The sequence below is a fragment of the Biomphalaria glabrata genome, chromosome 1 (assembly GCF_947242115.1).
Source record: "Biomphalaria glabrata chromosome 1, xgBioGlab47.1, whole genome shotgun sequence".
In the NCBI taxonomy this organism is placed as follows: Eukaryota; Metazoa; Mollusca; class Gastropoda; family Planorbidae; genus Biomphalaria; species Biomphalaria glabrata.
In genome coordinates this window covers 81,886,754-82,175,111 of record NC_074711.1, presented here as the reverse complement: position 1 = coordinate 82,175,111, position 288,358 = coordinate 81,886,754, and the positions used below count along the sequence as shown (strand labels likewise).

Below are 288,358 nucleotides of genomic sequence, written 5' to 3'. Positions count from 1 at the left end.
TACATAAGTTTTAGTTTTAAATTGACAAATTGTTTTTTTTTAAATTAATACATGTTATGTCTATGCCAATGAACAATTGTGCAAAACTTAATCCGAGAATGGGTGTGGGAGAAATAACGTATACAAGATTTTTTTCAGAGTAATTTAATTTAAGCTTTTTAATAATGTTTAAAATACGTTTTAAATATATATATGTATGTGTATATATATATATATAGGACCTAATCTAATCATAATTTGGTCACCGAGTAATGGAACACGAGATATGAATAATGTTTTGATGTTGAAATTTCTAATCAATTTTTCATAAGCGTTAAATTGAGAGAAAAAAAATGAAGAATTAAAGAATTATTTTTTTTACTGGAATAAAGATAAATAGGTTTGTTGTTTGTTTTTTACTAGACAGGCAGATATGGTTGATAAAAAAAAAAAAAAAAGAAAACCCAACTAAAAGGAATTTGTATTTCTATAAAATGTGCCAATGTATGTACGTGAACATGTCTCCGTTGAAAACAAAATGCTTAAGTAGATCTAGTAGTTGTAGTAATTGTATTATTTTTTTAAAGGAACATGTATCATTTGTATTTTTAATATAATACAGAAAATCACAAAAGTGTAAGCTTCTGTTTCTGAGTTATCTTCCTCTGTTTCAAACTGGTTTCAAACCCCTGACCTTCTACCCAGATCTAAAGACTGCCAGACCAGCAGTGAAGAGTCGATTTTGCAAATTTTATTAGCGGGAGAGAGATTTGAAGAGATTTGTAAAACCTCGTTATTTATTTGCTGTCGTCTGCTTCTAAGAGGTGAAAGGTTTTGAAAGGTGTCATTTTAACGAGGAATTTATGCCCTCTCCAATCTGTTTTATGGCTGCGTTTACTCATGGGGGGATACTTTGCTAAAAATAACATTTACTGGCATTCATTTACAACCAAGGCTCGCGTAAAGCGGAGTGAAACACTGTAATTTATAACCAATTAAAATCTGAGTTGGCATTTAATTGTATCGAAATGGTGGTTTCTGTACTAGAAGCTCAGATTTGGAGTTCAACTTGCTTAAACTTTTGAATGTATCGCTGGCTAACAGGGGAGTTTTGTCTTCTGGTTGAAAGATATACGATTCGTTAAATTGGGTCATATCAAGACGCCTCGTAGCAAATCAGTCCTGGTGACATTTGAAACTCTGATTTTGTAAATACTCTATGTTTTTATTCAGAAGTGGTTCTGGGTTGGGAGAGGGAGAGGTCTTATACCCAAGAATGAGGGGGAAAAGGAGAAAACTAGTGGAGACATTATATGCGCGCATTTTGTAATATGGCCCATTGTACTGCTTTATTCTTTACTCAAGCGTCAGAGGTATTTGTGATCTAAACTTTCTTTTCCCATCAATATGTATAAATCGTATGATGCTATGAGCTATAGATCTATCTGCACGAGCTTCATTAATGGGAACTAGTCGACCGGCGGCGTAGCATACGCCACTATTTTGCTGGGCCGGCCTTAGTCACTGCAACCTATGCGACCGCAGTGGGCCACGCACTTTCATAGAATCCGCACTTTCATAGGACCCGCACTTTCATAGGACCCACGCTAATTCAAGATGTATAAATTATTAAATTAAATCATTTTATAACTTAGAACAGATTTCCCGCGCCCTACTGTCGATTTACCTGGAGCTCCTAGAAATCTCCCGAAAATGCAAAATATACGAAATAGTCCTTAAAATAGACAGAAATATATAGACAAATATTGTCATTTTGGGGTGTCATTTAAGATGGAAAACGCCAATCCGATAAATAAAAACGGCATTATGCATTAGCCGTAATTGTGTAATCTGGTGAAAGAAGCTTCTCGCGCCTCAAACTAATGAAGAATTACTTGAGGTCAACAATTCTCAAAGATAGATTGAAACATTTGGTAATACTTGCTATTGAGGAAACAGAATTATTATGATATATACTGTATGACTTTGCTACACGCAAAAAAGAATTATTATGATATATACTGTATGACTTTGCTAGACGCAAGGCTTGTAAAGCAATTCTGTACGTAGTAAAGAATGAATAAAATGCATAGACGAATTTATTTTCTAATACAAACTCTTAAATTTCACTTATCATCCGATTCCCTACCCAAACTTTGCCCCGCGACATCCGCTTCGCATAGGGCCCACAATGGTTAAGTCCGGCCCTACTATTTAGTGACGGGTGAATATACATAGCAGATTACTTGTTCTCTTTCCAAGACTTCTTGGTCACAATAGTTAAGTCCGGCCCTGCTATTTAGTGTTTGTAAAATGTTTTACATGTTTCGAATGTTCCTTTAGAGTTAAAGATAGTTTACTTCTTAATCCAAACCTCCCACAGGACGAAGGGGGATGGGAGCGGGCAGGGTTTGACAGTCCAGCGCACAACCATTCGTAGCGACGAGTGAATACCACTTGTTCCCCCCCCCCACACACACACACACACTTGTTTTTTCGTGGTGTTACTATCCGCAGAAATAAGAGAGTGATCTTTCCTTTACTTCTTGCTCGTCCAAACTGTTGAGCAAAGAAGAGAATTATATATATATATATATATATATATATATATATATATATATATATATATATATATATATATATATATATATATATATATAGAAAGAGAGAGAGATTGTTGACGACGCTAGGCTAGCGACGACAGAGGACTGTGCCCTTTTTATTGTTTATTAAATTGTTGAAGTTATCAGCCTGCGTTATTAAGTATATTCTTGATTCATTCTGTTGTTGTGTCATATGGACTCGCATGCACCAGTAACATATATATACTCATCAACAAAATAGACCATCCATATGACACAACAACAGAATGAATCAAGAATATACTTAATAACGCAGGCTGATAACTTCAACAATTTAATAAACAATAAAAAGGGCACAGTCCTCTGTCGTCGCTAGCCTAGCGTCGTCCTCTTAGGCGTCTTGTCCGTTATTCTTCTTGTTCATCAACCTACTCTGTTCTTACTCGTCACATTACTTAGGAAAAACCCGATTCACATCAACTTCTACGCATCTTGTGTCATTACATATTTCCTCCCCCCTTTATCAAAAAAAAATTTTGTCAATTTTTTTTTTTTCAGTCTAAAACACTATCCCTACTGTCATGTCTGTACAATATACATGGCCAAAATTTTGGGGAAAGACAAAACAAACATATATCTTGATCTTGATGGACATCATCATGTTTCCCATCTTCATCAGTTCCTGGTAAAATTGTCCATGTTCCTATGTCACAAAGTTCACACTGTAGTTGAATGTTGACACCAAGAAAACAATATGTACAGTTCCAATACAGTTATTGGTAAGAAAATATCCGGTATACAGTGTTCTAATCATCACTCATGTCATTGACGATGAAATAGTATAGTACAGTGTAATAGTTTCACCAACTAATAGTACTAAGTCCATCAAGACATGTATACAGTCCCCATACGACGATGCCTTTGTCGATTCCACAGACATAAAACAGTTTTTCAGAGTAAATACACATGTATATAGTCCACATACGAAGATGCCTTTGCTGACTCCATAGGCATAAATCAGAGTTTTTCAGAGTAAATACTGTTATTGGCTATATGTACGTTGGTGGTTGCCTCATATCACACCAAACCCCTCCTGTCAGACAAAATGTAATATTTGTGTCAAAACAACTTTCCAAATTATTCTACCTAACTTTTTTGTTGGGTACCAATAAGTATATTTTCTCTCCACTTACCATTTCCAAACTGACCTAGCCTTTTACTAATGGATGATAATGATTATATAAAAAAAATAATGACTGTAGATGATCATACTTACTTTAATTTACACCTTTGACTTCAATTATTGAAATTTTATAATTATCTCCCTTGATTTAATAAAATTCCCAATTTATATTTTACTGAGTTATCTTCCTTTAAAGGAAATAAAATATATATAGTCCATATATAAACAACTTATTCATACCCATTGACTAGAACATATACATATATATACATGCATAAACAAATCAAAATGAATAATCATTATTTACAACAGTTTATCTCACTGTAACTCTTGACAACATGTCAGCTACAATATTAATTTCTCCCCTAATAGCCTCCAATTGAAAATTATATTCTTGTAAAATTAGAAACCACCTGTATAATCTACCATTTTTAATACTTTTTTCTTGCATAAACTTAAGAGGCCTGTGATCAGATAACAATATGAATTTGTTTCCCAGTAAATAGCTTTCCAACTTAGTTACAACCCAAACAACAGCTAAAGCCTCCTTCTCTATGACACTGTATCTCTTCTCAGTATCAGATAATTTCCTACTTACATAAATTATTGGGTGTAATTTATCATACTGTTGCATCAAACAACCTCCTATAGCACTACCAGAAGCATCAGTAGTGACATAGAATATTTTAGAAACATCCGGTAATCTCAATATCAAATTTGTAGAAAAAATATGCTTAACTTTCTCTATAGCTTCTACACACTTTCTATTACAAGTCACTTTTCTAGGCTGTCCTTTCTTTAATAACTGGTTTAATGGATCAACTATCTCTGCTAAATTTGGTATGTATTTTCTATAATAGTTTATCATCCCTAGTATTGATTTAATCTGTTTTTGTGTTGTTGGTATTTCTATTTCTAATATCTTCTTTACATTATCTTCAATGGGACTGATAGTATTATTTTTAACTCTATGTCCTAAAAATGTGATTTCTTCTAAGCCTATCTCTACCTTTTCTGCTTGAACTGTTAGACCATTTTGTTTAATTAACTCAAAAATCTCCCTAATTCCTTTTAAATGTTCTTTCCAATCCTCATGAAAAATGCATATATCATCTAAGTAACAGATTACATTTTTTCTATGACCTATAACCGACATCATCATCCTATTAAAGGTAGCTGGAGCATTTATAAGCCCAAAGCTCATAAAGTTCCATTGGAATATTCCATAAGGAGTGATAAATGCAGTATAAGGTTTAGCTCTATTGGTTAAAGGAATTTGCCAATATCCTTTTGTCAGATCCAATTTTGTAAATACTTTAGCATTGGACAATTTGTGTAATATGTCATCAATGTTAGGCATAGGGTAAGGATCAAATTCAGTTATTTTATTTAACTGTCTATAATCTATGCATAACCTTATATCCCCATTCTTTTTCTTTGCTATAACTATTGGTGAAGCATAAGCTGAATTGGATGGTTCTATTATTCCTAGTTTTAATAAGTTGTCTATTTCATCTTTAACTTTTCCCTGTAAGTGTAATGGAATCCTATAAGGCTTCATGAAAATAGGTTTGTCACTAGTTAACTTTATGTCATGCTTTATGATATTTGTTTTTCCTGGCAAACTGGAAAAAATTTCTTTAAAATCATTGATTACATTTATTATGTCTTTTGTTTTTTCTGGAGATAAATTTTCTAAATTCAGTTTTTCCCATGTTTGGTTATCTTTAGTTTCTAGTATAAAAATATTTTGAAAACACACCTTCCAATCAGATAGAACCACAAACCACTATAAATTTGGAAAAAGACTATTTTAATAAATGGCTGGGATTTGAGAAGATTGACAGTACCTTTGAGGGATTAAAAAATTTTATATTACTTGATAATTTTGTAGCTAAGTGTGACCCGCAATTACAATCATTTATCAAAGAAAGGAATCCCAAAGTTTTGGATGATGTTACTGAGATAATAAGAACATATAAAAATGCCTATCCCAACAACCTTTTTTCATGTAAAGATAAAAAGAATATTGATCTAGTGGGATATACACAGGAAAACAATGAAAGAAGTAGAAATAGAAGTAGGGATAGCCAACATTTTAGATATAGCAATAGTAGAGATAGGTCAAACAACAGGGATGTTACATGTTATAGATGTGGGAAAAAAGGACATATGGCTATGAGATGCAGGGGAACACAAAACAGGTCAAACAGTAGGAATAATTATAATAGATCAAGTAGTACACATAATTACAATAGGACAGATAGTAGAAATAATTACAGAGCAGACAGTAGGAATAGGTACAGCAATTACAACAACAATTACAATAATAACACATACAATAGGAGTAAAAGCAGGGAATATAAAAATAGAGATTCTGACAGAGTGTTTTTTGTTAGGGAAAATAAAAACAATTTTGCTTTCTACCCAGCTTTTATTAACAATGTTCCAATAAAGGCAATCCGAGATAGTGGCTGTAACACACTCGTGGTTCGGGCTGATCTCATTGAGGCGCAATATTATAGGGGATATACAAGGAAAGTGGAGTTGGCAGATGGCAGTATAAAGGAATTTAAAGTATTTAAAGTGTTTATTGAGACACCTTTTTACACTGGCCATTGTGAGGGAGTAGCCATGCCTAACATGAGACATGATATGTTAATTGGAAACTTAACAGGTTTGAAGGAATGTTCAAGACAGGAAATTGAAGCATGGGAAAAGAAATATGAAAGGTTACAGCAGAATAGGAATACTGAAACAGATAATTACATTAGTAATATGGTAATAACCAGATCTAAGAACAAGCCAAAACAAGAAACTCAGGAACTTATTGATATGAATGATGAAATAGTTAATGGTGAAGAAGATAAAGAGAAAGAGGTTGAAATACAAGGTCAAAAACAAGACGAAACGCAAGCAGAAAAACAGAAAGATGGAACTGAAGAAATGAAAACAGAAGAATTGAAAGGAATAAACAAATTGGCTCAAGAACAAAAACAAGATAACATCATTGGGAAAACATATGACAGAATTAGTGACAGGAGAAATAATAACCCAATGGAGAAATATGTCATAGAAGAAGGAATACTATTTAGGAAAACAAAAATAAATGATAGAGAAATAAAACAATTAGTCTTACCACAAAAGTATTGGAAGGATGTCATGATTCTGTCACATGACAGTAATTTAAGTGGACATAGGGGTATAAAGAAATGTTTTAGAAATTTAGCAACTCAAGTATTTTGGCCTAAAATGAAAGGAACTATATCAAAATACATAAGATCATGTGATATGTGTCAAAGAAGGGGACTTAAGGGTAAATTAGGTAAAGCTCCATTACAGTCAATGGATGAACCAAATAAACCATTTCAAAAAATAGCAATAGACATCATAGGACCTTTAACTAAAACAGAACATAATAATAAGTACATATTGACAATAGTAGACATGTTCAGTAGATATCCTGAAGCAGTGGTATTATCCAATATAGACACAGAAAATATTATTAATGCTTTAGATCAAAAGTTCATAGTCAGACATGGGATACCAAAAACATTACTATCAGACAATGCTTCTATGTTTACATCTGAGTTATTTAAAAGATGGACATTAAAATATGGTATAGAACACATTAAATCATCGCCATTCCACCCGGAAGCCAACGGGCTTTGTGAACGCCTTAACGGTGTTATAAAAAGATCCTTAGCTAAAATTGTAGAAAATAATCAGAAAAACTGGGATCAATATATTAATTTTGTTCTATTTTCTATTAGAAATAATATTCATGAGGCAACTCAATTTTCACCATATGAGTTAGTACATGGAAGGAAACCTAGAGATGAAATACAAATTTTTAAAGAAAGTTTGATCTTAAATAAAATAGAAAAGGAAAATGACAATGAAACAGCATTAGATTTAAAACAAATATGGGCGGAAGCTTTTGAGAATAACATGAAATATAAAGAAACAGTACATGAGAACTTAAATGAAAAAAGAAAATTAAGAACATTGGAGGTAGGAGACAAGGTATTACTTTTGGTAATTGACTTAAAAAACAAATTAGGAAAACAGTGGAAGGGTCCATTTGTTGTTACAAATAAAACAAGTGAAGTAAACTATAAGATTAATATGAATGGAAAAATAAAAACATATCATATAAATAATTTGAAGTTATACAATGAGAGAAATGAAAATCAATTTCAAAATTTGGATACAGAAGTAAACAATGAAAATCAAACTCAAAAGTTAGATACAGAAACTGTGGAAAATGAAAATCAAGTAGATGAATGTTTAATTGTTTTAATCAATGAGGAAACTAATGAAAATGATATTAAAAATATTCCTATACTAGAAACTAAAGATAACCAAACATGGGAAAAACTGAATCTAGAAAATTTATCTCCAGAAAAAACAAAAGACATAATAAATGTAATCAGTGATTTTAAAGAAATTTTTTCCAGTTTGCCAGGAAAAACAAATATCATAAAGCATGACATAAAGTTAAATAGTGACAAACCTATTTTCATGAAGCCTTATAGGATTCCATTACACTTACAGGGAAAAGTTAAAGATGAAATAGACAGCTTATTAAAACTAGGAATAATAGAACCATCCAATTCAGCTTATGCTTCACCAATAGTTATAGCAAAGAAAAAGAATGGGGATATAAGGTTATGCATAGATTATAGACAGTTAAATAAGATAACTGAATTTGATCCTTACCCTATGCCTAACATTGATGACATATTACACAAATTGTCCAATGCTAAAGTATTTACAAAATTGGATCTGACAAAAGGATATTGGCAAATTCCTTTAACCAATAGAGCTAAACCTTATACTGCATTTATCACTCCTTATGGAATATTCCAATGGAACTTTATGAGCTTTGGGCTTATAAATGCTCCAGCTACCTTTAATAGGATGATGATGTCGGTTATAGGTCATAGAAAAAATGTAATCTGTTACTTAGATGATATATGCATTTTTCATGAGGATTGGAAAGAACATTTAAAAGGAATTAGGGAGATTTTTGAGTTAATTAAACAAAATGGTCTAACAGTTCAAGCAGAAAAGGTAGAGATAGGCTTAGAAGAAATCACATTTTTAGGACATAGAGTTAAAAATAATACTATCAGTCCCATTGAAGATAATGTAAAGAAGATATTAGAAATAGAAATACCAACAACACAAAAACAGATTAAATCAATACTAGGGATGATAAACTATTATAGAAAATACATACCAAATTTAGCAGAGATAGTTGATCCATTAAACCAGTTATTAAAGAAAGGACAGCCTAGAAAAGTGACTTGTAATAGAAAGTGTATAGAATCTATAGAGAAAGTTAAGCATATTTTTTCTACAAATTTGATATTGAGATTACCGGATGTTTCTAAAATATTCTATGTCACTACTGATGCTTCTGGTAGTGCTATAGGAGGTTGTTTGATGCAACAGTATGATAAATTACACCCAATAATTTATGTAAGTAGGAAATTATCTGATACTGAGAAGAGATACAGTGTCATAGAGAAGGAGGCTTTAGCTGTTGTTTGGGTTGTAACTAAGTTGGAAAGCTATTTACTGGGAAACAAATTCATATTGTTATCTGATCACAGGCCTCTTAAGTTTATGCAAGAAAAAAGTATTAAAAATGGTAGATTATACAGGTGGTTTCTAATTTTACAAGAATATAATTTTCAATTGGAGGCTATTAGGGGAGAAATTAATATTGTAGCTGACATGTTGTCAAGAGTTACAGTGAGATAAACTGTTGTAAATAATGATTATTCATTTTGATTTGTTTATGCATGTATATATATGTATATGTTCTAGTCAATGGGTATGAATAAGTTGTTTATATATGGACTATATATATTTTATTTCCTTTAAAGGAAGATAACTCAGTAAAATATAAATTGGGAATTTTATTAAATCAAGGGAGATAATTATAAAATTTCAATAATTGAAGTCAAAGGTGTAAATTAAAGTAAGTATGATCATCTACAGTCATTATTTTTTTATATAATCATTATCATCCATTAGTAAAAGGCTAGGTCAGTTTGGAAATGGTAAGTGGAGAGAAAATATACTTATTGGTACCCAACAAAAAAGTTAGGTAGAATAATTTGGAAAGTTGTTTTGACACAAATATTACATTTTGTCTGACAGGAGGGGTTTGGTGTGATATGAGGCAACCACCAACGTACATATAGCCAATAACAGTATTTACTCTGAAAAACTCTGTTTTATGCCTATGGAGTCAGCAAAGGCATCTTCGTGTGTGGACTATATACATGTGTATTTACTCTGAAAAACTGTTTTATGTCTGTGGAATCGACAAAGGCATCGTCGTATGGGGACTGTATACATGTCTTGATGGACTTAGTACTATTGGTTGGTGAAACTATTACACTGTACTATACTATTTTATCGTCAATGAGTGATGATTAGAACACCGCATACCAGATATTTTCTTACTAATAACTGTATTGGAACTGTATTGTTTTCTTGGTGTCAACATTCAACTACAGTGTGAACTTTGTGACATAGGAACATGGACAATTTCACCAGGGAACTGATGAAGATGGGAAACATGATGATGTCCATCAAGATCAAGATATATGTTTGTTTTGTCTTTCCCCAAAATTTTGGCCATATATATTGTACAGACATGACAGTAGGGATAGTGTTTTAGACTGAAAAAAAAAAATTGACAAAATTTTTTTTTTTTTTTGATAAAGGGGGGAGGAAATATGTAATGACACAAGATGCGTAGAAGTTGATGTGAATCGGGTTTTTCCTAAGTAATGTGACGAGTAAGAACAGAGTAGGATAATGAACAAGAAGAATAACGGACAAGACGCCTAAGAGGACGACGCTAGGCTAGCGACGACAGAGGACTGTGCCCTTTTTATTGTTTATTAAATTGTTGAAGTTATCAGCCTGCGTTATTAAGTATATTCTTGATTCATTCTGTTGTTGTGTCATATGGACTCGCATGCACCAGTAACATATATATACTCATCAACAAAATAGACCATCAACACTCCAAATCAAGCTGTTACAGTTTTCCGTGGAAAGAATCCATTTCAAGTACCAAAAAAATAAGTAGAATCTGTCGCTAATATTCTCGTCACAACTAGATTTCAATGGGAGGAAGATGACGGAATGAGTTACGGAACTTCATTAAATTTGCTTTTGCTATTCAACGAAAAACAAAATCTGCAATCTTAAGCGCATTTTATATAAAGCTAATAACCCCAAAATAACACGAAAAAAAATTAATTTAAAAAAAAAACAACTTTTTTATCGATTCCAAAGAACAGTATATATCTAACCTTTTTTTAAAAAATCGTATTATATTATTAATATTTAAATTCAAATATATGCGTATATACATACACCAATCATTAGACCAGTAATAATGAATGCTAGTAAGTTAAGATATACTTAAGATTTGGAAATTACAAATTAATATATTATAAGACATAGACTCTTGGTATTTGTTTTAATGTGTTTAATCTTATAAATTAATAAAATAATAATTTAAATAAAAAAAAATTGGCTGCCCCGGGTGAGGATCGAACTCACAACCTCCGCATAACTTATCCCATGACCTCATGGGGAAGGTACTGTCTATAAGTACGGCGCGCTAACCGATTGTGCCACCGGGGCTGCGCAGCAAACTCAGCTTTGTAAGCGCGACATCAACGAATGTGTGTAGACAAGGCTTTTATTAGCACTGTAGGCCATCGGATAGCTTGACGTTGATAAGCATGTCAAAGTCACATGTGAATATGTAAAAGATTTTATTATAGAAATAGGACTAAGGTTTAATCAATACTTTGATACAGATTCTACTTTATTTACGGAACACACTATAATTGACTATATAATGTCACAAGCAGTCTGTCAAGAGAAACTACTATACTGAAGATTAGGCCCATGTTGTTTTTTTTTAACTGTAAAGATAAACTATATAAAGTAATGTAAATAGAATCTATAGAACCCAGTTTTTTTAAATAACTATACGATTTGTGATTGTGATTTCATATAGTTTACATGGGCTTAAAGAAATGAAAAAAAAATTCCCCATTGACGTTTTGATAGTAGTATGAGTCTATGAGAGAAATTCTGTTACTTTTGAATTTGTATCATTCTCAAGTTAAAAACACAAACTTAGAAAAAGATTAGGCCTACTTTGCATTAATTAGTAAGAAATAGGTTTATTTATAGCTCGGGTCGATTTTTAAATGTTTCTAGCTATTGTCTCTCTCTCCCTCTCTTTTTTCCTATTTCTCTCTCTTTCTCACTCTCTCTTTCTCACTCTCTCTCTCTTTTTCTCTCTCTTTTTCTCACTCTCTCTTTCTCTCTCTTTTCTCACTCTCTCTCCTTTTCTCTCTTTCTTCCTCTCTCACATACACAAGCACAGCCTATTTTCGCCCTTTGATATCTCCATACCTCTCTTATCTCTCATTTCTGTCTTCTCTCTCTCTCTCTTTGTCGTTTCTCTCCTCTCTCTCTTTTATCTCTCCTACCTCTCTCGACTCTTTCTCTTCTCACTCAAGTATATTTCTTCTTTCCCTCTCTCTTTTTTTTTCTCTTTCTCTTATCACATTTCTCTCTCTTCACTCTCTTATTAAATATAATAATAATACAAGTAGTAAAAAAATAACAATGTAAATGTTCTAATACTAAGTACCAACAAATCTTGACTCCCCCCCCTCCCACACACACACACACAGCCTAAGCCGTCATTTATTTTCAGCCCATTTAAAAATAAAACACTATTTTTATAACGAACATCTTTCAACTACACTCGCTAACAGTGTAAGGTAATACTCTTGGCCGAGGTGGATGGGCTGTAGCGATTGAGTTGGTGTGCAAATGTTTGTTTGTTTTTTTCTTTCGATGCGAAGGCTAAAGACCGGAACATGAATGACTCGTTTTCGAGAAGAGAAGAAAAAAAAACGGGTAGAGTTTGTGAGCACAATACCAAGCTCTCGGGGACCAGCTGCCCCGGGGGATAATGTCCACTTCAATCCATATTGGGTTGAACCCCCCCCCCCCGCCCCGCATCCCGGATGCTCACATTGACCACTCCACGGACCTCGGGGTCACTCATCAAAGCCACGGGTAGTCTCCCCTTCTGTTTATGCGCGGGTGTGTGTGTGTGTGACGGTGGGCGCGTGTGTGTTTATCTCTGCCATACATTCATTTGTCTCTTCCACTCTTTATTTTATTAGTATCTCCCCCCCCCCCAACCATCTTACAGAAAGAGGACGGACTGAGACAGAGTGTAAAGGTCCGTGAAAGAAGGCTACATTAGTGGAAACATTCTGTTTTCGTCATGACTACAAGTAGCTCGAGGGTTAGCAGTGGGACACGATAAAATACATGAGAGAAGCTGTGGCTTCCTTCCCCTCTCCCCGTGACAACTATTTCTACCAATTTGTATGTATTATCCCTTTTGCTAAATTGATTGCAGTTTACGGCTTGCAATAAATAGTAAAGGATAAAAAAAGCTTGAGATGATCATTTTACAAAAGATATAAAATCTAGCAATGAACCATTGTACCGAATTACCTTATTTGTAAATAAGATACCAACCACGACTATGCCAGGTTTTTTTATCTGGGGGATTTCCTGTTCAATAAAAAAGTGGACATTTTGAATGTTAAAATAATATTGTTATGATTTGTATTTCCCATTTTTCTTCACTTTTCTCTCATACAGCAAGTAGGTATAGATGACAAATGTATAACAGTACTCCCCAATGCATGCTGGTTACCGGAAGAATATGGGAGTGATTCAATAGACTCAAATGAGGAAGATCAGCGGCTGTGGTTCTGAATGCTTTTTAATGACTGTTTCAAAACTGTAGGGGCTATAGTGTAGGCTGTATGGTTCAACCGTCGTGACTAAGTCTTGATTTTTAAAAAAAGTATTGGATCAGTTTTGAATAGTTCGAATGTATCAGTTGTGCTAAACTGAATGATTATCATTGTTTATTCTTACCTATTAAAATTACGATTTTAAGATATAAATCGTACATTATAAATTGCAGACGGTCCTTCAGATAAAAAATAATTACGTTTTATAAGTAGCCTATCTATGTGTCATACTAATTAGAGACTTAAGCTCCTAACCGATTACGATAACCCCTTCCATGTTGTAATGACTCTAGGGAAGAAAAAGGACTTATAAGAAATCGATCCTGTATGTGGAATAAGAAATATGATTTTCATCTTTACGTCTCTTTAAGTTTATTAGGTTATGATTTTGTATTGGTCACTAAGTGACAGTTAGGGACTTCTTCTGTTTATGAAAGTACACTGTGCTAACTAGCCCCGCCCTTTTTTTTCTTTTTTTTTTTTTACTTGCCTCCTAAAGGTAGTTTTGTACAATCTTTATCATCACACAATGCGCAGCTCAGTCTCAATAGTACGTGATGTAAAAATGAAAGAATACTCGGTTGCTAATGGTAACACTTCAGGCGTCGCTATTTACACAAAGGAAAAAGGGTTGAATTTCAGTTTCGTCTACAATCAATGGCGTCCCACGGTTGTCTCACAAAATGTCACAGTAGATGAACGAGCACTTCAATTTTTAAAAAAGTTGATTCGTCAAGGAGGATGTGAAAGAAGAGATAGATACAGTTGACAAAAGTAATGGGCTCAGACCAATGGAGTAAAAGCATTGTAATTACTGTCTAAAGCTCCACTGTATAACTATTAGAATCACATTCTAAAGCTCCACTGTGAGCGGCAATAAGTAAGATTGTTTCAAATACTGCACAAGATTTATTGTTACCAGACCCCAATATCTGGTTATAGTCTTAGATTTTAGTGCTACGGAGAAAAAGCAAAGACTAAAACTAGACTAAGTTATTGATCCTTATGGAAATTTGTTGTGATTACAAGGACTCTTTTCTCACATACAGACAACACAACAGAAACATACACATAAATAGAACAGACACAACATAAATAGTTCATTCAGCGACTACACACTGACATCTTCATCCTTTTCATGTTTCCTGATCAACGAGTGGCGTTGATATAGTCTGGCCGAGCGTTGCCGAGTTGATATAGTCTGGCCGAGCGTTGCCGAGTTGATATAGTCTGGCCGAGCTTTGCCGAGTTGATATAGCCTGGCCGAGCGTTGCCGAGTTGATATAGCCTGGCCGAGCGTTGCCGAGTTGATATAGCCTGGCCGAGCGTTGCCGAGTTGATATAGTCTGACCGAGCGTTGCCAAGTTGATATAGTCTGGCCGAGCGTTGCCGAGTTGATATAGCCTGGACGAGCGTTGCCGAGTTGATATAGTCTGGCCGAGCGTTGCCGAGTTGATAGAGCCTGGCCGAGCGTTGACGAGTTGATATAGTCTAGCCGAGCGTTGTCGAGTTGATATAGTCTGGCCGAGCGTTGTCGAGTTGATATAGCCTGGCCGAGCGTTGCCGAGTTGATATAGCCTGGCCGAGCGTTGTCGAGTTGATATAGCCTGGCCGAGCGTTGCCGAGTTGATATAGCCTGGCCGAGCGTTGCCGAGTTGATATAGCCTGGCCGAGCGTTGCCGAGTTGATATAGTCTGGCCGAGCGTTGCCGAGTTGATATAGCCTTGCCGAGCGTTGCCGAGTTGATATAGTCTGGCCGAGCGTTGCCGAGTTGATATAGTCTGGCCGAGCGTTGCCGAGTTGATATAGTCTGGCCAAGCGTTGCCGAGTTGATATAGTCTGGCCGAGCGTTGCCGAGTTGATATAGTCTGGCCGAGCGTTGCCGAGTTGATATAGTCTGGCCAAGCGTTGTCGTGTTGATATAGTCTGGCCGAGCGTTGTCGTGTTGATATAGTCTGGCCGAGCGTTGTCGTGTTGATATAGTCTGGCCGAGCGTTGCCGAGTTCATAGAGTCTGGCCGAGCGTTGCCGAAATGAGCGTTCAATTCTAACGTTGCTACCACTGACAATTGAAGTATTTCTTTGCTTGATCTTCTGCCTCACCAGACAATTAGGTCCACGTCAATGCTGGCATTACATGTCGTTTTTGTCGAGAATCCAGCCCTGTTTCTCAGTGTCCTAGCCTCTAAGCCTAACATGTTAGAGCTGGATTTTGTATTTTTGTTGACATTTTAATGAAGTGATTCAGTTTTGTATTGCAAGCCGAGATTATAGTGGGGAGGGGGGGGGGTTATAACTTGTTTCGTTGTGTTCCCTTTTTTTAAAGAGTTCTTTTATATTAGCGGATATTTGTATCCGGCAACTTTTAAAATCAACACCGGTGTACAATATAGAATCAACAGAATGCTATAAACTATTCAATAGTTCCCGTTACATCTGCCCTCTTTCATATAATCTTGTCATTTGTTTAGTTTTCTTTGTCTTATTTGCCGCTGCTGTTGTGTCTTCACCGCAAAGGTTTTTGAGTTGTGTTTAAAAGTTATATTTTTTTTTATTGGCGTATTTCAGAATTACGTTGTAGTAACGCAGCAAGCGAGACGATTTTTTCAACCAAAAAAAAAAGTGTACATCAACTTACTCTGTCTGTCTGGTACAAATGTTGTACACGTCATTTCTCCCACTTACGACTCCCCGACCAAGTTGAAAATGTACACAATTATTGATTGTCTCTGACAAAACATAAATCATTTTTTTTTAATCAAGCAATTAAGTATTTAATTAGTCTTAATGCGTTTGATATAGCAAAAGGGTAATAAATCTTACAGTACTAAGATATATTGATGTAAATGTACAGTTATATAGGCTAATCTTTGTTGTTGATGTTTTTTTTTAAGTATTTTTTTATATCTTGTTTGCTGTTAGTAATGCAGTAAATGTCTTAGTCTATTTCCGATAGGAAAAAATTAAATATGCATTGGTTGATTAGTGTCTGATTAGTTAAGTATTGACTTCAAACATTATTGTATGTTTCGTACGTGATTCTACCAATAACTTGGTAGCTTTTTCATTCACATAGTTGACACTAAATTTTACTAAGAAAACTCTAGAATTGTAAAATGAGCTCTCGGAAATTCTACAAGAAATCAATCCAAATTCAATGGATTACCTGAGCCAAACTTGAAGACTCTCAGACTCTGATGGGGATTACAAAAGAAAGGGGGGACTCTGAGCTGAGGGTGAATACACCTGCATGAGTTTGCCCAGCAAATATTGTACCCTGACTCGATGCTGATTGGCTGATGTGTCTCTTAACATGGGAGCGGTTGGGGAAGGGAGGGGTTTCAAATCTGCAAAACCAGGGGTGGATAACTCAGTTATGTGTATGTTTGATGTCTGTGCCTTGTGTATTGTCTTTAGTTCCAAAACTGTGTCTCGAGGGATTAAGTTTTTTTTTTCATCTGAGCCTTGTTTGTATTTTATTTGCTGCACCCTGTTAGCTGACAAACTGCACAGAACTCGGCTCATTCTTTGTGATGACCTGGGTTTATTCATATTCTTTTTCGTGGTTTTTTATTTGTCTTATTTTGCAGGATTCTAAAGAATTATTGAGTTTCATTACAGTCCCTTTTTTTTTTCAATAAATTTTGAAATAAATAAGATATCTTGATTTATGAAATTTCATACATATTAATAATACAAAGAAAAGAACAAGTACACCTTTCACATCTTGCGATCTATGAGGGCAGATAATCTAAAGTTCTTCCTGATTCTATGAATGACTGTTAACGAGGGTGTCATGTGGCAAATTAAAGCTGGGTGGACTCAGCTGCATCCTTAAAATCCTGAAGTTCGAAATCCCAATATGAACTGAGATTCGAAATCTAGACCCAATCGGCGCCATTAAAAACAGAAAACTATTCTTGTTGAAATGATTTACTGAGGATGTGTCAGAAGTTAATGTAATAACCAAATAGGAACAGTTGCAATATAACAGCAGTATGAATTAGCAAACAGTTTGTAACAAATAACAACAGATAACAATCTTACAGTAAGGCACTATATTTCGTTGTAGCATCTGACTAAAATGAAAAAAACTTTTATCACATCGAATCGTTGTGCCATAGCATAGAGACCATCAGACAGTATTGTAATTTTTTATTTTTTTTGTATGTGTTTCTTGTTCGAAAAAAAAAATATATAAATAACTGAATTTCAGTACTTAAGATAAATAATGAATTAGGTCAAAGACTTAGCACAAATAACTGATAGGCACCCACACTGTTACTTCCTAGTCTTCTCTGAATAACCATAAAGACTTAGTCTACTGTCAAACTATATTTCTATAAAGTTATTTAATGCGTCATGGTCTACGTTATTTTTAAGAATTTGATATAAATCTGTGGTAAGAAAAAGTACTTCAATGTGTAGGCTTAGGCTATATATGAATTATCGGATTTTAAATTCGAAGTTGAAAAAAAAAAACGTTCTGTACAAAACTATCATACAGAAGATTATTTACACTCAGGACTAGAATACTCAAATATGTTGCAATACATGGTTTGGAAAAAAAATAGTACAATAGGCAATGATATCATACAGACATATCGTAAATGTATCAATCAAAATATGTTTCACTAATTAACTCTCTGATGTATCTCAGAATGATGGAATGACTTGCGATACTGAACATCGCACAGAGCTATTCTTCATAACCCGTCAGAGAGACTGCATCAAAATCAGTTACAATGTGTGCAATTTACAAATGATTTAAAAAATAAAGAGGCGAAAGTAAAACAAGAAGGTTATGGGACAGTCCGCTGGGGGAGTTTGGAAGCTAGGTTAATACTTGACACAGTTGTCTCATTTACTTGTCATTAGCTTCCTCCACAAATGTACCAAAAAGTATACTACGCCCCTGTAAGAATTTTATTACATTCAGAATACACCTGCATATGGGCTGCATATAGGCTACATACATATACGCTGCATACAGTCTATATATGGGCTGCATATAGACTACATGTACGCTAAATGCGAGCTGCATTTAGGCTTCTTATATGCCACATATAGGCTGTATATATATATGCAATATATACGTAACTTATGGGCTGCATATAAGCTAGATATGGGCAGTATACATGCTACATGGATCAAAGAGAAGTCTAGAGTTAATCAATGCACTTATTAATTATTAAAACATAAAACATATCCAATTACTGAACACAATTGATGGTTAAGGAGCGCACGCAATCAATGTCAACAATAAAACACTTCGATTTCAAGTCAGAACTTGGAGCAGAGCTTGTACAAGCGACACTTGTTGTACCAAGCCAACGTAGTCCATTAAAGTTCAAAGAAAAAACACCAACTCCCTGAGCTCGCGTGTCGAGCAGTGAGCTCTCACTAATTAAAAAAACAGAAATATTGAAAGGCTGACGGTTGACAGAAGGGTGGAAGACTTTTTGGAACCTAATTGTGTTTTTCTTTCAACATTCGGTCATTGGAAGAAAACAAGTGTTGAGCCTTTAGAGTTTAACGGAGAACCGTGTTAGGTTACATTGCCCTTTGCACTTTTTAACAAAGAATCTTTACGTCGGAGAGGGGGGGGGGGATAAACGAGCTATTGGTCTGAGTATATAACAGCTTAATAAACAGCACTGACCCTGATAACAATATAAAATTTCATGGTAGAGAATAGCTAAGATAAATAGTGTGTGGTGAAGGGGGTAGCTTGTTTTAACGGGGGAGGAGGAAGGAAGATCGAAGGCGGCATAAGGCTATTATAGTTTCTGAACTAATTGCTCAGTACAACAATAGCGTTGACTTTATTTTAAATGCTATAATGATAAATCAGTTTATAATGCGATGTAACTTAGGTAAACTAATTGCGAAGCCGACATCATCATCATTTAAACTTAAACTGTTTGCTGGGCCTTGATGGGACAGCTTTCTGAAGATGATTGGATTCATTCAAGCCGTTTGTCTTTGTGTAATTAAGTATAAGTCCAATGGCGATTAGCTTGACGCACACTTCCTCAGTAACTAAAACGAGGCTCAAGGTGCACTGAACCATATGAATGAACACAATGCTGTAAAGAAACAAAGCGATAAGTGTTGTTTCAAAATCAAATCTGCTTAGCAGTCCTCACAACTAGATTTTATATCGTCTGCTTTGTTTGTGAATGACTTAACTTCGTTATGAAAACGAGGCTGTCTGAATCACATATGTACATGTACTGCTAATAGCTTACAGTGTTGTTCTCGTTTTGTCCACTATTGGACCTCTTTATTTTATATTTTGTAATTGCATATATTTTTTTAAAGCAGTATAAATATTGGTAAACACAACTTGGAATAATAGCTGCGTGTTATCATCTGTAATATAACAAATCACTCCGCTAAAGGCGAATTTCATTGATGCAATTGACCAGTCTATCAGTGCCAATTATATGCACCAAAAGAAATATAGGCCAGTGTTGAAGTTGGGTAAATTCAGTTCCTGTTAGGAGTTCTGGTCTCAGATGAATCTTATGTCGAATATTTCATATGGTATCAATACAATGGTTGGACGTTGAGTTGAGATTGATGAGATCTGAATCCGTCGGAATACAAGGCATCCAAATTTTGGCAGTTAGTGTGGCCTTGTTGGACGGGTCACCATGCTTGTGAAACCAGGACAGTGAATGACCAATGACGGTTTGACCACTTTCAAAATCATAATCCTCCGAATCTGAAAGTAAATGGAAAAATTTTTTTTATCAATATTCTAGTTACGTTTACTGTTTGTCAGTGTGTTTATTTATTTATTTTTTTTATTCACATTATTGCTGACATTTCCAGTACTAGAACTACCGTTTTAACCTTTACTAATGACCTTTGTTCTTTATACACTCGACTTCAGCATTTACAGACGTAGCGATCACCCAGTTTAGTTTGACCCTTCTCATCTAGAGGTAAAGGGATCTACGAGCTCAGTTTGACTATTCTCATCTAGAGGTAATGGGATCTACGAGCTCAGTTTGACCATTCTCATCTAGAGGTAATGGGATGTACGATGCATTACTTCTTACTGTCCAGTTTCAGTGTACCTAAGGAGTGGTCATTTCCCGTGCCCTGTTTATCTCACCTGGAGTCTACTTTCTTATTAATCCTTCTTTCTGTGTTTGGATTTCTTGGAAAACAAAGTTTCTTAAATTCTTACTCATTACTCACTACAGTTGGTAGGCGCGGTTGCTGAGCGGTAAAGTGCTTGACTTCCGAACCGAAGATCCTTGGTTCGAATCTCGTGAAGACTGGGATTTGTTTTTTAATTTCGGGATATTTGAGAACCTCTGAGTTCACCCAACTCTAATGAGTACCTTACATTAGTTGTGGAAAAGTAAAGGAAGTTGGCCGTTGCGCTGGCCTTCGTAAGGCATAGGCCACAGAAACAGATGACCTTTACATCATCTGCCCTATAGACCGCAAGGTCTGAAAGGGGAACTTTACTTTACTTACTACAGTTACCTAGCATTTACATCCAAATTATTTCCCGAAATCCTCTGAACTACAACTTCCGGCTCCATGTCATTGTAATAGTACTTATTCTGTTACTGATTGTTTGAGAGACGGGTAAATTATTTCATATTGTTTTTTTTTATCTTGATCCATATTATAGCCAGCTTATAATAACAAATGTCAAGATAATCTAAGCAATATATTATATTTATATCATCATTGTTTTTGTCTGTCGTTTTCTCCCCCTCTCCATTTTATGATTAGCTTTTGTTTAAATTGTAACTACAAGAGTCAATAGAGAAATACTGAAAAGACCGACGGTCCCCAGTGTCAAGAACATGGCGAGTGGTCTCCCTTGCACAAACAAATCAATCATGGACTCAAGATGCAGTCAGCTTCATTCAGCACGCGCGACACTTACACTTTTTTTTAACGCATTTACGACATTGGAGTTGGACCAATTTCTTTTTTTTTTTTTACGACCATCGCGCTTAGCTCGTGCTCGGCCCTGGGGGCAGAAACGAAGAGAGAAGAGGGCGCTTTGCCTCGTTTCGTGAGATATCCCCCCGCCCTCTTTACCCCATATACCCATCTCCCTTGACACAAACACACACACATAATCATCGACTTTGTTTTTTTTTTTTCTTTGGTTCTTCTCCATTACCTACTGAACACACTCCCCCCCCCCCCGCTACCGCCCCACCCCTCTCTCCTTCCATTCGATCGTGCGTTGTTAAAGATAAGGCAAATGGGCCTTTAGGTAAGTGGTGGGAGAAGCCACACCTGGAGTGTAGACTGAAGACCAGAGACAGCTGATCACTTTCCACGGGAGACAACTTCTCAACGTTACCTTCCCTCCACTTAACTTATTGGGTTGTCTCCCACTATCTACTCGGTAAGACAAAAGATTGCCCCTCATTCCCTCCACCAACAAAATAAAGGTTTGCGGGGATGGGTGGCGGGGCGTAAAAGAGGCGGGACAGTAAGAGATAAGTCAAAGAGATAAACTGAGATAAGTCCAAGAAATGGTCTAAGTAAGTGGTCATCACATGCTTTTCAACTTGGACGTACATTTAGGGAACCGAACATCTGAACACTATCTGAAGTGTAGATGATCAAGACGGCTCTTTGTGCAACGCTACTGATACTGATATACAAAAAATACTTGTTCGGCAAGTCTTAGTTCGAGTGCATGAAGGTCTCCAGATGTAGAGGACACCAGACGGCATTAGCTCATCCCTCCCCCCAGATGTAGAGGACACCAGACGGTATTAACTCATTCCCCACCAGAGCACTTCTCAATTTGTTGACTTTGGCTATGTTCAGTATTGTCAGAGCTAGCTGAAGATGGGCTCACTTTACGCGATGTTCCCACAAGATTTCTCACTTTTACATTTATGAACAAGATAATTATTAACAAAGAAAACTGTATTTCTGTATCTTGAAATAACAAAATGCACACATTTGCTGGTGATTTCAGGATTTAAAAAAAACATTTCACTAAAAATATGCCTTTTTATTTGAATAATAAAACTCATCGGACACTTATAAAAATAAAATATTAAATAATAATTTTATAATTTTCCAAAGTTTATTTTAATCTTTCTCCCAATTAAAAAAAAAAGGCTATCGTTTATGGAACTGTAGGTGTCCATATCAACAGGGGCGGACTGGGTATCAAAATCGGCCCAGGCATTTCTACACCATCTAGCCCATAAACTGTATATTATACGATGGGCACCCAATTCTAGGTTTGCCTGTACTCAAAATCATTAAGTTTGATAATGTATCGATAGCTGTACACATGCGTACAGTGAATATAAATACGTCGCTTAGAGGGACTGTTTTGTCAGAGAATACTATACAACAATTTAATACGTGACTTAGTGACATCCATGCGGCCCTTATCTTATAAAATACTGGCGTGATTTAATAAAAGGAAGATGATTACTGTTGTCCTACCGACCCGTTTGAGTACCGGCCCACCGGGCATTTGCCCGAATGCCCATATAGCCAGTCCGACCACAGCTCATTTCAAATTTGACGCTTTCTATGTCACTTTCAAAAAAGATTTTTTTTTTATAAGACATCAAGGGGAAAGAAATGGGTCAAGTGGAATTCAGGCAGCATGGAGTAAAGTGATGAGAGTTAACACAAATGGAGGCAGCAGACGACATCCTCAAGGCAACGTGAAAGTGACTACAATGTTTATAAGGATAACGACGAAGATGAAGAACTACCAGTTAACACGCAAGTCACTAGCATATATCTTCATGACGCGTAGGACGTAACCATCTTCTTTTTTTGAAGTAACGTCTGTATTATATAAGTTAAGATATAAGATCTAGCTCAAAGTACCGAAAAACTGTATATAAATTTAAAAAAAAAACTGGATTACGCAATTTCAAACAAACAGAAAAATACAATAATAATATACTTTTGAACCTAAGAGTTTTACATGTGATGTCATGTTGGATAGGGATGTTTTAGTAAATATTTCAAAGTTTGCTTATTTTTTAAAATATACTTTTTAAGTTCTAAAAATAGTTATGTTTTGTTTCGGACGCTCGTCAGACATGAAGATAATTGCATCGTGGATCAAACTTCTAGCGGGAAGACATGGCAGTGGACAGGCTTAGAACTCGTGAAGACCAACTACTGCCTACTAGGCAGCCATCTTAGTAGGCAGCCATCTTAGTAGGCCTAATTGTATACGTGTACTTATTTGATTGATTGATCACACACACACACACATACACCACCACCACCACCACACCGTCATTAGATCGCAATGAATGCAAAGACGTTGCCCAAACCTTACGCAGGAATGCAAGTCATTGTGTGGGTTTGTCATCATCATCATCATCATCATTATCATTATCAACACCATCACCATCATTGTCACCATCATCATAACCATCATCATCACCATCAAACTCCATTTGAGAGAGGTCTTCATAGGCTGAAATCTTCTCTTGCCAAAACCCTGCTGTTTTGCGTAGTGCATGCAGTTTTGTCCGAAGTGTATACCACAAGAGAATCAAGCTCCTACCCTAACCCCTGGATACTACTTTTAAATGTTGTTTTGTTTGTGTTGTTGATTGAAAGCAAATAAAAGTATTACTGTTAGTTTATCCTTCTCCGTGTTGAAGGGATGCAGGAAGAACTCTACAGAGCAAACGCTTTCTTTCATTAATACCAATCAAAGCTTTCATTCTTAACCCCATGAAGGCGATATGGTGGCCGAGAGGTAATGCAACTGGCTCCCGAGCAGACTTACTTAGACTTACTTAGACTTAGGTCCTCCCGCGCCGTTCGGCGCATTGGGCGGCAAGCTGTCTCCATAATGATCTGTCACTGGCAATGTCTGAAGCCTCTTCCCATCTGGTGTCCACTGTTCTGAGGTCCTCCATGAAGGTGTGTCGCCAGGTAATACGAGGACGTCCCTGTTTGCGCTTTCCTCGTTTTGGCTTCCATGTTATCGCAACTCTTGGTGTGCGTAATTCATTTTGACGTAGAACATGTCCCGCAAACCTCATGCGACGCTCAGTCACAACCTCACTAAGTGTTCGACTCCCAGTTCGGCAAAGGATTTCCTTGTTTGAGATCCGGTCTGTGTATCTGACTCTTAAAATCCGTCTCAGCCATCTCTGTTGAGCCACATTTAGTCTTTTCTCAATTTTGACAGATGACTTCCACGTCTCACATGCATATGTAGCAGTTGGAATGACGATTGTGTTGAGAAGGTGTATTTTTGTCTCGAGTCCAATGGCTTGGCTAGTCCAAATAGGTTGCAGCCTTTGGAAAATGCTCCCTGCCTTTCCTATTCGGCACGCTACATCATGGTAAGCGTCTCCATCATTTGTTATGATGCTGCCAAGGTACGTGAACTTGTCCAGCTCTTCAAGCTTTGACTCGCCAAGTCTGACGGGGACACCCTTTGCCTTATATCCCACTCGCATAATTTTAGTCTTATCCAAGTTTATGCGGAGGCCAATTTTGGGTGCCTCTCTGTCTAGGCTCTCCGTCATTTCTTGAATGCATTTATTTGTAGCCCCGAGTAGTGCAACATCATCAGCAAAGTCCAAGTCCGTCAATCGGAGTTGTTCATGCCATGGAATACCAAAGGCAGTCTGGTTCATTGCTCTCCTCATTATGTAGTCGATGGCTAGGAGGAAAAGGAAGGGAGATAAGATGCACCCCTGTCTCACACCTGTCTCGATTGTAAAAAACTCTGTTGTTCCCTCTTCTGTTTTAATGCAGCAACTAGAGTGACTGTAAAGGTGTCGTAGGATCTGGACGAATTTTTCTGGTATACCGTATTCTCTAACTATTTTCCATAGTGATTCTCGGTGGACACTATCAAACGCTTTTTTTTTTTTTTTTTCTCCCGAGCAGAGGGATATTGAATTCGAAACCCGGTGAAGACTGGGATCTCGAACATCTAGATTTTTTTTTTTAGGTCACCCACGAGTCGACTCAATTTTAAGGTGACCTGACATGAGTTTGGATAAGTATAGTGTTGTGACACGGCTACTGTGTCTGGTCAACCGTGACACACGGTCAAGTGTTGGGTATCGGAGAGTTAGGGGACTTACGGGAAGTGACGAGTGTGTAAACAAGAAGAGAGGAAGTCAGCTAGGGAGTTGGTTAACTGTATATAATGTTTGCCGTGTATATATGTTATGTTGAAATGCTTCACAATTAAAAAGGCACTTTAAACGTAAAGGGACTTGTTTCTTCACATATAGGCAAGTTGGTTGTTGTGCTGGCCACATGACATCCTCGTTAACCTTCCACCATAAAAACTGAAGAGTATTACATCATCTGGGGGCCAATAGATTGAAGGGTCTGAATGACTCTGAAGGGGGAACGTAACTGTACTCATGAATAAGGAGTTATTGTTATTGGTTGTAAACCCAACATCGGACGATGTAAATTGTAAAGTGGCGCAGCTCCACCCAACAAACAAAATTATTTCACGCCTTCCTTAGTCAACTGGGAATTGGTGGGAGCGCTGTAAGATGTAAGAAGGTAATAAAAAAAGAAACTTACAAACAAATAAAAAAAAATTCCAGTTTGTCTATGCTTGAATATAAACAATATGTTTAAAATCTAAGTTTACGTAGTCTTATGAATGCACCTTAAAGCGTCTTCGTTTGTTTTTTTGTTTGTTTGTTGTTGTTGTTTTGTTTTGTTGTTTTTTTTTTGCTAGTTTTCTATTTTAATCTGAAAAATTGTTTCGTTTAAAATTCTAAAGTGTTTTGTAAACTAGTAAAAATGTTTTTCCGGAGATAGTTCTGAAGAGGCAGCATGTTCCCCCTTCAGTTAGCAGGCGATCATTAGAAACTGGGGTCCAGAGCAGAGCCACGGAACCATGTACTTCCTTTCGCAAATTTATCAAAGGAACACAGTTTAACATCTAGTCGATGTTAGTTTATTTCAGGCATAGAATAAAATAACAGTAAATTAAAATGTTTTTAGACAGCTGCATATACTTTCAGCATTTTTACACATTGAATCAATCATTTTTTTTTTTGTCAATTGGTGCTAGATTTAATAAATATAATTCTTACCTGTCACGTGACACTTTAAAATAATTTTCTCCTGCGCTCTTCTCTGTCTGGAATGTTCCTTCATGTCCCCGCAGGTCTTGACGAGTTCTGATAAATATGAAATATACTTGATAGCCAGGCGCAGCGTGTCGACCTGGTAGAACAGAAGGTTTGTACATTTTCTTTTTGGGTAGAACTATTTTTTTTTAAGTGATGAATATGGTAATTATTAAGTCAGTTCAGAGTTTGAATCACATCTATTTTAAAATCTATAATATATACTCAAGGGCCCTTACTCATTCACTCACCTATCACTTATTCTCCCAGTTGCGGTGGACAAAAAAAAAATAGGAAAATTTAGCCTGTTATTAATTACATTGGGTCTAGAACAACTAAGATATTTTTACGATTGAAACCGCAGGATAAAATAAACTATGACTATATTATACAAAAAATGCTTTTATTAAAAAAGCTTATATTAAGTGTAGTTGTAACAATTAGTTTGGATCAGTCATGTAATAATATTTGTAATAGATGTAGCCTACACTAACAATAATAAATCTGTGCGATTAGAAATATTTTTACCAATTGTTTTTGCTTAGCGCAATTTCATGCATTTAGGTTTCTCAATACGCAATGATCATATCACTGGACCAGTAGGGAAAGGAGAGGGGAATGGGAGGAAGTAGAAGGGGTTTCTGGGTAACTGTTACGTGATCGCTTTTTAAATGCATTAAAAAAATGGTACAGAATTCACAGGCCAGAAGTGAGGGAGGGCGTTTTAAAGAGGGCCGTTCTCACTTAACTTAACAGATTAGAATTGTTTTATTGAATGCGAAAAAAGGGAGAATACAGCTAAAATATTATGTGAGCATTACGATTAGCAGGATGGAATAAGAAGAAAGGGCCCAGGCCAAAAAAAAATAATTCATAGAGCTATCCAATATTTCGAACAAGAACTGAGAAGCAGATAGTATAAAGAAGACTATTTATTTAAGGCGGAGAGTTGGGGGTGAGGGGGATACTCGAATCTACGGCCCCGGCCAATTAATTGTAATAGATACTAGAATTCACTAGCCAAAGGAATATATCGGGGGGTGGGGAGGCTCACTTGTGGGCTTTTATTTTTATTTCTATTATTAGTAGTAGCACATGAGGAAGTGTGCTCTGAGATGAACCATAGAGTCGTTCTACGACTGAAGGAGCAGCCAATGGTGATGATTATTAGTAGTAGCAGTAATAATAAAAAATTGGGGTCCATGTCAAAATAAACAATATATAATATAGCAAGGGAAAAAATCAAAAGGCGTAGCCGATGGGTATTTTTTTAATAAACGATGAATGCAAAACTTTGCATCCATCTCTATGTAGGATTATATGTCTTTCAGTCTTTCTAGCATTTCAATATTCTCTGTGTCAATGTCTTTAACCAGCGTTGTCCAAACTACGGTCCACGGGCCTTATCCGGCACGTGACAAGGTACTATAAAAACGTCCGCTCACATGGCATAATGAACATACTGAGGTGCGATTCCGTTAGACTTTTAGGGTACGCGTCGGATATTCGTATGACCTCTAGGCCAAAATAGGCCGGACAAAACTGTCTACAGGCTGGACAACACTGTCTACAGTCTGGACAACACTGTCTACAGGCTGGGCAACACTGTCTACAGGCTGGACAACATTGTCTACAGGCTGGACAACATTGTCTACAGGCTGGACAACACTGTCTACAGGCTGGACAACATTGTCTACAGGCTGGACAACATTGTCTACAGGCTGGACAACACTGTCTACAGGCTGGACAACATTGTCTACAGGCTGGACAACACTGTCTTTAACAATCTAATTTAGTACAAAGACGAAGCGTAAAAGTAACTGACCTTCGATAGTCTAACAATACAGCTCAGTACAAAGCAAAACAAAGTAACTCACCTTAGATAGTCTAACAATACACTTCAGTACAAAGCAAAACAAAGTAACTCACCTTAGATAGTCTAACAATACACTTCAGTACAAAGCAAAACAAAGTAACTGACCTTAGATAGTCTAACAATAAACTTCAGTACAAAGCAAAACAAAGTAACTCACCTTAGAGAGTCGCCTGTCTGCGTTGACATTCGAAGGGATGCGCCTCCGCAAATGTTCAAAAGCATCGTTGATGGATTTCATTCTCCTCCTCTCTCTCATGTTCGCCGCCTTCCGCTGCTGGTTCTTCTTGGGCGGACCCTCCACCAGGTGGTCAAGCCTGGAATCGAAGAACCCGCCGCAGTTCTCCTGGTCTGACTCAGGCGAGTCCAAGTACGAGTCTGGATGAAAGTGTGAAAACTCCGAATACATTTGAGGATTGCTGACACAATCGTATGATGGTTCCATGAAATAGCCATGAGCACAGAACTCCAAGAAACCTTCGCCAAGACCACAAGAGTATCCATCCATTTTACTACAAAATGTTGTTTTCAGAAAGAGTTCTTTATAGAGTCAAATTATTTTTTATTTCTTAATAAATACGTTTTGTTTAGTAATTGTATTAGCAGCCATGGATTTTAAAATATATATCAATTAATTCTTTAGTTTAAAGAATCAAACTACGAAACTCTTTCTACAATTAAACAAAAAAATAATATTTGATAAGAAACAAAAAAAAAACAAGATGTGACGCTCTTTAAATGAAACCGCAAGTTGTCACCATATTGTAGGTCTGTTGGTCAACGTAAATGAATGAGTGGTGTTAGTCGAACAATAAGTCACATGCCAAGACGCTGGTCTTCAAACAGTGAAAACAACTTGTCACGCGCAGCACGGCCGCCAGCGACAATGGAATCATTGATAAGATCACAGGAACTAACGGGTTTCGAATGGAGACTTCGGCACGCGACAGCACGCGACTCTATTGTGACAGGCACACGACAGGCCGACGTCCAATCCAGCGAAGGAAAATGAAGTTGTTAGCTCCGCCTTCCCACCAAAAGCTCCCCATTTGAAAACGATACTTAGGAACAAGTGCGGGTCCTCAGTCTATAGAGAGAGAGGGTGACGGTAGGGGAACTGCATGCAAGAGGGGAAAAAAAGCATTAGACTTTGTCTCTTAACTCAGAGAACTAAATTTTATATAAATGTGTGTTAGAAATATTATTTTGACCTGAACTTGTTATCAGTACTTTAGTCTACAATTCTATCGTGTGATACTTTCAAAACATTCGCAAAGTCTCATTGCAACTCATTTGTCTTTGCTTAGTTAAGAAACATTGAAAACTTAATACATTTTAAATAATGTTAGATGTACACTTTCAGAACAGAACAACAACTATGTGTATATTGAATAGGTTCACATTCTGGTCATTTCCGGTCTGTGACGTGGTCCGAGTCCTTTCGTTACAGAAGACCTGAACATTCACCTGCAGCGTCACAGCTTATGGGCTGTTTCGACCAATAATTCCTTGCCACGTCGTACAAATCACTAACACGAGAAAGCGCCACCTTCAGCTTCACCTATTCCTTGGACTGTTGAAAGTTGGGGCACCAAACAAGATCTGTCAACAGTCTTTCTCCATTCCTCTCTGTCCTTTGCCTTGGACAGAATTTCATTCACTGACAGGCCTGACCATTTTTTTTATGTTGTCTTCACGTCGCTTTCTATGTTTTCCTCTTCTTCTTATTTCTGGTACTGTTCCCTGAAGGAAGGTCTTTGCGAGCCCTGAGGACCCTGTGATGTCAGGTTTAGGATTTATTTGCGTTTTTAACTAGCTGTATACTGTTAAGGTCCCGGGGTTCAACCTGACAAGAACATCACTCACACACAGTCGTACATACAGTAAACAACTAGGTGAATAGTTTAAATAACAACAAAAATAAATGAATTTAATTGTATGAAACATATATGTATATGTACAATGAGGATGACAAATAGACAGTATATATATTATATATATATATATATATATATGTTAGGTATATATAAAGATATTATACAATAATTAATTTAAGCACCTTTGCTACGGCTATTAACTTGTCACCCTGGCTTTATGGTCCACCAGACTCTGACCGACTGGCGTCACAACACTGCCAACCTTGGTAATAGTAAAGTTTGACAATGACAATGAAAAAAACTGCAATATGTATTTTCGGAGACGGCAAGCGACGCCCACAACTCCAACACTGGCACCCTATAAACGAAATAAACACAATACTCTCAACTTCTACACTAAAAATAGAAATAGGGACAACCTCATACAGCATACAATAATAGATATCACAAACGAATAACTCACCCTAAACAGGGGTCCCAAAAATCCAGGTGAATAATAAGTCCGAGAAACTGGTACAGACAAATAACGTTTTACGGGCCAACACACCGTCCGCTACAACCAAACTCAGAGGGTGAACTGCCTCATGACAAAGAATGACCCATAGATGTCACCGGACTTTGTGACGTAGCAAAACAATTCAAAACAAAAAAATACAAGACACTCTCGCCCCGTACACGTACTACCAGTAGAGGAAATAAAAAAACAGAGTTAGGAGAAAGAAATAGACACTTGTCTATTCTACGCGACATCCCCCCTCCTACACGAACTGGAAATTTTGAAAGAAATTCCAGTAATCAAAAATCCTTTCGAAGACAAAACGTTGTAGAAAGAACAAGGAAGAACAAAAAGATCATAAGTGCATCTATGTGACATTTCAAAATGTAATAATGGAAGAAATAAAATGATGGGGAGTCACCAATTAATGAACCAAGGAGACACAATACACGTCAAGATAAAGATCCAATAACAAAGAAGAGTTGGTTACCTTGACTTTAAAGATGACCCATATCAACTTGGGCCAAGAACCAAGTTATATTACAAAATCATATTTACAAATACAACATTAATATAATATACCAAATTATATTCATGGTAAATAAATACACATTATATTCTTGAAATTAGTAGCATTTGCATAATATAAAACACAAGTTCAAATGTTATAACACATAGAGACATAACATAAATGGCGGATGGAAGTCTATATCAATCTTAAACAAAGATCAGCCAGTAGATTGTTCTCTCCCTTTACGTGGGCAACGTCAAAGGAGTAGTCTTGTAGCATCAATGCCCATCTTGTGATACGTGCAATGGTAAAGTTTGTGCTCCTGAGATACGATAAGGCCTTGTGATCAGTCAGCAGGTGAAATCTTTTACCTGCTAAATACCTGTCCAGTTTCTTTACAGAATATACTATGGCTATTTGGCTAATCCTTCCCGTTCAATAATAGAATACTTCTGCTCCCGAGGCAACAATTTACGGCTTACGTACTTTATGGGATGTAACACGCCTTTGATACACTGACAGAGAATGCCAGAAATTCCTTTATCTGAAGCATCTGTCTGAAGAAAAAAAAGTTAGAGAAGTATCAGGTAAACGAAGAATAGGATACTTACTCAGACAAGTCTGCAGCCTATTCAATGCCAACGCACACTTGCAGTTCCAGTTTACTCCCATAGGTCTAAATATTGGAACGTTTGACCAACAAAGCAAATATATATATATATATATATATATATATATATATAAAACAGAGAATCAAAGTTATCATATCGTTACCCCCGCGCACTTATACGATGTGGGACAACTACAATAGTCCTACCTCCGAGTTTGGACTTGTCTAAATATTTAACTGCTCTCGCAACATCGGCCAGGTTCCTTAACTTTACATGACCTACGCCCATCGACTTCCCATTTGCCATTAAAACCTCCACAAATCCCACTAAACCAACATCTCTAAATCTATCTTTTAACTTCTGCCAGTTAACATTGAACGGCAAATTTTGAACACTTACTGTGTAGCGATCCGGCACTAACTTATACCCACGGCGACGATCCGAATCGCGACGACCCGCTAGTCATCTATGTCTTGACCTTTGATCTTGATCGCTGATAATATCATTAGAGTTCACATCTTCAACATCAATCTCGTTAGACGGGGAAACACCTTTACGGCACTCGGTTGAATTATGCCCCTTTTCACCACAACTGAAACACACAATTACCTTCCTTTTACCCACAGGTTCACAACATGCTGCCGCCACATATACACTCTCTTCCTTACAAATCGGCTCATCTGACCCAGCAACCTTAAAGCCTTCTATAACTTCCAGCATGTTCTCTACTGTTCTGTGCTTGTTCAAAACCAGTTGCCTGTATACACGACTCGATACGCTTTCTAAGATCCTATCTTTGATCAACAGATCTTTTAACTCCTCCACTGTTTTACCGACTTCGGCCATCTTGCACCAATTGTCTAAGGCCGTTTTCAATTCTGTTACATATCTCCTAAAGTCATTTTGACTAGGTCTCACGCGATGGAATCTTTTGCGGCAGGTTTCCGCGTTGATATCTGCATGGCGAAGAAGTGCAGTCTTGACTTCTTCATAATTCTCGCTAAGGAACAGACTGTCCCTTAGCATGAAGTTTCTGAGTGCGGTGGTCAGTTTATATGACAACAGCAAAGACCACTCTTTTCTCTCTATTTTGCACCTTGCTGCAACGGCCTCAAAGTGTGTTAGGTAAGCTAGGAGGTCGTCGTCATCTTTCATTCCCTGGAAACTCTTGTCAAGCCTGTCTAAGACATTCTTGTATCGCACATCCCCTGTCTGTCCTGCCGCCCCGCCTGCCTCTGGCGCAGACTTTTCTTTAAGCCTAGCCAGTTCTAACTCCTCTTTCCTCTTGATTGACTCCTTGGCATCTCTTTCCTTCCATCTTTCGTGCTCCTCGCGTTTGGCCTTCTCATCACGTTCAAATCTCTCTTCTTCCTCTTTCTTCCTAGCCTCTTCTTCTGCCTTCGCCTCTTTCTTTCTAGCCTCTTCTTCTGCCTTCGCCTCTTTCTTCAACTTCTCCTGCCGCTCAAACCTAGCCTCTTCCTCTGCCTTCGCGACTTCCTTATCTCTATCATATTCAGCTTTCCGTTCCTTCACATATTTCTCTAGCCTTTCCCCTTCGTACCCCATAGCACGGCCATCACTAATAAACTGTGACCTTACCGTTAACCTGGTTTCCATGGTCTGAGTGCCTTACTGTGTTAAGCTAAATCAACTAATACTATTATTATTATTACTATGATATACTATAATATACAGACATAAGATGTAAACTAAAACTTAGAGTGTGTCGTATGGCAAAGAAAGAAAACCTATCTGAGTAGTATCCAACGTCGGAGAGAAAACGCCTCACTCCAGGCCGATGCGTAGAAAGGTAGCTGCTACAGGGACTTCCAAAACACCAACACAGGAACGATGGCCTTGTAATGACACAAGATGCGTAGAAGTTGATGTGAATCGGGTTTTTCCTAAGTAATGTGACGAGTAAGAACAGAGTAGGTTGATGAACAAGAAGAATAACGGACAAGACGCCTAAGAGGACGACGCTAGGCTAGCGACGACAGAGGACTGTGCCCTTTTTATTGTTTATTAAATTGTTGAAGTTATCAGCCTGCGTTATTAAGTATATTCTTGATTCATTCTGTTGTTGTGTCATATGGACTCGCATGCACCAGTAACATATATATACTCATCAACAAAATAGACCATCAACAGATGTGGCGACCCACGACGGCCAGGGCGTCATTTTGATCTACAATCTAGTTAACTTCGTGTTCTGGATATATCTATCTACAATTCTACACTTGGCGAAGTACACTGGAGAAGTACTGGATTAACATTCGTTTATTTCTACTAGATCTACCCTACGTCTGTGCTAATTATCTGGACTGCAGCTGGATTTTGGCATCTTTGTTCCAGTGGATCTAGACTTTCTATTAGAGAAAATTCGAAACCGTTACCAGCGTCTAGCTTTGTCAGCCATGTTGGATATTTTTAGATTGAACTTGGATCTATATTGACTAGATCTATATCTATTGTGTCTGAATCCAGAACTATTTCGTCCGTTGAAGTGATTTAGGGCAGTCCGTCGTCAGTATACCTCTACCTATATACCTCAAGAGTGAAGATACCTCATTTTGTCAGGTTTATCTGTTTATTGTGAGTACGGAAAGTCATCTGAGTCTACATATCTAGTATCTAGATCTACAAGCTGACCGTTGGATCGAGTCACCTTGTCAGGTTTGTTTTTCAAGCTATTAATTGACTGTTGCAGTGTTGCTGAGCTTGCAATCTAATCTACACACGAGTGATGGTATACCCTACTACCACACTGCGTGACCATCTATTCAACTTGTAAAGTTGACTAATTTATATTCATCAAAAGAGAGAGTTAGACTTAGTCATTTTTTTTTACCTCTCTTGAGACAGCACCACCAGCTTGTCTCAGTATTGACTTATGTTCCTGACCTGAAGACAGAAGCCAGCACCAACAGATCATCAAGTGGAACCGGAACCTTGGAACCCTACCAGAGGACTTTATCTGAGAACCGTACCATACTGTGGCAGCAACAGGAGAGATTGGCCTAACTCAGTACTGCCTGTCGAGTAGCCATTGTGGGAGCACACCTTGCCTTGCCTAAGACTAAGACAGTGGGGAACTTGTGTGGAACTGACCGTTGTAGCTCCGTGGACTGAACAAAGGGGATCTAACTAAAGATAAGTTTATTTTTTCTCTCCATTATTATTAAATTAAGTCTATTAGGGACAGTAGATCTTTGTTAAGAGCAGGTTGCCTGATAAGGGCGTCATTATAGGACACATTAGAAAGTGGACCTGCTCCATTTAATAAAGTCTCAATGATTGTTTAGATTGTCTTGTTTTGTTCGTATCCACGTACATTTTATTTTTTTTTAGAAGTCAAGTGAAGTTATCTTTATTTGTCTCTTTCAGTGTATACTTCTTCTAAAAAGTCTCATCTCATTAGAATAGATTTATTTTTTTGTGTCTTATTACGTTTATTTTACACTATTCTTATTATATATTAGTAATTTTATCTTAAGTAGATAAGGTAAGCCACGTTTAATCTAGATTATAAATTCTAGATTGTTTCCAGGTATTAACTAAATTGTTATACCTATGAGAGCCTTAGATCTATTTTATCCTGAGGACAACTGAGTCTAAGGAGTAATTATTTATATATAGATCTTTTGTCCCGATTAATCGGTTGACATTATTTTATAGATGTGTTTAAACACAGTCTAATTGGTCAGAATAAAATTTTTTGTCAGTATCACTGGATTGTGATTTACTGTTGGAGGTATAATATTGATTTATCTATTTGAAGTTGTATTGAAGTTGTATTGAATCTAGACTAGTGACTAGAATAGTCCTAGGGGTATTTATTGGCAAGAAGTAAGTCTATTGAATTAAGTATTGAGGTATTGATATTTGTTTATGTGGTCTAAAGTAAGTCCACTGAATTAAGGTGATATAAAATTTTGAGTTGTATTCAAGTATTGTGGCTGTGAGTAAGTCCACTGAGGTAATATTTCTTGATATAACATTGAGCAAAGGTATTTAAATATATAAATATATATATATTACAAGAAGTATTTGAAAGTGAGTTTTTGTGAAAACTAAATTGTGATATTTAGGCCAATAGGGAGGCCATATCAAAACTATATTGAGACATTGTTTAAAATAAAATAAGCATAATGGCAACAGCTCCAAACTTTGATTATATGGAGACTTTTCGCCAGCAAATTATTGCTGAGGCTAAACAGCTAGAACTTAAAGGAAAGGACCTAACTAGCTATGTGCAGCAAATGGTGACAATAGAGAGAGATAGAATTGATCAGATAAGGGAGAAAGAAAAAGATAGGGAAGCACAATTAATAAAAGAAGAAGCAGATAGGAAATTACAATATGATCTTGAGAAATTGAGAATTGAAGCTGAACAAAATAAACAAAAAGTTAATAGCAATAATACTAATGATAGATCTAATACTAATACTACCAATGCCCCAGACAATCACATTGAAACCAATAATAGTAATAATCACACAAACAACACTAATATTTCAAGTGATAACAACCATTGGTTGAGGAAAAAACTACAACCCTTTCAGGAGGCTAGAGATTGTATTTCAGACTACCTAAAGAGATATGAAATTAAAATGGTTAATTGTAATATAAGGGAGGAAGAGTGGTCTCAAATTTTGTTAGACTTTGTACAAGGGCAAGCTCTTACAATTTGTCAAAACCATAATCATACTGTACAAAATAGCTACCAAGTTTTAAAAAAGGAATTGCTGAATGCATATGGACACAATGCCAGCACATTCAGAAAAAAATATTTTGAAAACACACCTTCCAATCAGACAGAACCACAAACCACTATAAATTTGGAAAAAGACTATTTTAATAAATGGCTGGGATTTGAGAAGATTGACAGTACCTTTGAGGGATTAAAAAATTTTATATTACTTGATAATTTTGTAGCCAAGTGTGACCCTCAATTACAATCATTTATCAAAGAAAGGAATCCCAAAGTTTTGGATGATGTTACTGAGATAATAAGAACATATAAAAATGCCTATCCCAACAACCTTTTTTCACGTAAAGATAAAAAGAATATTGATCTAGTGGGATATACACAGGAAAACAATGAAAGAAGTAGAAATAGAAGTAGGGATAGCCAACATTTTAGATATAGCAATAGTAGAGATAGGTCAAACAACAGGGATGTTACATGTTATAGATGTGGGAAAAAAGGACATATGGCTATGAGATGCAGGGGAACACAAAACAGGTCAAACAGTAGGAATAATTATAATAGATCAAGTAGTACACATAATTACAATAGGACAGATAGTAGAAATAATTACAGAGCAGACAGTAGGAATAGGTACAGCAATTACAACAACAATTACAATAATAACACATACAATAGGAGTAAAAGCAGGGAATATAAAAATAGAGATTCTGACAGAGTGTTTTTTGTTAGGGAAAATAAAAACAATTTTGCTTTTTACCCAGCTTTTATTAACAATGTTCCAATAAAGGCAATCCGAGATAGTGGCTGTAACACACTCGTGGTTCGGGCTGATCTCATTGAGGCGCAATATTATAGGGGATATACAAGGAAAGTGGAGTTGGCAGATGGCAGTATAAAGGAATTTAAAGTATTTAAAGTGTTTATTGAGACACCTTTTTACACTGGCCATTGTGAGGGAGTAGCCATGCCTAACATGAGACATGATATGTTAATTGGAAACTTAACAGGTTTGAAGGAATGTTCAAGACAGGAAATTGAAGCATGGGAAAAGAAATATGAAAGGTTACAGCAGAATAGGAATACTGAAACAGATAATTATATTAGTAATATGGTAATAACCAGATCTAAGAACAAGCCAAAACAAGAAACTCAGGAACTTATTGATATGAATGATGAAATAGTTAATGGTGAAGAAGATAAAGAGAAAGAGGTTGAAATACAAGGTCAAAAACAAGACGAAACGCAAGCAGAAAAACAGAAAGATGGAACTGAAGAAATGAAAACAGAAAAATTGAAAGGAATAAACAAATTGGCTCAAGAACAAAAACAAGATAACATCATTGGGAAAACATATGACAGAATTAGTGACAGGAGAAATAATAACCCAATGGAGAAATATGTCATAGAAGAAGGAATACTATTTAGGAAAACAAAAATAAATGATAGAGAAATAAAACAATTAGTCTTACCACAAAAGTATTGGAAGGATGTCATGATTTTGTCACATGACAGTAATTTAAGTGGACATAGAGGTATAAAGAAATGTTTTAGAAATTTAGCAACTCAAGTATTTTGGCCTAAAATGAAAGGAACCATATCAAAATACATAAGATCATGTGATATGTGTCAAAGAAGGGGACTTAAGGGTAAATTAGGTAAAGCTCCATTACAGTCAATGGATGAACCAAATAAACCATTTCAAAAAATAGCAATAGACATCATAGGACCTTTAACTAAAACAGAACATAATAATAAGTACATATTGACAATAGTAGACATGTTCAGTAGATATCCTGAAGCAGTGGTATTATCCAATATAGACACAGAAAATATTATTAATGCTTTAGATCAAAAGTTCATAGTCAGACATGGGATACCTAAAACATTACTATCAGACAATGCTTCTATGTTTACATCTGAGTTATTTAAAAGATGGATATTAAAATATGGTATAGAACACATTAAATCATCGCCATTCCACCCGGAAGCCAACGGGCTTTGTGAACGCCTTAACGGTGTTATAAAAAGATCCTTAGCTAAAATTGTAGAAAATAATCAGAAAAACTGGGATCAATATATTAATTTTGTTCTATTTTCTATTAGAAATAATATTCATGAGGCAACTCAATTTTCACCATATGAGTTAGTACATGGAAGGAAACCTAGGGATGAAATACAAATTTTTAAAGAAAGTTTGATCTTAAATAAAATAGAAAAGGAAAATGACAATGAAACAGCTTTAGATTTAAAACAAATATGGGCGGAAGCTTTTGAGAATAACATGAAATATAAAGAAACAGTACATGAGAACTTAAATGAAAAAAGAAAATTAAGAACATTGGAGGTAGGAGACAAGGTATTACTTTTGGTAATTGACTTAAAAAACAAATTAGGAAAACAGTGGAAGGGTCCATTTGTTGTTACAAATAAAACAAGTGAAGTAAACTATAAGATTAATATGAATGGAAAAATAAAAACATATCATATAAATAATTTGAAGTTATACAATGAGAGAAATGAAAATCAATTTCAAAATTTGGATACAGAAGTAAACAATGAAAATCAAACTCAAAAGTTAGATACAGAAACTGTGGAAAATGAAAATCAAGTAGATGAATGTTTAATTGTTTTAATCAATGAGGAAACTAATGAAAATGATATTAAAAATATTCCTATACTAGAAACTAAAGATAACCAAACATGGGAAAAACTGAATTTAGAAAATTTATCTCCAGAAAAAACAAAAGACATAATAAATGTAATCAATGATTTTAAAGAAATTTTTTCCAGTTTGCCAGGAAAAACAAATATCATAAAGCATGACATAAAGTTAACTAGTGACAAACCTATTTTCATGAAGCCTTATAGGATTCCATTACACTTACAGGGAAAAGTTAAAGATGAAATAGACAACTTATAGACAGTTAAATAAGATAACTGAATTTGATCCTTACCCTATGCCTAACATTGATGACATATTACACAAATTGTCCAATGCTAAAGTATTTACAAAATTGGATCTGACAAAAGGATATTGGCAAATTCCTTTAACCAATAGAGCTAAACCTTATACTGCATTTATCACTCCTTATGGAATATTCCAATGGAACTTTATGAGCTTTGGGCTTATAAATGCTCCAGCTACCTTTAATAGGATGATGATGTCGGTTATAGGTCATAGAAAAAATGTAATCTGTTACTTAGATGATATATGCATTTTTCATGAGGATTGGAAAGAACATTTAAAAGGAATTAGGGAGATTTTTGAGTTAATTAAACAAAATGGTCTAACAGTTCAAGCAGAAAAGGTAGAGATAGGCTTAGAAGAAATCACATTTTTAGGACATAGAGTTAAAAATAATACTATCAGTCCCATTGAAGATAATGTAAAGAAGATATTAGAAATAGAAATACCAACAACACAAAAACAGATTAAATCAATACTAGGGATGATAAACTATTATAGAAAATACATACCAAATTTAGCAGAGATAGTTGATCTATTAAACCAGTTATTAAAGAAAGGACAGCCTAGAAAAGTGACTTGTAATAGAAAGTGTGTAGAAGCTATAGAGAAAGTTAAGCATATTTTTTCTACAAATTTAATATTGAGATTACCGGATGTTTCTAAAATATTCTATGTCACTACTGATGCTTCTGGTAGTGCTATAGGAGGTTGTTTGATGCAACAGTATGATAAATTACAAAATTACACCCAATAATTTATGTAAGTAGGAAATTATCTGATACTGAGAAGAGATACAGTGTCATAGAGAAGGAGGCTTTAGCTGTTGTTTGGGTTGTAACTAAGTTGGAAAGCTATTTACTGGGAAACAAATTCATATTGTTATCTGATCACAGGCCTCTTAAGTTTATGCAAGAAAAAAGTATTAAAAATGGTAGATTATACAGGTGGTTTCTAATTTTACAAGAATATAATTTTCAATTGGAGGCTATTAGGGGAGAAATTAATATTGTAGCTGACATGTTGTCAAGAGTTACAGTGAGATAAACTGTTGTAAATAATGATTATTCATTTTGATTTGTTTATGCATGTATATATATGTATATGTTCTAGTCAATGGGTATGAATAAGTTGTTTATATATGGACTATATATATTTTATTTCCTTTAAAGGAAGATAACTCAGTAAAATATAAATTGGGAATTTTATTAAATCAAGGGAGATAATTATAAAATTTCAATAATTGAAGTCAAAGGTGTAAATTAAAGTAAGTATGATCATCTACAGTCATTATTTTTTTATATAATCATTATCATCCATTAGTAAAAGGCTAGGTCAGTTTGGAAATGGTAAGTGGAGAGAAAATATACTTATTGGTACCCAACAAAAAAGTTAGGTAGAATAATTTGGAAAGTTGTTTTGACACAAATATTACATTTTGTCTGACAGGAGGGGTTTGGTGTGATATGAGACAACCATCAACGTACATATAGCCAATAACAGTATTTACTCTGAAAAACTCTGATTTATGCCTATGGAGTCAGCAAAGGCATCTTCGTATGTGGACTATATACATGTGTATTTACTCTGAAAAACTGTTTTATGTCTGTGGAATCGACAAAGGCATCGTCGTATGGGGACTGTATACATGTCTTGATGGACTTAGTACTATTAGTTGGTGAAACTATTACACTGTACTATACTATTTCATCGTCAATGACATGAGTGATGATTAGAACACTGTATACCGGATATTTTCTTACCAATAACTGTATTGGAACTGTACATATTGTTTTCTTGGTGTCAACATTCAACTACAGTGTGAACTTTGTGACATAGGAACATGGACAATTTTACCAGGAACTGATGAAGATGGGAAACATGATGATGTCCATCAAGATCAAGATATATGTTTGTTTTGTCTTTCCCCAAAATTTTGGCCATGTATATTGTACAGACATGACAGTAGGGATAGTGTTTTAGACTGAAAAAAAAAATTGATTGACAAAATTTTTTTTTTGATAAAGGGGGGAGGAAATATGTAATGACACAAGATGCGTAGAAGTTGATGTGAATCGGGTTTTTCCTAAGTAATGTGACGAGTAAGAACAGAGTAGGTTGATGAACAAGAAGAATAACGGACAAGACGCCTAAGAGGACGACGCTAGGCTAGCGACGACAGAGGACTGTGCCCTTTTTATTGTTTATTAAATTGTTGAAGTTATCAGCCTGCGTTATTAAGTATATTCTTGATTCATTCTGTTGTTGTGTCATATGGACTCGCATGCACCAGTAACATATATATACTCATCAACAAAATAGACCATCAACAGCCTCTAACACATGTATCAACGGTCAATCCCCACACACTTGTCTGTTGTCGGGAGCGAGAAGACACTCGTCACTCGGTCATAAGTGAAGCACAAAATTACATGAAAGAAAAAATTAAATAAATGAATATAAATCACAATCTTGAAATATCAACACCTATAGTCATATGATGATGAGTTCAAAATCATAAATGATGAATTTAGCTATGGTACAATCCTCAATATCAACAATATGGTAATATGGCGGTGAATTCAAACAAATTAATGATAAATTTAACAATGTTTCAAGCCTCTGCTACTTTTGATGTCCAAACAATTATGAGAAGTACACAAACAATTTTTTTTTCTTGAGCAAATTGTACCCAATACATCAAATATAAATACAATAAAGGGGTATTAGGCAGTATATATATATTATATATATATATATATATATGTTAGGTATATATAAAGATATTATACAATAATTAATTTAAGCACCTTTGCTACGGCTATTAACTTGTCACCCTGGCTTTATGGTCCACCAGACTCTGACCGACTGGCGTCACAACACTGCCAACCTTGGTAATAGTAAAGTTTGACAATGACAATGAAAAAAACTGCAATATGTATTTTCGGAGACGGCAAGCGACGCCCACAACTCCAACACTGGCACCCTATAAACGAAATAAACACAATACTCTCAACTTCTACACTAAAAATAGAAATAGGGACAACCTCATACAGCATACAATAATAGATATCACAAACGAATAACTCACCCTAAACAGGGGTCCCAAAAATCCAGGTGAATAATAAGTCCGAGAAACTGGTACAGACAAATAACGTTTTACGGGCCAACACACCGTCCGCTACAACCAAACTCAGAGGGTGAACTGCCTCATGACAAAGAATGACCCATAGATGTCACCGGACTTTGTGACGTAGCAAAACAATTCAAAACAAAAAAATACAAGACACTCTCGCCCCGTACACGTACTACCAGTAGAGGAAATAAAAAAACAGAGTTAGGAGAAAGAAATAGACACTTGTCTATTCTACGCGACAGTGGTCATAGAGTCTGGTCTAATTGCTGCCTTAATCCTGTTTCTATTCTCTTCATTCGTGATGCGGTCTTTGTAAGTGACACCTAGGATCTTTCTGCAGCATCTTAGTTCTATTGCTAGGATCCTCTGTTCGATATCTGCAGTCAGCTTATAAGAATGTGGCCTTGTCCATGGAGAGCACCAGTCTGATTTTAGTGTCGAGGGCTTTGCCTTTGTCTATCCAGATTGTTTTAAAGCATCCCTTCTTCTAAGTTGTAACTTTTCTTTCCAACTTACTTATCAATTCTCGCTGTCCAGGGATGTTCCCATCACTTCTTTGTAAAATGGTATTTCCCCAAAAGCGGAAAAGCCGCTATTAGTTTTTCGTGGTCTGTCAGTCTGTCACTCCGTCCCATTGAATACCTATGAATATTAACAATGTAATTATAATCATGGGTGTAGCCAGGATTTTTTTCGGGGGGGGGGATTTTTTTTCTCTCCCCCCCCCCCCCCCCATATGACTTTTTATTTATCTGTATTTCTTGCCAAACAGATGACCCATGGGCGGACCCATCGGAAGCCGCATCTCTTTGAAATCCAGTTGTTTGTGTATCCAAAAGTGTATTGTAACACCTCTGATACATACTTCAGTCTCAATATAGTTCGACTTTTTATTACTTAAATTTTAACAATGAAGAGGCTGGTTAAAAGGAGAAGAAGTGTCTCCACGGATTACCGAGCCCAGCAGGTCAGCAATGAATGTCCGGATATCACTGGAGTCAATACGTTCGCTGTAATAAAACCATGACGGTAGCTCGTTTCCTTTATGTTATTAATGCTGCTGCACCAGTTCTTAAAGCAAAATACGGAAGGGGCATATTGGCCTTGACATTCACCAAAGCTTTATGCCCTAGGCCTCCTTAATACTCTCCAATCTCTATTTCCAGGTTCTTTGCATTGACGTTCGAACATAGCTCGTGAGTTACCAGGGGGCCGAGGGAGCCCAGGCAGAAACGCTGGGTCCGTCACACACACGCACACACAGCACTCTTCACAGTACTATAGGACTCAAAGCCCTCCCACGCCTCCGACCCGGTCTTCACCCCACGTGACCTAAGCGGGTCGTGAGTAAACATGCGCCCTAAAGTGCCCAGTGTTGATAGAGCAAACACGACGGTTACCCATTACTGTAGAATTAAAAGGGCCGATTTCCCTTTAATCAGCTGTTGGGCCATTTGTAGTACATGGCAAGCGGGAATAAAAAAAAAGGAGGGGGGGGGCGGAGTTGACAAGAGCAGGAGTGACAACATTTTGTTTGGGGCGCGTGTAGATTTAGTTAACTTAAAACAGTGCTTGGAAAGGGAATGTGGAGGGGGAAGCATGCAAGATGAGGCTGTACCCCCACGGCGAACAAGCGCCCAAGATGCGGGCCTACTTGCGGACAGTGTTGTCCGGGTCACAGACTGGAGGGTAAATACTGTGTCATTGTGACCTAAGAAAAGCGTGAGCATCACCGCGAGCTCGCAAATTAATTCGCCCATTCTGTATCCAATCAAATAGAGACCGTGAGTATCTCTACGGTTATTTCTCTTTCCAGCTCATTCACTAAATGCAGTCTATTCATCAATTATTGTGGTACTTTCAAGACTCCTGATGAAAAATGTTAATTACCTCTCTTGTCTAGATCTAATTATTTTGAAATCTTTTTATAATTATTTTAGAAATAAAGAAATATTCATTCTTTGGCACTGCCAGATTCAAAATTCGATATACTAGATGGAAACAAAATTAATTGTAGTCTCTTTTTCCTTTGAGGAATTTTCTGGTGATATGTGGCAGTACCGTCCTGTGACAGGCATCTTCTTGGGGATGTCTTGGGCTTAGAAGGTCTTTGTGACGTCTAAATTTCTCGACCTGTATGGCGACATTTATGCACTACGCAAGACAGCAGGGTTACTGTCCAGGGCTTTTGCAAGAGAGGATTTGAGCCTCTCAAGCCCTCACTCTAATGGAGTTTGATGATGATGATGATGATGATGATGATGATGATGACGTCAGTTGTCGTTATGCCCTCGGTTGATATCTCGACAGGATAAATTGTCATTTTGGATAGCTTTTATATTCTCTTTATTATTATTTTAGAAATGAAATAATATTCATTCTCTGGCAATGTCCGCGTCGAGCTTCTTTAGTATTATTATTATTATTATTATTATTGTTATTTTTATTATTATTATTATTATTGTTTTTATTATTATTTTTTTAAATTTTTATTGTTGTTGTTTTTTTTTTATTATTATTATCATTATTATTATTTAATCTTTTACTAATATCTGAACCGAACCATGGCCGTAGCCAGGGGGGTTTAGGGTTTGACCTCCTCCGAAATAAAATCCCCTCTTGGGGGGGGGGGGTCGGAATGTAGTGACTGATTTTTTGCTTTGATTTTGTTTATTTTAGGTGAGATTTTAATACTAAACCATCACTTGCTCCTGCGCATCCAAGGGGGTTTGAACTTTAACTACCAGGGATTTTTTGCAGTTACACCCCCCCCCTTTCTTCTATAAGACAAACAAACAAACAAATGCAGACGATAATCCCCAAATTCCAAGAGCATAGCTAAGAAAGATTAGGATTTTAAAACCCCCTCCAAAATTTACGATACACCCCCCTCATCAATATAAAAAAAGGAAAGTACACCAAAGGGATTTTGAGTTTAAACCCCTCTTCAGCGGGGTTTGAAGCTAAAAAATGTCTCTTCAATATAGGCCTATATATCAAAAAATTACGCACTCCATTTACGCACTAAAAGTAGTCCAGAACAATATTCATTGACTATTCGTTTCTCCTCAACAAATGGACCAAAAGTTTGAATATTCACAGTTGGTGTGTGACTAAATATGTTAGTATTTCATAATATTTTAATGAGAAATGTTACAATGGCAAAATCAAAGTAACACGTGACGGTCGCCATTACAATTGGACTATTGACAACTGAACAGTAGAATCTTGGCAAATATTGGTTGAAAGATTGCTGCTACAAGCGACCAATGCAAACATCGGTTGTAGAAAATGTGTTCTATGCCTCTTCGACCCCATCATTTGTATTACATTTATTCTAGGTCTATACCAATATTTGAAACTAGCTTGAGGTAGATTCCAAGAAATAAAATGATAGGGATAGAAAGAGGTTCCCACTAAAATAAAGTCTTTGAAAAAAAAGAAAAGATCAGCTGAATGCGGAACTTTTTTCTAGGTACTACAAGTCATTGTGGACACCGTCTTTCGCTATTTGTATGACAGCCCGTTAGAACGGAGGATTCAGCAGCACTGCACGTGTTATGGATGTTTTGAGGTGCTACGTGGAGTAAGAGAGGTGGAGAGGGGCTGGAAGGGGGTGCTGTCTTGGGTAAGGATGTGGAAAGTGGCGGGTCTCAGTGTCTTGAATGTTGAGTGTTTTATAATGTTAGGTTCAAAGTCATTGCCAAACCCAGCCTAGACAGCGAGGGTCTTGAAGAAGTTGGTAGCAATTTTTTTTTTTGTCCTCGCAGTGAACTCAAGAATATGGTAGCTGGGGGGAGAGGGGAAGTAAGAGAACATAATGAGGAAGGGGGGGGGGAGTGCGGGGAGCGTGACCATGTTGACAATAAAGATGAGAGTTTTTGACACACTTTTAAAGGCTCAACATTTTAAATACAGAATTACCTCCCCAGCTCTGTGTGTATCTCTCTCTCTCTCTCTCTTTTTATTTCCTACCCATCTTTCTCTCAATGTCCTGTGTCCTGTAAGACCTTTTTCTATCTCTCTCAATGTCATGTGTCCTGTAAGACCCTTTTTCCTCAATCTCTCTCAAAATCCTGTGTCCTGTAAGACCTTTTTTCTCAATCTCTCTCAATGTCCTGTGTCCTGTAAGACCTTTTTTTCTCAATCTCTCTCAATGTCCTGTGTCCTGTAAGACCTTTTTTCTCAATCTCTCTCAATGCCCTGTCTCCTGTAAAACTTTTTTTTCTCTCTCAATGTCCTGTGTCCTTGTAAGACCTTTTTTTTTCTCAATCTCTCTCAAAGCCTTGAGTCTTGGTAGACCCTTTTATCCCCACCATTTCTTTCAAGACGAAAGTAATACTAATTTTGTAGGTTTACATGCATTTCTCTCCTTCCTTTATACCCGCTCTCTCTCTCTCTCTTCCCTCTCTCTCTCTCTCTCTCTTTCTCTCTCTCTCTCTCTTTCCCTCTCTCTCTCTCTTTCCCTCTCTCTTTCCCTCTCTCTCTCTCTTTCCCTCTCTCTCTCTTTCCCTCTCTCTCTCTCTCTTTCCCTCTCTCTCTCTCTCTCTTTCCCCCTCTCTCTCTCTCTTTCCCTCTCTCTTTCCTCTCTCTTTCCCTCTCTCTCTCTTTCCCTCTCTCTCTCTCTTTCCCTCTCTCTCTCTCTCTTTCCCTCTCTCTCTCTCTCTTTTTCCCTCTCTCTCTCTCTTTCTCTCTCTCTCTCTCTTTCCCTCTCTCTCTCTCTTTCCCTCTCTCTCTTTCCCTCTCTCTCTCTCTCTCTTTCCCCCCCTCTCTCTCTCTCTTTCTCCCTCTCTCTCTCTCTCTCTTTCCCTCTCTCTCTCGTCACACACACGCGCAAATACGTAATCGCTCATACATCTCAAAATCACACACACGCGAACAGGAGAACAAGTGACCCTCCCGCTCCCCCTGTAAGTCTCCAGAAAGAGGAAGAAATAGTATCAACGCTGTCACCTGTCCTCTCCACTCTATTCAGTGTGAGTGTCAGTTCAGAGCGATGACTGCTGCCCCTCTGTTCCGCTTCTTTGACTTTCAAAGAAAAAAATTATGTCTTCAGAAGAAAACTGACTTTACTTTAGACTTGAGATTTACATAACCACTTCTTACATCCTGTGGCAGTGCTTTTTTTTTCTAGCTATGTAGCCTATAAATCTGATTATAAAGTTGGTTAGGAAGTTGATACTTGAATAGTAAAAAAAAAAATATAAAAATCTTTATTATTCATGAGGAAATTTTTCTTACTATTGTGCTTTACGTGTAACAATATTTTATAAGAGGAAACAAGTTATACGGTACAATACAATCATAGACATTTATATATGCTGTACGCGCGTTTATGCTTAGGGTTAGGGTTTACTGGGCGTTAGGGATAGGGTTTGGAAAAAAATCGCCCCCCCCCCACTCCAAAGTTCTGGATCCACTAGTGACTAAAAGAGGTTAATTGGTTTTCTTTGGTGAGAAACAGATTAAAACACAATTGCGCTATAAATTTCTAAGGATGTCACATTTCATCCTATATATAAGCGTCTACGATGAAACCATGATCTTCAGTTTTGAAAACCACGTGATTCCCGAGATTTTGTCGCCATATCATAATCACAGACACAGGAATAAATATATAGGTTTGTGATGTGCATCTATTTTTGTTGATAATGTTTCTTTGATGTATGGCCGTCGTTTCGTCGATTCAAATTGTTATTATTAGTTTTAAGACAAAAAAAAAGTCAAAGCAAATGAGCTGAGCGTGGTCTTGTTCGTAGTCCAAAGACCAATGGTTAATCATCATTTTGCATTATTTCGCAGCATTGGATAAACTTCAATGTCACTGTGTGACAGTCATAGTGTCAGTGAGTAACTGTCACTAAGACGTCGACTTTAACTTTCTAATTAAGAGTAAGAGCAATGAATATTAAGTATTATTGCCAATGTAAATGAATAATAACCTAGATCAAGAGCTAGATCTCTAGATCTATAGTTGTGGGTAGTTAGTATGACAGAGATTTTTTCTATATATATAATTGTGTCTACATCATTTTTTGACAAAAAAATCAATTACTGTGTGCATAAATGTGTTAAAAATAAGGTGACCACTTTTCCCCATATTAATCTGTCTTCTGTGTTAGTTTACTATTAATAGTGAATAGTTGTAAAAATTTTGTATTTTTATGAAAAAAAAAAGGCTTAGCCTACATAGCTGATTGTTTTAAATATATTTTTCGCTTTCAGAAAAGAAAAAAGTAGCCGTTGCATCAGAACTTTGAAAGGTCTAAAATATTATGATGTCGGATTTTAAAATTCTTTCTAGTGTACGAGAACTAAACGGGCCGGCGGACGGACGGACGGACAGACCAAACAAAACTAATAACTGCTAGTCCCCTTTCGGGGTCCGCTAAAAATCGAAATGTTGAAATTAGGAGTTTTACGTACATTTAAATTAGAAATTTAAAATCTACGAGGTCATTGGTTTTCCTGGCTGATCCACGCAACCCGCTTCCACGCATCTCTAATGTCAATTGGAAAGAAAGAGTGTTTATGTCTATGAGGATAAAACATGTCGAGGAGTTAGTGGATGGGTAGGTAAGGTAACTTTTGTCCTTGACCTTGCGATATCTAAAATGTAATTCCTAGGAAGGGTTTCTCCAAATGAGGTTCTAGTACTACTCCAGCACCTTTCCCTCTTTTTTTTGTATTTTACAAAGCTTATATCAACCCACTCTGTCTGTTCTGTCTGTCTGTCTCTCTGTCTGTCTTTCTGGTAAAACGTTTGTACACATTATTTCTCCCACATCCATTCTCGGATCAAGTTGAAACTTTCCAAAATTATTCCTTGGCATACACAAGACGTGAATCAATAAAAAAAAATTGTTTGATACCAACTAGGGAAATTATCCTTTCTTTATTCACAGATACGGCTACATATGTAGGGTTTCGTCCACTTAGATAATTGAACACGTTGTTTCTCCCACACGCATTCTCGGATCAAGTAGAAACTGTAAACAATTATATACTGTACCTAACAAAATCAGGATTCGGTAAAACATATTAACCAATATTCAATGAATTATTTGTTATTATTTTTTTTTATAATGAATAAGGAAATAACATTTATATTATTGAGCAAAATAGTTGTAAGTGCGGAGTTTTTTTCCCTTAGAAGCTTTGATTTCTAAAAAAGGATTTTTTTGTTATTTTGCTTGTTTTAAATTAAGAATGTAAACAATGTGTACATACCCATACACCTTTTTAAAAACAAAATTTAGACTAGTAATACAATATTATGTAACGTAAGAATTAATGGTCACACAATATTTACAGTATATATCATTAAAACAATTAAACTGTTCTGTCTTATGGTTCCTTATAGACACGATCTGCTCCGTTTTACAGGGGGTTGGGGGGACATGACTAGCTCGTCTTAGACCTGCCTTGCTCAGTCTTACCAGGGGGCGCTTAAGCAGTTTTAAAAAAAATTGTCTCCCTTGTTGAACGTGTGGAAAATGATGAGGGCGGAAACAATATTATTTTTAATTCAACTCTGTCTTCTGGCGAGGGGAAATATCCCAGAATAGAAAGAGAGAGAGGGGAGAGGCGGGAGTAATAAAGTACTAAAAGAGAGGAGGAATCCCCCTAGAATCAATGGTCAAAGGGCAAATAATTGAAAAGACAAGAGACGAGAAAGAATAAAGTTAGCTCTGCTTCCTGTTCGCACGTGTGTCCCTCCGCCACACCCCCACCCCTCCTCTCCCAATGCCCTTTCTTAAAAATAGAAAGAAAAAAAAAACATGAGTGCTTAACTAAAGGATGATGGGAAGGCGACAGGGATGAGCCGTAAATCCTGATGAGTTGGTTAAAGAAGTCGTCTGCTACGCTGAGGCCGAGTGTCGAACAAGCGCAGCGATATGGCGCTTTGACACTAATACTACAGTAAATCGCAATGAAAGAGCCGAACTGCGGCTAGTGATCTTCCACGTTAAAGAGCGCCTTGTTTCAGGGTAGACAATTTCTGGACATTACTAATAAACTTGATTTATGTCTTTCTTTTGATTTAAAGTTTGTATTTAATGTTCAAACTTCATTGTCTGCAGACTCCTTTTCTATATTGAATAATAAAATAATCTAATATATAAAACAGAAAATATGACGTATGTATGTATGTATGTATAGGTCTATAGGCGTGTCCCACATAGAAATGTAAGCCGTTTGATCAATCTTGATAAAACTCTGCATAAATGTTCCTTAGATCACGGCGGAGATCGTAGTGTATGTTTAATGTCCCACCTACAACCGGAAGATCCTTAAAATAAAATAAAATAAAATAAAATAAAATAAAATAAAATATCTAAATATATCTCTATTATAGGAAGAACCTTTTTTTTAACAAATCGGGTAAATCCGTTTTCACAGTATTTCGTATTAGATATGAATAAATCGGCTAAACGGGTAAACCCATTTTAACACTCTACTTTCATTTTTGTGTCAAAATAAAAAAAAAATGATAAGGAAACATTCGCCATGTTTGATTTAGATCCACATCCAATCCACTAGATCAGTAGATCTAACACCCAAACTAAGGCCCGCAGGCCGAGGTTAATATCCGGCTAGTAAAATAATAAAATTGCGGAATTACTGTTTGACCTTGCAATATGTAAAGCATACTCCCAGTTTTAATGGAACTTTTGATGTGTTATTATCTCTCCTTCGTTTGTCTCCCTTTCAATAAGCGCATCATTATCTCCCTTACACACATCACGTGATTAAATCTGACCCCGACATATTTAGTGTGACTCTTCTCTAAAAAAAAAAAAATAATAAAATTAAACTTTAACGAAATTAATTGTTCTAAATATCCACAGGTGTACAAAACTAAAAGGGCCAAAGTTTCCAGCCTGCTTATCCCCATTACAGTCTTCATCTTGTTTTTATCAAAGCTTTCCCTTATCGTGTAAGATTGTGTCCCCTTTTCAAGTTCCCTTCTAGCCTCATTTTTCAAGTTGCGATAACTCCTGTGATGTTTCGAAGGATAACATAATACCCGGCACTCTGGCACACGTTCGCTACCACGAGGTTGATAACAACAATAGCTACATTAATAAAGAGGCGTCGCGTGGGGGCACTTACTCTCCACACAAAAAGTGACAAATATATTCTGTCTGAAGAGGATTCTATAACTCAGTGACCACATGTATTTGGAATATGAATAGAGTTATAGTGTATAAAACTAAATTCAGAATTCCGAAGACTTCTAATATCTAGTGTCACGTGAAATTTGAAATGTGAAAAAATATACAAAAGGAGGAAAAAGCTAATGAGGTGTTTTTTTTTAAGCTTGTATTTGTGAGTGCAGACGCCAGATGACTAGAGTATGAGGTGTCGCTAGATGACTAGAGTATGAGGTGTCGCTAGATGTCTAGAGTATGAGGTGTCGCTAGATGACTAGAGTATGAGGTGTCGCTAGATGACTAGAGTATGAGGTGTCGCTAGATGACTATAGTATGAGGTGTCGCTAGATGACTAGAGTATGAGGTGTTGCTAGATGACTTGGGTGTGTGTGAGGTGTCGCTAGATGACTAGAGTATGAGGAGTCGCTAGATGACTAGAGTATGAGGTGTCGCTAGATGACATGGGTATGTGTGAGGTGTCGCTAGATGACTAGAGTATGAGGTGTCGCTAGATGACTAGAGTATGAGGTGTCGCTAGATGACTAGAGTATGAGGTGTCGCTAGATGACTAGAGTATGAGGTGTCGCTAGATGACTATAGTATGAGGTGTCGCTAGATGACTAGAGTATGAGGTGTCGCTTGATGACTAGAGTATGAGGTGTCGCTAGATGACTATAGTATGAGGTGTCGCTAGATGACTAGAGTATGATGTGTCGCTAGTTGACTAGAGTATGAGGAGTCGCTAGATGACTAGAGTATGAGGTGTCGCTAGATGACATGGGTATGTGTGAGGTGTCGCTAGATGACTAGAGTATGAGGTGTCGCTAGATGACTAGAGTATGAGGTGTCGCTAGATGACTAGAGTATGAGGTGTCGCTTGATGACTAGAGTATGAGGTGTCGCTAGATGACTATAGTATGAGGTGTCGCTAGATGACTAGAGTATGAGGTGTCGCTAGATGACTAGAGTATGAGGTGTCGCTAGATGACTATAGTATGAGGTGTCGCTAGATGACTAGAGTATGATGTGTCGCTAGATGACTAGAGTATGAGGTGTTGCTAGATGACTTGGGTGTGTGTGAGGTGTCGCTAGATGACTAGAGTATGATGTGTCGCTAGTTGACTAGAGTATGAGGTGTTGCTAGATGACTTGGGTGTGTGTGAGGTGTCGCTAGTTGACTAGAGTATGAGGTGTCGCTAGATGACTAGAGTATGAGGAGTCGCTAGATGACTAGAGTATGAGGTGTCGCTAGATGACTAGATTATGAGGTGTCGCTAGATGACTAGAGTAGGAGGTGTCGCTAGATGTCTAGAGTATGAGGTGTCGCTAGATGACTAGAGTATGAGGTGTCGCTAGATGAATAGAGTATGAGGTGTCGCTAGATGACTAGAGTATGAGGTGTCGCTAGATGACATGGGTATGAGGTGTCGCTAGATGACTAGAGTATGAGGTGTCGCTAGATGACTAGAGTATGAGGTGTCGCTAGATGACTAGAGTATGAGGTGTCGCTAGATGACTAGATAATGAGGTGTCACGAGCTGACTAGAGTATGAGGTGTCGCTAGATGGGTGTGTGTGAGGTGTCACTAGATGATGTGTGGGATGTCTCGCTAGATGACTTGAGAGTGAGATGTCACTAGAAGACTTGTATGTGAAGTATCGGACGATGACTTTTGTGTTTGGTGCGCTAGATGACTTGTTAGTGAAGTGTTGCTATATGACGTATGTATGTAGTATCACTAGATGACTTGTGTGTGCTGTAGATGACATCAACCTATCTTCAAAAATTGAGCCTTCCTTTCAAACTCTGAAATGTCCTAACTTCCTAAAAACATCCTACTTCCGTGAACTAGACTTTTCTTTCAAATGTGACCTTCACCGAAAAGTGAATTTACCTGTCTAGGTGTCTATAATTTAAATTTGATTACATACTGATTACATATTGCACCGGATAGTCGCTCCGGCTTCTGTTGAATATTCGAATACGAATATAGGAATGTTATTTAACAGTTTTACAAAATGCTCGGCAATACAAGCTATTTTCAAGACATGTAGGTGTCCGGCTCCGGCTTCAGCCGAATATCACATTTTACTATTCGGCAATATTCGGCTCCGGCAAAACATCAAAAAGTACTATCCGGTGCACCCTTAATTTTGTTACGATTTAAAAAAACAAACACTTCTTTTGATTATAAAAAATATTTTTAAAATGCAAATGTCATTTGAGACGTTTGGGTGCAATTATTTACCGTCGCTCTGCAGGTACTGCTTAGACCTAGGCACTAGCACATACGTTGCAAGTTTGTTTTGATTGCTTCAACTCGGAGTTGTCAAGTGGACGACCAAATCTAATCTTCAAACAAATGTCGCCAAGAAATATGGAGGACAATCCCCCGTTGTATCACCCGAAGGTGAAGGTCAGTCAAGTGTCTAGATCCACACTGTGAAAAGGGGAAGAATTGGGAGGAGGAGGGGGGTATTAAGGTGAGAGATAGTGCAGAAATGTTCAGTCTTAATAACACTAGTAGAAACTGTTGTGATGGTCTCAATAACACTAGTAGAAACTGTTGTGATGGTCTCAATAACACTAGTAGAAACTGTTGTGATGGTCACATTTCTATTTTACTGTTGATGGGGCTGACACAGTCAGGAACAACGGTAAAAGTTAAGAAAGAGAAGGGTAGCAAAGATTTCAATAGGGCCTCTGCAACCAAATTCTGACAGAGACTAGAGTTACGGAATTCTAAGTATCAAGCTAAAAATCTATGACCATATTACAAGGTCTTCCGGGCTCGCAAAGACATTCCTTCAGGGAACAGTACCAGGAAAAAGAAGAAAAGACAGAGAAAGCGATGGGAGGACAACATAAAAGAATGGACGGGCCTGCCACTGAAGGAGGTTCTGGCTAGGGCGAAGGACAGAGAGGAATGGGGAAGGACGTCAATAAATCTTGTATGGTGCCCCAACGGTCCAACAGACTAAGGGATAGGTAAAAGTATCAACAACAAAAAAATAGTCGTCAAAGGACTCGGCGCGTATAGCAAAATAAGTTAATAATTAGAACCTACACGTCTAGCGAATGTGGATGGTATATCTATTATTCAAGCATATTCGTCGTTGTTGTGATGTAAACACCTTTTTCCCGCTCCGACTCGACACCATTTCATTACTCTATGTCGCTACTTCCACGTCACTACGTGCTCCTGTGTTCAGCACTAGCTAGCCATACAAATATCCGCCATAACATGACTAGATCTAGTAAAACAAAACAAAAAAGATTTTTTTTACAATTTGTTTTTAGTGTTGATTCGTCAAACTTCAACTGTGAGTCTCTTTTATCTCCTCGGTGCTGGTAGCCCGATCCCAGAAGAATGCCCTCTCCAAAGTGACCGGAGCCCCCCGATTAAACACAGCCCTTTTTGGTACCCGCAGAGAACTCTTTGCGCAGTTCATAGTAGCTTTCCCGGTGCAAACACTGGGGCACGCAGACAAACAAATTAGACCGAATATGCACTTGTGAATTTTGTGGGTGAGCAAACTAAAGGGGGATGACAAATTGTCCTGATTGAGAAATGCTCTCCCCTTATGTTTGGGTTACAGCTCCTATCAAATTGATATCTGGAGATGTCGATGGGAATTTTTAATTAGCGGTACGGGCCTGGAAGTTTTCAGCTTTGACGATATCAGATGTTTGAAATCAATAGCAGAAAGTGTGGGAGATAGAAAGGTCAGGAAAAAAAAGAGATTGAAAGATGGGGGTAGAAGAAAAAAAAATAAAGCAATGATGGTGACAGTTACGTGTAGAAAATGGAGTTGGGGGAAAGTCAAGTTAAACCTCTACATTAGAATTGAACCACTACCTTCTTAATAGTTCTAGCATAGATGAGATGCTAAAAATAATGTGTATGTGTTATATTTTGTGAAAGTCAAAGAGGAAATTGTATTTTAATGTGTACCTGACACGAGTTCCCTGGTTTCATGTGAAGTCTGAATAGATGGCTATGATAGATTACGCTTGCTTGATTTATAAAGCATTAAATATGTAAAGTACAGAAGGATTCTAAGTGGTGATCTTTTTGAATATTTTTTATTTTTAAAGTCTGATTCAATATGGCGACTTGACATCTCACCTAGTACTCTTGAAATTCTGAGTTTTGCACCATGACCTACTTACGTTTCCAAGTAATTTAAATTTAAAGACCAACTGAAGAGGTTTTGGGGTCAATCAAAGAAACCGTTTAAATACTTGTTTTCTGTAATATTAATGCTTAAAAAAACATGTATGCAAAATATTTTCTATAATTTTTAAGCCATTATTTAGATATTAGCATTTTAATGTGGGTTTTAGGGACAATAAAAAGTCTTAGTCTCGTAGCCGTTCGAGATGTGTTTCTCCCTCACTACGCGGGTCCTTGACGTCATATCGTGGACATTATATAGGCTATAGCGGCTAACTTTAACCAGGCGGATTAGCCTAGATCAATCCATGCGTACCGAACATTAGTCCACCTGGTGTTGTTTTTTTTTAAACATGCAGTTGTTTTTAAAGAAATAAAAACTTTTAAAAAGTTGAACCGACGAAATTTAGTGCCTATTTTTTTTTTCCATTAATGTAAAATGCATACTTTAAAAAAACAAATTCATAAGTGTTCACCAATACATGAAGAAAGATATAATTTATCTTAAACAATATTAACATTTAAACTTTGCTAATTTATAATTTAAAAAAAAACAACAACTTTGTTTCAGTTCACAAAGGTCAAGCAAGACGTTTCTTCATTCCCAACTTGTCCTTCACTCACAAAACCAGAACAAGGATGAAATGGTAAAATACTTTTTTTTTTTTTTTTGTCTAACACTGAAGTATGCTCTCGGTGACAACACATCTGCATCTGGTATTTTTCCAGCCCGCCGTATTCATCACTTGACTGACTTTCAAGTCGCTCTTTCCAACTTTCACCGTGAAATCGGGCGAGAAATTTTTCTTTTTTAGCTTTACAGCGCCACCAATAAGCAAGAGCTCCATCGTCTGCTGTCCTTTTGACCAGCAAAGAATGGCGAGTTCATTTCCTGCTGCGCGCGCATTGTAAGGATGACAATGGTTGATACGGCTAATTAGGCCTGTATTACAACAGCGTGAGGAAACAATACTTTCAAGAAGTGAAAAAAAAAAGATCAGAGCCTTCAGGAAATGAACTAACTCAAGTCTGTGACTGGTATTTTTTTTTTTAAAGTAGGGGCAAAAATGTTTTTGCTTTCCTGTTTTTTAAATCTTTCAATACACACACACACACACGCATGATTGAGGCATGTTAGTATATCTACTTACTTATAAAGCTATATGATGAGGCTGCAGTGTTTATTTACAGGGGGAAAAAAAGCATACTGTACACGTCATAGTAAGAGATACTGACCACGAAACAGCTAAATCATTGCATTAGATTCTAATTTTGATCAAGTGATCAACACCCATATTTAAATACAGATTATGTTGGGCCTACTGAGTGTGGCATATAGTGCGATAATTGTGCCATATAATTAAACAAACATCTAACCACATAGACAGGTTGAACACATCGTCCCTTCAAACCGTATTGTTACAACTTTACACTGTGATCTATATATAAATAGAGTTTACCACACTCGTCAAAGTATAATATCCTTCTTACCCTCATACCCCTATGTTAGTCTGTTTTACTAAATTGGCAAGAAAAAAGTATTCCACCTCTGTTATAAAGACTTTAAAAGAGAGGGGGTGGGGGGAAGACTATCAAAAATTATTTTTTTTTAAGTAATCTGATATGGAGCACAATGCAACCAATGCACCGGAACTGTTCTTGGAACCTCCATTCCAGCGAGTACTTCAAAGTAGCATCTGCGGTCGTCTGCTAATCCTGCTGGGTTTTCCCGCAACTCCAGTGAGCAGTCAGTTAGACAATACAAAAAAGGCGGAAGAATAGAAGTTGTTAAAGACTCGCTTTTAGTCAGAAAGAAAAAAAAATCTCGTCTTGACATGTCATCTGATTCTTGGCATTTCTTGGATACACAACTTGACATAACGCAACCGTGAAACAAAATACATTTTTTTTCCTAATTTTTTTTCTTTACAAAAAAAAGAGTCATGTGTTTGTTTTTTGTTCAATGCTTTGTATGGATAAGTGTTATATAACAAATGGATACTTACTTAGTGTTGTTGAGTTTAGCTAATAATAATGGTCACGGATGAATGTGTCTGTCTTGTATAATCCAGTTTTGCTTGTACTTGTAAGCAGTGGCGTAGCAAAGGTACCCGATGACCGGGTTCAAGAATATGTTGATGGGCCCTCGCCCCCCATGTGACTTATATTTTATGTATCAAAGAAATCCAGTAGTTTGTATGTATCGGTGCATTTACTAAAAGACATTCCAATGCAAGTTCACGAACACAGCTGACAGAATGTTTAAGTGCTGTTTAACACAGTGAACATAATGCACAAGCGGCTGTTTTTATTGAAACAATACCTGAAGGCTACTGTACTGCCCGCTCATATTAAAAAATCGTCATCGTCTTGGCATCCTGAGTAATTTAAAGAAAGATGGTGGTATTTTATTACTTAAAGAGTATTTGTTCAGTCAATCCTGCAGACTTCTGGGTCTCACTAATATAAAAACCTACAAATGACAAATTTCTTTTTGGGGAGTTCGTCATCGGAGTTCGCAAAACATTTTCAGAAAATAATGCAAAATTAATACATTTTTAAATCTCTTTGAGTGCTGTCAACCATGATAGGGAAAAATGACGCAGATTGGATCTCTTTAGTATTTTTGCTAAAATTATATTGCCCAACAGGTCTGTTATATCGTTCTGAATATGTGGGTCGAGGTAAAGGCTTATGTTTTTGTTTTCTTAAGAGTGTATGTACTGCTAAGACATTGTCATTGTCACTTGTGTCAAAGCGATGACCACTAAATGAAAGGTTGCTACATGTTTAAGTTAAAACTAACATTCACTATGCGATGAAATTACTTTCCTTCAGTAATTGTTTCAACTTCTTCAAATGTGCTCCTTGTTGGAATCATCCACCATTATCAGTCGTTCATTGTCTGTATGTTTGGCAAGCTTGTTGATGAAGTTAAATAATTAGTAGACCTATCTTTTTTTTTTTTTTTTGACAATTTGGCTGGAAGACAAAAAAACACTGATGCAGTCTCAGGGTTTAAACCCGAGACCATCCGAACGACTTTCCAGTAGCGCACATACCAGACGACAAAGCAGCCATTCAAGTGAAAGACTTCCATGATAAATGGAATTATTGCTCTATCTTAAAAAATGTTTTGACCTCCTCCCCAGTCACAATAAGTAGTTAAAAAGTGAACATCTTTAACTTAACATTTCCCTAAGTCACAGAATAGGATGTTTAACTTAACATTTCCCTAAGTCACAGAATAGGATGTTTAACTTAACATTTCCCTAAGTCACAGAATAGGATGTTTAACTTAACATTTCCCTAAGTCACAGAATAGGATGTTTAACTTAACATTTCCCTAAGTCACAGAATAGGATGTTTCTTTTGCTTTTAATCTCTAGTTTTAAGGGTAATAGAGACAAGAAAAAAAAAGCAGAAAAAAAAGGTAATACTATCAACGGTTTAATTAACATAGAGGGGGGGGGGGGGGAAAAAGAATGGGAGTATGGGACCCAAACGTCACAGCCAACGCACCGGATGAAAGCAGTTCCTTACAATGACCGAAAACATGGGTTCATGTTTTGAAGTTAATATAAAGTTGGATATGGCGTTGTTACACCATCAGGTGTGTGGTGTGGGCCCCTAAATGGTCGTGGGCCCAGGGTTCATTGAACCCCTTCGCGCCATGGATGCTACGCCACTGCTTGTAAGTTGGAATGAAAGAGAGAAGGACCGGAAGTGTGTAAGTTTTCCTGAGGGTTGTGCTAGTAGAAAGTTTGATGCGCGGCAGAAATAATCGAGTTTCTGTGTGTAGATACGTAGTTCAAAGTAAAAGTAAAGTTTCCCTTTCAGACCTTGCGATCTAGAAGGCAGATGATGTAAAGGTCATCTGTTTCGATGGGTCACGGTTAACGAGGATGTTATATGGCCAGGACAACGAACAATGACTAAAGCAAACGAACAATGACTAAAGCAAACGAACAATGACTAAAGCAAACGAACAATGACTAAAGCAAAACGAACAATGACTAAAGCGAACGAACAATGACTAAAGCAAACGACCAATGACTAAAGCAAACGACCAATGACTAAAGCAAACGAACAATGACTAAAGAAAACGAACAATGACTAAAGAAAACGATCAATGACTAAAGCAAACGAACAATGACTAAAGCAAACGAACAATGACTAAAGCAAACGAACAATGACTAAAGCAAACGAACAATGGCTAAAGCAAACGAACAATGACTAAAGCAAACGAACAATGACTAAAGCAAACGAACAATGACTAAAGCAAACGAACAATGGCTAAAGCGAACGAACAATGACTAAAGCTAACGAACAATGACTAAAGCAAATGAACAATGACTAAAGCAAACGACCAATAACTAAAGCAAACGAACAATGACAAAAGCAAACGAACAATGACAAAAGCAAACGAACAATGACTAAAGCAAAACGAACAATGACTAAAGCAAACGAACAATGACTAAAGCGAACGAACAATGACTAAAGCGAACGAACAATGACTAAAGCAAACGGACAATGACTAAAGCAAACGAACAATGACTAAAGCGAACGAACAATGACTAAAGCAAACGAACAATGACTAAAGCAAACGAACAATGACTAAAGCAAACGAACAATGACTAAAGCAAACGAACATCGTCTTAAGAAAATGTAGTTCATATTGATATGTTTTATATTTAGATTTAATATTAAAAAGATTTAATATTAAAAAGCACACGCCAATGAATGTTAGTACCAGTTCTATAAGTGCCTATCTATATATTTCAATAGCAATGCTTATTAAATGTAAATTATAACAGTTCTTAAGATAGGCTAAATGTATCAATGCCAACCATTATATTATTCTAGGTCTTACAGCTTGAAAGATGTAACTTATCTATAATCTATAATACACATTTAATTTCAGTGTAGATCGATAAACGATTTATACAAAGTAATTTATCTCACGTATTTAAACAATCAAAACACTATTGTAGAACACACATTCGCACTTGCAAACACACATATTTATTCTTAACATTTTCATCGTTACAATACATTATAAATACATAACTTATGTAGGTCATAATCTTAGCGCTAATTTAAAACAAAGTCCGACTTATATCACAAGAGTGGACTTGTTTCTGGAATAGCTGACTGGGTTCACCTTTGTGTAGGACGAGCCCACAGCTAAGTACACTGGCAGCAATTCTGTGACTGGCCGGGCCGTGGGTTTTGATTTGATTTGAATAGGCTTTTGTTTTATGTTTTAGTGGGCTTTCTTTAAATATTAACAAGTTCTAATTAGTAATTATATGTTTTAATTGCCCCCTCTCCATGGGGGACTCATCACCACCCACCCCAGCATTTTTTTTTACTACCAACGCCTCTGATTCATTAAGTAGATCTCAGAACTCCCCCGTGGATCGCTTTTGGTTCCGTGGGCGTGTCCAAGTCTGAAGTGCACACGTGCGTGCTGTCATGTGTGGCGGAGTTCTTGTCCGAAGCTTGAAACGGCACTTTGACGCTCACACTTCAAATGATAAGAGAAGAGAGGGGTGGCGAACGGGGCGAGTAATTAATTTTTTTTTTTAACTTAAACAGACATTTTAAAAAATAATGTTGTCATGAAGAAAAGGAAAGTAATGGGACGTAACCATCGCCATCGGCTTTACATGGGGAGATAAGCGATGAATTGAGAAATTGTTTATAGATCATCTCTATCGTGTTAAAAATGTCTATTCTTACATGGATTTAAAGATATTTGATATTTTGAGTTTTTGGCACGTCGGCACAATTTAGGCCATGTGGTGTCCATAATCTCTCAAAGGTTATTCCCCATTTCGATTTAAAGATTGATGGCGTGTGTGTTTCCACAAGATACTATTAATGAATCTTTTTTTATGGACATTGATAAAGGTGGATAGAGAAACATGTAAACAGATAGCTGGAAAGAAGGATTAACAGTGATTGATACATAGATCTAGCACAGTGCTTTTCAAAATTCACAAGCGCACATCTCTCACTGAGGACCAGTAAACTGAAGTGCCACAGCCAATGAATCGTTAATTTTTCACGTGTTACTTTGAAGGGGAAAAAGTCATTATTATCATTATAATGAACCAAATAGAAAGAAAACTATATGGAGAACTCCCTGATTTGGAAACCACTGCGCAGTTCATCTCATGTATTGGTCTAGTCATCTGAACGCTCCAACATAAAAATGAGAACGGGGAAGAAGAGAAGAATTATAATGGTGACCATACATTATATTGAACTAATGAAAATTAAATTATTTTGTAAATCTTTTAAACAAAGTGAGGTATATAAATGACAAACGGCTTTAAAAAAAAAGTATTATGCCGATTTTATGATGATTCCATGACGTCGGGAGGACTCCATACACTGGTTTGAAAGTAGCTCATTACACATAACGCACACAGGTAACACAAGTAAAACAAAACACATACATAAAGACAAACTCACCTTCAATGATTAATATCATTGCTACGCTTGGGACAATACTTTATTTGCGACATTACTGAATCAGCTACGACTACTACGTGTTCTTACAATACATTTTTGGCGACATTACTTGATCAGATCAACTATGTATTCTTACGACATTAATTTATTTGCGACATTACTTCATCAGATCAACTATGTATTCTTACGCCATTACTTTATTTGCGACATTACTTGATCAGACCAACTATGTATTCTTACGACATTACTTTATTTGCGACATTACTTGATCAGACCAACTATGTATTCTTACGCCATTACTTACTATTCTTCCGAAAGGCAATAGGTAGCATCCAGTCCGAGATTGGAGTCTGAAGAATTGGATTGTGGGCTAACTTCAAGGGGCAACTCACCAAGACCACGCTTGGACAAACGTTCAGACCGACGGCGATGCTGCTGAGAGAAGACAGAACAAGTGGCTAGTGGCGCGGCACTTGAGAGACTTCACATTTGTTGGTGTTTTACAGAGCAAGCTTCTTTAATGAACTTATCATGGTGATGAAAGCTGCAATCCAGGCGTAGATAAATAACTAGAAGGGAGGCTCGGGCCTCGAGAAAGGACTCATTAAGCCCCTTCGTAAAAAAAAAAATTACAAACATAAGCCATAATAGTGATCACCAAATTATGGCCCTCTAGTACGATTAACAGACGTCCGGGTAAAGGGAGGGCTCGGCAGGCAATGACCTAGAACCTGACAATGTCTGGCTTTTGCTCTCTTGTTTACGTTATAAATTTTTTTTTTCCTTCAGGGAACAGTACCAGAAAAAGAAGAAGAGGCAGAGAGAGAAGCGATTTGGAGACGGGCATGTCATTGAACGAGATTCTATCCAAGGCAAAAGACAGGAATGACGTTCAATAGATCTTGTTTGGTGCCCCAACGGTACAACGGACTAAGGGATAGTTGGAAGTGAAGGTGATAGCATACAATAATCGAATTCAATCCCTCGACATATCTTCTAGTTTAAACACACAAGCTCAATACTAAATGATGTCATACAGCAACTAAAGGAACAGGATGTTGTTAAGTTCTACCATCATTACAGCAGCTTCATATCCTTTTGTGGACAGAAAGATGTAACTTTTTGTTTACATCCTCCTTTCTAAACAGTGGTGTTTGTAAGGCTATAGATTTAAGGCTATTCATCAGCAATCTGTAATTCATTAATATGTTGGTTTTTTTTATTATTTATTGTAATAGCATTTTCGCTGATTAGCGCATATTAGAGTAACAGTGCACAAACGAAAGAAGTAGACTCTCCATTGACTCGTGTCAGATTCATTCTTTTTAGTAGACTCTCCATTGACTCATGTCAGATTCATTCTTCTCACAAAGTACTTTCAAAAGAAACTATCACTACAACTGAGACTTAACAGTGTAGATTTACGGCCTGTAAATTACCTTGTTTCACCAATTAAAGTTTAAGTCTAGTTTTTATGTCATGTCATGTTGTTTTTTTTATCATCCTTGTAATGTTTTCTCTACCCGCTAGTCATATTAGAGCATTGGAAACGTCTGCCGTCATTAAGACCATTGCAGTCGACGATTTTTTACAGTACTACTTGACACGCATGTCGGACTCAGGGTGAGCATCAAATAAAGGTATCAATGCGCCACCAGAAGCTATTGGATGTAAAAACAAATATTACATTGGAAACGTAAGAATAAGTTATGTTGGTAATAGTGTACCTCAACTTTGATGAGTTCCTGTAGTCCATCTTTACTTAGTTCTAGGCTAGTGTTCTTTGAACTCACTCCAGTGCAGCCGCCATCACTGACGCAGCACAGTGGGTAATCCGTAGTTATGTCTCTTTTCTCATATACCGAGTTGGTCCTGCTCGGGTATCCTTCCGCAGTGTCGTCTGCCTCGTCTTCTATTTCGGAAGCAGAATTGCTTGTCGGGAACGTGCGAGATGGGGAACTGGGCTAAAATTAAATAGATCAGGTAGATTTAAAATGCTAAAAACACAATATGAAGTCTGTTTAAATTTTTTTTAATTTTATTGTTTTAAGACATGAAAAATAAATAAACTTAAACGTGTAATCGAATTTTAGTCATTGATAATTCAGCATCAGTTTGCGCAGTTTAATACGAAATTATACAGTATTTTCAAAATGCTCATAGCTATTCATCACATATCAAACCGCGTCCAGTTAATAAGTATCTTTAGCCCAGACTTTGGAAGGAAACTGAATTTACCATATGAGCCTGTCTGTTTTGGTGATACTGAAGGTAATTTGTATTGGTAATTTAAACCTGTTCTCAGAACACGAAGGTTCAACGTGCGTAGGCCTACATATCAAGAACTTAAAGCAAGTATAGGTTTTGGAGACCTCTCCCTTACGGTATCTATCTATCTATCTATCTATCTATCTATCTATCTATATATCTATCTATCTATCTATATATCTATCTATCTATCTATCTATCTATCTATCTATCTATCTATCTATCTATCTATCTATCTATCTATCTATCTATCTATCTATCTATCTATCTATCTATCTATCTATCTATCTATCTATCTATCTATCTATCTATCTATATATCTATCTATCTATCTATCTATCTATCTATCTATCTATCTATCTATCTATCTATCTATCTATCTATCTATCTATATATATATCTATATATCTATCTATCTATCTATCTATCTATCTATCTATCTATCTATCTATCTATCTATCTATCTATCTATCTATCTATCTATCTATCTATCTATCTATCTATCTATCTATCTATCTATCTATCTATCTATATATCTATCTATCTATCTATCTATCTATCTATCTATCTATCTATCTATCTATCTATCTATCTATCTATCTATCTATCTATCTATCTATCTATCTATTTATATATCTATCTATCTATCTATCTATCTATCTATCTATCTATCTATCTATCTATCTATCTATCTATCTATATATCTATCTATCTATCTATCTATCTATCTATCTATCTATCTATCTATCTATCTATCTATCTATCTATCTATCTATCTATCTATCTATCTATCTATCTATATATCTATCTATCTATCTATCTATCTATCTATCTATCTATCTATCTATCTATCTATCTATCTATCTATCTATCTATCTATCTATCTATCTATCTATCTATCTATATATCTATCTATCTATCTATCTATATATCTATCTATCTATCTATCTATCTATCTATCTATCTATCTATCTATCTATCTATCTATATATATATCTATCTATCTATCTATCTATCTATCTATCTATCTATCTATCTATCTATATATATATCTATCTATCTATCTATCTATCTATCTATCTATCTATCTATCTATCTATCTATCTATCTATCTATCTATCTATCTATCTATCTATCTATCTATCTATCTATCTATATATCTATCTATCTATCTATCTATCTATCTATCTATCTATCTATCTATCTATCTATCTATCTATCTATCTATCTATCTATCTATCTATATATCTATCTATCTATCTATCTATCTATCTATCTATCTATCTATCTATCTATCTATCTATCTATCTATCTATCTATCTATCTATCTATCTATCTATCTATCTATCTATCTATCTATCTATCTATCTATCTATCTATCTATCTATATATATATCTATCTATCTATCTATCTATCTATCTATCTATCTATCTATCTATCTATCTATCTATCTATCTATCTATCTATTTATATATCTATCTATCTATCTATCTATCTATCTATCTATCTATCTATCTATCTATCTATCTATCTATCTATCTATATATCTATCTATCTATCTATCTATATATATATCTATCTATCTATCTATCTATCTATCTATCTATCTATCTATCTATCTATCTATCTATCTATCTATCTATCTATCTATCTATCTATCTATCTATCTATCTATCTATCTATCTATCTATCTATCTATCTATCTATCTATCTATCTATCTATCTATATATATATCTATCTATCTATCTATCTATCTATCTATCTATCTATCTATCTATCTATCTATCTATCTATCTATCTATCTATCTATCTATCTATATATCTATCTATCTATCTATCTATCTATCTATCTATCTATCTATCTATCTATCTATCTATCTATCTATCTATCTATCTATCTATATATCTATCTATCTATCTATCTATCTATCTATCTATCTATCTATCTATCTATCTATATATCTATCTATCTATCTATCTATCTATCTATCTATCTATCTATCTATCTATCTATCTATCTATCTATCTATCTATCTATCTATCTATCTATATATATATATATATATATATATATATATATATATAGTTTTTGCTTTACAACCTTTCATTAACTACATAATTTTCATTGTTTTCATTGCGGTCCTGTTCTTCATTTACCCATGGCGTTTGACTGATTGATTCAGCACTAAATGGAAATATCAACGCTTTATGTGTTAACAGTCTTACTGATTGATTCATCACTAAATGGAAATATCAACGCTTTATGTGTTAACAGTCTTACTGATTGATTCATCACTAAATGGAAATATCAATGCTTTATGTGTTGTGTTCGGCCTACGTACCTTACCCACAATGCAATAGTCTGAGGTGTAAGCTGCTACTTCACAACTTCCTCGCCTTGAGATCACCATGTCAGGAAAGGAAGCACCTGATTGCTTTGTGAAGCTACCTAGGAGGGAAAAATACACCCATTTTATTTTGAATATAACATTCACTTAACTTGTACACATGTACCAACAGAACCACCTTGTTATAATGATTTATATTATTACTAAAGTAGTCAGCATTATAACTTCAACAATTAGGCTAATATTAGGCGCTTGGCTTCCGAACCTGGGGTCCTGGGTTCGAATCTCGGTGAAGACTGTGATTTTGAATTTCGGGATTTTAAGGGCGCCTCTTGAGTCCACCCAACTCTAATGGGTATCTGACTTAATTTGGGGAAAGTAAAGGCAGTGGATATTAGTGCTTGCCACATTACACCTCTATTTACCGTTGGTCAAAGAAACAGATGACACCTTAACATCACCTGCCCTATAGATCGCAAGGTCTGAAAAGGGAACTTTCTCTTTTTTAAAAAAAAAAATGAACCATATTCCTATTCACTCAATACTAACAATGTACTGAAGTAAGAATTAAAATACGCAGTCTATTGAGCAGGTCACCTTGAAAGAATGTCAGAGAACAGAGAAGCAATAATTATATACCGGCAAAAACCAACAAAGGGCATGCGACCCAATGGCAGACCACCAATACGATGGATTGACCATGTTGAGGAGATCTACAACAGCTTAGGGTTCGGGCATGAGGATGAAAGGCCCAGGAGAGATCTGAATGGAGGGATGTGTTGAGGCAGGCGAGAGCCCTCCATGGACTGTAGCGCCTCTGGGATAGATGGATTTGATTTGATTTGATTTTGATTTTGGGCACATCGGCACAATTAAGGCCATGTCGTGCCTACAGTCCCTCAAGGGCCACTCTCCCCTCCCCCCACACACACAACAAGGGCCAAATGGATTTGAATACTAATTCCCCCACCAGTCATTACAAACATTTCCATATAGTAAACACGATGAGAAAGTCGATTAGATTTAGAGATGCAGCTGTACCTTTGCCAGGTATTTCCTTAACACTTCGGGCATCTAACGTAGGCGAGAAGACAGTGTCAGTGTAATTACCGGCAGTTCGTTTCTTTTTCTTGAGTTTGTTGGCTCCTGTCTGTGTTCGAACCATCTCTGTACTGCTCCGTGTCCTGAACAGACCTTCGCACATGATTTCATTGGACAGCTTGATATCAGGAATAGTTCGAATCTGAAATTTTGATTCAGACATGAATATGGTATATTAAGAGGATTAGATAGAAGACAACTTTTAGAAAGTTTACAGCACTCTAGACCGTCTAAACCGTTAGCTTAAGTCCCAAGTGTATTTGACAATGGTGTCTATTTCAGCATGTCTTCTAATTTCCCCAAAGGATTATCGAGTGACCTAATTTGTGAAAATGTCCGGCTTTCACCGTGGTGTTAACTTTAATGGCACATATTTTGTATGGTCCAATCTCTTAAGATGACCTATAGGGAGAGGGGGTATCTGGGAGAAGGTTTTCCGTGCTGCCTTTAGGCACTCAGCAAACACAACTCAGTTCGAGTCGAGTTTTGAACTCGACCCCCCCCCTTTTCATAGGTAGCGAAACTTAAGCCTCTGGCCACACATTATTTCTTAAAAACGATTAAAAACGATGTATTGTCATGCATACAGTACCTAAAGAAATTGGGTATCGATATTAACACTGTTCATTGATCTGACTACCTACTGCAATTAGAAATTATAACACTGACTTTTTCCCTCAGCCTTTTTTCAATAAACAGGTATTCGTAGAGTTGTTCATGTGAAACCTACTACTCAGAGACTCAAGATCTGTGAATTTCTCTTTTGCAAAAAGTGCTTTCGCTGTTCAGTTTTGACACAGTGGACAAGAGAAATAGATTCTTCATTGACTCACATTAAAAGATACTCGTTTCTTACAATCTTATCTTATCTTATAGATTACAGACGTTACTTCAAAAGAGATGATAATTAAGCCTTACGCATTTCATATGTTAATCTGGTCAGGCTTGTTAATTAAACTCTGCTAATTAAGTCGTTGGCTTTTCTGGCTAATTCAGGCAACCCATTCCATTCTCTAATGGGACTAGGGAAGAAGGAGCACTTAAACGAATTTGTCCTTACATACGGAATAAGAAGTGTGCCTTCATCTTTGTAACCAATCTAAAGAAAATGTCGACTGGTCTAAGAAATATGATACTTCGATACTTATTCGATCTTTGATTTCCTGACATGTTTTTATCAATGAAATTGTAAAACTGGTAATTAAAGTTTACTTTATTATCTAGTCCTCCTCTGTCCTCCTTTCTGTCCTCACTTTGGATGTACGACTGTCTAGTTACCCTACCCAAAATTTATATTTGTCCTTTATCATCTTCAGCAAGAATTAAAATTTAAAAAAAACAACACATTTTCCTTAGACCTCAAAGCTCTCAGAGTTCAAAGAGTCAAACTTTGAAATACCTGACGCCATGACAGTTTTACTCCGGGTGTGCTTAGGCGAATTGGTTGATCGTTGACTTTTTTGGCGGCTTTCTTAGCAGACGACTTATGAAAAAAGTAAAAAAAAAAAAGTGAGTTGACACAAAAAAAGGTTAAATTGAAATAAAACACTTTGTAAAAGTCAATCCTAACTGTACACGATTGCGTCAGCTCATCTCCTTGTCTTACGACTTGTACGCGTCTTGCATGCTGGGAAGAGTCACGTTTGCGGAGAGAGCATCATTCAATCACTGCCGTATCTCTGATTATTGTAAGGTTTATCTCCCGTTGGTTTGTTACATTTTCTTTATGAAACAAAATTAATTAATTACGACTTATTGTTTAACTAATTGTGCTAAGTTTCAACTTGATCCGAGAATGGGAAGTGGGAAAATAGCGTGTACAAGTTTTTGTCCAGACAGACACAGTGAGTTCATTAAAAAGCTTGGTAATATTTTTTTTAATGCGTTTTAAATATATATAGGGTCTAATCATTATTTGGTCACCGAGGAATCAAACACGAGATAATAGGCCTAATAATCAATTTTTTTCATAGGCGTTGAATTGGGAGAAAAAATGAACAATTACAGAATTTGTTTTTAATGGAATAAAGATTAACAGTTTTAAAGTATTGAAAAGGTGCCGAAACGTTTTTGACGCTGAGCAATTAAAATCGCAACTCAACCGGCAATTTTGACTATTCTGTCTCTTGACTCGAGTCTCAAAGCCTTAATTCAGACAAACACAACGTTTCGAACCCTAGTAGGGTAAATATAACAATGTTGATAGATCAATGAAATATAGGCTACTTATTGGTATGGCTTTGTTACTGTCTTTGAGATTGAAACATAAAATCATTTTGAATATAGACAAAAGTTGGGGAAAGTAAAGGCGGTTGATACACTCATTAACCGTCGGCCATAGAAACACGTGACCTTCTACATAATCTGCCCCATAGAGCGCAAGGTCTGAAAGGGAAACTTTACCTAGCTTTTTTTTTTAATTTTCAACAGAAGGAGATTAGACCTTCTACGTGATTAGTTATTCCAGGCTTTCGTGTTTATTACAGCTTTAAACCCTGCCAATCTATTATCATTGCAAGTCTTGGACGCTGACTGCAGAGCTAGAGAGGAGGATCCTAGCAATGGAATTGAGATGCTAAAGAAAGATCCTAAGTATCACATTCAAAGACCGCATCACAAACCAAGAGATTAGAGACAGGGTTACTGCAGCGATTGGACCCCACGATGACCTGCTAACTATTGTAAAAAAAAATGGAAACTAAAACTCTATGGACATATTGCAAGGTGTTCGGGGCTCGCATAGACCTTCCTTCAGGGAACAGTACCAGGAAAAAAAACAGAGGCATAGATAGCGATGGTAATGCTAAGAATGGACGGCCCTGCCAATGAAAGAGGTTCTAACCAATGTCAAAAGACAGAGAGGAATGGAGAAAGATGGTTGGCAGATCTTGCGTGGTGCCCCAACGGTCCAACAGAGCTAGGGATAGGAGAAGGTGAATCTATCATAATAAATTTATATTTACCTTGTGTAACCACGTGCGACTGTCTTTCTTGAACACCCTTCCATTTTCATCTGTGATCAGGTACGGCTGATTATACAACGTATCCTCGTGGAACTGCTCGTAAGGGTCATCACTCCCAACGCGCTGGATTCCCATTGGCACGTTATGTTTCGGGTAGATGTGAGCATTTTTGTGCAGCCAAACTCGAGAGTCTTTCTTGAACCCGCCTGGCAGCATCTTTCCCCGGGGGTATTGCTTTACATGTAGAGTATTAGGCTTCCAGATTTTTAGATCATTGCTTTTAATGTCTGCTCCCTACCCCGGGCCACTGATGGCAGACAGCCACTGCAGGTTTTTGGTAAATCTTTTTGGTAAGTCTTCATGAAGACACTTGACCTTCTTGTACTTAAACTAGATCTAGGTCTAATTTCTGCTTAGTGGTTGAGCGAGGAAAAAATAACAGATGTTTGGCTTGTCTGGAGTTTGTGTTTCGTATAAGGCTAGGCTACCATTACGTACTACCTCGATGTTGTTTCTTGGTTATTAAAGTACGTTCCTCACGCCCCATTGTTTTTGTTTTGTTTCCTTGTTTATTGAAACATTTTCTACAAACATAGAGTTCAATGAAGATGTCGAACGGTGCGATTGGAAAAATTAGGCCTTGGAAAAGAAGACTGCTATTGAGAGCAATGCGCTATTTAGTTACATGCACGTGTAGGACTGTAGTTTTGAAATGTCATACAGGCTAAAATACAGACCTTACTTCAAAAAAGAAGACGATTACGACCTACGCGTGTTCCCAGGTCAGTCTAATAGTCTAATCATGCATGTTGATCAATGAGCTTAATTCTGCTAAGTCATTGGCAACCCATTCCATGCTCTAATAGCACTAGGGAAGAAGGAGCGTTTGTACAGATATATCTTAGCATATGGAACAAGGAATGTGCCTTTATCTTTGTGTCTTTCTGAGTATTTTATTAGGTGTAATGGTGTATTAGACTTCAACTTCTAGACCAAATGGCTAACCCAGAACACATAACAACAAATGAAGTCTTTCAGATATTCCTAACTCCTTAATAAGCGCTGTCAAGCACAGTGATGAGCAAGCTAGTGTTAATTGATGTCTCGTTCCCTCTGACGCCCATGTTTCAATAAATGAAGTAATCGAATATTTAAAGTACTGTCCTAATTAAACTTCCGAGACTGGAGAGAGAATCAAAGAGAGGACGAACGTTACTTTGAGAGAAAAATCTGCAATGAACTTGATGCCGTACAAAAAAAAAATCAAAACGCATGGGTTGGGGTAGGCAGGGCCGACGCGAGGGTTGTGGCTGCATGCGTGCAACAACAAAAATGCCGCCCATTATTTTTGTTTCTAAAGAGGAAATAGTATATAATATTTCGTTCTTATCTGTATATAAACGCAATATTTCACAGTGCCTATGTAAACAGTATGGCGCGAAGGAACCTGTTGTGGAAGCGTTCGATGAACCTTTGATGCCTCATCAAATATCATTTAAAGGCTACCAAAAGAGATTTTGGCTTAAGCCAGACGGTTGTCTATGGTGAAATCCTTCCTGGAAAACCCCTTGACCAACTGCCCTAATTCCATAATAAGCAATGTGCTCTCTGGAAGTCAATCTGGTGCAGACGTATATCGGGCATGATGTTTGTTCACTCATTATAACGCTCGAAATCAAAATGTTTCCTTTTTTCTAATTCTAGATAGTTTCAATCGTATAAATTCTGTGTCAGCGTCTATAAAACAAGCCCGCTTCATTTGCTTCCTGAATAAAATTACTGAATTTTTTATATAATTTTAGGTTTATTAAATAATTTTAAGCTTTTCATTGCTAATAAAGAAAAATAATTTTTGGCTGTAGAAACAATTTGTGGACGATGTTGATTGATTTAATATATTATTTATAAAAAAAAACAGAATAACTAAGTATAAAATTCTTTAGTTCATTATCGAGACTATTCGCCAAGGTCATTTATTTTTTATTGTTTTTACCGTCATCTTGGAATAAAGTTTCGGCCGTCCACAAAATTGGGCCTCCTGTATATGCAATGCATTAGGTGACCAGTGCTGGACCGTCAGTCATGCTTTTCATAAAATGTCCGGGTGGGGCAAGCAATGCCATGCTTTTGATTTTAATTCTTTCTTATTATTGAACTAAAAATGTTAAAAGTACCAGCTTGCAGCGTCCTGCCTTCTTCTCACAGAACTGACGTCAGCATGTTTTCTTTCGATTTCTGAAGTATTGTCGTTCTGCATTTTACTCGCTGATTCTGTTCATCAATTCGAGCATACAGTATCGGTATGCCTTCACTTGGCTTTCTATTCTGTTCATCAATCCCCAACATACAGTATCGGTATGCCTTCACTTGGCTTTCTATTCTGTTCAAGTCGATGACAGGGTAAAAAAAAATGTTATTTTTAATTTATAAGGTCCTTGTAAGTGTCCATTAAAGTACTTCTACAATATCTAAATATTTGTTTAATGGTTCATTACCGCTAAAGTTACTTTTGTTTATCATATAGTTTTCAATTAATGGACTGCACTTTGATGTTGCTAAGTGTCACGATCATCAATGGTGTTGATGTCACACTCTAAGATGGTGCTACTGTCACGATCAGACTTGAACTATATTGCACCATCAATGATCGTGATTGCCGAGGATCTTGAAATGATCATTCGATAAGATGATCGTATAGAAGTAGACAGATCTATGTTGATGATACGATCATATAGAATGTTGTCAATTGATAAGAGGATCATCTAGGTCTAGGAGTTACAACTTGACAAATATGATCTAAGTGCGATCTAAATTCAATGAAGAAACTTCTCTTCGTTCAAAAACAATTACTTTAATTAATAACTTGAAAACACTATACACAAAATAGTTACAATGCTTAAATGTACTTGAATAACTGATCTATTCAATAATGTATCTGAGTCTTGATACGAATAAAATATATATTCTTAACTACATACAAGTTAGATCTTATCTCTACAAATATTTACAACCGACTCTAGTACATCTTTACACTAACACGTTCCGTACAAGACTGACTTGGAGCTACACGCTTCATCCGGGCTTTAGAGCGTCATCACGTGATCAACAATCTTCTCTTGCAAAACCAACCAATAAATGCAACATCTACATAATAATTAATATTTTGAAACCAATGAAATTCATTTAATTACATGCTTGATTTTTTTTCCAGCTATTTCAAGCTGTGTCGGCGAACAACTCAAAACTGTTACCATATATGGTCATAGTGTACGTGACACTAAGAAATATATGACCCAAAAATACACAATTGCAAGAACCAAATGTGAAACAATTGTTACTAAAGGTTTGGACCCTATAAAATGAACAAAGTCAAGAATCAGGCTAGTGATACCCAGATTATGTCAGTGTTCGCGGAAGCTTCGAGTCCACCTTTGGATGAAATTGTTTTTCCTAATGATATTCTTTGATAGCCAATTCTTTAAGGTTTTTTTTTTGGTCATAGGATGAGAAAAATCTGTTTTCATTTTAAGCCATGGGACTTAAAACTGAAGCAACAAAGCGAAATATTCAGGCCAGCCTCTATAGTCAAAAAGTAAATAATCTAAAAAAAAATGTTTCTTTCAATACTACAAGTTACACCAAAAGAAAAAGTAAAAAAAAAACTATAAAAACAAAACTACTAAAAGATCTATTTATTTTGTTGTTTTATTATTCAGGAACATTTTTTCTTAGATCAACAATTACTTTATGGACATTGAGTAGAGGAATACAATTGAGCTTATATGAAATATGTGAAGTTTAAATTGTAACTATAACTGACGAACAACAAATTGGATAGCCAACATACTCCATAGTTCTCTCAGAATCAGCCAAGGCTTCACCAAATGATACACATAAAACTATCGCACATTTATTCACGGATATTAGGCTACTTTCATTTATTTCAAGAAGTTCTGCAGTTAAACTGACACTAATTTTAAAAATTCATTTTTTCAGAAAAAAAAAAAAAAAAAAAAAGTCTGTTAAAAGAGCAACTAATTTAGTAATCCCTGAATTTTAAGGAAATATTTCCTACATGTTTACTTGAGTCTAATGAGTGCAGAAAATCTTATAAAAATAAACTTTTTCCATCAAAACTTTAAAACTGACAATGAAAAAATTAGTTCTGTAGATATGAAGTGAAAAAGTAAATGGATACAATTAGAAATTGCAGCAGAAGCCTGACAGCAAATCTCAAAGTATCTTACTGTAACAGCATTAGAGTTTTCACATTTTTCATCCATTTATTCAACACACTCATTGTGCTATATAGATCAACTCAGGCGCCATTTAGCCCTCAATGACGATGGACATTTGAGGCCCAAAGAAAAGCCCTTGTAGATGAAGTAAAGAAATCAAACATACCCACGCCGGGCAAGGGTTTTGTTTGCATCTGATGTGGGAAAATATGCAGGTCAAAACTGGGTTTTCATGGCCATGTGAGACACTGCACCCATCCTTAATTTTTGGAATCAAAGACAATGCCATTCATTCAACACATAGTTTTACAATTCAAATAAATATATAAATGTAAATCTTGGATGACTTGTTTTAAAACTTAAAAATTATAAAATACTCAGTGGTATAACAATTGTTCAAGTTGTCGGAGTGACACTCTGTAACAGAAAATTGTATTCTATGAGATACCTAACGACAATTCTACAATAAATACGTCAACATTGGAGAGTTTCATCTTTGGTGTATCTAGTGAACAAAATATAGGAACTGTTGATTAGCTAATTGAAATGGTGTACGGTCATTATATTTTTGTGAGCTTAGAGAACTGCTTAAAAAAATTTTTCTAGACTTGATCATTTGTAACACAAATATTAATATGAGATGTTTCTACCATGATCATGATTATATTTTTCTTGACAAAGTTATTTCTTCAATTTTTCTTCTGACAATAGAAGTCCAATCAAGACCTAAGTCTAAGTCTGTATACTTGGTGGGAGCTGTCAACAAATCCTCAATGGCTTCACTGGTTGGTGGTGACAACCCTGAGGCTTTTATAGCATCTGGAAACTTTAAGGGTGATGCTGTTGCTAAGACAACTGACTTCTGCTTGTTAGAACTGAAGGAAAAAAATAAAATGACAGCTGGGAAAATGTGGAAAAGAGATGATGTAAAAAGTAAAGGTGAAACTCAACGTAGAAAAAAAATTGCCTTCCTTGTAATGGGAGGAAATAGCTGATATTTTTTTTGCTGCATTTTGTGATCAGTGCTAAGTAATGAGATCAGTGCTAAGTAATGAAATAATGAGATCAGTGCTAAGTAATGATGTAATGTGATCAGTGCTAAGTAATGAGATAATTTTATGAGAAAATCTTATGCTGTGTTTCTAGTAGATATTGCCAAGTAAGAATTCAAGTCAGCAAACTTTCCATTGTTAGCAAAGTTCTGTAAATACCAGAGTGATGAGTTTTGTAAAATGAAATATGATTATTAGTGAGGTCTGCTCAGAGTAAAATGTCTCCAATTGATACAAGTACAGCAATGTATCAAGCTGCTTTAAAAAAGCAATTGGTTAAATAATAGTTATAAATGTTTGAAAACCTTGAGTTCAATTCGGCATAAATGTAAGACACTCCAATAGCTGTGTGTGGACAAATAAAATAGTCATTGTCATTCCAACATCTCCTGATAGTATCCTTGACCTCTTCATCATTAGAGACCACATACACTTTGATCAAAGAATTCATCTGTGAAACAAAGAACATTTACTTAATTTACTTATATCAAAATGCTTTGGACAAAAATGAATGTTCATTTGTTAATTAACTTTAAAATTAAGATCATTTCGTACCAATGCTATAATGTCACTTGGCACATTCACAATGTTGCGATCTACGTCTGCCATGATAGTTTTGACAGTCTCACTGCTGCCACCACTGATGAGGTACCACACCCTTTCAAGGTTGTAAGCAAACTGAAATTAAAATGAAGGTCATTTTCTAGATCTCCGTTTAGTTATGATTCAATAAAATTAAACTTGTGCGCATGTGTGCTAAAGGCTAATGATATAAAAAGAAAAAAAAAAGCCTTAACGCTTTTCAGTAATAAGATATTTCAAATTGATAACAAAAGTCTAGAGTTTGAACCCTGCCTACAGTCATGCCCTAAAAAAAAAAAGTTCCCCCTTTCAAACCTTGTGGTCTATAGGGCAGATGATGTAAAGGTCATCTGATTCTGTGGCCCATGGTTAACTAGGGTGTCATGTGGCCAGCACAACGACCAACCGCCTTTACTTTTTCCCCAACTAATGTCAGGTACCCATTAGAGCTGGGTGGACTCAGAGGCGCCCAAAGATCCCGAAATAAAAAATCCCAGTCTTCACAAGTCATGCACTGCCATCCATAACAAGGTTTCAGCTAGAATATCTTCACTGCTGTAGGAAAGTCTGAAATGAACAAGTCAAAAAAATAAGGTACATCTCCAGATTCTGTATAGGAAGTACTGGTTCACTTCATCAATTGATCCAGGAATTGACTTATCTTATATAATACAGATGTTACTTCAAAATAAGATGAGTACGTATAAAAGATTACATAAAAGTATAAAGCAACGTGGAATCAAAATTGGTTTATATCTACACCATTATGCCAATAATAGAATATGCACCCTCCGTTTGGGACCCCTCAACTCAAGAAAACATTAAGAAACTAGAACAGACACAAAATAGAGCAGTGCGATTCATAACAAATGAATATTCACATTTGACTAGAGTAACACCTTTAGTAAAATCACTAAATTTAGAAAGCCTTCAGGACAGAAGGCTCAAAAGTAAAGTAGCAATTATACATAAAACACTGAACCATAATCTTCAAATACAAAAACAAAATTTAATAAAATACTCTGAAAGACACAAAGATAAAGGCACATTCCTCGTCCCATATGCTAGGACAAATTTGTACAAATACTCCTTTTTCCCTTTTTTGCTATTAAAGCATGGAATGGGTTGCCTGAGCTAGCCAGGAAAACCAGTGACTTGGCAGAATTTAAGTCATTGGTTAATATGCATGACTAAATGCATGACGCGTAGGACATAATCATCTTCTTTTTTGAAGTAACGTCTGTATTATATAAGATAATAACCATAAGTTAAGTTTTCAGTCTTGGGCCCACTACACTATAAAAATGATAAAAAAACAAAAAGAAACTAAGAATAAAGCTTGTCTTTGAGTCCCAAAATTAAGGAGGAGTGCAGTATTTCACCTGGCTACTAAAATATTGCAAAAAGAACAAATAAGTAGAGATACAGAAATCTATTTGTAGCACATCTTACAATACACAAAATTAACTGTAACAAACAAACAAAAAATACCATGCAAACCTTTGACTTAAACTACAAAATCAAATAATTCTGTGTAGCAATCTTAAAATGTCTGTTAATGAAAAATAATGACCAAAGCTTTAGCCTTTAAAAAGAAATTGTACAAATCTAGTAAGAACTATTAAACCTTATACCAAAATTACAATAATCATTTTATAAAAATAGAATAGAATAGCTACAAATTTGAGAATATCTACAATAAATGATAAATATTCAGAGCAAGAGTAGCAGTAAGAGACATCCATGACAAAAAGATAAAAAAATAAGCTAGAAATAATACATGAAACACTAAATGATGGAAATGCTACTAATAAAATACCATTTAAAAAAAAATAAAAAAATAATTGTTATGCTATGAAAAAGCTGTTTCAATACTTTCTTTTAAATGGTATTCCAGCAATAAGAACTAAGCCTGAGTTAGTCAGGAAAACAATAAACCTAGAACAGCATAAGATAAGGATATCAAGGACCCAGTAACTTTGTAGTCAAGTGACATTTCGTAAAAAATAATTTAATCAAACTCCATTAGCTGTAGGAAGCTTAAAAAATGACAGCAAATTAAATACTTAAAATTGCAATAAGAAATTGCAAATTAAAATGCTGTAGCTCTTTTTTAAAGATAAAATGTTAAGTATTTTACCAAAGTTAATGTTCATTAAAACATTAAAAAAAAAAAATTAACAAAAAAATTGACTAGCCTGTATATCCATAGCTGGGGCAATGGTCACTTGCACATCTCCAAGTAAGCAGTGGCCAGATTTCATGATGCGAGAAAGTATATTGTTGTGATTAACAGCACAGACAAGTTTAACTGGCAAGCCCATTTGTTTGGCAATGATGCCAGCTGATGAAAAAACAAAATTTATTTCAGAAATGTATGAGATAATACAAATTTGAATATGTTTAACAATAATCTCTGCTCCAACAAATAAACCTGCTTATAATTTAAAGAGAACAAAATAAATTTTTCATTAGTTTTCATGTTCTACTTAGTTAGCTAATATTTCAGACCTTGCGCTGGGAGCAGATGATGTTCTTCTCTTCTTCAAGCCAGCTTTTTGCTGAGCAGTGTCTACAAAGGGGTAGGTGTGTGGGATTTATTTTGTTAAGAGGGTAATTTAACAGAGGTTTGTGTCCTGTTCTTAGCTAAAAGATTGTAGATTGCTCTTAGTGAGGAGGCAGAAAGTTAATATGAGCAGATGATGTAAAGCTTGTGTTTCTATGGCCGACAGTTAACAAGGGAGTCATGTGTCCCCAACATTTGACAGGTAACCATTTTAGTTAAGTGGAATCAAAGCAACCTAAAAATCTCTATGTCCAAAACCATTGCCTACTTGAGCTTCTTGATATTAAATTCTAGTTGAACAAAGCACATTGAAAGGAGATGAACTATATTTTTTAAGAAAGATATTCTAGTTCAAAACATCATTCTTCAAAACTACACATGAAGACCTATTTTAAGAATATCCCATATCACATATGTTGAGTTACACTGCCCTAGCTAAGACAAAAGTAAAATTCTTAGCATATAACAAGACAGGCAATTATTTTATAAATAGCTTAATTACCTGTTATATTACCACCACCTCCCGTGGGTAAAACCATTTCAACTTCTTCATCAGCTGAAGGACACATCTAAGTGGCGAAATAATAACAAGTCTAAAAGGTAAAATAATAATTTCTATTGTATAAAATAGTTTAAAATCATAATATAAAAAAAAAAATTTTTGATATTTTTTTACATTTTGTTCAGAGTTGGAGTTTGAAAAAGAAAGGGAGATAAAAATCAAAAATCATTTTTACTTAATCACCTAGTCATTTTATCCCCAGTCTTTTAATCCCTAATCACTTAATCCTAAATATAATAAATTTTTTATAAAGCATTGTTGAAACTTAGTTTTAGTTTAACTTTTTAAATTTAGTTTAGTTCCCATCACTACAGGGGATCAATTAAGTACCAGACACCAAAAAGAAATCAAATTTATTTACTGAGATGATTTTTTATAAAATACAAGTTCTAATATAGACATGTATATTAGTGTACAATTATTACATGAAAATATAATAAGTAAGTTTACCATAGTTTACACAAATATAAAAAAAAAATTAGGTAATGTGCTAGGCTTTTAAACCAAGGCATCTTAGGTTCAAATTCCAATAAAGACTGGGATTTGGAATTTTCAGGCTTTTTAAGGTGCCTACAAGTCCATTCAACTGTAATGGGTACCTAACAATAGCTTGGGAAAAGTAAATAAGGTTGGTCATTGTGTTGGCTCATTGACACCCTCGTTAACTGTGGGTCACAAAAACATATGATCATTAAATCATCTGCCCCATGAATCACAAGGTCTTTAGGGGGAACTTTACTTTTTTCTTTCATCTTTTTCTGTAATAAATAGTTATTATACTTTTTTGAAGGAGTTTCACTTTTATAAAGCATATTCTAATTATTAAGAAACTTAGCTCAGACAATATATATAAAAAAACAAATTTTAAGAATTAAAATGAGTTAAAGAACAAACTATTAGATGATTCATTAAGACTAGATATGACGTTCCTATTTTTAAAAAAAGGGTATATTTAGCACTTCCTAAGTTTAAGAAGAAAAGCTACCTTCCAGAAGATTATTCAAATAAACATTACATATAGCATTAGCTACCTTCAAGTAGATATAAAAGAAATGAACCATCTGTATAAGTATTCTCACAAAGTTGAGAGAGCTTGATGATGCCAAATGTTGCATTCTGACAAACTCTGAATCAGCGAATAGTTTCCTGACAATCAAATCAATGTCATCTGAAGAACCATCAGCTAAAAGATAACAAAAAAAGGACCTGTTTAGGACAAAAAGTATATGGTTTTAATGTTAGATTTCTATGTAACTAATGTTAATTGTTGCGCAGACATACAAAGCTTTTTACTTTGAACAGGCAAGCTGCTTGGTTGCGTGATGTAATGATAGTCCTAAGTTCAAAGCCTAGCTCCTATCTTGGAGGAGGTTTGGGCTAGCCAATATGTGCTTTTGAAAGGGGCTAATGGAACAGCAGCCCCTCATCAGGGTGTGATCCAAAAGAATACAAAGCATTGCATTTAGAGCCAACTTAGTTGAAGGAGCTGTCAGATAGAATAACACAGAGAGAATGGCCTAAGGGGCACCACTTTTTGTTTTTTCCTTAGGGATGACTCCTAAATGCTTTAGCACTGTAAGGCAGCAAAGGCTCACCTAAATAAAACAGATGAGCTTCTTTTTCCAAATGAATAACCACAACTTTAATAATAAGTCATTCCTATCTTCTTGTCTCTACACATTCACCTATCTCTAAGTCTGCTGAACCACTGGGGCACTACACATGATCTGTGGACCATCTTTCTCCATTCCCCTCTGTCTTATGTCTCTGTCCTTGGATATAATTTCTTCTTGTTCCTACAATCCAAATATTTTTTAGGACTTAAAATTATTTTTTTAACACTGAGCGAATAAAATTCTGCCTTGTTCATGATGAAGACTTGCATGTTTAAGAAATACTGTGATTCGTTGGAATTTTTTATTTTGTCCTATTATTGTGCTTTTTTTTTTTTTGGGTGGGGGGAGGGGAGGGTGGCAAACCATACTGTCTTGATAATTAGCAAAACTATAATTAAATTGACCACTAATGTAGCTACTTTCCCATTGAATAATAGTTAGCTTTTATACCTCTAAACACATGGACATTGTTGTCGAGAACAGTTGTCATCTGGCGTTCTTGTATGAGGGTGCAGCGTCCTCTCGGAAGAATAACAATAATGTCTACTAAATGTAGCCCACGAACTGATTCAATGGCAGAACTTCCTGTATCTCCAGAAGTGCCTGAAAGAAATAAAAATATAGTTTGATGTTGATTTAATTAATTATAGTGTCATTTGTTATTTATAGTATTCGACAATTGAACAGAAGCAATTAAAAAATTTCTACTTCAGTTAAATGGTAGGATAAGCATCAGAATGAAGAACAGACTTACAGACAACTAAAGTCAGGTGTTCTTGACTTTTAGTTAGAAAATAATTGTAAAATTGGCCTAGACAGCTCATTGCCAAATCTTTGAAAGCCAAACTTCTGCCATGAAAGAGCTCTGCGATGGTTAATCTGTCTGACAATTTTTTAATTGGCACTACATCAGGAACTTTGAATGTTGAAAACGCTTTATGATAAATATCTGAAAAAGAAATTCTTACATGAAAACAATACAAAGGCCTGATTTTAGAGTTAGTATGTTATACACCTATTGCAAACAACTTGTTTAACAGTTTGCATTCTTTCTTATTAAAACTTCATAATACCTTTTAAATCTGTTGATGGAATGTCTTTTTCTTCAATATACAAGGATGTGACTTCATAAGCAAGGTCTTCAAAAGAAAGCGCTGACCATTTCTGAAGTGTAGCAGAAGATACTGTCGGTGTAGACATGGGGAGAAACATGCCACCATCATTGGCATAACCAGAAAGAAGTACATCTTTGAACTCAACATCTTGAACTCCTCCCCTTGTGCTCTGGTATCTCATGATTGTGTGATTGGTAGATTGTTTGGACGAATGTAAAGCTGAGTAAATGACAGAAATATTATCAGTTTACACAAGTTAAAATGATTGCACAAACAAGTGCAACTGCATGTAGCTAGTATAGAAAATTACTTGTTAAACCCAAATGTCTCTTATGGCTGGGATATGTGAGAAAAGAATGATTCTAACAAAACTTTGGAAAGAAAGGAACATTAAAGATGAATACTCGACCTAGGTGGGCTGAGATGAACACAGATAAAAAAGATGACAAAGGCAGGTTGCGTTACACAAACTCATCTTATAGCCTTTACACGTCAGGAATATTCACACATCACGCATCACTCGTAGGTAGCCTCGGATTGTTAGGAATTCTCACACATACATATTTTGTTTTATGGTTTAACAATAATCTGCATGACATATACATATTAGTACATTTTAATAGGAAAGTAAGCATTAGGAGGATCAGAATTAATGTGTGATTGCCTATAGATGTCCTTTTTAAAAATTTATTTTTGTTTTTCTGGAAGAGAGCTGGAGTCTATAAATCTTGATAATAGATCTACTAGATTAGTAGACTCAAATTCTATTCTAGATCTAGAATAGATCAAATAAAAATCCAAATCAAGTAGATTTGAAAATCTAGATTTAGATAAGTCTGATGAGATCATAGAATCTAGTTTATTAAATAGAATCATAAATCAGTTTTAGACATTTTACATTTTTAGAAATCTAATTCCGTCTAGTCCTAGTGTAATTTTAGACATCTTAGTTAGTGACGTAGTCTAGAGTAGAGTCTAGACCAGCGGTTTTAAGTCCGCGACCCCCAATACAATTTTCCTCTAGGTGGCGACCCCTTACTATAAAAAGTTTTTTTGATTATAGGCCTAGGACTAGGTAAATGGGATTTAGCTAGTGTTATAATACTTATAAAATGATAAAAATCATTATGATTATCAAAAGGCATTGTTAGTCTGAACATAACCAATACCACAAATAATTTAATTACAAAAAAAGTGTATATATCTTTTATGACTTTCATTTATTTAATGTTTGTTTTGCTTGTTTATAATATTCATGTAACCATGATCATACATACAAAACTGACAGTTTAAAAAGTATTGCCAAGAATGGAAAAAGTAGGCCTACAGTTACACTTACAGTCTTCGATCATAATTCATATTGAATATTCAATGCACTACATTTAAATTTAATTAATAAATGATTTAATGATTTATCCATAATTTGAAAACTGAACTTTACGATTTAAAAAAAAATACACACACAACAGTACACTACACAGAATCTTGGATCTAGATCTCTAGTCTAGAGTAAAGATCTAGATCTAGAGAATCAGTAGAGTCTGAGACTAGACAGAGAGTCAGTGAGATGGTGAACTTTAGACCATTTCAGTGTTTAGTGAAGTTTAGTGTTTGTTTTTGTTTTAATACACTAGAGTAGTGTCCCTTGACTAATTTTTAAATTTTTTGACTACAGATTACAAGTCGAATTTCTAGATCTAGATCTATAACTATAGATTTAATAGATCTATAGATTAGATTATTAGATCTATACCTATTTAAAATCTAGATATATTTATAAATGAATCACGAACTTCTCTTAGCCCTGAAAGGTCACTATGGAGGAATATTTAAACATACAGATGAAGGTATCAGGGTAAGTTCAGAACTTCAGTTCAGTCAGTTGTACTCTGATAACTCTGTTAAACTTGTTAACTTGTTTATTGTTCATTGTTACGTATGTTACTGTAAACACTAAGACTAACTGTCTAAACCAGGCATGTCAAACTCATTAAGGTGTATGGGCCACATAAAAACTTACTAGATGATCCTACTAGATCTATGACCTGTGGGGGCCAAAAACCAGTTGCAAAACAGTCTACTAGTTAAACTAGTTTTATGTTATTAGAAACAATACTTGGAATACAAAAGACAATAGACAATACCTGTCCCTTAGTTAGCTAAACTTGTTGTACAATTTGAAAATTAAACATAACTATGATTACACATTATTTTGCTTGTCAAGTCTTGATGCTTGACATCTTTTCTTGGATTCAAGTTTATTAATGTCAGGTTGAAGTTTGTTTGCTACTGACACTTTCATCACTGATGACAAATTTTGATCAGATAATCTCAAACGGTGTGATGTTTTTGTAGATTTCATTATGGAAAAAAACTGCTCACAGAGATCAGTGCTTGCAAACATATCTAGAATTCTGGCTGCAAATTTCCTCAATTCATTGTACCGTTCAGGTAAATAACTAAAATTTTGGCACAGCCACTTCTATATATTTAGCTTTCAACAAAGAATCTGACTGCTATTCTATTAGCTCTATTTGCAAATTACCAGAAGCAAATGAAATGAAATCACGAAAACGGTCATTGAAAGAATCTTTACCAAATGTTGTAGCCGTATTTAATCTTTTTAGTTCCTGACATGTTGAGAAGTGAACAAAATTTTCTCTTCATATTTAGCTTAACCACAGTCGTAACTTTGCTTGAAAGCACTTCACATCATCACACGCAGTTGTGACAATTTTGTCTTTACTTTGAAGTTTCAAATTCAAGTCTTGCAGGTGACCAGTGAGATCAACTGCAAATGCCAAATCCTGAGCCTATTCGTCAGTTTGGAAATGTTCAACAGGTTCACCTTTTATGTTCAGAAACAATACGATTTCCTCACGCAGTACAAAAAATCTCTTCAATACTTTATGACATGAGAGCCAGCAGACTTCTGTGTAGTAGGGAACACAATCAAATTCATGTCCAATGCCATCCAGAAACATTGAAAATTAGCGATGATTTAAAGAGAGCCACTGAAACCGGTATTATAACATGTTGGAACTGTAATTGCTTTGCGCAGAATCTTCCTTGGTGAATGGTGCACTGAAAATGAGCAAGTTTAAAATTAGCATTAGTCTCTCTTATTTTTGCAAGTAGCTTTACATCAAAACCATTTCATTTCATGGTTGGTACGCCATCCGTTGTTAGACTAGCTAGCTTTACCGCCTGTTAATTCCCCCAGGCCTCCACTTAAGGGGGCCCCCAAATTAGTGCTTTTTACATTAAATATTAAATATTATGGAAAATGTAAAAGTAAAGTAAAGTTCTCCTTTCAGACCTTGTGGTCTATAGAGCAGATGATGTAAAGGTCATCTGTTTCTGTGGCCTACGGTTAACAAGGGTGTCATCTGGCCAGCACAACGACCAACCGCCTTTACTTTTCCCTAACTAATGTCAGGTACCCATTAGAGCTGGGTGGATTCAGAGGCGCCAGAAGATCCCGAAATTAAAAATCCCAGTCTTCACCAGGATTCGAACGCCAGTCCCCGGTTCAGAAGCCAAGCACTTTACCGCTCAGCCACCACACCTCCACGCAAATGTAGGGGCCCCCAAAGAGGTTAAGCCCTCAAATGATGGAAAATTCCTAGCTACGCCCCTGCCGAGTAGATTATTCAGTGTCATTATTCTGTGATAGATAGTTATCAATCACTTTGTTTTACTTACTTAACTATAATATCATATATGTCAGTCAAGTTAATAGTCTATGTTTGTAAAAGTTCATCGCTGGATTACTTTTTTTTATTGAATTGAGTTTCAAAGCATTAAACTCAAGGAAAATATATTCTACTCTGTTTCTTCTGTGTGTTCAAATAGAGGCTCCTCAGAACTCACGTGCCACATGTGCTGTGGGAGACAATGCTACTTTCCAAAACAAGCTGTGATGCAGTGGTGTAGCTGGGGGGGAAGGGGAATTTGAAAATCCCTCCCAGGCCCCCACTTGAGAGGGCCCCCAAATGAGCGTTTGGATTTTTAAAAAAAAAAATGAATATTACGCCATTATCTCATATCATGATGTCAAATGTCAAAATGCAAGTGCCCCTAAAGAGGTCAAGCCACCCTGTCCCCCAAATGATAGCAAATTCCTAGCTACTCCACTGATAATAAGACATATAAAAAAACATTGCTAACCTGTTTTCCACAATTTGAAATAATCCTTTTCATTCAATTTTCTGACCTAAATATATTGACTTTGTCTTACCTGACATGAATGTTACTATTATACATTGTTTAGCTGGAAATGGTATAGTTAGATGTGTTGGATCAAAAATAAGCAAATCTTAAATATTTTAAACTTTTGTCATCATAGGCTTATTTATGGTAATGTTTTTTTATTAACTGGCTCATAAATATTGTTCTGTTTAGGTTGTTCCAGGTTTGCCTTTTATTTCTGCCTCTGAAGAGCTGGTACTGAATCAGCTATGTAAATTAGGAACTTATTATAAAGATTTTATGGATTTCATTCAACGTTATGGTTCTGGTTTGTTGGCTAGACAGCAGTCAGGTGAGTTGTAATTATTTAGTTGTTTTATATATATTTAAATTAATGCTTGAAAGTTATTTAAAGACATTCAAGTGGGCTTGATATCCCTGACCATTAAAAATGCTAAAGTTCTTTTTTTTTTTTATTTCTAAGAACTGGAGCAGGCAGTGTATTTAAATGTATTATAAAATATGACTTTGGCCAGGGTAAGAAAGATAGCAACTTTAATAAGAGCTATTTAATAACCAAAGTAGTGTGCTGATGGAATTTGTGGGTTTTTCTATATCTTTATCAGATTTTTCATTATCACAGATAATTAATTTTATAACTAATTATAATGTTTGAAAAACATTAGCTGAAATAATTTCAATAAACCTATTGCTTGTCAGACAAAGACAACTTGCATGGATTGTACCTGAAGTATCTTTGCCAAGGTTTAGATAACGTTCTTCAGGACTATAGAGACGCTTTGCTAGACATTGAGGAAAAAGTATTACAAGATGCATATTTACCAGTGTCATACATATCCAGCAGACTCCAGGAGGTAACATAGATATCCTTGGTGATGCAAAATTAAATGTAATGTTTCTATACAGATCCCTCGTTTATCTTCCTAAACCAAACTGAAATCTGCAAAGTAGAAACCAAATATTTAATTTACAACATAATGGCTTTTAATCGCACACATTACATTATATGAAACTAGGTACTATTCTGTAAATATGTACAGTAATCAATATATAGTACACTACACTAAGCCAATCAGGCATCACATGTTAGAATTAATATTAATAATAGATTTTTATCAATTTTTGGAATTTTTTCATGTGAAAAATCAATAAATACAGGGTGCATCAAAAAAATGTATACACACTTTGATCTGTCATAGACAATTTATTTCCCGTTCTACAATGCTAAATTTCAGCACATGGAAAGCTTAATGTCTAATTGGAAAAATAAATGTGAAGGTGGTTCTGTACCACACACAGTGCCGGAGTGAAAAAGGAAGTAACTGCAACATGGCAGACGTGCGTTTGAGTTTTGAAGAGCGGAAGCAGATAATTAAGTGGTATTGGAAGTTGGAGAATGTAGCTGCGGTTCGGTTTTGTAAATTTGAATAAACATTGTTGTAATAATGAAGAGCCATTAGCAATACACACGAAGCATTTATGTTACTGCCAGTTTCAAAAACATCCCTTTAACATTATTTTAAAAATCATTATCTTATATTCAACATCCTAACATTCATTTCATCAATCAATTAATTGTATAGGTAATGTTTGTTTAATCTAGATTTACCCATTTAAATAACACTTTAGGTTTTCAATGTACAGACGTGCACTGTTACACTTTATAATAGTCATTGTTTTATTTAGTCCACAGTTTCAGAAAATCAAATTCCTATCTTCTCAAACTTTTGTTGTTTCAGTTTAACCTTTTGTTTCCTGCGTTGGCATTGACCGTGGACCAGATAGTTTCTCACCAGGTTTGTTGGAAACATAAAACATTTGTAGGGGTCAGAGTAAACACTGCTTTATAAATACTAATTATTTGACTATCATAATGCACAGTGTTAGTTCTCAATTCATATTTACATTGCCTGTTCATTTATATGTATCGTCTGAAATGCATTGGGGAAAAATTAAAGTAATTTAAAAGTGCTAAGGGAATTTTAAATGTGAATATAAGTAAATATTGTAATAAGTCATGATGCAATGTAAAGGACTTTAGTAGATATTATCTAGTCATTAAGAGACAATGAATATGTTGCCCCTGCAAAGAGTGTAATACCTAGTGGTGCTAGAAGATCTGACACTGCTGCAGTGACAATTAAAATACAAATGTAAGGCTTGATACTGAATCACTGAATGATGCAATATCTGTGCATTATTCACTGTTGACCCTTGCACATCTCTTGTGAAGTAAACATGCATTACTTTTTTGTTCCTCATCTTAGTCTCCTTTTTTTCTTGTGCATGTCAATGTTCAGTTTCTAATATTTAATAATACGCTAATGAGGCTTGCCAATAATTCAACATTAACATCTTGTTTAGTTTAAAAAATATTCCTAGTGTGTACCACAAGATGGAGCAGCTTTATTTTTATTTTAGTTAAAGAGTGGCACTTATTAGTGTAGAAAGCTTTGTTTTCATTGTTGTATAGTAAAAGATTATCGTTAGAAAATTTAGTTGTTACTAATCCTTTGTAACACTATTTACAGGCTCACGGTTGTTATATACTGGATATTTTATACAAGAACTCTTTGATGGGCATGCCAACTGTGAAAAGTGCTTTGAACAGGTAAACAATTTATATCAACACACTTTCACTGGAATATCAGCAAAATATCATTCATTTTTACTAAGTGTTAAAATATAGAATTTTAATTTGTACAAAATTGATCTTTAATTGCCAGGTTTGAACAAAAGCTGAAGTATGATACTCTAAATATGTCGGCGTAATAATAAATGAAGAGTTATCATGGAATTATAAAAAAAAATCAAACAAAGCATTAGTGCTTATTAAAAGAAATGTTACAAATCAAACAAGAACATAAAACTAAAATGCTATTTAACCTTGGTTAAGCCAATAATAGAACATGCATCCTCTTTTAGGGACCCCTCAACCCTAGAAAACAAAGAAACTAAAACAGACACAAAATAGAACCAAGAGAATTCTAACAAATATTCATATCTGATTAAATTAACATCATTATTAAAATCAGTAAATTTAGAGATACATCAGGACAGAAGAAGAAAAAGTAAAGTAGCTCAAATATTTAAAACACTGAACCATAATTTACAAAAACAAAACCTAATAAAATTAAGACGCCTTTCTTATTCCATATGCTAAAACAAATTTGTACAAGTGCTCCTTCTTCTTCTGCTGTTAGAGCATGGAATGGGTTGTCTGAATCAGCCAGGAAAACCAACAACTTAGCAGAGTTTAAGTCACTGATTAACATGCATGACTAAATTGACATATGAAATGCCTAAGACATAATTATCTTCTCTTTTGGAGTAAAGTCTGTATTTTATAAGATAAGATTTTTTAATTATAGCATATTTACTATTTGACTCAAGAAATCTTAGTCTGTTTTTTTATTTTTTTTTAATTTTAATTCATGTTGTTGCCTTTTCTAATACTTCTGCTTGCTTGAAAATATTTCTCTTCATTTGAATTGAATCAATCTTTTAAATCAAAAAACATTTCCTCCTTGAATCAATAAACTACTGTAATATATCTAAATTAGGCTTATTCTAGGATATACGCTTATGGAATTTGTATATTGTCCAGAATTCTGCATGTGTGCCATGGGCTGTTCTTCCAACAGTTGACGGTATGGATGCTGCATGGCATGACTTCCGATCCTCACTCTGAGTTCTTCATTCAGAAAAGAATTGGTGCTAAAGATGCATCAGTTCCATCAGATGCACAAAATGAAACAGAAGAAAATCTTGGAATTATGGGATTGACAGGAAGCCAGCTTCAAGTAATTACCAAAAATTGTAACACCATACTGTATAAAACATTTAATTTTTTTTTTTTATCATTGTAATTGTTTTTGTATACATTTTTATATACATTATTATTATTTTGCGTTGTCTGCTAATGTAGTATTCCATTTGTTATATCATTAAAATATTTGATTTGTTTCTTTTAAAAAGAAAATTCACATAGATTCAGAATCTAAAGAGATTGATGAGCCTTCTTCTGATACTGGAAGATTCTGTATATCGGCTGATCTGCTGCCTTCATACATACCATTAAGAGTTGCTAACAAAATTTTATTTGTTGGAGAAAGTGTGCAGATGTTTGAGAGAGACAAAAATAAAATGAAGTCGTCATATCAAGGTATTAAAATTTTGTTTCATGTTATCCTCCCTATGATAGGGATTATATGTTTTGGTTAATAAACTTGAAGATTTAGGTGTGGAAGTTGCTGAGTTCAGGCAGCTTTCATTAAGTCCTGGGTTACAAATGGAGAAAGTAGAAGTCTTAGTAGTTGACTTAGCATGACAGGAACAGATTCATTCATTAACTGGTCAACTTTACTTTCCATGTACATATTTCTTTATATGGAACTTTAATTTACTTATCATCTCATAACCAATAACTTTAATTATCATATTATTGTAACGGTCTGTAATGCACATTTCTATATATATAAGTAACAGTGTTATTATTAGTGCTCTTGAATAATAAGTTTGTTGTTTTTTTAACAAAATTATTTTAATATGGTCTGTATTTTTAATCATTTTTAGCAGGTACAATAATGAGCAGCAGGGAAGATGAATTTGCTTCAGATTTAAAAGAACTGACAAAACTTCCAGAGTTCAATAGTATTAATTTTGAAACCATCATTGACAAAATAAGAACCCATGCAGCAGAGGTGAACATTTAAATCATTAGATTTTAAATTGAAGACGTTCCTTCAAAAGAGAAGATAATTACATCCATTTTGTATCCATTGTTAATTTATTCATGCAGGTTAAATTCTTTGGGTTTTCTAGCTGATTCAAGCAACCCATTTCAAGTTCTACTAAGAGCATTTGTACAATTTGTTCTAGTATATGAATAAGCAGTGTGCCTTTCTCGTTGTTCTTTACTTACTTAATGTATTGCAGAGAAGATGTATGTTGAGATAGAGTAGGTGTTCTGTTCAATGTTACAAGGTCTGAAAGAAGTTAGATAGTTGCATGTATCATGATTAAAACCTTATATCTTAAATATCTTTAATGTTCAGTTGTTCTTCTCCTCAGTATCTCTGGGTTCTTGTGGTGGAGAAGGCGGAGTTGATCAATCAGCTGAGAATTATGAAAGATTTCTTTCTTCTTGGTAGGGGAGAACTTTATTTGGCATTCATTGACCAGGCTCAGCACCTTCTGAGAACACCTGTTTCTTTGACCACAGAACTTGGTAAAGCTCATTGTAGAAAAATAGACTTTTAAGGTGTTTACATTTTACATTGATGCGCAAAATAGATTAAAAAAGGAGTTTAGCATTACATTAAAAAATGTTCAAGAATGTTACATTAGAGAAATGTTTGAAAAAGTAGCAGAGACTGAAAACATTTGCTAAAATTTATTAAATTTAAATTTTTGTTTTGTTTTATCAAAACTGTTTTTCTATTGATGTCTTTTTTAAGTCAGTGAGATTAACTTTCACCTATCCCTTAGTCAGTTGAACCGTTGGGGCACAACACAAGATCTTTTGACTGTCAATGAGATTAAAGTACCATAGTAAACTTTTTTTGAGTAAATTAAATTTTGGACTATTTTTCATCTTTTTTTTAGATGTCAATCGTGCTTTTCAGCATGCAGCAAGAAATGTTTTGATTGATAATGATGCCCTTCTCCAGAGATTCCACTTGACAGTCCCAAATGCATCAAAAGATAAAAGTTAGTATAGATAGAATAATTTTATACTAATATGTTCTATTAAAGTTTAACAATTTTATATTAGTGTTTCTTATTTGTATTTCTGTGTATATGAACTCTGTGTTTTACTCTAAATTTCTAGAGAAACCGGAAAGTAATTTACCACAAAATGAAGTCTCAACAGGATGGAGTGTACTTGGTCTTGCTTACAGTGTACAGTGGCCACTTCATATTTTTTTTACTCCTGCTATTTTAGAAAAGTGAGTTTTTAAGAAATTACTTGTTAAGAAAAGATCTATGAATAGATTGAGCTAAGATATTGATTTTGATTCTTTACATTTTACAGCTGAAAAATCTTTTTTCAGATACAACAGAATATTTCGTTTTTTGTTAGCAATATGTCGCACACAACAAGATCTTCAGTTCTGCTGGAGTTTGCAAATGAACAATAAAGCAGCATTTGTATCTCCTGCAGCAAGTGCAACTTGGCAACTCAGAACACACATGGCCTTTTTGATAGATAATCTTCAATATTATTTGCAGGTGAAATTTGAAAAATATATTTATTTTTTATTCTTAGCAATAATTAACTCTATGTCTCATTGTCGATTTGAAATGCTATTTTTTAGTTAAACTGACACTCACATCCTGGATACATCAGGTTTGTATGTCCTAGCCCAAACAAGACAACAGGAGATGAACGTGGACTAGATTTTAACTTTGAAACATTTTGACGATTGTCAGGGTGGCATACCTCATGGCCTGACAGCTAGTCAATCTTGAATAGCTTTATCATGTTAAACATCTAGATTTTTTTCATTCAACTTGTTTTTATCAAGAAACTATATGTTCAAAGTGTGTTACTTAAATGTTCTCATCTTAACATGATGTTTTAAAAAGTTTAATGGGAAGATAATAAGCTCCAGACTCCAATTTTATGTGTTTTTTAAATGAATTCTGATGTTTAATGGATAAAAATAAAAGTTGTTGTATTCAATTTTGTAAATTCTTAAAATATTTCCTCGATCTAGTTCTATGTGCTTTGTCCTCTTTCACTGAGATTTCATTTTGCGATTTTCACATTCCATAATCAAAATCATTTGCTGCTCTGTACAAATTTGTTTAATATAAACAGGGGGATGCATTTCATGCTAATACTATACCAAATGTAAGATTTCCTAATGAAAAAAAAAAAAAAGGAACTGAAGTTTAGGATGATAATATGGTAGTGTACTGCCAATGGTTGCATTGGAGGAAGAAGAATCCCTAACTTTCGCTTCGCAGATGACATTGATGGCCTAGCAGGGATAGAAGAACTAGCTGATCTGGTGATGCGTATTGACAAGACTTCCGCAGCATATGGCATGCAAATAAATGCAGAAAAAAAACAAGTTATGACCAATAACCAACAGGGATTTAAAGAGGCTTCAGTATTGGAGGTGAAAAGCTGGCTAGTGTTAAGAGCTTCAAATACCTCGGAGCTATTGTCTCAGATGAGGGAACAAAACATGAACTACTGGCCCGAATAGCAGTCCACAGCAGCCCTTTCAAAACAGAAAATAATTTGGAAAGACAAGGTTTGGCCCTCAGCACCAAACTCAGACTGATGCGCTCCCTGGTCATGGCCACATTTTTATATGCTTGCAAGTCTTGGACGCTGACTGCAGAGCTAGAGAGGAGGATCCTACAGACTAAGGGATAGGTAAAGGTAAAAAAGGTACTGCCATTGGACAAAGTGAATAATTCCATCAGAACTTGGATAATAATTCTGGAGAAAAAAAATTATTAAATTTAGCAAAATTTCTTTCATATCTTTTTTTGTTCATTTTTTTTACTTACAGGTTGATGTTATAGAATCTCAATACAAAATTTTATTAGATAAAATTAATTCCACCAAAGACTTTGAAGCAGCTAAACTAGCACATGAAACTTTTTTATCATCTTTACTGGCTCAGAGTTTTGTACACATGAAAACTGTAAGTTTGAACCAGATTTTTCATTACCCTTGATATTTCATTGAGAATTTAAACTGAAAAAAAAAACTTGTTTATGTTTTAGCAATAGGTTACTGATTACTTTCTTTTTTTTTCGTCTAGGTATTTGCTTGTCTCTTGGAAATATTGGACCAGTGTTCTCAATTTTGTCGCCTTTTGATTGCATCAGATAACCAAATGTCTAATAAAGACATGCAACAATTGCAGTCAATTAAGTTGGTAAGTTTATTACAAAACTGACGTAACTTTATACCTATCAAAGGCTTCAAGATAAATTTCTTTCAGATGCTTAACTGAAACCCCCTGCAATTTATGTTAATGGAAAAAATAAGAGCGACCTAAATTCTTCTCATAAAAGGAATTGTAAACTTGTGAAATCATAACTTTTATAGTGTATGCTTTTCTTATTGTATTACACATCCAATATTCTATCACAATATTAAAAACACAATTTCATACTTTTTTTTTTTTAATTCTCAGAATTTTCAGCGAAATTCCAGTTTACTCTTCAAGATTTTATCAGGTGTTCGCAGCCAGAGTGCCAGACCCCATCTATCCCAGTTACTGTTACGTTTGGATTTTAATAAATATTATACCAACACTGGAGGGCAACTTGGCAGGTATTTTATTCACTTCATTCAAACTTTTTATTATATTATCAAGAACAACACATGTTCTGGAAGCTCAAAATTGGAACCAGTGAAATCTGCCCATGTGGAGTATCACCAGAAAATGCCGACCACGTCCTCCAAAACTGCTCTCTCTACCAAGAGGCCCGTATAAGACATTGGCCCCAAATCACCCCAATAGAAAGAAAACTATATGGAGAGCTCCCTGATTTGGAAACCACTGCGCAGTTCATCTCATGTATTGGTCTAGTCATATGAACACTCCAACATAACAATGAGAACGATGAAGAAGAAGAAGAAATCAAGAATATAAAACATTGTTGCAAAGTTCTGTCTCTAAATGCAATTGTAAAATGATCTAATTGCTTATCTGTAAACTTTTTTGTTTTTTAGATATTAAAACATTACTGTGAAAAAAGTGGTAATAAATTAGCAATGCACTGATAACACACACCGCCTGTGCAACTAAAGCTGATTTACAATCACCAGAACTCAATTTTTAGTTTTAAAAAAATATGCTAAACCCATCTCTAATGTATTTATCAAATTATCATATTAACTAATATCTAAAATACAAATCATAATAGTAGCAGTCAATAAATTATAACATTTTTTGTTATGAATCTCTTATTATACAGGTACAAGTAATTTTAACAAACTATTGTCATGCTATAAAACATTTTTTTTTCAGCTCTTGATTCTCTTGATAAAAGCAAAACAGACACAGAAAAAGAAAATTTGACATTGTATATCTTGTATATTTTTTGTTTTTATATTCAAGTACATTTATAGGTGTATTGCAAATGTTACATAAAGCTGTAAAGAATTTATTCATTCTTTATTATTATTTGTTTATATGTGAAGTATATAAAACAACATAAACTTTATAGGTTTTTGTCTCTTGTTTAATGTTAAATTATCAGAATCTTTTCCTACACCCGTAGTTAAATATCTCTTTGCAAACATGGAATTTTGTGTTTGCATACAATTGTTTTAAACTACCCATTGTAGCTATATATAGTTCGTCCATCGTGGTTTGATGATGACCACTTTTCTCATCCAGGTGGCTGAGGGCTTTGCACTGGGATTTGTGCTTCCTCATGTGGCTGGCGAGACCTATGTGAGCCTGGAATGTTCGGCTGCACACAGGGCAGGTTATTCCAGCTGGGGCTAGTGTCATTAGCCTTGCTTTTCTGCGCTGGAATATGGATTTAAGTGAGGAGGATTTGCGAAACACCTCAACCTCACTCTCTCGCCCTAAAGCCCATCCTTTTCGGGAAAGCAAGATTTGGTCAAGACGTCCAGGGATGAGTTTGGGTGCAGTGGATGACCAGAGACTTTCAGTGTGTCTTGTCCTGCTCTATAGTGCTCCACAACACTGTGCTGCTGGCAGTTGTAGCACAAAGTTAATAAAAGCCATCCTCAATAAGAACTACTAAAATCAAGCGGCTATCAGTTTTTGCTTAGTCTATTTCGGGTATTTTAATTTTTACAGTGATAGCTTCATCAGCATTTGGGGGCTTTACATTGGAAACTACTTAAGTTTTTGCTTGCTTCTGTAAGCCTTTTCTGGCCTCATCACACTGTATTTTCTGATACATACCATTATTCTTATTACAGGTGTTCCAAATTCATTCTGACCTTACTCTTCCACTTTAGGATCTATTTCTCTATAAATTACGTGAACAAAGATTTCCCACAATGTATACCTGAAACTGCTTTTGAGCAAACACTATGAGAGAAACAAACTTCTCAACTTAGACACTAAATAAATAAGGAAGCCATTAATGTGCACATTACCTAGATAAAATGTGGAAAAACTGATGATTCTGCACATTAATGGTGCAAATAAGTTAATTTTCAGATAAGCTAGGTAATGTACAATGACAGTTTACAAGCTTTGGTGGTAACATTAAGATATATTGTATAAAAAGCAATATGCATTAAAAATATAAATGCCTATAACAAGATTCAACAATCACCAAGTAGAGTTTACAAGTTCAACATCAGTCAATTTATTTATAATAAGAATATTTGTTTTTAAAAAATGCAGGGGATCCAATAATACGAAAAATGTATTAATTTTAAAATATTCTATAAAATAAACATTGGTGACTGTAGTTATAATAGGTTATGCTTATATATAGAAAAACAATAATACAAAAATACTTATTAAAAAAAAGAAAGCTTATATTCAGTGTATCAATTAGATCTAGTTTGAATCAGTCTTGTAATTAAATTTGTGATAAGCCTCAGATGACAGTCCTTAAAGGGGACCAAATTCAGCTTATGCCACCATTTCAGTCAAGTACTATTTCTTTCCCTTGGAAAGGGGACTAATTCAGCTTATACCACTACTTCAATCTTGTACTGTTTCTTCCCTTTTTTGAGATACCAAACAAAGTAATTTACTACCAATAGTTAATTAACTAATTGGTAATTTGTTTTTATTGATTATTGTGTTGTCAGGTAAAATAAATAATTGTGCTAAATATCAGCTTGATCCAAGATTGGGTGTCAGAAAAATAATGTGTACTGTTACAAATTTTTGACAAGACAGACTGACAAAGTTGATATAAGCTTTGTAATAAATATAATGTATTATGCTTTATCACAGTTAAAAATTAGCTACCTAATAGCAGAATGAAATTCAAAGATTCTTATCACCCACTTTCAGTCTTAACTTCTTACTTAGAAACCATCACCTAAACTGATCATGGATGTAGCTTCTTGTACCACTTTCACTAGCACACTCTGGGATAACGTTTCAAAATTAGCAACATTGGCCATTTCCTTTAAATGTGCGGCCATGTATTTCAGACAATAATCTTTTATTTCCTCTGAAGAAAAAGTCAACACTTTCATGTACCATGTTCAATATTTAATTAACTATTGATAATCCTTTCTATATTAATATATTTCTTACTTATAGATACAAACGAAAAGTATTTCTTTGTAAAACAAGTCTTATAATACATACCAAATGCCTCTTGATCTTGTACTCGTAAATATATACCCACAACATTTTCATAAGTCAAGAGAGAAAATAATCGATGAACTGCATATTGTTTCATAGATGGAATATCTAAGGTCGAAGACACTGAAATATTTAATTCACTAATTTATTTGGTTTATATAAGTAAATTGCACTGCCAGTACTAATCATTGGTTATGAAAAGAGCTACGAAGGTACTTTAAATTAGAAATAAATATAGGTCAATTTGAAGCACAACTGATTTTCAAATTTTTTTTAAAGACAAAATTTCTTAAGGCCAATAAGGAAAATGAATTAAAATTCCTTCATTTGTGGTCAACATTTGCGATGGTGCTATTTAGCAAGCACAATGACAAGTCACATTTCCCCCCCCCCCCAATTGAAAGTCAGATAGTCATTTAAACCTATAATAATAATTCAGGACTCAAATAATTACCTCAAAACCTGACTCAGTAACCACCTTGTAGGCCAATTGATGATTAAGTACAGACCAAAAAGAATGTTGTAAACCTGTTCCCCCTGACTAACAATTTTTTCCATGTGAGAACTTTTTGAATTTTGTTTATGCTGTGGGGCAAAAATAACCTGAGTGAGTGTGTTGATGTGTTTAGTAACGGCATTTATGATCGTTTCGTTTTTGATGAAGAATTGTTCTTTTTCTTTTATTGGTGTTTGTGAATCGGGATATGTAAATGTCTAGGAGTACTGTGAATTTATTTCTTTTAACTGGGAGTATTGACTGTTCCTAGTTGGATTGTGCTTCTGCAATCTGAAAGATATCAGCAACCTGAGAATCAGTGAGTTACTTTCTCTAGTCCACTCGTAAGTCGTAACAATATTGATTATAAAAAGATTTTATTGAAAAATGACCTCTACCTTCACAAAGTGTAATCAGAGTGTCTGTACTGAAGCCTGGAGGTAACTGATTGGTATAAATAAATGACAAGATGGCTAACAGATCATCATAAGAAATAGACAGATTCAATTCAATCTGAAAACAAAGTCCAAAATTGTTAATAATAAATTTGTTGTTTTTTGCAAACAGTAAATAATTTTAGAAATTAGCTGTACTTACCCCCCCCCCCTTTTTTTTTCTTTTCCAAAAAAAAAATAAATAAATAAAATTCAGTATAATATTGATTCAAACAACTGAGATACATAGCCTAGTAGGTCTACACTATAACTTACTAAATCTGTTGTGTATTGTTCAAATTTTTGTGAAAAAAATGTTGACCTGGCTGCCAAAATTGACTTGTGTGCATAGGCAGTTTCATTGTTCAGCACAAGTTTGACATCACTGTATGTTGAATTATTAATAATACTTCTCATTGCATCAGTGTAGGATTTGTCATCTAATATTAAACCTGTCAATAATTTACTTTTGCATTACACCAATCAATTCATTTAATTTTAGTCCACATGAAAATATTTGTAAAAAGTGTCCTTTTAGACCTTGTGATTCATAGGCAGATGATGTGAAAGTCATCTGTTTCTAATAATTCTATGAACAATGGTTCACAAGGCTGTCATATGGCCAGCATGACAACCAACCACTTTTTACTTTCCCTAACTAATGTCAGGTACCCATAAGAGTTGGTTGGACTCGGGGGCATCCTAAAAAATCCAGAAATTCAAATTCAATCCTAATCTTCACCAAGATTTAAACCCAAGAAGCCAAACGCTTTTCCACTCAGCCACCATACCACCATGTGAAGATATTAATGGTTACTGTTTTTTTTTTTTGGGGGGGGGGGGGGGGGGGGGGGGAAATCTAGCTTTTCCATAATCGAATTTACTCAAGTCTTAGAATTTGAGAGTAAAGTTGAAAGAAATATTCAATTTATTTTTATATGCAATTTTGAAATGAAACAATAACAAGGTAAGGTAAATAGGAGAGGAAAAAAAATTTAGTTTTGAAAGCAAATGTGTGTGTGTAAATACATGCATAATGTTTTTACCTGCTTTCTCCTGGCCAATGAACTCAACAGCATCAATTTCACACCAACTAGCAGCCACAGTGCAGTTAACCTCTAATCTTACTTTGTTGGTAGCAAATTTCACTTCCTGTTATAATTACATCACATTATAGAAGTACCTATATCATACTAGACTATATCAATTTAAATGATGGTCTTAATCTTTAATTGCTTCTTCCTTTTTTTTTCTTCCTCCTTACAATTTTTGTCACAATAAGCCTTAATTAACAGTCACTGTATCCTTTTTTAATTTTCTAATAATATAACAGACTCATCTAATATTATTGAAAACCAAACAGGCATTTAGTAGCATTGTATTGTAGTCTGTCTCTCTGTGGCTCTTTAGGTCTCAAGAGACGATCTTTACCCTTTGCAACCTCTATTAATCTATAACTAATATAACTAAGAGGATTTCACTAAAGTAGACATAAATATTTATTTAAAAATTACTTTGAGAGGAGGTGAAAATATTCTGCTTGATGTGATATTTTCTACGGCCGTGGTGCTCCAGAGAACTTCCCATTGGTTAAATGGATTCATAACCTTGACAGCAACTGTAGCTCCAGCATTGTATGTTTCATAAATGTTAATAGATTCTGGGAGAACAGCTTTCTCATATTCTAACTAGGTTTAAAAAAAAAGAAAATTTATAATAAATTGTGCCATAAATTATTGGAACATAACATCCCTATAAACAAAGCCCCATCGAAACCATTCTGGCGCGGTGTGGGGTAATAAGGTTTCATTGGGTAGATTGACCTACTTACAATCGCCCCTATAAAAACGTTAACGGATCGGTGTGGGATTTTAGTTATTGGGCCGTTAACGTCTTTCCGCTTTCGTGCCGGTGTGGGATTTCCCCAATCACGCCAGAACCAACATGATGAAATCTTTATTATAACATAAAAAACAATATTATGATGTTTTAAAATGTAGTATTAATCGTCTTAAAGCTAAATGTTGCTTTGAATCCTTTTTGTAAGTAATATTAAGATTTTAAAAAAAAATTAATTAGGGTTCTATTGGGGAAATCACTAACTGGAATAGTGAAGTTTTACCCGTATGGGCCCAATGCAGACTTTTTGTAATCAAATAGTGTGTGTGTGTGTGTGTCTGATTTTTTAATGTGCACACTAAAAAAATATATCTATATTCTATATCTAGTAATATTTAATCACACATAGAATCTAAAGTTAAAGGAGAACATATTTGTTTTTTTGTTGTTTTTTTTTTAGATTTAGATTTAAAAAAAAGTTTTATATATTTTAACATTTTTTTCGACCAATGAAAAAGAAGCATTTATTTCTTTTAACCTCGCGATATTCGGCACAAACTGGATTATTCAGTCTTCACTCTAGAGCGTACACACGTGGATCAATTTAGAGCTATCTAGATCTAGATCTAAATCTGTTAAGTTATTAGTTATACTACAAGTTATAGAGCTATAGTCACTCTAGTCTAGGTCTAGTCAATCTAGACTTTCATTAATATAATAGATCTATTATAAATAATTATATGAGCTGTACTTCTTGATATCAATGCATATGTAATGTTCTTCAACTCATGGCAGCAGCCATGGAAATTCAATTGGAATGGTCGTAACTTATAAGTTAAAGTCTTAAGCCTATCACAAGTACAGATCATCATCAGATGACGAATCTCTAAGTACTCTAACACTACTAACAGATCTAATCTAGATAGTAGATTAGGTCTAGACTTAGAATAGATTTATATATATATCTAGATAATCTAGAATGCTAAGAATCTAGATCTAGAGATTCTATAGATCTCTCTAGACTAGTTTTATTATAATATCTAATAGTAGTAATAGGCTACTGCCTACTAGATCTAGTTACTAGTACGATATAATATTATTAATATATATATTATATCTAGACTTGAGACCTATTAAATCTAGATCTAGACGACTTAGACTTAACTTAAGTGATTAACATTCATGCGTTATGACTAGATTTACTGATTTACTATTTAGAATAGATTCTAGATCTAGATTCTAGAATCTACCATGAAATGGCTAATGCATCTGCAGCATAGAATTAGATTTAGTTAAGGACTTACTAGATCTTAAATCTAAATCTACTACCTTTTAACTTTTAGGGCAGAATATTAGATCTAGTCTATATACCTATCTAGTCACGTAACTGTAAACTAATACTTAGACTTAGGACTTTGGACACTTTGGTATATTAATATGATAATTATTATACTCATAGTACTCATACTCATATATAGATTTTAGTTCTATTCTAATTCAAATATTTTGAGGTTAGAAAAAATTGACCTAGACTTATAAGATATACTAAGACTTAGTAAACTTAGATCTAGATCTAATAAAAGATAGTCTAGATTTTAAAATCTAGTTGTTATTAGAAAATTTAGTAGATATAGAATAATAATTAATTAATATATTGTTAATACAGACTAATCTTTAATTTTTTCATACTATAGGCGATAGGTCATTTAGATTAAATAATTCTAGATCTAGTGACTAGTTATAGTCATAGACCTATAGTATAGACTTATAATCTTATAATATAGATATTTACTTTGTAGAGACTAATGTACAATATTAGGCCTACACTCCAGATCTTGAAAATCTAGTCTAGAGTTTAGAATGTTTAAATTTATACAAATAAATAAAATCAAACGTTTATATTGGTTTTAAAATCAGATATTGAGATATGTCTAGAAAAATATGTATATATATAGATCTAGTATATCTATATTAGGGGCCTAGATCTATATATAATAGACTAACGCCACTAACGGCTAACCCTATAGCTGCTATAGACTATAGCCCTATATTGACATTGTTTTTTTGTTTTTTTTAAATGTTCCTTCAGAGTTGAAGATATCTACTTGGTAGTCTAAACCTCAAAGGCGACAAAGGAGCTTAGGGAAGTGATGGCAGTTGCAGGGTATGAACCAGACGACCATGCAGAGACCAACGAGGCGACCAAACAGTTCATCGTGCATACCACATAACCAGGTCCAGGTAGCGTTACATCTTTATTCACCAATACTCAATATATGTTAGATTTTATTTTTTGTAAATTTTAAAGACTCTAGGCTCTATGTAATAGAATTAAATAGATCTATACAGATCTAGAAATTCTAGATCTATAAACTAGACATAGATCTAGATTATATTTAGATCTAGCTAGAATATCTAGAGGTCTTAATACTAATTATTATATTATACATTTTTCTACAATTTGATCTAGGATTCATTCTATAGGCTTAGCTAAGGCTTAGGCTTTTTAAAATTTCATTGTGTGGATACTGTTAAAGAAAAAATACAGAGTCTCATCATTAGGCTATAGCAACAGTTTTTCTTATACACCATACCATAAACATTTCAGGATTTGTCTTTATTGTAATTTTATTTTTTTTTTTTTTTTTTTTTAGAATGCCAGTTTTCTTTAAGGGCAGCTGACAATAAGAATTGTCTATGTATGCACTACAGATGCTGTTCAATATCTTTTCATGAGGAAGCCTGCTCAAAAAGGTACGAAGAATAAATTTTTCTTTAAGATTACTGATCAGTGACCCCCCCCCCCCCCTACCAAATGAAAATTTTAATGAGATCAAATCGATTAAATAAAAAAAATGTAAAATAAATGTTAATCTTGTGAAACAATGTTCGAGAGCAATATCTTCAGCTTTTTGTAATTTCACTGAGATTTAAGTTCATTATTAATTTGCATAAAAAATTATAATGAACATTTATAGGCCTACAATGAAAATAGGGCCTACATAGAATTGTTTTTGACCTAATGTCATTATATAGCAACAATCCTTCTTGTATACCTTACCTTAAACATTTTGTGTTTTGCCTCTATTGTAATATTTTTTTTTTTTTTGCATTCTTTAAACATTTTTTATGTTTTTATTTATTTTTTTTTTTATTTTTTTTTAACAGATCGCCACATTTTCTTTAGGGGAAGTTGACATTAATCTTTTAGGTTAATAATAACCTATGCATGCAGTACAGATGCTGTTCATCATCTTTTCATAAGCAAGCCTGCTCAAGAAGGTAAGAATTAAATTTTGCTTTTAGATTACCAATCAGCAATCTGAAAGTAAATTGTTAATGGGATGGAATTTATTAAATGTAAATAAAGAAATGCTATCCTTATTTTGAAATATGCTGGTTGTGGGGTTTTTTTTTTGTTATGTTTTTTTTTAAGTTTCACTGTGATAATTGTTTATTTTAATTCTAGAATAACTTTTCAGCCAACTTATTTTTAAAATTACCATAGAACTCTAATTACAACAGAATATAGTTGTATTTGAGCCTGTGATAAAGTTAATATAAATAAATTGGACAAAATATAATATTGAATGAATTGAAGCCTAGCTCGATCTAGTCTGCCATTGCACTTTTAGCATAGTCAAATACCAGTGCCACATTTGCTGACACCAATTCATAACATTTAATTTAAGGAGAAGATTGAACTCCAAATTTTGAAATACCATTAATTTTTGTGTTGCTTAATAGGCTTTAGAAGCAACCTAATTTTTGAGCACCGTTTATCATCAAGGGCTGGAAATATAACCGTTAAATAGTATGTCCACATAGATAAATGTAAGGTCTTCTGATGTTTAATTGTTAGATTCTTTTTATTATTAATACAGCTTGAAGGTAGTTTTATTACATGACTATAATATTTATTTGTTTGTTTGTTTGTTCCAGCTGCTGCATGGAAGTCAAAATATGAATTATTGCCACCAGTCTTGAAGTCAGCTTGTAAAGAATGCTAAGAATTGAATGAAAATGCTGTCTTGATATCTTGTTTGTGCTGTTATATTTGTCTTTTGTGTTGGTTAATTATTCCATGAATAAAAAATAAAAAAAAGTTAATTGTGTAAGTTTGATTTAAGAATAAATGATCAGAGCATGCAAGTCTTATATAGTACGTTACCAAAAATTGTATTGTTTGATAGTGTTCAAACCCAAAAATGTAATTTAACTTGTCCATTACTTTATAAATATGTTGACATTATAGCTAGATGTATATAGAAATCATGCACTGATTCAATTATTATAATTTCCAAACAATTATGTCAAATAATTCTATTGCTAGATCTAAATCATCAGTGTGAAAGTAGACCTATGTAAAAGGTTAAAAATCTCATACTAAACCATTGAGCTGCATTTGAACAAAAAGGGCATTATAAACAAAAAATCACTAATGAATTTGTTTTAAACTACAGTATTGAAAAACATAAAAGATTATTCCTAATTAAGCCATAATAAAATTTAATGACTGAACCATCGGAGACAGTATTTGCATGATAATACCTAATTGAGCCCTAATAAATATTTCAGTTACTAAACCATTAGGGCCAGCATCGGACCGATAATGGCACAATAAGGGTTATCCCTAATTGAACCCTAATAAATATTTCAATTACTAAACCATTAGGGCCAGCATTGGACCGATAATGGCACAATAAGGGATATCCCTAATTGAACCCTAATAAATATTTCAGTTACTAAACCATTAGGGCCAGCATCGGACCGATATTGGCACAATAAGGGTTATCCCTAATTGAACCCTAATTAATATTTCAATTACTAAACCATTAGGGCCAGCATTGGACCGATAATGGCACAATAAGGGTTATCCCTAATTGAACCCTAATAAATATTTCAGTTACTAAACCATTCAGGCCAGCATCGGACCGATATTGGCACAATAAGGGTTATCCCTAATTAAACCCCAATGAAAATCTCAGTTACTAAACCATTGGGGCTAGTATGGGCTTGATTAGGGCGCGATTCTGGAAATCCCCAATGAATCCGGAAGCGGGTTTACCCATTCTGGGCCGATATTGGCACGATTAGGGTAGCCCGTATTGGTCCCTTATGGGAACCTAATGACGCCAATGTGCAAACGGTATGCGCGCCCATTAGGGCGCGATTTGGGCTATTTAGGGCTGCAATTAGGGCAAAGGGGGATAACCCTAATTAAAACTGATACTGGGCCGTAATGGGCATGTTTATAGGGACATGAAACATATTATTTCAAATAGAATTTATTTGATCCTTTTTTTTTTTTTTTTAATTTTTTTTTTCAATGAAAAAGTTTTTGAATTGAAAACAAAGTGTTTATCAAAATCCAAAATGTCTATTCACTAATTCACCTCAATAAATTGAAGGCTATCAATCGATGCTGAGGCCCATGCACCTTGTATGTCTCCATATTGTGGATAAACTTTTGGAGGTCCCAAAATTTGCTCTGCACTCCAACTTTTTCATGTACAAAATTGAGTTAACATAGATAAATAAAAAATAAGTTATATAACCATTAGGAAAAAAAAACTTTCAAGTGTGCTTTCAATCAAGTTATCACAATCTTGTTTACTTTATGAAAATATTCCAATATTTAAGTAAAGGAGTTCATTTAATCACTTTTTGAAGCGTAGGGCCTACTAAAAAAAGATTGAACTTAACATTCTCTGAGACTTATCAACAAAACAAAAACTAATTAAAACATTTCTTGTTATGGTCTATGTATCTTTTGGGGTTAACAATTTTAAAGAAATTAGTGAGTAAAGAATTTAAGCATTATCCATAGTCTTCAAATTTGACCCAGTGGCTTTTTAAATGTGAAGAATGTTTTTTTCTTACATTATTTTTAGTACCGGTAATATTTATTGTAGTGGTAAGGACATTTCCTTTTTTAAAGAAAGAGACCTACCTTGAGTTATTATACTGAGATGAAAATTTGATCACTTTTGAGGCCCACTGCCTCATGATGATCTCTACCAGCTAAAACTGTAAAGAAAAGAATTACAGTGACAAACCTATTTATAACAAACTGAAACACTTTTAATGGTAGAATAAACGTAGGGTAGGCTGTTCAAGTTATATGTGATTGTTCCCTTTCCCTTACTGTTCCCTGCCATCCTGCAGGAGGTCTGAGTTAGGACATAATAATACTCATCTAAGGAACATCTGAAACATATAAAACAACAATAACCACACACAAAAAAATAACCAAACTTATGAATATCAGTTAAGAGTTAATACTATCCCTCTTGAAACTTTAGGCTTCCTCCACAGGCCTAAGTGAATGCAATCTTTCTGCCTTTATATAAAAAGGTTTCCTAGCCAGTGTAAATTCATTACCTCTGTTTCCTCAGAGCTCCTTATCCTAAGACTAGGCTTGAGGAATAGTGTGTGGATTATAAATAGCTGTTGAGCTTCTCTATCCCTGTCATTGCAATGAATTCTGTTCCTGTTGGTACCCCAAAAGGGGTACTGCTTAATCTTATAAAATACAGACATTAGGGCCTACTTCAAAAAAAGATGTTATGTCCTACACTTGTTTTTTATGTCAATCTAGTCATGCATGTTAATCAGTCATTTAAACTCTGCCTAGTCATTGGTTTTCCTGGCTGATTCAGGCAACCCATCCCATGCTCTAAAAATAGGAGCATTAGTACAAATTTGTCCTAGCATATGGAACAAGAAATATGCCTTTATTTGTGTCTTTCTTGGTATTTTATTAGGTTCTGTTTTTGAATATTATGGACATACTAAAAGGGTATTTTTTAAAAAAATTAGCATAGTTAATGATGTGCAACGCATACCCCCTCCAAACTGTTCCCGTACCCCACTTTGGGAAACACTGAACTAGATGATGAATAGATCTGGTCTAGTAGTAGTTATTTATGCATGTTGAGCATATATAGGGTGTTTTATTTAATTATTTTTTTTACAGCCAGTCTATTTGGAATCTTAAATTATATGAAGAAGGCCTACCGGTAGATCTACATCTAGAATCTAGGGGCCTTCGATGGGAAGTTTTACCCTACACTACAGGGCCTACATATATAGGTCTATAATCAGTGCTTTTTTGTGACGGTACGCACCGGTAAGGCGTACCGGCACCTTTTTCAATGTGGGGAAAAGTTATTAGGCAACTTTTCTTGTATTTTAACGTTTATTATTAATTTATTAGTAATTAAAAGTTAGGCAATCCATCCCTGAGTTGGCCTACCAGCGCCTACTTTAAAAGCACTGTAGGCCTATATATATAATATATAAATATCAATATAAAATATTTTAAATTAAAAAAAAAACACAAACTTCGGTTTAAATAAACTTAGATAACTTAAATATTTACTGTGTATTTAATATTTTAAATGCATATCTAAAATAATTAATGATTTATTTCGCGTCTCACGTTAGACTAGATTTAGATCTATATACAAATGTCACTCAATATAATATAGCATCTAGATCTACCTTTTGATCAAGAGTCTATAGATTTATATTTCTTTTTTAGGCAGCTAAATCTACCTTTGAAATCATTTTCTAAATATAGATCGTCTAAATCTAGATCATTAAAATAAAACACCAAGAATAACCCAAGAAATCCCAATACATATTCTCTTTACTACTAATTTATTATTAATCTAACATGCTATAAATTTAGGCTACTTTTCTACTAGATTATTAGGCGACAGACAGTTTCCCATTTTATGATTCTACTCACCGGTACCGCATAGACTTTGGAATTGATTGAGGGCGACTACTATATATTAGAGATATATAGTATATATATATATATATAGGCCTACATGGGCGTAGCCAGGATTTTTTTTCGGGGGGGGGGGTTGTTCACCCGACCCCCCCCCCCGGGAAAAAAATTTATATGTATTTATGTGTGTGTGTGTGTGTGTACATAATCTTTATTACATTCTGACCCTTCATTCTTTCGGAAGACGTTTATTGTGCCCTAGAATAGGTTCTTCCATGAGTTAGTGAAAAAATTGTAGATTCCCCGACATTACTAGCAAAGGGGTCTGGGGGAGCGCTAGGAGCTCCCCCAGCGCGGGGCGAAGCCCCGCCTCCAAGCACTATTTCTGATATTGAAAACCAACAAAATGCATATTCTGAGGTATCTACGGTGCATTTTCCTGCTATTAAAAAGTTCTATTTCAAAAACCTAATGTGCTATTCTTACTGACTTAGACCCTCCCACGCCGTTCGGAGCATTTGACGTCAAGCAGTTTCCATAAAAATCTGTCACTGGTAATGTCTGAAGCCTCTTCCCACCTACCATGAGGACCTCCATGAATGAGTGGCGTCAAGTTGTACTAGGATATCATTGCAACTCTTCTTATGCGTAATTCATTTTGTCGGATAACATGTCCCGCAAACCTCATGCGTCGTTCTCTCACAATCTTACTAAGGGGTCGACTCCCAGTTCGGCATAGGATTTCCTTGATTTAGATCCAATCTCTAAAACTGACTCCTGAAATCTGTCTTAGCCATCTTTGTTAAGCTATATTTAGTGTTTTTCGATTTCGGTAGATGACTATTCACTGCAGTTTATTAATGGAGCCCTGCCACTGGTAAAAATGTGTAACCTCTCTTGAATACGCTCTTGGAATTAAGTGACTGTAGTTTGCTTTAGATTTTATATTGAAAAGAGAAGTTTTATCGTCAAAATCTTCTGTTGGGGGTTTTCCACCTCAAAATGCTCTGTAGGGGGATCTTAGACTCAAAACCATCTGGAGGGGTTTTAAACTTTAAAAAAAAAGCCATCTGTAGAAGAAACTCAAAACCCCCGATTGGATTGGCTACGCTCAAATAATATTAGTGTGTAATTTGCTTTTTTTTTATATTGAAGATGTATTTTTAGCACCAAACCCCTCTGAATGGGGGTTTAAACTCAAAACACCTTTCGGCAACGCTCATAGCATTTTGAGTGCGTAATTTGCTTTTTTTCTTACACTAAAGATGGCGGGGGATTTAAACTCAAAACCCCTTTTGACTACGTTCATAGATTTTAGTGTGAGTAATTTTCTTTTATTTATATCGAAGAGGTACTTTTTAGCTTCAAACTCCACTGGAGGGGAGTTTAAACTCAAAACCCCATAGACTACACTCATAACATTTTTTAGTGTATAATTTGCTTTTTTTTTATTATTAAAAAGAGGTATTTTTTACCTTCAAAACTGAGTCAAAACCCATTTAGCTACGCTCATAACATTTTGAGTGCGTAATTAGCTTTTTTTTATATTAAAGAGGGGGTTTATCGTAAATTTTAGACGGGGTTTTAAAATCAAAATCTTCCTTAACTGTGCTCTTGGAATTAGGGGATTTTCGTTTGCATTTTTTTTTGTTTTGTTTTATAGAAGAGGGGGATTTAACTGCAAAAACCCCAGGTAGGGGGGTTTAAAACTCAAAACCCCTGGTAGGGGGTTTTAAACTCAAAACCCCTAGTAGGGGTTTTTAAACTCGAACCGCTCTGGTAGGCGTTTTAAACTCGAACCCCCCTGGTAGGGGTTTTTAAACTCGAACCCCCATGGTAGGGGGTTTTAAACTCAAAACCCCTTTGGTTGTGCTAGGGCAAGTGATGGTTTAGTATTAAAATCTCACCTAAAATAAACAAAATCAAAGCAAAAAATCAGTCACTAAATTCCGACTCCCCCCCCCCCCAAGGGGAGGATTTCATTTCGGGGGGGGGGGGGGTGAACCCCAAGAACCCCCCCCCCCCCTGGCTACGCCCATGTAGGCCTACTATAGTCTTTAGTCAGATATCACTTCGATTGACCCTCCACAAGGTTTATGATCTGTTGGCTACCTTTATAGTAGCCTATCTTAAATATTTTTTTTTAGATAGTTTCACTAGGATTTAATTTGTTCTATCGTAGTACCGCGCGGTATCAGATTGATCCATATGTCCAAATGTTGAAATCAACTTCCTCGAGATTTAGGGGAAATACCCAAGCTTGAGCAAATCTGTTTCTAGCTTAACACCGCAAATGTTGATATTCGTTGCCATTGCCAACAAACACACACACGAAAATGCTAATACAAAAAAAAAAAAAGTCTATAGTAGGCTACAAATTGAAGCATTAGGCCCTACAATTTAAAAGTAGGTGTATTAAGATACTATCAAGTTTGGTGGTGTGGAGGATTTTTTTTTAAATGACCTTTGAAAGACGATTATTATTCAAAGTTTAAATTTAAACGTTGATGGATTGAATCTATATGGCTTTTAGTCGTATTTTACACCTAAGAATGCTGGCATGAGTTACTATAAAAAGCGCTATTAGCAAGAAAAGAGTTATTATGCTGCTAATAAAAAAAAAATAGAAGAGTAAAATACCCCTTGGCAGATGATATAAAGGTCATCTATGTGTGGCCCATGGTGGCCCGCATAACGACCATCCACTTTTACTCTACCAGTCTACCCCAACTAATTTTAGGTAACCCATTAGAGTTGGGGACAACTCAGAAGCACCCTAAAAATTCTGAAATTCAAAATCCCAGTCTTCACTGGGATTTTAGCCTGACACCCCGTGGTATGGAAACCAAGTGATTTACTACTTAGTCGCCATGCCCCAATGCTGCTAAAAGTTACAAGGTTATTAAAGCATGCAAGCGGTGAAGCTGTAGAAATAGCATTAAGATGAATACACATACAACTGGTTTGACAATTTAGATTCCAAACATTCCCATAACTATGATTACTCAGGTGTTTCAAGCTACCCTACCGAACTAAAAGTGTGTAACATTTATGTATGGTACTGGTATTGAAATATGCAGAAATGGGTTTCAAAGATTACTTAATATTGCTCTAGTAAATATTTTTTTTTTTAAGCTGCTGGAGAAAACAAAAACAAGGAAAAGTAATATATAATAAATAATATTTAACAATAAAAGGCAAACACTTTGATGCAGATTTTAATGCGTAAAAACTTAAGGTTCACAAATGTATAAAAACAGTATGAATACTCATATATGAGAAGAATATAAACAGTTTTGTGAAGCACAATCTTTAATGAGACACAGCTTCAAAACCAGACTGCTTATAATTGAACTGAATAAAATAATTTAAAGCAGCAACAGAATACACTCATACTCATGGAATAGTTTTATAAATAAATAATACACATAGTTTCACCATTTTAATTCACACAAGAAAAAACATCTATATAGGTAATGATTTTTTTTTTATCAAAATTTTTCAACATAAAAATATATTGTTGCCTTTAAGTGGCATTCATAAGCGTGAGCACTACCATTGGCCACACATTGTTGAACATAGGTATTCTCTATGGAAAAAAAATTGAGACCAGAATAGCATCAAGGACTCAATTAACATAACCTACTTGCAGTACAACATTAATATATAAAGAATAGATCAAATTTATGAATCCACTGAGCTAAAAGGAATCATTACAATAGTAAGCAAAATTTAATTTTTAAAAAGTTATATTACTATGTAATTAAATCCCTTAAATTCCTTAGTTAGCAATAGCATCAAAAGATTCGGAGGGGGGAAAAAAAAAGAATGTTTAAATAATTAAAAATTCTCATAAAATTATCTGAAACTGTTAAATTATATAAGAATTCTAAGGAAAAAATTATGTGCTCAAATTATCTTAACACTTACACTACCAGAAGTTAACAACAAAATTTTTAAATAATCAAGATTATCTATTTCATGTTATAGGATAATTTGGATGATCAATATTTTTTTCTTTTGTCTTGCTTAGAACTGTATATTTAAAAGAGAAAAAAAAGTTGTGTGAATAAAAGTAAGACTCAAAACAGCATTCTGTGATGTAAATGAACCTACCAAATAGTTCAAAAAATGGCTTTTTACAGAGTTCACATTTCATCATCATCAATACCCAAACTTTCCTCAGGGAAATCACCAACTTCCACATGTGAAGGACGAACAAAACCACCATACTTAGGTGGGCATTCAAAATATTTTCTGCCCTCAACTGTTCCATCATTTTTCCCATGAGGCTCATCATACTGTATGCCGACCCAAATGCCAGGCTTGAAGTCTGCAGTGCCAACATATTTAACTGCACCACGTCGGGTGGGCTGTCCTGGAACACTAACCTGGCACCGGTCACCAACATGAATATTTTTGGCTTTTTCTTCTTCCTCCTGTTTTTTAGCCTTTAGCTCCTCTTCTTTTTTTTTCATTTCTTCCTCGTTAAATCTTCCTAATTTATTCCTTTCTTTAAATGCTCTGACCGAATCTTGGCGTTTCTTGTATTCTTCTTCTGAGAGTTCAAATTTCTCTACCTTTGATGTATCAGAATATTCATCTGGCCGTACGCTGGAGTCCTCAGCATGAATTATCATGCCATCATCAACGGGATAAGAACCAAGGAGAGCATCATCATTGTCAATGGCACAAACAAATTTATTCTCTGCAGTGAATGCTGATAATTTCATAGTCTGAGCGAATGCGCCAGTGATTAATTCTAGCTTGGTTTTAAGCGCTGATATTGTTAATCCTCTTTCAAATCGTCTTTCCACTCCATATGGATTAGCTGTTGATGTGACTTGAACAGAAACCAAAGGATTGGATGAAACAGTAATTTCAGCCATCTTTCAAAACTCCTCACCTGTAAAAAAAAAAAAAGTAAAAAAATAATAAAAAAACAAATATTAAAACAGCTTAAAATTCATATTTTACTATTTTATAATATCTTTTTGAACATACTGAACACAATTTAGTTTTTTGGCAGAATTTTGTGTTATAAATGTACCAACATGTGTCCAAACTGTCCAACTCTAAAGTAGCCTTTCATCCTAGATCTTTTTTCCCAAGAGTCTTTTTTTTTTATTTCACTGTGTCTATGTAGATCTAAAGGTTTTATAAATGCCTTAGACTTAGAGAAGCTCTGAGAAACATTTATAAGGATTTGACAATAACAAGGATTAAGAAAGAAACTGCACAATCTGGCTGAAGATCATTTTTAATTTTTAAATTATTATTTTTTTTTTTTACAAAATAATGATCAAAAATCAATTTAAAAATAAAAACAGTTGCTTTTTTTTGTTGTTGTTTAAAAGATAGAAAATTTCATTTGTACTGTATTAGTTTGTTAAAAAAAATGTTATGTACTGGTTTGTTAATAAATCTAGGATATTTATGGTTAACTGTTAACTAATCATCTATTATTATAAGTACAAGTAGTAAATTACTAAACAGTACATGTTTGTAGATCTAGATATAAGTATTATCCCTTTCCAGTACATCAGAAAATAGCCAAATACAAAGTTTCTACAGTTTTGTTTTAAAGATGAAAGTAAGCATAACAGACATTTTAAAAAATCTTTATGAATATTTCTGCTGAGTAAGTCTAAATAGCTAGATCTAGATTATCATTTTAAATTCCCTTTCAGATTTTGTGATCTATGGGGCAGATGATGTTAAGGTCATCTGTTGCTAAAGAGCAGTATGTCATGTTGCCAGCACAACGACCAACCACCTTTACTTTCCAAAATCCCAGTCTTCACAGAGATTTGAACCCAGGATCCCAGAGGTTCGGAAGCCAAGCGCTTAACCACTCAGCCCCCCCCCCCCAAAGATAATGTAATAACTTAAGGGAGGTTACTCAACGAGGCAACGATGTTTATTCATGGGACATCACAAGTACATAAAACAACATCTCCCTTAAGCACAGTCTCTTCATATTGGCTCTAGACTTGGCGGAACTTGTTTTCTTCCTTCTAATGTTAACATCCTTCTAGTCTAAGTCTCTAAGAGTAGAGTGCGCTCCTTCTATATATCTAAAATCAAGACCTAACTTATCTACATCTAGGTACTAATCTAGTATAGTATTAGTAATCTAAAGAGACAAATTATGTCAATATAAATATAATAATGTATATATTTTAATATATATATATATACCTACATTTACATTAGAATCTTAGACATTAGTGACTCATTAGTTAGTCAGTAAATGTTATTATTAGTACTATTATACTTAGATAATTAGTTAAATTAATTAGTGATTCACTGATTACACTATTTATATATATATATATATAGTTATATATATAATTATATATAATAATTTAGACTATTAGACTAATAATTAGATCTTATAGTATAAGTATAGTGATACAGTTACAGTCACAGTGTAAGTTACAGTGATAGACTATAGTCTAGACTCTAGACAGTTAGACAGTATAGTATAAATAAGTATTACTAGAATAGATCTAGGTCTAGTATATTTACAGATTAGTGGAGTCTTAAGACTTAGATCTAGGGCAGGGATAGAGTCTACTATCTCAGTATCTGAGCTCTCCGCCTAGGGAGCGATATTGTGCTAGTGCCTAGTATTAGTAGAGCATGGAATGGGTTGCCTGAGCTAGCCAGGAAAACCAGTGACTTGGCAGAATTTAAGTCATTGGTTAATATGCATGACTAAATGCATGACGCGTAGGACGTAATCATCTTCTTTTTTTGAAGTAACGTCTGTATTATATATATAAGATAAGAAGATAATTAATATTAATGAAGGTGGCGGCAGAACATTTTTTATTTTCGTATGACGGCCGTTTGTAAAATTAAAAATAAAATAGTTAGTAGATCTAAATACGCCAGCTCAAAACTGATAGACTCTATATCTAATCGAAATTTGACTTTATACACTCACTAGATCTTTTTTCTATGGAAAAGCTCTGTCTGGCGAACGAGATTCTCTAAGTTTGATAGAATTCTGGATCTAGAGTCTAGATTCTACATAGACTAGATCTAGAAGTCTAGAGACTAGAATCCATGCATGGAATGGGAATCCCCGTTGGTTAGAATTTAAAAACTAAACTCTAAATCTAGATAGGATCTAATACCCAAAAATTATTCCGAAACAAAAGACCCTGTTTATGATTTGTATTTTTTTAATAAAAGAATTTTAAGTAAATTTATACTACACCTAGGTCGTAGATTATACCGTAGATTAGATCTAGATCTATATTCTATAGACAACGATCTAAGAAAACATTATATAATCTAATCTAGACTCTTTAACGATCTAGAAAAGGATCTAGTCATCTAGATCTATTTTTCTAGAATCTAGAGATATACATAAACTGCCATCATCATCATGATAAACTACAGTACATTTATTTATTTTTTTATTTAAAACACTAGTCTAGACTGTTGAGTGTTAGTACTGTTGTGGCTCTGACTCTGACAGTCACAGGCTCTGTAAATTTTGATGTCATCTGTATTTTAAATCTGTAATAAATTATAGATCTACTTCTACTCCGTACATAAACAAAACATTACATACTGTAACATAGTACATAGATGATAGATAGATTATAATATAATATAAATATATATTTTAAATTATAGTTACTAGGTAACTATAAACTAGTAGTACAACATTACAACGTAACAACCCTATCACTATAGACAGTCTATGTCTATACTCTATACTATAGTATTAGTAAGTATTAAGCCATATATAATATATATATAGATCTAGAATCTACTGATCTAAAATAATTTAGATTGTAATATTAATAATAATTTCTATTACTCTAATTGATTTAATTCTAATATTCATACATAAAGTATCATATATGATATAGACTATTATATTATTTATATTATAGATTTTAGTTTAGCCCTCAGTCTTGCAATGCCGGCATTCAAAACCACCCTTGTAAGAGATAGATTTTTTTCTATGCTATTTGGGACGACATAGCGGTAGTGGCACACTCACAAGAGGAGCTTTAGTCACTAATGTCCCACTTCTCTCAGGCTTGTTAAGAGTATGGTCTAACCACAAAGGAAACTAATGTTATGGATCCACCTGCTACAGCACCACCCTCCCTGACTCATTGATGATAAAAGGCTGTTTGCTGTAAATGAATTCTGCTACCTTGGTTCTACAATTCAAGATGACCTGTCTTAAGAAGAAGAGATTTAAAAAAATGCATAGGGAAGGCAGCATCGACCTTCACTAGACTCGACCAAGAGTTTGTAAAAACCAGAAGCTCACTACTGCAACCTGCAATATATGTCGACGGGAGTGTCTCTCCAAAATAGGGCTCCACAGTCACATGATAAAGTGTTCAAGATGAACCATAGTCGTTCTACAACTGAAGGAGGCCAATTATTAATTATAGAGTAATGACGGTAACGTCTGTGTTATATAAGTTTATAAGATTTAAGATAAGAGTAGAAGACTAGAATTCGAGGTGAGACTAATAGTGAAACTGAGACTAATGAACATAGATCATCATTAGATGGATTAGTCATTTTGTCAAGTGACTGGATCTCATCAAGATTAGACATTGGTAGACCAAGTAGTGGATATCTACTATGTCTAGATCTAGATCCTAGATCTAATATAAATCAGACTTATGATGTCTTATCTTAGTCATTTAGTCTTAGTACTAAATTAGCAGTAACTAGACAGAAATAGCTAGGTAACTAGAGTGACAAGTCTAGTAGTAGGTTACTATTTAGTATAAAAATAATACATTTTAAAAAATATATTATATATATACTTGGTAGTAGAGTCTAGATCTAGGCTAGATTTTAAAAGTTTTTATTTCAAGACACATGATGAAAATTATTATTAAATGTTAATAACTCTATCTATTTTGACTGCTCAGGAGAAAAGAAAACTTAAATAGACCACTGGCGGACAACGGCTTTGTTTGCACGAGATGCAGAAAATGTAGTCTTGGTTGCAACTGGGTTTTCGTAGTCATGTGAAAGACTGCACTCATCCTAAATCTTCAGAATTGAAAACATTGCCATTATTATCTGACTGCTCAGCTATGCATATTCCATATTGCCAATATTGGTACATCTTATTATCAACGTTTGTAACATTGTGTCGTACAGATTTCAATGAATATCTCATGGATGAATCTACAGGATATAGTTACGATGCTCACAAAGCTTTGATTTTCTGTTCTTTCTTGTAAGTTATAGAATCTAGATCAATTAATCATAATTAATTAATTAATACTAGGCTAACTGGCTGTTCTTCTGATAACTGCTTTGGCTTCAGATTTTTGACTACAGAAGAACTTAAGTCTTCACAAAGATCTATTCAATCCTTTGTGAGTTCTGATAATGAAAGGAATATCTTCTTTCTCAAAGACGCATCTGCAGGTTTAAGATATATAAACCTTTATTTCCTAAAGGACCTCATTTAGATGAGGTTACACCTTTGTCCCTACATATCAGAGTTAAATTTCTTATGCAGTTAAGTGACTTATGATTTGAAGTCACAAACTTGGGTACTTGAATATTATTGATATCTGGGTTATATTGCAAAAATAGCTGACCACTATGCTGGCCACAAAGTACCCTACCAACCATTGGCCATTTAAGCATTACATTTGTTTTACCTTCCCTTTGACAATTTAGAATCTAGATCTTAAAGGAAATTTTCTATAGATGATGACTAAGAAATTGTATTGATATTAAGTCAAATGGATAACTTCTAGGGAACAAACATTACAGTTGAAAAGCTTTTAAACTTTCTTTTTCATGTTGATAGTTATGCTTATAAATTAAGTCTCAAGCCTGTTGAGGAAGCTGTTGATACTGGTGTTTTCTTTGCTGTGCATAGTACTAATATAATGAATATATAACATCAATGTCTGCTGTCATTTTATCTTCCAGGCCATTGGAATTTCTAAACTGTAGTAATCCAGAAGATCTCAAAGGAAATGTTACTAAAAGAAATGAACTGGGTTATGGTTGTACAAAAGTAAGCAGTTTTTGACAAAATTAAGTTTCTTGACTAATGTGGAAAGTGTTTTGTTTAAAAGCAGTTGTTTTTTTCTCCTAAGCTTAATTCTTTTTAGTAGAAATCACAAAAATGAATTATGCCATTTAACACAATATTTTAAAATTATAAATGAATTTTTTTAATAACTTACAATTCTTTTTTTGAAGCAGTTGTTTATTGTTTTATTGTTTGGTAGATTGGCAATTCACTAATTGTTAGAATCCAAAAAGTTAGACCTATTCCCCTAGGTCAACAGTTAGACATTTGTTGGTCTTTTAAAACATCCTATTTACTTCTTAGAAAACTGATCCTTTTGGTTAATTAGATACCACTGACTTTACAAAACCAACAGTTTTAAGTGTATAGTATCTCATCTTTGGTATACACACGGATAGGCAACTTATTTTCTTTATCAAAAAGCAAAACATTGTTTTAGTTAAGGTGTACATTTTTTAATATATTTAGTCAGATATAATCAACAGTATTTTCTTTTTATTTAGTGGGGCGGAGAAAGGTTTGAAGATGTTCAGACCACAAGTGTTTGGTGTACAGCTCTCCCTGGCATCGAGTGTTATGGCAACAGAACATTTCTTAGAGATGGCTTCCCTTGTATAATGTGAGTTAAAATCAGCAATGTGTATAATTTATGCAAAAATTATTTTATTTGATGGATAGATTTGTTTCCTAGTAACAGTAGTCGTTTTAAGTTTGTAAACTTTGCATAAAAGAATTGTAATAAATCTTTCTTAAGGGCTTTTTTCAAATTTTTTATATTAATAGTTATCTAAACAGTTCACTATCAATTACTGATATTAAATATATATTTTTTTTAATGACTTTAGAATTATTCAACAATATAGAAAATTACAAACTAAAAACATAAGCAGAATTTTTAAATTGCCTTCAACATACTACATAATATAAAGTTGTTATAGCACATTAGTCAACTTCATCGACAGATTTACTTTAAAAAGACACTATACATAAATCCTGTGCATAAATATTTATAGAATGCTATTTATATAGAATGCTTTAGTCTAATATAAATTTGTGACAATTAAAATAATGTTATGATATTGTGAATGATTGTGAGATGTTTCTGTTCTATCTCCAGGTATAATGGACACTATTTTGTCACAACTTTAATTTATTCGGTTCTATTAGGATTTCTTGGAATGGACAGGTTTTGTCTTGGTCATACAGGTAATCCATATCCTATAGAAATAAATAGTCTTCATATAAAAATGTTTTTTATGACTCTCACTTCAAAAAAAATTAATTTAGTATTTTCATCATCACTTATCCCTTAGTCTGTTGGACCGTAGAGGAACCACACAAGATTTGTTGACTATCTTTCTCCATTCCTCTCTGTCTTTTGCTTTGTATAGAACCGCTTTCAGTGGCATGCCATCCATTTTTTAATGTTTTCTTTTACCTTTGATTAATAGCCACAAGTAAACAAACAATTGTTTTTGGTTTCTAACAAACTATTTACCTGTAAATATTTAAATAAAGTATATGAAACTCAAAGCATCTATCAAATAAATATAATAAATTAAATTTACAACCTTTTTAACTGCCTGATTGTCATGTCTTATTTTTCTTACCTAGGTACTGCAGTTGGTAAACTGTTGACGCTGGGTGGAGTAGGTATTTGGTGGATTATTGATGTTATTTTATTAGTAACGGGTCAACTGAAACCTGAAGATAAAAGTAACTGGGTGCCATATTATTAATTTAAAAGGACATTGCAAAAAGTGCTTGTTAAATATTTTTACCAAATGACAAGTGAATGATTTGTTGACTTACTGCAAATATATATTAACAAGATCTAATATAATATATTCTTACACAATTAAAAAATTTATTTGCAATGAACATGTTTTCTGTAGGATTTTGTACACATTAGGTCTCAAAAACATGACACTGATCTCACAAGGAATGGTAGCAACTCTTGTTCTTCTCCATTTCTTTGTTACATGCAGAGGGCTTACACCTGATTCTAATTTTGTCATTGTGCTACTGATTATACATATGATTTGCATGAGCTGCTAGTGTGTTCATGAATGGAATATATGAAAACAATTGTATTGTACGAATGACTTCTATTCATTGAGTTCATCAGTGTTTGTCATCATTTTCTCACTATTATATCACATCATGTATATATTATGTATCATGTATATACTGTGTAAGCCAGTCTGCAATTCTTATTTGTTACAATGTTACTGGTACCAAATGTTAATTCAACTATTAAATTGATGTAATCAAATACTGAAATAAAATGTTCTTTTAATGTCTGTTTTTAGAGTAATCAATAAATACTAGATCCACCTAAATTGTATTTGCTTAAAATTCTCTAAAATATTTTTAAGAATGTTATTAAGACCCGATTTAATTTGCCTGTACAACTGTAGCTGAGAAACATACATTAAGAAATATTTAAACAAAAACAACATACTTTGTCTCTTTAAACAAAAGCTTCACCCAAACATATTTTAAGCTTCTTTATTTCATCAATTTAAAAATGTTTCTTATGTTGTATTTATTAAATAACGCAACAATTTCTAAATTCTATAGACAAGTTGCTAGAACAAAACAAAATCTCAATTGATGAACTCCACATTAATTGTTCAAATGTCATGATGATACTTCTGTTTATAAATACAATAACTTGATACATTGAAGCTTTCACCTCAAGTAGCAAGAGAGATAAAAATATTTTAACAAATTTGTTCATTTCAGCAAACAGCAAGGATGGTTTTAAAAACTATTGCACCTCAGGAGAAAAGTAATGCTGATAATGCAAAAATGAACCAAAATAGTTTAATTTCAACATGTCTTAGCTCTGTCAAGCATTTTCATGATGCAAATTTGTAAAAAAAATATTTGAGATTTGTCAGAATTTCTACATCTTGATGCTTTTTATTTAATGCAAGATAAAAATAATTTTCTCAATTCACTTTTGTGACCCATTTTGCTTCTTAAAAAAGAAACGGGAAAGGGGGGGGGGTCTCTTGTATGCTTTTTGTAGATGAACTTTAAAATTAAATAATTTTAAGTATCATTCTACTTATGTTTTCCATTCTAGATATCTGATACAAATATAAACTGTATTTAGAAGGTCATGAACTGTTTTATTGTGCTCAACACAATACTAAATTTTTTAAAACCAGCAATCCTATTTGATTACAGTTCTCTGTGCAGTAGAGAATGAATGAACGAATGCCTTGATTTGGCAATGATGATGGCAATTCTTATTTTTTAAAAATCCATTGGTTATGCTTAACACAGGAATGTATTGAAGTAATTTGATCATGTATCTTTGAAAAGAAAACTAGATTATATTCTAAAAATATCATCAAGCAATAATTATTATCATACACACAATAATACATCTGAATATTTTTCCCAATGACATATCACAATAATAAAATATTTGACCATTCCAGGAAGGCACAAAAAAACAACAGGTTAACATCTATCCAACAATAAGTTATACTGAAGGTTTCTCTCCTATTCCCCTTGCCAGATTGTACACACGCAATCCAACCTCACAAGCCAGTTTATCAGCATTAGCCTGTAGAGTTAAACAATAAAATGTTGACAATAGAGTCGAAATAATAACTCATAAGGTATAAAAGCCTATGAGTATATGAGTGCGTATATATATATATATATATATTTGGTAATGTAAAAAAAAAAAAGTTAACTCAGGCTAAAGCTCTTAAGATACTAAAACTTTAAAATATAAATAGTAGTAAATATATTTTTTATTACTGCGTACATTATAAACAATTTAACTCTTACATCGTAACACTTGTAATACTGGCGATGCTTAAAATAGTGTCACTTTTATAAACACTAAATATTAATTAATGACAAGAGATAAGAATACAGCTTTATGCTATTGTATATGTAGTGACTGAGGAAAAAGGCAGACGGATGTAAAAAAGAAAGGATTTATTTTGAATTTGTCGGATAAATATTCCTAAGATAACCCAGCTTGTTGTTGAGATACAAGGTGATTATTCTGAGCACAGGCCACATAAAAATTTCATTAACTTCTAGACACAGAAACTGGCTAACATGGCTTGCTATCTCTATAGAATTACTGGTCTCAAAAAGAATTTAATTCTTATGGACATCTTTGCACTGCTCTTAGTCTTTTTGTCTTCCAGTAACTAATCTAAGTTTAATAAATCAAAATTCTTTTTTTCAAATTTAATATCATTACCTGGGTATCAGCCTCAGCATAAACCCTGACAACATCTTCTGTTCCAGAAGGTCTGAAATTATAAAGAATATGCAAATACAAATATTGATAACAATTAAAATTCATAGCATTTAAATAATAAAAAAAAAAAGAGTAACAATTTGTGTATGTTATTCATAAGGCATTTGATTACGATATTACAATTAATTTTACAATTATGCACAGAAGACAGCACATTAAAATCAAGCATATAAAGATCTATGTTAAAAATCTAGCCAGAAGCACGGCTAAATATAGTACTATATATATTTGGATACTACTCAATACTAGTGGAATGAAACAAATTTGACCTTGCAAAGGCTCTACCATGTTTATAACCAGCAACAACTTCATCAATAGCTTCTTGTAGACCTGCAGGTTTGGTGGTTCTCCTTTCAGCATCAGTTGTTTCCACAAGTAAACGATTCTCAACCTAAACATTAGTTTTAACAGAAAAAAAAGTTTAACTCAAACATTTATAGATAGTAATAAGAATACTAATATTCTCATGTGCATGTTGAAGGCTTATAGAGCTGTGATTCAGTTTACACAGCTCCATCTAGAAATACTACTATACTTCAGGGGCTCTCTTAAATTCTACACAATGAGGTTGTGACATTTAAAAAAAGAAGGGAGCCATTACTGCTGTAAAGTAGGTCACTTGACAGTCTAATTAAAATAGTTCTTGAATTATTTCTTGAATACAAATTTGTTTTGGCAATTTATGATTAAGTACAATAAGCCCTTATCTTTAATCTTCGGAGTCAAAGACATTGCCATTATTATCATTATTAATTTTTTAATGGGTATGTAAAGAGTGACTGATGTCAGAGGAAGATATATTTGTGTTTAATGTGGGGTGAACAAGTCATTCATCATGCTAATAAAAGTGATCAGAGAATCTAGTTTACTCTACAATATTTCTTGTAGATATTTAGGTGTCACACATGAGACTCTTAGTTTTATATGTTAGAATTAAGAAAAAAGATACATAGAGGCTACTATTACCTTTATTTTTATTTGTCTTGAGGGTAAATCAGTGTATGCAGAATCCCAGTCTTCACAAGTCCAGTCTTTTGATGCTAAAATTGTCTCCACTACAAGCATATCTGATATAGCATCACCAACTGTCTAATAATATTATAACATCATAAAAAATGTATCACTATGTGCTTAATTAATTACTATATTTTAGTCACCTTTAAAAACAGCTACTGTAATGCCTAACCCATCAATACCTGATTGATAAGGTCCATAATGGTAGCCAGCCGGACTGCTGCATCTCTTGTGACTTCATCAAGGCTGAATATAAAAATGTGAAATTAAATGAATACTCCATATTCTCTAGTGAATAGGATTTAATTGGTTTAAGTGTTGGAGATAAAGTGGCATTGTTATGATCAAATAAATATATTGATGAGTGTGAGAATGTAAGGCAGACAGAAAGAAAGTACATGTAAATGTTAGTGAATTTAATAGGAGGAAGAAAAGGGGGAGGGGGGGGGTTGTAATGTAAAATACTGGGGGCTTGGTGGCTGAGTGAGTGGTTAATTTCTTGGCTTCCAAACCTGGGTTCCTGGATTCGAATCTCAGTAAGGACTGGTATTTGAATTTGGGAACTTTAGGGCGCCCTTGAGTAAAACCAAATATAATGGGTACCTGACATTAGTTGGTGAAAGTTAAGGCGGTTTGTCGTTGTCCTGGCCACACGACACCCTGCTTATAAACCGATGGCCAAAGAAACAGATGACCTAACATCAATTGCCCTATAGATTGCAAGGTCTCAAAGGGGAACTTTTATTGTAAAATACTATGAATGAAATAAACACTCTTGCTTTTTTAATTATAAGCTTAGCTGGTAAAAAACCTTTCTGTATTCAACATCATTGTGTTCTTTTACAAATACCTCTAATTTCATGACATACAAGTTACTGTAAAACATTTGAAATGACAGTACCATGAGCTAGCACCAACCTGTTGTCTGAAGCTTGGTTTCTGATTAGTTTCTGTGCAGTTTGACTAAACAAAACCTGGAATGTATTGGTCTCAAATTATTTAAGTGTAATAACGAACAATCATTAAGATACATTAACATAGTTTTGAACAAAAAAAACGAAAATGTTTCTTTTAATAGAAATATGGTTTTTAATGTATATTTTCAAAATTTCACTTACTGTCCCATGTCCATTAGCCTCAAAGTAGACACCAATATCAAAATCCTGAGCCTTATGATGCAGGTATTTGACACCTGTTGGGACACATGCAACTGGGATTTTCTAGAAAGTACATAAAAACAAGAAATTAAAATGTTGAACTGCTAAATATTACTTTTAACTATGCATAAGATTAGTTTACAATATTAAGTATATGTGTAAACTATACAAATATTTTTATTGCTTTTTTTTAATAGAATTTATGTTGTCTTTATGAACAGATTCAGATATTTCAATGCAAAAAATGCTTTGACAGAGCGTGAGTTATTTCTATTCTAGTTATTTCAACAAGATGCAATAGTAAACAGACAAAAAATGAAATACCATGACATCATTGATATAATTGGTTGAGCTTCCATTGGCATAGGCTGTCTGAACCAAGCCCATATTTAATTTCAGTTGACTAGACTTAAGAAGGTCATTCAAGTAAGCAGCAAACTGTGGAATCAATAAAAAAAAAACATTTAACTATTTTTTTAAAATGTAATTGCCAACTATAAAATAAACAAGATTACAAAGAGAGTTTGTGTTACACAAACTCAGAGGCGGCCCCCGTCGAAGTCGGATCCCTGTCGGATCTGCATATTCGCAAATAATATTCAAGAGGTGATTTAATTTTGATGTAAAATGCTTTACACGTTTCGGATGTTCCTTCAGAGTTGAAGATAATTACTTCCTAGTCCAAACCTCCTGCAGGACGACGGGGGATGGGAGCGGGCAGGGTTTGAACCCTGGGCCATCCATAAATCTGAACGACAGTCCAGCGCGCAAACCGCACGACCAGGCAGCCATCCGATGGTCAAAAGTAATAATGTTTCAAAGATTCATTTGCCGTAAATTTAAATTTAAATTTAATAAAAAAAATAGTAGATTAGTTTTAGTATATTAAAACATTACAATATTGATCAAAACGTTTGGAAATGAAAATCTACACTTTTTTTTTACACTTTAAGTTTAGAAATTGAAATTCTACATCTTAATCTAGTCTATTTTAGTCTAAACTAGATCTAGAAATTCTAGATCTAGACTCTAAAATAATTTTAATTAGAATATAAATCCAGATCTAGATATACTGTAATAAAAATCTAGATCTAGTTTAAAAAATCTAGATTAGATCTAAATCAAGATATCATTCCTTTTTTAAACGCGAGTCACATAACGAGGCTTAATAAACATTACTATACCGAGTTCTTTTTTCATTTCATTTGAAGAATTAATTCCATATAACGTCAGAGGGAAAAAAAAACACTACGTCACACGGCCTAGCTAGACTAAAAATCGCCTTCATCTATAAGAGCCTTTTATCGAGTGTTCATAGACTTTGGTGCACCGAGTGCGTTCTTTAAGCATTTCATTTAAAGAATTCATTCCATATGACGTCAAAGGAAAAAAAACACTACGTCACACGGCCTAGCTAGAATAAAAATCGCCTTCATCATTACGAGCCTTTTATCGAGTGTTCATAGACATTGGTGCACCGAGTGCGTTCTTTTAGCATTTCATTTAAAGAATTCATTCCATATGACGTCAAAGGAAAAAAAAAACACTACGTCACAAGGCCTAGCTAGACTAAAAATCACCTTTATCAACACGAGCCATTTCTCAAGTGTTCATAGACATTGGTGCACCGAGTGCGTTCTTTTAGCATTTCATTTAAAGAATTCATTCCATGTGACGTCAAAGGAAAAAAAAACACTACGTCACACGGCTTAGTTAGACTAAAATATGTTTTCATTAATACAAGCAATTTTTTCGAGGGTTAATAGACATTGGTGCACCGAGTGCGTTCTTTTAACATTACATTTAAAGAGTCCATTCATATGACGTCAAAGAAAAAAAATTACATTACCTCACAATAGGCTAGTACCGGTACCATAAAAAAAAAATGTCTTTATTTACACGAGATATTTAACGAGGGTTCATAGACATTGGTGCACTGAGTTCTAATAGATATTATTTAAAAAGGATCAAAGCCACATTGTTTTTGCGTTTTGTCTGTCAGTCGGTCTGTCCGTTATCTTGATATAAAAAAAACAACTAAAAGTTATTAAAAATTTATTAACCTTTATTTTACGTTTCAAAACATCGCAATAATTTTTAGGTATGAACACAATTGAAAAGTTTATATAAAAGATTGTTCCGGATGTTTGTATAAATAGTAAAAGAAAAAGAGAATTTCAGATAAATGTAATACCGTTAATTAAATTTTTTGGATGGTCTCGTATAAAAATTAGATGTACTACAGCCACGTGGAGAGATTTTCATACCTTACTTTGGTGTTTGGATTCTGTTTTCCTTAAAAATCGGAACATAATATTAACGATAATTAGATTTTTTAATGTTTTAGGTAGAAAGTTAAATGTACTGTAAGAGAGTAGTGAGTTAAAATATTTTTCATAAAAATCCGTAAAAACATTATTTCGTAAATGAGAAGATTATTTGTTTATTAATTAGAAGAGGGAGTTCAAACAATTATTTGGCGTTAGTAGATTTTTAAATAAATTCGGAAATTTCTGGCGACGATTTGTAAGAAACAAAATCCGGAACTTTCTTTATCGATTACAAAACTTCTATGTTATGTTTTACAAGAAAATTAAATGTCTAAAAAGTAATTTTCAGTAATCAATTCTAGTAAATTACTTTTTTTAAAAGCCTTATGTGATTTCAAACAATCATTAGGCATAATTCATGTTTTATAAAACAATATCCGGAACATTTTTACACTTAATGAAATATAAGTCAGTATAGAGATTATGATTTAGCATTAGTATGCTATTTACATAAAAAACGGAACAACATATTATTGATAATGTGTTTTTGCAACGTTTAAGCATGGAAATTGAATGTAATATAAGTTAGAAGAGCAAACAAACATTTGTTGGCGTTGATTAGTTTTGCACAAAAAAATCCGGAACAATCAATTTTAGATACTTAAAACTATTGAGATGTTATGGGAGGAACATTAAAGGGTAAATCAGATTTTCAATAGCTTTTAGAGTTCTAGTTTTTTAAATCTAATCGTGATGGACAGACCGACCAACAGACAAAACGCACAAAAATAAGCTTCTTTTATTCGAATGGGGGCACTAAACAAAAAATAAATAAAATCTGATTTTTAAAAAAAGTTTAAGGAATTGGTTTAGCACCTGATCATGTTGCGACGTTACGCTACTGCACGAAAATCGCTGCATAAAAAGTCCATTTAAAAAAATGTGCGTGATATTTACATACAAAGTGCATTATTAGCCTTTATAAACAAACAGAAATGTTTTCTTTTAATTTTAGCAGCTAGTTGACCAGAAAAAACGACTTTAACTATTATTTGTATTTGTTGTAAACATTTCCTGTACATTTTAAAAATATATTTGACTTAGTGATACTGAAAATACACAAAAATTGTCCATCTTTGTTAGCATATTGTAACATTGCCTCCCTTACATTTACGTAATTGTTTTAGAATTGGTGTATTTTTATGAAAAAATCGCTTGCATAATTAATTTTATAAATTAAACGGTTTGCTTTTAGAAAACCAAAAGTAGCCGTTGCACCTAAACTTTTCAAGCCGGATTTAATGATGAAATAATATTTTTCATATCTCTTCTAGTTTTCGAGATCTGAGTGTGACAGACGGACAGATGGACAGACTGACATTTTGCACAAACCTAATAGCGGCTTTTTCCCCTTACGGGGGCCGCTAAAAAAAGCAATAAAATCAAAGTTTTAATGTAAACTAACTTTTTTATTTTAATGAAAGCCAATCAAAAGTTAAAAAAGGAAAAGTTACCAAAGTAGCTATTTTATCCCCATCAAGAAGAGCAAATTTCCCTTCAGAAGTTTTATAATAATAAACTAATCTATCTCCATCTCCATCAAAGGAAGCACACCGCATACCAGGTTCAAGGTTCAAACCTGAAGGAGAATAAAAAAATGTGAATGTTATAAACTTGTATAAAATACTTTTTACTGCTGGATTGTAGTGACGCAAAAAGTGAAATTTATTTTAAAAAATGAAGAACACTATTAAACTTTGATGTACCACATATTTTACTAACTACACTATTTCAGTTAGGGCACGTAAAAGAGTCAAGTCATATATATTTCAAGAGTACAGAATATTTGATTTATTCCTTTTTCTATGGTTGCACCAGAAGAGTGGCAACATGGTCAAGTGGTATGCACTTTGGACTGTAGTCACAATGATTCTGAGTTTGAACCCCTGCCTGCCCAATGCCACCCTCCTGAAGGAAACTTTGAAAACAAAACAAACAACTATACTAGACGGTGATGGATAAGATATAAATTATGGCTAATGAGATGCTAAATGGTGACTTGTGCATACTCAGGATATAATGTAACTTGATTTTAATTAAATTAATTACTATCTAGCTTTCTGGTTAAGAAGCACTTGTAATATATTTACATCTTAATAAGTTTTAATAAACTCACCTACAGGCTGCATCTGTGAAACTTTGACAAAGTCAGCACCACACTGAGAGGAATAATTGTAAACATTGTACATTAAAATTACTTTTGATACTGAAATTATGAAGGCTATGACTATGTAAGACACTTTTTTTTTATAATGATTGTAACTAATATATATTTTTAATATTTGTATAAAACTTAGAGAACAATGGCTTGCATATTTGAAGCACTTTATTTAAAACATTTTATGTGGTAATACACCTTTTATTTTTTCAAAAATCAACCGCCTGAAGCAGTTTTAATTGATAGTTGTGTTACTCACCTGATAATTTAATTTGCCAGAGCCATTATTACAAACATTGATTTTCAAAACATCACCTAGATAAGCACACAACTGTTGGAGCTTTGGAGCACCAACCCCATTGGCTAGATCTAAATAAAGTTCAGGGACATAGTTGATAACCTTCCTGTTCTAAATATAGGTTTAAAAAAAAAACTATGAATAAGATTTAAATAAAAAGAAACTTAAATTCTTTAAATATAAAAGCATGAGAAAAATGTTAGGGCATTTTATGTTAATGACAATTTAAAAAAAAAGAAAAGAAAATTGAAAATGAGCATCTCTAATTAAAACTTCATAAAAGAACAAGCAAAATACAAAAAAATATTTAAAAAAAAAAACAAAGCTTATATTAAGTATCTGGACCAATTGGAAAGGGGTAGGGGGACAAAGAACAGGGTATCTGAGTGATCACTTTTTAAATGTATTTAAAAAAATAAAAAGGGAACGGCCTGAATTCGAACTTGTGGGCTATAGCCTTCTCAGACTTATCAAGCCAACACGGTAACCACTCTACAAGTAAGAGTCTATAAACATGGAAAATTGTATAATTATCTTTTGTTTCTATTTCATGTTTGTGTTCACTAAGCCGCAGACAAAAATCTATAAAGGGGACTACCAACTGTTAATCAACAAATTAGTTATTTTTTTTACATTGATTTTCTTGTTGTCAGGTAAAAGAAATAATTGTGCAAAATTTCAGCTTGATCCTAGATTTTGTGTGAGTGAGTTGATATAAGCTTTGTAAAAATAAATGAACATTTCTAATAAAAATCTCATTTACTTTGTTCAGGGTTAAGAATGCAGCCGAAAGTTTCTTGTAGTAGCCCTCTTCAGTTGGCTCTCCATATTGGCCTACTGTATTCTGACAACACACAATATAGTGTAACTGGGGAGTGGTAAGTAGACCTAGATGAAATCAAAACATGGAATTAGAAATCAAACATTATTGCTACTAGCCATTAAAAAATTAAATTTAAATGACTAGATGAAGATTTCAGAACGATGACTGAATTACTTACCAAAGTCATTGCACTTTCCTTTCATTGCTTCAATGCCATCAACAGCAGCTTCAGACAGACTGAGACTGCTAGCTCTAGTAGATAATAGTGACATTTAAATACATATAGTGAAGAAAGTAAAAAGCCAAAAAAAATTGTTTTTATAAATTATTCTCACCCTTATTTATAGATATATTATTATTATTAATATATTAAATTGGTTTCAAAGGTTGTCATGGCCAGGGGTGTCAATGGGGTTAAGCTCCCATTGTCTATAAAATACTCCTAATGGCATGCGTCTCAAATAGCCTCTGACAACTAAGTCCAGCACCTGGCCTGCTCGTGTGGCTTAGATATTAAGCCCGGCAAAACTGCTCTTACTAACAGGGGAAGGGGTGAAGGCGGATACCTGGCGCCACAAAACCGGGAGCTTCGGGCAGATGGAGCTCGTCAGCCTAGTAAGGCAGTTCATCTAGGAGAGGGGTACTCTGACTTCAAACCCCCGCTGCCTTGCGGTACTGAGGCTTCAGGAGACAACCTCAAGGAGAAATCAGGAGTGAAGCCCCTTAGGCGTTGGGAGTATCAGCTACGAAATTCCCTCCGGCAGCTTCTGCAACTGAGTTGGTGCCAAATGTAATGCGATGCGTTCCTTTGGATCACATCAGCAAGGTCGAGAGAGGGATCATGACGCATGGGCCACCCATGACCCCTTTATCCAAGGCCCAGGAATGCGCCCCGGAGAGGAAACTCTGGTGCTGCTGCAAAGCGGCTAAAACAACACGGGAGACAACAGTTACGGGTTATAAGTCCAACTTGATTGGCATAATGTATGGACGCCACAGGTTGTCTCTGACGGTGGGAGAGGTCTTCGCGCCTCACTGATCAGCTACCGCCCGCCTCAACCTGGGCAGCCCCCAGTCAGTTAGGTGCTGATCCGCCACAGCCTGCCTGCTCTAATGGGTGCTTAGAGCTTAGTTTAAAACGACAAGTAGGCTGGAAACTTGCACCAAGCAACAAAAGAAGAAAAATTAAACTGAAAAAGAAAATCCCTATCATGCGACTGGCCACTTGGAATGTCAGGACAATGTGTCCTGGTCTCACTGATGATCTAAGGCAGATCGACGACGCAAGGAAGACAGCAGTTATAAACAACGAGCTAAAAAGGCTACATATTGACATTGCAGCCCTGCAAGAAACCACACTGGCCGAAAACGGCATGCTCCGCAAGACTGACTACAATTTCTTTTGGAAAGGGAAAGCACAGGATGAGACTCGAATACATGATGTGGGCTTTGCTGTCAAGAACAGTCTTCTTCCCATGATAGTCCCTCCAGTTGGTGGCTACTAAGCATAAGTATGATGACAGCATCTGGAAAAGTCACTCTAATTAGTGCCTATGCCCCCACACTATGCTCGCTTCAGGAGGACAAAGACAAGTTCTATGAAGACCTCAAAGAAGCCATTGCAAACATTCCTCAAAAAGAACATATAATCCTTCTAGGTGACTTCAATGCCAGAGTAGGATCAGATCACACTACCTGGCCAGACTGTCTTGGGCTTTTTGGAATCGGAAAGATGAATGAGAACGGACAAAGACTGCTTGAATTCTGCACATACCATAAGCTCTGCATTACCAACACATACTTCAGAACAAAACCACAGCACTGTGTCTCATGGAGGCACCCTAGGTCTGGGCACTGGCACCAGCTGGATATGATACTGACACGAAAAAAGGACATTGGAAATATACTGCTGACACGTAGCTACCAAAGCGCTGATTGTGATACTGATCATACTTTAGTGTCCTGCCGGACAAGACTGCTGCCAACTAAGATCCACACATCACAGGGAAAAAGAAAATCACGACTGAATACTACTAGCACAAAAAATCCTGATCTTTGCACCGAATTTGAGAACAAATTAGAGGAAGCTTTTAAAAACTTCTCTGTGACTGAGGTAGAAAAAAGCTGGACGTTTATGCGTAATACAATCTACCAAACATCATCACTGGTCTTTGGAAACAAAACCAAGAAAAGCGAAGACTGGTTTGAAGCTAGTCTACCAGAAATGGAAACTGCCACCACGAACAAGAGAGCAGCCATACTAATCTACAAGAAGGATCCCACCCCAAGCAACTTAAAAAGGCTCAGAGCTGCACGTAACAATGCCCAAAGAGTAGCAAGACAATGTGCTAACAAATACTGGCAGGAGCTATGCGAAGATATTCAATCTTGTGCCAACTGCGGTAACATAAGAGGACTATATGAGGGCATGAGAAAAGCCTTTGGACCTCACACCAGCAAGTGTGCTCCGCTCAAGTCAAAAGATGGCTCAATCATCAGCGATCGTGCGCTGCAAATGGAACAATGGGTAGAACACAATGCAGAACTCTACCAGATTGAAAATGCCATCTCACCAAATGCTGTTTCAAACTTCCCATCACTTCCAGTTTTGACGGAATTAGACGAAACGCCCTCAGTAAAGGAGCTGAGCATTGCCATTGACATGCTTGCACATGGGAAAACACTCAGAGGAGATGGCATTCCTGCTGAAGTAATTCAGGCTGGAAAACATGCCCTAATCAAACCACTCCATGAACTGCTAAGCTTGTGCTGGGAACAAGGAATGGTCCCCCAGGAATTGAAAGACTCCAACATTGTTACAATTTATAAAAATAAAGGCGACCGCTCTGATTGTAACAATTACAGAGGCATCTCACTGCTTAGCATAGTCGGAAAGGCTTTTGCTAGAGTATTACTAAAGCGATTACAGATCCTGGCAGATTGTGTTTATCCAGAGTCGCAGTGTGGCTTTAGGGCAGGTAGATCTACAACAGATATGATTTTCTCTCTGCGGCAGCTACAGGAGAAGAGCAGAGAACAAAAGCAGCCCCTCTTCATAGCTTTTATTGATTTGACCAAGGCCTTTGACCTTGTTAGCAGAAGCGGTCTGTTTGCTGTACTAGAGAGAATCGGCTGCCCAAATAAGTTGAGAAAACTTGTGTCAGCTTTTCACGAAAATATGCAGGGCACCGTTCAGTTTGAAAGTTCTTCCTCCAGGCCATTCTCCATTAAGAGCGGTGTAAAACAAGGATGTGTACTGGCCCCTACACTATTTGGCATCTTCTTCTCAGTCGTACTATCCAGTGCTTTTAAATCCCTGGAAGACGGAATATACATCCATAGCAGATCCGATGGAAGGCTCTTTAACCTGGCACGTCTTAAAGCCAAAATGAAAAGGCGTCGTATCTTGATAAGGGAGCTGCTGTTTGCCGATGATGCAGCACTCGTATCTCACTCACAAGGAGGTCTACAGAAGCTAGTGAATGCCTTAGCAGCTGCTTGTCAAGAGTTTAGCCTTACTATAAGTCTCTCCAAGACCGAAATCCTGGCACAAGACGTCGCAGAAATACCTATAATACAAATTGGGAACCACACCCTTTCAGTGGTGCAGGAATTTACCTACTTGGGTTCAACAATTGTCAGTAACCTAGACTTAGACATCGAGCTGACAAAAAGGATAGGAAAAGCTACCACAGCATTGGCAAAACTCTCCAAGCGCGTCTGGGAAAATGGTAAATTGACCACAGTGACCAAAATCCTAGTCTACAACGCCTGTGTTGTGAGCACTCTTCTTTATGGCAGTGAAAGCTGGTCAACATACATGTACCAAGAGCACAGATTGAATAGTTTCCACTTGCGCTGCCTGAGACGCATAATGGGCATCTCTTGGAGGGACCATGTCTCCAATCAGGAAGTTTTGAGATTGGCCAATATGAACAGCATGTATGCTCTCCTGACACAAAGAAGATTACGCTGGCTCTGACATGTCACCCGCATGCCAGATGGTAGAATCCCGAAAGATATCTTATATGCTGAGCTTGTGGAAGGAGTCAGACCCAAGGGCCGCCCAAGACTAACATATAGAGATGTCTGCAAGCGAGACATGAGAGCCTCAGGCATCAGCGAAAGTATGTGGGAAAACATAGCCAAAGACCGGAGTGCATGGAGACAGACTGTGCGTGCTGGGACAACCCTTGCTGAGAACAAAAGAATTGAAGCAGCTTTAATCAAGAGGGAAAAAAAGAAAGCTGCCCTTTCTGCTAGCCCTAAATTAGAGGCATACACATGTACGAATTGTGGCAAAGTCTGCCGTTCTAGAATTGGCTTGATTAGCCACACCAGATTCTGCCTTGTCTCAAGATTAAGCCAAAACCAGTGACTCATTTGGGCGCATCCATTGCCTTTCGAGACATAAAGGAGCCATATATATATTAAATTATATATTATAGAAGTAAGCAGGTAAATATTAAAATGCAAAATTTAATTATGACAAACCAACTGTTTGCGAAATCAAATATGCAAAAGCTTTCAAAAGTAGAAAGATTAGTTCTGTAATTTACTCTACACAATGCCTTTTGTTGAGGGAGTAATGTTTCATTTACATAAAAGTGTAATATTTTGAGTATATATGTTATTGACATAAGCCAAATTTTGATGGTTGCAATGTTTTTACATTTGCTGTGCAACAATAATTTCTTTTTTAGTATACAAGTGTGTGTCATTTATCCAAATACTTTTGTGCCTAATACTATTTTGCTACTTACTATCTATTGTTTTCACATTGAGTTATGTTGATTAGTTTGTGCTAGACAGGCAAGAATAAATATTGCTTTTGCTCCAGAAATGTAGTACTGCATGTAAAATGAAGGCTATTACCTGGTATCTCTGCCTATTGAAACAGTTGCTGGTTTAGTGACATCAATACATTCCAACTTGGCAATTTCTTGAAGTACATCCACCAGTTTATCATCACTTAATTTTATAGATATGAAAAACAACATAGTTAATGTAAATTAACATGGTAGCCAATATTGTAAATGTAAATTGACATGGTAAATGGAAAGATGTGCTAGAGCAGGCCAGGGTCCTGCATGGGCTGTAGTGCCACTGAGACGGATGTAAATATTATTGTAAATATAAATTGACAAGGTAAACTTTATTGTGAACATAAACTGACATGGTTTATAACTTGTTAAGCATAAGCTCAATTTCATTATCTTCACTCACTTGTTTGGAGTGTTTCAGTCTAAAATAAATATGTTTTTAATGAAGAAAACAGTAAGCACTCAAATATCCAAGCATTGCATGCTTACAATGGCATGCATCTCAAGTAGCCTCTGACAAACAGTCCAACTCCAGGCCTTCACATGTGTCTCAGACTTTGGGGTCTGAAAAATTCTTAACAATGACGTGAGAAAGGGACAGCTTTTTGCTGCTAAGCTGTAAGCTCTTTTGCAGACTGTGCCAAGAAAAATAGTGTGGTCTAGTGCTTTAACGATAAAGCTTTGGGCATGTTATTCTTAGGTGGCTACCCACCAAGGAGAAGGAAAATCTCCTCTGACTTGTGGCTAGAGAGTCAACCCTGAGAAAAAAACAGAAACCAGTGGCCCTTAGGTGGCTTGAAGCACACTGTGTTACACTCTGGCATACCCAGTCAGTTTTAGCTACTAGTGTTACTTTGGACCCAACAGTTGCATGGAGAGGGGGCATCTCTAGCTAATTCCCAAACTCTCATCAATCATCAATAGATGAAAGAAAATATGTGATTAAATCTAACTACATTCTAATGGGAGGTGTAGTGGCTGAGTTGGAAAGTGCTTGGCTTATGAACCAGGGGGTCGAATCCTGGCAAAGACTGGGTCTTTAGAGCGCCTCTGAGTCCACCCCACTTTAATGAATACCCAATATTAGTTGGGGAAAGCAAACAAAGTTGGTCGTTGTGCTGGCCACATGACACCCTTGTTAACTGTGTGCTACAGAAACATCTGCAGTCCTATAGATTCATTGGAAGGTCTAAAAGGGGAACTTACCTTTTTTTTTCTAATGAATTTCTATTTGAATCTAAAATTTCAGCAAATGAGATGCTAGTCCAAAAAATAACAATTATAAAAGAAGTAATCATTTACAAACCAGCTTACCTGACATTAGCTAAACTAGTAGCATACTTTTCCCAGGCAATGGGCATCATTTGCCCCATAAGGTCAATGAGTTTGACTCCATTATCTTCTTCTGGATTGTGAGAGGCTGTTATCATTAGTCCAGTCACACCTACACAAAGAGTTAACATCTAGCTACATATTTGTGTCTTTAATTGCAATGAAAACAAAATAATTTTTTGACCATTTCACTTGTATTATAAGATATCATACTATCATAATCACTTTGTTACTTTAAATCCCAATGATAAGAAGTTGGGGGCTAGGTCATTTGTAGATAGTTTGACAAGTTGATGGGTATGACCCTTGAATCCTTTATTAGAAAAATAAATAGTATAAACATGGAAGAAAGAAAAAAAAAAAGGCATTCTAGCTTTTAATATTAAATAGTGCATACAGATACTGTTTTGAATAGAAAAGTGTTATTTCTAACACTGACTACAGATCTAGCAACACCATCATTTTATGGCCTTCAATCAAATGACAGGTTTATTTGTTTTTTTCTAAATGCATATGTGCACACTATAGAACATGTCATAGCTGTCAAAATAATTATGGATTTATCAAGTGAAATTCTTAGTGAGAAGACTGCTATAAATATCAATGGGTAAATTGTCTTGTACACTCATGTATGATCCAAATATTATACATAATAATTATTACTTTTTTTTTGTTGTTGTTTTATTTCCCTGTTGATAAAAATCTAGATTTATATTTCATAGAAATCAAGAACCAATCTAGAAATAAGTGAGAAAATATGCACAACAAAAGTAAACATGTTAAATGTGGTTGATTTAAAGATAAATAATATATTATTAATGGAATTGAACTTATTGGTATTAGCCGCAATATTTTGTCAGAAAAAAAAAGGGGAATGTAAAAAAGTCATATTATAAATTAATGTTTTCAGGTCAATCATAAAATTGAAAATAACTTACCTGATCGAAATTTGGAAAACATGACAGATAATAACCCCATTCGATAGACTATATGATCAAGGCTGTCAGCTCTAAGTAACAAAAAAAAATTATTATCATAGTAAAATTTCTTTAATATCTTTTCTTATAAATTACAGACATCACTTCTGATAATTATGTCCAATGCGTTCCATGTCAATCTAGTTGTGCATGCTAATTAAAGACTTAGACTCTGCTAAGTCATTGGTTTTCCCGGAGAATCAGGTAAATCGTTCCATGCTCTAATAGCACTTGAGAAGAATGAGCATTTGAAAAAAAATGTTCCTAGCATTTAAAATAAAGAATAAAATTATGATTTAATGTTTTATGCACTATTGCTACTTTAATTTTTATTCTTCTGTCCTGAAGTGTCTCAATGTTTACCAATTTTACTAATGATGTTACTTAAGTTAAATATGAATATTCATTTGTTATAAACCTCATGGCTACATTTTCTCTTTTCTAGTTCCTTTATGTTGTTTTTTTGAGTTTAGGGGTCCCAAAAAGAGAATGCATATTCTAATTTTGGTCTAACCAAATGTAAATATAACCGTTTAGTTTTATGCTCCTGTTTGATTTGTAAAAATTTATTTTAATAGACCCAACTGCTTTGTTTGATTTTTTTTAAAATAATTTTGTCAATAATGGGATTCCATGATAACTTTTCATTTATTATAACACCTAGGCATTTTTAGTTTTTGTCTGTGTAACTTGTTTACCAAGAATAAGAACAGTATTTTTTGTTTATTTGTTTTAGTATATTTTGTTGTTGCTGTTTTTTTTTTGTTACCCTTAATGAATGTCATTTTTCTGGGTGGAAAGACATGCTCCTATTTGATTACTGTTTCTACATTTCTTCTGATTCTCTGTGTAAAATGTAAGTATCTTAACTTGCAGTATTTTGTGTTGTTTTTATTGTTCTATACACTATGCAATCATCTGCAAATAGTCTAACATTTTGTTCATGAACTAAAGCAATTAGGTAGGTCATTTATTTAAAACAGGGTTAGTAGCACTTTTCCATGACAAAATTTTAGGAGATTTTAGGAGGTTTTTTAAGGATGAAATGTATGATGTGTGTGTGTGTTTCCTATCCATTTGAGTGATACATAGTAAAACATACACAAATCTAAGCATTTATCAAATCAATTATTGTTATTTAAAATAATAAATATCTTGCCAATATGCCACAGAAACAATGTTATCAGCTGTGGTATGTCCACAGAAAATGTAATGAAAGTTATCTTTTAATCTAGTAACAACTTGACTGTCATCCCAAAACCTCAAACAACCATTTTTTTTCAAATATTTATTTAAAAACATTACAAATGGTTACTTTTCCATTTTTTTTTTTAAATAAGAAACATTCTTAGAGATGCCTTATTCATGATGTATATTCTCTGTGATGGAAATGTACATTTTTAGTTCCTATGTGTATCTTATAGATACTAGAGTCATGGTGTGCATTTGAGGTAATGTTTTATTCTTCTATTAGTTAACTTAAATCCTTTTCATAAACAGAGCCAGTAATATATAGGGCAATATTGGCCTATTTGAATGTGAAGTTGACATTTGCTTACTAAAAAATGGCTTTTGGATTGGGGGTGGGGGGGGGGGGATTTAGACCTATTCGCGTTTTTTTTCCTAGCAGAATCATTTTCAACCATATAGTTTCCCTGGCTTTTTACGAGTGAAATAATTTTTACGGACTTTTCACAGCTATATGAGAAATATTTTCGTTAAATCTACAGTAGATCTAGACTCTTGATCTAAGTCGCTAAAATTCGCGGACTTTTCACGGCTGTGAGAGAATTATCTTCACTGAATTTACAGTAGATCTAGACTCTTGATGTAAGTCACTAAAATTCGCGGACTTTTCAGGGATGTGAGAGAAATATCTTCACTCTATATATTCTAGTGATTTAGCGTATATCTAGAGTCTAGATCAAAGTCACGAAAATTCGAGGACTTTTCACTGCTGTGTGAATATTATCTTCACTAAATTTACAGAAGATCTAGACTCTAAATCTAATTCGCTAAAATTCGCGGACTTTAACTCTAAGTCACTAAATTTTGCGGACTTTTCACGGCTGTGTGAGAATTATCTTCACTAGATTCTAGTGATTTAGAGTAAATCTAGAGTCTAGACATAAGTCACTAAAATTCGCGGACTTTTCGCGGCTGTGTGCAAATTATCTTCACTGAATATACCGTAAATCTAGAGTCTAGACATAGGTCACTAAAATTCGCGGACTTTTCGCGGCAGTATGCGAATTATCTTCACTGGATATACCGTAGATCTAGAGTCTAAATTTGCGGGCTTTTCACTTCTTTGTGCTAATTATCTTCACTAGACTCAAAGTGATTTAGCGTAAATCTAGAATCTAGCGTATTTCTAGAGTAATCTAGACATTAGATGTATCGAGATCATTAGATTGACAAAAATTCACGGAGTTTTCAGGTTAGGTGCGAATTATCTTCACTACATCTAAATCTAAATACTATTACAGTTACTAGATACTAGCTAGATCTAGAAGATTTACGGTCATTCCACGCGAAGTCACTCTTAGTCTTACACTTACAACAAGAAGATTTTAGGTGAGGGAGGGCCCGGAGGAGTGTAGCCTACAAATTAGTCTTGTAATTGCTCTAATTATAGGTAATAGTCACTACAGACTAGATCTAGCGCGTCTTTAGTGGTAACAATAAATGACTTCAGAAAAATACTGCCAGGTGAAATGCTTGCTTGAGCCAAGGCCATCTTCAATCACGAGGTCGCGCTTCACAAGTGGGTGAAAGGCGGTGTAGACGCGTCACTGGTTAGCTCATTAACACAGCCAGCCCGCAAGGTCATGCGATCAGAATGCCTAGTTAGGCTGTTGTTTTTCCCCTCACATTTTTAGCAAGAAATAAGCAAAATTATATTTAAAAAAAAATATTGGGTAAAAATTTTAGGAGAGTGGACAAAATTTTAGGAGACTTTCGGCAATTTTTAGGAGAATTTTAGGATTTTAGGAGACTTTTCATTTTTTAGGAGATTTTAGGAGTTTTTAGGAGCGCTACGAACCCTGGATCTAGCAATAAAGAATGATAATGGTTGATTATCATTTAAATCATATCATAATGATAATCAAGGATAATCAGAATATTTCAATAAATAATGATATTTAATGATAATCTGATTAATTGGGCTTGACTATGATGACTGTGTCAGTAGTATCTGAGTATGAGTATCGACTATCGTGACTATATGATACTATTATCCGGTATGATAATTGATATCTAGATATTAGAATAAAATAGAAGATCAAGATTACATCTATATCTAACAATACATATTAAAGCTTTAGACTCTTTACCTCATTCTAAATCCTGCAGTACCATAAGTAACTTCTTCTTTTAAATTTCGAGGATGTTTCTTAATGCCTACTTCAGCAGCTTTTTCAAAGATGTCCATGTTGGCAATGTAAATAAGTTCCTTTACGCTAAACATCGAGAGTAGCCTCCCCTATAATAAACAGAACCACAGACCTATATATACTAAATAAATAGGTCTGTGATCCAAATTGTTTTGTTTTTCTTTTGTTGTTGTTGTTTGTTTGTTTTTTTAAGATAAAGTAGATCTAGTCCTTGATATCTAGATGTTAAGATGTGTAGCTGACTGGCAGAAGCCGCTTAGCTGTCTATCAAGGGGGCTTGAGTTCGAAACCCGACTCGAGCTGAGTTGTGTTTGCTGAGCTCTGAGATACCTCCCCCCCCCCCCTTCCATGTCCACAAAAGCGATAGACATGATTAGAGCGCACTGAGCATGCCAATAGTATAAAAATTGCGCAATATAAAAGTTAAAAAAAAAACAAAAAAAAGATGAAATAGTACATTCTTATAGGAATGGAATCTAGATATCTGGATCGATCTTTTTTTTTTTTTAATATAGTTTTTTTTTTTACATAGAAAACTAGAATGGCTACTCGTAGGTCCTGCATACTGACTACATGCTAGAAACTACGTTCTTTAAGATTTAGGTCAGCTGCTACAGCTTGCGCATTGAATATTTACTTTACTGTGTCAGAAAAAAACAACTTTCGAACTTTGTTAAAAAAAAAAAGGAAGATAGTAAAGGTCACAGACACACAGGGAACATGAAGAGATAACGAGTAGGCCTATTTAAACAATGATGGCGGCGGGTAAAACCTGGCATACTGGAGGTCGTCAGGAGTTAATACCACAAACAATCAGCAATGTTTTACAAAAGGTTTTACTGGGAAGTATTGCTGTGAAATATTGAAGACACTATCCTCCATCTATATCGTTATAGTAGTAATGCTGAGGTGGACAATTGTAGTCAAACTGAATGTCCATTTCATTGGACCAATCAAAATTATCTTTATAATTGTATTACCTACATACACTTGAATTCTAGCTAAAGTGAAAATGATTTGTAAACTAAAATATGCATAATTAAATTCCTATATTCACTTTTTAGTAAAAAAAAAAAAGGAATATATAGTGATCTAGTGTTTTCAAAAAAAGAAAGAAGCATAATCACTATTTTACAATTGATCTTACTTCAGTGTTTTTATTTTCAGAAAATTTAATTATTTACCATAGATTTAAAAAAAAAATATTTATTGCATATAATATAGGATCTTGCAGAACACTATTAAAATTCTCTTGAATAAAAAGCACATTTCTCGTAGCAGAAAGCTACTAATTATTTCAAGATACACTAAAGGAAATATTGTGTGGCCTGCTTTTCAAATCCAAGATTCTTCTCCATTACAATCTTAGAATTCAAAGGGATGAGATTGTCATCTTTTATCACAATACAGGAGATTATTATTGGGATTATATATATATATTGTGAATGCTACAGAAAGTCTAAGCTTTTAAAGGTAATTAAAAGAATTGCAACTTTTTTTTTGTTTTTCTTGCACAACTCTTTCCTAATTCTTCATGACCGAGTGACTCACCAGGATTAACTACCAAGAGTAGCCAGTTGATAGAAGCTAGTTATTACTATCAATGTTTATATTAACAGGTGCTGCTTAAAATCATTAATAACTTAGTTTAGTACTAGCTGAAACATTCACACTTACAACTCAAACAAGTTATATAATTTTTATTTAACTTTATTAAAGAAAATATAAATGACATGAAAAAAAAAAAAAAAGGCGTAAGAATGAGTTCAATGATACTTGGACAGCAGGCTGAAAGCCTAAACATAAATAACACTGTTTTTCACAGCGAAATAGTTCATTTATAAGTTCACATTAAAAACAATAAAAAGAAATATATACATTTTTAAAAGGGGGAAAATACAAACTAACAACAAAGCTGATGGTCTTTACAATTTAGGTTTTGTCTCTTGATCAGTGACATTTCTTATGTATACAGTATCTGGCGCAACAGGTTTGTCTGTCTCTGTCTCATACATGAATGATGAAGCAATGGCCAGCACGCTGCCATCATGACTAAATGCCAGAGAAGCAATGCTAGTAGGATACCTTAACAGAAGAAATTAAAATAAAAATATTTTAGGCTCATTCTAGCTCTTCTTATTTAACAAAAACTTTGTCAGATACAAAATTTCAACAAAATTGTAAACTCTCATAAGAGAAAATGTATGTACCAGTATGCAATAAAGTTTAACTAGAATATTAACATGTATTATAACTGACATAGAAAATTATAAATGAAAATGTAGCTGGTAAGTTTTGAGAAAATCTGAAAAAACATACTTACCTATGGAACTGACAGAGACGTTTTTTGTTAAAACCATCCCATATATTAACATAGCCATCTGAGCCACCTGTCGCAAATGTATTGTAACCATTGTGGAAAGCTATGGCATTTACAGGGTAGATAAGCTCTTGACCATTTTCTTTAATTCTGTGACATTTAAAAGCATATTTTTTTCTCTGCACCTCTGGGTTGGGATCCAAATATTCAACAGCTACACGACCTTTAAGAAAAATTGTAAAAAAGAAATAATCCAATGTAATTAAACAAACCTAAAATGTTTTTAAAATTGATATACTTGTGTATCTTGCTATCTAGGTCAAAATGGGTTTAATGCTGGTTTTATCTCATCAAAATATTTACATTTTTATGAAAATTTGGCCCAAATGAATGAATGCATCCATTATAATAACATTTGAGAATATATGAGTCATTTAAATGCAAAATTAATTTAATTATTTAAATGCAAAATTAATTTAATTAACAGTTTATTTCATTCAATAGTTCATTTAAGCATGAGAAAGAAAGTAAGATTTTTTAGATATGCCAGCAAGTTTTTTTTTTAAATCTATAATCAAACTTGGTCATATAAATATGAAATTAGCCAACCATTACTTTTGCATTTTAAATGAATAAAATGATTTAATTCCCAAGGGAATAATGGGAATGATAAATTTTAATAGTTTTATAGACAAACACATTTTCAAAGTTTAGTTTACTTTCAATAGAACAAAATTTATAGTTAAAACTATAAGTTATTATTAAATTATTAACTGAAGTTAGTGTACCAGTAAGTGAAGAAATATTGTTAACTTACAACAAACTATAAATTTAGAAAAACTTAGTTTACTTTAATAGAACTAAGAGGAATATAGAACCAAGTTAAGTATACTTTTACCAGAGGTAAGAGCTTAATTATTTACCTTCAATAGAGCTAAGAACATAGCCTTGTTTATTAGGAAAACTCCGAATACATCGAGTCTGATATTTCAAGTTGGATTCCCTTCTCTGCTGCACATAGCCCATGTTTCTCAAATCCCAGACTAAAACCCGTCTGCCAGCTGTCCCTACTATCAAAGAGTCACCACATACTGACATTGTATACACCTGGAATAAATATATGATAAAATAATGTACAAAAACCAGACCAATGGAAATGTTATATTTAATATAAGCAAACATGCAGCCCTATCTGTGTTAAATCCAGACTAGTACATTTTTTGAGATTTTATTTCCAAAAATTGCCTAGTAGGCAATCCTAATCATAAACCTTTTATTAAAAAAACAACATGTTAGACAAAGGACACTCATTTGACTAATTAACCCTGATGAATGTGTATTAGTTATTAGACATCTGCCTGAGAGACTGCTTTGGTGGTAATTGAATAAATCTATTATTTTCAATTGTAACCTTATCTTCACCATTTATCTATCATTGACAAGCATGTTTTAAACAACCAAAATAAAATCCCCTTTTTATTATATTATATTATGTTTAGAAAGATATGAACTATAAAATATATACTTTATCAGGTTGAGCAAATGAGCCAACCAACGATGACTGACGAGGATCCCAAAATTTAACTGTAGAATCCCAACTGCCTGTGACAATAATATTGACATCTGAGGCATAGTCAACACATCTAATAGGAGCATCATGGGTACCAACAACTTGATCTGAAATTTAAAAGATTGGAATTAACTAAGAAACTATTAAAACAGTCTCCAAAGTACCTAAATAAAAGAAAGCGTGAACTCTCATAAAGAAAGGCAACATTTACAAATGATGCCAGGACTCAGTAGACATAAAAAAATAATTTTACCTGTACTTGTGTTGAAGTCATATGTTTTTAATGTTTTGTCCAGCCCTCCACTGTAGGAATGTACTGCATCCTGAGGAGAACAAGGGAAAATATGAGCATATGACATATTTAATGTTCTTATTGATTTCTCACTATTTACTTAATAATGTTTACAAAAATGAATAGAAGTGTTTCTTTTGACGACCTAAGTTGCTTACTCAATTTAAAAAAAAGACATTCAGCTTTACAATCAACAGCTTAAAAGTTACAATTTTTAAATTCCAGTATTGAATTTGAACTTCAAACAATAATGATAATACAGTTGACTCTTGATAATCCAACATGGACCATGGTGGGATTTGATTGCCAAAAACCTTGGATTACCAAAGTTAGTTGTACTTGACAGACAATAATTTAAGTGTATATCATGCTGCTTTTTGAAATTCTCAAACCTGCCTTCCTTAGCAATGAAACCATCTTTTTTTCATAATTTCATGACATAAAATTTGCTTTCTCTTTCCTCTTTTGAAGTATCTCAAAATTGGAAGCTGTCTGCTCCTTTCAATTATAAACCAAAAATAAAGAACTCCCTCTACTTGGGAATATTCACTCCATTTAAGGGATTTTCTTTTGCATCTTTTTCTAGATTTCACAAAGTATTCTATTTTTCTTCCTTTTTTTTTTAATGTCATTAATGGTAGGTTTACTAATGCCTTAAATCAAAGAAATAGCAATGGGAGTTTTACAAAGGTCATACTCCTTAATTCTTCTTCTTCGTTTTCATTGTCATGTTGGAGCGTTCAGATGACTACACCAATACATGAGATGAACTGCGCAGTGGTTTCCAAATCAGGGAGCTCTCCATATAGTTTTCTTTCTATTGGGGTGTTTTGGGGCCAGTGTCTTATACGGGCCTCTTGGTAAAGAGAGCAGTTTTGGAGGACATGGTCGGCATTCTCTGGTGATCCTCCACATGGGCAGATTTCACTGGTTCCAATTTAGATAATGAGATAATGTTTAATGTGTACATCTGTCAATTTTGCTCACCATTATAGAAGAAGCAACAAAACTTCAACACTAAAAAGTATAGTAAAATATATAAGAACACAGCAATGCTTAACATAGAAATAAAAATAATGAAAACATGGATGCGCTGATGATGCATTCATAGTTGCCACATTGGGTCATAAGTTTATATTTCATTAGATGATACCAATGCTTCACTATGATTGAAAGAGTTGGCAAATTTGTATTTATTGGAACATTTTTTCTCATCCTTTAATGGTAGATTGCAAAGTCTGAAAGGGGAACTTTACTTTTTTTTTCCTCACTTTTATAGCAAGGATATGTTGCATATATAATGACTTAGTTGTTCTATGTATACAGTAAGTAATAACAGGTTAAATTTTATTTTTATTTTGTCCACTGCAAACTGGAAATGAGTCACTCAGTCAGCTAGGTCCAAGGACTTTCTATTGTAGGTAAAATGATAGATAAATGGGATTAACACAGCAGTTGAAAATAATACATGGAGTTGTTCATAAAAAAAGTGTTCAGCAAATAAGAGCTAAAGTGTAAAATACAAATATCTGTAGATACAAAATTGAAAATTATAGCATTTCATTTCCATGTTATATTTGGTTTATTTTACTTTATGGACTTGTCCATTCTTTATACTAATAAATCAAAATATAAATCAATGCTACCACATATTCAACTCAATTTCGTAATTGATAATATTATTCTCTATTACAACTACTTATTAATTAAACTAATGCTTCAAATATTTTAACTATCGTTTGTTTAAATATATTTTTAAAACACTTTTTTTTCTAGGCTGAAATATTGAATGAAGGGTTATTTTTTTATAATCTTATTTCTCTAGTTATATTTCCTTTCCAAAACCATATTACACTTAAATGGAAAAAAAAGTAATATATATTTTTATATAATTTTCCTACTAAAAGAAAAAATCTTTACTAAAAGTAGTAAAGAAAAGCAACATTTTATTCAAGCCCTTTAAAAAAACTTCTTATGTTCAATAATCTTACATAAAAGCAACAATCCAAAACAGCTGCATTGTGAGTGTATTTGAATCTCATTGTATCTCCAACAATATCATATAACCTTACAGTCTCATCCCAGGAAGAGACAAGAAGAAACTGGTTGGAATTAGGTCCAAACTTGACTGAGCTTATGCCATCTGAGGGCATATTGCTAAGTTTGAATTCATTTGGAGACTCCCCCATTGTGTCTCTTTAATGTCTGCTTGTAACCTAAACAAAAAAATCATCAAAACATTTAAGCTATATGTTTAATTAAAAAGCATCTCAAGCAAATAATTCTAAATAAATAAATTGTCTCAATTAATCTAGATACAATTTCCCTTACCAAAAGACAAAAATAACTATATTGTTCTTTAAATAAAATATGTTTGGAAACAAAACAAAGATGAGTGTTATTGTTTTTAAAGATATAATGAAATGAACATAAATGTGTCAAAAACATTAAGAGCCAAAATGTCAGTTGTCAAAACAACCATATCACCAAAATCTTCCGCTTTGCCAATATGTAAAACCAGAGCATGCAAAGAATGGCTACTCGATAAAAAAAAAAATCAAATGGTATAACAAACTCTAGAAGGGGGGTGGGAGGACCACCAAATATTGATCACCAGGTAGATGGTCAAGGACAGGTACAACTAGTCTGACCAAAAGCCTTGTAGTGCATGAGGAATAAACTGGTCTAACCAATAGCCTTGGGATACGTGCACTAGTGACATAAACAGGGCAGAGTACAAAAAATGCAGTTTGTCTCTCGCAGCATAGAAATGAAACCATCCTCCCTTCCCCTTTTAATCCAACTCGCCTGAACAATATGACCAAATGTAATGTGGTCACACACACACACACAAAATTGCTGTAAGGTGAATAATGTAGACTAAGAGAGAAGAAGGGGGATGTCTGACCAACAGTTTTACCATGACAGAGTAGGGAGGTAAGGGCATGGAAAGAGTGATAAGAAATAGTTCTAATAAAGCTGGTGAAAAAGGAAAACAATAGAAAATATGAAGGAATAAAAGACAATTTATGTACTAAAAATAGTAATATATGGCATGATCATTTTTTTGATAACTGTACAACTATTACTATGGAGGCACAGTAGCTGAGTGATAAAGCACTAGGCTTCTGAACCAGGGGTCTCGGGTTCAAATCCTGGTGAAGACTGGGAGTTTTAATTTCGGGATCTTTGGGGGCCTCTGAGTCCACCCAGCTCTAATGGGTACCTGACATTAATTGGGGAAAAATAAACGCGGTTGGTCGTTGTGCTGGCCACATGACACCCTTGTTAACCATAGGTGACAGAAACAGATGACCTTTACATCACCTGTCCTATAGACCACAAGGTCTAAAAGGGGAAATTTACTTTACTTAATAGTCTAATAGTATTATTAGATCTAATATCTAGTAGTCCATTATAAAGACTATTCTAGACATCGATGAGTAGATCTAGATCTATAATTCTATGACTATGTCTATGACTGTCTATAGTAATTGTCTATACTAGATCTATCATGGAGTCTTTTCACATTCATGTATATTGTTAATTATGAATATGAGTGAGTCTGGTGTGAATGTTACATTTACATGTATTATGTATATTTTGGTTTTCTATACTACTATAGATCTAGTTATAATGTTTTGTTTGGTGTAATGCACAAAATTGTAAGACAAATTTCCTTATTAAATGGATAATAAAGATTATTATTATTATTATCACCATACTGATAATCATAGATCTTGATTCTAGATCCAGATCTAACTAGTACCGGTACTAATATTTATTTAAATTGATTAAAATTATCATTGATAGTTTTTAGACTAGTCACTACTTCACTAGTTCAATACAATAGTCTTTTTTGAATAGACAGAGCTCTAGATGATCTTCTTATTTTATCTTATAATACAGACGTTACATCAGAAAAGATGATGATTATGTCCTACGCCTCATGCATTCATGCATATTAACCAATGACCTAAATTCTGCCAAATCACTGGTATTCCTGGCTAGCTCAGGCAACCCATTCCATGCTCTAATAGCACTAGCGAAGAAGGAGCATTTGTACAAATTTATCCTCTCTAGCATATATGGAAGGAGTAATGTGCCTTTATCTTTGTGTCTTTCTGAGTATTTTATTAAATTTTGTTTTTGTATTTGAAGATTATGGTTCAGTGTTTTAGGTATAATTGCTACTTTACTTTTTGACTTTTGAGTCTTCTTTCCTGAAGGCTTTCTAAATTTAGTGATTTTACTAAACGTGTTACTCTAGTCAAATGTGAATATTCATTTGTTATGAATCTAACTGTTCTATTTTGTGTCTGTTCAAGTCTCTTAACCATGTTTTCTTGAGTTGAGGGGTCCCAAACAGAGGATGCATATATATATATATTAGTTATTGGCCTAACCAAGGTTAAATAACATTTTAGTTTTATGTTCTTATATATTTTGATTTATTTCTTTTAATAAACCCTATTTTATTGAATTTTGTTTTTGTATTTGAAGATTATGGTTCAGTATTTTATGTATAATTGCTACTTTTCTTTTGAGTCTTCTATCCTGAAGGCTTTCTAAATTTAGTGCTTTTACTAATGGTGTTACTCTAGTCAATGTGAATATTCGTTTGTTATGAAGCTCACTGCTCTAATTTGTTTCTGTTCCAGTTTCTTAATGTTTTCTTGAATTGAGGGGTCCCAAACAGAGGATGCATACTATTCTATTATTGGCCTAACCAAGGTTAAATAACATTTTAGTTTTATGTTCTTAGAATCTTATATATTTGATTTATAAATAGAAATTTCTTTTAATAATAACCCTAATGATTAATGCTGATGATAGACTGGATTAGTGGATTAACTCAATAATGACAATAACATGGATTATTGGATAGGACTAGATCTAGTGTCGAGTAGAGACTCAGAGTAGTACTCAGTAGTAGATGAGTAGACTAAGTCACAGTAAGTTGAGTAAGTGTGTAGTGTAAGTGAAAGAGGTAGACTGTGTTAGTGACAGAGTGAGAGTCTAGCTAGAGTACTCTAGATAGATCCTAGTGACTAGATTCTAGTGAAATCACTATTTATAACTATTATCACTGATCCCCTTGATACAGTGAGTGATACTACTAATAAGTACTAATACTATAACTATAGTATAGAATAGTGTAGACTGGTGTATAATACGGTATAGCCGGATCATCTACACAAAAAACTTGAAAAACCTCAAAAAGTTAATTTTTTGGTCTTGGAATTATGATTAGAAATATCTAGAAACTAACACTGCAAGGCAAATGAATTTCAATAATTTGACTTTTCTGTCTTGAATATAGATCTAGAATCTATATCTAATTAGATCTAGATTATAACCTCAATCTAGATCTAGAAGAGTCTATAGATTTAGGACAGGTAGATCTAGACTATAACGAAGGTATTCTATTAAAAATCATATTTTGAGTTTCTTGATAGCGGATCCGGTTGGTAGAAATAAAACTTCTTCGTATGAGAACTTTTTACTACGAACCTATATATTATTATATATGTATGTCAATGTCTCTAGTCGTCTAGTCTTTGTCACTCGGTGAGAGTGAGATCCACTTTCACTTGTTCCTTAGACTGTTTCACCGTGTAGACAGCGAAAATGAAATGTTGACCATTTATCTCCATTATTCTCTACCTTTAGAGTCGCTTTCCTTTTCTTGATATTATCTTTCCATCGTTTCTTTTGTCTGCCTCATCTTTTTTCCACTGGTACTGGTACTGTTCTTTACATAAAGGCCATTGCGGATTTAATAAGGCAGGAGTTCTCAAACTGAGTTGAAACTGTGATCGTGACTCCCATGCGGGTCGAATGATGATTTGCACTGGGTCGCCTAAGATCATCCAAAATATAGATTTTGTGTGTGCTCCATTGGAAGTTAATGGAACAACCTTTGAAAAGGTATCTAGTACTAAAGATCTTTCTATATTGGTCTCCAGGCAAATGCAAACTTATTAAAGGGAATTCCTGTGAATGTTCTCCCTGTATCTACTTTTTTAGCTGTTTAATGTCATGTGTATAAACCTGTTGAGTATTCCAAAATCCTGTAGTGTATTTCCTTTTGATGCTGTCAAGCCATTTTATAGTCTATGTAGAGTTGGTGTAGACCTACTGGTATATGTACTGTATTCATAGCATTTCTCGAATATTCTTAGGGTGAAAATGTGATTGGTTGTGGATCTATTAGGTCTGAAACCACATTGGTAGTCACCTGGGATTTCTTCTGCATACTTTCCAAGTCTCTTAGTAGGCCTAATAGGCTTAGTTTGTGTCTTGTACGTTACTTCAAGAGAGAGAAATTCCTCTGTAATTACAACACTTTAGTTTGGATCCTTTTTTTGTGTATTAAGCCAAATCAATAAAGCCAAAATAACATACATATTTTTGCCAACAAAGATTTTCTGTATTTTAAGGGTAAGGTTACGTAGTTAAATAATGACGATTTTAAAAATGAGTTTCCCTTTTGCAAAACCTCTTGAAATGACTATACAAAAGCATGTGACATACAAGACAAAGATGGTTCTTTTTTTTTTTCAAAGTATACATAAAATCTCTTGCAAAAATATAGATCTAAGTGCATGGTGTTTGCGCAGATGGTGCTTCAAGTTTGCTAGTAGGCTATGTTGGTCTAAGTGTTAATTATGAAATAGTTATAAAAAATAATCCAAACTCACTGTAGGTTTTATCGACGAAGACTGCAACAAGAAATGCAAGTAGCAATTAAAACATAATTGCAAAGATCAACTGCAGGATGCCTTTATTTGTTTGAAAGATGTTACCATTTAAAAAAAAAACTTCAGATCGATACAAAAATGGATGAAATTAATATGTACACATTGCCAACCTTATCTATTCTCTATTAAGAACATAACTGAGCTTGAAAAACAAATAAAATGACAATTTACTTAAAAGAACATTTGCAAACCCATGCAAAGTTTCATCATACTTTTCAAAACTACAATACAACCCATTTGCACTTGACGAAGTCCATACAGAGTCAGAGTTGAAGATGTGCCAAACACAGGGAAAGAGTTAATTGAACTCATTAATATTTAATAGCGATGTAGCAACAAATTAGTTCTCTTTAATGTCAATTTCACAAATCTGGATCAAGTATTTGTAAGTGTTGCTCCTTCTTTCATTTCCAATACATGTAATATATTTTGGGGAAACCTGAGTTCTCCAGCCTATTAGTTATCAAGTTGTGGCAAATTCTATTTTGGGACGAAGTGATTGGAGCAATACCATTATATGCTAATCGCAAAGAGTGACAGCAACTGAGTAACCCTAACAACAACTATTATTAGGCACATTGTTTTGTGCCAATCCTTTATGAGGGACTGTTCTCACGGCCTCCGCTGCTTTGTGAACCGTTATATACTTATAACTTTGAAGCTAATGTGAGCAGTGATTAGAGAAGTCTAAGAGAATCCATCTTACTTAGACTTAGACTTAGGTCCTCCCGCGCCGTTCGGCGCATTGGGCGGCAAGCTGTCTCCATAATGATCTGTCACTGGCAATGTCTGAAGCCTCTTCCCATCTGGTGTCCACTGTTCTGAGGTCCTCCATGAAGGTGTGTCGCCAGGTAATACGAGGACGTCCCTGTTTGCGCTTTCCTCGTTTTGGCTTCCATGTTATCGCAACTCTTGGTGTGCGTAATTCATTTTGACGTAGAACATGTCCCGCAAACCTCATGCGACGCTCAGTCACAACCTCACTAAGTGTTCGACTCCCAGTTCGGCAAAGGATTTCCTTGTTTGAGATCCGGTCTGTGTAACTGACTCCCAAAATCCGTCTCAGCCAACTCTGTTGAGCCACATTTAGTCTTTTCTCAATTTTGACAGATGACTTCCACGTCTCACATGCATATGTAGCAGTTGGAATGACGATTGTGTTGAGAAGGTGTATTTTTGTCTCAAGTCCAATGGCTTGGCTAGTCCAAATAGGCTGCAGCCTTTGGAAAATGCTCCCTGCCTTTCCTATTCGGCACGCTACATCATGGTAAGCATCTCCATCATTTGTTATGATGCTGCCAAGGTACGTGAACTTGTCCAGCTCTTCAAGCTTTGACTCGCCAAGTCTGACGGGGACACCCTTTGCCTTATATCCCACTCGCATAATTTTAGTCTTATCCAAGTTTATGCGGAGGCCAATTTTGGGTGCCTCTCTGTCTAGGCTCTCCGTCATTTCTTGAATGCATTTATTTGTAGCCCCGAGTAGTGCAACATCATCAGCAAAGTCCAAGTCCGTCAATCGGAGTTGTTCATGCCATGGAATACCAAAGGCAGTCTGGTTCATTGCTCTCCTCATTATGTAGTCGATGGCTAGGAGGAAAAGGAAGGGAGATAAGATGCACCCCTGTCTCACACCTGTCTCGATTGTAAAAAACTCTGTTGTTCCCTCTTCTGTTTTAATGCAGCAACTAGACTGACTGTAAAGGTGTCGTAGGATCTGGACGAATTTTTCTGGTATACCGTATTCTCTAACTATTTTCCATAGTGATTCTCGGTGGACACTATCAAACGCTTTTTTGAAGTCCACGAAACTGATCGTTAGCCGTTGTTGGTACTCAAAACTTTGTTCTATGATATTTCGTAAAACGAAAATCTGCTCTGTACATGATCTGCCTCTTCGGAAACCTGCTTGTTCTTCTCTGAGCCTTTCATCTACAGACTGTTGAAGCCGTCTCAACAAAACAGTGCTGAAAACTTTGCCTGGGACAGAGAGGAGAGTAATGCCCTCCAGTTGTTACAGTCTGCCAAGTTGCCCTTTTTTGGAAGCTTTACAATCACTCCCTTTTGCCAGTCCTCTGGGACTTTTGAAGTTCGCCAACAGAGATTTAAGAGATCAGTCATTCTGTTAACAATGCACTGTCCCCCATATTTTAGCATTTCTGCTGATATCATGTCTAGTCCTGGTGCTTTGTTATTCTTTAGCACTGCAATGGCCATGGTAACCTCCTCAGCAGTTATTGGGTCTGTCTTGACCTTGAGATCATTGTCTGGAGAGGGGTCCTTGAATATGTAAGTTATGTCTGGCGACAGTTGGTTAAGGGTCTCTTTAAAGTGCTCTACCCATCTTGCATCCTGTTCTTCTTTCGTTAACAAAGTTTTGCCTTGCTTGTCTTTTATTGGTGCCCCATGTCCACTCTTTGCTCCAGTGAGATCTCGGACAATACGATGGAGGGTTTTTGTGTCATTTCTGCTTGCAGCTGCTTGTGCCTCTTGTCCCTTCTGCTCAATCCAGTCCCGTTTATCTTGCCGACAGCTTCTCTTTACTTTCAGATCTGCTTCCCTATAGGCTTCTTCCGCTAGGCTGCGATCCTGTGTTTCATTTTTCTGATCTCGTCTACGTTTGGCCTCTTTCCTCTCATCTATCAATTTCCATGTTCTGTCTTGTATCCACCGTTCCTTGTATGAACCTCGCCTCCTTCCGATAACTTCTTCTGCGCACCCAATAGTGGTATCTTTGAAGTTGGCCCACTCTTCTTCAAGGGTCAATATATCTGCAAGAGCCTCAAAGCGGTTCGTTAGTTTCAATTGGAACTGTGCTGCAGTATTGCCGTCTTTAAGCTTCTCTACATTAAATGGGCGGGGTCGTGTGGCTCGTTTTGGTTGGCCACTGACAAGGTAGTGGTCTGAGCCGATATCAGCTCCTCTGCGGGTCCGCACGTCTAACAGAGATGACCTCCATCGTTTGGAGATGCAAATGTAATCTATCTCGTTGAAGGTTTCCCCATTTGGTGATCGCCATGTTTTTTTGTAAATTTGTTTGTGCTTAAAATATGTGTTTCCAATTGAAAGGCTGTTGGATGCGCAGAGAGAAATCAAACGCTCGCCATTATCACTGATGTTTTCTGCAGAGCCATATGGTCCCATTACATATTCAAAGCCAGTTCGGTTGGGATTGATTTTGGCGTTAAAATCTCCCATCAGTAGAATTAGGTCGTGAGTAGGTGTTTCATCAAGAGTGGTTTGTAGTTGATTATAGAACTGATCTTTGATGGTATCTTCTGCATCCTCTGTAGGGGCATAAGCTTGGATGGTAGTGACTTTAATTTGCTTTGTTTGGAGTCGAGCTGTAATGATGCGGTCACTGATCGGCTTCCAAGCAATTAGCGCTGAAGCTGCTATTTTAGACATGATGATTCCTACACCACCAATGTGCTCCTTGTCATGTCCTGAATATATTATTGTCTTGCCATCATTGATAATTTTTCCACTTGACGTCCACCGCATCTCGCAGATCCCAAGGATGTCCAGCCGATAAGAGTCAAACTCTCTTAAAAGTTGGGCCAGTTTACCGCATTGATTCATGGTTCTTACATTCCACGTGCCTATAAGAGTCGGTTTCCTTGCGTTGAAAGGCTTGCCATGTATCGGGTATTGGACTTCCAGTTGGCTTTGATCCAACACCGTCATCAGGGTTTGGCCGCCCTCGCCGCATGTATAGTTTTCATTATGTGTCGAGTTTGCCGTTTCTGTAGAGAGAATCCATCAGTCATTCAAAATCTAGTTTTGCTTTCACTATTGAACTTGTTGGAAACATCTTATCCTAGACTAACAGTTCATAAATGAAAATATAAAAGTAAATAACGCTGTGAATAAGTCACAGTGTTATTTACTTAATATTTGCTGAACTTTTGTACATGCCTTTCCACATTGGATTAGAAATTTGAAAATAAAAAAATCTGAACATCTCTTTTTATTTAAATTGTTTATTAAAAAAAAAAACAAAAAAAAAACATTATTTGTAAAATATCAATTCAACTTATTACAATGTAATTTTAAAAAATGCCCTGACTGACTTTAAGCTCAAGAACACTAGCTTTCACTAACTTTCAGATGCTCAATCTAGTACATTTAGCCTGAAAAGATTGCGCTTTAAATGTATTTCAATGTAAAATATTCATTTTTGTTATAGAAAAACACAATCATGGATAATAGCAGTCAACTATAATTTTGCTTATATATATATATTTGTGTTGGAAACTTATTACTGATGTAATTTATAAACTTACATAAAATCTAAGCAAAAAACAAAAAATTCAAATAAAAAAAGTGAAATTAGTTTGTACTTTTTATCTAGTTCTGGCAAAAGGCTTAATTAACAACAAATGCCTGGATATCAATTTCAGTGGATTAAGAACACCCAATTGGGTTTGAATCTAATTTGGATAAAAATAGGATAAGATATAATGTTTAAGACCATTGAAAAATCGTTTGCTGGTCATTATGCTGAACGTTACACTATTTAAACAAATTGAGTAGGTCTAGAAAGTTTCAAGAATGTTACGCTTTAAAAAACATACAATAGTATAAAATATGTTTGAAAATGTAAACCAATGGCATAACAATATTGTACTACTCAGTATAACAAAAATAACACAAATTAAGATATCAAAAAGATCTAAATAGGCAAATCATAGTTTAGAAATATTTGTACACATTTACAAGTCATTTTGTTAGCAGTGAATGTTCTCAGCAGCTAATTGAAATCTCTACTGGGTGATTACAAGTTTATAAGAGCATGCAAATGAGTAACAAATCATCAACAATAGATTATTTATAAAGTAATTGTACACCCTAGTTAAGTAATCACAAATAATAAGACAGGTTTTATAAGGTAAACCATGTTATAACACAACTAAATGTTAGTAATTTTGATAATCTCAGTTTAAATATGTTTAATTCATTGTGATAAAGAACCATTCAAAACAAATAGACATACATAGTGTTGTGTTATTTGCCCTCCTAATACATAAACTTTTTGATCAAAACTATTTACAATGTCTGCTTTTAATGAATAAATGACAAGCTGTAACTTAAAGAAAGACAAGTAGTCTAATTAGAAACATGTCATCTTAAAGTGTCTGAAAAGCCCATTTGAATCACAAAGTCATTTTAAAAACTCTTATTCTGTTATAGATTTTTTTTCACAAATTAATCTATAAACTTTATTGTAATAATTTTTGCTAATACATTGTGAATTTATATATATATATATATATATATATATATATATATATATATTGTTATAAACCTGGTGGTGGCACAGATGGGGGTAGTGGTGTGAGTGTAGTCAGCCGACGCAAATCGCCCCAGGCCAGCGCTAGACGAGCGGTCAACCGTGACGAGTTACGACGATCGGCCGAGACGAGTGTCAACAAGAGAGTTCGGGAAGGATCGCCGACGTGAACAGAGCTCAGGGGCGTCACGGGAGTTGTAGTCATCTGACCACCTAGAAACGTCGAGCGCCGTTCTGTCCGGTTCGAGAAGGCCAGTAGGGACCCTATATAAGAGCGGAGGTGTCGCAGTCAAGACGGTTCAGAAAGGAGGTTCACGACAAGAGTTCAGAACACGGTCGACTACAGCACAGTTCAGCGGTGTGGTTCTGTACGGAGCATTACGACGGTTCAGTGCGGAGTACTATCAAGTACAGTTGAGACGAACGGCGTCTTGATCTTGGTCTGTGATCGAGTCCGACACAACGAGCCCAAGTGTGTGAAGTCAGTCCTGAACTGTTGAACCCAGTGCAAGCCCGGAACGAGACGGAGAGGCCAGTGCAAGACTTGATACGGCGGAACGGTGTTATCGGAGAGATACTTGTTATCGCAGAGCTATTTGTACTGTTCTACGTGCTGCCAATTGTACAGTATTGGCTGTTATTTATGGACATTAAACCTTTACGTTATTTTGGAGCCCTGACTTGTCAAGTTCTTTAAGTTGGTGGTGTATGGTGCAGTTTGCAGAGAGCCTGGATAGTGAGATTCGTAACAACTGGTGTCAGAAGTGGGATCGGATCGGAATCGGATTGGATCGGATCTACTATGGCTCGTCTGAAACTGCTGTACGAACTTGAATTTAGAGAACTGAAGGAAGAACTCCGTGATCGAGATCTGAAAACGAGCGGAAATAAAGAAACCTTACAAGCACGCCTTCGAGAGTGTATAGTTGAAGAAGAGGAAGATCCAGACACGTATCTGTTTGAAGTCGCACCAAATTTAAGAGAGTTCTTGCACCAACAGCTAGATGACTGGAAGGAAGAGTTGCGGGCTATGAATACGACATGGAAGAAGTCCAACGAAGAGATCTGTACCAAGCTTGAAAAGATGTATACCTCAGTGAAGGAAGTGACGAGCCCCGTGGTGAAAACGATGGACGTGGTGGAAGAAACCCTGTACGACCAAAGAGACTTTAAAGATAAAGGAGCTGCGCCATCGTTAAACAATGAACTACTAGCCACCCAAAGCTTTGAAGAAATATGGAGTGACAACGGCAATGCTGGTGAATGTGGTGCTGCCTGTGAATCTGAAAACAAGGAGTACAGATCTGTGGAGCCGAAAGAGACAGATGAAGAGACAATGGGAGCTGCCCATAGTTCGAACGAATCTTGTGCTGAAGCTTTACCTGATATGAGCACCTCAAACAGCAAAACAGATCAAGAGAACGCTGATTCTGCCTACAAGCCTGTTGCCGAGGGACGCTTACATGATGAAAGCTACCAGCGAGGCTTGGACCCTACAGACGTTCGTCCAGATGCTAAGCTCAGCGAGAGAAGCCCTGGTGGTGATAATGAGTACCCATTGAAACCTGACAAAGCCGTTGAGAGACATATGCAAGGCGAGAGATATCAGCCAGGTCCGAACCTAACAAACGTTGGTCCAGCTGCCAAGACTGGAGAGGAAAGTCCTGATGGTGGTAAAGAGAATCCAAGGCAGTCTGACGTTGACATTGATGGACATTTGAAAGACGAAAGTCATCGACAAGGTCTGAAACCAACAAGTGATTGGCCCGATACTGAGACGAAAGAGAGAGGTCCTGATGGTGGTGAAGAAAGCCGAATGGAGCCTGAAGCCGAAGACGAGGGACCTTTGCACGAGGAGTGTTGCCAACCTGCCCCACGAACATGCCCTCCAGACAAGGCTGAAGATGATGATCTGTCCCACAATTCCCTGTCCTGTGGATTTGAAGCCCATCCCAGTCCTTCTTCGCAAAGCCCTATGAAGCCACCTCTTTTGCCAACGATCTTGGTATCCCCAGCCCTTACATCCTATACCTCTCCATGTGTCAAGCGGCTGCCCTCAATACCGAACAAGAGAGTGATGCAACCACGACATCACTGCAGTCACATGAAGACCAATTGGCGGAGAAGAAGAAGAAGGCGACTTTCCCAGACTGCGACATGGATGACGATGCGCTCACGACATCAATGCAACCAGATGAAGGCTAACTGGAGGAAAAGAAGAAAACGTTTTCTAAACTCAACGTGGATGGCGATGAAAGCACGACGGCAAAGCAACCAGGTTAAGGCCAACTGGAGGAAGAGAAGGAAGCGACCATTGCTGACTGCAACATGGATGGCTCCATCAAGCTCAAGAGGCAAGCCAACTGCCACTGATCGACCCCCGCCTGCAGCGATGAAACTTTACAGACAATGTCATGATGTTGATTCTGTCCGGGACGGACAGATCTAAGGAGGGGGCAGTGTTATAAACCTGGTGGTGGCACAGATGGGGGTAGTGGTGTGAGTGTAGTCAGCCGACGCAAATCGCCCCAGGCCAGCGCTAGACGAGCGGTCAACCGTGACGAGTTACGACGATCGGCCGAGACGAGTGTCAACAAGAGAGTTCGGGAAGGATCGCCGACGTGAACAGAGCTCAGGGGCGTCACGGGAGTTGTAGTCATCTGACCACCTAGAAACGTCGAGCGCCGTTCTGTCCGGTTCGAGAAGGCCAGTAGGGACCCTATATAAGAGCGGAGGTGTCGCAGTCAAGACGGTTCAGAAAGGAGGTTCACGACAAGAGTTCAGAACACGGTCGACTACAGCACAGTTCAGCGGTGTGGTTCTGTACGGAGCATTACGACGGTTCAGTGCGGAGTACTATCAAGTACAGTTGAGACGAACGGCGTCTTGATCTTGGTCTGTGATCGAGTCCGACACAACGAGCCCAAGTGTGTGAAGTCAGTCCTGAACTGTTGAACCCAGTGCAAGCCCGGAACGAGACGGAGAGGCCAGTGCAAGACTTGATACGGCGGAACGGTGTTATTGGAGAGATACTTGTTATCGCAGAGCTATTTGTACTGTTCTACGTGCTGCCAATTGTACAGTATTGGCTGTTATTTATGGACATTAAACCTTTACGTTATTTTGGAGCCCTGACTTGTCAAGTTCTTTAAGTTGGTGGTGTATGGTGCAGTTTGCAGAGAGCCTGGATAGTGAGATTCGTAACAATATATACAGGGCTTTTTTTTGTGACGGTACGCACATTTAACATATAATTTATAATAACTAAAATAACAAGGATGAAGCTGACTTATAAATGTCACATAAGTGTTCAGGATCAAAAGATTTCAAATGTAAAATTAGCCAAATAATGTGCTAGACATGCATATGCATAGGCAATGGACAAGTCTTAATTATGTGTAAATCCTGTAAGGTATATTTACTATGTTTAATAAAAAACAATGCTATTATCTTTTGAACTTTTTACAACTCTACTTTTGTTTTAAATAACTAATACTTTTCTTTGAACAAAATTATTTTTGTTTTGAATAGCAAATACTTGACTATCAACAGAATTATTTTTGTTTTAACTAGCAAATACATCACTATCAACAAAATAATTGTGTTTTAACTGACTAATACTTTATTATCAACAAAATTATTGTGTTTTCACGAATACATTCCAATGAACAAATATATTCCAATCCACATTTTATCACAGACACTTCATGTTTAACACAATATGCACATCATTGATATAAATTTTATGCTATTACCAATAGGCATAAATTTGATGATAAATACTGATTGAAGTTTCAACAACATTCAACACTTTTCTAAACAGTCTTGTTACAAAAATACCAAAAATAAAAGTGTTTCACTGATATAGTGATGCTGTAAAAAGATTGATAAATAAATGCAGATATAAATCATATTTACATTATCATCTACTGATCGCTATTATCAGCAACCAAAATACAACAGTCAATCACAAGAAGTATTGTTAGAGCTCTAGATCAGTCAATATAAAAATGTATATACCTGGATCTAATAGTCTATTAAGGTTATGAATATCAAACTGGACCTCAAAGCTGTGGACATCATTGCTGACATTGCCCTAGACTACCCTATACAGAGAGAGATGGTGACAAAGAAAGCTATTGACAGATAAAAAAAATTATAGCTTTTATGTAGCGCTACTTTCATGCTTATAGCATGCTCAATCTCATGCTCCAATCTCATTTGTGGACCATGGGGGTATCTGGGAAAAGGTTTTCCATGCTGCCTTTAGGCGTGCAGTAAACACAACTCTGCTCGAGTCTGGTGTCAAACCTTGAGCCCCCTTGATAGGTAGCCAAACCAAGTTGAAGTGTACTTAGCCTCTCGACCACGCTTCCCACAAATAAAAAAGCAATGGTCTCAGTTCTGGAAGAAACAAGAGCTAACCTAAAAATGTCTGTTTCCTTTAGCACCTAAGCAAATGCCAATATGCTGTATGTGGACAGGAATGTCTCTCCAAAGTAGGGCTCTACCAGATGAACTCTAAGTAGTTCTGCAACTGAAGAAGGCCAACAACAACATGATAACTTAAAAACTTAGAGTTGATGTTTTTTTTAAATACAAAAAATAATTAAGTGTGCGGTTACCGTCAAAATGGATAAGCAACTTCAAATGTACATTTATTTTAAACAAAAGATAAGGAAAACAGAATATTTCTCTCTCTTATTAATGCAGCAATTTTATACAGGTTTGTACAGCATTCATTTTTTATGCAAAGAATGCATTGTAATTAATATTAATATCTGCTAACTTGAAATACTTATTGGTGAGTCAACCATTTGGACATTTTCAATTTCTTTGTCAAATATGAGTAGATCTTTTTTCTTTTTCTTTTTTTTAACTGCAGCATCCCCATAAATAAAACGTTTTCTCCAGTGGCGGATAGATGATTCATGCACACCAAAATGACGTGCAGCAGGTCTGTTTCCAACTATGTTGGCATACTCAACTATTTGATGACGTAGTTGTGTAGTTATAGTCTTCTAAAAAAAAAAATTATTTAAAAAAGAAATATTACTATATGTGTGCAAATAATTTGTATTCATTTTAATGTTGTAGTGATTAAAAAAGTAATATATGTAATATATACTGATTAAAAAGGTAATATATTTTAGTGATTAAAAGACAATACAGTGACATCAATATGTATGTTTTTATTTTCTCACATGGCACAGGAATAAATAATTAGAACGTATTTGTATCAGTAATCACAGGATGGTATAGAGTTCAAAACTTTCCTACAGCTAATCCTGGCAGAAGGTTTAGGCAATATGGCATTATAATAATCTTTTGTTTAGAAGATACATTTTGAAAAACAGTATAAAACGCACTTATACCTAAGAAAATTGATCATGTCAAAGGTTAAATAGTAGTACCCAATCATTTTTATAAGACTTACAGGATGTCTTCTCCGTAAAAGAATAAAAAGAGAAGAATCTGATTCCATTGAACTCAAGCCAAAGACTTACATTTATGTCAATTATACATTAAAAAAACACCTTTCTAGAATTGCATTTAGCACATCTCCTATTATTTTATGCAAGCCCTATAAGCATAACAGTAACAATACCATATGAATGTATATAATGTTAGTTTTAGGTCACTTTTTAAAAATTGCATTAAGCCTATAGTATGTCAGTACAAAGCAGTATGTAAAGTAAAATCCTTTCAGACCTTGCAATCTATAACTCAGATGATGTAAAAGTCATCTGTTGATATGGAAGACAGTTAAAGAGTGTGTCATGTGGCCACCAAAATGACCAACAGACTTTAATTTCCAAACTAATGTCAGGTATCCATTAGAGTTGGATGGCCTGAGGAGTGTCCTAAAAATCTAGAAATTCAAAATACCAGACTTCATCAAGATTCGAACTGAGACTTCTTGGTTGGGAAATGAAGCACTTTACCAGTCATTATTGCTATAAAAAGATCAGATAGTGATGCTATTTAAGAAATTTTTTTACAAATTTGTGTGATGGTTGTTTCTCTCTTTATAATTTTTACACTCACTTCTGAGCATGGTATCAGCAGCATTTTTATCACTTATTGCTATAACTTGTTTTCAAATTACATTGTAAGGTTATACATTCAATCACAACAAGGCACACAAAGTCAAAAACTAAAACATTTAATAATACACAAAAATTACTGGTACTTATGAAGAAAACAAATTATTTCATTTTTATTGAACTTATAGAATATATTAATTAAGCCTTTCAAAACTTACTGGAAAAAAATGTTGGTTTGCTGAAGAACTATTAGCTTATACAATGTTAAGAAAAATTTACAACAATCTCAAATGTTGCAAAATGTGTAGCCTTACCGATGATGGTGAAAAGGATGCATTTAATGTATCCAATAAAGAAGAATCTCTCTGAAAATCTAAAGAAAAAAAAAGTCAAATTCATATTTTGTATATATAGATATGCTAACACTAATATATTATTTATGAAGTAAAACCTTTGACAAACTATTCAGGCTTTTACTTTTAGCCTGATAAAACTATCAAAAGGTTAAAAGGTGATTACCGGCTGCCTCTAAAACAGTATAATTCAGACTATTTGACCCTTGGAAGGCAGTTTATTTTAGTGAGAAGAATCACTCTAATTTTGCACCATTAATTTCTTACAGAAGAGAGAAATCCCAAAAAATATTTTAAATGTTTCAGAAAAAAAAATGCGTGTATCAAAGGCAATCATTAGGATCACACAAGCAGTAAAAAAATTAAAATTAAATTATCATATGGCTTTTATATAGCGCTACTTTCATGCTTATTGCGTGCTCAGAGCGCTATGGTTCAATCTCATTTGTGGACATGTGGGTGGAGGGGGTATCTGGGAGAAGGTTTTCCATGCTGCCTTTAGGCCCTCAGTAAACACAACTCTGCTCGAGTCAGGTGTCAAACCTCAAGCCTCCTTCATAGGTAATCAAGCCAAGTTCAAGCATACTTAGCCTCTCGACCATCCTTCCCCATAGTTAAATGACTGATCATTATCTATGGGTGTATAATGATATCTTTCTCAGAGATGACCAGATTCTACTGTATGTGCACTAAAGTTCATGCATGCTATTAAAAAGATTATTGAAACTAAAGCTTATGTTTAAAAAGTCATGATCATCACACCTTAATAAAGTTATGATTAGTATAACTTATCTTTAAATTTAAGTTAGTCATACTATTTATTAGGGGGCGCTGTGGCTGAGTGGTTAAGTGCTTGGCTTCCGAACCTGAGGTCCTGGATTCGAATATCAGTGAAGACTGGAATTTTGATTTTTTTGTATTTTCCCACCAACTCTAATGGGCACCCGACTGTCGTAGGGGAAAGTAAAGATGGTTGGTCGTTGTGCAGGCCACATGACACCCTATTAGTTAACCGTTGGCCTAAGATACAGATGACCTTAACATCATCTGCCCTATAAATCGCTAGGTCTGAATGGGGAACTTTTTTTTTACTTTACTTACTATTTATTAGTACCAAAACTACTTACTTAATGAACTATTTTTTATAAACTCCAAGGCTTGATCTCTTGAACTAGTGTAAGACAAAGCATCTTTCAAATCACAACTGGACAATGGTTCACAAAAGTCCTCATTTAAATACAGTTCTTTTTTAACTGCAGCATACTCATCTGAAATGGTTCAAATAAATCTATTTATATATTATGTATATAAAGAAAATTAAATAAGAAAAATTAATTAAATAAAAATTTAGAAAAACATATTTACTTTGAAAAACAATATCATTACACACCTTGTTCATTGCAGTCTGATTCTACAACTGCATTTTGATATGATTCACTAGGTTCAGATTTTAGAATATATATAGTGTCATTGGTGTCTGGATCTCTCATGGTCAGGTGAGGAACACATTTAGATGGTTCACTTTTCCTTCTCTTTTTATTCACACTTAAGGTTGGAGCAGCAGGTGTAGATTTTATATCACAAGATGAGCAAGAGGTAGATGTAGTCTTTTTCTTACAATCATTTAGATCTACTAGAGATTCATTATCACAAGTAAGATCTGCTTCCAAATTGTTATTTAACACACTACTCTCCACAACATCTTCATCACTTGAGGCGATGTGGTAAACATATTTTTTTGTTTCACTTTTTTTTCTCTTCCTTTTTTGGTTAGGATTTAATAATGCACTTTGACTTTTCTCAGTCAGGTTAGGGTTAGGATCAGCTGCAGGGGATGGCAATTCAGATTTTCGTCTATTAGCGTTTATTTGTTCACTGTCAAAAACTGACACATGAGCAGGGGAAGACAAGTTTACAGGTTGATCTAATGGAAGAGCAGAGTTCCATTCCTTAGTTGCCTGTCCATAACTACTGTTAGAGACGACAACAATTTCAGCATCAAGATTTCTTAAACTGTATGGTGACTCACTGTTTAGTTTATTTGGAGGCACAGAATAATAGCTGTGTGTACGAAACATTGAGGAGTTTCTGTTAGTGTGGGGAAATTTGCTAACCTCTTCATTGACGATGTAGTTAAACTTTGAGCCATTGTCAACATTTAGATAAATGTGTCCAATAACTTCAATGCTAGAGTGAAAATCTACATATCCATGACATAATGCTTGAATTGACTGAGCCAAGGATGCAACAAAACGAGTAGCTGTATCAGAATCCATGTTTTAACTTTCCAACACTGGCATTAGCCTAGAACTCATGCTAGATGGATAGGTAATAATATAAGAAAATTATTTATATAAGAATAAAATTAACTATAAATAAGAAATAAAATTAACTACTAATTTAATAACATTGAAAGGCGAAAGAATATATGCATATGAAAATGGTTACTTGCATCATATATTTTCTTACAAAGATCAATGAATAAGTTTAAGATCCCTAAGAGCAGTGATGCCCAAAATATGACCTGCAGACCAGTTCGGCCCACGACATGGTTTTATTCGGCCCACCGAAACATTGGCTCATGGTGCAGAAAATCACCCCTTTAAACAAAAGGTTGAAAAAAGTACCTTTACCTACGGTACAATAGGGCCATCCTTTTTTCTCTGATAGATTGATACTATGACCTTTAACATTTGTGTGTTTATGAAATGCGACTATTAATGTAGAATCTACCAAGAAAAGTGAATGGATCTTTACCTTTTTTTTGGGAAACATGATAATAAGCTGACATATGTGTTTCATAATGAAAGTGTGGCTGTTTAAAAAACAGCATTACAAACAAAAATATTGCTCACATTTTAAGTAGAGCAATGAAGCCATTTTCCGACGAGAAAAAAGGGATAAACTTCAAATAGCCCTTTGTTCAATGCAAGTACTAGATCACGCACGGATTTCTAGTTAAATCGTTTCAAGCCAATTTCATTTCATTTTTATACAAGTGTCCAAAATTAAAATGGCCCACAGGTGGAATTCGGTTGGGCATCACTGCCTAAGAGCATCAATTATAAATGCAAGAAAGAAGCACAATATCTCAGTGCTAATGATTTCAAGTTATCTTATTTAAAAGAAGCACAATATCTCAGTGCTAATGATTTCAAGTTATCTTATTTAAAAGAAGCACAATATCTCAGTGCTAATGATTTCAAGTTATCTTATTTAAAAGAAGCACAATATCTCAGTGCTAATGATTTCAAGTTATCTTATTTAAAGTTTAAAAAAAAAATTCTAGCATCAAATATTACTTTTTAAAACTATCTTTTAAGAGTAGAATATGTTTAGCTGATCAACATATAATTACAAAAATAGTTTTGCATTGATGGAATAATAATTCTCTAAAGGCACAAGGGAATATTATAGAATAAGAAATAAGCCTATTTATCTTTGCGTCTTTCTGAAATTCTGAGTATTTCATTAGGTTTAGACTCACTAAAGTGTCTAGCTCTAGATTATATCTAGATCTATAACAAAGAAATGATAGATCAAAAGCAGATTCAGATATCCTGAGACATTTATAAATGTGTTGTCTGATTTTGACAATATATATTTAGATTATTGTAATCTAATCTAAAATATTGAATTTCAACTTAGTAGTTAGTAGATGAGTACAGACTACAGAAGTGAGTAGTACAGAAGGGTAGATCTAAATTCTAATCTACTATAATTACTTAATAGTTAATAATAGTATAGTATTAATAGTTTAATAAGTCTAGTCTAGATCAATATAGATAGATACCTAGATTATTAGATAGATAAAAAAAAAAACAAAAAAACTAAATCTTATTATTACTATACTATAGACTATACTATACTATAGTATTAGACTTGGAATGGATCTACTCTAGGCACCTGGATTGAAGATTCTATATAATATTAGTTTAGTATATACTAATATAGTATACATAGATTTCTAGATTGAAAATTCTAGATCTACAGACTACACTACTACAGTACTACACTACTAGTTTAGTAGTTACTACTACAGTCACATTATCATCTTAGTATCTACAGTAACACTAACAGTTACTTTTTTTACAGCGAGTTACAGTTACTGAGTAACAGAAATTGAAAGATTGAAAGATACGGTATTCAAGATGATCTAATAGTCCTATAATCACTATAATCTATTTCTAGAGAGTAAAGATTTGCAAACACACAAAATTCAAGATAAAAAGGTGAACTCTGAAGACAGTGAAGTAGAGTAGCTAAGTCGCTTAAGTTTTAGCCAAAGTTTTTTGAAGAACTGCAAATTATTTTGACTAAGTGAAGCACCAAAATAAAAGTTGTATTTGTTTACTTCCGGGTCGTACTACTTGTAAAGTTCACAAAAGGTAATAATAAACTTGGATACTTTTTTTTTAAATGTTAACCTTTTAGGGAAGAAAAAAACTTATCTTAATAGATTAGTTACAGAAAGTCTATGAAGAAAAAACTGCTAAAATACACTAGATATAAAAAGAGAATCTAACTAAAGTCTAAATCTAGATCTAGAGCTCAATTGAAACACCGTGGCTAAAATCTTCTCTGGATTTTTTGTGGCCTACATTATACATGACATGGGTGTTGATATTTTGTCTGTCATTTGGCCTACATAATACATTAGTTAGGTAGACTAGTTCAGGCTAGGTAGGCCCTCTTAATCCTTATACATATAAATCTAGACATCTAAATTATTCTAGTCTTAGTAAGTTATCTTAAAGTCTAAGTAGAGTAGATTAATTAGGATTTAGGTATAGGTCTATAGGCCTAGCCTACTGCTATAGTTATAGTTTGCCTGCCATGTGGTATGCCCTTTGACCTGTTGACTGTTGTGTTGTCTTTTCTATATATATTAATATATATATATATATATATATATATATATATATATATATATATATATATATATGGACTGTCGTTTCGATTGTCCCAGGTTCGAACCCTTGCGGGAGGTTTGAGCTAGTATGGAGTAATCTAATCTTCAATTCTGATGGAACATCCGAAGCAAGTCCAAACAAAAAGTTAGTAAGTTAATAACGTGCCAAATCAGTCCTAGATGATATAGCATTGACATTAGATTTGACTAGATCTAAATCAATCTAGACTCTAGAAAAATATTATTTAAGGTTTTTGTTGTGGAGTGTAAGTTTATCGTTTTTTTGCCAATGCCATATTTAGATCTAGATCTAAACTGCAAATGATTCAGTGCATATGATCTAATGAGTCAAACATTTACAAGCAACAAACTTTCAATGCTCAATAAAGTAGGCCTTATCAGAAAATGTTCGCCAGACACAAAAATTTAGAAATGAGAATCGACTTGAATGTCAAGCTACTTTGGAACTTTATAGAGAATAAGAGTTAACTTCAAATTATTTGTGTTTGATTTACATTTCAATAAAAATGGTTATACGGCGTACCAGCACCTTTTTCAATGTGGGGAAAAAATTGATACTTTTCTTGTATTTTAATGTTTATTATTAATTTATTAGTAGTTACAGGCTAGGCAATTGGTACTCTGCCCTGAAAAAGTATTTTGAACACTGGTGCTAGCTCATTGCTTATAGTTCTTTGAGTAATCTAGTTGGAATACCATCAGGTCCAGATGCTTTATTCGGTTTGATGTTGGCTAATAGTTTTTGGATTCTCTTTTCTTGTTCTTCTATATCTCCTATGTTGTCTACTTGGTTCAAATTAATTAATATGTCTTTGTCTCCTGGGGCTGAAAATGCTGATGTATTCACTGAGTATCAGCGCCTATTTTTTTTTACAAAAAAAAAAAGCACTGCATATATGTATACATGATGTTTTCAATCTTCTATTTTGGTCAAAGTATTAACCAAAATACAGTATTTGTCGGCAATATTTTTTGTGTGCGTAATTGTTATTTTAAAATAAAAGAGATTTTTATTTTTCTTCAATTAGTTCAATGTATTTGGAATTTAACATGCTTGAAATTTATCGATAGCTGCTTATTGAAGATTGGTGAATTCCACCAACCCACTGGCTTGTATTGGTGGATGAAAATTTTGACTTTAAAATACCTTTTTTTTAAATTAAGGACCTGTTAACTACCTCACCCTAAGGTCAATGTTAGTCAACAATCACAAAGAGGAGTGGCTCAACCAATGGGCATCAGGAAAACAGCTTCCTCCCCCGCAAAGAACAATCTACAATCTTCCAACTAAGAACAGGACACACACCACTATTAAATTACCACCTGAACAAAATAAACTCCACACAACTACCCCTTTGCAGACATTGCGCCCACCCCTTTGAAACCGTAAACCATATCCTCTTTGAATGCCCCTCCCTAATCCACCTTAGGCAGACCCTACTTCCACTACAGCCCAACATAACCAACACCCTGTACGGCAGTGCTGAACAGCTGAAGAAAACAGCACACTTTTTTTCCTTGGCACAGTCTGCAAAAGAGCTCACAGCTCAGCAGCAATAAAGCTGGCTAGAAGAAGAAGAAGAAATTAAGGACATAGCATTAAAAAAGTGGCCTAAAGAGGTGAATACCCTGCGCTCAACTCAACTGGCACTACAGTGGGAAGAGCAGGCATAAATTTTACTAGAGAAAATACACTAATTGTGTATAATAATTAGAGAAAGGTTTAAATAATATATGCTACCTGTACTTATTAAAATGCTTGATTTATTTTTCTGTACTTATTAAAATGCTTGATTTATTTTTCTAATGTTATATTTTGGTTCTACTTATCAGGTATTATAGCATAGTCTCCCTCCCTTTTTTTTCTTTCCACCAATTTTAAAATCATTGAATGAAACAAGTGAACCACAGGTGAATAAGACATTTTGAAATCATTTGTAGAACCAAAATAAGAAGGAAGGATAGAGAATTGGCTAAATTGATTTTCTAAAGATGTAATGAAAATTTGTGTAATGTTTTTATTTTGAATTTAAATAGCCTTTTTAGTAAAACATATTTGTAATGATCTTAAACATAATTTTTTTTAGAAAAACATATTCATCATTATTGGTAATGATCTTAAACATGATTTTGTTAGAAAAAACATATTGGTTATGATCTTAAACATGATTTTGTTAGAAAAACATATTGGTAATGATCTTAAACATGATTTTTTGAACATGAAATAATATCTTCTTTTCACATTGAACATCACATTAGTTAAAATTCTTTTATGGCAATGCATGCATCTCTTCATGTTCAAAGGCCTACTTTTAAGACATTTAACTAAAACATAAGAAAAACTGGGGCCCAGATTTATATGGTAGATTGTTACCGTACTGGCTAATTGATCAACAAGAGCATAAAACGTTGCAGATAATGGAAGCAACTGATAAAGAACTCATTATACATCCTGACAATCTTCGAGCATTCATTTTAAAATGCCTTCAAAGTGTTGGGACTCCAAAGCAGCAAGCTGAAGATTTAACAGAACTTTTAGTTTCTGCTGACCAACGTGGACACTACAGTCATGGAGTTAACAGATTGGGTAAGTTATTAAACAAATGGATTTAGTCTTTAGCTTACTTCCACTTATTTCTTCCTCATATATATCTTTCCTTTTTATTTCCCTTTTCATTGTGGGTCATTTTCCCTTTTCACTCCACTAAATTATAGTTGAATCTAAATAAGGACACCCTCATCAAAAAATGATCAAAAATTGAATTACACCCAATTTGGGAAAACATTGTGCCACCAAAATTTAAGTGAAGCAGTTTAGCATTTGATCCCTTTTTACAGAGCTTGTATCAACTCACTCTGTCTGCCTATCTGTAAATCTTACAGTATTGAGATTTAAGGCTGTAAATGTGCAGTTCTTCATCATAGTTAAGCTTTTTTTTTTTTTTATATTTTTACAATACTTATATCAACTCATTCTGTCTGTCTGTCTAATAAAAAGTTTGTATGGGTTATTTCTTCCTCACAGTCACCCAATCTTGGATCAAGCTGAAATTCTTTTTTTATCTCTTTTATTTGACAAAACTAGAATCAATGAAAAAAAAAATCCATTAGCTAATTAACTATTGGTGATTAATTATTTAGTTTGGTATATCAAACAAGGGAAAAAATTGTACTTGACTGAAGTGGTGTTATAAGCTGAATTGGTTCCCTTTATAGGTCACAGTTGCAGATTTAAAGTAAGTTTGAAACAAACAATGGATAACTATACTATCTTCTATTTTCAATTAGCACTTCACTAGCAGAGTATATCGGCTAGGGGAGGCTTGAGCAATGAGTTCAAATTCATGTTGTTCCAGTTGTTTGTTTTTTTTTTTAATTCTTTTAAAAAGCAATTACAGTAAAATTCATCCAGATATCCCTTTCTTTCTCCCCCCCCCCCCCCCTCCCCATTTTCCCAACTCGTCTAGATAAGTGTTAATTATCCATGAAGTTAGAGCCACTATTATCACTCTTCAGTTGGTGAGTTTTATTTTTGCAATGTTGAATCTTTTTTTAGCTTAAGATTGCTTATTATATTTCAGATTTTTACCTCAGTGATATCACGAATGGACTCACATGTGTGGACAAAGAACCTGAGGTAATCAAAGAAACAGTTTCAACAGCTCTTGTAGAGGGAAACAATTGCTTAGGTCAGTTAACAACATTTTATAGTTAGATTAAGATTGAACTCATATATTGTCCCATACTGAAAGCTATTAGTTGTGTTTTTTTATCATAGTAGCAATGTTTGCATAAAATAGCATTATCTTCACCTTGTAGTTTGTCCGTTTCCTATTGTTATACATAACAATCTTAGAGCGATAATAATATAGCACTAATGAATAATTAATATGAAAAGTGCTATATCCTAATCATAAACCCAAAGCACAAAAAGTTAATTCTTTCATTTACTTTTTTTTTATATTATTATTATTAGAAATTTATAAGAATAAATTTTATCTTCTTTTTTCATGATTACCTCTATATATTTCTTTTAAGGCCCAGTGGTTGGCAAATACTGCATCGACATTGCCATTCAAAAAGCTAAAACAACAGGTATAGGTTGGGTAAGTGCTAGAGGTAAGCAGCTTTTTTAATTTATGGATATATTGAATGTTTATATTAATATAGTTTTTGTTTAAAAACAAAGAAATATTATCTAATTTCCACTAATAATTATCTATCTGGTTGTTTTTTTTTAAACGGTTTAATAAAATTAAAGTTTTGTGAAATGACTGAATACTTAGTGTATTGTGTTAGGATTATCTAGAGAAGCATTTTTTGTTAAGATATTTTAGCTAAATATTATATTTAATAAGCAAAGTTTCAAATCACACATCACTTTTAATGAAAGCTGATAACCATCTGGCTAAAGCCAGTACCCGTACCAGTAGTGCTTTTGGAAACCTCCAATCAAGAGTGTGGCAGAATAAACTGCTTACATAAAAAAATCAGTGTCTACCAAGCAGTCATTCCCTCAACCCTTTTTTATGGATCTGAGATATAGGCACTATATAGAAAGCAGCTACAGATTGCCATGTTCTTGCGAATGCCAGTATAGTCAATAAAATGGGACTTCTTATAGTTCAAAAGCTATGCTGGGCAGGGCACATATCTAATATGGGGGATGAGCAATCTTTTTTGGGGAGCTGAAAGGTGGTAGACGTAATAGAAGGTCTCTCCCAGAAATGCTTTAAAGACCAGCTTAGGTGCCAACTTGCTTTAACTGACATAGAAAAAAGCACCTAACAGCAGGGGCTGTGTAGCCACATGAAATACTGCACTCTTTATTAATCTTCGAACTTGAAGACAAGCCTAATTATATTTAATAAAATCTTTTGTTTTTTTTTTCATTGTATTAGGATTCACTTTAGTTTGAGATATTTTTATATCTTGCTGTTTAAAGTTGGTGTTTTTAATTTAGGAATAAAAAAAAAAATTTTTTTAATGATTTAAATACATTGTTTTGTCTGTTTTAAGGATCCAATCATTTTGGCATAGCAGGATGGTATAGTATAAGAGCTATGCAGCAAGGATTAATTGTAAGTCTTTGAACTACTTGCCTATTTTTAACTCTTTAATACTGGTACTTAATACTTTTTTTTTACGTTGAACACAATCTTTAAAAAAAATGTGTTGGAATATCTTACCTTTTAAATTACAGACATTCCTTCAAAAGGGAGATAACTATGTCCTAAGCCTATCCATATTTTAATCTAGTCATGTTTGTTAATTAGAGACTTCTTGGTTTTCCTGGATGCTTCATTAAATCTGTTCTATGTTCTAATGGCACTAGTGAAGGAGTACTTTTATAAATTTGTTCTAGCATATTTACTAGAGGATGTTGAAGTTCCGTATTTTCTTGTTTTAAAAGTGTTCCTAGACTTATTGTTATTTAAACTTGTCTTGAACTAAATGGCACTAAAGTGTTCTATGTGAGATTTGTATATTTTATTTGTTTAATGTTACATATGTTACAAGGCAATGTGTATCCAAGAAGTCAAAGATTCAAATAATCTTAGTAATAAACTTAATTTATGTGCATGGAATAACTGTCATTGTCATACAGATAGACAGCTGCCAAATAATTGAGATGAAAAACTAGGGGCCTACGATGGGAAGTTTTAACAAAAAAATTACCTACTAAAGTACCGGATATTTAAAATTATATGTGATACAAATAAAAAATTAGAAAATTCAACATGGTTTGTTCAAATATTTTGAGATTATAAAATCATACAGTTTGCAATTAAGAATGTTTCCATTTCATAGGGCTGTAGGTTCTAAGTAAGAGGACTGCTGTGTTATTATGGATTTCATTTAATCTATTATTACAGGGCATGGCTTTTTGTAATACATCTCCCAATATGATTCCTACCAGAGCAAAAAAGGTATTCTTTAATAAACCTAATGCTTTGCTATTGTTTAAAAAGCTGTATAAAATTATACGTCTTTGGTGTAGATTTCTATTAGAAGCAACACAATGTATCAATAGCAGACATAGATTCTAACATGTGAACTAAAGAGTTGTTTCCCTTACATTTAGATGACTCTTGGTACCAATCCTATATCAGTAGCTGCAAAGGGAAATAATAATGAGGACTTTGTATTAGATATGGCCACTACTGCTGTTGCTCAAGGGAAAGTAAGTACATTTTTAAAAATGGCACATTCTCTTTTTTATCAGTAACTAGCCTGACATTACCCGCGGCCTGCGGGTCTAAGTTTGTGTTTACTAATCTAGTGGATTGGATTTAGATGTATGTTAAACTTAGCTAATGATCCTTTCAAGTTTTTTTTCTCTTTCGCTACGAAAATAAAATTAGTTTTGCGAAAATGGGTTCACCCGAAGCCGATACATTCATATCTATTAAAAACGAAAAGAGCGATAGCTTTGTTAAATGAATGGGATTATAAATCGAACAATTAAACGAAATAATTTTTAGTACGCGATTCATGAATGAATATAGATCTAGGCCTATCTCAACTCGGCTTCGCAGCTTTCGTAAACGAATGCAGTCTATTAAAAATGCTTTAGAAAACCAAATTTGATCAAAATATGAAATGAATGGACTATAATTAGTAGTATAGTATAAAACTATCTGTGCTAAGAGAAGTTTTATCATCTTAGAGTTGAATTAGAGTTTTAGATCTAGGGATGGGATTATAAAGTAAACAATTAAACGAATTAATTTTTAGTAAGCGATTCATTACGGTATTGTCTAATGAAAGAATGTTTGTCAGGAAATCTGCAGTCACAGATATAACGAACTAATTAATTCAAAAAATGCTTTTGAAACACAAAATTGAAGGTTAATTTTATTATATAATAAAATCAATGGATCTTCTTTTGTATTTTCATGTGTCAAAGTAAAAAACTATCTGCGCAAAGTGTATTTCTAAAAATTAGATCTAGGTCTAAATCCTTTCGATCTTTTCTATGTCAACATTGTAGACATGGCCTAGATCCATAAAATACTATAGCTGTAATAGAATTGGACTACTTTTTTTTTTTTTAGGGTCTTAAGTTTGTTTTAGGGCTACAATACATACACTAAGGTCTAAGTTGGTACCTAAGAAACATTCCTGCCAAGTTTTATCAAGATTGGTCAAGCGGTTTTGATGTCTATAAGTAACATACATACATACACCTCACATTCTACTTTATAGTATAGACTAGACATATGTTACCCGCGACCCGCGGGTCTTTATTTGCGCATTACTTTCGATATAGTCACTAAGAGTGTTTTGTAAACAATTAAACGAAATAATAATGTAATAAGTAAAGCCAATGTGTCAATGTAAAAATAGTGTGAATGAAGCTATTAAATCAAAATAGCTAACAGGCTTAAATCCATTTTTTTTTCAAATTAAAACATTTGCTTGTAGGCCTACATATATTTGATTAAAATTTGAGATGAATAGACTAAATTTTGTATGTTCATGTGTATAATGTATAAAGTAGATCTTGAGGTAGACATAGATCTAAATCTACACTAATCTAGAGTTAAAAATTGGCTTTTATAGAGTTCATTCTGTGCTGAGCATGCGTGAACTTTTTTTCATGAATGAATATAGGCCTATCTCAACACGGCTACGCAGCTTTAGCGAACAGCGAACGAATGTATTTAAAATGCTTTAGAAAAACAAATTTGAATGTTAATTTGATTAAAATATGAAATGAATGGACAATAATTAGTATGTTTATGTGTTAAAGCATAAAACTATCTTTGCGAAAAGAAGTTTTATCATCTTAGAGTTCAATAAGAGTTTTAGACCTAGGCCTAGGAATAGACTCAGTAGAGAGATGTGTTAATGTGTAACCATTTGGTAATAGTAATGTCTAATGAACGAATGTAGTCACAGATATCAGGTACTAATTTATGTAAAAAATGCTTTTGAATAATCTAGTGGATTGGATTTAGATGTATGTTAAACGTAGCTAATGATCCTTTCACGTTATTTCTCTTTCGCTACGAAAATAAAGTTAGTTTTGCGAAAATGGGTTTTCCCCCAAGTCGATACATTCTTATCTATTAAAAACGAAAAAAAAAAAACGATATCTTTGTTAAATGAATGGGATTATAAAGTGAACAATTAAACGAAATAATATTTAGTACACGATTCATGAATGAATATAGATCTAGGGCTCTAGGCCTATCTCAACTCGGCTTCGCAGCTTTCGTAACCGAATGTAGCTTTAGAAAACCAAATATGAATGTTTATGTGATCAAAATAAAAAGTGAATGGACTTTAATTAATATGTTTATGTGTTAAAGTATAAAACTATCTGTGCGAAGAGAAGTTTTATCATCTTAGAGTTGAATTAGAGTTTTAGATCTAGGGATGGGATTATAAAGTAAACAATTAAACGAATTAATATTTAGTACGCGATTCATTACGGTATTGTCTAATAAAAGAATGTTCGTCAGGAAATCTGTAATCACAGATATAAGGAACTAATTTATGTAAAAAATGCTTTTGAAACACAAAATTGAAGGTTAATTTTATTAAATAATGAAATCAATGGATCTTCTTTTGTATTTTCATGTGTCAAAGTAAAAAACTATCTGCGCAAAGTGTATTTCTTAAAATTAGATCTAGGTCTAAATCCTTTCTATATTTTCTCATGTCAACATTGTAGACATGGCCTAGATCCATAAAATACTATAGCTGTAATAGAGTCGGACAACTAAATTTTTTTTAGGGTCTTAAGTTTGTTTTAGGGCTACAATACATACACTACGGTCTAAGTTGGTACCCAAGGAACATTCCTGCCTAGTTTTATCAAGATTGGTCAAGCGGTTTTGATGTCTATAAGTAACATACATACATACACCACACATTCTACTTTATAATATAGACTAGACATATGTTACCCGCGACCCGCGGGTCTTTATTTGCGCATTACTTTCGATATATTTACTGAGAGTGTTTTGTAAGCAATTAAACGAAATAATAATGTAATAAGTAAAGCGAATGTGTCAATGTAAAAATAGTGTGAATAATGCTATCAAATCAAAATAGCTAATAGGCTTAAATCCATTTTTTTTGAAATTAAAACATTTGCTTTTGAATAATCTAGTGGATTGGATTTAGATTATGTTAAACGTAGCTAATGATCCTTTCACTTTATTTCAGTTTCGCTACGAAAATAAAATTAGTTTTGCGAAAATGGTTTACCCAAAGTCGATACATTCTTATCTATTAAAAACGAAAAGAGCGATAGCTTTGTTAAATAAATGGGATTATAAAATGAACAATTAAACGAAATAATTTTTAGTACGCGATTCATGAATGAATATAGATCTAGGCCTATCTCAACTCGGCTTCGCAGCTTTCGTAAACGAATGTAGCTTTAGAAAACCAAATTTGAATGTTTATTTGATCAAAATATGAAATGAATGGACTTTTAATTAATGTTTATGTGTTAAAATATAAAACTATCTGTGCGAAGAGAAGTTTTATCATCTTAGAGTTGAATTAGAGTTTTAGATCTAGGGATGGGATTATAAAGTAAACAATTAAACGAATTAATTTTTAGTAAGCGATTCATTACGGTATTGTCTAATGAAAGAATGTTTGTCAGGAAATCTGCAGTCACAGATATAACGAACTAATTAATTCAAAAAATGCTTTTGAAACACAAAATTGAAGGTTAATTTTATTATATAATAAAATCAATGGATCTTCTTTTGTATTTTCATGTGTCAAAGTAAAAAACTATCTGCGCAAAGTGTATTTCTAAAAATTAGATCTAGGTCTAAATCCTTTCGATCTTTTCTATGTCAACATTGTAGACATGGCCTAGATCCATAAAATACTATAGCTGTAATAGAATTGGACTACTTTTTTTTTTTTTTAGGGTCTTAAGTTTGTTTTAGGGCTACAATACATACACTAAGGTCTAAGTTGGTACCTAAGAAACATTCCTGCCAAGTTTTATCAAGATTGGTCAAGCGGTTTTGATGTCTATAAGTAACATACATACATACACCTCACATTCTACTTTATAGTATAGACTAGACATATGTTACCCGCGACCCGCGGGTCTTTATTTGCGCATTACTTTCGATATAGTCACTAAGAGTGTTTTGTAAACAATTAAACGAAATAATAATGTAATAAGTAAAGCCAATGTGTCAATGTAAAAATAGTGTGAATGAAGCTATTAAATCAAAATAGCTAATAGGCTTAAATCCATTTTTTTTTCAAATTAAAACATTTGCTTGTAGGCCTACATATATTTGATTAAAATTTGAGATGAATAGACTAAATTTTGTATGTTCATGTGTATAAAGTATAAAGTAGATCTTGAGGTAGACATAGATCTAAATCTACACTAATCTAGAGTTAAAAATTGGCTTTTATAGAGTTCATTCTGTGCTGAGCATGCGTGAACTTTTTTTCATGAATGAATATAGGCCTATCTCAACACGGCTACGCAGCTTTAGCGAACAGCGAACGAATGTATTTAAAATGCTTTAGAAAAACAAATTTGAATGTTAATTTGATTAAAATATGAAATGAATGGACAATAATTAGTATGTTTATGTGTTAAAGCATAAAACTATCTTTGCGAAAAGAAGTTTTATCATCTTAGAGTTCAATAAGAGTTTTAGACCTAGGCCTAGGAATAGACTCAGTAGAGAGATGTGTTAATGTTTAACCATTTGGTAATAGTAATGTCTAATGAACGAATGTAGTCACAGATATCAGGTACTAATTTATGTAAAAAATGCTTTTGAATAATCTAGTGGATTGGATTTAGATGTATGTTAAACATAGCTAATGATCCTTTCACGTTATTTCTCTTTCGCTACGAAAATAAAGTTAGTTTTGCGAAAATGGGTTTTCCCCCAAGTCGATACATTCTTATCTATTAAAAACGAAAAAAAAAAAACGATATCTTTGTTAAATGAATGGGATTATAAAGTGAACAATTAAACGAAATAATATTTAGTACACGATTCGTGAATGAATATAGATCTAGGGCTCTAGGCCTATCTCAACTCGGCTTCGCAGCTTTCGTAACCGAATGTAGCTTTAGAAAACCAAATATGAATGTTTATGTGATCAAAATAAAAAGTGAATGGACTTTAATTAATGTTTATGTGTTAAAATATAAAACTATCTGTGCGAAGAGAAGTTTTATCATCTTAGAGTTGAATTAGAGTTTTAGATCTAGGGATGGGATTATAAAGTAAACAATTAAACGAATTAATATTTAGTACGCGATTCATTACGGTATTGTCTAATAAAAGAATGTTCGTCAGGAAATCTGTAATCACAGATATAAGGAACTAATTTATGTAAAAAATGCTTTTGAAACACAAAATTGAAGGTTAATTTTATTAAATAATGAAATCAATGGATCTTCTTTTGTATTTTCATGTGTCAAAGTAAAAAACTATCTGCGCAAAGTGTATTTCTTAAAATTAGATCTAGGTCTAAATCCTTTCTATATTTTCTCATGTCAACATTGTAGACATGGCCTAGATCCATAAAATACTATAGCTGTAATAGAGTCGGACAACTAAATTTTTTTTAGGGTCTTAAGTTTGTTTTAGGGCTACAATACATACACTACGGTCTAAGTTGGTACCCAAGGAACATTCCTGCCTAGTTTTATCAAGATTGGTCAAGCGGTTTTGATGTCTATAAGTAACATACATACATACACCACACATTCTACTTTATAATATAGACTAGACATATGTTACCCGCGACCCGCGGGTCTTTATTTGCGCATTACTTTCGATATATTTACTGAGAGTGTTTTGTAAGCAATTAAACGAAATAATAATGTAATAAGTAAAGCGAATGTGTCAATGTAAAAATAGTGTGAATAATGCTATCAAATCAAAATAGCTAATAGGCTTAAATCCATTTTTTTTGAAATTAAAACATTTGCTTTTGAATAATCTAGTGGATTGGATTTAGATTATGTTAAACGTAGCTAATGATCCTTTCACTTTATTTCAGTTTCGCTACGAAAATAAAATTAGTTTTGCGAAAATGGTTTACCCAAAGTCGATACATTCTTATCTATTAAAAACGAAAAGAGCGATAGCTTTGTTAAATAAATGGGATTATAAAATGAACAATTAAACGAAATAATTTTTAGTACGCGATTCATGAATGAATATAGATCTAGGCCTATCTCAACTCGGCTTCGCAGCTTTCGTAAACGAATGTAGCTTTAGAAAACCAAATTTGAATGTTTATTTGATCAAAATATGAAATGAATGGACTTTTAATTAATGTTTATGTGTTAAAATATAAAACTATCTGTGCGAAGAGAAGTTTTATCATCTTAGAGTTGAATTAGAGTTTTAGATCTAGGGATGGGATTATAAAGTAAACAATTAAACGAATTAATTTTTAGTAAGCGATTCATTACGGTATTGTCTAATGAAAGAATGTTTGTCAGGAAATCTGCAGTCACAGATATAACGAACTAATTAATTCAAAAAATGCTTTTGAAACACAAAATTGAAGGTTAATTTTATTATATAATAAAATCAATGGATCTTCTTTTGTATTTTCATGTGTCAAAGTAAAAAACTATCTGCGCAAAGTGTATTTCTAAAAATTAGATCTAGGTCTAAATCCTTTCGATCTTTTCTATGTCAACATTGTAGACATGGCCTAGATCCATAAAATACTATAGCTGTAATAGAATTGGACTACTTTTTTTTTTTTTTAGGGTCTTAAGTTTGTTTTAGGGCTACAATACATACACTAAGGTCTAAGTTGGTACCTAAGAAACATTCCTGCCAAGTTTTATCAAGATTGGTCAAGCGGTTTTGATGTCTATAAGTAACATACATACATACACCTCACATTCTACTTTATAGTATAGACTAGACATATGTTACCCGCGACCCGCGGGTCTTTATTTGCGCATTACTTTCGATATAGTCACTAAGAGTGTTTTGTAAACAATTAAACGAAATAATAATGTAATAAGTAAAGCCAATGTGTCAATGTAAAAATAGTGTGAATGAAGCTATTAAATCAAAATAGCTAATAGGCTTAAATCCATTTTTTTTTCAAATTAAAACATTTGCTTGTAGGCCTACATATATTTGATTAAAATTTGAGATGAATAGACTAAATTTTGTATGTTCATGTGTATAAAGTATAAAGTAGATCTTGAGGTAGACATAGATCTAAATCTACACTAATCTAGAGTTAAAAATTGGCTTTTATAGAGTTCATTCTGTGCTGAGCATGCGTGAACTTTTTTTCATGAATGAATATAGGCCTATCTCAACACGGCTACGCAGCTTTAGCGAACAGCGAACGAATGTATTTAAAATGCTTTAGAAAAACAAATTTGAATGTTAATTTGATTAAAATATGAAATGAATGGACAATAATTAGTATGTTTATGTGTTAAAGCATAAAACTATCTTTGCGAAAAGAAGTTTTATCATCTTAGAGTTCAATAAGAGTTTTAGACCTAGGCCTAGGAATAGACTCAGTAGAGAGATGTGTTAATGTTTAACCATTTGGTAATAGTAATGTCTAATGAACGAATGTAGTCACAGATATCAGGTACTAATTTATGTAAAAAATGCTTTTGAATAATCTAGTGGATTGGATTTAGATGTATGTTAAACATAGCTAATGATCCTTTCACGTTATTTCTCTTTCGCTACGAAAATAAAGTTAGTTTTGCGAAAATGGGTTTTCCCCCAAGTCGATACATTCTTATCTATTAAAAACGAAAAAAAAAACGATATCTTTGTTAAATGAATGGGATTATAAAGTGAACAATTAAACGAAATAATATTTAGTACACGATTCGTGAATGAATATAGATCTAGGGCTCTAGGCCTATCTCAACTCGGCTTCGCAGCTTTCGTAACCGAATGTAGCTTTAGAAAACCAAATATGAATGTTTATGTGATCAAAATAAAAAGTGAATGGACTTTAATTAATATGTTTATGTGTTAAAGTATAAAACTATCTGTGCGAAGAGAAGTTTTATCATCTTAGAGTTGAATTAGAGTTTTAGATCTAGGGATGGGATTATAAAGTAAACAATTAAACGAATTAATATTTAGTACGCGATTCATTACGGTATTGTCTAATAAAAGAATGTTCGTCAGGAAATCTGTAATCACAGATATAAGGAACTAATTTATGTAAAAAATGCTTTTGAAACACAAAATTGAAGGTTAATTTTATTAAATAATGAAATCAATGGATCTTCTTTTGTATTTTCATGTGTCAAAGTAAAAAACTATCTGCGCAAAGTGTATTTCTTAAAATTAGATCTAGGTCTAAATCCTTTCTATATTTTCTCATGTCAACATTGTAGACATGGCCTAGATCCATAAAATACTATAGCTGTAATAGAGTCGGACAACTAAATTTTTTTTAGGGTCTTAAGTTTGTTTTAGGGCTACAATACATACACTACGGTCTAAGTTGGTACCCAAGGAACATTCCTGCCTAGTTTTATCAAGATTGGTCAAGCGGTTTTGATGTCTATAAGTAACATACATACATACATACATACATACATACATACATACACCACACATTCTACTTTATAATATAGACTAGACATATGTTACCCGCGACCCGCGGGTCTTTATTTGCGCATTACTTTCGATATATTTACTGAGAGTGTTTTGTAAGCAATTAAACGAAATAATAATGTAATAAGTAAAGCGAATGTGTCAATGTAAAAATAGTGTGAATAATGCTATCAAATCAAAATAGCTAATAGGCTTAAATCCATTTTTTTTGAAATTAAAACATTTGCTTTTGAATAATCTAGTGGATTGGATTTAGATTATGTTAAACGTAGCTAATGATCCTTTCACTTTATTTCAGTTTCGCTACGAAAATAAAATTAGTTTTGCGAAAATGGTTTACCCAAAGTCGATACATTCTTATCTATTAAAAACGAAAAGAGCGATAGCTTTGTTAAATAAATGGGATTATAAAATGAACAATTAAACGAAATAATTTTTAGTACGCGATTCATGAATGAATATAGATCTAGGCCTATCTCAACTCGGCTTCGCAGCTTTCGTAAACGAATGTAGCTTTAGAAAACCAAATTTGAATGTTTATTTGATCAAAATATGAAATGAATGGACTTTTAATTAATGTTTATGTGTTAAAATATAAAACTATCTGTGCGAAGAGAAGTTTTATCATCTTAGAGTTGAATTAGAGTTTTAGATCTAGGGATGGGATTATAAAGTAAACAATTAAACGAATTAATTTTTAGTAAGCGATTCATTACGGTATTGTCTAATGAAAGAATGTTTGTCAGGAAATCTGCAGTCACAGATATAACGAACTAATTAATTCAAAAAATGCTTTTGAAACACAAAATTGAAGGTTAATTTTATTATATAATAAAATCAATGGATCTTCTTTTGTATTTTCATGTGTCAAAGTAAAAAACTATCTGCGCAAAGTGTATTTCTAAAAATTAGATCTAGGTCTAAATCCTTTCGATCTTTTCTATGTCAACATTGTAGACATGGCCTAGATCCATAAAATACTATAGCTGTAATAGAATTGGACTACTTTTTTTTTTTTTTAGGGTCTTAAGTTTGTTTTAGGGCTACAATACATACACTAAGGTCTAAGTTGGTACCTAAGAAACATTCCTGCCAAGTTTTATCAAGATTGGTCAAGCGGTTTTGATGTCTATAAGTAACATACATACATACACCTCACATTCTACTTTATAGTATAGACTAGACATATGTTACCCGCGACCCGCGGGTCTTTATTTGCGCATTACTTTCGATATAGTCACTAAGAGTGTTTTGTAAACAATTAAACGAAATAATAATGTAATAAGTAAAGCCAATGTGTCAATGTAAAAATAGTGTGAATGAAGCTATTAAATCAAAATAGCTAATAGGCTTAAATCCATTTTTTTTTCAAATTAAAACATTTGCTTGTAGGCCTACATATATTTGATTAAAATTTGAGATGAATAGACTAAATTTTGTATGTTCATGTGTATAAAGTATAAAGTAGATCTTGAGGTAGACATAGATCTAAATCTACACTAATCTAGAGTTAAAAATTGGCTTTTATAGAGTTCATTCTGTGCTGAGCATGCGTGAACTTTTTTTCATGAATGAATATAGGCCTATCTCAACACGGCTACGCAGCTTTAGCGAACAGCGAACGAATGTATTTAAAATGCTTTAGAAAAACAAATTTGAATGTTAATTTGATTAAAATATGAAATGAATGGACAATAATTAGTATGTTTATGTGTTAAAGCATAAAACTATCTTTGCGAAAAGAAGTTTTATCATCTTAGAGTTCAATAAGAGTTTTAGACCTAGGCCTAGGAATAGACTCAGTAGAGAGATGTGTTAATGTTTAACCATTTGGTAATAGTAATGTCTAATGAACGAATGTAGTCACAGATATCAGGTACTAATTTATGTAAAAAATGCTTTTGAATAATCTAGTGGATTGGATTTAGATGTATGTTAAACATAGCTAATGATCCTTTCACGTTATTTCTCTTTCGCTACGAAAATAAAGTTAGTTTTGCGAAAATGGGTTTTCCCCCAAGTCGATACATTCTTATCTATTAAAAACGAAAAAAAAAAAAACGATATCTTTGTTAAATGAATGGGATTATAAAGTGAACAATTAAACGAAATAATATTTAGTACACGATTCGTGAATGAATATAGATCTAGGGCTCTAGGCCTATCTCAACTCGGCTTCGCAGCTTTCGTAACCGAATGTAGCTTTAGAAAACCAAATATGAATGTTTATGTGATCAAAATAAAAAGTGAATGGACTTTAATTAATATGTTTATGTGTTAAAGTATAAAACTATCTGTGCGAAGAGAAGTTTTATCATCTTAGAGTTGAATTAGAGTTTTAGATCTAGGGATGGGATTATAAAGTAAACAATTAAACGAATTAATATTTAGTACGCGATTCATTACGGTATTGTCTAATAAAAGAATGTTCGTCAGGAAATCTGTAATCACAGATATAAGGAACTAATTTATGTAAAAAATGCTTTTGAAACACAAAATTGAAGGTTAATTTTATTAAATAATGAAATCAATGGATCTTCTTTTGTATTTTCATGTGTCAAAGTAAAAAACTATCTGCGCAAAGTGTATTTCTTAAAATTAGATCTAGGTCTAAATCCTTTCTATATTTTCTCATGTCAACATTGTAGACATGGCCTAGATCCATAAAATACTATAGCTGTAATAGAGTCGGACAACTAAATTTTTTTTAGGGTCTTAAGTTTGTTTTAGGGCTACAATACATACACTACGGTCTAAGTTGGTACCCAAGGAACATTCCTGCCTAGTTTTATCAAGATTGGTCAAGCGGTTTTGATGTCTATAAGTAACATACATACATACACCACACATTCTACTTTATAATATAGACTAGACATATGTTACCCGCGACCCGCGGGTCTTTATTTGCGCATTACTTTCGATATATTTACTGAGAGTATTTTGTAAGCAATTAAACGAAATAATAATGTAATAAGTAAAGCGAATGTGTCAATGTAAAAATAGTGTGAATAATGCTATCAAATCAAAATAGCTAATAGGCTTAAATCCATTTTTTTTGAAATTAAAACATTTGCTTTTGAATAATCTAGTGGATTGGATTTAGATTATGTTAAACGTAGCTAATGATCCTTTCACTTTATTTCAGTTTCGCTACGAAAATAAAATTAGTTTTGCGAAAATGGTTTACCCAAAGTCGATACATTCTTATCTATTAAAAACGAAAAGAGCGATAGCTTTGTTAAATAAATGGGATTATAAAATGAACAATTAAACGAAATAATTTTTAGTACGCGATTCATGAATGAATATAGATCTAGGCCTATCTCAACTCGGCTTCGCAGCTTTCGTAAACGAATGTAGCTTTAGAAAACCAAATTTGAATGTTTATTTGATCAAAATATGAAATGAATGGACTTTTAATTAATGTTTATGTGTTAAAATATAAAACTATCTGTGCGAAGAGAAGTTTTATCATCTTAGAGTTGAATTAGAGTTTTAGATCTAGGGATGGGATTATAAAGTAAACAATTAAACGAATTAATTTTTAGTAAGCGATTCATTACGGTATTGTCTAATGAAAGAATGTTTGTCAGGAAATCTGCAGTCACAGATATAACGAACTAATTAATTCAAAAAAATGCTTTTGAAACACAAAATTGAAGGTTAATTTTATTATATAATAAAATCAATGGATCTTCTTTTGTATTTTCATGTGTCAAAGTAAAAAACTATCTGCGCAAAGTGTATTTCTAAAAATTAGATCTAGGTCTAAATCCTTTCGATCTTTTCTATGTCAACATTGTAGACATGGCCTAGATCCATAAAATACTATAGCTGTAATAGAATTGGACTACTTTTTTTTTTTTTTAGGGTCTTAAGTTTGTTTTAGGGCTACAATACATACACTAAGGTCTAAGTTGGTACCTAAGAAACATTCCTGCCAAGTTTTATCAAGATTGGTCAAGCGGTTTTGATGTCTATAAGTAACATACATACATACACCTCACATTCTACTTTATAGTATAGACTAGACATATGTTACCCGCGACCCGCGGGTCTTTATTTGCGCATTACTTTCGATATAGTCACTAAGAGTGTTTTGTAAACAATTAAACGAAATAATAATGTAATAAGTAAAGCCAATGTGTCAATGTAAAAATAGTGTGAATGAAGCTATTAAATCAAAATAGCTAATAGGCTTAAATCCATTTTTTTTTCAAATTAAAACATTTGCTTGTAGGCCTACATATATTTGATTAAAATTTGAGATGAATAGACTAAATTTTGTATGTTCATGTGTATAAAGTATAAAGTAGATCTTGAGGTAGACATAGATCTAAATCTACACTAATCTAGAGTTAAAAATTGGCTTTTATAGAGTTCATTCTGTGCTGAGCATGCGTGAACTTTTTTTCATGAATGAATATAGGCCTATCTCAACACGGCTACGCAGCTTTAGCGAACAGCGAACGAATGTATTTAAAATGCTTTAGAAAAACAAATTTGAATGTTAATTTGATTAAAATATGAAATGAATGGACAATAATTAGTATGTTTATGTGTTAAAGCATAAAACTATCTTTGCGAAAAGAAGTTTTATCATCTTAGAGTTCAATAAGAGTTTTAGACCTAGGCCTAGGAATAGACTCAGTAGAGAGATGTGTTAATGTTTAACCATTTGGTAATAGTAATGTCTAATGAACGAATGTAGTCACAGATATCAGGTACTAATTTATGTAAAAAATGCTTTTGAATAATCTAGTGGATTGGATTTAGATGTATGTTAAACATAGCTAATGATCCTTTCACGTTATTTCTCTTTCGCTACGAAAATAAAGTTAGTTTTGCGAAAATGGGTTTTCCCCCAAGTCGATACATTCTTATCTATTAAAAACGAAAAAAAAAAAACGATATCTTTGTTAAATGAATGGGATTATAAAGTGAACAATTAAACGAAATAATATTTAGTACACGATTCGTGAATGAATATAGATCTAGGGCTCTAGGCCTATCTCAACTCGGCTTCGCAGCTTTCGTAACCGAATGTAGCTTTAGAAAACCAAATATGAATGTTTATGTGATCAAAATAAAAAGTGAATGGACTTTAATTAATGTTTATGTGTTAAAATATAAAACTATCTGTGCGAAGAGAAGTTTTATCATCTTAGAGTTGAATTAGAGTTTTAGATCTAGGGATGGGATTATAAAGTAAACAATTAAACGAATTAATATTTAGTACGCGATTCATTACGGTATTGTCTAATAAAAGAATGTTCGTCAGGAAATCTGTAATCACAGATATAAGGAACTAATTTATGTAAAAAATGCTTTTGAAACACAAAATTGAAGGTTAATTTTATTAAATAATGAAATCAATGGATCTTCTTTTGTATTTTCATGTGTCAAAGTAAAAAACTATCTGCGCAAAGTGTATTTCTTAAAATTAGATCTAGGTCTAAATCCTTTCTATATTTTCTCATGTCAACATTGTAGACATGGCCTAGATCCATAAAATACTATAGCTGTAATAGAGTCGGACAACTAAATTTTTTTTAGGGTCTTAAGTTTGTTTTAGGGCTACAATACATACACTACGGTCTAAGTTGGTACCCAAGGAACATTCCTGCCTAGTTTTATCAAGATTGGTCAAGCGGTTTTGATGTCTATAAGTAACATACATACATACATACATACATACATACATACACCACACATTCTACTTTATAATATAGACTAGACATATGTTACCCGCGACCCGCGGGTCTTTATTTGCGCATTACTTTCGATATATTTACTGAGAGTGTTTTGTAAGCAATTAAACGAAATAATAATGTAATAAGTAAAGCGAATGTGTCAATGTAAAAATAGTGTGAATAATGCTATCAAATCAAAATAGCTAATAGGCTTAAATCCATTTTTTTTGAAATTAAAACATTTGCTTTTGAATAATCTAGTGGATTGGATTTAGATTATGTTAAACGTAGCTAATGATCCTTTCACTTTATTTCAGTTTCGCTACGAAAATAAAATTAGTTTTGCGAAAATGGTTTACCCAAAGTCGATACATTCTTATCTATTAAAAACGAAAAGAGCGATAGCTTTGTTAAATAAATGGGATTATAAAATGAACAATTAAACGAAATAATTTTTAGTACGCGATTCATGAATGAATATAGATCTAGGCCTATCTCAACTCGGCTTCGCAGCTTTCGTAAACGAATGTAGCTTTAGAAAACCAAATTTGAATGTTTATTTGATCAAAATATGAAATGAATGGACTTTTAATTAATGTTTATGTGTTAAAATATAAAACTATCTGTGCGAAGAGAAGTTTTATCATCTTAGAGTTGAATTAGAGTTTTAGATCTAGGGATGGGATTATAAAGTAAACAATTAAACGAATTAATTTTTAGTAAGCGATTCATTACGGTATTGTCTAATGAAAGAATGTTTGTCAGGAAATCTGCAGTCACAGATATAACGAACTAATTAATTCAAAAAATGCTTTTGAAACACAAAATTGAAGGTTAATTTTATTATATAATAAAATCAATGGATCTTCTTTTGTATTTTCATGTGTCAAAGTAAAAAACTATCTGCGCAAAGTGTATTTCTAAAAATTAGATCTAGGTCTAAATCCTTTCGATCTTTTCTATGTCAACATTGTAGACATGGCCTAGATCCATAAAATACTATAGCTGTAATAAAATTGGACTACTTTTTTTTTTTTTTAGGGTCTTAAGTTTGTTTTAGGGCTACAATACATACACTAAGGTCTAAGTTGGTACCTAAGAAACATTCCTGCCAAGTTTTATCAAGATTGGTCAAGCGGTTTTGATGTCTATAAGTAACATACATACATACACCTCACATTCTACTTTATAGTATAGACTAGACATATGTTACCCGCGACCCGCGGGTCTTTATTTGCGCATTACTTTCGATATAGTCACTAAGAGTGTTTTGTAAACAATTAAACGAAATAATAATGTAATAAGTAAAGCCAATGTGTCAATGTAAAAATAGTGTGAATGAAGCTATTAAATCAAAATAGCTAATAGGCTTAAATCCATTTTTTTTTTCAAATTAAAACATTTGCTTGTAGGCCTACATATATTTGATTAAAATTTGAGATGAATAGACTAAATTTTGTATGTTCATGTGTATAAAGTATAAAGTAGATCTTGAGGTAGACATAGATCTAAATCTACACTAATCTAGAGTTAAAAATTGGCTTTTATAGAGTTCATTCTGTGCTGAGCATGCGTGAACTTTTTTTCATGAATGAATATAGGCCTATCTCAACACGGCTACGCAGCTTTAGCGAACAGCGAACGAATGTATTTAAAATGCTTTAGAAAAACAAATTTGAATGTTAATTTGATTAAAATATGAAATGAATGGACAATAATTAGTATGTTTATGTGTTAAAGCATAAAACTATCTTTGCGAAAAGAAGTTTTATCATCTTAGAGTTCAATAAGAGTTTTAGACCTAGGCCTAGGAATAGACTCAGTAGAGAGATGTGTTAATGTTTAACCATTTGGTAATAGTAATGTCTAATGAACGAATGTAGTCACAGATATCAGGTACTAATTTATGTAAAAAATGCTTTTGAATAATCTAGTGGATTGGATTTAGATGTATGTTAAACATAGCTAATGATCCTTTCACGTTATTTCTCTTTCGCTACGAAAATAAAGTTAGTTTTGCGAAAATGGGTTTTCCCCCAAGTCGATACATTCTTATCTATTAAAAACGAAAAAAAAAAAACGATATCTTTGTTAAATGAATGGGATTATAAAGTGAACAATTAAACGAAATAATATTTAGTACACGATTCGTGAATGAATATAGATCTAGGGCTCTAGGCCTATCTCAACTCGGCTTCGCAGCTTTCGTAACCGAATGTAGCTTTAGAAAACCAAATATGAATGTTTATGTGATCAAAATAAAAAGTGAATGGACTTTAATTAATATGTTTATGTGTTAAAGTATAAAACTATCTGTGCGAAGAGAAGTTTTATCATCTTAGAGTTGAATTAGAGTTTTAGATCTAGGGATGGGATTATAAAGTAAACAATTAAACGAATTAATATTTAGTACGCGATTCATTACGGTATTGTCTAATAAAAGAATGTTCGTCAGGAAATCTGTAATCACAGATATAAGGAACTAATTTATGTAAAAAATGCTTTTGAAACACAAAATTGAAGGTTAATTTTATTAAATAATGAAATCAATGGATCTTCTTTTGTATTTTCATGTGTCAAAGTAAAAAACTATCTGCGCAAAGTGTATTTCTTAAAATTAGATCTAGGTCTAAATCCTTTCTATATTTTCTCATGTCAACATTGTAGACATGGCCTAGATCCATAAAATACTATAGCTGTAATAGAGTCGGACAACTAAATTTTTTTTAGGGTCTTAAGTTTGTTTTAGGGCTACAATACATACACTACGGTCTAAGTTGGTACCCAAGGAACATTCCTGCCTAGTTTTATCAAGATTGGTCAAGCGGTTTTGATGTCTATAAGTAACATACATACATACACCACACATTCTACTTTATAATATAGACTAGACATATGTTACCCGCGACCCGCGGGTCTTTATTTGCGCATTACTTTCGATATATTTACTGAGAGTGTTTTGTAAGCAATTAAACGAAATAATAATGTAATAAGTAAAGCGAATGTGTCAATGTAAAAATAGTGTGAATAATGCTATCAAATCAAAATAGCTAATAGGCTTAAATCCATTTTTTTTAAAATTAAAACATTTGCTTTTGAATAATCTAGTGGATTGGATTTAGATTATGTTAAACGTAGCTAATGATCCTTTCACTTTATTTCAGTTTCGCTACGAAAATAAAATTAGTTTTGCGAAAATGGTTTACCCAAAGTCGATACATTCTTATCTATTAAAAACGAAAAGAGCGATAGCTTTGTTAAATAAATGGGATTATAAAATGAACAATTAAACGAAATAATTTTTAGTACGCGATTCATGAATGAATATAGATCTAGGCCTATCTCAACTCGGCTTCGCAGCTTTCGTAAACGAATGTAGCTTTAGAAAACCAAATTTGAATGTTTATTTGATCAAAATATGAAATGAATGGACTTTTAATTAATGTTTATGTGTTAAAATATAAAACTATCTGTGCGAAGAGAAGTTTTATCATCTTAGAGTTGAATTAGAGTTTTAGATCTAGGGATGGGATTATAAAGTAAACAATTAAACGAATTAATTTTTAGTAAGCGATTCATTACGGTATCGTCTAATGAAAGAATGTTTGTCAGGAAATCTGCAGTCACAGATATAACGAACTAATTAATTCAAAAAATGCTTTTGAAACACAAAATTGAAGGTTAATTTTATTATATAATAAAATCAATGGATCTTCTTTTGTATTTTCATGTGTCAAAGTAAAAAACTATCTGCGCAAAGTGTATTTCTAAAAATTAGATCTAGGTCTAAATCCTTTCGATCTTTTCTATGTCAACATTGTAGACATGGCCTAGATCCATAAAATACTATAGCTGTAATAGAATTGGACTACTTTTTTTTTTTTTTAGGGTCTTAAGTTTGTTTTAGGGCTACAATACATACACTAAGGTCTAAGTTGGTACCTAAGAAACATTCCTGCCAAGTTTTATCAAGATTGGTCAAGCGGTTTTGATGTCTATAAGTAACATACATACATACACCTCACATTCTACTTTATAGTATAGACTAGACATATGTTACCCGCGACCCGCGGGTCTTTATTTGCGCATTACTTTCGATATAGTCACTAAGAGTGTTTTGTAAACAATTAAACGAAATAATAATGTAATAAGTAAAGCCAATGTGTCAATGTAAAAATAGTGTGAATGAAGCTATTAAATCAAAATAGCTAATAGGCTTAAATCCATTTTTTTTTCAAATTAAAACATTTGCTTGTAGGCCTACATATATTTGATTAAAATTTGAGATGAATAGACTAAATTTTGTATGTTCATGTGTATAAAGTATAAAGTAGATCTTGAGGTAGACATAGATCTAAATCTACACTAATCTAGAGTTAAAAATTGGCTTTTATAGAGTTCATTCTGTGCTGAGCATGCGTGAACTTTTTTTCATGAATGAATATAGGCCTATCTCAACACGGCTACGCAGCTTTAGCGAACAGCGAACGAATGTATTTAAAATGCTTTAGAAAAACAAATTTGAATGTTAATTTGATTAAAATATGAAATGAATGGACAATAATTAGTATGTTTATGTGTTAAAGCATAAAACTATCTTTGCGAAAAGAAGTTTTATCATCTTAGAGTTCAATAAGAGTTTTAGACCTAGGCCTAGGAATAGACTCAGTAGAGAGATGTGTTAATGTTTAACCATTTGGTAATAGTAATGTCTAATGAACGAATGTAGTCACAGATATCAGGTACTAATTTATGTAAAAAATGCTTTTGAATAATCTAGTGGATTGGATTTAGATGTATGTTAAACATAGCTAATGATCCTTTCACGTTATTTCTCTTTCGCTACGAAAATAAAGTTAGTTTTGCGAAAATGGGTTTTCCCCCAAGTCGATACATTCTTATCTATTAAAAACGAAAAAAAAAAAACGATATCTTTGTTAAATGAATGGGATTATAAAGTGAACAATTAAACGAAATAATATTTAGTACACGATTCGTGAATGAATATAGATCTAGGGCTCTAGGCCTATCTCAACTCGGCTTCGCAGCTTTCGTAACCGAATGTAGCTTTAGAAAACCAAATATGAATGTTTATGTGATCAAAATAAAAAGTGAATGGACTTTAATTAATGTTTATGTGTTAAAATATAAAACTATCTGTGCGAAGAGAAGTTTTATCATCTTAGAGTTGAATTAGAGTTTTAGATCTAGGGATGGGATTATAAAGTAAACAATTAAACGAATTAATATTTAGTACGCGATTCATTACGGTATTGTCTAATAAAAGAATGTTCGTCAGGAAATCTGTAATCACAGATATAAGGAACTAATTTATGTAAAAAATGCTTTTGAAACACAAAATTGAAGGTTAATTTTATTAAATAATGAAATCAATGGATCTTCTTTTGTATTTTCATGTGTCAAAGTAAAAAACTATCTGCGCAAAGTGTATTTCTTAAAATTAGATCTAGGTCTAAATCCTTTCTATCTTTTCTTATGTCAACATTGTAGACATGGCCTAGATCCATAAAATACTATAGCTGTAATAGAGTCGGACAACTTTATTTTTTTTGAGGGTCTTAAGTTTGTTTTATGGCTACAATACATACAATACGGTCTAAGTTGGTACCCAAGGAACATTCCTACCTAGTTTTATCAAGATTGGTCAAGCGGTTTTGATGTCTATAAGTAACATACATACATACATACCCCTCACATTCTACTTTATAATATAGATTATGAAATAAAATGATATTGAATTCTGAAAAGCAATGTTTCTCCACATTGTGTTTTTGTAACACTAAGGCCTGAATAGGTGCTCCGCAAACTATTAGAGTAATTATCTAGTAGGCCTACACATGAATTAATTCCTGTGGTGAAATAGTTACTAATGCAATGCAGAAAATAGACATTTAATAAATAGCTTTTCTTGGTACTGGAGAAAAATTAAAATATATTGTCAACATCACAATGAACTTTGAACTGATCTAGATTCTGACTCTAATTTAAAACTATGGTACAAAGATCAACGATTTAATGATTTCTGGTCGAGTGCCATGATATTTCAAAACAAGCTTTTGTTATTGTACTTAAGTTTCATACAACTTATTTGTGCAAAGCAGGATTTTCAAATTATTTTTCAGCAAAGTCGAAGTATAAAAACGGGCTTGATGCAAAATCAGATATTACAATTCAGCTCACTAATATCATGCCTGATTTTAAGAAGTTATGCTCTTCAGGACACAATAGCATTTTTTCACATGCTTATGTCTGAAATTTGTTTCATTTTATTATACAGTAATGCTAAATTTAGAATATGTTTCATTTATTATTTTTTATTTCAACAAATAGGAAATAAACCAACCTGAAAAAATGAGTGTTCTGCTAAATTCTCTGGATTCGCGAAATGTTATGTTAATTTTTGGGAACACCGTGGTAAAGTGGGATGTTACATTTTAGATGGTTATCTTTATGCATTTCCACCAAGATGCCTAATACTATCCACTATTAAAAAAAATAAGTAAAAATATAATAATGAGTTGCATAATGCAGAACTTACAACATACTATCATTTATTTAATCTCTGTCTATATTCAAATCATTTGTATTTTATTATATAATTATTGTTTTTTTTTTGTTGTTTTTTTTTTAAATTGAAAATATATTATTAATTTTAATTTAGACTGCATCAAAAAATATTTTCATTAATTTTTTTATTTGGTAGGTTGAAATAAAGCGTTGCTTGGGCCAAAGTGTACCAGTTGGGTGGGGTTTGGATCGAAACGGAAAGGTAAATATATCTAAACAAAAACAGAAATAGAAAAGTGGTGCTGGGACAAGTTTTAAAAAATGCAGCTGAGTCTGGGAACACATGAGACGAATTTGAATATCACAACCCCTCACTCATATGAAGTTTGATGATGAAGTAATATTTTATTTTCATTTACAAAAAAAATATTAAAGAAATATTTATAAAATTATTAACATTAAAACAAATGTAATTCTACAGTTAAAATCTTCTTTGACCTTTATCATCTATCTAATGTCCTTTAGTCTTCTAATATGTTAATGATCACAAGTGTCACATTTATCAGATCCACATTTCCCAAATCTGTCATTTTAGAATTAGCGCAGTGTGTTACCCACTCTTGATGTGATATTCTTTTACAAATGTTTTTTTTTTCTTCTCTTTCTATCTTCCTGTATTGTATCACAGAAATGTCCTTGCAAGTCATGAGTATTATTCTGTTACAATTAAATTTGCTTCTATTTCAAATTAAGCAGTCTTGTCATCTCAATCATTGCTTGTTTTCAAAATAATGTGATACATCATTGGATATTTTATAGATTTAACTTTCATAAAAACTAAACATTAAACCCATTCATATTAGATAATTGTATAGAAATGTGAACATCTTTGTACATATTTACTAAACAAATAGCCCACTACAGATACTGAAGAAGTTCTCTATCATGGTGGACTTAATCCTTTAGGTGGCTTAGAAGAAACAAGTAAGAATATTTCTATTTTTAAACTTTTAAAAGTTTATGTTATTTACTCATCATAATGAACAAAAAAGAGTAAAAATATGTACTCAGTTATAACATAAATCTAAGAATCTGTGCAAAATAAAAATTGTGAAACATGACATGGATCTAAAGCATTTTTAGTTACTGGTTGAGTAAATAAATTTAAAGTTCCCCTTTCAGACCTTGTGATCTATAGGGCAGATGTTGTAAGGGTCTTCTGTGTCTGTGGCCCACAGATAGTGAGGGTGTCATGTGGCCAGCACAACCAATTTTCCCCAAAGTCAGGTACCCATTAGAGAAGGGTGAACTAAAGGTACCAAAATTTAATATCCCAGTATTCACCAGGATTTGAACCTTGGACCCCAGTTTGGAACCCAAGCGCTATACCGCTCAGTCACTGGGCCTTAATTTAGACTCAATTTTAAATGATTCCATTGCTCTTTTGTTTTTTTTTCTTGAATTTATACATTCTCTTGATCTGTATTATAAATAAAAGTGAAAGCTTTAAAAAAATATATGAATGTCGGCAAAGCTTTCTAGCCTTCTTTTCAGACTTTAGATCTATTAGCTGTTAATCATGGTAGGTAAAGTGGATGTTTTTCATCAAAATCTTTAGTGAAAGGTTATAAATCATTCAGTTCCTCACTAGCATCATAGATCACAATTTTGTTATTAATAGTAATATAATAGTTATCTTCTATTTATTTGCCTAATATTAACTAACATCCTAATTGTTTATCTAGCATTGAAAAATGACAATTTGAAAAATGACAATTATTTTCTGCATAGGTGGCTACAAGGGTTATGGACTTGCTTTTATGGTAGAATTATTTTGTGGTATTTTGAGTGGTTCTACTTTTGGAACTAATGTGCGACATTGGGCAGGTCACAGTAGTCCAGCTGACCTGGTGAGACCTTTGTCTTTGCTAATATCTATTTAAATTAAATATAATTAACTTACAATCTCTTTTTTTTTTCCTAAGCATTTATTATGGTTAATATTTTTGTAAAGTACTTTTTGTACCAAATATTTTTTTCAGGGTCAGTGCTTCGTTGCAATAGACCCAAAGGCTTTTGCTCCTGGATTTGAAACTAGATTATCTACTTTGATTCACCAGTGTAAGGATCAAGAACCGGTAAGTAGTCTTAATATATATATAGAGAGATGGCTTAATATATATACTAAAGTTCCAAAGTTGAGAAGTCTAAAGATAGGAAATCACAGGAAGAAATTTTTTGAAAAACTTTTGATATGGCATAAAATATTTTTTTAAATTCTATTCAGTTAGTCAGTAATAAGACCATTTTCCATATTAGGCATATCTTATAAAAATATTTTAATTATTTTATACAAAATTTCAGAGCTAATTTCTTGTTCTAAAAACCTGTTATGTTTTATAAACACACCACAAAAAACAACAACAGATATGGGTAATATAATAAATTCTTAAATTAAATATAAATAGGCAAACTACAAGGCTGATTTACAAAACATACACAGGCTTTATTCAACCCTAGTAGATGATGAGCCACAACACAAAGTTCCTAATCCTCTAAGGGAACTAACTCTCATACAACATATATCACCTAACTCGCATACAACATACCGGTACATTACATATTAACACATTATTTTTAATCTATCTGAAAGACATCATTTATATTTTATTTTAGGCTGAAGGCAACACAGAAATCCTTGTACCAGGAGAGCCTGAAAAAATTCATATAAAACTCTGTGAAATGCTTGGAGGCATTCCATATCATCCTAATCAAATTGATTATGTGGTATGCATACTTAATAGGCTTAAGATGTGTTAATTATCTAAAAATAATATGCATCTGAATTTTTGTCACTAACACATAAAGTAAATGAATAATATTATTTGTTGTTGTTTTTTGGCCAAAAATGGTAATTCAAGTAATATATACAAATATTTCAATTATGATCATTTGTTAATATAAATATATTTGTTAAAAAAAATGTTTAAGCGAACAAGATGTAGATTCTAAAACTTATCTCAAAAACAACGTAAAAATAAACTTCATTAATTTAATATAATTCTTTTGACCATTTGTTATTAATATTAATTTGAAAATACTGTTTTCCTTTTTAAAAAAATGTCAATTTGGCACTAAAATTCTCTTTCAAAAAAAGTATTTCACAGATTTTTTTGTTTCCCCCCTTTTTTTACATTTATATTGCTTGCTTATTATATTAAAAATATTAAGATCATAACTTATATTTATTTTGTTTTGACCAATTAGTAATTAGCAACAATTAAAACAAATGCTCTTTTTTTTTTCAGGATTCTATAGCTGAGAAATACGGGATAGAAAAATTAGTACGATATTGACATAAATAATATTGCATTCTAGAAATATTCTTTTTGCTGTATTTCAAATAACTTTAAAATTGTATACTGTGATTTTACTTACATTTTTATTTTATTTAGTCAGAATTTTTATTGATTTTTAAATTACTGTACTGGTGATGATAATATTAATAAATAAGAAAATGGACGGTGTCTCTCTAAGTGCTGCTTTATAAAAAACAGTTTAGAAAATTATAAGAAAATGTTATACATTTAAATTATTTGAACCATTGTTTGGTATTTTTGTTTAGGAAAAGCCTTCAAGTATTTCATTTGGAAATTGGGTATTTGTGTTAGCTTAAATAATAATACACTTATAAGGTTAATATTACACTATAGAACACTGAACTCAACTTACTATAGGCTAGGTCCATCATACTCTTTTAATAACACACTCTCATATAATGCAGGTTACACATAACACCACAAAATGAACTTTTCTTACCAAGGGGAATAACTCTACATACATATAATAAACACAATGTCAACAATTTATATTTGCATCTCTCAGCGCCAGGAGACAAAAACATCTTGCATAATTGAAACCAATTCAAAAACATGTGGCCTTTGAAGTCCATCTTGGAACTCTTCCGCCCTGGTTGGTGACGTTAATCGAAAAGGCCTTTCGCCCAGTGGTGCCATGTTAACACTACCCCCTCACATGGTTTGGTCTGGTGACAAGCGGTTTTCCAGGTCATGGCACTTGGAGCCACGTGTGAGAGATTTAGGAGTTAGAAGCCAGCAGAGCTTTAAAAGGACATCAGTATTGGAGGTGAAAAGCTGACAATTGTCAGTATAGTTAATGCCTATAAGCAATCATTTCAGATGAAGGAACCAAACCTGAACGACATGCCAGAATTGCACTGTCCACAGCAACACTTGGAAAACTCAAAAGAAAGACAAAGGCATAGCCATGGACACTATAATCAGACTGATGCACTCCTTGGTCATGGCCACATTCTTAAATGCTTACAAAATTTGAACTCAACTGCAGAACTAAAAAGAGAGTCCTAGCAAATAAATTAAGATGCTATAGAAGGATTCTAGGTATCACATACAAAAACAACATCACAAACAAAAATATTAGAAACTAATAGAAACATGATCACAATGGCAATAGACCTGCTAACCACTGTTGAAAAACGCAAACTAAAACTTTATGGCCATACTACAAGGTCCTCAGGGCTTGCAAAGACCTTCCTTCAAGGAACAGTACCAGGAAAAAGGTAGAGGCAGACATGTGCAGAGAAAGCGATGGGAGAACAAATTAAAAGAATGTATGGGCCTGTCATTGAAAGAGATTCTATCCTAGGCAAAAGACAGAGAGGAATGGAGAAAGACGATTGACAGATCATTCATCAGACTAAGGCAGGGGCTCTAAACCTGTGGGTTCCGACCCACTTGGGGATCAAATGGATTTTTTTTGTCTATTATAACACGTACAACTTGACATTGTACAAGGTTTTTCCATTGAAATTTACAATTTTATTATTGTCATTTTGGGATAAATAATAAGATAAATCAATCAGAATGACTTCAAACATTTTTTAATGTTGCAACATAATTATTTTTGACAGTTTAATGTAAATTAATGAATAACTTAAAGTGACACCTATATGGAATCATATGGTGACGTCCTGAGGTAATTGAAAAGCTATTTCGTTTATAATTAATTATACTTAATCGTTGAGTAGTCCATGCTATTGAAAGTAACATTTCATTATGGAACAAACAATTAAGAAAACACAATAAAATGTCCATTTTTTTTTTTTACGGAAGGATTTTACTTCAATAGTTGAAGCAGGAATACCAAAAACCCTATGTGTCATTTGTAAAGAAGTTCTAAAAGCTGGATCTATAAAACCAAAAAAAAAAAAACTATAACGCTGACAAGGATACCCAGAATTTTAGAGGTAAGGTTAGATATAGAAATGATGGCGCCTTTTAAGATGAGTTTCTTTTTCGTAAAACTACTGAAACGACAATATCAGCACATGATGTGAGAACGTTGGTTCATTTTTGGAAAAGTTTAATATCTCTTGGGAAAATATTAGTGGTGTCTGCACACCTGGTACTCCAAGCCTGCTAGTATATTGGTCTGGAGTTCAAAGTTTGGTAAAGAATGAGTCACCGAAAGCCGTGGGAACTTGACAAATATTATTAATGAAGATACTGACACAAGAAGCAATGGATTAAATGCAACATGCCTCGATTTGATTTGTTGGAAAAAAATCTGATCCTTCCAAATAAAACTGATAATATGTTTATATTACGTCATTGTTTGTGGTGAATGTTTTGTGCGAAAGTAAAGGATGTGACGGAAATAAAAAGATTTGCATAAACATAAAGTCTCTGTTATTATTATTGGTATTATTAATTAATGTCTACAGTAATTTATTTATTTATCTGTGACAAAGAACAAAACTTCAGATTGGAAAACTAAATTGGACGAAAACATGTTGCCAATCTTATCTGCTCCCTAAGAGGAAGATGATATTGAACCTGACAAACAGTGAAAATGATAATATCTGTGAAAGATCATTTTCGAATGCTTGCGGACAAAATTTCATCATACTTTCCAAATCTACTTGACATCACGCTTGCCAGAAGTTTATTCCTTATCAAAGTTGAAAATGTTACGGAGACATACAAAAAAGCAGTATTTTAGAATCAATAGTGATGCATCGAAAAATGATTTTTCTTTAATGTCAAACACAAATTTTATTCAAGTGTTTGCAGTCATATCTGCGTTGCGCCATTTCAAAATCCATTTCTAATCTGTTTGTTATTAAGTCTAAATACAGAAAAAGACTTGATGTTGAAGATGACCCAATAATTCCTGACCTGGTGAATCAGAAACAAGATCAGACAGGCGCAATTATATTGTGGCATGGTAGCGAACTACTGTTCCAGCACGCTTTTCAAATTGTCACAAAGTGAACTACATGAATATGGTGAATGAGAAATAGATAAGTAAATGCAAGTTAAAGATACAATTTGATATAGGTATTTCTAATTTAACTATAAAGAGCAATTACGTTTTGTGATTAAACATAAAACTTTGGCAATACATATCAGATATTTACATCAGGATTACTATTTTTGTATGCTAATAAAACGAAAATAATTTTACGGTCTGGGTCACCACATAGTGCAGAATTGTAAAAAAGGGTTGCTGGGCCAAAAAGGTTGAGAACCACTGGACTAAGGGATATGTGAAAATGAGGACCAATATTAGAATATATGCATCCTCTGTCTCTAAACCCTCAATTCAAGAAAATATAATAATACTAGAACAGCCGCAAAATAGAGAGGTCAGATTTAATAATAAATGAAACATCATTTCAAACAGCATTAATTAAATCACTAAACTTAGACTCATCAGGATAGAAGATTGCAAAGTAAAATATCATTAATGCATAAAATACTGAATCATAATTTACAAAAAAAAAATAAAATATTCAGAAAGATAAAAGCACATTTCTTATTTCACAAAGATAAAAATAAAGGCACATTTACATTTCTTATTCCATACAGATACGAATATGACATGCTTAACTTAGATGCCTGTGATTTTGAGCATGGAACGCCTGAAAGCCCTGAAACAGCCAGGAAAACCAGTTTCTTATAGTTTAATACGTGGATACGCGTAGGACGTAGATACATCTAATTATCTTATGAAGAAATGTCTGTATTAAATGATAACTTGGTCTTTGCTAGTCACAAAAGTCGTTAATTTGGTCTCAGGGGCAGTAATCAAGAAGTTTCGTGAATATTATATAGGGTAGTGAAGCTTGGAACCTAATGATTTAGTTAGATTCTATAGGTCTGTGATTTTTACTTTTACATTTATTATCATTCATTTCCGGTTCGAAAGTTTATTTGATGCTAGGGCCAGGGTGTATGCAATACCGTGAATTTCTAAATGAAACCACTCTCTAAATCAAGGTTGTGATTAGATCTATTTGCATTTTTTTTTAAAATCACAACCTAAATCTAATCTAGATCTAGAAATGCTGACTCTTAGACACAGAGTCTGAGTACTAGATCTAGAGTCGGACTCTAGTCACTCTCTAAGTCTAACTGTAAGTCTCTATCACTCTATTGAGTCTTGACTCTGAGTCTGTCTCTCTCTCTGTCTCTAGATTACTCTAGAAGTAGACTTACTTGACTTAGTAGATTACTAACTCTAGACCAGATCTAGTTTTAAGTTTACTGTTTTAGTGTTTAGTACTTGTTACTCTAGAGTACTCTAGTTACTACTAAATACTTTAAAATATTAGTAGATCTACTAGATCTAGTAACTAGATTTTAGATCTACTCTAGACTCTGACTCTAGTCACTAGTCTTTACTGACTTTACTTAACTTTACTCAAATTTACTGTCTTATTTTTTAGACACTTTCATCACTTTATCGTTGTCAACTTTGTGACTTTATTCTTTAAGTTAAGTCTAGAATAAATCTAGTCTAGTCACAATCTTAAATTCAATCTAGTGACTAGTCACTAGTGTAGGCTAGGACAGTCTATACTATTACCACTATTATAGTTAGACAGTACTAGTCACACTCTAGTCTACTCAGAGAACCGGTAACTATGAGTACAAGTACTCAGACTACTCAGAGTCTGAGTAGAGTCTTGATCTAGTCTAGAATTGTAGAGAAGTAGATGATAGTAGATCTAATCTAGTTTTTATAATTATAAGTTTTAGTAGAGCTACTAGTAGATCTAGCTCACTGATTGACTGAACAATTTAAATGCCTTTATAAATGAATCCTTACTTAACTTTAGGCTATAGGTATAGGCAACATTTTTACTTTCAACATGTAGGCCTACATTTACATTTATGTCTGTCATAGTCATGTGAGATGTAGTCTATATTCCCCTTTTTTATCTACTCATTCAGCTGGATACTCAAGTTAACACCTAGATGAGTGCTAGACAGAATGGAGGATCTGGAAGGTATGGGTAGAGGTATATTAATTTAACATCTTGACCACAATTAAGAACGATAAGCACATAGGGCAGTGGTGGGGCGAACAAGACTACATGACAGACTGAGTGTAAAAACAGTCCTACATTGTGAAAGTAAAAATGTTGCCTATAGTTAAGTGAGGATTGTAAGATCGCATTCTTTTAATAAAGTCTAATTTTTATCATATACTATCCTCATGATTTAGAAAAATTAACAAAGAAACTCGGATTAGGCCCATTCCAAACAATAATAATATGACCATAGACTATAGACAGTATAGATACTAGATTTAGATGGCTGCCTGGCCGCGCAGTTTGCGTGCTGGACTGTTGTTCTGACTTATTGATGGTCCCGGGTTCAAACCTTTTCTGCTCTCATCCTCCGTAATTCTTTGGACTAGGAAGTAAATTATCTTCATCCGAAACATGTTAAACATTTTACCAACAAATAATCAAACAAATTCATTTAGATCTAGATCTACTGAGTGATCATGATCTAGATAGTAGACTAAGTAGTTAAAGTAGTAGACTCTAGCACTCTAGGTTCTAGAAGCTACATAGTCTAGTTACTCTAGGTCTAAATCTTGTAGTAGTAGTATTCTAGATCTAGTGTTGTAAGATTGCACATTTTTTTCATGTTTTTTCTTTTTAAGTCTAATTATTGTCACCTATCCTCATGCTTTAGAAAAATTAACAAAGAAACTTAGATTCGGCCTGACCTATAGCAATCAAATTTTTTTTTTTTTGGAAATAATAGTAGTAAATGTTTTAATGTATCAATCTCGTATGTAATGTTTTAATGTATCAATCTCGTATGTACTTTTTAATGTAAACAAATTAAACACAAGACAGCAATATGAAGACTGGGATTTTTAATTTCTGGATCTTTGGGCGCCTCTTGAGTTCACCCAGCTTTAATGGGTACCTGACATTAGTTGGGGAAAAGTAAAGGTGGTTGCTCATTGTGCTGGCCACATGACACCCTTGTAAGCCGTGGGCTACAGAAACAGATGACCTTTATCTGCTTGGTCTGAAAGGGGAACTATCTAGTGAACAAATTGTCAGTGAATGATTTGTCGTGAACCAACTGTCAGTAAACAAGTTGTTGGTTAGCAATTTGTCGTGTGAACAAATAATCGTGAACAAAATGTCAGTGAATGAATTGTTGTGAATCCACATGGATGTTATAAGTACCTAGAATATGTTAATCTAGATAATCGATCTAGTATTCTATAGATCTCATACAGGGATGGCTTCTTGATCATGTAGTATTCTCTTCTGACTGCCGTCACAATCGCCCAGAGTTCAAACCTAGCCGCTTCTATCCCCTACTGTCCTGCAGAAGCTTTGGCTAGGACAAAATAATCTTCATTTCTTAAAAACAGTCTCAAGGTTTTAAAACAAAACAAAATCTAGGTTAACTGCTCAACGCTAGACTAGGTCACCATCACTACTTCATTTTGTATCTATATGTTATGATGTGAGTTCTTTATTGTTGACGATTTACTATTTTAGTTTATTTTTCAATAACAGCCTCTACTCTAGAGTCAAGTCCCATTTGTAGCAGTAATCAATTGTTTATTAATACAAATAAATTTCTCCTAATTTTCCAAATTTTAATTCTCTCTCTTTCTATACATTTTAACTTCTCTCTCTACAAGAGCTAGCTAAATATTACAAAATGAAGGCTTTATGTACATTTTAGTTACAAGTACATTTGAAGAAATCTCAAAGAAATCTCTCTACCTAGCTAAACTACAATTTACTTCAGTGGTTACTCTAATCTGCGTTATATATTCTACAACAATACACATCACTCTCTTTTTAACATTGACACTTTTAGCGCTTCTCATGTTTCTAGTCCCCACAGTATTGAGTATGTGTATCAGGAAGATTATATTATTAGTAGTAGTATCATAGTAGTAGTATTGCCATACTTCTACTACAGAGCTACATTCTACAGTCACTGTCTCTAACTATAGTCACTACAGTCTGTAGTCTTAATCTAGTAGATTTCTAGCTAGATATATCTAGAATATAATTAAAAAACATATCTTATTTTAAATCCTGTGCCTGTTTTGTAAAATAATTAATATTATAATATTATTTATAATAATTATATAAAATAATAATAATGTGTAGCTCTAATAGTTGTTATAAAAAATCATTTTTTTACCTTTGGCCATATTTCATAGATCTATGTAATCCAGCAATCTTATTCTAAGGATGTGTCTCCTTCCCTGCCAAGAATAGGGGGTCCATGTCTGCTGCCATATAGTGCAGCCATACACTACAGAAAAGTGCTTACAAGCTTAATACTCATCTAATAAAACCTGAATTGGTAGAATTAGTAAGTAGAACATTATTTTAACTTTCACCTATGTGTCCTTGTATAGACTTAGACTTAGGTCCTCCCATGCCATTTGGCACATAGGGCAGCAAGATCTCTTCACAAAGTTTGCTTCCACTGCCTTTTGTTTAGTAGTAAATTATTTATAAATAATTTGATTTTTGGGAATCAATGTAATTGAATTTGTCAAGTAAAAAGCATGCTGGATGTCAGGACATCTACATTTTTCTCACTGATAAGGCATTTTAACTGGCTTGTTAGTCATTATATTTTTATATGCTGAATAACACAGGGATTTAATACTACAATGCATCTTGTATGTTGACTAATTAGAGTGCAGTAGGTCTGTTGAAATATATGTTGATGTATTCAAACCTGTCATATTGTAAAATCACCTTTACGTCAATTAAGACATGCATGCTATTTTACTTCTGCAAAGAAAAAGAAATCACCTCTGAAGATATACAACTATTTAACTTAAATGGGAATGCCTGGAGGTCATAAGAATCACCTGAATCAGATTTATCTAATCATAAACAAAATAGACATACATATTTCTTTTTTTTTTATCAAATACTTTAGTAATTTTTCAACAAATTTTGTAAATTTGTAGGATGCAGGAACATTAAAGTTGAAAAATAAATAAAAATTGGTTGGCTTATATATTTGATATGCATGCATTTTTTTTACTTCTAATACTTTAATAGGATGAATAATAACTCAATTAGTTTTCTTTTTTACACTGTTGATTAATTAATCTTCTTTATTTTATTTTTTCAGACATATTAAAATAAATATGGATAATGAAAAAATTGAGAGGCTCCGAGAAAGAATGTTGCAATGTGCTGTTTGTATGGATGAATACAGAGATCCTCGAATATTACCGTGTCATCACACATTGTGCTTTGATTGTGTCTTTAATGTTGTCAATTCAAGCTCAGCATCTGGTAGACTGTTCAAGTGTCCTCAGTGCCGATCAGATGTTTTTGTGCCTCCAGGAGGAATTGGGGATCTGCCGATCAATTTTTACATAACAAGCTTGCAAGATGAACTAGGTGCCAAAGGTAGTGTGGTTTCATTTTAATACAGATACTATTATTTAAATTTCATTTTCAAAATGGCATGCAATAACTATTTCTGTGTGTGTAAATTTTGGATTCACCTCTTATGAGTACTACAGTTGTTATGTGTAAACATATATAACAGTAATCTAATGCAATAAATACTAAAACTGAACTCAAAATGTTCCATTTGGAGTGGAAAAAAGTAATTCCTATTTACATATAAATATTTCAAAAACAAAATGTTTTTTTAAGATATCAAAAGAAATGTTTGAAATTTTTTTTTTTATTATTGAAATTATTTTTTTTTTTTTAAATCACTTATTTAAAAGCCTTTTTTGTCAAAATTAATTACCGCTATATACGAAAAAATGCTTGTTAGAAATAATATTTTGTATATTTACTTCAGGTTACACTGCTCCTTGCTTCATCTGTGATCGTGATTGGTTGGCTGCTCAGTTCCGATGTATGGACTGTGACATAGATATCTGTAGGTTTTGCATCCATGCTCACCGGCTGAAGACTCATAGAGACATACCAAAGATTATAAGAATTGAAACATCTCCTAGCAACACACAGCAGGCTTCAATCATTATGTGCGATGATCATGCAGATGAACTGATGCAGATGTTCTGTACTAAATGTAGTAAGTCTATATGTATCACCTGCTCTGTGAGCACACATAAACATCACACCATTATACCACTGAACACCAAACTGAAAGAGTCCAAATCATTTCTACAAATGCAAGTAGACACTTTAACACTAGAGAAAAGAAAAGCTGTCAAAACGGCAGAATGCTTGAAAACTGCCAAGAATGAAGCATTAATAACATTTAATAGATCCAGGCTTGCCCTAGACGCAGTGCACAACAAAGCATGTGAAATGATTAGAAAAAAAAGATTTGAGATTGAAATGGAACTAAGGGACTCCAAGGATAAACAAGTGAAGTGTATTGATAAAGCTTTAAATGATTTCACAGTGTACACGAAAGAAATTGATCGTGGGTTAGCTTTTTTATTGGACCTTCTGGATGAAGATATGTGCTTAGAGGTACTTGATTCCTACAAAGAGTTCTCTCACCAATTAGATGCAGTTCGAAGGGATGTGACTTCGAATCATGTCAGGGTAGACCAAAGTAAGTTTTCTCCTAAAAGAACCTCTCGGATCTTTGACTTTAATTTTGGTGTCTTCAGAAGCCTTTACCATTTTGGTAATTTAGGATACCTATACACTAGGGAGTTTTGTCTGTCTGTTCACCCCAAGACTCTGGAGCTCAGTAAGCATCATCAAGGTTTGAGTTACATTATTAGCAGCCGCCCTGTTCGATACTTTATTCAGTTTATGCTCTCCTTCCTTTTCTGGCAGTTCATCTTCTTCCTTTGTGACTTCACTGGTATCTTCAATCTTGTAGCTGGAGTCATACTAGCAATCAGTACTTTTAGTTGGGAATTTGTCTATGTCCATCTTCAACATATTCAGAATTTGTTTAAAATTTGTAGCTCTTATTTTTTAAATTCAGTCACTACTAGTTAATACTGATCCTTGATGTTGTGCATGTATTTTTACAGTAAAACTCATTTTTGCTGGACTTAAAGGACTTGGTTAAGTCCTATAACTACAAACACATACACTTTTGGTTTTCTTTGCTTGCTAATTTTAATGTGTATTGAGTATTACTTTAGAAATGCTATAATAGAAGTTGAAATAGTTTGTATTTATTACATTATATATAACAAATGTGTTTTGTCATAAGCTACAAATCTCAACTATAATCTTTTGTGTGTTGTGTATTAGATGATTATAATGTTTTTTTTAAGGCAAGGTTTTAAGATGTTCAGCTTTTGGCATTACCACTGTTGATGTGGCATCTTTACAGCATTATTGTTCATTGATTCAATGTTCATGGTAATGAAGAGGAATGGTGCTGTCCATCAATGACCCTGATATTTCCATGTAAAGATATTGTGTATGGTGTTTACTACCAGATATGAATTTAACAAATTAATTTTCTGACAAAGTTTTCAATCCAGCAATTTAGTCCTGTTAGATTCATTTATGTTTCTGTTGTTTTTTTCATTGCTGTTGCTATTTTGATGTGCCATATTAAACTGCCAAAGATTTTTTTTTTTAAATAAGTCTTTTATACTTATATATGTCTTATCATAAAAATGCTTGTTATGGCTCAGAGGAAGGCTGTGTCTGGTATTTTATCCATTCTGTTTCTCTGACATTTCATGCTACAACTATTGCTTTTTTTTTTTAAGTAATTTTTACTCTTTCACCTTTTAAGAAAGTGCTTTCAGAGCTGAACATCTAATGTATGTTTTTGTTCATCTTTAGTTGTTGCATGTTGCTCATTAATAAAAATGTTGACAAATGTAAAGTATTCAGATTTCTGTTGTTATTGTTTTTGTTTTTTTATGTTCATGTTAAAATGAGCAAAGTATTTAGTTGACTTTTTCCTTTATTCTGCTACTTTTAAGTAGGAACTTTCAAACTGGAGCCGGGGCTCCAACCCTGACCCTACTGTATGAGTTAATAACTTTCATCTAAATCCGCTGGCTAAGAGGAGCGCAAAAGTATTTGGAGGCCATTAAATCTAGAACTAGTAAAAGTTTGAGAAACACTGTACGTTACATGGGTGGAAGTCATTAAATCTAGATCTTTATCTAAAAATTAATCATTACTAATACTTTAAAAATCCAATGTGGTAGTGCCATAGTCCCAGAGATCCACTTCTTGTTAACAACTTGTATTTGCGTGAAAAAAAGTGTCACATAAGGAAACAATGTAATTGATTGCTGATATTCTCTTCAAGTATTGCTCCTCATCTTGTGCTCGCTTACGAACACAGCAGAGATTCAACAGCTATCTCTGTTACTTTTCAAAAAAATTTTGGGTGGAGTTAATGTACAAAGTGTAATCACTAGTGAAACAAACAGAAGTGTAGATCATACTTTTGAGGTAAACTCTAGCATACTTTGACTTTCAAAACATTAATTCTTTTATAGTTGTTTGAGAGAGAAGTTGTTACAATAACAGTAAAGCAATTATCTATTATAGAATGCTCAGACTGCCTGGACCAGATATAAAGCATCTGCAAAAAGCTATCTCCTCTATGTATATTTTGTGGGCAGTAGGCCTAAAGCTCATGCAGTGTAAATACAACATTATTTAAAGAAAATATTAAATCAAATCCTGGTGAAGACTGTGGTTTTTAATTTCGGGATCTTCGGGCGCCTCTGAGTCCACCCAGCTCTAATGTGTACCTGACATTAGTTAGGGAAAAGTAAAGGCGGTTGGTCGTTGTGCTGGCCATATGACACCCTTGTTAACCGTAGGCCACAGAAACAGATGACCTTTACATCATCTGCCCTACAGACCACAAGGTCTGAAAGGGGAAATTTACAAATTACTTCTACATGCTTATAAAAATTCAGCAACTTCTTATTTTAAGTCGCCGCGACAGGCCAAATAAAAAACGCGGATGTACAAAATTTCCTAAAAATTTTTGCAAAGTCTATTCCCATCACTGATGTAAGATAAAGAAAAAGGAACATTTTTTACCCCACCCCTAGAAAAGATTCTGGTTAAGCGAATGCATAAATCTACTACATTTTATAGTATTCTAATGATAGGCATTTATATGTAGACTTCATTTATTAAACTCAACTCTTTGAATAATGCCTACACCCGGAAATACCCGAAGACGTAGGATAAATATTTTCTAGTTCTGTAGCCAAATTTCAATTAATTAATATTTATAGGGGTACTTTGAAAAATTATAACGGTTAAACTAGAGTTTTTCCAGTGTGACCAACGAGCTAGCAATTCTTTTCTCAGTGATATACATTATTGCTAAATTTCTAGGAAAATCGTTAGAGCCGTTTTGGAGATCCGTATCCAGGTTCCATGAAGAGGAATAGAGGTATTGTAAGAGTGAAAAAAATCCACTTTATATAGAAAAAAAAAGGAAGTTGATTCCTGCAGTCTTAACTGTATATGGCTTTGATTAAAGCTTTTTTTTTTCCTTATAGGCCTATAATCTGTTTAAAAATATATTTTGCTTGTTTAACAGAATCAGCCACACCTATAGGCCTACCATTTGGTCTTTTAGCTTTAATCTTATAGGCTAAAAGAGATTTTAAGACTAATTATCATCACCCCAGCCCAAATTTGACCCCCCCTCACCCAATAAGTTACTACTTGTGATGCAATCGCAACATCTCTCTAATCTGCCAGGCCTATTGAAGGAGCTCTTGACTTCCAGTCCGCAAGTCCTATTGTTAATTGCTCTAGATCTAGTAGGCCTACGGTTTGGCACATTGTGGATTGTGCTTGTGTTAAGATAGTGCATATTGTTTTATACCGGTACTAAGTAGTTTTCAAATATTGCTTTTTCTTCACTTATGGATTGTGTGTGAAACGATATCGAGAGCCAGACATATCTAATTAGTGCATTTTATTCACTTTTTAATAATACATTTGATTATAATTTATTAGTAGGCTACAGCGCTACCAGCCACTTGACCTGGAAATATTTAACTCATTATTATGACTTATGAATACAGGTAGGCCTAATATAATTAGGTCTACATTATAACTTCAGTATGTCAAGGTTGAACTTAGTCACGTACTTAGCCTAAATTTTGTGAGAACTGAGATACCAGTAGCCTACTTTTTTAAAATACGTAGGCCTATAGGCAATGCGATTTAAAATGACTCCAGACAGAGAAACAAAACACTTTTAGGTGTTCAAAAAAGAATTTATTGAAAATTCATGTCAAATTTAAAAGAAATAGGGACCTACTGACTTGAAATGCTTAAGTCTTAAGTTAAAAAGAAAAAGTTACCAGTATTTGCTAGTTTGTTGTTTGTCATAACACATCATCGTGTAGACTTCTGTCGGGACTTAAATTTTGTATTATTAGATATATTTAAGTTCAGCCTGACAGATGGGCATACACAACACACACTGTTGTATAGAAATTAATAAACAATGTGTATGATGATATAAAATCAAATATGAATGTAGGCATATATAGTCCTACGTTTGCATTTATACCTTGAATAATTTGAATGAATAGTAATCAGAGATAAATATGAAGATAATAAGTCATAATTTAAGTTCATTATAAGTAATTACGTAAATAATGTTGATACAGTAAGCACTTTATATTATGTTGCTTAAATTGACAACATTGACAAACCATCGATAACGATTTCAAAAACATCATGGTTTCATTACTTATGCTAAAGATTAGTCTCTGTAACAGGTAGGTTACTATAGAAACTGTCAATGAACATCAATCTTGCCAGTACCATACCAGAACTGTCTTTAGTTTTGAAACGGTAAAAGAGGAATAAGGGGGTGGGGTGGGAAGTGTAGTAAACTACCCCATTCTCAACTCAATGTTAGCCAGCAATGACAAATAGGTGTGACTCAACCAATGGGTATCAGGAAGCACAGGCAGAGCCATGTACAAAGAAATGACCACGTCAAACAAACTGGAGACAGTGGACAGTATCAGTTTCCTCACCACAAAGAACAATCTACAATCTTCCAACTATTACTAAGAACATGTCAAACATACCTTTAAACTATCACCTTAACATAATAAAGCTCACTCATCCACCCCTCTTTATACACTGCTGCGACCAGCCTTACGAAAATGTGAATCATATCCTCTTTGAATGCTCCATTTTAATTCACATCAAAACAGCACGCTAAATTTCCTTCGCACAGACTGCAAAAGTGGTGTCTGGATGTTAAAGCCCTTATACTGGCTTCCGAACCGAAGGGTCTCTATGGATACTGGAATTTTGAGCTTTGGAATTTTTACTTGGATCCACCCAACTCAAGAGGGTACCTGACATTAATTGATAAAGTAAAGACCGTTGGTCCGCTACTTGGTCGTTCTGCTAACCATTTGACACCCACGTTAACAGTCGGCCATAGAAACAGCTAATTTTTCCTATAGATCGCAACGTCTATTATTCATTCATTCTTCCCTAGCGCTATTAGAGCATGGAATGGGTTGCCTGAGCTAGCCAGGAAAACCAGTGACTTGGTAGAGTTTAGGTCATTGGTTAATATGCATGACTAAATGCATGACCATGATGCGTAGGACGTAATCATCTTTTTTGTATCATACTTCTTTTTTTTTTCCTTTGTATTTTATTACTTTATCAATTCATTTTGAATTAGAGCTACATATAGATCTAGTTCTTGTTTGCACTCTAGTTAAATAAAACAATATATTTTATAAATCACTGTTCAAAATTTATTGAGAAAATTAAGTCAAACAAGAGAAATAATCTGCGATATCAATCCCAGTAATCTGCTCTTTGTTTATATTTGATTTTTAGACCCGCTGTTTAAATCCTATATACTTATATAGAGATTCTAGATCTATGTACTAAAGAAAAATAAAAAAAAAGAAGAGAAAACGTTATGGAAAATCGTGGGGTAGATAGTTTAATGAAAAAAGGAAATAGAAAGAGATTTTGAAATAAATACATCTAAAGACTTAAAAAAAGTAAAGCAATGTGACTCAAATTCTTAATTAACTCACAGTCACACTCAATGAATTTCAATGATACTAGATCTAATAATAATTGATATTGATGGCGCAGGCGTATGTCTAGACTATAGTTAAAAGATTTACTATTTTTTTAGTTTAAATTAGATCTAGAGTAGAGACTAGACTAGATGTAGATCTGGAGGACGCTACACTTCAAGTTCACTCGCTGGACTTCAGCCTCATACTCATGAGCCTGAACTGAAGTTCAGTTCTGGTTGAGGAGACTCTTCTTCGGGGAGTAATAAAGACATAAAATACTTTGTCTTCCCTTGCCTACCAAAACAAGGACAGGTGCCTCTCTCGAGTTACAATCCCAGTCAAGAATTGGATTTGAGCTTAAGAATATTTGGGCTATCTCTGACTCCACTCTATTGGTACAAATTGGGGAAGCAAAAGTTGTTCACCATGGACGGTTGGTCTTAAGGTCACCACACAGAATCCCATTAACAATTAGCCATAGAAACTGGTGAGCTTTACATGTCTGCCCCCAATAGATTGCAAGGTCTGAAAGGGATAACTTAAATACTACCTTTAGTTTGCTTATATATTGATTGCTGCCTGGTCATACTTTTTGCGCGCTGGACTGTTGTTCTGACTTATCGGGTTCAAACCCTGCCCGCTCCCATCCCCCATTGTCCTGCGGGGGGTTTGGACTAGGAAGTAAAATCTTCAACTCTGAAGGAACATCTGAAACATATAAAACATTTTACAATTTATATATATTGTTATGACATGATTAGGAATTAGTTATTTGTTTCGGGAATAGGGTAAAGTTTTAATTAGCGACAAGTGACGTGACAGATCTTTAAAAAATAAGAACGCTCTAAGTGACGCTAAAAGGAAGACGCTTCTTGTAGAGTAGTAGACTTGAGTACGACATAATTGACATCGGACGATTCCCTTCTTGAGTATTAAACATATTTGTAGAACAACATATCAGCGTCGACTACATATTTGATTGTTTCGGCCTTTCTCCGGTATTACTGAAGTAGTTGAGTTCAGCGTTACTTCCAGTCAGATCTACACTAGACAGATTGCCAAGAATCAACACCGCGCGGAGGCCTTAACTAAATTATTATACTAAAAGGATTTTATAACTAGATCTAAATAGAAACTTGATAAAGTATACCATACAAACAAACAAAAAACATACTATGAAATTTTAATTTTGTGTTGTGCTTCATATTTAAATACAAAAAAGAAAAGGATTTGCTGGTTTTCTTATTAAAACTAACAAATAATGCTAGTTTGTTGGGGTTTTTCTGATAAGATAGCAGATATATCTTACTTCAAATCTTCATCAACTCCTAAAAGGTGCCTCTAATAGTAATAGGCCTATTTAGTTAACATAGTTTAACTTTTTGAATTCTTAATTTCTTTTTATATGCAGTTAATTTTGAAATATGGAGGAAACAACAAATGGCTGTGTTGAGAAAGTAATTATGGACACTAATATTCAACAGAATGGATTATCTAAACCAAAGCAGAAGAGTGTTTTGGAAAATTTAAAGGATTCTCACTATAGAAACAAAGTGCTTCATTCAGTCTGGATAGCTATATCATTGTTTTCTTTGGTAAGTAAATGACACTAACAATGAAGCTTCATTATGATTCCTAATATAAAAAACTGGCATTGTTTGTATGTGATTCAGATTTTAACATTTTGATGCTGTAATTGAAATATGCCAGCCATCTATCCTTGTCATCCACATAGGTAGTGGTAATTATTATCATAAGCCAGTGGTGTCCCATTATTTATCTGTTTTACTGAACTAGGCTATGATGTTGTATTATCTGAACTTCCTGATTCCTTCAATAGATTCTTCATTGGGAAGATTGAGCAGATTAGAAATGACATGCCATCCCTCTCATCACAGCTTGACCACTCTCCAATTTTTCAAAATACTCCTTTTTGCGAGTTTCAGCGTGTATCTGAAGATTATGTCAAAAGTACTATTTTGAAGATGCCAAATAAGTCATGTGACCTTGATCCCATTCCAACCTCCTTGCTCCTTGAATGTTTAGATGAGCTTGTACCTACAATTACCAACATTGTGAACTCTTCACTGACTTCAGGCATTGTACCACAGCAATTTAAGCATGCACTTGTCAGGCCCTTATTAAAGAAATCCAGTCTTGACCCGGAATGTCTAAAAAACTATCGCCCGGTTTCAAATCTTCCCTTCCTGTCAAAGCTTCTGGAGCGCATCGTGTTAGTGCAAATTCTTTCTCATCTTGAACAGTACTGTCTCTTGGAAGAATTTCAATCTGCATATAGGAAGTGCCGTAGCACAGAGACAGCAGTGGTCAGGGTACTAAACGACTTACTTCACAATTCCGACAAAGGCCACATATCAATTCTTTCTATGCTGGACTTGTCCGCAGCCTTTGATACGCTAGACCATGAAATTATGATGGCCAGATTCTCTGCAACTTTTGGTTTAGCAGGAGTCGTCCTAAAGTGGCTTGGATCCTACCTGACGGAACGCACCCAAAGTGTCGTTGTTAGCGGGACGGAATCAACAAGCTTACTTTTGAAGTACGGAGTACCCCAAGGATCAGTTCTAGGCCCAGTACTGTTCACTATGTACACATATCCACTCAGCGGTGTCATACGGCCAACCGGCATCTTATACCATTTCTTTGCCGATGACTCACAGTTATACGATTCATCAGTACCCTCAGAGGTGTCCCATCTGGCAGAGAATATCAGTGGTACCGTTGCAAGGGTGAGCGATTGGATGGTTGAAAATAAACTCAAGATGAACGAAGACAAGACAGAAATAATTAAGATTGGCACTAGGAACAATGTCTCAAAAGTTGAAAGCACAGATTCTCTCTTTATCACGAACTGCCATGTTCCTTTTGTCCATGTAGTGCGGAATCTTGGAGTTTTCTTCGACTCAACACTATCTTTCGACCCACACATAAATCAGCTCTGCAAAGGTCTTTATCTGCAGCTGCGCAGATTAGGCCAGATCCGACCATATTTAACAACGGAGTCAACAAAAATGCTAGCTGTGGCATTCATACTCTCCCGCCTTGACTACTGCAACGCCGTGCTAGCAGGTATACCTGATGACAAAATAGCCAAGCTGCAACGTATACAGAACAACGCCGCTCGAATAGTCCTTAAAAAAACTAGACAAGATTCTGCTACTACGCTCTTGCGCACGCTCCATTGGCTTCCCGTGAAAGCGAGAATCGATTACAAGGTCGCCACACTTTGTCATCAGTGTATATATAACAATGAGATGCCCTTGTACCTTAGCGAACTGATTACTCCATATGTCCCCCAGAGAACCCTGCGCTCAATGGACTCAACGCTTTTAGTAGTGCCACGTTTCTCCCTCAAAAGCTACGGTCTGCGTGCTTTTTCAGTTCACGGACCAAAGGTTTGGAACTCACTCCCCATTGATCTCAGACAGACAACATGCTATACCACTTTTAAGAAGAACATTAAGACCTACTTGTTTAAAACTTTTTTAGATTAACTGTTATTTCGGCAGTTGTGTTTATGTTTGTAATGTTGTTACAGCGCCTTGAGCCTACATTTTGTTTGTTAACAGCGCTTTATAAATAAAATTATTATTATTATTATTATTAAATTAATTTATTGATAGAAGACTACAACTGGACATAAAGTATAATTATATAGAGTAGAGGAGCTTCTTATTGTGCAGTGGAAATTTTTTCTTATTGTGCAGTGGAAAAATCTAGAGAACATACACTATGAAGATTTGAAAGAAATCAGTTGCTTAAAAATGATTGTACAGAACAAAGATCATTATTTTATAAACTTGTAATGTACTCATCAATAATTTCAAAATATTTAAGCTGAAAAAAAAACCCTGTAAAAAAATGAATTTTCTTATTTACTAATTAGATGTAAGAAGACATATGCTGCCCTTTTATAATAACAACAAATATATTGTGACAGTGATCTGCATATACATTTTTCACAATCACAACATGTAAAAAAAAGACTGGTAATTTCTAATCCACTGTTTTTCTGGTTGTTTGGTAGCACTCAGCTGAGACTAATTATTTTTTTTCAGGGGGAAAATTAAATGTAAAGGAACTAATGTTTCTGGGATTTAAGACAAACTCTACATTCTGCAGGGACTTTGTATTGGACAAATGGGACCAAGTTTTCTGGATCTCCAAATTGTGACTAATACTGATGTTGAAGAAGCATCTGCATTTTTCACAGGTAGCTCAATTGGTTATTTGACTGGTTCGATCTTAAGTGGAGCTTTATACACTAGAGTGAGTATGCTCTAAATTATAAAGCAAATACTTTAATTACCTTGAGTTTTTGTGTGCAATGTTATCTAATAGTTTTGAACTCATTTTTTTTTGTTTTATTCTTTCTGATGTTTTATTTGCCATTAATGTTTTTGAAATATCCTTTGAGATTAAATGGCTGCTATATAACTTCATTAATTTAAAAAAATTTTAACACACATTCTACAAGTAAAATATTGACAAGTGTCACGTATCAATTTAAAATAAATCCAAGTCTAGGTTAAATAATTTAACCATCCATACCTGCAAAGCACGTGTCAACTATCAGAATTTCCTATGATGTAAGCAGACACCTGTATATATCTTGTATGACACTTGGCAGGAAATAATTTGATCAGTTGAAGAAAATGATTTCATGTGTCAAAATTGGAGGTTAGAAAAACGCGCGAAGAAAAAGTCGTGATGTAAATTTTGTAGAGATAGGACGTATTTTAGTTTTAAGTTAGAATTTGTAGAGACAAGTCTTGTATTTTATTAGATTTAGTAGTAAATTTGAATATTTTTATTATTGAACTTTGAAACAAAGTTATTCGTATGATACAGCGGTGGGAAGCGTGGTCGAGAGGCCAAGTGCGCTTGAACTTGGCTTGGCTTGGCTACCTAGAAGGGGGCTCGAGGTTCGACACCCGACTCGGGCAGATTTGTGTTTACTGAGCGCCTAAAGGCAGCACGGAAAACCAACTCCTAGATACCCCCTCCCCCCACCGGTCCACAAATGAGATTGGACCAAAAGCGGTCTGAGCATGCTATAAGCATGAAAGTAGCGCTATATAAAAGCTATAATAATATAATAATAATACAGTTTTTATTTCTGTACATTCTATTCATATAGTGATTCCTAGTTATTGAATTAAAGTTCTGTATTTGAATTAAAAGGATCTTCATTTATTGAATCTCTGCGATAGCATTGAGATCTAGAGATATACATCTATAGAATCCCCGGCACGCACAGTATCTTCTTGTAATAACTTTAGCACATCTCAGCACTATCTTCAGCAAGAACACCTGCAACATATTCAAGCACTTTCAATGATCAAGAAGAAAGACTTGTGACAACAAGATTTGGATTTGATTTAGCACAAGTCTATGTTATCATTGTACTTATTTTTTACTTGTCTCTGTGCTACTAAAGAAAATGAATAAAAAAAATGTCTCCAAACTTATTAGGGAGGTTTTAACTACAGAGGGAAGTCATAAGGAGAAATTAAATGCAAGGAACAAATGTTGAAAGAGAAAATGCACTCCTGACTTTTTTTTTTGTTTGACATGTTTTGGATGTTCCTTCAAAGTTGTAGATAATCTACTTCCTAGTCCAAACCTCCCACAGAACGAAGTTGTATGACAGCGGGCAGGGTGTGAACCTGGGACCATTGAGATGACAAAAAGACAGACCACCACTTGAAATTGTCATGTAGAGTTGTGCAAAAGCACCTGGACACCTAAGGCCAACAAAAGCGAACAAGAGCTCCTTTCTACTGGCCTGAATGAACAGCGCACACCTAGCACACGCCGTTCTGTCTGACGGAGGGAGGGGGGAGGAGATTTGGGTTGCCCCTTAGAGCGAGCAGTGAAGACTGGCAACACAATCGCAGACTCTTTGGCCCACCAGGGAGGGCAAATTCCACCCACTGATCAGGCTGTAAGATTTCATCAAGCCCTGGCTATAATACAAAAAACAGAAATGGAAAAGTGGTTTGAGTGCTGGGACAAGTCCCAAAAAGCCCGTGGAGTCTGGGAGCGAATGAGGCGCCCTGACCGCACTTCCCCGTGGTGGAGGCTGTCCAGGCCTGAGCAAGCTATTATAGCACAGTGCAGGACAGGCCACTGTCATGTTGGCTCATATTTCTCGCGGCTATGGCCAAATTTCGATTCACGGTGCCCACGCTGCGGGGAAGAAGAGGAAACCGTGCCTCATATTCTGTTTGACTGCCCCAGACTTGCTGATCTCCGTCTCGACAGGTCTGGGAAACCCAAAATTCTTGACCTGCATGGCGACATTCATGCACTACGCAAGACAGCAGGGTTTCTGTCCAGGGCTTTTGCAAGAGAGGATTTGAGCCTCTCAAGCCCTCACTCTAATGGAGTTTGATGATGATGATGATGACGGAGGGAGGGGGAATCGGGGTTGAACTCGAAGTTTGATTTTGCATTCACTTCCAGTGGACACAGACACTCACAACCTCTTAGGCACTCCCACGGGAGCCTTGTTGTGCTACCCTTTGGCCTAGCTGTCCCCTCTCACGACCGTTTCCACTTGGGTGCCACGATGAGGCAGGGTAGCGTGCCTGGGAAACAGACTACCAGGTAGCCATCCTGCTTCACAAAACCGCACTCCTCATGCCACCCCTCTGTTGTCTTTACAAAATGTTGTTCTTTTTAACTTATTCGACTAAAGATTATAGTTAATAAAAAAAAATTATTCCAATGTTTTGTTCTGCAGGTCAACAGACCGCTATCACAGTGTTCTACTTTAGTCATTCTTAGCATCACCACAATACTAACTCCCTTTTGTAGTGTGTACCCTCTCATGATTTTTATTCGTTGGATTGTTGGAACATGTGCTGGATTTATTGATACAAGTAAAAATCCTTGTTTCTTTTTAATGCTTATTAATTTTTTCTATTTATATTTGTCTTCGAAGGTTATCTTATTCAGAAGGAAACAAATTGATAAGTAAATCTTGCAATATTATAGCATGTATTGCAGCTAAATTTTGATACATTAAAAATTATAGGACCAATTAAATGTAACCACATCATTGGTATATTCATCAATTTTATCTAAGTACAAATAGGGGCCTTGTTTAATTAATTGAAACTGGTTTTGCTTAGATTTTGTTTTTTCATCTTTGACTCTTCTTATCTTATTACAAAAATTTGTTTACACTTAATTCTATTTGTGTCTATTGATTCTTCGAAGTTTAGAGCTAGACCTGTGAATATTGAGCTCACTAGAAAAAAAAAATCTGCCTTCTAAAGAATTAGCCAACCCTATTGGAGATGAAAATATTTAATTTATTAGATTTATTTACAACTTTTTTAAAGCAAAAAGATTCAATAAAAATATTACATCTTTACTAGACATTTATCAAATTAGCTAGCTGCTTGTTAACGTCCATGTTTTGATCCAAAAAAGAAATATGTGCTTAAAAACTAATATTGTTTAAAGAAAAAAACAACAGTCTCTTTTCTTATGTCCTCAGCTGGAATTGCTGAACATATGCGCATCTGGGGCAATGAAGGTCAAGCATTAATGCAGCTCTTACATTTTTCTCTAGCCTTCGGAGGAGTAATATCTCCATTGTACTCTGAGCCATTTCTTGCAGCAAAGATTGAGGAAAGTGACATCTTGCAAAATATAACAAGATGGGATAATTTATCAGTGTACATAAATCACAGTAACCTGACCTCAGTCAACTCTACAATAGATATAGATTTAAAGGAGAAACTTCCCCAGACCACAAATGTACATTGGGCCTTTTTAATTTCAGGAGTCTGGACATTTTTTTCAGCCATTCCATTCATTGCTTTTTTCTTTCAAGATCTAAAAAAGAAAAAGAAAAGCAAGATTAGTAGCAAACCTAAACAAGTCAAACAGCGAATGTTGCCAAAAATAACTTTATTGTTTACAATTTTTGTTGTCTGTTCCTTCTATATGTTATATTGCTGTGTCGAGGATTCATTTGCATCATTTCTCATGACATTTTTAGTTAAAGAATATAGCTATGTGAGTAAATCAAAGGGGGCATTTATAACAGCTATCTACTGGGCATCATTTGCTGCTGCTAGATTTTCAATGATATTTATATCCAAATTTTTGAAAGCCTTTCATTTGTTGTGTCTATGTTGCTTATTCATGCTGATAGCTTATTCTAGTTTTTTTGTAAGTGCTTCTTTTGCAGTGGTTAACCCCTCTGCTCTGAATGCATTAATTTTTTTTGCTGTGTTGGCAGGTATAAGTATGTCAGCTATATTTGCCGCTGGTTTTTCATGGACAGAGGCTGAGTTACTCAGAGTTACTGGTCCTATTTCTTCGTGTATTCTTGTATCTGCTTCTTTGGGAACTATGATCAATCCGCTAATGTTAGGTTTTCTAATGAAAGAACTAAGCAACATGTGGTTCTGTTACCTTCTTTTAGGGGAAACAGTGTTGCTTTGTTGTATTTTTGTTTTTCTCTGGAGTTTCAATCGGTTCTTTTTGAATTTGCACTATGGTCCATTGACAGATCAAAAAACATCGCTAACTATAGAATTATCAGATCAAATTCATCCTTTGAACACACTAGAAAGTAATGATGATAATCTAAGAATCTGAGAATCAAATATTCGTTAAAATTCTTGAGAGCTTTTTTAAAAAAAACAAATTTAAAAATTGAAGTACATGTGTCATAAATATTTCTATCATATAGATTAATTTATTAGTGTTTTAAATTTTTGTTTTCAAAATGAATGTTGTTTCTGTAATAATTTTGTTTTTGTTTATACTTAATCATTTTAGTTGTTGTACTCTTATTCATCTAACTTAAAAAGTTATTGTAAAACAGAAATAAACTTTTTTTCATGATTTTAAAATTTAAAAAAATGCTGAACAGATTTTATACTTCTTACTCCTATCATACTTGAGATCTTTATAATGAAGCAAATCATTCCTAAATTTCATTCATGACTCTCCAGGTTCTGATCTTCTTATCTGTATAGCTTCATCTAAAGACCAGTTAAAAAAATTTGTTTGGAAAAGCCTCATGTCATGATGTTTTTTGATAATGGTAGATTTGGGTCAGTTAGACCTAACTATTTGGTGAATCAAGTCTGTATTAATTATGTATGCTAGCCTCTGTTGTTCCAACTTGTCAATGTTCGCATTATTTTTTCATCCTTCAACTCTTAAAACAATTAGATGAGTTGTCTGGTGAATTTTTTTAAAACTAACTCAATGAGGGTCAGTCTTATTGTTTTAAATTTATGTAAAAGTATTTGTACTAAAACCTACATTTATATCAATATTTGTCTTTGCATTGTCAGAGTTACATTTTGGCTGGTGCTATTCCATATAACTTTGTTAAATGTCTAATTGAACAAAATTTTAAAACACTCCTTTTTCAGACATAAATAATCCATGTTTTAATATCACTGAATTGCCAACATTTATTTTTGTTTCTTTAGTTAAAGACCATATCTAGTCATTCATATTTTTTGTTGTTTCTATTCACAGAAACCTAAATACTTAAAATGTTGAATATTTACAATTTCCTGTAGACTACTAAGTATGTCTTCATTAATGTACAACACTGAATATTATTGTATACATCAGTTTAAATAAAGAACTGTTTTTGTTTTTTTAGCACGAATAATAGTTTAATTTAAACTTAAAATCTTTTTCTTCATTTGTAATTTATGTTCAGAGAATCTTTCTACTGACTTACCGTAGTACTATTAGTACTTACAATGTTAAAATGAAATGAATAGCCCTATTATTGCATTGCCTGATGCTACTTTAAATTATAATTTTACTATTTTGGAAGTTTACATTTAGGAACATTTTTGCTTTAGGAGCTATGCTAGCATTAAGGTATTGTTTGGCTGGCTCAGGCAACCCATTCCATGCTCTAATTTAAATTAGACAGTCCCTTTACTTACTGGGATATATGTTTGTGCTGTTAATTGGTCCAAACAATTGCCCACTTAGTATTATTACTATATAACAGAAACAATCTAGACACAAATGCAAACACACACACACACAACCATCAGCTTCTTGGCGATGATGAATGAGCTTGAACCACCTTGACTGACAATGTTTTAATTTTCTTCTTGGCTAGAATCATGTTTTCATAAAACTGGATATAAAAAGTGACAGTTGTGTATGTCTATTGTATGTTTCTATAAAGTTTTTAATTCCCATTATTTCCTGCAATGTTTTAGGGTTGGTCAGGTGTTGTGATGTGCATTACATTGATAATCTATTTCAATTTCCTCATTTGTGATGCAGTCTTTGTAGGTGATAGCTAGCATCCTTCTATAGCTTCTCAATTCCATTGTTAAGATCCACCTATAAGGGAATAAGGGAAATAAATGCTTCTTATTGAGAGATGTGACTATATATGGAGTTTTTCTGCCACTTATTCCATTTTCTCCCACTTCCTATTCTCAGAATCAAGTTAAAATTTTGCACAATTATTCATTGCTAATGACATTACCTGAATCAATAAAAAAAAAATAACCAATTAGTTATTAATTATTGGCAATTAATTTATTTTGTTTTCTATATAAAAAGGGAGCTTATTCCTGCACTAGTGAAATATATGGTTGTGAGACTGAGGTTCTTCCTCTTAGATAAGCTTTATTTAAAAAAATTGTTTCTGTTTTATTTGTGAGAGTGAATTGTTCATGAAAGTACCTATGGATTGAACAATATTTTCTATTATCCCATTGAAAATGTATTAAGAAGTTTGACATCATTTTGTATGTAAAGCTGTTTGAACTTCTGGAGCAAAATAAACTCATCACTTGAAACCCGAAGACTGATATAATGTTGATTTTTTAAAATGCATAAATTAAAGCAGAATGTTGTGTTTTTATTTATGCATGTCATATCAATAAGGTAATATCAGTTAAAGAAATTATTCTAGAGTTTAAAGAATAAAGATAAAACAAAATATTCAAACAGGATTTAAAAAAAAAACAACAATTTTGTGTCAATGTTTTAGAAACAGAAGCTAGCCTTTACAGTCTGAACAAATACTGTAAACCATCTCTTATGCTGGTTTAAAAGCAAGAATTTTAATTTTGTACATTTTATTCTATGCTTTAAAAAAAAGTTTCTTACCGATTACAACACTATTCAGGAATGAGCATTAATTATAATCAGACTATCCATCTCCTGTCATTTGTTTCCCTTTCTAAACAAACTCCCCAACAAAGCATTCAGCTTGTTAAGTTTGTAACAAATTAAACACTTTTTTTTTTTCTTTTCAGCAATTAGTTTTAGTCCAGTTTGTTTGAAACTAAACAGATCTCTCTACCAGTCACTTAATTCCCTCATAAGACAAACATAAACATGCCACAGCTTTTCAGATTGACATGGGCACATATTTGGACAAGTGGAAAGAATCATTTCTGAAGCAAAAGGAAGTCACAAACAGTTTAATAGCTTTTTAATAATAAAACTATAGTCGGTCTTCATTAACAAAAAATTGAATTGATACAAGCTTATTTTATTTTGGTAACATTGTTAAATTGAAGTTCCTTTAATAATTATGCTATGAAAACTAAAATTGTACAAAATAGTTTTTCAAAAACAACATTCAAGTATATAGGCAGTTTGGTCTTCAGTGTATATGAATTATATCTAAAGTTGAAAACAATATTGCAAAATCAAATATGTTTACAAACATAAATAAATGTACTAAGACACATTAAAAAATCATACTGACTATAACTCAAACTATAAAAACAAGTTTTTTATTTTAAAATTTCTTCAATAACATTGGCAAATAAATTATAATACAAACAACTGGTCACATTTTGAATAACTATACCAGAAAACAGAAAGGCATACTTTTGGAATGAAAGACATTGATTCATACTTCCTCTTTGATAGACACTGCATTTGAAAACTTTTTGAATGTGACCTTTCAAAAACTTTAACATAAGGGATTATAACAAATCTTTTTAAAAATCTTTTTCCATGAAACAAATCATTATGTTAATCACATGAACAAGTCAAAATGTTCTGAACACACATCACAGATTCTTTCTGGTTAACACTTTCTGGCTTTTGAATGAAATGAAAGATGCTTGTGTTAGTAAACAAAACAAAACAAAAAAGTATAGGCTTCGATAAAACATCTTTGTAAAAATAAAAGTACAGTAGATCTTGGTATTTCAACACTAAAAATACACAGCCTTCTTGATTTTCCCAAGTGGTTCTATCTTGTTTAACCAATCTTCCCTGACTATTATTTAATATTATGACAAGACACTAGTCTAGATCACTTAGAGTTCTCTTTAACTTTGAACTTACAAAAACTTCAATCAAATAATTAAATAAGCAAACACTTTGGCAACTACTAGCGTCATACCACAGATATAGAACATTTCATTTAAACAAGCTGAAAGGCTATCTAAAACAACATTATTTACAAAATTTTATTTTGATTAAAAAGTTTAAAATAGTTATACGAAATGTTTCAATCACTTCTCAACATATGTATACATAACAAATTACAACCTCATTATTAATTAAAGGCTTACTATAACTTTTGAATAACACTTCACTGAGTGTTCATTCAATGATTTTAGCATCTTTCCATGGCATAACACACTTGGCCTTAACACACCCTGTTCAGGTTAGTTGTGACTGCAGTTTATTATTTTGTTATTATTATTTTTAGTTTGTTATTGAGGTTCAAAATAAGGATATAAAATTAATTTAAATTGATAAATCCTCTAAGAATATAATGAAGAAAATATATTTAGTAATGCTTTATATAGTATACTGCAAGGAATTTATCATATAAAATAATTGATTAGCAATACAAAAAAGTAAAGAAAATTGCGGAAATTTAATATTGAACAATTGAGAAAAATATTCATTAAACAGAATCCTTATTTCTAAAACAACTATAATGAATGAACAAATACTTATTGTAATTCCTATCTGGCCACTGAAGATTTAAAATCAAATTTTTAATATTTTGAAATGTGATAATACTGGCTTTGTTCTTCCCTAGTTTTAGAATGTAGTCCCAAAAGCACGTTAAACATTAGTTTCTAAAAAACTATAGAAAAAGTGGTGAATATGTTGTTTTTTGTGTGTGTAGTATAACAATAAAAAAAAGGGGCAATTCACAATAGTAACTGTAAAGAATATTCTACTCAGCTGAAGGCTCATACAATAATATCATACAGCAGACATGTCAATTATGTAATGACTTGTATGCACCTTATGTGTTCACCCACATGTGCTGGCAAGAAAATATTTTCAAAGGTTAAATTTGTCTAATATTTCCATTTATTCCAAATTCACCAATTTTTTAAAATCTTAATTACACATATAAGAATAACATGATAGCAATTTTTATTTGGTAATAATGGGTCTTTCCTTAGTATCAACTTCTATAAATGTCTAGTTGATGGTTTTCTAAATGTTTTGGTCAACTTTGTTCAATACAAGCAAAAGATGAGACGGAATGGTGTTGGTACTATGACTGTACTACCAAAAATCTAAATTTGTAATTTTTCTTTTTTAGGTTTTGTAAGGAACGTAAAAATGCTGTAACAATTTCAACTAAGATATTTTTTAACTAAACATAAATGGCCAACATCAAAAAAATCTTTACTTAAGGATTTAAAAAAAAAAATAAAAAATTATTTAGCCTTTCCAAACCAATCTTCACAGAATATCTTTACTGAGTTATTTTAAAAATCTAGAGTTGGTTTTGGAAATTATCACAAAATCTAACAATCCTTTAAATCATCTTAACACATTGAAATAAAGATATCAAAGAAAAAAGTCACAATGCTGGAAACATCACTGATTAAAAACAGAAGCATGGAATTTTTGAAAATTAAATAGACAACTTACACTATTGTTAAAAAGAACATTACACAAATAACAATAATACTTAAAAGAATGGCTTGTTAGTAGATAACAAATATTAAAAAGTGTTTATCATAAGATAAGAAAGCTGAGGGAATGTTGGAGGTAAACAACAAATAAAGTAACAGCAGTTTCAAGGTATGAAATAAAAGAACATTTCTCCACTGTGATCATTTCAAAGAAAATGTTGTAAAATGTATTATAATATTCTAAGAATTTCTGGACCCTATTTAAACATAAAAGAATGGACCGGCCTCTCTCTTAATATCCTGCTAAGAAAAGCTGCTGGCCGGGAAACGTTGAGGGATTTGGTTACATGAACTGTCAGCACACCGAACATGAAAGTCAAGGGACAGTTGATGATTTAAATGTCTCTCTTAAATGTAGGATACATATTTCTAGAAAGGCTTTAAAACTCTGTTTTTTCAACCACTTTTATGTGTTTTGAAGTTACAATTTTTGCAAGTAGCTGGAAGGTGCCCAACCTTCTTCATCCCAGCACCGAATACGACTCCAGTCGTTCTGCTCCTCTAAAACCTCAATTTCATCTCCTTCAGAAAACCCAAGTTCTCCTTCATTTTCAGCCACAAAAGAAGAAATAGCAATATACATGCTGACCATTGGAGACACTGGTGTGACAGTCTGTGCACTGGACTTCGCAGGTGCAGATGGCTTTTTGGGGGCTGCTGGGGGCTTTGCTGAGCTGGTAGCAGGTTTATCTTCCAGTGTACCACTTGCCCTGTTGGTCAGTGGACTCTGGCCAAAATTAAGTTTGCTGCTCAAATTGTTGACTAAATTGTTGACATTCTGGTTGCCAGCCTTGTTATTTACAGCTGACGGAGTACTTGAACATGCTTTAGATGGTAACACAGGTTTAGGCTTGCCAGGCAAACTAGGTTTTGCTGATGATGTTGTTTTTTCTACACTTGAGGAAGCACCAAATGTGGATGATAAATTTTTAACATTACTTTTTGTTGGAATATTATTGTTTGATTCTGGCTTTATGCTTAGCTTCAGTGGGGGAGCAGGTGGAGTAGGTTTTGATGAGGTTGGATTTGGTTTGACTGCTGAAGGCAAAGGTTTGGCCCCTGTCTGAGCTACAGGTTTGAATGCTGTAGATGGTATCACACCAGCTGGTTTTAATTTTGATGGTGGAGGAGGTTTTGGAACTGGCTTAAGGTTAACTGCTAAAGATTGATTACTTTCTTGAGATTCTTTTGGGGTTAAGATTTGTATCCCTTGAGGTATAATTGGACTGCCAAATTTAGTAGGACCTGGTTTAGATATTGATATCTCTGTGACCTCTGGTGCAGCAGTTCCTGATCGTGATTCAAATTTGGCTTTGAGCTGTGATGCTAAGTCCAGGGAGCCACCTACAGAATGCCGCTCTTCACCAGCTTTTTTCTGAGGTTCAGAATGTGTGACTGGATTTGATGTAGGTTTTGATGGTGGGTCTGGAGGTTTTGAGACAGGTTTCAGTACAACATCTTGAAGCTTTGTGCTTGGCTGTGAAATATTGTTTGAGACTCCTGGCTTTTGTGGTGGTGTAGGAAGTTTGAATCCTTCAGGCTTTTTAGCTGGCAACACAGGCAGAGGTTTTGAAGCTTTTGGCTGCTCCAAATTTGCTGGTAGAGCTGGCAATGGGCGTTTAGCTGTATTATCTGCCGGTGGAGGGATTGTTTCTATCCCATCATCCTCAGGTTCCACATACCAATCTTCATCATCATAGTCGTGAGAATTATTATTATCAATTTCGTCTAAAGAAGCCAATTCATAATCGGATTTTAAAGACTGAAAAAAAAAGAAGAAAAAAAAAGTAAATTAACACAAATTATGTACCCAATTTTGCATTGGAACATAGATTTTTAGAAAGCATACTATAAATGTTATAATACTTAATTAAGTTATTAAGCTTTTTGGCAACAGTAAAATGTCTTTTTAACTCGTTCTCTCCGTGATTATTTTCCACGTTCTGGTGGAATTATTCATTTCGCTCATTTGTGTTATGATTAAACTTCCATAACTTTTTTGTATGTAATCAAAAAATGTTATATTAAGTATATAATTATAGAAAAATGAAAGCTTTTTTTATATAACACAAATTAAAATTTATAAAACCAAAACATTAATTTAATTTAATGGGGTCAAATCAACGTTAGTATCGTCAGGAGAAAAAGAGTGAACAGAAACTAACAAATTATAATTTCTCTAGAAGATAGTAACAGTTCAAATCACAGTCAATGATTTTTGGCAGGACGCTTTTTATTGTTAAATTTAATTATTTTTTTCCCTCATGCTATACTGGGCTTTTTAAACTCCATTACACTTCATTAAACTGGAAACTTACTGTGTTTTCAGGTAAGGGCAATAAGTATGAAGAGACAACCCAGCCTTCTTTATCTCCCATTTTTACATACCACCAACCAGTGTTGGATTTTTCTGTCACCTGTTAAATAAACAATTACATTTTAGTGTTATACAACTATGTATTATGTTTTATATGTTTTATCAAAATCAGTTTAAAAAAAAAAAAGAACAAAATAACAAAGGAGCTTATGTTTTCACACAAAATCCAAAGCTTGCCTTATATGGCACTTTTATTTCCAAGGCAAAACTAAATAAAACTCACACATGACTTTTGGTTGAGGGATTCAATGACTAGATAGGAAAAGAGGCAGAATTTAGACCAACTATTGGAAGAGAGCCTACTTGAAGAAAAGAAAAACAGTGAATTCAAGATACTGGCTTTGCTCCTATTCAAAGTAGACATTAGTACCCATTTCCTGACAGATATAAAGCTACATAGATCTTAGAAAATGTAAACTGCTATTCACAAGTACATGCACTAAAGACTCATTAACTGGAGATGCCTTCCAAAGACCAGTGCATGCATATCTTGAAGCTTTTGAGAATTCAATGATAGATAAGGCATTGTCTTTGATTCCAAAGGTTAGGGAGTGCAGTATTTCAAATGACTATGCAATCTCAATAATTAAATGAACAGGTTTTTTTATCAGTCTTTAAAATCCTATTAGGAATTGGTTTCTTTAGATGAAGTTGATAGTTCAAATCCTTGGAAAGAGATAATGTGTGTTGATGAAACCTGGTTTGGTTAAAAAAAATATATAAAATATATTATGGAGGAAGCAGCTCAAAATGAATTTAAAAATAAATGACCAACAAACTAGAGTTAATAAAGCAGCATTGATGCGAAGGTCAACTGCTACTTGGCAACTGTGATATTATAATTTAGTGTTCATAAAATTGCTTATTTTATCTATTTCTTTCAAAATATTTCACCGTGTTCCTATTTTCATTTTATTACTTTTACCTTATGTCACCCATATATTTCTCCATATCCCTTCTTTTTTTTTAAATATTAAAGAATATTGTAGTTTAAAGAATATGTCTACATCTTACAAATCAAAATGTAAACAAAGAGGAGATTACTGTGATTAACATTAATATTAAAAATCTCCAATTCTGCACCCATTAAACCACTGTTACATAAGATATGAACGAAGTGGTCGTCTCATTTCCATTGGGACTAAAACAGAAAGATTTTAAAACTCCTTCATCCCACTTTCGATCAGAGTGTTACATGATCATCTGTAGTCATCAAGAAGTACATAGGAGTCTATTTTATAAAGCGCTGGTTGTGAGTGCATACGGTATGTGTTTTGTGTGTGAATGTTGCTCGTATTTGCATCTATATTGTACAGTAGTTATGCTGAGGTTGTCAACTGTAGTCAAACTGAATTTCCATTTGATTGGACCAATAAAAATTATCTTATCTTATCTTAGAATAGAGAAAACAAATATGTTAGTGATATTAAGTACTTACAAAGACATTTTGTCCCTTTTTAAAACTAAGTCCATCCCCCACTGTGTCTGTGAAGTCACTGATAGTCACATATACATTAGTTTTTGTTGGAGATGAAGGCACACTCGTTTTCTGTGAAGACAAAACCACACGGATATAACTCAGTAATCCCTAAACTAATCATGCTTAATAGAATTTCATTAACAATCAAAAGGGTGCGTCAGGCAATGTATTCAGAGTTAGTTGGCATGACAAAGCTTTCAAAAAAAGGATTTACTGTCAATGATAGTAAAGTATTTCACTGCCAAATCAAAGCTTTTGAATTTCGAGTCTTGGAAGAGAGATTCGGCTTTAACTTTAGTCCCACATTTAATTTGTAAAGGTTGTTAGCAATTGGTCATTGTGTGAACCACAAAACAATCATTTAAAACAATTGACAGTGGAAACATAAATTCAACTTTAAGCTCTCTCAAGCTCTCTTAAGCTCTCAAAGTGGAACATGACTATTCTCTCCTTAACAGGATTTCACTAAAATTATGGAAGTACCACTTATTTGATTAATAAAGAACCTACATTGACAGAGTTCTGGCGTGGGGGTGGCATTAAGTTACCTCCCCTCTCCAAAGACCTTTGTTTCACAATCACAGATGCTCTTTGGTCTAGACTTTCCTTTCCTGGCCAGTGAGAGCTTCTGTCACCCTGAATAAACAAAATATATGTGGAGAAATAATATCTAAATATATATATAGACTAATGGAATGGCATCAGCCTTTGATAACTATATACCAGTTTACTAAATTAACATTTGTTTGCCTCACCCTTTTTCTTTTAAATTTACAATAGGAAGTAAATACAATGTCAAGCAACAGCAATCATATACAAATTTTAAAAAAAAAGGTCATATACAGGTTAAAAAAAAGGTCATATACATTTTAAAATTAAAGGTCATATACAGGTTAAAATTAAAGGTCATATACAGGTTTTTCTAATTTTGAAACAATATAACTGAATTAATATAAAATTTTGTTATAGGAAGTGTAATCTTTTAAAATGTTTGTATGTTTTCTGGATTTGTGTGCAGATGAATGAGATCCCTTGCTACTATTTGTACAACATTATGATGATTAATTTAAGGTTAAGAGGATTATAATAAGTTTACAAATAGCTTAAAAGTCTAATTTCTTATGATAAATAGTGTATCTTAGGGGGGGTGGTATTTTAAAGAACATCACTAGCTACTATTTGCGGAACATTGCAATGATTAATTTATTTCTTAAAGTTTGAAGTGTTAGTATGAGCTTACAAAAAATGTAAAGTTTTATTTCCTATGATAAATAAAGTATTTTGAAAGGTGCTCTAATCAATACCTGGCTCTCAGGTCTTGATGTTTGATTGAGAAGGTTGCTGACATCATGCAGGCTGCTGATAATCTCTACTCCACTTAACTGAGATTTCTCCACCATGGACACAGTGTTGGGGTTACTAACTTTCTTAAGTACTGTTCCTGGAGCATAGGCTTCACGACCTTTATATCTACGTTATATACAACAATACATTTTCAAATTCACAATAAACAAACTTTTTTTTAAATTTCATTATTCCCTCAATAATATATATTTAAAAAAAGAAATGACATTAGTAAAACGTGTGTTCTAGTGGAAAGGATTAGCATCTAAATAAAACAAAAGAATGAGAAGGTTATATCTTTTACTGTGCAGAGATAGATCTTTGTAAATAAAAGGAAGAATTACATCAAAGTCAGGCATGGATTGTTAAGAAATATACCTGACTAGCCACCAACCATCTAGGTTTTTCTGTAATACTTGTACCACGGCACCTTTTTCCAAGCTTAGTTCATCTGTGCTTGCTGCTTCAAAATTTTCAATGCAAATAAAACTTTCCTCTGTCAGAATAACAAAAAAATTTTTTTTTAAACATTTTTACTAAAACATGTCTTTAAAAAGATGAAATTAAAGTATTACATATTTGTTTTTCTTTAAGCACAACAATTAATAGCAGTAAATGTTAATGTTAACCTTTTCCAGGGGTGGCAATTGGAGCAACCAATGATTTTGGGTCAGCCCCACCTTCAGGTTCAAGGTACGTACTGGGCACCCAGCCTTGAGCATCTTCTGAATTGACAAACCACCATCCTGGAAAGGGATAAGCAACATTTGGTATTAACTATTTAACATATGAAAATGTAAAAAAAAAATTATATTTAGTTTATTGACAACATAAAACTGAAATGTACAAGTAAAAATAAAATTATAGAAATCTTCCTTATTTGATTTAAAACAGAAAAAAAGAACACAAATCAATATTACAAAGAAAACAAATTTAAGAAATTATAATCTTCTTGTTGAAACAACAAAAATAAACTTTCCTAAGGTCATAGAGTATGGCAAACCAGAATTATTGAAAGCCAGCAGGAGTTTCTTTAAGACACATATCATAATTTTGTTATTCTGGAATTGGTTGGGCCTACCATTATACAAATTTATATTTTTCTCTCGTTTCAAAATTCACAACTCAGCCCTGGAAGTACCGAGATCATACACTTGATAGTAACTACTCATTGCAACATAGATATTATCTTAAAATCCAGACATAACAGTAATGAAAAAAAAATTCAAAAAACCTTTTAGGAATTCAAAGTAACTTATCAACTCTGCACCCTAAGTCTAGTAACTTATCAACTCTGCATCCAAAGTCTAGTAACTTATCAACTCTGCGTCCAAAGTCTAATAACTTATCAATTCTGCATCCAAAGCCTAGTAACTTATCAACTCTGCATCCAAAGTCTAGTAACTTATCAACTCTGCATCCAAAGTCTAGTAACTTATCAACTCTGCATCCAAAGTCTAGTAACTTATCAACTCTGCATCCAAAGCCTAGTAACTTATCAACTCTGCACCCAAAGTCTAGTAACTTATCAACTTTGCATCCAAAGTCTAGTAACTTATCAGCTCTGCATCCAAAGCCTAGTAACGTATCAACTCTGCATCCAAAGTCTAGTAACTTATCAACTCTGCATCCAAAAGTCTAGTAACTTATCAACTCTGCACCCAAAGTCTAGTAACTTATCAACTCTGCATCCAAAGTCTAGTAACTTATCAACTCTGCACCCAAAGTCTAGTAACTTATCAACTCTGCATCCAAAGTCTAGTAACTTATCAACTCTGCATCCAAAGCCTAGTAACTTATCAACTCTGCATCCAAAGCCTAGTAACTTATCAACTCTGCATCCAAAGTCTAGTAACTTATCAACTCTGCACCCAAAGTCTAGTAACTTATCAACTCTGCACCCAAAGTCTAGTAACTTATCAACTCTGCATCCAAAGTCTAGTAACTTATCAACTCTGCACCCAAAGTCTAGTAACTTATCAACTCTGCGTCCAAAGTCTAGTAACTTATCAATTCTGCATCCAAAGTCTAGTAACTTATCAACTCTGCATCCAAAGTCTAGTAACTTATCAACTCTGCATCCAAAGTCTAGTAACTTATCAACTCTGCACCCAAAGTCTAGTAACTTATCAACTTTGCATCCAAAGTCTAGTAACTTATCAACTCTGCACCCAAAGTCTAGTAACTTATCAACTCTGCATCCAAAGTCTAGTAACTTATCAACTCTGCATCCAAAGCCTAGTAACTTATCAACTCTGCATCCAAAGTCTAGTAACTTATCAACTCTGCACCCTAAGTCTAGTAACTTATCAACTCTGCATCCAAAGTCTAGTAACTTATCAACTCTGCACCCAAAGTCTAGTAACTTATCAACTCTGCATCCAAAGCCTAGTAACTTATTAACTCTGCATCCAAAGTCTAGTAACTTATCAACTTTGCATCCAAAGTCTTGTAACTTATCAACTCTGCATCCAAAGCCTAGTAACTTATCAACTCTGCATCCAAAGTCTAGTAACTTATCAACTCTGCATCCAAAGCCTAGTAACTTATCAACTCTGCATCCAAAGTCTAGTAACTTATCAACTCTGCATCCAAAGCCTAGTAACTTATTAACTCTGCATCCAAAGTCTAGTAACTTATCAACTCTGCATCCAAAGTCTAGTAACTTATCAACTCTGCATCCAAAGCCTAGTAACTTATCAACTCTGCACCCAAAGTCTAGTAACTTATCAACTCTGCATCCAAAGTCTAGTAACTTATCAACTCTGCATCCAAAGTCTAGTAACTTATCAACTCTGCACCCAAAGTCTAGTAACTTATCAACTTTGCATCCAAAGTCTAGTAACTTATCAGCTCTGCATCCAAAGCCTAGTAACGTATCAACTCTGCATCCAAAGTCTAGTAACTTATCAACTCTGCATCCAAAAGTCTAGTAACTTATCAACTCTGCACCCAAAGTCTAGTAACTTATCAACTCTGCATCCAAAGCCTAGTAACTTATCAACTCTGCATCCAAAGTCTAGTAACTTATCAACTTTGCATCCAAAGTCTAGTAACTTATCAACTCTGCATCCAAAGCCTAGTAACTTATCAACTCTGCATCCAAAGCCTAGTAACTTATCAACTCTGCATCCAAAGTCTAGTAACTTATCAACTCTGCATCCAAAGCCTAGTAACTTATCAACTCTGCATCCAAAGCCTAGTAACTTATCAACTCTGCATCCAAAGTCTAGTAACTTATCAACTCTGCATCCAAAGTCTAGTAACTTATCAACTCTGCACCCAAAGTCTAGTAACTTATCAACTCTGCATCCAAAGCCTAGTAACTTATCAACTCTGCATCCAAAGCCTAGTAACTTATCAACTCTGCATCCAAAGTCTAGTAACTTATCAACTCTGCATCCAAAGCCTAGTAACTTATCAACTCTGCATCCAAAGTCTAGTAACTTATCAACTCTGCATCCAAAGCCTAGTAACTTATCAACTCTGCATCCAAAGCCTAGTAACTTATCAACTCTGCATCCAAAGTCTAGTAACTTATCAACTCTGCATCCAAAGTCTAGTAACTTATCAACTCTGCACCCAAAGTCTAGTAACTTATCAACTCTGCATCCAAAGCCTAGTAACTTATCAACTCTGCATCCAAAGCCTAGTAACTTATCAACTCTGCATCCAAAGTCTAGTAACTTATCAACTCTGCATCCAAAGTCTAGTAACTTATCAACTCTGCACCCAAAGTCTAGTAACTTATCAACTCTGCATCCAAAGCCTAGTAACTTATCAACTCTGCACCCAAAGTCTAGTAACTTATCAACTCTGCACCCAAAGTCTAGTAACTTATCAACTCTGCATCCAAAGCCTAGTAACTTATCAACTCTGCATCCAAAGTCTAGTAACTTATCAACTCTGCACCCAAAGTCTAGTAACTTATCAACTCTGCATCCAAAGCCTAGTAACTTATCAACTCTGCACCCAAAGTCTAGTAACTTATCAACTCTGCACCCAAAGTCTAGTAACTTATCAACTCTGCATCCAAAGCCTAGTAACTTATCAACTCTGCACCCAAAGTCTAGTAACTTATCAACTCTGCATCCAAAGTCTAGTAACTTATCAACTCTGCATCCAAAGTCTAGTAACTTATCAACTCTGCATCCAAAGTCTAGTAACTTATCAACTCTGCACCCAAAGTCTAGTAACTTATCAACTCTGCACCCAAAGTCTAGTAACTTATCAACTCTGCATCCAAAGTCTAGTAACTTATCAACTCTGCATCCAAAGTCTAGTAACTTATCAACTCTGCATCCAAAGTCTAGTAACTTATCAACTCTGCATCCAAAGTCTAGTAACTTATCAACTCTGCTCTCAAAGTCTAGTAACTTATCAACTCTGCACCCAAAGTCTAGTAACTTATCAACTCTGCATCCAAAGCCTAGTAACTTATCAACTCTGCATCCAAAGTCTAGTAACTTATCAACTCTGCACCCAAAGTCTAGTAACTTATCAACTCTGCATCCAAAGCCTAGTAACTTATCAACTCTGCACCCAAAGTCTAGTAACTTATCAACTCTGCATCCAAAGTCTAGTAACTTATCAACTCTGCATCCAAAGTCTAGTAACTTATCAACTCTGCATCCAAAGTCTAGTAACTTATCAACTCTGCACCCAAAGTCTAGTAACTTATCAACTCTGCACCCAAAGTCTAGTAACTTATCAACTCTGCATCCAAAGTCTAGTAACTTATCAACTCTGCATCCAAAGTCTAGTAACTTATCAACTCTGCATCCAAAGTCTAGTAACTTATCAACTCTGCATCCAAAGTCTAGTAACTTATCAACTCTGCTCTCAAAGTCTAGTAACTTATCAACTCTGCACCCAAAGTCTAGTAACTTATCAACTCTGCACCCAAAGTCTAGTAACTTATCAACTCTGCACCCAAAGTCTAGTAACTTATCAACTCTGCTCTCAAAGTCTAGTAACTTATCAACTCTGCACCCAAAGTCTAGTAACTTATCAACTCTGCTCTCAAAGTCTAGACATAGGAAATAAAATGGGAATAGGGAACATAGGTCAAAGTGACCCAGTGAAGGCTAAACTCTCTTAACATTTGAACAAACAGTTACTTGCCGTTTTCATTCTTTTCCAAGACTTCCACTTTGAGTCCAGGATAAAGGCTCAGTTCCCCAGAGCTCAGGGCTGTGTACTCAGCGATGGCCACGTAGCCGTCTAATCTTTTCGGGGAGGATATGCTGTCGGCTTTCTTGTCCTTGGAGATCTTCAGCTTGCTAAGATGGCGAAAATTACGTTTCAGATTCTTTGGTGAACAAGTGCGTTTTAGAATGTCCATGTTAGCTCACACAACTGAATTTATCTAGCATATACTCAGCATTGTTTACAGTTGTAGTTGAACAGTGGACATTACAATTTAAATGAAGACAAATATTATTCCGAAATCAACTCAGCGTTTTCATCTGACTCTTTTGTTAATAAATGATCGAATTCATAAGCTTAAAGACATGCCACCGTTTAGCTCAGAGATAACTTTTATTTCTTGAATTAAAGTCAAAATTTCTTTGCACTAATGCAAAACTTCTTTAAAGAGGAAAATAAGGTTTATCATTCTAGTTTGTAAGCTTTAATAAACTTTTAATTATCCTTTAATTTATGATTATTAAAAAACAATACGTCTATTTATAATCCATCAAGTGAAAGACATTCGTTAGAGGCTTGCACAAAATTCCATAAATAAATTAAAACGTTTTTTTCTTCTAATTACTTCAGCAACAAATTGAAACCGACTGTAATATAAATTGTAAGGCCTAGAGACACAATGCACAAGGAAATGAAAGCCGCAACAAGCCTACAAGAAACTAAAGTCGAGTTTTGAAGTCTTTCAAACGAGACTTGACTCACGTGTCTGTCGTCCACTTCAGCAAGTGTCTCACAGCTTTCACATCCTCACTCTCTCATCTCCATCTCCATCAACAAGCCCCTCCCCAAACATCCTTCTCAACTCTTCCTAAAGATTCATCAGTGACATTTGACCTAGGTCGACCCCTCGCCATCCCTCCTCCCTTACCTGTAACGACGTCACGAAATTTCGCGATTCAATGAAGCGGACATCTTTCACCAAGAAGCACATCGAAATTGTTTGTAGTCAATAGTTTTTGATAACGCAAATTGGAAGGCGCAGATATAGTAATGTGAGTCTGGGGATTGGGGGGAAAAATCTTTTGTAGTCCTGCACTAGTGCTGCTCGGGGAGATAGTAGGCTATTATCGAATTTAAACAAGTGTTATAACTTGGTTTCCCGACCATAAACACGAACTGTAATGTTAGCTGTTGGGAAATGAGCCGTTCTTTCTTAGGTCTGCGCTAGGTAGTTTCAGCTGCTGTCTGGTTATTTAGGAGAGTGGTTGTGTCTATGGAGCTCGGGAGAAGGGGGTGGGGTAAACGGCGCTTGGGGAGAAGAGATGAACGTAACACTTGTGAACTTTGAATTCACTTTTATTGTCACTGAGACATCATCAAAGTGCTAGGTCACAAGATGCACAGAGTAGAAGACACATGCTGCATGTCTAATCAACTTGACACTCTAGAAAGTGTCCGCTGTGTACACAGTGAGGGGGAAAAATAAGGGAGAGAGAAAAATAGAGAGAGGATAGAGAAAGAGAGAGAAATAGAGAGAGGATAGAGAAAGAGAAAAATAGAGAGAGGATAGAGAAAGAGAAAAATAGAGAGAGGATAGAGAGAGAAAAATAGAGAGAGGATAGAGAAAGAGAGAAAAATAGAGAGGATAGAGAGAGAAAAAAATAGAGAGGATAGAGAGAGAGAAAAATAGAGGATAGAGAGAGAGAAAAATAGAGAGAGGATAGAGAGAGAGAAAAATAGAGAGAGGATAGAGAGAGAAAAATAGAGAGAGGATAGAGAAAGAGAGAAAAAAATAGAGATATAGGGGGAAAAAGATAGAAATAGAAAAAAGTAAAGAGAAGAGAGAAAGAGAAGAGAAAAAAAGAGAGGATAAAGAGAGAGACAGATAGAAAGACAGACAGAGAGAGAGAGCGAGAGGGTTAAGTCAGTCCAGATTAACACAGTTGACATTTTCTTATACACTTGTCAAGTTCGACATAGGCAACTCGTTGGTCGTGCTGTAGAGTCCAATTGGCAAACGTTACACTTAGGCTCAGTACAGTTGAATCGGGTCAATTGTCCCACCAAACGCACTCAGAACCCAAACTAAATACAATTCAACTCTATGAAGGTGTACCAATCGTTATAAAACGTTGGTTAAGGAGATCAAGGACCTATCTCGTTACACAAGGTACAGTATTTTGTGTTTGTTGTTTCATCTTATAGTGGACCAAGATCCTCTTTCTATTTTCTTCACAAGTACAATCTTGATTTATTTTTTGTTGAAATGATCTAATGTAGGAATGACAACAATACACAAGTCAGTGGTATCATTGTCCAATAGTTATCATTGCTATCTATCCACTCACTCAATATTCTCATGTGACCAATCAAGAAGAAACACTATCCACGAAGGACCTACTAATGGGATCAATATCCAAAATGAGTCAATACAAAAGAAACAATCTCAACAAATGGCTAATGACAAGGAACACTGTCCACGTGAGACCTGGAAATGGAATCAATATTCAACTATAGAGCTAGTCCATCACAACTAGCATGGTGGGTGTGGGAGAGATCACAGCAGCTTTGTCATTTATTACGTGAAGGTTTTAGTCAATCTTTAAATATCAACATGAAGCAACTTGTCAGTGGAAACAAAATAGTGAAAATAATAACTGAATAGACCCCTCCGCCCCCCAAATAAAATAAAATCGATCACAGTACTAAGTGCTTCAATTAGAAGCGAGAGCGAGAGAGAGAGAAGAGAAGAGAAGAGAGAGAGAGAAAAGAGAGAGAGAAATAGAGGAAGGAGAGAGAGAGAGAAAAGAACGAAGAAAGAAAGACAGGTGAGTGAAATACATTTAAGAAAGAGACAGAGAGATGGGAAAGAGAGAAGAGAAAAAAGAGAGGGGGGAAAAAAAACTACTAAAAATGAAAGATAAATGAAAAACTGCAAAACAAAAAAAAAAAAAAAACAAAAAAAAAACAATATTGTCTTTGACTAAATCTAAATTAGCTGGAATGAAAAAAATAAAGTTGGGGGTAGAAAGCTTAACTCTTTCTCTCCGTAATTATTTTCCACATTCCGATGGAATTCTTCATTTTGCTCATTTCTATTTTCTTTTCCCCTGTTCTGATTAAGCTTGAATAACTTTCTCATTTGTTATCAGAAAGTGTTTTATTTTGGTCTAGAATTCAAGGGGAATGCATGCTCTTTTTTATATATAACACAGAGTAAAGTTTATAAAATCAAACATTAATTTAATTGAATGTGGTCAAATCAACGATGGTATCGTCAATTCGGAGAGAAAGAGTTAATGAAGGTATGTAGACCTAGGGCCTAAAGTTCTCTCTCTCTTTCAAATAATGGCCATGGCAATATCGACAACAAGACAAACATCAAACAAATAACTTCTCAAATTGTAATTACAGGATTTAGCTAACGCAGCATTTCTTTCCATCTCCGTGCAGCCCCGGCATCTAATTATGACCACTAATGGATTAACTTGTTTTTAACCTTCGGCTCCTTTCCCCCCTGCTATTGGTCTACTATTTGACTACTTTGACCCTCGTTTAAACAAATCTCAGCTTGAAGGAGCCAATAACACAATTTGGAAGCCCCTGATACAATGAAACAAAAAGTGCAAATTAATATTTTTTTTGTTTTGGTTGCCCGAAGGAACACATTTAACTGATCCTCCTCCATCTTTCCCGTGCCCCCCTCCCCTCCACAGCGCAGGTTCTATCGTCAGGCCATGCGAGCCATCAAACACCAGCCGGTGGAGGGTGACACCCTCACATTAACTGTCAGCGAGACATGATGACCTAATTACCTGTCGCTGACTTGCAGGTTGCGGGCAGAAGTTATTCAAGGGACAAACAGGACGTCACGTGTTTCATTTGTTGACTGTTAACTTTCTATGACATCACGTTTGTTGTTGACTACTAGCCTACTTCACGTAGACGGCATTTAGACTTCTAGGTTGGTTTTTTTATTTGTTTGTTTCAAAAAAACAGTTCCTGGTTAGGGCCATGCTCTTAGGCCAAGTGTTGCAGATCCCACTCTCAGAGGCGTAGCTAGGGTGGGGGAGGGAGGGGGAGAATTCGAAAAACCCACCGGGCCCCCACTTGGAGAGGGGGCCCTTAAATGAGTGGGTTTTTTTTACATTAAATACTAAATATTACGCAAAATGCAGAGAGGTCGAGTCCCCCCCCCCAAAATGATGGCGAATTCCTAGCTACGCTACTGCCCCTCTTCATTAACATAAAAGCTATGTTTATATAATACTATAATTTTAACATTTGACAAAAAAAACACAACACACCCCTGACACTGACGCTATTCTTGTAATACTGTTGGGGAATACAGTCTCCCCTGCCAGCCAATATTGATGTTGCCTTAAAACAAAAGAACCACTCAAATCAAACTGAATCCCAACAAAACAGAAATGTGGATGGTCACACGGTCACACACAACTCCGAGGAACACGCGCGCCATAGTGTTGTCAATGTGAGGCACTTCACGTTTGGAAACTTTATGAAGGCTTTCATTCAGGGGAGATTTTCAATATCAACTCAACAATGTCAAGGTCGTGAAATGGAACTTCAACAATGCCAACTAAATAAAAGCTACAAAAGGAAGGGAAAACCTAGCTTATCAGCACTTCCTTTATTCTGTACAGCGGATACACCAAACAGCTTTCTATTTGTAGTTTTCCGCCATATTTGAAAATCTCGAACACATTTTTTTTTTTTTTTACAAATAATGTTAACTTATGTGTACTTTTAGGCCAACAGTTAGATCTAGCTTGTTGACGATGCCTGCTATGTTCCAATAACTTAATCTCATTTTGGACAACATCAACCCAACTATCGCATTCGACTTTGACAACTAGGACTACCTTGTCAGAAAAAAAACAGTCACTCATGCTTACAAAGGTGCAAAAATCTTAGCAATGTACAAACAAGGAAAAGATAAACAATGTAAGAGTTTCAGAAGCATAGCACTGCTTATGACCCGATTACTTCAACGACTATTGTTATTGGACTAGTAGTCTAGTTAGCATACTGTAGGCTACCACAGCTATGCTCTAGTGAGTGTACTTGCATGTGGTGAGGATATGAGAAAGGCTTGCTAACCCGTCCGCATCCCCGGCCACAGCGGTGGCCATACGGGTGGTGATGGCTCTCCCACGAACGCAATGGTAAATTATAGGAATATGAAGTGTCCCCTCGTGGGCTCGACCACCGGCCTCGCATGGGTCGGGGGAACCCATTGCGTTTGCTTAAGGTACAGTGACCCATGAACAAACGTATGTGATTAAATGATCATCTAGTTGATGGAGGACTTCAGACAGCAGGCTCGGTGAAGAGTCAATCCTTCATCCTGGCCACGGGATAAGATCCTTTCCCGGGTCAAAGGTTCATAAAAAGGATTTATCTTGAACCTTTTTGGAAATCTCAACAAGTTAGCCTACTGTAGATTTCTATCTCAAATTTCAGTATAATTTTTAAGGAAGAAAAGCCAGAATATAGGCTACGTGTTAGCTCAACTGGGCACAAAGAAGAAACTTAAAAAAAAAAAAAAAAACAGCAAACGTTAGACCACTACAACAGTAAAGACTACGCAAAACAAAAAAAAAAATTACAGTATACACTTCCGCAATGTAGAGACATCGTCTCGTCAAACGTATTTAATTAACCATGTTTATATATAGGCCGTCCTGATGTTCTAGCTAGATCTAATAACACACAAGCAGCCTAATAGCATACCGATCGTATTTCTCTAGGCGTGCGGGAAAATTGTGCAGTACCGGTATCAGACTGCCAATCATCAAGAAGGAAGCAACAGTTCTACTTATTAAACAAAGTTACTGCTTGTACACTTTCAAACGACTAATCAACATTTAAACAAACATTCAAGTATTCAATTATCCATGAGTAATGCATGTATGTACTTGAATGTGTAAAGAATGGAGAAACAATCTAGTCAGTTGTTTGCGTGAGTCAGTTAGGTCTATTACATACACTATGTGTTTGTTACGTACACAACACAGCTGTTGTTAGATTACAGCAAAGACCATAAAAGTACTAATAATCCCGACAACACTAGCTCAACACCAGCTTGACCGACATATGCGCACACAAATTTAGAGCCCTACATTCAAGTGGCATGCCACATCGGGGCAGAGCAGACGACAAGAGAACGTGAGTGTTTCGATTGCGCGCGAAGAGCAAGACAAGAGACGGAAACAGCGGAAAAGGGGGGGGGGGGGAGGGCTGACATTATTTACAATAAAATGTGAAAACATTTCTGTGCTTGCCGGTAACTATTTTGTTTATAATATATCCGAAATAAACGTGATGAAATTCTCTTACTAATCACATTCAATGATACTACTAATCACCCGTTCAAATGGCACATGCTGTTTCCCTCTTAACAAAATTACTATACAATGAGTGGATTTGTTGAGTGGATTTGTAATGGGACAAAAATATTTAAAATAGTATTGTGGGATTGGATGATTGGAAAAGTTTAACTGTTCAATTGAGGCCCCTGGATTCTCATTCTGAGATTTTGTTTTATTTTGCTAATTTCAGACTTTCCTTCTGATTATTACATCCTAGCCCATACCCCCTGCAGGACGGAACAGGGCGGCAGTGGGCAGGGTACGAACTTGGGACCATCGGTTACAACAACTGAAGCGCATACCCCCCGACCAGGAAACCATGAGGAGAGTCATGGATATTTTTCATTATTGTAGGATTTTTAAATGTTCGTAAGTTCGTTCAGCAGTTCATCTTAATGGAATGCAAAGTTTACTGTACAACTCTCTCTCTCTCTCTTTGCTTTCCATCCCTAATCACTGAAACAAACAACCACGGAACATGCAGAAAGAAAGACAATCTCACAATTTTAACTCCTGAAAAATGAAATAATTTTTAGACTGGCTCCGAATAACACAGAGATGAAGACCGTACACAAAATATAAGAAAAAAAAACATAAAAAATACTTTGAAAAAAAAAAAAAAAGCTTATATGAAGTATATCTGTTACAATTAATTTGGATCAGTCATGTCATTAAATTTGCAATAGATCTAGACTATTCAAGACCAACAACAATAAATCTGCGCGATTAGAAATATTTTTACCAATAGTATTTTGTTTAGCGCAATTCCATGCTTTTAGCTTTCTCACTACGCATGATCCTATCACTGGACCAGTTGGACAGGGGTAGGGGGAGAAAGAAAGGGATTTATGGGTAATTTTTGAATGCATTTGTACAAACAAAAAAAGGTGAACGACTGGAATTCGAACTCGAGGGCTAAGGTCTCCTCAGCCTCCTCAAGTCAATACCTTAACCACTGTCCCAGCGAATTGCTTATGAACGTAGAAGGTTTTATAGTTATCTATTGTTAGCTTCCAACCTAAAAGCGGCGAAATATAACGGGTACTAATTCAACTTATACCACAAGAGTCAAGTACAATATCTTTCCCTTGTTCGAGATACCAAAAAAAATAATTATTTACCAGTAGTTAATTAAATGTATTTTTAGTGAATTTGTTTTTTATTGATTCTTGCATTGTCAGATAAAAGAAATAATTGAGCAACATTTTAGTTTGAGCCGAAATTGGGGCGTGGGAGAAGTAACATGTAAAAACAGAGTGAATATATATAAGCTTTGTAAAAATGTAAAAAAGACGCCTTGGTAGTCATCATGTCTGAAGGTTTCAGGGAATATACACGCTACACCAAATGAAAGTACCGGTATCTCGAGAAACTAGATCAAATTTTTGAAAGATCAGTCAGTTCGAAGTCCAAAATCTATGCAACAAGAGCAAAGGCTCAGAAAGACGACACAAAAAGTCAGATTGGCATAAGGCGGAACTGTGAAACGAAGCAGACTTTACGAAAGCCACAATATTGAAGGTATAGGCATTCGTCGAAAATTGACGTCTTTAAATCTGCTGACCAGACATAGTCGAAAACATTTGAAAAAAAAGTTGCCCCATTTGAGTAGAATTAAAAAGAAGTAATATAATGTTTCAAAGCTCAATTCGTACTTTAAGTTCAAATTAAATAAGATAGGATCGGCTGGTGTGGGGATCAAATCCACGACATTCGAGTTATTAGTGCGACACTAGATAACTGTGGCGACACTATATTAACTTCGGTGTGCTATCAGTTTTGGGGATTTCCAGAATTCCACACACCCACTTTTTCTTTCCAGCTTTGAGAGCCCGTGAAGAGAGCGTATAAATAGAAGGAATTGAAAACAAAAAGATACGGAATAGAGGAGATAGACAAACGTAACATACGGCATCGGAGCGAGACCATTCGTTACAAAAGGCCTGAACACAGGCCTGCAACGTCACAACCCGTGTGCAGTTTAGACCGGTCTGTACGACGTGGCAACGACCTATTGGTCTAAACTTCCCACAGGTTGTGACGTTGCAGGTTTATGTTCTGGCCTTCTATAACGAATGGAGTCCCAACACCAGAGTGAAACAGAAAACATACAAAACCCGCGAGAAAGATTTCACCCCAGAAGTAGTTGTAGACCTACCAGACGTGACCTTGAGGCCGTGAGAAAGATTTCACCCCAGAAGTAGTTGTGGACGTACCAGACCTGACCTTGAGGCCTGACTACAGAAAGTCTGATAACACCAGGAACGTGACGACAATGCGGAAAGTAAGGAATTTAACGACCTGCTTTAATGTTGACTAAAAAAAAAATCGACCCTAGGAAAATATCATTCTAAATCCGTATTTCATGTTCGTTAAGTATTTATCAGTTTGGTTGTTAGTAGCTTTTCCATTCATGAGAGTTGTTTTTGTTTTAGAAATGGAAGGAAGTCAATAAATCGCTTGTTCTATGTATCCGGTGTACAGAAACTAAGCTGTGTCTTTTAAATAGCTTGCAATATCTATGCACTTTTAGCATTGCGGAATAAAACGTGCAAGCGCTTGGTCTTCTAGCACAAATTGATTTTTACAAAACTCACAACTGGTACCATATTCGCACACGTTTTTTTCCTCCCACACCCGTTCTCAGATCAAGTTGAAGCTTAACACAATTATTTATTAACAAAATATGAATCAATAAAAAATTAGTTAAATTATTCCTGGTAATTAATAATTACATTTGGTATCAAGAAAGGGAAATAAATGCTATTTGTGGAGCTATGTGGCTGTGCATATATATGGCAGTGATTCTTTTGGTTTATTTCCATTTGATAAGCATTGTTTAAACAAACAATTATTTTGCTTGTAAATTATTTAGTTTTTGAAACCGTGCAATGTGGTGTCTATGAAACGTAATAATTTATTTGACCTATATAGTGCACAATCTCGTACAGAATTCCTCTTTTCATTTTCTTTTTGCTTTTCTTTAGGTTGCATTATATTTATGTCTATGATTGTCCCCATATTTTTCCATACCTCTCTCTCTCTCTCTCTCTCTCTCTGTGTATTTTATTGGTTAAAAACATCTTTTCAAAGAAAACCGGATCTTCAATGTCAAAATGTAAACAAAGAGCAGATTATTCTGGTGAACTTCATCATGAAAATACCAAACGAGAAACTATTTCAACAATTCAAATTCGACTTGAAAACTAAAGAACGCAGCAGACGACCCGCTCAAATAGAAAGACATTGTCTTCGAGGCTAGCCCCTTACTCCTTTAGGAAATACAAAATTACTTCACAACTTGTTTCTTGTTGCATTCGGCCACGTGTTTCACTATCTCTTCTGTACAAATTACGATCTAATTTAATCAACAATGGTTATCACGTGACAGTTTTTTCTGTTGTTTTATCAATATTATCATGTCACCGTTTGTTTTGGAGAATGAGGTCCATTTATAATACTGACATTGTTGTTCATTTAACAAGCTTCCTTTTCGTTGACCTAGTTTTAACTTGAACTGCAAATACATTATAAATTGATTACCGGCGGAGCTCTATTGTTATTTTACCATTTAATTTCGCTTTAACTCCCAAATCCTCAGTTTATTTCCTCCTATAATCTTCAATTAAAAGGAATTTTATTTTTAAATTTTCAAGGCAACCTCTAAGTCAGAATGGACCTCATTCACCAATCGTACACAAACAATATTTAGTCACGTGATCTTATTGATAAAACAACGAGAACAAAAACTGTCACGTGACAACCATCATGGATTAAACATGAGATCGTAAATTATATAGAAGAGATAGACAATAACGTGGCTAAATGTTGTTTGTTTACGATTGGTGAATGAGGTCCATTGTGGCATCCGTTTGTAAAGGTCACATGATTGTACTGTGTGGTTTGAGAATCACCGTAATGGATTGACATATGACTTTTCGACTATTTGTCGTCTGGGAATCTGTATCTTCTAATGCATGTCTGACACAGATACACGTCATTGCGCAATCTGTATTCAATAATCTTTAGTCGAATATCAGTATGTGTGTTTACTTCGTTGATAGTTACACTATTTGCATACAATGTTATCATGGTCGTGTTGACTGCTACAACTACCGGTGCACACAAAGAGAATTCAACCAACAGATTTACACTGAGAAAAAAACACAACAATGGACTCATTAAACAAATTCAAGTTTGGTGACCGTATAACTGCGATCAAGATCAAGATACGCGTATTGATAACATTTGGACTAGGTCCACTTATTATCTTCCGCCCAAACATAATTTTATAGTGCAGCTAAGGGAGACTATTGGCCTCCAAGTTTAAGAATGTAAAAAAAAACAAGGTTACGAAAGACAGTTTGTGTGGAAACACAAACTCAAAATCGGCCCCCGAAGTGGTCCACCCAGGCAGTCTTCAATATTTTCAGAAAGAACATCCGAATGAAATTATATCAAAGACAAACGAGAGATAGAATGGAGAAAGAATGTTAACAGATCTTGTGTAGTGCCCCAACGGTCCCGCAGATCAAAGGATAGGTGAAAGTGAATGTAAAGTTAGATGTGAACCTGGCCTAACTAGTTCCCCTTTCAGACCTTGTGGTCTATAGGTAAAGTTCATCTGTTTTTGTGGCCTACGGTTAACTAGGGTGTCATGTAGCCAGCACAACGACCAACCGCCTTTACTTTTCCCCAACTAATGTCAGGTATCCATTAGAGCTGAGTGGACTCAGAGGCGCCCAAAGATTCCAAAGTTGAAAATCCCAGTCTTCAACAGGGTTTGAACCTGCGACCCCTGGTTCGGAAAGGCAAGCGCTTTACCGCTCAGCCACCGCGCCTCCCCTGGGCTAACTGATGTCTTATAATTGATCTAATTGTATTGAAAAGGTATAATCTCTTATTCGAATCCTCAAAAAAAAAAAAAATGTTTTAAATTAGGTCTAACTTATAATGCATACTAATTAGCTTTTTCTCTTTAAAAAACTGTTTGCATAACTGATTTTAAAAATTAGATTTTTCACTTTCAGAAAAAAAAAGTAGCCGTTGCATCAGAACTTTGAATGGTCTAAAATATTGTGATGTCGGATTTTCAATATCTTTTCTAGTTTACGAGATCTAAACGGGACGGACGGACAGACGGTCAGACATTTCGAACAAAACTAATAGCGTCTTTTCCCCTTTCGGGGGCCGCTAATAAAAAAAGAGGGGGGGACTGTTTCAATTGTGTTACAATTGATTTAATCTAGAGATCTAGGTCAAATGACGATGTATCAAGAAAATAGCATATATCAAGATAGTTTACGAGTGTGAGTTAGATTTCTGGGAAAAAAACAACAACTTGAAGTTAATATAGAGCCTAATGGTTCGACAATTTTTACACCGCCAAACAATTATACGGACACACACACACACTCAAATAAACATAATCGAGAGCAAGTTTTGGGAAAGCAATTATTTATCAAGTTAGATCATCTGGAGAATCTGTAAAATTTTATGAAACTTGGGAGCAGAAAGAATGTTGATGGGCTCATTAGAAGGTTACTTAAGATTATAGTTTGAAAAAGCTTTCCAAAACGTTGCCCCAGACAATCTGTAAGTGCATGGAATAAGACGTTCTGCAGGAATCACTTTGCCTTGATTTTGTTTGTTTGTTTGTTTGACATGTTTCGTATGTTCCTTCAGAGTTGAAGATAGTTTACGACCTAGTCCAAACCTCCCGGGATGGGAGCGGGCAGGGTATGAACCCGGGAACATCGATAAATCTAAACGACAGTCCAGCGCGCAAATCGCACGACCAGGCAGCCATTAATTCATTAATAACTTTATGTTGGTTTTGTTTTGTTTTCGCTCAAAGTTGCTTTCCCATTAGATCTACGCACTTGACTAGGTCTTGTCACAATGCTATTTCCAACACTGGATGTATGCAAACAAGTCTCTCATATAGCATACCAGAGATATTACTTTTAACCTATGAACTATGAACTCTTCCTCAACATTAGAAAATATCTCCATTACAACAGCTAAAGTGCAGCTCTTTGGATCTTAAAAAAAAACAACAGTTAAGCCCCCTGACACAGTTCACAATATTATCAACAAGGAAAGAAGAACGAGATTATCCAACCTGTAGATTATGCACACTGTTACAAAGTGAATTTATTACCTAAACTTTAACGATATTATGAGCTTGACTTTCACAATGTATAGGTTGAAAATCACTTTATATCAATAAACATTCCCAAGTCCGACCTAACTGTCTCTGCGTCTTACTACAAATCCAAAACTGTTTTAACTGTCTCTATATACATCTTTACTTTTTATTTTGGGTATTTGGCAGATGGGCATAATTTAGGCCATGGCGTGCCCTCTTCTTTGTTTCCACCAAGCAGATTGACATGGGGCAGAGTTAAAGAAAGATTTTCCCGAGACATTAATGGCTAAGTGGCTGGTGCCCTATAAAAATGTTTCTTTTACATGTTTCTCATAGTCCTTTAGAGTAGAAGATAATCTACATCATAGCTCAGGTAGACAGGGGATGGCAGGGTATGACCCTAGGACCATCCAGACAACCAAACAACAGCCCAGTGCACATACCGCACGACCAGGCATCATGTTAGCGTGATGTTTGATGAGTCTAGTATGACTTATAAAGTTGTTGTTTTTTTTTTCTTGATAAACTTTCAAATGGTTTGTTTTTTTAACAGAACCAAATAAAACATGAAACAAAAATGACAAGTTTTACTAATTTTTAAACATAAAATATACAGTTTGGTTAAAACCTAATAAATAGCTTATACTGATACATTTACAAGGCATTCTTTAAGCTTCTATATTTGGCACAGATTGCCTGAGAAATAACAAGGCTAAGACAAATAAGCAAAGCGTGTGACAGTACTAGAAGCCATTGTGCAGAAAAACATTCATGAACCAAACTGTATCTTCCTTTGTCCCCAGCCAGTTGAAAGGCTCCCTAGTGACGCCACTGTAACTAACTACCAAAGCAGAATACTATATGAAGGTCCCAAAGAGAGTCGATAGGTCAGGTTTCAATTAGGAATAAATTTAAAAACAAGCAGATTGTGCGTTGGGGATGGAAGCTTCAAGGATTTCACAAGCAACAACTTGAATAAAGATTTCTAGATTACAAAGTAGCCATCAACAATTAAACACAACAATGTCATTAGTTTATATTAAAATATCTTAAAATATCTTTAGATTTTCAAAACTACAGCACACTTAACTAAAGTTAGAACTACAATCTAAACATTCATCATATTTTCAAAACTACAGCACACTTAACTTAAGTTATACCTGCAATATAAACATGCATCATATTTTCAAAACTACAGCACACTTAACTAAAGTTATACCTGCAATCTAAATATGCATCAAAGGTAACTTTAACCACTAACTGTAAATTACTGTCTATCAACAATTAAATATTAATGTCATTGTAAATTTAGCATAAGGAAAAAAAAATTGGTGTTAGAATTATTCTTGTTGTAATAAGAATTTTCACTAGGTTGTATGAATGTGTAACTAAACTTTTTTAATCCTTAGAAAAAAAAATGCATTTTTTTAAAAGACAAAAAAAGTTACCACATTAAAATATATATATAAAGAATTTAATAAAATAAATAGACAAAAATTTAAATGATAATAAAGCCCCACCACTACCTAATAACAATTTATTTAAATTTTATAGAAAATAAAACTAACTATAAACCATGACAAAAAACACAAAACATACTCAGATTTTGATACTAGTTTCAAAGAAACAAAGGCCATATCATCTACTTAGAATGTAATTGTATGAAAAGTCAAAACTATAACAGCACACCTCAAATAGTAGATACACCTAACCCATCAATGCAAACAAAAAGTACCAAACCCATCAATACAAACAAAAAGTACCAAACCCATCAATACAAACAAAAAGTACCAAACCCATCAATACAAACAAAAAGTACCAAACCCATCAATACAAACAAAAAGTACCAAACCCATCAATACAAACAAAAAGTACCCCAAAACTATCAATACAGACAAAAAGTACAAGTGCAAACATCAATAATGGAGGGTCTGTGAAACCAACACACACATGCCCTTACCTCAGACCTAACAGAGACAAACTTAAGGATAATTTGGGTTTCCTGATGAGATAAGGAGGGCATTTAGTACCAGCTTAGAAAGCATTATGTACAACTGCACATTAGAAAGTAAGAAATCATGTTTTTTTTTTACATAAAATCTCTACTAACCAAGTATTGATGATTAGATTAGATGTGACAGGCTGGGACTATGGAGCATAAGCTCTAACTATATTATTCTATACAGCATGCTTATAAAACAATAATGCATGCAAAGAAGGCTGCCTTTATTAATATACATAGGATAAATATTAACATTCAGCACATCTGCTTCTTCTGTGTTTATCACTTTATATCTAATCTTCTGTGTTTATCATTTTATATCTAATCTTCTGTGTTTATCATTTTATAACTAACAAAATATACACATTATATGTTTTTTTAAATAACATTATTTCATATTGATATTTCAACTACTTTTAGGGCTAATGAAAGAAGTCTTGACATTAACGGTTATATTATTTTCATTTTTTTTATACATTGTTACTTTATTTTATTGAGTCTTTCATAAGGATTACTATAGCAGTTTATATCCAGATAAAATGATTACAAATCATTGAGAAGGAAACCAAAGTGGTAAGTTTATCAACCAATGTGATAAAGGTTTAAGTAGCCACTTGTGTTCATCTAGCATACAAATGCTGTGCTACATGCTTGAGTCTAGAAAGATAATACTTTGCTCTAAATACTTATTGCTTAGGCTCAAGTGATGGTCATAGATTACCCATGTAAATATTAAGTATAATATGAACTTGACTTGGGAGAAAAGCTATGTGGTGAGATAACCAATAGGGTTATTGAGGTTATAAAGTAATGATTAATAGGCAAGGAAGGTAGGTGCTGTAAAGTAATTTAACCTGATGACAGGATCCTGGCCTCCAATTAGCATTCCATCCACATATAATGGACATCTGGGTTTTAATTAAGAAATAGTTCATGAGAAAACATTTAAACCTTGGTTGTTGTTGGTTTTTTTTTACAACCTAGACTCCTGAAGTAATTTAATGTTGTATAGTATTGTAAATCATTATTGATAAGAGTTAGGAAGGATGTATGTAACAAAAAAAAAGTTAACGAAAAAAAAAACTGACACTAAAATTCTGCTGATGAAAGAAAATGTTATACTACAAATGACTAAATATTTTTAGAAAAATTAAATTAAGAAATAACATATACAATATCTACATAAAAAATGTCAACAATAAAATGTAAAGTTTGTTAAAAGAAAAATCAGTTGCCTGTTTGAAGATTAAGCATTAAAAGTTGTACAGGGTGAATATTAACTAACAAAAACATGCTATTCTAGCTGACAGCCGGGATTAATGTGATAAAAATAGAGAGAGAGAGCTGGTTTAATATGATCATAGCTATAGTTCTATTATATTTTAGTAATAAAAAAATATATATATCAGGTGACAACGTTAGAGAGCTATTGATTAATATTTGCATGATAGAACAAGACAAGCAATAAATCTTTTTTTTTTACTTTTGAGACAGATAGAGTACGGTGTTAACTTATATAATTATTATGACACTTACCCCTCATCTGCTTCATTAGTAGCTACTTCTAAATCTTCCGGTTCTACTTCAAAAAATTCTAAGACATCTTCACACCGAGAAATTTTAGGATCAAGCTCAATCAATTTCTAATTTTAAAAAGAAATATTTAAACAAAGTGTAATATAGAGGGGAGATGTTACAAAGTGACAGTGCTAAACTGGTGTTGTTGTTGTTTTTAACTATAAGGACTATTAATAACAGCAAAAAATTACCTGACAGTAAAAATTAAGCTCTTTTAATCGCTTCATGGCTACATCTTTGATTTGACTTCTTCCAAAAAATATTTTTCCTGCAACGAAATCATTCCAGTTTTAAATAAATTAAAGCAGGTGTTTATATCTGTACATACAGACACAGAAGACTTTGTTCAATATTGTGCCACATCACAAGATCAAATGGATTTGCAAAAGTTTTTCCTACAATTCCAGGTAACATAAAATCCCAAAAGAGAAGATAAAGAAATAAGCATATCATGGTTGGGACAAACTACTCCTTGATATTCCTTTGGAAGGCTACTTAAAAAGATGGGACAGAAATTTGTTGTTGTTTGCTTTAGTATAGCAAATGTCAAGAGTTTAGATTTCACCCCACCTTCTCCCTTTGATGAGAAGGAAAAAGAATGAAAATTAAAGACTCTCACAAACTGCCTATAACATAATGCTCTAGTATGGTTGTGCATGTGTGTCGAAGGGTTGGACTGCTGATACAATTGCAAGCAGAGTAAACTTACTCAGGGTTAAAATTTAAAGTGATTGAAGCAATTTTCTCTAACAGCGTGCTAACACTCTTAACCAATAAATAACAAAATCGTGAAATGCTGTAAATATGTTCTATTCTAGCAAAATAAATGATAGCATAACATGGACAAAAACTTCACTAGTGACAGAAACAAAGATGAATTAAATGATATATACATATATCTTCTCACCAGGTAAAAATCGTGAAATGCTGTAAATATGTTCTACTCCAGCAAAATAAATGATAGCATAACATGTACAGAAGAATACCAAATAAATAATGATAGCATAACATGTACAGAAGAATACCAAATAGTAGCCAATGATAAGACAAAAACTTGAATTGTGACAGAAACAAAGACGAATTAAATGATATATACATATATCTTCTCACCTGGTAAAAAGGGAATAACTCTTTGTGCAGGATCCAAAGCACCACCTTCAATGGGGAAGGTGTCAAGAAGCTTAGTCTGAAAGACAAATTATGTTTGCTCCTAAATCAAATTAACAGTGAATGATATTTTCAAACAGGTACAACTTCCTCAACTATCTAAAACCTCTTTGTTTCAAAAGGTGACTTTTCTTGTAAGTTCAATTTCTAAACTAGGCTAAAGACATTTTTGGAGTATCAATAACATTTTATACAATATAAGTATATTTTCATAAATTAAATATACATTTTTAAATACTACATAATGAAGTAGATAAAGAACTTGTGTTTACCTGCAAATCGAAAAATCGACTGTAACGCCTATATATTGTTAATGTTGATCCATCTGACCACGTAACTAGTATCACATACACCTGCATGGATTTATTAATTAAAGTAACATTAATCAAAGTATAATAAGACAAAAACTCTATAAACTTTAAAACCTTTTAATTGGGTTTGTATAATTGATTTTAAATAATCAATCATAATTAAATTAAAATTCTTGCAATTAGATAATGTAAAAAAAAAAGTAGTCCGACTTACATAATATTTATTTGGCAACCTTCTTTTTTCTGCATTAATAACTTGAACCTCTGTAACAAATTTTCCCATTTTTGATAATACTTGTATGCTCACTAGGAAAATACAAAAGCCGCATGATTAATTTGAGAGGCTCAAATATTCCTTTTCAAAAGCTCTAAAACCCTGTCGTTGTGCACAGTGTGTTTGTAACTTCATACAAATTTAAGGGCAAGTGACTACTCCAAATTGTTAATTTAGGTTTTGGTTGGCAGATCGAGGACAGGTATATGGGTTGTCAAGTTACTTTGATTGAGTGTATTTTAGTTGTAAGTTCCAGTGTCAATATATAAATATAAAAAAAAATACAGGAATTGAAATTCTGAACTCTTAAGTTCATAGATCCAATAACTTCAATAATCCAAGCCACAATAAAGAATTACACTTTGCCAGTTAATGTCCCATGCATGCTACTTATAGCTACTAACGTCTTTAATTTCAAAACTGCTGTTTGTAATGCGAATAAGTACCAAAATTTGGGGCATTATCAGATTTGTCTGTAAACTCATCAGTGGTAACAGAAAAAAAAATCGAAATCTGGTTTGTCTGTTAGTTTTGAATGGAAATTTTTACCCATATCTTTTACTCGCCTTGTACTTAATTGTCATGAGAAAGGCATACAGCTTCAACAGCATTCTTTTCAGGAATCATCTCTTCTATCATTGCTAACAAGCACTTTTTCATGCATTCACTGTCGGAAAATGGCTTCATGTCTCTACTTACAATGAGAACAACTCTGTATTTAACCTTACAGCCTACTCATTTTAAATGTTTCTTTTTGGTAAATATTCTCGTAAATCGCGTCTCAAACCAAGAATGCCGCCTGTATTTATGATTTGTATCATAAAACTGTTAACTATTATGTTCTTTAAAAAGAGCCACTCTTTATACCGGGTATGTTGGATAATTATCAGTGCCAATCTATTTACACTATTGTAGGGAAAGATTTTTTTCAAAATTATTTTTTTTTAAAGGTGATTTTCTACACTTTGTGCCAATGCTTTTGCAGGCCACATCCGTATTTTGGGCTTCACTGTAATAAACCAATCAGAGAAAGAAATCAGGAAAAAGTCATGAACATCAGTTTTTAGAAGGCAATAGCTAAAAGAAGTTTCTAGGATTCAAGAAAAGACAATTGAAAAAGTTATAAATTGGGGCAAAACTAGTTAATTGAGATTCTTGAGCAGTTGGGGGTCCACGAGTTGTCAAGTTAAAGATAGAAAGTTTAGTTATATAAGTACAAAGTTGTATCAGTACAAAGTTGTATCAGTGCAAAGTTGTATCAGTATAAACAGTGTAACTAAGAAACAGTATTTTGTGGTCTGATTATTATGTCAGTGAATTCAAGAGTTTTATGTCAAGATAATGCTCAATTGAGAATCAATGAATTGTTTAAATTTATGTTTGAGGGAGTTCATTAAAGTACTAAGACTAAGAAAAAAAAAAACAAAGAAGTTTCTTTATTTTATATTTCCACGGCAAGCTATTCTGTTTGTGCCATTGAATATACATAAAGTGAAATAAGAATTGTATTGTAAACACAATCATAAACATAAAGTCATAATAAAATAGGCACTAAAAAAAGTAATCATCACAGATAGCACTGCAATATTACAAGAATGGGTTGGCAGGGGGAAAAAAAGTACAATAGTTCTTATCCATTACAGGTGCTCCTTCAAAAGAGAGGTTAATCTTTATGTCTTTCAAGAGTGTTTTATGTATTACTAACCGGATATGACCCCTGGCCTAGGGTCTTAGTTTGGGTGTAAGACTGATCTACTGGATTGGATTTAGATCTTTGTCAAACATGTAGAATCTTCCCTTCACATTTTTTAATTTTGACACGAAAATAAAAGTAGAGTGTGAAAATAGGTTTAACCGTTCAGCCAAGATATTCATATCAAAATATAAAATACTGTGAAAACAGGTTTATCCTATTTATTAAAAACTTTGGTTCTTTAATAAAGATACAATTAGGTACTTTTTGTCTATTTTTAGGGCCCTCTGATTGTGGGAGGGAGATTAAACATACACTACAGTCTTTGCCATGATCTAAGAAACATTTATGCTAAGTTTTTTTTATCTAGATTACTCAAATGCAAAGACACATTTATGCTAAGTTTTATCTAGATTACTCAAATGGTTTTGATTTTTATTTGTGACATAAATACATACACCTTACTTTGTGCTTTATATTATAGATTGACTTTACTTTTTAGTCTTCTGTGCTGAAGTGTTTCTAAATTTAGTTATTTTACTAATGGTTTAACTCTAGTCAAATGTGAATATTTATATTGTTATAGATCTCCCTGCTCTCTCTGTTCTAGTTTTTTAAGTTGCAATGTAAGTGCAGAAAAAAAAATGCCCTCCGCAAGACGATAGCGTAGTCCATTTGTTTTAATTTTAAAGGATGAGAGATTAGCAAAGAGAGAACATTACACAAGTAATCGCAGGTCAAAGAAAATATTTTTTAAGTATTGAGACAATTAAAATTATAACTATATCTAGATCTATCTAGTATCTTATCTAGTGCAGTAGTATTTTGAGAATATTATTATATCTTGATCTTCAAACAAGTAGATCTAGATCTAAAATTTCTAAATCTAGAATCAGCAGAATCTGAGTACAATTACAATGACTAAATAATATAATGATTTTATAATCTAATATTATTATAAAAGCATGATTATAATAGGCCTACATTGCCTACATACCATAGACTTTATGATAGTTTATCATGATAGACATAGTCATAGACAGTCTCTAGTCTAGAGACTATATAATATACAATACATTTTAATAAATATAGGATAATTAGTGTCATATACTCATAGTATGATAGTATACTGTATAGTAATATTAGGTTAGTAACTGAATTAAAAGTTGTCACTTTAACAGTACTTAACACTTATTACCTTATTAAATAATTATTATATTTAAAAATAATTATAATTATATTAAAATAAATATGGTAAAATTAGAATCTAGATCTATAAATATAGATTATTATAGATTATAATAGTTAATAGATTTTATAGATCTAGATCTATCTCTACTCTAATAATAATTATAATAAATATTATTATAATATATAATTATTTATTAAGCCATTTCCATTGGGAATCGTTGCATTTTTAGATCGAGACTCGTTAATGATTAATCTTATTAATTTAATGGTACCTACGTCTAAATTCTGTAAATTCATTGACGCATTATGATTATCATTGTCACATTACACTGGCATTAAATCCAATGAGTCATAAAATAAACAAAAACAAAACCAAGCACTATCTATGAACGTGAACCTTACCTAAAACGGAAGTTCAATTTAAGCCCGCCCCCTCCTTTCATTGTCATTATTTTCGTGTCAAGTTGTTGATCCACAAAGCACCCCCCCCCCCCCACTCTTTTTTTTTTCGTGTATAAATCTTGAGTTAGAGGACGCCGTCCAGCTACATCTGGTCTAAATAGAACAACTAGATTCTATAGAGTTTAGGTGACACTTAATTTAGGTCTAATCTAAATCTAGTGTTTACACAACATATATTATAGGCCTTTAGGCCTATATGCTTTCTTATGAGAAGTGGATCTATCGAGCAGCTTGGGCGAGGGGGCACTATGTTGAAGAAATTTAAAGCCTATCTCATGCAGATACAGGAGAGTGAAATAAGATTGACATCCTTGGGTAGGGTTACTAGAGGAATGGAGAAAGACGGTCGTCATATATAGGCCTATATGTGTGTGGTGCCCCAATAGAGTAGGCCTAAGGGGGGAGTAAGGGGTAGGTGAAGGTGAAAACGATAGTCTCAACGCTCCGATCTAAAATCGTTTACTGTGTAAAAAGGGACCTTACTGCAATGCAATACAGCGGCGGTCTCCTTAAGGACCCATTTAGGTGTTGGCCCACTATAAAAGCTATAGGCCTCGAATATCCACTCGTTTTGATTTCTGCTGTCACATGGATATTTTCTGAACTCGAGTGGTCAATTGTGGGAGTCAGTGCAAGTATTGCTAATCGAATTCTCGTCTCGGTTTGGAAGATCTGTATGCTTTTCACGCGGATTTACTAAAGAAAATTTAAGAAATGATAGTAGATTTTAGGAAAAATATAGGCCTAATAATAGGCCTATCTTGAAGAGATTCAGATCAACAACCAAATCTTAGACCAAGTGCAAGAATATAAATACCTAGGTAAAACCACAAACAAAAAGTTAAACTAGAGGGAACACTGCCAAAATCTTCACGCCAAGATACATATGTAAATGACTTATATATCTTAGGAAGCTATAGGAAAATTCAAAATTGATAACAATAATTAAACTCTTTAAATTTAAACAGCCACGTATACAACTAGTCTAGTTGTAATCACCTAATTAGTCTACCTTCGTTATCATCTGCTGGTATGGTAATACTTCATTGGTACAAAAAAAAACACCTACTAAATAGACGAATTTTTTTAAATATATATATATATATATATATATATAGCATATATATATATATATATATATATATATATATATATATATATATATATATATATATATATATATATATATATATATATATATATCCCTCGAACAAACAAGCTACGGAAACTATATTATGCAGGGCACTGCATGTAGGCAACAGTTGGACAGTTCCACCACTAGGCCATTCTTCATCAAGAGCATAGTAAAACAAGGATGTGTTCTGGCTCCAACACTATTCGGCATTTTCTTCTCAGTTCTACTCACCAGCGCTTTTAAATCCCTGGAAGATGAAGTAGGCTATATATCCAAAGTGGATCAGATGGAAAGCTTTTGGCATGTCTTAAAACCAAGACCAAGAGACGACGTATGCCTATCTTGGTGAGGGAACTGCTGTTCGCCGACGATGCAGCACTCATATATCTCATTCATAAGAAAGATTACAAAGGCTATTGTATGCTTAAGCAGCTGCTTGTCAAGAGATTAACCTCACAATAAGCCTCTCCAAGACCAAACTCCTGGCACTAGACGTCGCAGAAATAGCCGCGATACATGTTGGAAATCAAACGCTTAAACGTACGGAGGTGCAGAAATTCACTTACTTGGGATCAACAATCGCCAGCAACCTAGGTCTAGACACTGAGCTGACAAAAAGAATAGGAAAGGCTTCTGCAGCAATGGCAAAACTCTCCAAGTGCGTCTGGAAAAATACCGAATTGACTATGGCAACCATAATCCTATTCTAAAATGCCTGTGTAGTGAGCACTTTTCTTTAAGGTAGTGAGAGCTATACATGTTTAAAGCTTTCACTTACGCTGCCTGCGACGCATAATGTGTATCTCCTGGAAGGATCATGTCTCCAACCAGGACGTTTTGAAACTGCCCAATAAACATATAGCATCTATGCCCTTCTAACACATAGAAGACTACGCTGGCTCGGACATGTCACCCGCATACCAGATGGAAGAATCCATAAAGACATATATATCTTATAAGCTGAGCTTGCGGAGGGAGTCAGACCTAACGGCCGCCCAAGACTAAACTATAGAGATGTCTGCAAGCAAGACATGAGAACCACAGGCGTCAATGAAAGTATGTGGGAGGAGATAGCCCAAGACCGGAGAGCATGGAGACAGGCTGTGCGTGCAAGTACGAACCTCACCGAGAGCAAAAAGAAACGAAGCTGCATTAGTCAAGAGAAAGAAATGTAAGCGGCCCTATACAGCTAGCCCTAAAACATGCATATGCATGCACGAACTGTGGCAAACTCTGCCGCTCCAGAATTGGCTTGATCAGTCACATCAGAAAATGCTGCTCCGTCTAAGACGAAATCCAGTGACTCATTTGAGCGCATCCATTGTCTTCCGAGACAGAAAGTGCCAGAAAGAAATATAGTACTTGTAAATTGAAACTCTTTTCCTTATTTAAAACAAATATTTAATATGCATATTACAGTAAACGTTTTTTAATAACATTTTTGAGTTTGTGGATGGTAAGGTCATAATGGGTTGACGCAACCGTATTGTTGGTAAAAATGGGAAAATAAAATGTTTGAAAACAAAACCGCAAAAGATTCGCATTTTTTCAAATCCCTATTGTGGAGGCTCATCTCTAGTGAAGTCCCCCGGGCGACCCGCCATGAAATGATGAGGCTATTAACCAATTTGTGTCCTGTCAAATAAAAAATTTCGCCCCCTTGTCAAGTTTATGTCTGTTTATCGCTTAGCATCCATAGATCTACAGTTATAGATAAAGATGTAAAGAAAAATAGGACTGTGTATTTTTAGTCAAAATACCCAGATTTTAAGTTTTTCTTTCAACTTAGTGAAAAGCTGCTGTATTAGTGTATAAGTTCCATAACTGATGGTGATGCATTTTTACAACTTTGTTGAGGTTACGCAAGACGTAAGAACTTTTCTATCTCTAGATTACTCTAGATCTATATTCTATATAAACTAGATCTAGTAATATAGTATAGAGATTTAGGTCTAGACTATTAAATAATTAATCTAAAAAATTGAATTTCTTTTCTAGACATCGTCTAGAAACTAGATCCAGATTTTAATCTAATCTAGTCTAGTCTAGATCTAGTCTAGATTTAACTTGACTTTCAATTAAGTTATTGAGTTTAAGTTTAAGAAGAATACTGATGACGATGACTTACACAGTGATCAGTGAGTCTCAACTTACTGGTCTGAATAGATCTATTAGATCTAGACCAGACATGTCAAACACGACGTTCGGGGCGGCCCGCGACCACTGTGCGTGCGGCCCGCTTAGCCACCTAAAAATTATCAAAATAATGTTAAACTGTTACGCTGGAAAATAGAGATGACAAGCTACTTGAAAAATAGTATATTTGTTTAACTGAACAACGAGAGTAAGTCTGCAGTGAAAGCAAGCTACATTTCGTCAAACTTATTTGCAAGCCATAGCAAATCATTTCTAGTGATTTTATGAAGGAGTGTGTCATTAAAGCCGAAGTAATTTGTTCAGAAAAGGTGAAAGCATTCACAGAAATTCGTTTACTAGGAACACTGTAGCAGATAGAATAAATGACATGTCAGTCAGATTGCATGAACAATTAAAGATTTTGAATTATTTTCATTGGCTCTCCATGAGTCAACTGACGTTGGCTATATTCATAAGGGCCTGTGACAGGAATTGTGAGATACATGAGGAACTACTTGAGCTCTTTTCTATGCATAACACCACAAGAAGTGAGGATGTTTTTGAGAAATTAGAGGAGGTGATATTGCAGTACAATTTATCTTAGCTAGTCTAACAACGGATAGCGCACCAACCATAAAATGAAATGGTTTTGATGCAAAGCTAATTGAAAAAATAAGAGAGACTGTTGCTCATTTTAAATTTCTTCATTTTCAATGCATCATTCACCAAGAAACATTCTGCGCAAAGCAATTACAGTTCCAACATGTCATTAGACCGGTTTCAGTCGCTCTCAATTTTATTCGCGCCCGTAGTTTAAATCATCGCCAATTCTCTATGTTTCTGGATGACATTAGACACGAATTTGATTGTGTTCCCTACTACACAGAAGTCCGCTGGCTCTCATGTCATAAAGTATTGAAGAGATTTTTTGCACTGCGTGAGGAAATAGTATTGTTTCTGAACATGAAAGGTGAACCTATTGAACATTTTCAAACTGACGAATGGGTTCAGGATTTGGTATTTGCAGGTGATCTCACTGGTCACCTGCTAGACTTGAATTTGGAACTTCAAGGTAAAGACAAAAATTGTCACAACTGCATGTAATCATGTGAAGTGCTTACAAGCAAAATTACGACTGTGGATAAACCAAATATGAAGAGAAAATCTTGTTCACTTCTCAACGTGTCAGGAACTAAAAAAATTAAATACGGCTACAACATTTGCTCAATATGTCTTACTCCTGTAATTGTTAGTAGATTATGCTTTCAATGACCGTTTTCGTACTTTGTTTCATACGAGCAAGAATATCATTTGCTTGTTTCTCCATTCTCATTTGATTCTGAAATTGCTACTGGTAATGTGCAACTAGAGCTGATAGAATAGCAGTCAGATTCTTTGATATCATCGAAGTATATAGAAGTTGCTGTGCCAAAATTTTACAGTTATTTACCCTGAAAAGTACGTTGAATTGCGCAAATTTGCAGCCAGAATACTTGTTGTTTGAAGCACTTATCTCTGTGAGTAGTTCTTTTCCATAATGAAAGCTACATAAGCACCTCACCATTCGAGATTATCTCATCGAAATTTGTCATCAGTGATAAATGTGTCAGTGGAAAACAAACTTCAGCAGGACTTAATAAACTTGTATCCCAAGCATCAGAACAAAGAAAATAATGCGTAATCATATTAATTTTTAGTCACAAAGTAGTACTACAAATTTAGCTAAGGGACAGGTATGCCATTAATTATTGTATTCTATTGTATTATATATATCTAATTTACATAAAACTAGTAGTAAGTAGGCTGTTTTGCAACTGATTTTGGCTGCCGCCCCTCAAGTCATAGTAAGTTTTGATGCGGCCCATACACCTTAATGAGTTTGACATGCCTGATCTAGACTCTAAGACTGACTAGATTATTTAATGATTAAATCATTAATCTACTCAAATCTAGAATCTACTCTATTAGTCTATACTTATATAGAGTCTAGTCTCTAGATCTAATTCTAAAGTAAAGTCAACATCTAGAAGTAGAACAGGGGCGTCAGAGGTTATCTTATCTTATAAAATACAGACGTTACTAATTAGTAATTACTAATACTTCAAAAAAAGAAGATTATCATTATGTCCTACGTGTCATGCATCAAGTCTATTCTAGTCATGCATGTTAAGCAATGACTTAAATTCTGTCAGTCATTGGTTTTCCTGGCTGGCTCAGGCAAGCTATTCCATGCTCTAACTCTAAAAAAATGCCAGGGTCAAAAATATGGATTTTTATCTTTCATTATTGGAGTTTTTAAATTTTGAAATTGATATTCAGAGATAACTGAATCAGAATTATTTCCTTTTAATATTGTTGCAGCATATTTTTAACAGTTTAAATTTTAAGTATTTTTAATGTAAATTAATGCATAAAACTATATTTCGCCATAACTATAGGTAGGGATGTGAAAAAAAAATTATCTTTGAAAAACCAATTTTTCGTTACTGACGTTAGTACATCATTAAAATACTTTAGCAGAACTTTCCAATGGTGTATAAATTATGACTGTATGTTTAACAGTTAGAAAGTTATGATTTTTTTTTGTGGCATTCGACCTTACATCGGTTGACATGGAACAAGAGAGAGGATAGTTTGTCACTGACTAAGCCAGCGAGACACACACCCCAGGTCAAAAGTTGAAATTGAGTTTCGTAGACGATAGAAATTTAATAGAGCATTGAGACTATCGTTTTCACCTTCACCTCCCCCTTACTCCACCAAAACTGTGAAAACAAAAAAGGGATATTTTCATTATAAGTAATGGTTATTTTTCCTATACAAACTTAATAGCTTTAAAATAGATTAAGAAATTCCTAGATAATTTTACTGCGTGACTGTGCAAAATCTGGTAGTAACCAAAAATTATTGGTAGTCAATATGCATTAGAATAGAAAAAGAAGCACAAAGGAGGAGCAGAAAAAAAAAGTTAAAAAAGCAAATATTGCTGGAATCCTCTGCCAAAGAAAATACAGTGAAATCATAACTCTGTGTCCCCGCAAGCACAAGATATTCAACAACCGTTGTTAAATCTCATGCTGACAGAGTCTATGCATAAACAAAACTCATTTATTCCTGGAGATCAACCATGTTATCCAACAAAGAAACACTGTCAAGACAACGAAGATGTAGACTTTAATTGAAATACAAAGCGACTTTGCTGAAATATGAAACAATCTTGTTTGTCGGGTAAAAAGTTTGAACATGTTTTTTTCTCCCACTTCCCACTTAAATTATGCATAATTATTCATAGCTGATAAACAATACATGAATCAATCCAAAAATTTACCAATTAGATAATCATTTAGTACTAATTAATTAATTTTGTTTTATGTAGCAGAAAGGGAGCTAAATCCTGTTATTTTCAGATAAATGGTAGTAATTAGCTGTTATTTCCCCTTAAATAAGCTTTGGTTTTTATATTGGTTGTTTCACAATTAAATTTTCTTTTCTTTCAGTTTTGATTGTGACTCATGTGCAAAGAGAAAATGGATAAAATGTCAACAGTTACCATTTAGTAAGGTAATTATCCAATTTTCCCAATTGGTCCAGGTAAGTGATATGATCATAGCATATTTGAGAAAGTTAAAAGCATGAAATAGTGCTAAACAAAAACATTTGGTAAAAATATTAGTAATATCACAGATTTATTGTTCTTGGTCTAGATCTATTACAAATTTTTTTTTAAGTTTTTGTTTTTCTTGTTAAATCTATGGAATTCAATAAAAAACTGAAGTGTTTTGAGTTTTTAGCTGAGTAACTGATTTACTATGAATCAGGTCAATAATATTTTTTATAATCTTTCTTTCACTTCTTTGATACTCTTAATAATTGGTATTATCTTTTGGGTGGAAATTGTGCTTGAATGTTTCATTTTTGTTTATCTCCTAATTTTAATTTTACTGTATCATGTCTTTTAAAAATTAATGTTTGAAAGCTTCCCTTTGTATCCAAATCTAAAGTAATGTCATTAGCTTTAAGCTTACAGAAATGTATTGAATTATTACTAATCTACTAATTAATATTTAACTGGTTATAATTAATATACTTCTCTTCAATATTGCACACTTCCTAATTTTAAAATCACTAGTTAAGTAATGTTAATTATGTATAATAATTTTTCTAAAAAAAAAATTGTAATGCTGACATGTGGTATATCTTTTGCTTTTTTTTAAATTCAGTATATATTGATATATATTGTTATAAACCTGGTGGTGGCACAGATGGGGGTAGTGGTGTGTGTGTAGTCAGCCGACGCAAATCGCCCCAGGTCAGCGCTAGACGAGCGGTCAACCGTGACGAGCTACGACTGTCAGCCGAGTCGAGTATCAACAGGACGGTTCGGGAAGGATCGCAGCGTCATGAGAGTTGTAGTCATCTGACCACCTAGAAACGTCGAGCGGCGTTCTGTCCGGTTCGAGAAGGCCAGTAGGGACCCTATATAAAGAGCAGAGGTGTCGTAGTCAGGTCGGTCGAGAAAAGGGGCTCAATACAGCAAGGTTCAGAAAGGAGGTTCACGACAAGAGTTCAGAACACGGTCGACTACAGCACAGTTCAACGGTGTGGTTCTGTATAGAGCATTACGACGGTTCCGTGCGGAGTACTATCAAGTACAGTTGAGACGAACGGCGTCTTGATCTTGGTCTGTGATCGAGTCCGACACAACGAGCCTAGTGTGTGAAGTCAGTCCTGAACTGCTGAACGCAGTGCAAGCCTGGAACGAGACGGAGAGGCCAGTGCAAGAGTTGATACGGCGGAACGGTGTTATCTGAGAGATATTTGTACAGTGTACGTGTTGCCAATTGTACAGTATTGGCTGTTATTTATTCAACTATTAAAGTGTTACGTTACTTTGGAGCCCTGAGTTGTCAAGTTCTTTAAGTTGGTGGTGTATGGTGCAGTTTGCAGAGAGCCTGGATAGTGAGATTCGTAACAACTGGTGTCAGAAGTGGGATCGGATCTGCTATGGCTACTACGAAAACGCTAGACCAACTCCTTGTGAAGGAACTGAAGGAAGAGCTCCGTGGTCGAGATCTGAAGACGAGCGGCAACAAAGAAACATTACGAGCACGCCTTCGGGAAGAACTGGTGAAGGAAAAAGAAGATCCGGACACATATCTTTTCAAGTCGAACCGGACTTGCTGGAACAGCTTGCCAGTAGCATGCAGGAACAGATGGCAGCTTTGCAGGGACAGATCACCAGTAGCAAACAGGAGCAGATGGCAGCTATGAATTCGGGGCTAGAAAACCAATTTTCACCAAAAAATATTTCAAGAAATTTAAAGCGAAACCTTTAATAAAAATTGTCTGTTTATAATTTGTATTATTTGATATGGTTCATGCTTTAAGTACCAGTACTTGTTAAAACAAAAATGCACTTAGTCATTAATATATATGTAAAAAAAAATAAAAAAATCATGAACTTTATTTACTTGTAAGCCCTACAAAAAATTATAAAGGAATTGAGTGTGTACTCAATAAAATTGTCAAATAATGCAAGTTTTTTTTTCTTTCTGATAAGATAGCCCATATCTAGGTGGATTTTTTTTCTTCTGTTTTTTTTTTTTTTTAACTTACTGATTAACACATTTACCAATATTATTTCATTAAAATGATTCAACATTTTGACTTTTAGATTTTGGAGCTGTTGTTAACTTTGTAATATGGCGGAAACAACAAACGGCTGTGTTGAGAAGGTAACTCAGGACACGAATATTCAACAGAATGGATTATCTAAACCAAAGCAGAAGAGTGTTTTGGAAAATTTAAAGGATTCTCACTATAGAAACAAAGTGCTTCATTCTGTCTGGATAGCTATATCATTGTTTTCTTTGGTAAGTAAATGACAAACCTCATTATCACAAGATTTCCATGTGGCCCCCATAGGAAGCAGTAAGTATTATCATAAACAAATGATGTCCTATTATTTATTTATTATTGAACTAGGCTAGGTTGCTGAGAAATTATACCTTATTAAATTAACTAGCTTATAGACACAATTTTGCAGAAGGAATCAAAAAGCACTTGGTGTAGAAAAATCTTTACATACATGCCTGACACTGGGCAGGAAATATGAGGCGCGGGGGGTTCTCTGTACAGAGGATAAGTGAACAAAAAAAGTTCTGAAGACCTGAAAGAAATCAGTTGCTTAACAATGGTTGAACTAGAAGGTAGATTATTATTTTATGTTCTCACATAGCTTTTAACTTATTATGTACTTGACAATAAGTTCAAGTTATTAAAACATTGGAGAACTGAGTTGCCATCTTTCATCTTTATGAATTGGATGTATGTAAGAACTCATGAACGTGTTAGACTGTATAACAGCAAGAAATACTGTGACAGTATTTCACCATTACAATAAACAACTGGTAATATACTACTATAAAAACTAGACAAATTAATCATTTTGTAGTTAACTCATGGCTCTCAACTAAGGGTAGATTAACAATTAGGCATGTCATTGTCAGGTGAACATTAAATGTGAGGTAATTAATGTAACTGGGATTTTAAAAAAGCAAACTCTACATTCTGCAGGGAATATGTGTTGGACAAATGGGACCAAGTTTTCTGGATCTCCAAATTGTGACTAATACTGATGTTGAAAAAGCATCTGCGTTTTTCACAGGTAGCTCAATTGGTTATTTGACTGGTTCGATCTTAAGTGGAGCTTTATACACTAGAGTAAGTATGTTCTAAATTACAAAGGGGATATGTTAACCACTTTGAATTTATCAGTGTAATGTTATTGAGTATTTTTTTTAAATAAATTTTAAGGTTAAAATGAAGTAATTGTTTCAAATACTTTGTATTGGTTGTTGTGATTAGGTATAATAGTAGTTTGGCTGCAAGCTTTTCTCAGTATTTTCACCACATTGAGTTTTATCTGAACTTCTTAGTTTGAAACCAAGAAACATATTTTTTTTCCCTTTTTCATTAACCTATATCCTCTCATAGATGTTCCCTCAGTGTGCCACAATGAGTTTGTGAAAACTTTACTGCTTAACTTTGCTATCATTCACTTCAGCAGACAAGCACATTACACGCATCATCCGTAACAGAAAAACTTGGATTGTTAAACTTTTCATTGTTCCAAACATGAAATAGAACCAAACAGAAAAGACTGAAATGTTGAGAAAATAATGAATCATTCATTTTTTCAATAGTAATAAAAAAAGAATTGATAATTTACTCCATGATAATTACTAGGAATTGAATTTTGTAGATGGTAATAGCATGTGTCCCTTTTAGCTTTAAAATTTGACATCTTGACAACATCACCCCACCCCCTCTACTTTCACTGCTTACAGCTGTTATATTAAAATAAATTTAACTAAAGAATATATTAAAACTGTTTCCTCTTTGTTCTGCAGGTCAACAGGCCATTATTACAGTTTTTTACTCTGGTCATTCTTGGCATTACCACAACACTAACTCCATATTGTAGTCTGTATCCTCTCATGATTTTTATTCGTTCCATTGTTGGAACATGTGCTGGGTGTGTTGATACAAGTAAGAATGTTTGTTTTAGTTTGCTGCATTTTTTGTTCTCTCTCCTATATTTGTGTTTAATAGAGCAAGGGAAACAGAACTGAATCAAATAAATAAGCATATCATACAGCACTAGACCTGTAGGCCTATTATAAGAACACAATGGGCCAAAACTTCTTTCACTCTATATTAAAGACCCACCACAATATTATCACATGAAGGTAAATTCACCAACTTTATTCAAGTGCAACAGATGCCTTGTTAAGTATTCCAATGAATGAAACGGGTTTTGTTTAGATTCGTTTTTTTACTAATTTGACTGTCCTTATTTGAAGCATTTTTATAATTATCTCTTGAACATCCACTAAGTGTCGATTGAGGCTCTAGAAGCAAGACATTGGAATATTAAGGTCACTGGAGAACATCTACTGATTGCTTAACAACTTTTCTTTTTTGGAAAATTTGCAAGCTGAAAACCCACATGCTGTAGCTTTTATTATCATAAAGGCTGACTTAAATATAAGGCCCTATTTACCTGACTTAATATTTTATTCTGAGAATTTCCCCGCAACACTGCTCTGAGTTCATCCTGTGTGTGAAAATATTACTTTGTTCTAGAGTTCATTTGTTATTGCAACTCTGGATTTATTATCTAGTTTCAGTTTTATATATATTTACAAGCTGTTTTTTCTTTATTTGGAAATTAGTAAGAATACTAAGTTGCTTTAAATAAAAAGATTTAATAAACACATTACATTTATAAATACTGTATTGACTTTTTAGTATAGCTTCCTGTTTTAACTTCCATGTTTTGGGAGTTTCCCTCACCCTTCTTGTGTAGGAATATTGTTTAAAGTAAAAGACATACCTATAAATTTTTGTATTGTGTCCACAGCTGGAAATGCTGAACATATGCGAATCTGGGGCAACGATGGACAAGTTTTAATGCAACTCTTACATTTTTCTTTTGCCTTGGGAGGAGTAATATCTCCATTGTACTCTGAGCCATTTCTCGCTGAAAAGATTGAGGAAAGTGAAATCTTGGAAAATATAACAAGCTGGAGAAATACATCAGTATTCACAAATGACAGTAACTTGACCTCAGTCAACTCTACAGTAGATATAGGTTTAAATGAGAAACTTCCCCAGACTACAAATGTACATTGGGCCTTTTTAATTTCAGGAGTCTGGACATTTTTTTCAGCCATTCCATTCCTTGTTCTATTCTTTCAAGATCTAAAAAAGAAAAAGAAAAGCAAGACTAGTAGCAAATCTGAACAAGTCACACAGCGAAAGCTGTCCAAAATAACTTTATTGTTTACAATTTTTGTTCTCTGTTCCTTCTACATGTTATATTGTTGTGTCGAGGATACATTTGCATCATTTCTCATGACATTTTTAGTTAAAGAATATAGCTATGTGAGTAAATCAAAGGGGGCATTTATAACAGCTATCTACTGGGCATCATTTGCTGCTGCTAGATTTTCAATGATATTTATATCCAAATTTTTGAAAGCCTTTCATTTGTTGTGTCTATGTTGCTTACTCATGCTCATAGCTTATTCTAGTTTTTTTGTTAGTGCTTCCTTTGCAGTGGTCAACCCCTCTGCTCTGAATGCATTAATTTTTTTTGTTGTGCTGGCAGGTATAAGCATGTCAGCTGTCTTCCCTGCTGGTTTTTCATGGACAGAGGCTGAGTTACTCAGAGTTACTGGTCCTATTTCTTCTTGTATTCTTGTATCAGCTTCTGTGGGAACTATGATCAATCCTTTGATGTTAGGCATTCTAATGACTGAACTAAGCAACATGTGGTTCTGTTACCTTCTTTTGGGTCAGACAGTGTTGCTTTGTTGTATTTTTGTTTTCCTCTGGAGCTTTAATCGGTTCTTTTTAAACCGGCATTATGGTCCACTGGCAGATGAGAGAGATACATCGTTAAATATAGAAGTATCAGAGCAAATTCATCCATTAAACACAATAGAAAGCAATGATGATAATCCAAGAATCTGAATCTATATTTTTAACAAGAGTTTTTGACATTTTGATTCAAACAAAAAAAAATTTTAAATGCTTGTGCCATCAAAATTTGTATTATATAAACTCATTATTGTTATATATAACACTTTTAATAAAAATGAATTGTAATGTTATGGTTCTTGTTATACAATGTATTTTTAAAATTCAGTTCTTGCTTAAAATACTGTGATTTACTTCAAGAAATGTGTTATCCTAAGTAAAAATTATGTGAATGAATCATATGCAGTAGAAGTGGTAGGCTTGAGTGTTTCAGGATGTCTTACAATTTTTTATTATTTCTTATTAATAAAGCAACTGTTCTGGCTAAATATTTCTAATTACCGGATAATATTTATTTTTGGATTTTAAAAATCTAAACCATTAAGAGTAATTTTTACAGAACATGTTAACTCTAAAAATAAAAAGCTCTTTATCTTAAAACAAACATTTTTTTAGACAGGAACCAATTGCAAACTATCAGACATTCCTCCAAGGTACTGTCAAGAAAAAAAAATGAATAAAAAAATGATCCTTTAGTTAAGTTTTTATTGTACAATCAAATTGTATTTTGTAATTGTTTTTATTTTATCATGTTAGCTGGTATGTACTAATCATTTTAGTTTGTATCTTTGGAAGATTTGTTTCCACCAACTGCCTAAAAGTGAGTTCTGAATTATTTGCCTACAAAATTGATATGGTATGTTAGAAACTAATGGTTTTTTAAAATTTATTTTGGAAGTGAAAAAAAAAACAAAAGGCTTAACTTATTTGTCTTTAATTTAGGGTAGCACCAATACAATAAATAAAATCTGTGTATCTATATCATTTTGAAGTTATGATTCTCTTTCAAGTTCTGGTCCTCTTGTCCATATGTGCTCATCTTGCGGCCAGGTAAAGACTATATCTTGGACAAACCTGTCTCATGATTTTTTTTCTCCTGTCAGAAAGTAAATGGCATCAGTTTGTCATTAATTAGACCAGCTTGTCTAGATGCTAATTCATTGCAGCTTTTCTTTTTTTTTTTTCATCATCCACACTATGGAGCTTTTCTGTGAATGTTTTTTTTTTAATTTGGGGGTCTTTGCATTTTTTTTACTAAGTGCAACATTTGTAGTAACATCTCAACATATTTTCTTAAACTTGTCTGCTCTTATTGTCAGAGCCACACTTGCTAAGTGTATTCGTACCTTCTTTGCATCTTTATATAGTCAACATTAACTATTCACTTTGTAAGTTGAAATATATACCGTTATCCATGCCTACTGCCTCTCAATTTTACCAAAGGTCCTAGCGTTGATGCACTTATTCTGTTAATCATTGAGACTTTGTCGTGACACTATGTATTGAGAATGTCAAGAAAAAAAGTCTCACCTTCAAGTCATTAGTAATTCAAATTGTTTAAAAATTTTGTAGTGCCAGTATTGCAAAGCTATACTTATGTTTTTAGAAGGCCAGAAACCTTGTCCAAATATTTATTGGTTCTCATTGTACCATATTGCAAAGCTGTACTTATGTTTTTAAAGGCCAGAAACCTTGTCATGTTTTTAAAGGCCAGAAACCTTGTCCAAGTATTTATTGCTTCTGTTGACAAAAACCTGATTAGAATGTTAAATATTGAAAATCTAATGTAAAGACTACTAAGTATGTCTTCAGTAATGTACTATGCTAACTATTTAGCATTTATATAAATGTTTTTTCTTTTTAGTGTGAATATTAGAGAATTTTATGTTCAGATAAGTTTTATATTGCTTTACTATATTCATAGAAAAAACAACTGTTGAATGAGAAATTTTAAAAAATAATAATAAACAAGATGTTGCAAGATGTCTCAATTTACTTTTTTTTTCTTTTAATAGTTGTCTGTATTGCTGGATTTTATCAGATGAGACAATTTTTTGGTTAATTTCAAAATAACCTAGGGACTTTAAAGGTGTATGCTCAATACATTGATTAAGGTTATATATATATAGATATGGGGAAGGGTTGTAGAAGTGATTTAGACCAGGCATCAACAAGCCACAGATTGTGGGCAGCACTTTGCAGTAGCAACAAAGCTAAAACTTTTCTCATATTCCAGAATGATTTTCTATAATGCAAGCAAGGGAATCCCTATCAAATTTATATGAACTAAACTGCACATATTTTTATCAAGTACCGGTACTGCAAGACAACATACTTCCACTGGTTAAGAGAGCATTGAATAATATTTATTACGTGTGAATATTGAAATTGGGTAAGAATAAGCCATCATGGCTCACTAGTGAGCACATGTATCAAGTTGCAGCAGTTCACATTTTCTACCCTGCAAATCAAATCAATCTGCATAATTCAGATGAACATTATTTGTGAAAGGATGTGTACAAAAAATGTACTTTATGCAGAATTTATAGACATTTTAAACTTTACTGCTGGAACCAGATCTAACTAAAAAAAAATTTTGAAGACAGATTACTGTCCTAATTGTTTACTGAGCATACTGTTAGTGACTAATGAGAATATCTAGTGTCATTGAAGTTTTGAGCAGCCAGCCATGGAATCTTTAAAATGTATGTGGCCAACCAAGTCCATCTGGTTAAGATAACTTGATTCAAACTTCAAATAAATGGAATTAAAGCAAGAGAGACTTAAGCCCATGTGCTGTTTTCAAATATTACCCACAAATTTATTAGAAACCTAGCCTAAAACCCAACTAATTCTAAAATCAAATTAAAAATTGCACCAGTAAACAAAAGTTATTTTCTGCTGAAATTTAATAGAGGTGAATGTTATCTTAGTATTAAAAAGGTCATTATTAATTAAACATTAAAAAAAAAAAAAAAGATAAAATTACATTTTACTATTATTTAGGGATTTTTTTTTTAAACAAACGAATGAATATCTGTACAAATGAATGTTCAATCAACATATTTTGATTTCAGCAAAAGACAACATAGTTAGCCCAATGTACTGTTAAGTATGGAGCATTGTAAATTTTAAATATTTAAGTTGATTATATTTAAGGATTTCTACTGGTTTTCTTTTTAAAAAGCAGGCTAATGTTTCTTTATGAGATAAGTTTTCTTGGCCTCTAATTAAATTCTATTCAAGCTGAACAAATTTGTGAGCATATAATGTATGTGTAACCATAAACAAACAAACAAAAAATACAAATAAAACAAATATGTAGGTTTAAACAGCTATATTTTTTATAAGAAGTTACTGTGTTCCACAATTTGTGCTAATAGGATGACAATACTTTATAGCCTAATACTGCAGTAGCAACAATCTGTTTGTTCTAGATATAATAGTCTTGATGTCATCAGAATACTTAGCTTTCTAATTTACTTATTTTTTTTTTTTTACTAAAAATTGCTTAAAATACAAATACAAGGATTATAAATGTCAATAAATTACAGTCAACACTCTGGTCAAAAGAAACCCCATCTAAACAAACACACTTCAATCACCAAATATACATATATATATATAGGATGCTCTGTCCATTACATATTTGTCAATAGTTGAAAGTGGCAGCTGAATCTTTATTTAGTAGCTTCCTCTAAGTAAGCTATAAGGTCTAGACGTTCTTCCTTCTTTTTCAGACCTGCAAACACCATCTTTGTTCCTGGAATATATTTCTTGGGGTTTTCAAGATATTCAAACAGAGTATCTTTATCCCATGTTATACCTGCAAGTACAAAACATATATGGTACTGTAACCAAAATGAAACTGAAGCAATAACAGAAAAAACTAATATTGCAGCTTGCTAAAGCAAGAATAAAAATAGAAACATTAACTTTATAACCATTTTGTCACATGCCAAAATGCAAAGAAAGAGTTGCTTTAGCAGCCCAAATTATCCACAAGAGAAGTTAGTTGGTAATGCAGCACCAATTTATTAACTCTTTGACAACTAGAGTCACCGCTACTGGTTGACAACTAGAGTCGCCGATTTTGGGTTATTTCGTTTACGCACGCACTGCTAGTTTTTAAATAACTATTTATACCTTTACTAACTCTGACCTAGAAGAACGATGCTTTTTTAGGTGTTTATTTTGTATCTCTAGCATGTTAAAATGGATTTTTATGATTTTTTTTAAAATTACGTGTTTTTTTTTGCTAGCCTAGAAAATGGAACATATTCAGGCTTATGTTTAGAATAAGATTTTAATGGGAATATTAATGTTTAAGCTGTAGAATAAGGATATAATGATTGGGGTAAGTGATTTAGAACCATTTAAGACCGATAGTAGTGAAAATAAATAAAAAACTGATGCTAGATCCAGTATTAAATATGTTAGATCTAGTCAAACAAGAAATTTATAAGGCAACTAAATATGACGTGATATTTTAATGTTTTTGAGCTCTGTAGGCCTATTTATGACTTCAAATATGATGCTTAACCCAAGGTCTATTTTTTCTATTATAAAAAGAAGGTTTTTGTTAGGTTTTATTAGTTTTTTTCTGTGAATTTAGTCAAAAAATTGATTTTTTTAAATAGCTGACACAGAGTTATATCCCTTCTCTTAGGGTTGGGGTAGATAGTTTCTTACAAGTGCTTAGTGGTGAAATGGTTAAGTACCAGTAACTTTATAAGTCTTAAAGGAACTGATACATCAACACAGGAATTTGGCAGGAGAGCCAAGAAACAATTTTTGTTTTATTTTCCCTTTTCTTGAGAATATTCCAAAATGTAAAAGGGAGAGAAAAAAAAAAGTTCATTAAATATTCATTGGCGGATTTATAAATTATTTGTATAATACTGAGTTGTTATAATCTTTTTATACATCAGATTATGATTTAAGTATTCAGGCATTAGTTCATTGATAATGCTTCTGTGTTTATTTTCCTATGAACTATTATCACACTTATGTGGTGACAGAAAAGTTAATTGAAATAGAATCACTACAGCTATTCATCCAGCACAACATCTAAAGAAGACATTGCAGCATGATATTATCAATTTGTTACTTTTAATAAATAGTTAATACATTAATACAAGTTTTAAAAACAATGTAATATCTAAGTAAACTAAAAAAATATTTAGTAAAAAAAAAAAGCGGGTGGGAGCTAGGTAAGTGAAAGTAGGTTAACTTTTTCTAGGTAATACTTACAATACCTAGGCAACTATTAAAAGAAAAACAACAAACCTTTGCTTTTGTTTGCTGCTGTGTAAGAGAATCCTGGTGATTGGCCAGTTTTTCTGCCTATTAGCCCATGGAGGTTTGGTCCTGTTTTATGTTTTCCGCCAGCTTCAACTGTATGGCACTGAGCACATTTCTGAACAAAGATTTTCTTGCCTTTTTCTACATCCCCCATTGTAATAGTTCTAAAAATAATTATTAAAAGATGACTGAGTAGCAAATAAAAAAATAATAATTACAAGACAAGTGCATTAATAAATATTATAGAATTGACTCAACTTCAATCAGGTTGTTTTCCTTATGTTTCCAAGGGATTTGTTAAACTTTAAAATGTAATAGCCTACTGTAAAATAGTTTTGAACAGTGACTACATTACTACACTAGATGTACAGTTAACTTGTAAAAAAATATATAGGCAAAACTTTCACCACTAAAATTGCTATAACTTCTGTTCTAATTACTTAGAAAAATAAATGAGGTATCAATAAACTCAGTTCAAAAAGCTTTATCTAACTATATTTGTTTCCTTTTAATATATTGAGTCTGAAATTTTTATCTTATCTTATATAATACAGACGTTACTTCAAAAAAGATGATTACGTTTTACGCGTTATGCATTCAGTCATACATATTAACCAATGACTTAAATCTGCCAAGTCACTGGTTTTCCTGGCTAGCTCAGGCAACCCATTCCAGGCACATGTACAAATTTGTCCTAGCAAATGGAATGACGAATTAGCCTTTATCTTTGTGTCTTTCTGAGTATTTTTATTAAATTTTGATTTTGTATTTGAAGATTATGGTTCAATGTTTTATGTATAATTGCTACTTTACTTTTGAGTCTTCTATCGTGTCCTGAAGGCTTTCTAAATTTAGTGATTTTACTAAAGGTGTTACACTAGTCAAATGTGAATATCGTTTGTTATTAATCTCAATGCTCTATTTTGTCTCTGTTCCAGTTTCTTAATATTTTCTTGAGCTAGATTCTACTCATCATTCTTATTTAGACTTAGATAAAGTTTAAATCATTTCACTTTACCAGAATATGAAAACTGGCATGTTTTTTTTTTTGCTTAAAAATTTACAAAAACAAAATGAAATGTAAAATCTAGATAATCTATACCTATACTGTATTTTGTATGTTGATGGTGGAGGTTAAAAAAAAAAAAAGATAAAGAAATTCTTGGGTGAGTGATGATTATCATTTATGAAGCCTGAACTTGAAGCCACAACACGGATACCAAAAAAAAAAAAGAAGTGATTTTAATTTAATCATATTTAATGTATAATACATTAGCCTAGGCCTTAGGGTGGTGACGGGGAAGTAGATCTGATCTAGATGTAATATTTCTAATCAGACATTTTCACAATGTATTTTATTTTATTTAATCAGACGTTTTCACAATCATAACAGTTACAGTCACAATGTCATGAGACAAAACACCCACACGCCAGCCACTCACGAGTCACATTCACTTTCTAACCGGCGCGGAATTCTAGATTTAAGATTACTAAGAATGACAGAAGACTTTTTAAGTTAATTTCTAAAGTATAAAAGGGAAAGACGCCCTAATAAGAGAAACATTCACACAACTGTCAGAAAAAGTAAATAAGAACTCGTTTCTAAAAATCTAGAACTTACGTTTTTCTGTTTTAGCTGTCACGAAACCTGTAAGTTTTTAAGAGACGTGACTGTTGCGGAGGTCACCCCTGGTTCTTAAAAATGGTTGACTGATTTGACCTTTTTACGTCATTTCAGTGGATTAGTTCATTTAATAAATTGCCAAGAGTTAAATAACTTATTTATCAATTTTTACAAAAGAAAATAACCAGAATTCATTTCGAATTTTGTGTATGTTTATTTTAATCATTTTTAATTTGAAATACACAAATAAAATGCATCAATTACATTAATTAGATACATTTATAATAAACACTCCCAAAGAGATATTTTTAGCAACAAATTTTAAATATTCATTATGTGCTACTGTTACGGAATCGTACTGCATTTCAGAGTCATATATATATAATATATAATACCGTAAGGCTTGTCTTCGAGTCCGAAGATTAATTAGGAATGCATAATATTGTAATGCTTAAACTACGGGAATATAATAAATAGACTAGTTTTAATAATTAAATTATAATTTGTGTCCCGCGACTTTTTTTAGAGCTCAATTTGTTTGCAGTCTAAATGTTTTGTTCTTATGTGCTGTCTCTCTCAGATGCCATCTGCTTACACTTGAATTTTGCGTTTGCCTGAGGAAAAAATATTAACCTTTTATAGGCGAAATAGGAACAATCAGCAGGCAGCAAGAATCGAATCAGCAGCTAAATGTCTTTTTCCTAATGCAAGAATGATTTCAATTCTTAGGCTCCTGGATGATAAAATACTTCGCCTATCCTTAGTCTGTTGGACCGTTGGAACGTACCACACAAGAACTTTTGAACGTCTTATTATCCATTCCTCTCTTCTTTTGCCTTTGATAGAATCACTTTCAATGACAGGTCCGTCTATTCTTTTATTCTGTCTTCCCACCTCTTTCTCTGTCTGCTTCTTCTCCTTTCGCTGGCACTGTTCCCTGAAGGAAGTCCAAGATTCGTAAGCATATAAAAATGTGTTCATAACCAGTGAGCGCATCAGTATTGAATTATAGGCCTAAGTTTCAATAAAAGATGTGTTTTTCATTTGAAATTGTTTTTTCCCCCCAGAGATCTACTTGCCTTAGTGTGTTACGATAAACATGAAACTGTACGTAACTGATTGACGTATAATAAAACCAAACATCACTGTTTGACTAATTTTAAGCGATGTAGAAAATTGGTCTCTACTTTGTGTTCCATCCATCCATCCCAGTGGCACTACCACCCATGAAGGGCCCTGGCCTGCTCTAGCACATCTCCATTCTGATCTATCCTGGGCATTACGTTAAATTTCCATGCCCGGACTCTTAGCTGTTGTAGATCGAATCTGCCTGTAGCCTACATCATCAAGCCTTTGGGTTTTTGCCGGTGAACAATATCTTTGCTCCTGTCTGACATTCTTTCAAGGTGACCTATGCCCAATGTAATATGTTCCTTTTTATTTCCGTTACTATAGAGGCGTCTTCATATAGGTGGTATATATTTCTTGGATGGTGCGAGCCTTCCATCCGATTTCTTCAAGTATGGCACCAAAAATCTTTGTTTATCTCAGAAGTTAAAATTGAGATTGAGCGAGAGATATAAGTCTGTAAGGATATTGCTTAACAGGAGTTGCATCCCATACGTTATTATAACTTCATGTACCACTAAATTTGTCTTCTTTGGCACGCCAGACAACAACTGTGGGTACGCTTAAATCAAATCACTGCCTCCCTTTCTCGCTAAGATGTTCTTTGGCATTCTACGCGATATTTGTTGACGGGAGTGTCTCTCCAAAATAGGGCTCTACAGTCATATGAAAAAGTGTACGAGATGAACCTTAGTCGCTCTACGACTGAAGGAGACCAACAACAAGATGTTCTAACTTTTCTGACATCTTGCACAGGGCTTCAGAATTTCTTATCTTAACTGTAGGGATTTCTTTGTCAAGAACGGTATCAGCATAAATCTGGTTCTCTTTTCCATTTGGGACTGAACTCTTTATAATAAATTATAACTGATCTGGGGATCTTTCATGAAATTTCTTTAACCTGTTTATGTGACGACGAATTTTCCCCCTTTTCTTCCCTGGGACATTTAAAGTGTAGTTAACTTCACTTTCTTTGCCCACTACCTCGTATAATCCATATTATACCTTTTTTGACGGGCATCACCTTCCCTTGCCGTTTACATTAACTTTTTATCATCTATTTTAAGCTGTCTTCGTTTGGACTTTTTGTCATAAATAGATTTGGACTTATTTTAGCCTTCTCTAAGATTACCAGGCATGTCTAACATTGCGTTCTCGGGCCACATGCCCACCTCAAGAATTGTCAAAATAATGTTAAATTATTAAGCGTTTAACAGTTACCTCTAATTTTCGGATAAAATATTTATTGAAAAAAAAAAAAAAAAAAACTAAACTGTAACAATTAACTACTTTGAACATTATTTTTAAATTACATTAGATGTGTCAGAAGTGGCTTAAATCATCGCCAATTTTCAATGTTTCAGGAAGACATTTGACATGAATTCGATTCTGTTCCCAACTACACAGAAGTCCGCTGGCTCTCTTGTCATAAAGTATAGAAGAGATTTTTTGCACTGCGTGAGGAAATGGTATTGTTTCTGAACAGGAAAGGTGAACTCGTTGAACATTTCCAAACTGACGAATAGGTTCAGGATTTGGTATTTGCAGTTGATCTCACTGGTCACTTGCAAAGCTTGAATTTGAAACTTCAAGGTCAAGACAAAATTGTCACAACTGCGTTTGATAATTTGAGATTACGACTGTGGATAAACCAAATATCAAGAAAAAACCTTCTCGATGTGTCAGGAACTAAAAAGATAAGCTGCAACATTTGGTAAATATGTCCTACACCTGGAATCCTTATTAGATGCTTTCAATTACCGTTTTCGTGACTTCGCTTCATACGAGCAAGAATTTTCGCTGTTTGTAGGCCTATCTCCATTTTCATTTGCTTCTGAAAATGCTGCTGATAATAAGCAACTAAAGCTGATGAAATAGCAGTGAGATTCTTTGTTGAAAGCGAAACCATATAGAAGTTTCTGTGCCAAAATTTTACAGTTATTTACCTGAAATGTGGAAATTTTTATCCAGAATTCCTGCTGTTTGCAAGCACTTATCTCTGCGAGCAGTTCTTTTCCATAAAGAAAGCTACAAAACACCTCACCGTTCGAGATTATCTTATTTGTCATCAGTTTTGAAAGTGTCAGTGGCAAACAAACTTCAACCTGACATTAATAAACGTGTATTCCAGAAAAGATGTCAAGCACCAGGACAATGAAAATAATGGTAATCATAGTAATTTTTAATTAACAAAAGAGTACTACAAAGTTAGCTCACTTAGGGACAGGTATTCCATTAATTATTGTATTGTTTCTAATTTACATAAAACTAGTAGGCTATGTTTTCCAACTGATTTTTGGCTGCGGCCCTTTAGGTCATAGTAAGTTTTTTATGTGGCCCATACACCTTAATGAATTTTACAAGCAAAGTCATTAAATCTAAACAATTTGTCCCTTAGATCTCTACCATATACCTCAAGTCTTTCGTTGCCTGCTGCATTGGTATCCAGTTTTTTTTTATTACACTTAATGGGCTTCGTACTGTGTGACCAAACACAAGTTGAAATGGACAGAACCCTGTTGATTCTTGCTGGGCATCTTGTAGAGTAATCAGTAAGAAATTAGTGTTTTCATCCCAAGTTGTGTCTGCCCTTATCATATTTTTGAGTGTTTGATGAAATCGTTCGATAGTACGTTGTGATAAATTTTGACAATGCTGTCACAATGGCTGCTGCCTTGATGTTTCTAAATGGTACTGCCTCTGGATAGCGCGTAGTCTTGCACATTATGGTAAGAAGGTACTAGTTCCCTCGGTTTGACCTTGGCAATAGGCCACAGTTAATAGAAATATGTGAAAAAGTTCTGGTGGTGTTTGATTTTCTTGAGGCGCTGTTGAAGGCGATTTGTTAGGCTTTTCTGTTTTGACAGGCATGACATGATCTGCAGTACTCAGCAATTTCTCTGTTGATACCTGGCCAGTAGAAATGTTTGGATATGGGTCGACATGTTTTGTCAATGCCTAAGTTTCCCGACACAGGGATGTCATGGCTAAGCCAATATTTCGGACTGGAACACATTAGGTACGACAATTTTAAGTGACTGTTCGTCAGTGCAGCTATTATGTGGAGATCTTTCTGTCCATTTCCTGACAAGAATGTCATTATGCATGGCATATTCTGGGCATAATTAATGAGGCACCATTAATCAGTTTGAAAAGCAAGTTTACTGGGCAATTAGGAATTTATATCAACTAATGGAATCAAACATTAAAACAAGTTTGAGAAATACTGAATATTGAGTTTATTCACATCATTTTATTATTATTTGTGAGTAAATTTGTCAGTGTCTGTGTCTGTAGAAGCGCAATATAAGATTCACAATGATGATTATATATTTATTTTCAATCTTTTTACCCTTTCAGACAGAATAGAATGTTGATGTCTTAAAATTAAACCAACAATCAATACTAAAACTTTATTATTCCGACTTGAATGCAGTCCATATCTCATTACTACACATCACCCAGACACATATCAAAAAAAGGGAAAATAACTTTTTCTTTCATAATGTTAATAAATAGCTAACCACAACTTATGCAGGATGGTAGTCAGTTTGAATGAGTAGGAAAAAATTCACTTATAATGTTTATTATGGTATTCATGTTATAGAAACTAAAATGAAACAGCTCAATTTAAACAAATCACAGGCATAACAAATTTCTTTGAGGGCCAAAAACATATTCAACTGAAACAGCGCTATTATTCAAATAGGATTAGGATTGCGGAAGCGATGGCGCAAGTTATTAGCCTTGCAACCCAACTGCATGTGGTACTGGGAACGTAGTCTTTGCATGTACTGCAAGTCTTTAACTCTTGATTCAACTTGAGTGCCTGAAATTAAAACAAAGAGATAAACTTTACAAAAATTAGTAGTTTTATTTCTTTAAACCATTTGTTGATTAAAGTAAAAAAAACTAATAATCAGCTATTTTTAATGTCATCCAGGACTGTTCTCTTTACCAAGAGGCCCATGCAAGACACTGGCCCCAAAACACCCCAATACAAAAAAAAACTATATGGAGAGCTCCCTGATTTGGAAACCACTGCACAGTTCATCTCATGTATTGGTCTAGTCATCTGAACACTCCAGCATAAAAATGAGAACGAAGAAGAAGAAGAAAGCTATTTTTATCTTCCACCCTTATTAGAAGCTGTTTTACCAATACTGTTATTTAGTCAATTTATACTTTATTAAAAAAAACAACAACCAAGTCTTTAAAGCTTAAAACTTAGCAAATATTCTTAAAATTTGTAGATCAATCAAGATCTCAATTTTTCCTATGCCTAAAGATCGCATTTAAAAACTGGTTAAACTTAATGCAAAGGTAGAGGGGTAGGTTGGTTAGCTTGGTTTAGTTCTGATGTCAGAAAATTAAAAGCTTACACTCTTAATGAAAAGTGGTTTGTCAAAAGATACTTTTTTCTTAGGTTTACGATAATAAATTTCGATTGGACAGATAATACATAATCCATCATATAACAAAAATTCCCTATAAGCATTTAGTATATTTGACTAATGTTGCACAGTTTCTCCTACATTCTAGGTTCATAAACCAGCTATACTGCACAGTATCCCTACTGATTAAACAAACCATGCTCACCTGTTGAACCAGTCCAACCAAGAGCTTTATAGTGTGCCAACATCTTGGGGAGTATTTTCTTTGTCGGCTCATGAATATGAGGGATTAAGTTTTGCTTGTAATATCTCATCAGAGATCTGTGCCCAATAGTTGCTCCTATTGAAATAATTATGCTCCAAACTTTATATATATATATATATATATTTGAACATGAGTTGTAACATAAACATAAAAAAAAAAAAGTAGCACTGATGAACTAGCTTCGACTATTAAACAAATCATTATAAGATTATTTTTTGAGAAATATTAATCCAATAATTTATTCAAGACACTATAATGTCACAGTGTTTAATTGATAAATAAACAAAACTATTTGTATTGACCCTCACCTGACGGTAGAGTTAAAGAGAACCCATCTGTTTCCAGTTCTTCTACATCTACTGCTTCATCTGGATCTGTAGCAGAATTTCCAGCATCTGGATAACTGGATCTATTAACCAATATTTAGAAAAATATTTTAACACATACTAAAAATATTTAGAACCCTGTTTTTTTTAAAAAGTAGTATTGCATACAAAATTACACCAACAGTGGAAACTAATAGCTACCTAAGAAGATTAATTTGAGGGCAATATATATTAAAGTCAGTTGACATACGTGTAGTCATAGAAGTCTGCATATTCATATATCACATCCCCTTCATGTAACATTTTGCAGTGGCCTTTATCAATCATATGTCTCTGAGCATCTTTGGTGGAATGAAACCTTTTCCCCTTTTCATTACACCACAAACACAAATGACCATCACTAACTTTTTCTCCTAGACAAAATATACATTCAAAAATCAAACTGGTGAACTTTTAAATAAAAACAAAATGCTTTGTGTACAGAAATTTGGTTAAAAAACAGGGTTTTTATATTATTTTCAATTCATCTACTTTATTCTAAAAGTTAAATCTGGAATACCCAATAAGTATTTCAGAGGCAGACTGGTTTCCATGAAACAAAAAAAAAAAAAAAAAAATATAAAAAAATTCAGTTAATGTATATTTATGTGAACGGTGCTAATAAACGTAAATGCCCTTTTAACTTTAGCCAGAATATTGTACAGAAAATAGTTCATTTGTAATTTTGCAATACATAGATGGCTTTATTATAAAATGTAAAAAAAAAGTTTACCACTATATGACAACGTTTACCTAAATAGATTATTAATCCCTCCAAATCACTGATGAACTCAGCATCAGGAATGAAAAATCCATGATGACTTGTCATATGTTTAACATTGTCCTCTAATGAAGAACTAATGAACGAACAGAACAAACATTGTTCAAGGCCGAATGTGTCACTAAAACTGTCACACGACTCTGTGTCAGAATCTTCTGTGGAAAAAGCACTGAATTAAATGCACAGTTTTACATCTATTTTAAATATATTTAAAGTGATTTCAAGACATCTAATAATTAAACATTCAATGTCACTAATAAAAAAATTTCAAATGGTTCAATTAGCTGTCATCAGGATGAAATGTTTGTTACATTATTTACATACATTTCATATTTTATGTCTTTCTTTTACCAAAATACTTAGTCTATTACAGCAATTGTAAAGGAGCTAACCTTCATCAACTTGGATATCTGTACCAACATCAGATGTTTCTATAATGGAGTTGACAGGAGCAGTTTGGGAGTTGTTATGAATTTTAGGTTTCTTGCTTCCTCTCTTGGGTTTAAGAGCTCCAGACAGCACTTCTTTGTGCTTCTTAGACTGGATATGATTTTCCAAAGCATTAGTAGTGCTAAAAGATTTGTTACATGGTTTGCAAAAGCATGTTTCTTGCACTGCTGTGGTATCCTGTTCCTGTAAAAATGTTTCAGAATAATATATGGTTAAAATAATGTAAAAAAAATACTACAGTAGAACATAAATACACAGGGAAGATATTCATTACTTATACTCAAATTAAACTATGGCTCAAAAGCAATTGTTACTACTTTGGAATAGTACCAAGTGTTGCCATTCTTTGCTAGCATCCTTTTTATTTGCAGAGTAAGGAATGAAGGTAGATAGCTGGCACCTCTTAAAGTTGGAGTTTCAGCCAGATGGAGGTCGCCAGCCCAGTAAAGCTATACATCTAGGAAACAAGTCCTATCCCAAACTTCCACTGCCTTGTTGTACGAAGTATTCCAGAGTGAATTGGAAAAAAGAGTGGATTCCCAAGGGATTATCAGCTTCAGTGTTTCTTCATGCATATTTTTCTTGTTTAATGATGCAGGCTTAGAACTCTGCTGGAGTCAATATGGTATGAACCCTACTAGGCTATCATCCATGGCATTGGGTTGTGGGCTTCGCGAGCCCTGATTGAACTGTGGTACTGAGCTTAAGGTGTGCTATATTTATTTTGAGAAAGTTGCATACCTGTACTTGACCTTGTAAATACTATTGGTACTTATTCATTATTCATGTCATATTACATCATCTATTAATTAAACTGTTGTACTTGAACTCTTTTTGTTAAACATCATTTTTACTTGTTCTGTGTAATTATCTAACAATTTGTTAACTAATAAACTGTCAGGGGTGTCCAGGCAAACGAGCCACGGCCAAATTACAACCCAACAGGAAGAACTCTATTTTTCTTGCATCCTAGCACCTTATATATATATATATATATATATATATATATATATTGCTGTGGCTTTGCTTTAATTGCCCCTCTCTCTCTTCCCTTCTTAGCCAACAATAAAATAAATGGGTTGGTTTTCCTCTCTCTTAAGATGCTCTTCATTCTTGTTTACATATAATTATATTTTAATGGTACAAGTGGCAATTTTTTAAAGTAATATTAGAAAAAATGTCAATTAATTTTTCAGACACCTCATTCTTAAGAGGCACAGAACATAATCAATTAAACTAGATTATGAATCAGTTACAATGTGTTCTTTTTACAAATACAATTAACTAATTAAACAATTAAAAATTACT

At 34.1% G+C, this 288,358-nt stretch overlaps 18 protein-coding genes, 1 long non-coding RNA gene and 1 other non-coding gene across 69 annotated transcripts in view; 7 read left to right on the top strand and 13 right to left on the bottom strand.

Moving 5' to 3' along the window:
- Positions 1-11,315: 11,315 nt before the first annotated feature.
- Positions 11,316-11,424, bottom strand: Trnai-uau (transfer RNA isoleucine (anticodon UAU)). Its single transcript has 2 exons — positions 11,387-11,424; positions 11,316-11,351 (listed from the first exon to the last, which is right to left on the bottom strand). It is a non-coding gene; the product is annotated as a tRNA-Ile (tRNA).
- Positions 11,425-17,648: 6,224 nt separating this feature from the next.
- On the bottom strand, positions 17,649-29,534 carry LOC106063281 (pancreas transcription factor 1 subunit alpha-like). The gene is made up of 3 exons (XM_013221597.2): positions 28,785-29,534; positions 26,716-26,848; positions 17,649-20,372 (listed from the first exon to the last, which is right to left on the bottom strand). Exons 1-3 carry the CDS (start codon positions 29,130-29,132, stop codon positions 20,185-20,187), a joined length of 669 nt encoding a protein of 222 aa, XP_013077051.2. The 5' UTR covers positions 29,133-29,534; the 3' UTR covers positions 17,649-20,184.
- Positions 29,535-30,647: 1,113 nt separating this feature from the next.
- On the bottom strand, positions 30,648-33,971 carry LOC129924231 (reticulocyte-binding protein homolog 2a-like). 2 transcript variants are annotated; one of them, XM_056018111.1, is made up of 2 exons: positions 30,965-33,971; positions 30,648-30,859 (listed from the first exon to the last, which is right to left on the bottom strand). In XM_056018111.1, exon 1 carries the CDS (start codon positions 33,734-33,736, stop codon positions 32,582-32,584), a length of 1,155 nt encoding a protein of 384 aa, XP_055874086.1. In that variant the 5' UTR covers positions 33,737-33,971; the 3' UTR covers positions 30,648-30,859; positions 30,965-32,581. The 2 variants fall into 2 exon arrangements, with proteins under 2 accessions (XP_055874086.1, XP_055874087.1); XM_056018112.1 differs by having other exon boundaries at positions 30,648-33,533; positions 33,588-33,971.
- Positions 33,972-60,947: 26,976 nt separating this feature from the next.
- Positions 60,948-72,026, bottom strand: LOC106063282 (uncharacterized). Of its 3 annotated transcripts, none has more exons than XM_056018110.1 (7): positions 71,435-72,026; positions 69,871-69,954; positions 68,481-68,613; positions 67,365-67,471; positions 64,480-64,716; positions 63,057-63,187; positions 60,948-61,799 (listed from the first exon to the last, which is right to left on the bottom strand). In XM_056018110.1, exons 1-7 carry the CDS (start codon positions 71,648-71,650, stop codon positions 61,664-61,666), a joined length of 1,044 nt encoding a protein of 347 aa, XP_055874085.1. In that variant the 5' UTR covers positions 71,651-72,026; the 3' UTR covers positions 60,948-61,663. The 3 variants fall into 3 exon arrangements, with proteins under 3 accessions (XP_055874085.1, XP_013077052.2, XP_013077053.2); XM_013221598.2 differs by having other exon boundaries at positions 68,412-68,613; positions 71,435-72,025; XM_013221599.2 differs by having other exon boundaries at positions 63,057-63,184; positions 68,412-68,613; positions 71,435-72,024.
- A 3,097-nt stretch (positions 72,027-75,123) lies between these two features.
- Positions 75,124-84,764, bottom strand: LOC106063283 (threonine synthase-like 2). Of its 2 annotated transcripts, none has more exons than XM_056018107.1 (10): positions 84,630-84,764; positions 83,124-83,384; positions 82,805-82,999; positions 82,501-82,653; positions 81,466-81,617; positions 80,375-80,441; positions 79,505-79,650; positions 77,280-77,402; positions 77,030-77,175; positions 75,124-76,547 (listed from the first exon to the last, which is right to left on the bottom strand). In XM_056018107.1, exons 2-10 carry the CDS (start codon positions 83,344-83,346, stop codon positions 76,334-76,336), a joined length of 1,419 nt encoding a protein of 472 aa, XP_055874082.1. In that variant the 5' UTR covers positions 83,347-83,384; positions 84,630-84,764; the 3' UTR covers positions 75,124-76,333. The 2 variants fall into 2 exon arrangements, with proteins under 2 accessions (XP_055874082.1, XP_055874081.1); XM_056018106.1 differs by having other exon boundaries at positions 84,505-84,639.
- Positions 84,765-84,817: 53 nt separating this feature from the next.
- On the top strand, positions 84,818-96,578 carry LOC106063284 (gamma-tubulin complex component 4-like). 2 transcript variants are annotated; one of them, XM_056018105.1, is made up of 16 exons: positions 84,818-85,020; positions 87,570-87,708; positions 88,077-88,231; positions 89,117-89,173; positions 89,909-89,988; positions 90,985-91,180; positions 91,356-91,542; positions 91,953-92,080; positions 92,451-92,607; positions 92,985-93,089; positions 93,211-93,328; positions 93,434-93,611; positions 94,910-95,044; positions 95,165-95,281; positions 95,543-95,682; positions 96,392-96,578. In XM_056018105.1, exons 1-16 carry the CDS (start codon positions 84,946-84,948, stop codon positions 96,396-96,398), a joined length of 1,974 nt encoding a protein of 657 aa, XP_055874080.1. In that variant the 5' UTR covers positions 84,818-84,945; the 3' UTR covers positions 96,399-96,578. The 2 variants fall into 2 exon arrangements, with proteins under 2 accessions (XP_055874080.1, XP_055874078.1); XM_056018103.1 differs by having other exon boundaries at positions 96,383-96,578.
- A 123-nt stretch (positions 96,579-96,701) lies between these two features.
- On the bottom strand, positions 96,702-109,041 carry LOC106063297 (BTB/POZ domain-containing protein 19-like). Of its 2 annotated transcripts, none has more exons than XM_013221628.2 (9): positions 108,944-109,041; positions 107,391-107,467; positions 106,834-106,939; positions 101,113-101,286; positions 100,645-100,750; positions 99,875-100,050; positions 99,563-99,677; positions 98,672-98,791; positions 96,702-98,531 (listed from the first exon to the last, which is right to left on the bottom strand). In XM_013221628.2, exons 2-9 carry the CDS (start codon positions 107,444-107,446, stop codon positions 98,383-98,385), a joined length of 1,002 nt encoding a protein of 333 aa, XP_013077082.2. In that variant the 5' UTR covers positions 107,447-107,467; positions 108,944-109,041; the 3' UTR covers positions 96,702-98,382. The 2 variants fall into 2 exon arrangements, with proteins under 2 accessions (XP_013077082.2, XP_055874083.1); XM_056018108.1 differs by lacking the exon at positions 108,944-109,041 and adding an exon at positions 107,822-108,909.
- On the top strand, positions 102,047-105,547 carry LOC129924230 (uncharacterized). 4 transcript variants are annotated; one of them, XR_008776227.1, is made up of 5 exons: positions 102,047-102,327; positions 103,527-103,672; positions 104,092-104,191; positions 104,606-104,719; positions 105,380-105,547. It is a non-coding gene; the product is annotated as an uncharacterized LOC129924230 (long non-coding RNA). The 4 variants fall into 4 exon arrangements; XR_008776225.1 differs by having other exon boundaries at positions 102,049-102,327; positions 103,527-103,678; XR_008776226.1 differs by having other exon boundaries at positions 102,057-102,071; positions 103,527-103,678.
- A 3,339-nt stretch (positions 109,042-112,380) lies between the features above and the next one.
- LOC106063285 (tubulin-folding cofactor B-like) lies at positions 112,381-116,287 on the bottom strand. Of its 2 annotated transcripts, none has more exons than XM_013221603.2 (2): positions 116,131-116,287; positions 112,381-114,084 (listed from the first exon to the last, which is right to left on the bottom strand). In XM_013221603.2, exon 2 carries the CDS (start codon positions 114,065-114,067, stop codon positions 113,327-113,329), a length of 741 nt encoding a protein of 246 aa, XP_013077057.2. In that variant the 5' UTR covers positions 114,068-114,084; positions 116,131-116,287; the 3' UTR covers positions 112,381-113,326. The 2 variants fall into 2 exon arrangements, with proteins under 2 accessions (XP_013077057.2, XP_055874073.1); XM_056018098.1 differs by lacking the exon at positions 116,131-116,287 and adding an exon at positions 115,710-115,859.
- Positions 116,288-116,373: 86 nt separating this feature from the next.
- Positions 116,374-121,531, top strand: LOC106063286 (TM2 domain-containing protein CG11103-like). 4 transcript variants are annotated; one of them, XM_056018102.1, is made up of 6 exons: positions 116,374-116,389; positions 118,103-118,416; positions 119,127-119,214; positions 119,736-119,851; positions 120,350-120,438; positions 120,847-121,531. In XM_056018102.1, the coding sequence occupies exons 2-6, from the start codon at positions 118,271-118,273 to the stop codon at positions 120,969-120,971; spliced, it is 564 nt and encodes a 187-aa protein (XP_055874077.1). In that variant the 5' UTR covers positions 116,374-116,389; positions 118,103-118,270; the 3' UTR covers positions 120,972-121,531. The 4 variants fall into 4 exon arrangements, with proteins under 4 accessions (XP_055874077.1, XP_055874076.1, XP_055874075.1 ...); XM_056018101.1 differs by lacking the exon at positions 116,374-116,389 and adding an exon at positions 116,396-116,590; XM_056018100.1 differs by lacking the exon at positions 116,374-116,389 and adding an exon at positions 116,396-116,925.
- Positions 121,532-121,727: 196 nt separating this feature from the next.
- Positions 121,728-141,942, bottom strand: LOC106063287 (phosphoacetylglucosamine mutase-like). The gene is made up of 17 exons (XM_013221605.2): positions 141,783-141,942; positions 138,406-138,476; positions 137,450-137,579; positions 136,188-136,283; positions 131,491-131,564; positions 131,253-131,377; positions 130,451-130,600; positions 130,150-130,192; positions 129,488-129,612; positions 126,028-126,141; positions 125,665-125,766; positions 125,465-125,520; positions 124,729-124,792; positions 124,499-124,621; positions 123,802-123,923; positions 123,473-123,524; positions 121,728-122,815 (listed from the first exon to the last, which is right to left on the bottom strand). Exons 1-17 carry the CDS (start codon positions 141,914-141,916, stop codon positions 122,732-122,734), a joined length of 1,665 nt encoding a protein of 554 aa, XP_013077059.2. The 5' UTR covers positions 141,917-141,942; the 3' UTR covers positions 121,728-122,731.
- A 1,715-nt stretch (positions 141,943-143,657) lies between these two features.
- LOC106063300 (mitotic checkpoint protein BUB3-like) lies at positions 143,658-151,508 on the bottom strand. Of its 3 annotated transcripts, none has more exons than XM_056018094.1 (7): positions 151,385-151,508; positions 148,016-148,240; positions 145,986-146,055; positions 145,688-145,839; positions 145,086-145,269; positions 144,166-144,385; positions 143,658-143,927 (listed from the first exon to the last, which is right to left on the bottom strand). In XM_056018094.1, the coding sequence occupies exons 2-7, from the start codon at positions 148,211-148,213 to the stop codon at positions 143,768-143,770; spliced, it is 984 nt and encodes a 327-aa protein (XP_055874069.1). In that variant the 5' UTR covers positions 148,214-148,240; positions 151,385-151,508; the 3' UTR covers positions 143,658-143,767. The 3 variants fall into 3 exon arrangements, with proteins under 3 accessions (XP_055874069.1, XP_055874070.1, XP_013077086.1); XM_056018095.1 differs by having other exon boundaries at positions 151,240-151,490; XM_013221632.2 differs by having other exon boundaries at positions 151,297-151,489.
- Positions 151,509-161,680: 10,172 nt separating this feature from the next.
- LOC106063288 (uncharacterized) lies at positions 161,681-168,832 on the bottom strand. Its single transcript, XM_013221606.2, has 5 exons — positions 168,696-168,832; positions 165,872-166,797; positions 165,609-165,749; positions 164,443-164,501; positions 161,681-163,102 (listed from the first exon to the last, which is right to left on the bottom strand). The coding sequence occupies exons 2-5, from the start codon at positions 166,755-166,757 to the stop codon at positions 162,866-162,868; spliced, it is 1,323 nt and encodes a 440-aa protein (XP_013077060.1). The 5' UTR covers positions 166,758-166,797; positions 168,696-168,832; the 3' UTR covers positions 161,681-162,865.
- On the top strand, positions 168,786-199,751 carry LOC106063289 (uncharacterized oxidoreductase YjmC-like). 11 transcript variants are annotated; one of them, XM_056018088.1, is made up of 15 exons: positions 168,955-169,222; positions 169,451-169,538; positions 171,248-171,325; positions 171,830-172,001; positions 172,996-173,103; positions 173,453-173,533; positions 174,434-174,495; positions 175,291-175,344; positions 175,500-175,598; positions 196,426-196,491; positions 197,144-197,213; positions 198,021-198,139; positions 198,272-198,367; positions 198,906-199,016; positions 199,538-199,751. In XM_056018088.1, exons 4-15 carry the CDS (start codon positions 171,833-171,835, stop codon positions 199,583-199,585), a joined length of 1,083 nt encoding a protein of 360 aa, XP_055874063.1. In that variant the 5' UTR covers positions 168,955-169,222; positions 169,451-169,538; positions 171,248-171,325; positions 171,830-171,832; the 3' UTR covers positions 199,586-199,751. The 11 variants fall into 11 exon arrangements, with proteins under 11 accessions (XP_055874061.1, XP_055874066.1, XP_055874063.1 ...); XM_056018086.1 differs by lacking the exons at positions 168,955-169,222; positions 171,248-171,325 and adding an exon at positions 168,786-168,869; XM_056018091.1 differs by lacking the exons at positions 168,955-169,222; positions 171,248-171,325 and adding an exon at positions 168,786-168,869 and having other exon boundaries at positions 171,719-172,001.
- Positions 199,752-203,459: 3,708 nt separating this feature from the next.
- On the top strand, positions 203,460-210,373 carry LOC106063290 (tripartite motif-containing protein 45-like). 9 transcript variants are annotated; one of them, XM_013221612.2, is made up of 5 exons: positions 203,460-203,551; positions 204,509-204,564; positions 206,772-206,926; positions 207,707-207,990; positions 208,397-210,373. In XM_013221612.2, exons 4-5 carry the CDS (start codon positions 207,723-207,725, stop codon positions 209,521-209,523), a joined length of 1,395 nt encoding a protein of 464 aa, XP_013077066.2. In that variant the 5' UTR covers positions 203,460-203,551; positions 204,509-204,564; positions 206,772-206,926; positions 207,707-207,722; the 3' UTR covers positions 209,524-210,373. The 9 variants fall into 9 exon arrangements, with proteins under 9 accessions (XP_013077066.2, XP_013077068.2, XP_055874054.1 ...); XM_056018080.1 differs by having other exon boundaries at positions 203,465-203,688; XM_056018082.1 differs by having other exon boundaries at positions 203,465-203,688; positions 204,509-204,576.
- A 1,863-nt stretch (positions 210,374-212,236) lies between these two features.
- On the top strand, positions 212,237-225,400 carry LOC106063291 (sodium-dependent glucose transporter 1A-like). Of its 9 annotated transcripts, none has more exons than XM_056018074.1 (5): positions 212,237-212,361; positions 215,965-216,148; positions 218,697-218,843; positions 221,323-221,461; positions 222,085-225,400. In XM_056018074.1, the coding sequence occupies exons 2-5, from the start codon at positions 215,978-215,980 to the stop codon at positions 223,194-223,196; spliced, it is 1,569 nt and encodes a 522-aa protein (XP_055874049.1). In that variant the 5' UTR covers positions 212,237-212,361; positions 215,965-215,977; the 3' UTR covers positions 223,197-225,400. The 9 variants fall into 9 exon arrangements, with proteins under 9 accessions (XP_055874049.1, XP_055874047.1, XP_055874044.1 ...); XM_056018072.1 differs by lacking the exon at positions 212,237-212,361 and adding an exon at positions 212,368-212,561; XM_056018069.1 differs by lacking the exon at positions 212,237-212,361 and adding an exon at positions 214,318-214,529.
- Positions 225,401-226,009: 609 nt separating this feature from the next.
- On the bottom strand, positions 226,010-260,004 carry LOC106063293 (SH3 and PX domain-containing protein 2A-like). 4 transcript variants are annotated; one of them, XM_056018063.1, is made up of 16 exons: positions 259,896-260,004; positions 256,676-256,767; positions 256,423-256,503; positions 256,094-256,169; positions 255,175-255,251; positions 254,942-255,048; positions 254,260-254,313; positions 253,364-253,405; positions 238,837-238,994; positions 234,342-234,458; positions 234,091-234,208; positions 233,673-233,838; positions 232,879-233,004; positions 232,327-232,437; positions 230,830-230,928; positions 226,010-230,273 (listed from the first exon to the last, which is right to left on the bottom strand). In XM_056018063.1, exons 2-16 carry the CDS (start codon positions 256,742-256,744, stop codon positions 228,933-228,935), a joined length of 2,742 nt encoding a protein of 913 aa, XP_055874038.1. In that variant the 5' UTR covers positions 256,745-256,767; positions 259,896-260,004; the 3' UTR covers positions 226,010-228,932. The 4 variants fall into 4 exon arrangements, with proteins under 4 accessions (XP_055874038.1, XP_055874039.1, XP_055874040.1 ...); XM_056018064.1 differs by lacking the exon at positions 253,364-253,405; XM_056018065.1 differs by lacking the exon at positions 254,260-254,313.
- A 2,977-nt stretch (positions 260,005-262,981) lies between these two features.
- LOC106078558 (sodium-dependent glucose transporter 1A-like) lies at positions 262,982-274,724 on the top strand. 5 transcript variants are annotated; one of them, XM_056018068.1, is made up of 6 exons: positions 262,982-263,085; positions 266,850-266,943; positions 269,027-269,225; positions 269,929-270,075; positions 270,765-270,903; positions 271,778-274,724. In XM_056018068.1, exons 3-6 carry the CDS (start codon positions 269,055-269,057, stop codon positions 272,890-272,892), a joined length of 1,572 nt encoding a protein of 523 aa, XP_055874043.1. In that variant the 5' UTR covers positions 262,982-263,085; positions 266,850-266,943; positions 269,027-269,054; the 3' UTR covers positions 272,893-274,724. The 5 variants fall into 5 exon arrangements, with proteins under 5 accessions (XP_055874043.1, XP_013094907.2, XP_055874042.1 ...); XM_013239453.2 differs by having other exon boundaries at positions 262,983-263,085; positions 266,850-266,913; XM_056018067.1 differs by lacking the exon at positions 262,982-263,085 and adding an exon at positions 263,456-265,085 and having other exon boundaries at positions 266,850-266,913.
- A 1,337-nt stretch (positions 274,725-276,061) lies between these two features.
- Positions 276,062-279,823, bottom strand: LOC106078561 (cytochrome c). Its single transcript, XM_013239458.2, has 3 exons — positions 279,665-279,823; positions 278,029-278,207; positions 276,062-276,565 (listed from the first exon to the last, which is right to left on the bottom strand). The coding sequence occupies exons 2-3, from the start codon at positions 278,195-278,197 to the stop codon at positions 276,420-276,422; spliced, it is 315 nt and encodes a 104-aa protein (XP_013094912.2). The 5' UTR covers positions 278,198-278,207; positions 279,665-279,823; the 3' UTR covers positions 276,062-276,419.
- A 4,187-nt stretch (positions 279,824-284,010) lies between these two features.
- Positions 284,011-288,358, bottom strand: part of LOC106078560 (cytoplasmic 60S subunit biogenesis factor ZNF622-like) — an 8,863-nt gene continuing 4,515 nt past the window's right edge. Inside the window, exons 2-7 of one of the 2 annotated variants that reach the window (XM_013239457.2) lie at positions 286,993-287,233; positions 286,573-286,752; positions 286,031-286,193; positions 285,763-285,863; positions 285,395-285,529; positions 284,011-284,624 (exon numbers count right to left, since the gene is read on the bottom strand). In XM_013239457.2, coding sequence (XP_013094911.2) covers positions 284,497-284,624; positions 285,395-285,529; positions 285,763-285,863; positions 286,031-286,193; positions 286,573-286,752; positions 286,993-287,233 — 948 coding nt within the window. In that variant the 3' untranslated portion in view covers positions 284,011-284,496. Of the gene's footprint in view, positions 284,625-285,394; positions 285,530-285,762; positions 285,864-286,030; positions 286,194-286,572; positions 286,756-286,992; positions 287,234-288,358 lie in introns of both variants that reach the window. The other variant, XM_013239456.2, reaches the window with a different exon arrangement.

Coding starts and splice junctions, on each gene's coding strand:
- LOC106063281 (XM_013221597.2), bottom strand. CDS start 29,132: ATGGATGGATACTCTTGTGGTCTTGGCGAAGGTTTCTTGGAGTTCTGT. Junction 26,849..28,784: donor CAGACAGGCGACTCTCTAAG/GTGAGTTACTTT, acceptor CTGTTCTACCAG/GTCGACACGCTGCGCCTGGC. Junction 20,373..26,715: donor TTTAAAGTGTCACGTGACAG/GTAAGAATTATA, acceptor ATTTACTTTCAG/ATTCGGAGGATTATGATTTT.
- LOC129924231 (XM_056018111.1), bottom strand. CDS start 33,736: ATGGAAACCAGGTTAACGGTAAGGTCACAGTTTATTAGTGATGGCCGT.
- LOC106063282 (XM_013221598.2), bottom strand. CDS start 71,650: ATGCTGCCAGGCGGGTTCAAGAAAGACTCTCGAGTTTGGCTGCACAAA. Junction 67,472..68,411: donor TAAGGAAATACCTGGCAAAG/GTACAGCTGCAT, acceptor TTTCCCTCCTAG/GTAGCTTCACAAAGCAATCA. Junction 64,717..67,364: donor ACTATTGCATTGTGGGTAAG/GTACGTAGGCCG, acceptor ATTTAATTTTAG/CCCAGTTCCCCATCTCGCAC.
- LOC106063283 (XM_056018106.1), bottom strand. Junction 79,651..80,374: donor AGGTGGTGGTAATATAACAG/GTAATTAAGCTA, acceptor TTTTTTCATCAG/CTGGCATCATTGCCAAACAA. Junction 77,176..77,279: donor CAAGTGACATTATAGCATTG/GTACGAAATGAT, acceptor TTTGTTTCACAG/ATGAATTCTTTGATCAAAGT.
- LOC106063284 (XM_056018105.1), top strand. CDS start 84,946: ATGAATCACGAACTTCTCTTAGCCCTGAAAGGTCACTATGGAGGAATA. Junction 91,543..91,952: donor AATGAAGTCGTCATATCAAG/GTATTAAAATTT, acceptor AATCATTTTTAG/CAGGTACAATAATGAGCAGC. Junction 93,090..93,210: donor AAATGCATCAAAAGATAAAA/GTTAGTATAGAT, acceptor CTAAATTTCTAG/AGAAACCGGAAAGTAATTTA.
- LOC106063297 (XM_013221628.2), bottom strand. CDS start 107,446: ATGAGGCAGTGGGCCTCAAAAGTGATCAAATTTTCATCTCAGTATAAT. Junction 101,287..106,833: donor ATAGCCTTCAATTTATTGAG/GTGAATTAGTGA, acceptor TTTTAAACCTAG/TTAGAATATGAGAAAGCTGT. Junction 100,051..100,644: donor CATTGGCCAGGAGAAAGCAG/GTAAAAACATTA, acceptor AATTATTGACAG/GTTTAATATTAGATGACAAA.
- LOC106063285 (XM_013221603.2), bottom strand. CDS start 114,067: ATGGCTGAAATTACTGTTTCATCCAATCCTTTGGTTTCTGTTCAAGTC.
- LOC106063286 (XM_056018102.1), top strand. CDS start 118,271: ATGCATATTCCATATTGCCAATATTGGTACATCTTATTATCAACGTTT. Junction 119,852..120,349: donor GATGGCTTCCCTTGTATAAT/GTGAGTTAAAAT, acceptor TTCTATCTCCAG/GTATAATGGACACTATTTTG. Junction 120,439..120,846: donor GTTTTGTCTTGGTCATACAG/GTAATCCATATC, acceptor TTTCTTACCTAG/GTACTGCAGTTGGTAAACTG.
- LOC106063287 (XM_013221605.2), bottom strand. CDS start 141,916: ATGTTTAGCGTAAAGGAACTTATTTACATTGCCAACATGGACATCTTT. Junction 138,477..141,782: donor ACTGCAGGATTTAGAATGAG/GTAAAGAGTCTA, acceptor TTTGTTACTTAG/AGCTGACAGCCTTGATCATA. Junction 122,816..123,472: donor ATGCTGAGGCTGATACCCAG/GTAATGATATTA, acceptor TTAACTCTACAG/GCTAATGCTGATAAACTGGC.
- LOC106063300 (XM_056018094.1), bottom strand. CDS start 148,213: ATGGGGGAGTCTCCAAATGAATTCAAACTTAGCAATATGCCCTCAGAT. Junction 145,840..145,985: donor TGACTTCAACACAAGTACAG/GTAAAATTATTT, acceptor TTTAAATTTCAG/ATCAAGTTGTTGGTACCCAT. Junction 144,386..145,085: donor TGTTCTTAGCTCTATTGAAG/GTAAATAATTAA, acceptor TTTTTCTTAAAG/GTCGTGTAGCTGTTGAATAT.
- LOC106063288 (XM_013221606.2), bottom strand. CDS start 166,757: ATGGATTCTGATACAGCTACTCGTTTTGTTGCATCCTTGGCTCAGTCA. Junction 165,750..165,871: donor ATCAGACTGCAATGAACAAG/GTGTGTAATGAT, acceptor GAACCATTTCAG/ATGAGTATGCTGCAGTTAAA. Junction 164,502..165,608: donor TATAAAAAATAGTTCATTAA/GTAAGTAGTTTT, acceptor TTTTTTCTTTAG/ATTTTCAGAGAGATTCTTCT.
- LOC106063289 (XM_056018086.1), top strand. CDS start 171,833: ATGGAAGCAACTGATAAAGAACTCATTATACATCCTGACAATCTTCGA. Junction 197,214..198,020: donor AGGTGGCTTAGAAGAAACAA/GTAAGAATATTT, acceptor TTTTCTGCATAG/GTGGCTACAAGGGTTATGGA. Junction 198,368..198,905: donor AGTGTAAGGATCAAGAACCG/GTAAGTAGTCTT, acceptor ATTTTATTTTAG/GCTGAAGGCAACACAGAAAT.
- LOC106063290 (XM_056018079.1), top strand. CDS start 204,533: ATGAGTGCTAGACAGAATGGAGGATCTGGAAG. Junction 204,565..207,706: donor CAGAATGGAGGATCTGGAAG/GTATGGGTAGAG, acceptor TTATTTTTTCAG/ACATATTAAAATAAATATGG. Junction 207,991..208,396: donor AGATGAACTAGGTGCCAAAG/GTAGTGTGGTTT, acceptor TATTTACTTCAG/GTTACACTGCTCCTTGCTTC.
- LOC106063291 (XM_056018074.1), top strand. CDS start 215,978: ATGGAGGAAACAACAAATGGCTGTGTTGAGAAAGTAATTATGGACACT. Junction 216,149..218,696: donor CTATATCATTGTTTTCTTTG/GTAAGTAAATGA, acceptor TACATTCTGCAG/GGACTTTGTATTGGACAAAT. Junction 218,844..221,322: donor GTGGAGCTTTATACACTAGA/GTGAGTATGCTC, acceptor TTTGTTCTGCAG/GTCAACAGACCGCTATCACA.
- LOC106063293 (XM_056018063.1), bottom strand. CDS start 256,744: ATGGGAAAATTTGTTACAGAGGTTCAAGTTATTAATGCAGAAAAAAGA. Junction 255,252..256,093: donor AGTTATTCCCTTTTTACCAG/GTGAGAAGATAT, acceptor ATTTCGTTGCAG/GAAAAATATTTTTTGGAAGA. Junction 253,406..254,259: donor GGCCAGGATCCTGTCATCAG/GTTAAATTACTT, acceptor TTATCTCATCAG/GAAACCCAAATTATCCTTAA.
- LOC106078558 (XM_056018068.1), top strand. CDS start 269,055: ATGGCGGAAACAACAAACGGCTGTGTTGAGAAGGTAACTCAGGACACG. Junction 269,226..269,928: donor CTATATCATTGTTTTCTTTG/GTAAGTAAATGA, acceptor TACATTCTGCAG/GGAATATGTGTTGGACAAAT. Junction 270,904..271,777: donor TGCTGGGTGTGTTGATACAA/GTAAGAATGTTT, acceptor TTGTGTCCACAG/CTGGAAATGCTGAACATATG.
- LOC106078561 (XM_013239458.2), bottom strand. CDS start 278,197: ATGGGGGATGTAGAAAAAGGCAAGAAAATCTTTGTTCAGAAATGTGCT. Junction 276,566..278,028: donor AGCAGCAAACAAAAGCAAAG/GTTTGTTGTTTT, acceptor TTGTACTTGCAG/GTATAACATGGGATAAAGAT.